The sequence below is a fragment of the Pristis pectinata genome, chromosome 16, assembly GCF_009764475.1.
Source record: "Pristis pectinata isolate sPriPec2 chromosome 16, sPriPec2.1.pri, whole genome shotgun sequence".
NCBI lineage: Eukaryota > Metazoa > Chordata > Chondrichthyes > Rhinopristiformes > Pristidae > Pristis > Pristis pectinata.
Window position 1 is genome coordinate 12,558,349 of NC_067420.1, and position 288,358 is coordinate 12,846,706.

A 288,358-nucleotide genomic window follows, 5' to 3' on the forward strand; every position below is an offset into this window, starting at 1 on the left:
TGAGCAAAATCAGGAAGGAGTTTTCACTCAAAGGGTAGTAGAAAAATAGAACTCATTTGACCCCATGGCCTGTGGGTCAATTGAAGCTAATGAGATTGAAATTTTTAGCAGACAGAGCTATCAAAGGAAAATGAGGAAGTAAGGCTGATGTTCAGATCAGCTGTGATCTAAATGAATGGCTGAGCAGGCTCAGAGCCTGAATGCCCTGCTCCTATGGAGTAAGTCTATCCCCCTGAAAAATATTAAAACCTGAAACCAAACCTCAACCTGCATTTCATTTTAAGCCCGGCTTCCAGACAAGAGTCTGTCCTTTGAATTCTTTAATGAGTCTGCACGTTTTAGATTTTAGTAGCTTTTCAAATTCATCAGTTGAGTTGGAAAACTGAAAGTTGAACAGAGGTACACAGGACCAGATCCATCAGGTAAGTGCCCTTCCAATGCTGCTTGTGAACCCAGAGAAGCAGAAATGTCATTGCATATCAAGGAGAGTGGCTTCCTGATCCATGCTCCACACCCTCCCTCCTCTCTACTTGAAGCCTTCTCTAGCAGCATTCCTGCTTGGCAGCCAGATGGCCTCAGGACATGGCTGCTGCTGGTAGAACAAAAGAAGGGTGCAGAACATGTTCATCTATATCCCTTATAATTGTCTACATTTCCTCACCTGTTCTAAACTTTATCCTTGACCTCCCATGTTTTTACTTTCAGATTGATCAGGCACTCATAAGTATAAAAGTTGAGTGTGTTTAGCACATAGCTCATTAGCATTTCTGCCTCAAAATTTGTACTCAAGAGTCAGAACTATCAATAAACAAGTTGAATCCTCAAGTCTGAAACTAGAGTCTTAAATTGAACTATGCAAGTTATGTGGAGAGATTTAGTAACTTTAGACTGGGAAACTGAAAGATATGACTGAACAAAGACAGTAGGAAGAATTTAAAAAATAATTCATAATTAGCAATGAACATATATTTCCTCAAAATTCCAGTGGCCAATTCCATTAAGAGTCGATTAAAGTAAGACGTATATAAGGTTATGAAAAAGAATAACAAGCCTGAGGATTGGGCGCATATCAAAATTTATTCAAGGATGTTCAAGGAGCTGATAAAAAGAAGACAGATTGAGAGTAAAGAAACATAAAAAATGAGAGATGGGGAGATGTAACACAGAATGTGAAACCTTTTGGTATGTAAATAGGAGGGACTGGCAGAAGTAATTTTGGATCCTTTACATGCAGAAATGCAAAAAAATAAGAGGCGAAATAAGGAAATGAAACCTATATTTTGTATGTCTTCCCAGTAGGAAATAGAAGACATGGAAATGTCAGGAAATTAAACAATAGAGAATGAGGAACTTAAAGAAATAGAAATAAAATCAGTGAAATGATGGACAATAGGCTGGGCATGATGAGCTAAATCTGAATTGATAAGGGGTTTAATGCAGGACATTTAGATTTGCAAAATGTGTCTGAAAAGATGCAGCACAAAACAATATTACATAATCTTGGCACTCGTGGTCTTGGGTTAAAATATTAGCATAGAATGAGAGTTGGTTAGAAAGCAGAGAGCGAGAATAAATGGATCATTTTCAGATTGGAGGGCTATAACTGATGGGATACTGCAAGAATCAACATTTAGGCCTCAGCTATTTATAATCTGTAATCAATCACTTAGAAGAGGGAAGTAAGAGAAATATCTCTAAGTTTGCTGATGATGCAAGAGTAGATGGAGTATTCAAAGAGGCAGCAAAGAGGTAGAAACCTGTTAAGTAAATATGCAAGAATGCACCAACTGGAATATGGTGTAGTTGTATACTTTGGTGTGAAATATAAAAGAAGATTTGTTAAATGTTTAGAGACAAATTATTCAGAGAGCCTCAGGTGTTCTAATGCAAAAATCATTGAAATTTAAAATGCTGGTACAGCAAACAATTCAGGAAACAAATGACATGTAGCCTTTATTTCCCAAAGAAACTGGGGTCAAAAAGTAATGAAACATTACTACATTTATATATACCTGGAGCACTAAGTATTGTTTTGGTTTCCTTAAGTAAGGAGGGAGACATTAAACTGATTCCCAGAATAGAGTAATTGTTCCATGATGAGAACCATAGAACCATAGAACCATACAGCACAAAACAGGCCCTTCGGCCCACCATGTTGTGCCGTCCATCAAACCACGCTCACGCTATCTAACCCTTTCCTCCCGCATATCCCTCCATCTCACATTCCTCCATATGCCCATCCAACAAACTCTTGAACCTGTCCAATGTATCTGCCTCCACCACCACCCCAGGCAGTGTATTCCATGCACCAACCACTCTCTGGGTGAAAAACCTCCCCCTGACATCTCCCCTGAACCTCCCACCCACAACCTTAAAGCCATGCCCTCTCGTCTTGAGCATTTGTGCCCTGGGAAGGAGGCGCTGGCTGTCTACTCTATCTATTCCTCTCAATATTTTATATACCTCTATCATGTCTCCTCTCATCCTCCTCCTTTCCAGTGAATAAAGCCCTAGAACCTTAAGCCTTTGCTCATATTCCATACGCTCTAATCCAGGCAGCATCCTGGTGAATCTCCTCTGCACCCTCTCCAATGCCTCCACATCCTTCCTATAATGCAGCGACCAAAACTGAACACAGTACTCTAAGTGTGGTCTAACTAGAGTTTTGTAAAGCTGCATCATCACTGCGCGGCTCTTAAACTCAATCCCACGATTTATGAAAGCTAACATCTCATAGGCCTTCTGAACTGCTCTATCCACCTGTGAGGCAACTTTCAGTGAACTGTGAATATGAACCCCCAGATCCCTCTGCTCCTCTACACTGCCAAGTACCTTGCCATTTACCTTGTACTCTGCCCTGGAGTATGTCCTTCCAAAGGCTACCACCTCACACTTCTCCGGATTGAACTCCATCTGCCACTTGTCAGCCCAGCTCTGCATCCTATCAATATCCCTCTGTAAGTTCCGACAGCCCTCCACACTATCCACAACACCGCCGATCTTAGTGTCGTCCGCAAACTTACTAACCCAGCCTTCCACCCCCTCATCTAAGTCATCTATAAATATCACAAAGAGTAGAGGTCCCAGAACCGATCCCTGCGGGACACCACTAGTCACTGCCCTCCAATCTGAGGGCACTCCTTCCACCACAACCCTCTGCTTTCTACAGGCAAGCCAATTCCTAATCCACACAGCCAAGCTTCCCTGGATCCCTTGGCCTCTGACCTTCTGAAGAAGCCTACCATGAGGAACCTTATCAAACGCCTTACTAAAATCCATATAGACCACATCCACCGCACTACCCTCATCAATCTTCCTCGTCACCTCCTCAAAGAACTCTATCAGGCTTGTGAGGCAAGATCTTCCCTTCACAAAGCCATGCTGGCTGTCCCTAATCAGTCCATGATTCTCCAGGTGTTCATAGGTCCTATCCCTTAGAATCCTTTCTAACAGCTTACCCACCACAGACATAAGGCTCACTGGTCTGTAATTCCCTGGACTATCCCTACTACCTTTTTTGAACAAGGGGACAACATTCGCCACCCTCCAATCCTCCGGCACCATCCCCGTGGACAATGAGGACTCAAAGATCCTTACCAGCGGTTCAACAATCTCCTCCCTCGCCTCTCGAAGCAGCCTGGGGAAAATCCCGTCAGGCCCTGGAGATTTATCTGTCTTGATATTATTTAACAACTTCAACACATCCTCTCTCTTGATATCTACAACCTCGAGAACATTACCCTTACCAGCACTCCCTTCTGCATCATCAAGACCCCTCTCCTTGGTGAATACCAAAGAGAAGTACTCATTGAGAACTTCTCCCACTTCTGCCACCTCCAAGCAAATTCTCCCACCTTTGTCTTTAATCGGACCTACCTTTACCCTAGCCATCCTCCTACCCTTCACATACGTGAAAAAGGCCTTGGGGTTCTCCTTAACCCTACTAGCCAACAGCTTTTCATGTCCCCTTCTAGCTCTTCTCAGCCCTTTCTTAAGTTCCTTCCTCGCTACTCTATATTCCTCACGGGCCCTGTCTGAACCTTGCTGCTTATACCTTATGTATGCTACCTTCTTCTCCCTAACTAGTCGTTCCACCTCTCTCGTCACCCACGGTTCCTTCACCCTGCCATTCCTTCTCTGCCTCACCGGAGATTCAGTAGACCAGATCTTTATATCCTGATTTCTGGAAGAATGAGAGGTAGCCTCATTAAATGAAAGTCATTCTTGAGGGTGTTGATAGGGTCATTGCTGGGAAGATGTTTCCCCTCGCTGTGAAGTCTAATGCCAGAATAAGTATCTGACCACTTGGGACAAAAGTAAGGAGAAATTTCCCCATTTTGAGAGGTTAATCTTTAGAAATGCAGAAAGTTGTGGGTGCTCACTCACTGAATATATTCATGACAAAAACCAATAGTTTTTGCATACTAAAAGAATAACATATGATAGTGCTAGTGTTGGATGTGTTGTAGAGGATTGGCCATATTGAATGATGAATTTGGCCTGATGTCAAATATTATTTTCCTACGAATGCATCTAGCATTATATAACATACCATGATATGGTATGCATTTTCATTAACCAGTTATTAATTAATGAATTATTCATTGCATATTATGAATTGGAATGCCACATCCACTTATCATTGAGACTTGCTACCAATTTACAGCTTGTGTTCAGAGCTCTGTTTTTTCCTGTCACCTGTCTGGTGGTATTACTTTGATTACAAGACATAACAGCAGCCTAGAGTTGCCATTTTGACTTGCCTAATACAGGTCCTCCCCAGGTTATGACAGGGTTTCAGTCCTGGGAGCCAATCGTAACCCAAACAGTTTGCAAGTCTGAAATGCAGCCGCCCAGCAATATATTTAAATAAATACATACGCCAACCAAGGGCAGCATGCAGTTAAACCAGGGTGTTTAACTCAACCATTCATATATTGCTGCGAACTCAGTTCCCACCCGGCAGAAGGTGGCTGCAAGCCTGCAGCAGCCGGCAAATCCATCCCTATCCATCACGGTAGTATAGTAGTTAGCGTAACACTACTATTACAGCACCAGCGACTTGGGTTCAATTCCAGCTGCTGTCTGTAAGGAGTTTGTACATTATCCCTGTGTCTGCGTGGGTTTCCTCTGGGTGCTCCGGTTTCCTCCCACATTCCAAAGACGTACAGGTTAGGAAGTTTGGCACCGGAAGCGTGGTGACATTTGTGGGCTGCCCCCAGAACACTCTATGCAAAAGATGTATTTCACTATGTGTTTCAATGTACATGTGACTAATAAAGATATCTCATCTCCCAAACTTGTTCATATGTAGGGGCTGAAAATAAATTGGGCGTTCATGACTTGGGTTGGATGTGTAACATATTGCCACCAGTGACAGTGTATCTTCATGCAGTGAGGAAAGATTGTGTCATTGGTAAAATGAAAGTGAATGTTAAGTCTTTATTTAATAATAAAATTATGGATAACAGTCATTTAAATTCTTCAATTCTGTTTATAAAGCACACTTTATGATGCTGCTTTGCTATAATGCATTCATATTGCACATCAGAAGGTTGTTTGTGTGCATCATTTGTTAACAAATTTGCATTTGCACCAAATGATCGCATAAAATTGGAGCAAAAAAAGAGCTTCTGGAGGCAGCACCTGTGGAGGGAAATGGACAGATGGCATTTTGGATCAAGACCAATCATCTGGATTGAAAGAGTAGAGGGGAGAAAGCCAGGAGTAGGTGGATCCGGGTGCGGAGGGGTTAGAAACATAGAAACGTAGAAAAACTACAGCACAATTCAGGCCCTTCAGCCCACAAAGCTGTGCCGAACATGTCCCCACCCTAGAAATTACTAGGCATACCCATAGCCCTCTATTTTACTCAGCTCCATGTACCTATCTAACAGTCTCTTGAAAGACCCTATCGTATCCGCCTCCACCACCGTTTCCGGCAGCCCATTCCATACACTCACCACTCTCTGAGTAAAAAACTTACCCCGACATCTCCCCTATACCTACTCCCCAGCACCTTAAACCTATGTCCTCTTGTGGCCACCATTTCAGCCCCGGGGAAAAGCCTCTGAATATCTACCCTATCAACACCTCTCATCACCTTATACACCTCAATCAGGTCCCCCCCTCATCCTCCGTCTCTCCAAGGAGAAAAGGCCGAGTTCCCTCGGCCTGCTTTCATAAGGCATCCTCCGCATTCCAGGCATCATCCTTGTAAATCTCTTCTGTACCCTCTCTATGGCTTCCACATCTTTCCTGTAGTGAGGTGACCAGAACTGAGCACAATACTCCAAGTGGGGACTGACCAGGGACCTATATAGCTGCAACAATACCCCTTGGCTCCTGAATTCAATTCCCCAATTGATGAAGGACAATACACCATATGCCTTCTTAACCACAGAGTCAACCTGCGCAACCGCTTTGAGCGTCCTATGGAATCAGACTCCAAGATCCCTCTGATCCTCCACACTGCCAAGAGTCCTACTATATTCCACCAACATATTTGACCTACCAAAATGAACCACTTCACACTTATCTGGGTTGAACTGCATCTGCCACTCCTCAGCCCAACTTTGCATCCTATCTATTTCCCTCTGTAACCTCTGACAGCCCTCCAAACTATCCACAACACCCCCAACCTTCGTGTCATCCACAAACTTACTAACCCACCCCTCCACTTCCTCATCCAGGTCGTTTATAAAAATCACAAAGAGTAAGGGTCCCAGTACAGACCCCTGAGGTACACCACTGGTCACTGACCTCCACTCAGAATAGGACCCTTCAACAACCACTCTTTGCCTTCTGTGGGCCAGCCAGTTCTGGATCCACACTGCAATGTCCCCTTGGATCCCATGTCTCCTCACCTTCTCCATAAGCCTTGCATGGGGTACCTTATCAAACGCCTTGCTGCCATCCATATACACTACATCTACTGCTCTCCCTTCATCAATGTGCTTAGTCACATCCTCAAAAAATTCAATCAGGCTCGTAAGGCAGGACCTGCCCTTGACAAAGCCATGCTGACTATTCCTAATTGTATTATACCTCTCCAAATGTTCATAAATCCTGCCGCTCAGGATCTTCTCCATCAGCTTACCAACCACTGAGGTGAGACTCACTAGTCTATAATTTCCTGGGCTATCCCTACTCCCCTTCTTGAATAAGGGAACAACATCCGCAACCGTCCAATCTTCCGGAACCTCTCCCGTCTCCATCAACGATGGAAAGATCATCGTCAGAGACTCCGCAATCCCCTCCCTCGCCTCCCACAGCAACCTGGGTACATCCCATCCGGTCGCGGCTACATATCTAACTTGATGCTTTCCAAAAGTTTCAGCACCACCTCTTTTCTAATATCTACATGCTCAAGCTTCTCAGGCCACTGCATGTCCCCACTACAATCCCGTAGATCCTTTTCCATAGTGAATACTGACGTAAAGTATTCATTAAGTACCTCCGCTATTTCTTCGAGATCCATACACACTTTCCCACTGCTGCACTTGATAGGCCCTATTCTTTCGCATCTCATCTTCTCACTCTTCACAAACTTGTAGATCGCCTTGGGGTTTTCCTTAATCCTGCCCGCCAAGGCCTTTTCATGTCCCCTTCTGGCTCTCCTAATCTCTTTCTTAAGTTCCTTCCTTTTAGCCTTGTACTCTTCCAGATCTCTAACATTACCCTGCTCTCTGTACCTTTTGTATGCTTTTCTTTTCCTTTTGACTAGGTTTATTATAGCCTTTGTACACCACGGTTCCTGTATCCTGTCATGACTCCCCTGTCTCATCGGAACATGTCTATGCAGAGCTCCACACAAGTACCCCCTGAATATTTGCCGCATATCTTCTGTACTTTTCCCAAAGAACATCTGTTCCCAATTTAACCTTCCAATTTCCTGCCTGAGAGCCCCTTTAATCCAAGTAAACGCCTTTCTAGTCTGTCTGTTCCTATCTCTCTCCAGTGCTAAGGTAAAGCAGATAGAATTATGATCACTATCACCAAAATGTTCACCCTCTGAGAGATCTGACACCTGACCAGGTTCATTTCCCAATATCAAATCAAGCACAGACTCTCTTCTTGTAGGTCTATCTACATACTGTGTCAAGAACCCTTCCTGAACACACCTAACAAACTCCACCTCATCTAAACCCCTCATTGTCTGGAGATGCCAGTCGGTGTTTGGGAAATTAAAATCCCCCATCACAACAACTCTGTTATTCTCACACCTTTCCAGGATCTGCTTCCCTATCTGCTCCTCAATAACCCTGTCACCATTGGGCGGCCTATAAAAAACACCCAGTAAAGTTATTGACCCCTTCCTGTTCCTAACCTTCACTCACAGAGACTCCGTCAACAATCCCTCCACGACGTCCATCTTTTCCGCAGTCGTGACACTATCTCTGATCAACAGTGCCACTCCCCCACCTCTCTTGCCTCCCTCCCTGTCCTTCCTGAAACATCTAAAACCCGGCACTTGAATCAACCATTCCAGCCCTGGAGCCATCCAAGTCTCCGTAATGGCCACCACATCATAGCTCCAAGTATCGATCCAAGCTCTAAGCTCATCCGCCTTGTTCACAATACTCCTTATGTTAAAATAGACACATCTCAAGCCTGTCTGAACACGTCCCTTCTCTATCACCTGCCTATAGTACTTACTCCTAGCCTCCTCTATTTGAGAGCCAAACACCTCTTCCCCAGTCTCTCCAGTACGGATCCCACCCCCCCAACAATTCTAGTTTAAACTCTCCCCAGTCGGCTTAGCAAACCTCCCCACCAGTATGTTGGTCCCCCTGGGATTCAAGTGCAACCTGTCCTCTTTGAACAGGTCATACCTGCCCCAAAACAGGCCCCAATTTTCCAGAAAACTGAATCCCTGCTCCTTACTCCAATCCCTCAGCCACACATTTAACCTCCTCCTCATTCTGTTCCTATACGCACTATTGCTTAGCACAGGCAGTAATCCGGAAATTACTACCTTTGAGGTCCTGCTTCTCAACTTCCTTCCTAATTCTCTATTGTCTCTTTTCAGGACCTCATTCCTTTCCCTACCTATGTCGTTGGTACCAATATGTACCACAACCTCTGGCTATTCTCCCTCCCCCTTCAGGATATCTTGGACGCGATCAGAAACATCCCGGACCCTGGCACCTGGGAAGCAAACTACCTTCCGAGTTTCTTTCCTGCATCCACAGAATCGCTTGTCTGCCCACCTAACTGTAGAATCCCCTATCACTAGTGCCCTCCTCACTCCTTCCCTACCCACCCGAGCCACAGGGATGGACTCTGTGCCAGAGACACTGCCACTGTTGCTTCCCCCAGGTAGGCTGTCTCCCCCAACAGTACTCAAACAGGAGTACTTATTGTCAAGGGGTACAGCCACAGGGGTACTCTCTAGTACCTGACTCTTCCCCTTTCCCTTCCCCCTCCTGACTGTGACCCACTTGCCTGACTCCCGTGGCCCCGGTGTGACCACCTGCCTATAACTCCTCTCTATCACCTCCTCATTCTCCCTGATCAGACGAAGGTCATCGAGCTGCATCTCCAGTTCCCTAACATGGTCCCTCAGGAGCTGCAGCTTGACACATCGGGTGCAGATGTAGCCTTCTCGGAGGCAGGGAGACTCCTTACTTGATTGGCAGATGGAGTTAAGTGGGTGTGGGAAAGATGGAAATAATGACAGGGTCTAGGAGGTGATCGGTGCAGGCAATAAAGGGTCAACTATCCACCTATGACTTGCTACTTGCTGCCCCACCCCCCACCTCTTTATACTGGCTATCTCCCCTCTACTCTTTCAGTCCAGATGAAGACCCGAAATGTCGACTGTCCATTTCCCTCCACAGATGCTGCCTGACCTGCTGAGTTCCTCCAGTAGCTCGGTTTTTGCTCCAGATTCCAGCATCTACAGTCCCTCTATCTCAATTACATATAATTATTAGCTGTTTCACTGAACTCATCCTTTGGTTGTCAGAATGTAGATAGTGGCAGAGGATGTTACCTTAGTACCACAACCCCGACTGACCCTTTCATCTTTTCCCTGTAGTTCAGGATCAAATGAACATATGTACTCAAAATGTTCAACTAACACTATTTAATCATGCCCTTCTTCCAAAGAAGCAGCCTCTGGGGATCAGAATGGTGAACTATCACATAAGCAAGACTTTCTCTGGTTGCTGGTACTTATGAACAGTCCCGTGTGATGAAATATTTCATGATGCTTGTACTAATTTTTCTATTTTATAATGGCTTAGATTGGATTGAGAAATCTCAGCAATTTCCAAATAATGGAAATCAAATTTACCATTTCAGTCTCTTTTAAAGCAAGTCCAACCTAATCTCTTGTTAAAATGGTATTTTTTTTGTCCAAAATGTTATGATGCTTAAGTACTTTAAATATGAGAACCAAATGAACCCAACAGCACAGCACAAAGTGCCCATGACTCCTAGTGTACTTGCAATGGGGAATTTGATCACCGAATCTCTGATGGGATAAACTTGTCATAGGTAAAGCAACCACTTTCATTTCAAAGGGGAGGAATGGCTGAGAGGGACCTGGATAGATAGAAAGTAATTTATAATACTCCAATTAATCCACTTTCATTAAGTTTTGTATGTTGTTTTATGTTTCTAAGTGTGAAGGATATTCAAAAAGATTCAAAATTTTTTGACAGCAGCTAAGAACAGGGGCTGTGACTTAATCAGTAAGAAAGATTATTTTCAGCTTTTCTGTGAATGGGGCTTGTTCTGGTGCTACGATGAGATTGAATTTATGCCTTGATAGCTTTGATGAAGATTGAGGTGGCTTCTGCCAGGATGTTCTCATTGGGAGACCCATACAAATTAAGTATAGACTTTACATTGGTTGCTTGGCACCAACAATAAATTCTGGGCCAATGAACTGAACAATCCTTCCTGTCCTGATTTCATAAGAAAGTGTAAAATTATTAGAAAGTGGAGTAAACTGTGACATAGCCATCATAAACTCAGAGATCTCTGTGACTATATTCCTCACATCATGTTCGCTCAAGACACTTCCTATTGAAACTAACTGAAATTTCAAATGAAACTATAAAGCCAAAACCAAAAACCTTTTAAGCTTATGCTGAGTTTGGGTGCCTCACATTTCACTATGCCTCTAAGTTTTGTGTAATTTGCATATTTGAAAATTACACCCTGCAGTCCCAGATGCAAGTCATTAATATCTTTTAAGCAAAGTAGTGGTTCTAATACCTATCCCTGGGTAACTCCACAGTACATTTCTCTCCAGTTTGGAAAACAACCTTTCAGCGCTATTCTGTTTCCTATTAGTTAAGGTATGGACTTGATTAAATAAAGCAACTACATTTCTATAATTGTATATGCACTTCATAATAGAATTGATGTAGGGTTTAATTCTTTGTCTCTAAGTCATATTTTAATTATATGTACTCTGCAACAAATGAATTTAATGAACTATTAATATTCATTTTAATTAGTTTTGATGGAAACACTGAAGTGTTTTGACGTTTCCAAGTAGTGCCCATTTTGTAAACAATGGAGGAGTGAAACAAATGTGATGTAGATAAAACTGTACAATAAAAATATTATCTGGCATACATTTTGTGTGTTTTCAACACGTAAGTAAGGAGCCTAATGATAACTGGATCGTCTTCATGGGTGGTCCCACAGGGTCAAGGATAACTTGCTTCCACTCCGGTTCTGAGACAGACAGATGGCTGTACATGAACCCATTTGACAAAGTGTAGCCCTTGAATATCAGGTAGAACATGGACTTGACAGAGTGAGGTCTTGGTTCAGTTGCAAGGACAAATGTAAACCAAGGTCTGAAGCACAGACTTAGTACATACACATATATGGACATGCTCACACAGACATGATCTTCCTCCTATTCTCTCCAACCCCATTAGTCACCCTCTCCCTCCTCTCTGATCCTCTCTCTGTTTCAGTTTCCCCTCAGGCTCTCTCCTTCAATTCTCTCTCCCCTGATTGGCTTCCTCAGTTTCCACCTTCCCTCAATTCCTCTTGCCCCTCAGCCTCCTCTACTCTCATTCACTTTTTCCTCCCTTGCCTTCTTTGGCCCTTCCCCTTTACTTTTCCTCTTATTCCCACGTTCCCTCCACACAACCCACCCCCTTCACCCTGTCGTCCCACCACTTTCCAGCTGTGAGTCCCTCCTGCTATCCCAGAGTGGGGTCACTCCTCACCACTCGTCTGGAAACCCCAAACCTCTCACAGAAATCCTTTGGAGAATTTTCAGCCACCCACTCAGTGTTGCCTGTTTGTGGAATATTGGGGTCTCCCGATTCTCAGCATGTTACCTCTTGGCCAATGGAGTTGGATTCATCCTGAGGGAGTCGAAGCACCTCACTGGGCCACCACCATCACTTAGCATGAAGACCCTCAACTCTGTCTCCCTCACTGCCTTTAAACTGGCAGAATCCCTGTCCTCCTCATTACTTTTAAATCACTCCCACACAGTGGTGAATATACACCGGAGGAGCCCAGTAACAGGTCAGACTATGGTGTATGGAGACACAAGAGAGTGCAGAAATCAGAGCAAAAAGTAAACTGCTGGAAGAACTCAGTGAGTCAAGCAGCATCTGTCGAGGCAGAACGATGTGTTGACATTCATTGCATGTTGACCTTGCATCAGGAGTGGTGGGAGAGAGAAGTGGAAAGATGGCCAGAACAGAGAAGTGCAGGGGAAGGGTGGGACAGGAGCTGGTAGGCGATAGGTGGAACTGGATGAGGGAGGGAATGATGGGCAGATGGAGCCAGGTAGGTGGCTGGGGGGGAGTGGATGGGAGGAGGGATGGAAAAGTTGAACAAAGGGAGAAATAAACTGGGTGGACTGGTGAGAGTGGAAGAGGAACACAGAGGGTTCCTCGTCCACTCATTCCATTGAATTGTTGGAAGGCCCCCAGGCAGAATATGAGGTGTTGTTCTTCTGGATTGTGTTTGGCCTCACCAGGGCAGTGGAGAAGGAGGAGGACAGACAGGTTGATGTGGGAATGGGAATGGGACTTGAAATGACATGCAACTGGTAGCTCAAGGCAGCCGTGGGGGATAGAGTGCAAGTGCTCTGCAAAACAGTCACCTTGCCTACACTTTGTCTCACCAGTGTAGAGGAGGCCATATCACAAGTACCAAATGCTCCGACTATAGTGTTTCTTTTCTAAGAGAACACAGTAACAGGTCTGACTGAATATACACACTAGGAGCCCTCAATAAAAGTGTGATGTATTTACACTGGGAGAACAGTTATGGTTAAGATATCAGTGAATATACACAAAGAGAGAGCATAGTATTGAGTCAAACTGTTCTGACTGTAAAACAGGAAAGCACAGTTGCAGGTCAGATTGACAAGTCAGACAACACTGCCCATAAACCAGGAGAGCGCAGTGATAGATCACATTACCGTGTCTATAAACCATGAGTACAGTAACAGTTCAGATAGTGTGGCACATATACACCAGGGAAAGAGAGTAACCGGTCACACTGTGGTGTACGGCATGTTTGCTTTTACTCTTGAGCTATGAATCTCCAAGGCCCATGGTCAGTTACTTCAGTTTTACAATATCTTTCCCTCTGTACCTTTTAATTTGGAACAATAGCCCTATTCAGGATCTTAGACATAAAAGCTCTTTGAGCATTGTACGAGGTAATGGCTGCTCTGTAGCTCTGCTCCACTACCCAGCTTTTCTTCTAGTCAAGTTGATTATAGTATACACACGTACAGTGAGCTACAGGTACAATGAAAACCTTGCTGGCAGCAGCATGACAAGCATGCAGATTTTTAAACCTGATGCGCTTGGCTCAGAAAAAAAAACTCGATTGATCACAGTCTTCTGTCAGGTTAAAAAAAAATAATTTTCCCAAATATTTCAGAAAATTATATGAATATGGAATGTAGAAGAATGACTTGTTTTATTTAAATATTTGTTTTTATTTCTATTTATTTATTTAAATAAAGTCATATGTTGATTATATAGTAAAATGTAATTTTACTTTATTTTACTTAAAGTAAACCTTTTAGAGAATCCATTACTCAAAAATATGCTAACCTTGGATCAATGTCTCAATGCAACACCACGCTAAGCCAAGAAACATTTCAATTCTCCCAAAAATCTGAATTGTGCTGTGCAAACTGGCCTCCCACATTTGCCGGCATTCCTTAACCTAGATTATCATACTATTGGTATGGCTGAATCAATACACAAAAAGTGCTGGACCTGATGAAGGGTCTCGGCTGAAACATCGACTGTTTCCCTCCATGGATGCTGCCTGACCTGCTGAGTTCCTCCAGCACTTTGTGTGTATTGCTCCAGATTCCAGCATCTGCAGAATTTTTTGTATCTCCATTGGTATGACTGAGACGCTCGTGATCTCATCTCTTGTCAATAGCCACCACTAATAACCTGCTGGAGATTAGTCCCAGAAACCTCCTTAACCATCCAGATTAATTTAGAGGATGCAACATCATTGGCTTCTTGTTGCTAGGAGGGAAAACTGCCCTCAAACAGCATTATGGTGGTAATGTTAAAAAAACTTCGGAGGGTTCGTGGGCTTCGCGGGCTTTGCTTCGGAGGACTACGGAGTAGATAAGTTTTTCTTTATCTTTTTATTAGGGTTTTAAGGAGAAGGCTTAGTTTTTAATAGTGTTGTAATTTATCAGGGTTAGTGTTTTTATAAGGTACTTTTAGAAGGTACTTTTATCAGGGTGTAAAAGTTTTAAGCGGTAGAGTGGGGGCTGGACAGGCGCAGCGCGGGCAGTTTAAAAAGCAAACAGCCTATACAGCAGGCAGCGTCGGAGCGGGCAGTGGAGTGAGAGGGAGCAGAGTATTCTGGGCTTTGGCTCAAGGGGCTTCGGCGTAAAGGGGCAAGGAAAGGTAGGTGACTTGAGTAAAGGAAGGAGTATGAGTGGTTTCCTGTACTCAGTGTCGGATGTGGGAGTTCCTGGAGTCTCCCTGCCTCCGGGAAGGCTACGTCTGCGCCCGGTGTGTCGAACTGCAGCTCCTGAGGGACCGTGATAGGGAACTGGAGATGCAGCTCGATGACCTACGTCTGGTCAGGGAGAGTGAGGAGGTGATAGAGAGGGGTTTTAGGCAAGTGGTCATGCCGGGAACATTGGAATCAGGCAATTGGGTCACAGTCAGGAGGGGGAAGGGAAAGGGGAAGAGTCAGGTACTAGAGAGTACCCCTGTGGCTGTACCCCTTGACAATAAGTACTCCTGATTGAGTACTGTTGGGGGAGACAGCCTACCTGGGGCAAGCAACAGTGGCAGTGTCTCTGTCACAGAGCCAAGCCCTGTGGCTCAGATGGGTAGGGAAGGAGAGAGGAGGGCACTAGTGATAGGGGACTCCATAGTTAGGTGGGCAGACAAGCGATTCTGTCGACGCAGGAAAGAAACTCGGAAGGTAGTTTGCCTCCCAGGTGCCAGGGTCTGGGATGTTTCTGATCGCGTCCAAGATATCCTGAAGGGGGAGAGAGAACAGCCAGAGGTCGTGGTACATATTGGTACCAACGACATAGGTAGGGAAAGGAGTGAGGTCCTGAAAAGAGACTATAGAGAATTAGGAAGGAAGTTGAGAAGCAGGACCTCAAGTGTAGTAATTTCCGGATTACTGCCTGTGCTAAGTGACAGTGGGTATAGGAACAGAATGAGGAGGAGGTTAAATGTGTGGCTGAGGGATTGGAGTAAGGAGCAGGGATTCAGATTTCTGGATCATTGGGGCCTTTTTTGGGGCAGGTATGACCTGTTCAAAGAGGATGGGTTGCACTTGAATCCCAGGGGGACCAACATACTGGCGAGGAGGTTTGCTAAGGCAACTGGGGAGAGTTTAAACTAGAATTGTTGAGGGGTGGGATCCGTACTAGAGCGACTGGGTAAGAGGTGTTTGGCTCTCAAATAGAGGAGGCTAGGAGTAAGTACTATAGGCAGGTGATAGAAAAGGGATGTGTTCAGACAGGTTCGAGATGTGTCTGTTTTAACGCAAGGAGTGTTGTAAACAAGGCGGATGAGCTTAGAGCTTGGATCGATACTTGGAGCTATGATGTGGTGGACATTACGGAGACTTGGATGGCTCCAGGGCTGGAATGGTTGATTCAAGTGCCGGGTTTTAGATGTTTCAGGAAGGACAGGGAGGGAGGCAAGAGAGGTGGGGGAGTGGCACTGTTGATCAGAGATAGTGTCACGACTGCGGAAAAGATGGACGTCGTGGAGGGATTGTTGACGGAGTCTCTGTGAGTGAAGGTTAGGAACAGGAAGGGGTCAATAACTTTACTGGGTGTTTTTTATAGGCCGCCCAATAGTGACAGGGTTATTGAGGAGCAGATAGGGAAGCAGATCCTAGAAAGGTGTGAGAATAGCAGAGTTGTTGTGATGGGGGATTTTAATTTCCCAAACACCGACTGGCATCTCCAGACAATGAGGGGTTTAGATGGGGTGGAGTTTATTAGGTTTGTTCAGGAAGGGTTCTTGACACAGTATGTAGATAGACCCACAAGAGGACAGGCTGTGCTTGATTTGATATTGGGTAATGAACGTGGTCAGGTGTCAGATCTCTCAGAGGGTGAACATTTTGGTGATAGTGATCATAATTCTATCTCCTTTATGTTAGCACTGGAGAGGGATAGGAACAGACAGGCGAGAAAGGTATTTACTTGGAGTAAGGGGAATTATGAGGCTCTCAGGCAGGAAATTGGAAGATTAAATTGGGAACAGATGTTTTCTGGGAAAAGTACGAAAGATATGTGGCAAATATTCAGGGGATATTTGTGTGGAGGTCTGCACAGACATGTTCCGATGAGACAGGGGAGTCACTAGAGGATACAGGAACCGTGGTGTACGAAGGCTATCATAAATCTAGTCAAAAGGAAAAGAAAAGCATACAAAAGTTACAAGGAGCTAGAAAATGTTAGAGATCTGGAGGAGTACAAGGCTAAAAAGAAGGAACTTAAGAAAGAGATTAGGAGAGCCAGAAGGGGACATGAGAAGGCCTTGGCGGGCAGGATCAAGGTAAACCCCAAGGCGTTCTACAAGTATCTGAAGAGTAAGAGGATGAGATGCGAAAGGATAGGGCCTATCAAGTGCAGCAGTGGGAAAGTGTGTATGGATCCGGAAGAAATTGCAGAGGTACTTGATGAATACATTACGTCAGTATTCACCATGGAAAAAGATCTGGGGGATTGTAGTGGAGACTTGCAGCAGCCTAAAAAGCTTGAGCATGTAGATATTAGTAAAGGGGTGGTGCTGAAACTTTTGGAAAGCATCAAGTTAGATAAGTCGCCGGGACCAGATGAGATGTACCCCAGGTTGCTGTGGGAGGCGAGGGAGGAGATTGCAGAGCCTCTGACGATGATCTTTGTGTCGTCCATGGAGACGGGAGAGGTTCCGGAAGATTGGAGGGTTGCGAATGTTGTTCCCTTATTCAAAAAGGGGAGTAGGGATAGCCCAGTAAATTATAGACGGTGAGTCTTACCTCAGTGGTTGGTAAGCTCTATGGAGAAGATCCTGAGGGGCAGGATTTATGAACATTTGGGGAGGTATAATATGATTAGGAATAGTCAGCATGGCTTTGTCAAGGGCAGGTCCTGCCTTACGAGACTGATTGAATTTTTTGAGCATGTGACTAAGCATATCGATGAAGGGAGAGCAGTAGATGTAGTGTGTATGGATTTCAGCAAGGCGTTTGATAAGGTACCCCATGCGAGGCCTATGGAGAAGGTGAGGAGATATGGGATCCAAGGGGACATTGCATTGTGGATCCAGAACTGGCTGGCCCACAGAAGGCAAAGAGTGGTTGTTGAAGGGTCCTATTCTGAGTGGAGGTTGGTGACCAGTGGTGTACCTCAGGGATCTGTACTGGAACCCTTACTATTTGTAAATTTTATAAATGACCTGGATGAGGAAGTGGAGGGGTGGGTTATTAAGTTTGCGGATCACACAAACGTTGGTGGTGTTGTGGACAGTTTGGAGGGCTGTCAGAGGTTACAGAGGGACATAGATAGGATGTTAGAGTTGGGCTGAGAAGTGGCAGATGCAGTTCAACCCAGATAAGTGTAAAGTGGTTCATTTTGGTAGGTTGGTCGAATATAATATTAATCGTAGGACTCTTTGCAGTGTGGAAGATCAGAGGGATCTTGGGGTCCGAGTCCATAGGACGCTCAAGGCAGCTGTGCAGGTTGACTCTGTGGTTAAGAAGGCATATGGTGTATTGTCCTTCATCAATCGGGGAATTGAATTTAGGAGCTGTGAGGTATTGTTGCAGCTATATAGGTCCCTGGTCAGACCCCATTTAGAGTATTGTGCTCAGTTCTGGTCGCCTCACTACAGGAAAGATGTGGAAGCCATAGAGAGGGTGCAGAGGAGATTTACAAGGATGCTGCCTGGAATGCGGAGCATGCCTTATGAAAGCAGGTTGAGGGAACTCGGCCCTTTCTCCTCTGAGAGACGGAGGATGAGGGGGGGACCTGATTGAGGTGTATAAGATGATGAGAGGTATTGATCGGGTCGATATTCAGAGGCTTTTCCCCAGGGTTGAAATGGTGGCCACAGGAGGACATAGGTTTAAAGTGCTGGGGAGTAGATATAAAGGAGATGTCAGGGGTATGTAGTGAGTGCGTGGAGTGGGCTGCCGGAAACGGTGGTGGAGGCGGATACGATAGAGTCTTTCAAGAGACTGTTAGATAGGTAATTGGAGCTGAGTAAAATAGAAGGTTATGGGTATGCCTAGTAATTTCTAGGGTAGGGACATGTTCGGCACAGCTTTGTGGGCCAAAGGGCCTGAATTGTGCTGTAACTGCTCTATGTTCTATGTTCTAGAGTTGAGCCAGCAAACCATGGAATCCTCAGATTTTTGGATGCATCCATGGAGGTGCTGCTGTTGGAAGTGATGGGCTGGTGGTTGTGTCTGATGGACACTTACGGAAGTAGTTAGCAGAAGAGTGCTCCCAGAAATCTAGAGTTACAAGGAGCAGTCTGTACACTTTCCTTTGCTCCCAAAATTGCCATACAGAGCAGAAAAAGGCTTGGTTAGCTTGAAAGGGAAACCAAGCCAAGTGTCAATTCTGAAGTGTCAATATGCATCCTCTATTACTCACATTCTTCATTCCCACATCTGTTAACTTTTAAGACCTGATTGTCAAGTAAACAAATACAGTGGCATGCAAAAGTCTGGACACCCCTGGTCAAAATTTCTGTTACTGTGAATAGCTAAGCAAGTAAAAGATGACCTGATTTCCAAAAGGCATAAAGTTAAAGATGGCACATTTCTTTAATATTTTCAGCAATATTACTTTTTTATTTCCATCTTTTACAGTTTCAAGATAACAAAAAAAGGAAAAGGGCCTGAAGCAAATGTTTGGGCACCCTGTATGGTCAGTACTTAGTAACACCCCCTTTGGTAAGTATCACAGCTTGCAAACGCTTTCTGTAGCCAGCTAAGAGTCTTTCAATTCTGGTTTGGGGGATTTTTGCCCATTCTTCCTTGCAAAAGGCTTCTATTTCTGTGAGATTCTTGGGCCGTCTTGCATGCACTGCTCTTTTGAGGTCTATCCACAGATTTTCGATGATGTTCAGGTCAGAGGACTGTGAGAGCCATGGCAAAACCTTCAGCTTGTGCCTCTTGATGTATTCCATTGTGGATTGTGAGGTAGGATCGTTGTGATTTAGGGTCGTTATCCTGTTATAGAAGCCATCCTCTTTTCATCTTCAGCTTTTTTCATAGTATCATAGAATCATAGAATAGTATAGCACAATACAGGCCCTTTGGCCCACAATGTTGTGCCAACCTTTAAACCTCGGCTAAGACTACCTAATTCCTTCCTCCCACATATCCCTCTATTTTAAATTCCTCCACATGCTTATCTAGCAAACTCTTGAATTTGACCAATGTACCTGCCTCCACCACCACCCCAGGCAGCGCATTCCATGCACCAACCATTCTCTGGGTAAAAGACCTTCCTCTGATATCTCCCTTGAACTTCCCACCTATTACCTTAAAGCCATGCCCACTTGTATTGAGCATTGGTGCCCTGGGGAAGAGGTACTGGCTGTCCACTCTATCTATTCCTCTTAATATTTTCAGTACCTCTATCATGTCTCCTCTCATCCTCCTTCTCTCCAAAGAGTAAAGCCCTAGCTCCCTTAGTCTCTCCTCAGGATGCATACTCTCTAAACCAGGCATCATCCTGGTAAATCTCCTCTGCACCTTTTCTAACGCTTCCACATCCTTCCTATAATGAGGTGACCAGAACTGGACACAGTACTCTAAGTGCGGTCTAACCAGAGTTTTGTAGAGCTGCATCATTACCTCGCAGCTCTTAAACTCAATCCCACGACTTATGAATGCTAACATCCCATAAGCTTTCTTAACTACCCTATACACCTGTGAGGCAACTTTCAGTGATCTGTGGATTTGAACCCCCAGGTCCCTCTGCTCCTCCACACTACCCAGAAACTTGCCATTAACTTTGTACTCCACCTTGGAGTTTGTCCTTCCAAAATGGACCACCTCACACTTCTCTGGATTGAAATCCATCTGCCATTTTTCAGCCCAGCTCTGCATCCTATCGAAGTCCCTCTGCAATGTTTGACAATCCTCCACACTATCCACAACACCACCAACCTTTGTGTCATCTGCAAACTTGCCAACCCACCCTTCCACCCCCTTGTCCAAGGCATTAGTAAAAATCACGAAAAGTAGAGGTCCTAGAACTGATCCTTGTGGGACACCGCTAGACACAGCCCTCCAATCTGAATGCATCCCCTCCACCACAACCCTCTGCTTTCCACAGGCAAGCCAATTCTGAATCCACACGGCCAAGCTTCCCTGGGTCCCATGCCCTCTGACCTTCTGAAAAAGCCTACCATATGGAACCTTGTCAAATGCCTTATCAAAACCCATGTAGACCACATCTACTGCACTACCCTCATCAATCTGTCTGGTCACCTCCTCAAAGAACCCTATCAGGCTTGTGAGACATGATCTGTCCTTCACAAAGCCATGCTGGCTGTCCCTGATCAGACCATGTCTCTCTAAATGCCCATAGATCCTATCTCTAAGAATCCTTTCCAACAGCTTGCCCACCACAGATGTAAGGCTCACTGGTCTGTAATTCCCTGGCTTACCCCTACTAACTTTTTTGAATAAGGGGACAACATTTGCCACTCTCCAATCCTCCGGTACCATTCCTGTGGACAACGAGGACTCAAAGATCCTAGCCAATGGTTCAGCAATCTCCTCCCTTGTCTCGCGGAGCAACCTGGGGAATATTCCGTCAGGCCCTGGGGACTTATCTGTCCTAATATTTTTTAACTGCTCCAACACATCCTCTCTTTTTATATCAACATGCTCTGGAACATTAACCTTACCAACGCTGTCCTCAGCAACGTCAAGGCCCCTCTCCTTGGTGAATACTGAAGAGAAGTATTCATTGAGGACGTCACCCACTTCCACAGCCTCCAGGCAAATCTTCCCACCTTTGTCTCTAATCAGTCCTACCTTTACTCTCGTCATCCTTCTGCTCCTCACATAAGTGAAAAATGCCTTGGGATTCTCCTTAACCCTACTCACCAAGGCCTTTTCATGTCTCCTTCTTGCTCTCCTCAGTCTCTTCTTAAGTTCCTTCCTTGCTACCCTATATTACTCATGAGCCCTATCGATCTTTGCTGCCTCAACCTTATGTATGCTGCCTTCTTCCTCCTAACTAGAGGTTCCACCTCTCTTGTCATCTATGGTTCCTTCACCCTGCCATTCCTTTTCTGTCTCACCGGTACAAATTTATCCCTAACATCCTGCAAGAGATCCCTGAACAAGGACCACATCTCCATCGTACATTTCCCTTCAAAAATGTCATCCGAATTTACACTCGCAAGTTCTAGCCTTATAGCCTCATAATTTTCCCTTCCACATTTAAATATCTTCCTGTCCTCTTTGCTCCTATCCTTGTCCATGACAATGCGAAAGGTTAGGGAGCGCTGGTCACTGTCCCTCAATTGCTCACCCACTGATAGATCTGTCATCTGACCCGGTTCATTACTTAATACTAGATATAATATGGCATTCCCTCTTGTCAGCCTGTCAACATACTGTGACAGGAATCCATCCTGAACACACTAAACAAACCCTGCCCCATCTAAACCTTTGGTACTAAGCAGGTGTCAATCAATATTTGGGAAGTTGAAGTCTCCCATGATAACAACCCTGTTATTCTTGCATCTTTCCAAAATCTGCCTCCCAATCTGCTCCTCATTATCCTTGCTGCTACCTGGGGGCCTATAGAATACTCCCAGTATAGCAGCTGCTCCTTTCTTGTTCCTAACTTCCACCCATACTGACTCTAGAGAGGATTCTGCTACATTATCCACCCTTTCTGCAGCTGTAATAGTATCCCTGACCAGTATCGCCACCCCTCCTCCTCTTCTCCTCCCCCCTCCATATCCCTTTTAAAACACTGAAATCCAGGAATATTCAGTATCCATTCCTGCCCTGGTGACAGCCAAGTCTCTGCAAGAGCCACAATATCATAGTCCCATGTATTTATCCAAGCTCTCAATTCATCACCCTTATTCCTGACACTTGTTGCATTTAAGTAAGTGAACTTTAGCCCATCCACCTTTCTACTTTTAGACCCTATACTCTGTTTCTCCTTCTTCAAAGCCTCTCTATATGTTAGATCTACATGCACTTCTTCCACTAACCTATCCCTCCGGTTCCCATCCCCCTTGCAAACTAGTTTAAACCCTCCCAAACCACAGTAGCAAACCTGCCTGCAAGGATATTGGTCCCCCTCGAGTTCAGGTGTAACCCATCCAAAATGTACAGGTCCCACCTTCCCAAGAAGAGATCCCAATGATCCAAAAATCTATGACCTTGCCCCCTGCACCAACTCCTCAGCCATGCATTCATCTGCAATCTCCTCCTATTCTTACCTTCACTATCATGTGGCACTGGAGGCAATCCTGAGATTGCTACCCTTGAGGTTCTGTTCTTCAGCCTTCTGCCTAGCTCCCTAAGCTCCCTTTCCAGGACCTCATCTTCCTTCCTACCTATGTCATTGGTACCAACATGTACCACGACTTCTGGCTGCTTTCCCTCCTGCTCAAGAATGCTGTGGACCCAATCAGAGACATCCTGGACCCTGGCACCTGGGAGGCAACATACCATCCGGGATTCTTGCTCACGTCCACAGAACCTCCTGTCTGTTCCCCTGACTATCGAGTCCCCTATCACTATTGCCCTCCTCTTCTCCTCCCTTCCCTTCTGAACAGCAGGATCAGTCCCAATGCCAGAGACCTGGCTACTGCCACTTGATCCCTGTAGGTCATCACCCTCAACAGCATCCAAAGTGGAATACCTGTTATTGAGGGGAACAGCCTCTGGGTCCTCTGCACTGTCTGCCTGTTCCCTTTCTCTTTCTTTCCCCTGACAGTCACCCATCTATCACTGTTTACTTGATGTTTGCTTCCAGAATTTGTTGGTATTTAATTGATTTCATTCTTCCCTCTACCTGTGAAATGTTCCCAGTGCCACTCGCTGCAACACAAGCCTAAAGCATGATCGATCCACCCCCGTGCTTACCAGTTGGAGAAGTGTTCTTTTCATGAAATTCTGCACCCTTTTTTCTCCAAACATACCTTTGCTCATTGTGTCCAAAAAGTTCTATTTTAACTTCATCAGTCCACAGGACTTGTTTCCAAAATGCATCAGGCTTGTTCAGATGTTCCTTTGCAAACTTCTGATGCTGAATTTTGTGGTGAGGACACAGGAAAGGTTTTCTTCTGATGAGTCTTCCTTGAAGGTCATATTTGTGTAGGTGTCGCTGCACAGTAGCCAGTGCATCACCATTCCAGAGTCTGCTAAATCTTCCTTAATGTCTTTTGCAGTCAAATGGGTGTTTTGATTTGCCTTTCTAGCAATCCTACGAGCAGTTCTCTCTGAAAGTTTTCTTGGTCTTCCAGACCTCAACTTGACCTCCACTGTTCCTGTTAACTGCCATTTCTTAATTACATTACAAACTGAGGAAATGACTACCTGAGGAAATGACTTCCTTCCATTTGAATAGAATGGATCTCTTGGCCATTAATGCAAGAAAAGCAATCATACGACAAGCAGAAGTGGATAAATAGCCAGAATCCATCATTGGTAACCCAAAAATTGCAGTAATAGGATGGGGTTGTGGATCACTATTCAATACAGTTGAAATAATATTAAAAATGCCTTTCCAATATTTTTCCAGAAGAGGACAGGACTAAAACATATGTGTCAGGGAAGCCACCTCCGAATTACATGTGTCACATATAGGATTTATATGGTGATAAAAACGGGCTAACTTGTCCTTCAACATATGGGTCCTGTGAACTACCTTAAATTGTATCAAGGAGTGTCTGGCACACATTGAAGATGTATTAACTAATTGGAGAATTTTCTTCCATGTCTCTGTGGGTAAAAGTATCTGGAGTTCTCTTTCCCATTCATTCTTAATTTTATCAAGTGTCTCTGGATGTATTTTCATAATCAGATCATAAATTATTACTATCAAGCCCTTCTGATAAGGATTAAAACCTAAAATTTTTCCTGTAATTTCAGTTTTATATAGTATCGGAAAAGAAGGTAAAGTAACTTTTAAAAAGTTTCTAATCTGTAAATATCAAAAAAAATGTGATCTAGGCAAATTGTATTTATTAGACAACTGTTCAAAAGACATAAAACAGTTATCAATGAATAAATCATGAGACCATGTTATTCCCTTCATTTTCCATAAAGAAAAAGCTAAGTCAATTCTAGATGGTTGAAAGAAAATATTAGAATGGATAGGACTTGATCAAATGAATTTATTCAATCCAAAAAATTTACGAAATTGAAACCATGTTCGTATTGTATGTTTAACTATTGGGTTAATCATTTGTTTACTCAGTTTAGTAAGTGTGAAAGGGAGTGAGGCTCCTAAAATAGAAGCTAATGAAAATCCTTGCACTGATTCATACTCAAGATACACCCATCGAGGACATTGAATTACATCTAAATCTTGTGCCCAGAAAATTAAGTATCTTATATTAATTGCCCAATAGTAAAATCTAAAGTTAGACAAAGCCATACCACCATCCTTTTTTAATTTCTGTAAATATTTCTTACTTAACCTTGGATTTTTATTCTGCCATATATATGAAAGAATTTTAGAATCAATAGAATTGAAGAAGGATTTTGAAATGAAAGTTGGAACTGCCTGAAATAAATACAAAAATTTTGGTAAAATATTCATCTTAACCGCGTTAATTCGGCCAATCAATGATAGAGACAATGGGGACCATTTAGTAAACAATTGTTTAACATGATCAATTAAAGGTAAAAAGTTAACTTTGAATAAGTTCTTATGCTTCTTGGTAATTTTAGCACCCAGATACGTAAAATAATCAGTCACTAATCTAAATGGTAATTGCCTATAAATTGGGACTTGCGTATTTAATGGGAAAAATTCACTCTTATTAAGATTTAATCTATAACCAGAGAAAACACTAAAATGATCAAGCAATAAAAATGCTGCAGGGATAGATTTTTCTGGGTTAGAGATATAGAGTAACTGGTCATCTGCATATAGTGGTATCTTATGGATCCCCTTTCCACGAGTAATACCAAATATGTTAGAAGAGTCCCGAAGGGCAATTGCCAAGGCTTCCAAGGCAATGTTAAATAATAAAGGACTCAAAGGGCAACCTTGCCTAGTGCCTTGAAAAAGCCTGAAAAAGGGGGATCTCTGATTATTAGTAAGTATTCAAGCCATAGGTGTATGATAAATCAATTTAATTGCAGATATAAAATTTGGAGTAAAATTAATTTTCTCAAGCATGTTAAATAATTATTCCCATTCAACTCTATCAAACACCTTCTCGGCATCTGGCAAGATAACACATTCTGGGATTATAGATGAAGGGGTATATACAATATTCATTAACCTCCTAATATTAAAATACAAATAACAATTCTTAATAAATCCTGTCTGGTCATCAGAAATAATTTGTGGGAGTGCCTTTTCCAGTCTAGAAACCAATATTTTGGAAAAAATTTTGGAATCCACATTCAATAAAGAAATAGGTCTGTAAGATGCATATTCAGTAGGATCTTTATTCTTTTTCAGAATTAAAGAGATAGTTGCTTCATGAAAAGATTGTGGTAATTTTCCTACTGATAGGGCATCTTTAAAAATTTTACCTAACCAGGGAGAGAGAACATTAGAAAAGGATTTAAAAAATTCAGCTGTATACCCATCGGGACCAGGTGTTTTACCGGAATTCATTGAAGAAATTGCTTTCTTTATTTCCTCCTCTGAAATGGGTGCATCTAATATTGAACGTTCATTAAGTGATAATTTCGGAGTCTTCAAATTCCTTAAAAATTCATGCATTAATGTAGGATCCTCAGAGAATTCTGATTTATATAAAGAAGTATAAAATTTTTGAAAAGATTTATTAATTTGATCATGGTCCACCATGTAATTACCATCTCATTTACGAACTTTAATAATCTGACGTTTAGTTGAAGTAGCCTTCAATTGTTTGGCCAACAATTTACCAGATTTATCACCATGTACATAAAACTGACTCCTGGTTTTGAGTAATTGATTTTCAATTGGAGATGTTAATAATAAACTGTGTTGTAATTGAAATTCAGTTCTCTTTTTATAAAGCTCCAAATTAGGAGCATCAGAATATCTTTTATCAACTTCTTTGATCTTATCAGCCAATATACGTAGTTCATTATTAGTTCGTTTTTTCAATCCAGCAGAGTATGAAATAATTTGACTCCCGATATAAGCTTTAAAGGTATCCCATAATATCACAATGGAAATTTCTTCTGTAAAATTAATTGAAAAGATAAAGGAAATCTGTTCTTTAATAAAATGAACAAAGACTAAATCCTGCAATTGAGAAGAATTGAATCGCCATTGTCTGACATCAGAGGGTATGTCTGCTAAATTAATTGTTAGTTTCAATGGTGCACGATCAGAAATGGCAATTGCATCATACTTACAGTCAATAACAGATAGAGCTAATCGCGAGTCAATAAAAAAGTAATCAAACCTAGAGTAGTTGTGATAAAGATGAGAAAAGAATGAAAACTCTTTATCATATGGGTGTAGAAATCTCCAAACTTCTAAAATTCCGGAATCAACTAAGAAGGAGTTAATAAAGACAGAGGGTTTGTTTGGAAGTATGTGATTCGACACAGATCCATCCATCAAAGGGCTTAAGCAGCAATTGAAATCTCCACCCATAATCAAAGTATATTTGTTTAAATTAGGAAAAGATGCAAACAAATGTTTAAAAAACCTGGGATGATCAACATTAGGTGCATAGACATTAACCACAACCACTTTTTTATTATGAAGTAAGCCAGTAATTAATAGAAATCTACAATTCAGGTCTGAAATTGTTTCATAACGAAAAAATGAAATTGAGAAGTCTATAAAAATAGAGAGTCCTTTCACCTTTGCTTGTGAATTAGAATGAAACTGTTGACCCCTGCAAAATCTAAAAAAGCGCTGATTATCCTCTCTCCTAATATGAGTCTCCTGCGCAAAAATAGTCTGAGCGTTCTGTCTATGAAAAACTTTAAAGATCTTCTTGCGCTTAATTGGATTATTTAAACTGTTCGTATTCCATGAAACAAAATTAATCATCTTATCCACTTTAACAGACTAAAAACATATGGTATGAAAGGGTTAACCTTATTGCAGAGGAGACTCCTAAACAGGAAGAGGGAAAAAAGTTCAAAGAAGAGCCGGATGCGACGACAATTCAGACATATTTGTAGTTTATCAGTCCAGAGAAAAAAAACAACTAACCTAAAAACAGCCCCACCGCCCACCCACGAAAGCCCGAAAGCTGGCCAATAGACAGTCAGAATGCTACCCACCAAGTAATTTAACCCCACTTCTTTTTGTGGCAAATCTCCAAGTTAAGAGGAATGCCAAACACCACCATTAGTCAAAACATGAGATTACAAGTACCCAAAACAAAAATTTTGAAACGTAAACAGATTTGCTGACAGAGTTTTACACAAACAAGAATACCGACAATCGACATTTAAAGAATACAATCTTACTATTATTTCAAAAGGAAAAAAAGCAATCAGTCACTCAGTCAGATTTTTAATTATTACCAAAACAAACCATTAAAATATTAAAGTAAAATAATAAAAAGAAAAAAACGTAATGTTAAATAGAGGTATGATAAGTATCCATGTTCCAGAACCAAGCTCAAAAGTGTTAACAGAGGGCAGGAAAAATATCTTTGAACTTAAAAGGCTCTCAAATCTGTAAGTTAATTGTTACCTAATAGACCAAATAGATATAAAAATCAAAGAATAGCATGTTTCTTAACCATCTGAAGTCAAAAGTTAATCTTGAAGGAATTCTTCGGCTTCCTTAATGGAATTAAACCATCGGCATGATTTATCGGGGAGTACAATTCTCAAGCATGCAGGAAACACTAATGCAGGTTGATAGTTCCCTTGATAGAGTCGCGACAAAATTGGTTTATCTTTCATAACTTCTGGGCTGTTATCTTCAACCAGACAAAACTTCCAATCTTTATATTGGATCATTCCTCGACGACGAGCGATTCGAATCAAATGCTCTTTGGTGCTCATATAGTGAAATCTCAGTATTACTGGCCATGGTTTTTGCTCTGCCAGGGGTTTTGGTCTTAACGCTCGATGAGCATGATCAAGTATGGGACGTACAGAAAAAGACTTCAGAGCCAAACACGTCCATCAGAAGTTTAGAAAAGAATTCAGCAGGATTACCAGCTTCAGCGTCTTCGGGAAATCCAATGACCCTCAAATTATTTCTCCGACTGCAGTTTTCTAGATCAGTAATCCTCTGTCTTTGCTGTTCCAGCCTCTGGACTGTCGCAGTTAAATCTTTTTCCAGTAAGCTCAGTCTGCGATCCCTCTCTTTGCCAGCTTCATCCAGTTGAACAATTAATTGCTGTTGTTGAGCATTCTCCTGTATGAGTGTAATTTGTCTGTCTGCAATGTCCTTTAACAACGTTTCCAAAGTAGCAAATCTCTGGTCAAGCTTTTTATCCAGTTTAGAAATAGCTTCCAAAGTAAGTTGAAGGTCTCCATTACCCTTACTATCAGCTGCAGCTTTAGCTCTGGTGTTCATTTCTGGTAATTAAAAATCAAATTCAGTCTTATAAAAGTCTTATTAAAGGGTGATGTACAAGAAATTAAAAGATGAGTGGAGCAGAGCCAAGATACGACCTACTCAATCCGGTGCCACCAAAACAGTCTGAAAAGAATGTTTCATTTTTAACTTTATGACTTTTGGAGATCAGTTCATCTTCTACTCAACTATTCACAGTAACAGAAATCTAGACCGGGGTGCCCAAACCTTTGCATGCCACTGTATATCCAGAAGGCAAACATTCCAAACACTGAAGCAATTTCTTTGCTCAAGATTCATTTCACTTTACCCATCACAAAGAACTAAGCTAATCCTTAAAGCCTCTTTTTACTTTGACATGTACAGTGTCCTGTGGAGAATGTTTCCGACCTTCTCACCTTCTATTGTGAAAAAAAAGGCTTGACCTATAATCTGTTAGACAAACGGAGAATGGATATTAATATAGAAAACCCCTATGGCATAACATTTGACATAAAGGGGAGTTGTACAGAACAGCATAAGGGGGAAGAACAGGATTAGAAGTGAGTTTGCAGGAGAAGAATGTTAAGTGTTGGGCAAAGCTAACCGTATCTTTTAGCCTTACTATTTTTTAAGGTGTTGTGGCATTGTACAGACCTGGTATCATAGGAGTTCAATGGAAGAGATCAGCCATTTAATGACCTCCCAAGAACATCCATTGCCTACCCTGCTACTGCGTCCTCACCAACTCCTTTTTGATCTGTATGTTCTGGTGAAGGAATTTTGTCACATTGCTGATGTCCGACTCCAAGGGGAGATGTTAGCCATTCCCAGCTTAGCTATTTACATGTCTTCACATTTCTTCACTTAAAAATCAAAGTATTCCCTTTGGGAATCCCATGCCTTGAGCTGTACTATAAGCAGAGATGACAAACAATAGCAATAAATATTCTGAAAACCCCTTTGGGCTGAAACCAAGTGTAGCAGCCTCACAAAATGGCCACTGGTTTTGAGCACCATGCAAAGGCTTTTCTGAACAATGATTACATGGTAGAAATGGAGGGGGACAGAGGTAGCCACATCTCCAAATTCAAGAGTGGTGATCTAGTGTTGAGTTACGTTCTAAACTGTTGATAATTCACAAGGTGTGGCGGCCCGCACACGCGGGACTCAAACCACTATCGGGACCTGTGGGCGCACGCGAGGAAGTGCGTTTTGAACTACCCGTTCGGGATGGACCTTCCGGTAATGTTCTGACATCATGTCCGCCCTGTGGGTCGCGTGGGCGCTTGGGTAGAGTTTTTGGCACACTTTTGTTTGTTGGAGTAAAGATTCTGAGTTCGGCACTCTCTGCCTCCGTGTCGTTCTTCCGTAGCGCATCGCGTTCGACTATGTTTTGGTGACCCTGATGTTCCTGATGGCATCTGGAACCGACGACTCAGTGACCAGCCATGAGTTCGAGCGACTCGCACAGCGTGGTCTCTCTGAAGCTCCCGACTTTCTGGGCCACACAGCCCCACGTTTGGTTCGAGCAGGCTGAGGCCCAGTTCCACATCAGAGACATTACAGTCAACGCCATGCGGTACTATTACGTGGTCAGCGCGCTCTACCAGGACACGGCAGGCCGGATCATCAACTTCCTACACCAGCCACTAACGGAGGACAGGTACACTAAGGTGAAGGTGCTCCTGATCTGTACCTTCGGAATCTCCCACCGCGAGCGGGCCGCGCGGCTCCTGCACATGGACGGTCTGGGCGACCGCACACCATCCGAGCTCATGAACGATAGGCTGGCGCTCATGGACGGCCATAAGCTGTGCCTGTTATTTGAGCAGTTGTTCCTCGAGCAAATGCCGGAGGACATTTGCCTCCTCCTCGCGGGTGAGGATTTCAGTGACCCGCTCAGGATTGCTGCTAAAGCTGATGTCCTTTGGCAGAGCAGGCAACGTGGAGCAGCCTCCATCGGCCTAGCCACAACCATGTGGCCAAAGCCCAGGCCCCACAATCGAAGCTGTCGAGGCCCACGGGGGAGAAGGACGAAGCTTCGGAACAATGGTGTTTCTATCACCAAAGATGAGGTTCAGGTGTGCGCCGCTGCCGTCCACCATGTGCCTTCCCAGGAAACGCCAGGGCCAGCCATCACTAATGGCTACGACGGCTGGCCACCGAGACAGCCTCCTGTACCTCTGGGACCGACACTCCGGGCGGCGCTTCCTGGTAGACACTGGGGCCGAAGTCAGCGTACCTCCCCCCTCGAATATGGACACCTGTAACACCGTCCCAGGCCCCGAGCTCACCGCCGCAAATGACACCAGTATTCGAACGTATGGTTCGCGAACCATCCTGCTGCATTTCAGGTCCAGCTGTTTCACTTGGACTTTCACGTTGGCAGCGGTGTCATAGCCACTACTAGGGGAAGATTTCCTACGGGCCAACTGTCTCCTGGTCGACCTGAAAGGCTGGCGTTTGGTCCACGCCATGACATTCCAGACTTTCCAGCTCGGAGAAGCCAAGCTACCAGCCATCCACCTGGATTCCATGACCCTCTTGGGTAACGAATTCACCAGAGTGTTGGCAGAATTCCTCTCCATGGTCACCTTGCAGTTCTTCACGGCTGACCCCAAGCATGGCGTGCAGCACCACATCCCCACGCAAGGACCGCCGCTGCACGTCCAAGCTCACAGGCTCCAACCCATCAAGCTCCACCTTGCCAAAGAGGAGTTCCGTAAGATGGAAGAGATGGGAATCATACGCCGCTCAGACAGCCCGTGGGCATCCCCACTGCACATGGTGCCCAAGTCCGCAGGAGGGTGGAGGCCCTGCGGAGACTACAGAAGGCTCAATGATGCCACAACCGCCGACAGATACCCGGTGCCCCACATCCAGGGCTTCACAGCGAACCTGCATGGAGTGACCATCTTCTTGAAGATTGACCTGGTCCGGGGATACCATCAGATCCCAGTGCACCTCGACGACATGCCCAAGACAGCCCTCATCACCCCGTTCAGCTTGTTTGAATTCCTGAGGATGCCTTTCAATCTCAAGAATGCAGCCCAGACTTTCCAAAGGCTCATGGACTTGGTGGGACACGGCCTGGGTTTCATTTTCATTTACTTGGACGATATCCTGGTGGCCAGCAGTTCACGCCAAGAACACGTGGCACATTTGCACCAGCTCTGCCAATGCCTAAGCAACCATGGACTGGCAATCAACCCGGCAAAATGCTAGTTCGGGCTCACGGAGATCGACTTCTTGGGCCACAGGGTTAACCAGCATGGCGCAGTTCCCCTACCGGATGAGGTCCAGGCCATCTGCCAGTTCCCCAAGCCTAGCACAGTCAAGGGCCTGCAGGAGTTCATAGGGATGGTCAACTTTTATCATCGGTTCATGCCGGCAGCAGCACCCATCATGAGACCCTTGTTCAGCCTGATGGCCGGCAAGGCCAAAGAGGTGGCATGGGGCACGGAGTCCACGGAGGCGTTTGAGCAGGCCAAGGAGGCGCTGGCAAAGGCGACCCTTCTAGTACACCTGAAAGTCGATGAGCCCACGGAACTCACAGTGGACACTTCTGACACGGCTGTCGGTGGAGTACTGGAGCAGCTCGTTGAGGGCCAGTGGCGACCACTCGCTTTCTTCAGCCGGCACCTACAGCCACCAGAGGTGAAGTACAGTGCTTTTGACAGAGAGTTGCTAGTGCTCTACCTGGCTGTCCGGCATTTCCAGTATTTCCTCGAGGGAAGGGAGTTCACCGTGTATATGGACCACAAGCCCCTCACCTTCGCACTGGCCAAGATATTGGACCCATGGTCAGCTCGGTAGCAGAGGCACCTGTCTTTTATTTCAGAGTTCACCACGGACATTCGCCACATCGCGGGGAAGAACAACGTCATCGCCGACACACTGTCTCACCCTTGCCTCCATTCAATGGGCATATCATCCTCAGGAATAGACTACACAGCACTGGCGGAAGCACAACGGTCGGACACCGAGATCCTAGCTTACTGCACCGCCGTTTCGGGAGGACGTCCCCATCGGCCTGGCAGTGATTCAACTCCTGTGCGATGTGTCCATCGGCAGACCCTGACCCGTCGTACCAGCAGCATGGAGGCGCTGGGTCTTCAACGCGCTGCACGATCTGGCCCACCCTTCCATCCGGGTGTCCATCAAGCTCGTAGCGGACAGATTCATCTGGCACGGTTTGCGCAAGCAGGTTGGACACTGGGCCAGGACCTGCGTACACTGCCAGACCACCAAAGTCCAGCGGCACGTGAAGACTCCCCTCCAGCAGTTCAAACCGATGCACAGGAGGTTCCAATATATCCACATGGACATCGTCGGCCCCCTGCCAGTCTTTCGGGGTGCCAGGTTTATCTTTACCATGGTAGACAGGTTCACCAGATGGCCGGAAGCCATACCGCTTGCACTGAGTCCACTGAGTCCTGCGCCAGGACGCTCATTGCAAACTGGATTGCCATGTTCAGCCTCCCTACGGACATCACCTCAGACAGGGGAGCGCAGTTCACGTCTGGTTTGTGAACAGCACTGGTGCAGCTCCTGGGCACCCAGCTGCATCACACCACAGCGTACCATCCCCAGTCCAACGGTTTGGTCAAGCAGTTCCACCGGTAAATCAAATTGGCCTTGATGACATGCCTCAGGGGCCCCAACTGCACAGACGAACTTCTCTGGGTTTTACTGGGCATCCACACAGCCCCCAAGATAGACCTGGGCACCTCCTCGGCGGAATTGGTCTACGGCGCTCCCTTGACAGTCTCGGGTGAGTTTGTACTGGGGCCCGAGGTCCGGAAGAAACTCCAGCAGAGGTGCTAACGAGGCTGCGGGACAAGGTAGGGACCCTGGCACCAGTCCCAACCTTCAGGCATGGTCCCACACCGGCCTTCACCCATAAAGACCTCCGGGACTGTGAGTATGTTTCTATTCATAGGGGCATGCACAAGTCACCTCTACAGCGGCCATACGAAGGACCCTTCAAAGCGATCCGGCACAACGGATCTACGTGTGTTGTGGAGGTGGGTGGCTGGGAAGAGACTTTTACAGGGTACCCACACTGCGCCGGCGTGGCCGGCCACCCAAGCAAGCCACACGGACTGGGGGCTCCACTCCCACGACGGACATTTCTGGGGGGGCGTGGAGTGTCGGCCCGCACACTCGGCACTTGAACCGCCTTCGGGAGCTGCGCGCGCATGGTTGGAAGCACGTTTTGAACTACCCGTTCGGGGCGGACCTTCTGGGAACGTTCTGACGTCATGTCCACCCCGTGGGTTGCATGGGCGCTTGGGTAGAGTTTTTGGTGCACTTTTGTTCGTTGGAGTAAAGATTCTGAGTTCGGCACTCTCTGCCTCCGTTTTGTTCTTCCATAGCGTGTCACGTTTGGCTACAGAGGCCTACTTATAGGCATTCATTTTATAATAAGTCTGAGGTATGTGCTTTTAAGAATTGACTTCACTCCAAAATCTTTCCAATATTGGTCAGGTGTCAGATCTCTCAGTGGGAGAGCATTTTGGAGATAGTGATCATAATTCTATCTCCTTTACAATAGCATTGGAGAGAGATAGGAACAGACAAGTTAGAAAAGTGTTTAATTGGAGTAAGGGGAATTATGAGGCTCTCATGCAGGATATTAGAAGGTTAAATTGGGAACAGATTTTCTCAGGGAAAAGTACGGAAGAAATGTGGCAAATGTTCAGGGGATATTTGTGTGGAGTTCTGCAGAGGTACATTCCAATGAGACAGGGAAGTTATGATAGGGTACAAGAACCGTGGTGTACAAAGGCTGTAATAAACCTAGTCCAGAAGAAAAGAAAAGCTTACAAAAGGTTCAGAGAGCTAGGTAATGTTAGAGATCTGGAAGAGTATAGGCTGACAGGAAGGAGTTTAAACAGGAAATTAGGGGAGCTAGAAGGGGTCATGAGAAGGCCTTGGCAGGCAGGGTGAAGGAAAACCCCAAGTCATTCTACAAGTATATGAAGAGCAAGAGGATAAGATGTGAAAGAATAGCATCAGTGGGAAAGTGTGTATGGATCTGGAGGAAATAGCGGAGGTACATAATGAATACCTTACTTCAGTATTCACTATGGCAAAGGTTCTTGGTGATTGTACTGATGACTTGCAGCAGACTGAAAAGCTTGAGCATGTAGATATTAAGAAAGAAGAGGTACTGAAACTTTTGGAAAGCATCAAGTTGGATGTTGCCCGGACCGGATGAGATGTACCCCAGACTACTGTGGGAGGCGAAGGAGGAGATTACTGAGCCTCTGGTGATGATCTTTGAATCATCAATGGGGACGGGAGAGGTTCTGAAGGATTGGAGGGTTGCGGATGTTGTTCCTTTATTCAAGAAAGGGAGTAGAGATAGCCCAGGCAATTATAGCCCAGTGAGTCTTATTTCAGTGGTTAGTAATTTGATGGAGAAGATCCTGAGAGGCAGGATCAATGAACATTTGGAGAGGTATAATATGATTAGGAATAGTCAGCATGGCTTTGTCAAGGGCAGGTCCAGCCTTATGAGCCTGATTGAATTTTTTGAGGACATGACTAAACACATCGATGAAGGAAGAGCAGTAGATGTAGTGTATATGGATTTCAGCAAGGCACTTGATAAGGTACCCCATGCAAGGCTTATTGAGGAAGTAAGGAGGCATGGGATCCAAGGCGTCATTGCTTTGTGGATCCAGAACTGGCTGGCCCACAGAAGGTAAAGAGTGGTTGTTGATGGTCACATTCTGCGTAGAGGTCGGTGACCAATGGTGTGCCTCAGGGATCTGTTCTGGGACCCTTACTCTTTGTGATTTCTATAAATGACCTGGATGAGGAAGTGGAGGGATGGGTTAGTAAGTTTACTGATGACACAAAGGTTGGAGATGTTGTGGATAGTGTGGAGGGCTGTCAGAGGTTACAACGCGACATAGATAGGATGCAAAACTGGGCTGAGAAGTGGCAGATGGAGTTCAACCCAGATAAGTGTGAAGTGGTTCATTTTCATAGATCAAATCTGATGGCAGAATATAGTATTAATGGTAAAACTCTTGGCCGTGTGGAGGATCAGAGAAGTCTTTGGGTCCGAGTCCATAGGATGCTCAAAACAGCTGCACAGGTTGACTCTGTGGTTAAGAAGGCATACAGTGCATTGTCCTTCATCATTGGTGAATCGAATTTAGGTGCCAAGAGGTAATGTTGCAGCTATATCGGGCCCTGGTCAGACCCCACTTGGAGTACTGTGCTCAGTTCTGGTCACCTCACTGCAGGAAGGATGTGTAAGCCATAGAAAAGCAGCAGAAGAGATTTACATGGATGTTGTCTGGATTGGGGAGCATGCCTTACAAAAACAGGTTGAGTGAACTTGGCCTTTTCTCCTTGGAGTGACGGAGGATGAGAGGTGATCTGATAGAGGTGTATAAGATGATGAGGGGTATTGATCGGGTAGATAGTCAGGGGCTTTTCCCCAGGGCTGAAATGGTTTCCACAAGAGGACACAGGTTTAAGGTGCTGGGGAGTAGGTACGTAGGAGATGTCAGGGGTAAAGTTTTTACTCAGAGAGTGGTGAGTGCATGGAACGGGCTGCCGGCAACGGTGGTGGAGGCGGATACGATAGGGTCTTTTAAGAGACTCTTGGATAGGTACATGGAGCTTAGGAAAATAGAGGGCTATGGGTAAGCCTAGTAATTTCTAAGGTAGGACATGTTCGGCACAACTTTGTGGGCTGAAGGGCCTGAATTGTGCTATAGGTTTTCGATGATTTCTATGATTCATGCTATTTTTCAAAAAAAAATCACAACCTTAATATGGACTATAAAATGCATTGGGATAGCCTGAGGGCATGAAAGGTATTGTATAAATCTAAGTTCGTCCTTTCTATCCAAGCTCACTGTCACAGAATTCCATAAAATTTTGGTTAATGACATTTTTACTGTTGCGTTGATGATTGCAGGGACTGGTGGAATGCTGCAGTCAGCAGATTAGAGAAAGAGCCTTCCTTCTTTAACAGTATCCAATAACTTGTGAAGTTTTCTGCAAGGCTGTAAATTAATGAAGCCATGCATGGCATCAAGTTCACTTCCAGTGACTTGAATGCTGGCAGTTCCCCTAGTCATATATGGAATATCTTTGAAAATAAGCATGGGATCATGATGCCCGATTAAACTGCTTCCATTAATTCCAGTGCAGGCAGCATATTTAGTTAATACCACTTATTCACAACTGATTTTTCAGTCATCCTGTTTGTTGGTGGGACATTTCAGCAGAAAATCAATATTGTGAGCTGTTAGCTCCAGTTAAAGTTAGCTGCATTTACCGAAGGCAAGTTGCATTGTGGTTGACGAGATACGGACAATAATATAGTAAGTGAATTTACCCTGGAAACAGTCGGGGAAGAGCAGGCCCCACAATTTGCAGAAACTGCATGGAGACCTTGGTGGGGAATGTTGGCCTTGCAGACATAGTTAACCAACGAAGTCAATGCCAGGTGGTAGAAGCTCAGTCAATCAGGACTCAGAGCTGATATTCAGATGTTTCACCATCCCCTTACATATCTTTCACTGTTGCAAACTCCACATTCATAAAACATAGAGCAGCACAGCACAGGAACAGGCCCTTGGGCCAATGATGTTGTGCCAAACTAATCAAACTGGTAATGAAACATCTAACTAAACTAATCCCTTCTGCCTATACAAGGTCCATATCCCTCAATTCTCTGCATATTCATGTGCCTATCTAAGAGCCTCTTAAACACCTTTGCATATTTGCCTCCACTATCACCCCAGCAGTGCATTCCAGGCACCCACCACTCTTCATGTAAAAAAACTTGCCCCTCACATCTCCTTTGAACTTACACCCTCCCAACCTTAAATGCATGCCCATTCATATCTCTCAGCTTTCACATACTGCCAGTTAGTCAACCATGAGAGCCAAATCTGTAACAAGCATGTGATACCTATGATACTTCTTGCTTTCACTTGCAGGACCAGTTGCAGATAATCAGAGGCAGCAGGAGATACCCAGAGAGGGCAGGAGAAAGGGCATGAGAATGCCAACACCAGGAAGCACTTTCCTTGGAAATATATTGTCATTCCTTTATCATTCCTGTGTCAAAATCCTGAAAATGTGGGAGTAACTAAAAGAACTGGTGTTAATTTTCAAGTCATATTTATGTTTATCCGTACAGATGATACAGTATGCAGGCAAATGGGATTAGTTTAGATTGGCATCATGGTTGGCACAGACATGGTGAGCCAAAGGAGAGTTCCAGGCGCAGGCTGGAGGAACAGCACCTTGTTTTCTGTCTTGGAGCCTTGCAGCCTAGCGGCATGAATATTGAGTTCTCCCGCTTTTGGATGATCTCCACCCCCCTTCCCCACAAACCCCCCCGCCCCCCACCATGCTTCTTCTCTTCTTCCCTTTGCTAGCCTCTTTATTTCTACCCTATCTTTAACTCTCTCTCTCCTTACCTTTGATCCCCAGTGGATCTGCTGTCCCATCCTCCCCCACACCTGCCTATTGCTATCTCTTACTGCATCCACCTATCACCACCTTGTGCCCATCCTGCCTCCCCTCTTTTGTCCACCTATCACTGCTCTGCTTTTCCCTCCTATATATTGGGCTTCCCCTTTTCCTTTCTTCAGTCCTGAAGAAGGGTCCTGATCCGAAACGTTGACCACCTGCCTTTCTCCACAGAACCTGGCCTGCTCAGTTCCTCCAGCATCATCGTGTTTTTCATTCAAAGGTTTAAGAAGGTGGCTTGTCCCACCTTTCCAAAGACATCGAGGAATGGGCATTAGATGCTGTCCTTGCTAACTATTCCATAAAAGAGATGGCGCTAACCATTACCTAAATGACAAATCCCAAGACTTTGACCACTGACTCAGCTGAATCCATTGAAGATAATGATGTTGTCCTACCTAAACCTTTACAAAATCCACTGATCTTCAAGCTGCAACCTGTTCTGATTTACAAGCTGCAGATGGTCTGTAGGTATCTTTTCCTTCAGCTTCTCTCTCCTACTCTTAAAATAAACTCATCCTTGTACTTCTCCTCTTTCAGATATCCTACACTTCTATCCTGGCCTGGCACTGGATAAATAGTGAGAAGCCAGTGAAAATGAAGACACACCCCTCTTGATTTCACACATGTCGCCATCAGCTCAGATATTGAGGCCATATGTAATTCAGAGGACAGCACCAATGTGGGATCCACACGTGCTGAAATATTGGGACAACAACCGGGGCTGGGGCAAGATTATCATGGGAGGGAGAGTTTGAACTTGAGTTCTGTGACAAGGGTATCTAATGAAGGTTAAAATGAAGCAACCTTACAAAAAAGATTTCCAGTGGACAGAATGCCTGTTATGTTACCAAGTTTGCCAGAAAGCCTGCCTGCCATGTCAAGATGGATGGAACACTTCAGCTAATGGCCAATACCTTCCAGTGTGGGAAGGAGGTTGAAGTTTAACTCCAATGGAAGACTTGTGCTCATAACTATCATGCTGCACCTGAAGGTTGCTATCGAAGCTCCCATTGCAGCAGAGGCAGAAATCACCCAAGGCTGCAATGAAATGTCCTGCCGTCATGTTTAATGATTACAGTACACAGGACTTGGAGGATGTCACCCCATCCAAATGCCAGCTTCCACTCCAACAGGATGAATCTGCTTCTATTCGTTGGGAACCCCACACACACAGCACCAGGAGACTGCAACCTACTGACTTTGGGCAGCAGCAGACAGGCAGCCTGAGCTTTTCTGGGAGAGATTCTAGGGGATCCTTGAGCTGGGCTGCAGGCTACAGGCAGCAGACCTGCTGGGAATGGGGGAAGGTGATCAGCAATCAAGGAGTGGTCCTGTAGAGGGAATCAAAAGGGAAAGGAAAGGAGATGAGGCCAAAAGGGATGAAGTATGAAGCAGGGAGCTGTAAGGGTCAGGTACCAAGGGAGGTAGGAGATGAAGGGAAGTGACAAGGAGGTTGGGGGCAGGGCCTTGGCAGGTGGAGGATCAGGTTGGGGGAGAGCATTGGTGGAGGGTGACCAAGGAAGGCAAGAGTAAACACAAACTGAAACAAAAGAGATTCTGCAGATGCTGGAAATCTGGAGCAACACACACAAAATGCTGGAGGAACTCAGCAAGTCAGGCAGCATCTATGGAGGGAAATGAACAAGCTACATTTTGGGTCGAGACCCTTCATCAGGACTGGAAAGGAAGAGGGCAGAAGCCAGAATAAAAAGATAGGGGAAGGGGGAGAAGCACAGGCTGGTAGGTGATAAGTGAGTCCAGGTGAAGGGGAAGGTAGGTAGGTGAGGGGGGGGGGGTTTAGAAAGGAATGATGTGAGAAGCTGGGAGGTGATTGGTGGAAGAGGCTGAAGAAGAAGGAATCTGATAGGAGAGGACAGTAGACCATGGAATAAAGGGAAGGAGGTGGGCAGGTCATAGGGTGGGGGAGGGGAAAGAGAAGGGGTGAAAAGACACAGGAATGAGGGAAAGCAAAGTGGGGAGGGAAGAAAAACTGAGGCGAGTGTTACTAGAAGTTAGAAAAATCGATGTTGATGTGTTCCTGCTGTCAGGTTGGAGACTACCAAGGCGGAATATGAGGTGTTGATCATCCAACCTGCATCAAGCACCTTCACTTCATCCGCCGCAACACCCAGGATCTCCTGGTGGCCAGCCATTTTAATTCCACTTCTCATTCCTGCACTGACATGTCTGTCAAAAGCCTCCTCTACTGCCACCTCCTTCCCTTTATGCCATGGTCTACCGTCCTCTCCTATCAGATTCCTTCTTCTTCAGCTCTTTGCCTCTTCCACCTATTGCCTCCCAGCTTCTCACATCACTCCCTTTTACCCCCCGCCCCCCCACACCTACCTACCTTCCCCCTCACCTGAAGTCACTTATCACCTGCCAGCTTGTGTTCGTCCCCTTCCCCTTACCCTTTTATTCTGGCTTCTTCCCTCTTCTTTGCAAGTCCTGATGAAGGGTCTCAACCCAAAATGTCAACTGTTCATTTCCTTCCATAGATGCTCCCTGACTTGCTGAGTTCCTCCAGCATTTTGTGTGTGTTGCTCCAGTAAGCACAATCATGTGTGTTTGTGTCTATCTGTGCATTTTATCATATCTTGTTTGTGCAAAGGAGCCTGGTCCCCAGGTAGACCTCCCTTCTGTTGGACTCAGACCTCACTCTGTCGAGGTAATATGATGACTGGTGGGCAGCAGTTGCCCCATGTTAAATGACTTGATGCGTGGGCATCTTTCTGTACGCAGAACTGAAATGGAAGCAAGTCATCCTCAACTTCGAGAGACAGCCCAAGAGAGAGTAAAACATTTCACCAGAGTCTAAGCACCATTGACACTTATTAAATTGTGTTTTTAAATGATCTATTGCACCAAGCTCTCTGACACTTTAAACAGCTGATCAGTCTGCTCAGAGGCACTTCAAACTATTTAAAAGCCCTGTTGCATTGCTCAGCAGTATATTTTGCTCACTCTTACAAATCAAGACTCAAGATTTCAGGCTTTGAGTAAATCATTACAAAGGAGACTATAACTAACCAAGAAATTGTTAAATAATACTTTAAATGCAAATCGCACAAATACATGGTGCCCATAGTTTTTTTATTGATTCCAATTTCAAAACTTATTCTGATTACACAAATAGGCATAGATCTAGATCTTATGATATGGTGTAAATCAGATTATAATGAATCGATAACAATTTATACCTTTTGTCATGATTTTGTTTCTATTTACTTTATTGGAAATAAAATTAGTGTGGTGTAAAAGTTGCTACCAATTCACTGTCAACCAATTTATACTATCAAACAAACTCAACCAATTTATGTTATTAAACAATTAATTTGTGTAAATGATGTAAACATATTAAATAACCTGTCAGAATTTAGAAAGTGCCAAATCTGTGCACTGGGCAGTTAAAATATAAGTCTAATGCTTTACTTCAATTAAGGACATAAGAAATAGCAGCAGGAAAAGGCTCCTCATATCTGCTGTGCCAGTCAATAAACATTCCAGCACCACATTCCTGTATTAACCCCATGTCCTTTAATTACCTTAACATCCAACAATCAATAATTTCTGTCCCGAATATATTCACTCACTGGATCTCTTGGAAGCAAAGATTCAGTACTCCCTAGGAGAAGAAATTTCTTCCAATTTCAGTCCTTGATACCGTGACATTTAGCTCTAGATACCCTATAAATTCCAAGGGAAGCATTATCCTTATATCTCGTTTGAAGAGTTTTGTAAGAATTTTGTGTGCTTCAACAATATCACTTCTCTTTCTTCTAAACCTTAGAGTCTAGAGACTAGAAATAGCTCTGGCAGATAAGGTAAGGAGAATCCTAAGAGATTATGCAAGTATATTAAGAGAAAAAAGAGTAACTAGGGAGAAAATAGGACCCCTTAAGGATCAATGTGGTCATCTATGTATAGAGCCACAAGGGGTGGATGAGATTTTCTCATCTGTATTTACTGTGGAGTTGGTCATGAAAGCTAAGGAATTAAAGGATATGAACAATGATGTCTTGGAACATATCCACATTGCAAAAGAGGAGGTGCCAGTGGTCTTAAAGCATATTAAGGTGGACAAATCTCCAGGGCTTGACAAAGTGTATCCTAGGACATTGTGGAAATTAGGAAATGAATTGAAGGGGGCCTGGCAGAGAAGACTGGAGGGTGGCTCATGTTGTGCCTTTATTCAAGAAAGGGGAAGCCAGGGAACCACAGACCAATGAATGTAACATTAGTGGTAGGAAAGTTACTGGAGAGGATTCTGAGGAATAGGATCTACCAGCATTTGGAAAGGCAAGGACTGATTAGGGATAGTCAGTATGATTTTTTGTGTGAGAAATCATATCTCTCAAATTTGACTGAGTTTCTTGAAGAAGTGACCAACGGGATAGATGAGTGCAGGCCAGTATGTTGTCTACATGGACTATAGTAAGGGGTTTGACAAGATTCTGCGTGGTAGGCTGGTCTGGAAGGTTAGATCACATGGGATCGAGGGCGCTAGCCAATTGGATACAAAACTGACTTGGTGGAAGAAGGCAGAGGGTAGGAGTGGAGGGTTGTTTTTCAGATTGGAGGCCAGTGACCAGTGGTGTGCTGCAGGGATCAGTGCTGGGTCTACCTTTGTTTGACATCTATATTAATGATTTGGATGACAATGTTGTTAACATGGTTAATAAGTTTACAGATGACACCAAAATTGGTGGTATAGTGGACAGTGAAGAAGGTTATCTACGTTTACAGGTGGATCTAGACCAACTTGGGAAGTGGACCAAAGAATGGCACATGGAATATAATTTAACTTGGATAAGTGTGAGCTGTTGCACTTTGATAAGTTAAACCAGAACAGGAGTTACACAGTAAATGGTAGGGCCCTGGAAATTGCCGTAGAACAGAGGGACCTAGGGGTACGGGTACCTAGTTCCCTGAAAGTGGAGACACAGATAGACATGGTGGTGAAGAAGGTGTTTGGCATGTTTGCCTTCATCGGTCAGGGCACTGAGTACAAGAGTTGGTGAGATTGTACTTGGAATGCTGTATACGGTGTTGATTACCTGGGTATAGGAAGGATGCCATTAAGCTGGAAAGGATGCAAAAAAGATTCATGAGGATGTTACCAGGACTGGAGGGCCTGAATGGCTGGATAGGCTGGAACTTTTTTCCTTGGAGCATAGAAGGCTGAGGGGTGCCCCTAAAAGAGGTACATAAAATCATGAGGGGCATTGATAAGGTCACAGTCATTTTCCTGGGGTTGGGGAGTCAAAAACTAAAGTGCACAGGTTTAAGGTGAGATGGGAAGACTTAAAATGGATCTGAGGGACAACTTTTTCACACAGAGGGTGGTGGATATCTGGAATGAGCTGCCAGAGGAAGCTATAGAGGTGGGTATAAATACGACATTTAAAAGGCATCTAGACAGGTACATGGATAGGAAAGGTTTAGAGGGATATGGGAAAAACATAGGGAAAGGGGGCTAGCTCACGTGGTCAACTTGGTCGGCATCGATGTGTTGGGCCAAAGGGCCTGTTTCCATGCTGTATAATTCTCTGACTCTATGAATATAGACCCAATCTGTTTGATCTCTCCTTCAAGGGCAAACCCACCATCCCAGGAATCAATCTCATAAATCTTTGTTGCACTCTCTGTATCACAACTGCATCCTTCCTGAGATAGAGAGATCAAACCTGTACATAATACTCCAGGTGGGTTCTCACCAGAGCCTTATATAATTGCAGTCAGGCATTTTTACTCTTGTACTTGAATCCTCTTGCAATAAAATCCAAGATAGAATTTGCCTTCTTGATTGCTATCTGCACCTACATGTTAGATTTCAGTGATATGTACAAGAACACCAGGTCCCTCTGAACACAAAGACCTTTCAAACCTCATTTAAAAACATGCTCTGCCTTGCTGTAATTTTTCTACTGCAGTGTACACTCACACTTTTCAGCATTATATTCCAGCTGCCATATTTATTCCATTCAGTGTGTCTCAGCATCTTTGTCGTAATGCATATAGTCTTGGATTACATTTCATCCAAATTATTGATATAGAAATGTTCTAATATTTTCACAATCCTTGGATTTTCTGCTCTTTCTGGCAATCTCACAATCCCTTTTCTTTAAACTAAAACAATTTAGGACCTTGGTTTTCCCAACACTGATTTGAAATTAAATGTAATCATCATTGCCCTTCTAGGGTCAGTTTGTTCATGCTCCCTGTGTTCTTGCTGGTCATCCACAGAGGCCATGGGCCAGTGCAAAGGGCAGAGGGACTTCCACTGCTACCTTCTGGATACCCATGCTTGCCTTACCTATAGTAGTATCCTACTGTGCCTTTAAACTGACCATTAAATCTAAGGGATGTGATTTTCTCCTAGAACAAAGTGTCCAAGTTAAATTCCTCCTCCCCGATGAACATTGGTGACTGAATCTTGTGGTCCAGCTTACTAACTTTGAGCTGAAGTTTCTTGACTGCAGACACTCAGTGCATAATTCACAATGGGGTTTTCATAAGCTCCCGCATACTCCAGCTGCAATACGTCATCTGTCTTCCCATGCCTGATTAGTTATTTAATACACTGTAATTATATATCGTTTTTAATATATAGCTGCTTCATTGCCCTTCCTTCACCAAAATCCCCAACTCACCAGAGTCTGCACTGCACAGTCAGAGCTAAGTGGCACAGCACACTTATTTAGTAGAACCCACAAACTTACATTCCCTGGTGCCACACATTCTGAGCGAGCTGAACTAAGTTAAACAGTCTAATTACCTAGCAGGCTACTTGTTTACCACTTTATATCACTTGTTTGCAAATGTAGCCTATATGATTAAAAAAATCTAACAATGAAGCTAAATTAAATTAGCAAAAAGTTAAAAGTAAATTATGCCTTCCTCATCAAAGTCCACAATCTGCAGTCAGTAGGTACTACAGACTGGACTAAAGCACACCAAAAATTAGTTTCCCATTCTCTAGAGTTGGATTAATGTTCCAGGGCTGATTAAGTAGTGATTAAGTCATTTCAGAAACATAAAGTGAGTAAAACAGCAGATGAATGCTGATTTGCTTAATCTTTGCAAGTTAACAAAATTCACATAGTGGGTACATGAATTAATTAACATTTCTATCTTAAGACACCATAAGCAAACATAACTTTGTATCATCACTTTTGTAAACCAACCAGTCTACCTTGAGTCAAAACTATTGTTAGCAATGTTTAAGGCACACATTTTTTCAAATACTACCTGGTTAAAGATCATTTGTTTACCATGCAGTCTGAAATTGAAGGATTTTTTGAACTATAATTTTTAAAACCTGGCACATCTATATTTCAAGGGATTCTGTTGAAGTGGTCAGCTTTTCCATGGATGGGCTGTGTTTATGGGAAGAATTCAGGTACTGAGTACAAAGATGGACACAGCATATCTGCCAGAGGAATTCTAATTTCCTATGTTCTTTGTTACTGTTGGTATTTTACTTGTTGCTAGCACTATTCCTGAATTGTAATTTGTAGAGGACAAAAGTCTAATTTCCAATTAGCTAACCTTCATACTAACTGAAGTTATTGAACACTTGTTTTAATTTAAACCTTCAATTTACTCCCAAAGTAAATATGCTTTACTAAAAGGCATTCAAGCAATTAGCCAGTTATAATAGACACTCTGCCCCACATGAAAGATGTTTCCAGCTTATTATTTTTTTATAGATTGGTATTGATGACATTTATTTTTCTGTCAGATAACTTTCCTTTAAAACCATTATTGTATCACACAGTTGCATTCTAAGCTAATGAATCCTTCATTGTGTTGTGAAAATTTTCTATTATATTGATATATTGAACTGTAAATACACCAGTCAAAACATTTGTTGTGCTAAGTGCATGCTTTTCATAAAGAGCAATGCAGGAATTGGAAGCTGGAATTGTTATGCCATAATGTCAAATAAAAAATCCATTTTATGTTTACAATTCAGTGCATGCAGTTCAGGTCACCTGGGGTATGTCTAATTTTAATTGCAAGTATCTAAAATCTCATTTATTCAACAGAATTTTTGTTGTATTCAATTCACGATGAACTTCATTCCAGAGTGGATATTATTAGACCCTCATCTGGGTTAGTAACCCACCTAATTGCACATTTGTATGGATGTAAGAAGACTCACCAAGCAATTTGGGATTAGTAGTCTGATCACCATTCTTCTATACCTGGCCTGATCCTTTTTAGTTTGAAGAGATCTACAGTTTGCAGCAGAGTAAATAAAACAGATCTTTGACCAATACCCAGAGGGATCCACACTGGAAATGCTCTGGTTACAAGAGTAAACGGTTTTATATATTGACTGAAAAGCTCATCCTGACTTTTAATCATTTATCTGGATGCTGTGCTCAGCATTTTTCTTGCAAAAGGTGTCTGCAGTCAGGTTGATTGGGTTGAAAAGTGAGGTAGAAGCATTTTCAGTCAAAACTCCTTACTGCTGGGGACAGAGCCTTGGATTTCTTACAACTCAGGTATTTAAAATAAAGGGTAATCTGAATGAGAAATCAGAAATGAGTGAAAAACTGCAAATGGCATTATTAATCAATATGGAATTTAGAATATAAAACTGGTGTAGCTTCGTGAAAAATAAGGGACAGCTCTGTTCACTCAAGTACATCTTCTTGTCGAAAATATTCATCTATCTATGTAGGAAATGTATAACCGGATTTAATCTTTTTATAGCTGCCAGTCCAGTTCAATCCAATGTCCTGTGGCACACATTGTGTGATAACAGTACTTCTAAGTCCCTGGGAAAATCTCCATGTAAGTTTTGATACTCCGTGGAATGGATAGTCAAGACTCAAGGTGGAAAGTTTTTTTGGGAGCCTCAGAATCTTTCTCATTCACTCTCTAAGAAACTGGAAAAAAGTCAGTGATTCAATCTATAAACATATTTATTAATAAAACAAAATCTTATAGGGTCATACAGAATTCTTACTGTGGCTTTCTTCCATACAAACTGCCTCTGGAACCTTCTGTATACATCGTTGCAGCCTCGAGAGTATACAGTCATTTAACACTATCCTTACAGAGGTGACAGCATTAAAGCTGCAATTATTGTTTGTAAGCCAATATTACATAAAGAGCATATATTACAAACCTCTTTAATAATGAAAAACAAAAAAGAAAAACAAATTGTCCAATGCACTATGTCCTCCAGGTGTTTGAGTCAACAGAGTTACCTTCCAAATCTGGTCTGAACTGACTGCAGTTTTCCTGGGATCTGTTGCTGAGTGGTGGTGTTCTCGCTCTACAGAACTGGCGGAGCACCCTCTGATAATTTGATAACCACTTCAGTCAATCAATCTTCCTTGGTAGTCCTTTTGAGATGGTGCCTGTTCCTTAAATATGGGGCTCCCTCCTCTGTAGCAGGCTCACATGATCTGGGGTATGAGGTATACCATTGCCTTCTGCCATATCTGTGTTGGTCTGATATTGGCTTTATCCTAACCATTTCTCCAACTCTGAGTAGTGGCAGATCTCTGATGCCTCCTTTTTGGTAATGTGCCTGTCTTTGTTGACTTCCTGCACTTTTTACACTTCTGTTTGCCTTTCTATGGTTGTGTTCAGAGTTCTTGTTCATCGACTTGTGTGTCTCTTCACAGGGGTACACATCATCCCATGGTGGGGTACTGTCGAAGGCCAAGAACATAAGTGGGAACCTGACTGCAATGATTAAGCCTTCTTCAGCAGTTCCTTCACACCATTCTCTGCTTTTCCATCACTCTGTGGAAAATGAAGTGATGAGGTACAATGATGCAACTCCAGTCCTTTGAAAATCCCACAAAGTTGTCTGCTGTGAACTGTGGCCCATTATTCATGATGCCATTAGGGATGCCATATCTGGCCAACTGTTCTTTGAGTTGGTCCATGACCATTGATGTCTCCAAGGAGTCTGCCTTCCCAACATAATCAACTGTCACCAGACACCCTTGCCAGAGTCTGTCAGCAATGATGTGATATGTCACTTAACAGTATGTGAGGCATTGTGTCTGTATTTAAGTGCCAATTTCAATGAAGCACACAGTTGACTGTATCTTGCATGTTTCAATATGCCAACTTTGGACCAGTACAAAAGAAACTCAATAATACTTTGCAGCAATGCCTGAATAAGATGTTTCAGCGAGATAGCCAAGGTATAGAAGCAAGAAACTGATTAAACTAAGATCCTTGATTTGAAAGCTTCATTCCCCAATCATACTGACATGATCATATTGCTACTCTGCTCTAATACATCCAGTCAACTACATATAAATGCAGATTTGATCGAAGATTGCTGTGAATGCATATCTTTATCAAGTTCCATTTTCAGAATGGATCTAAATATTATAATAATATGTGGCTTATTCAGTCTTTAATTACAACAAAAAAATAATGGCACGTTCTGCATTACATGAAGTGGGGTTCGAAACCTGTCCAACTGAAAATGAATTATCCATATCCCTCAAATTTTGTATTGCCATGATTGGAATTGTCTGCATAAAATGTATCCATTGGGAGTCATGACTCTCAAGTATTTCATAATACTTTTTCTCTTCAACAGAAAGTCACAAAACTGCAATAAATGAACTATTTAGTTGTTCATTTGCATTTTTGTAATACTGCTATGCATGATAGCATCAAATATAAATTAGATGCAATAGTTTTGATGTATATTGAAGATTTAAGGCAACTACATTTACTGAAAATGATGCAAATTAATGGTAATATTGTCTTGCACAACTCCTTACACTTTGAAAATGAGTTCCACTCCCAGGTAAAGGAAAACACGCAGGAAAACTTATAAGTGTGAAATGCAAAAATTGACGAAATGTTTAAATATTGTTCAATGATGGACTTTCCCATTTTCCTTTGCTAACCTTTAGAACTTATAACCATCCTGCTAATGACAATCAAAAAATGTTCAACAGATGCATCCAGTCTCTCCCACATGACAATGACACCTTGTAAATTACGATACACACATGACCAGTGCACCCAGAAAAAATAGGACCTGTGAGATGCAAGAAAATAAATCAGTATGAAAGAAATCTGCAAATGGTGGAAATCTGAAACAAAAACAGTAGATGTTGCAGGTATTCTGCAGGTCAGGCAGCATCTATGGAGAAAGAACCATAGTTAATTTTTGATAACATTTCATCAGAACTGGAACAGTGAGAAAACAAGCCTGCAGTGAGAGATTGAGATGAGAATGTCTGTGAAAGGCTAGAGACCATGATTGTCCAGGTGACACAAGTGCTGCTGGTGATGAATGCTTGTTAATCATTGCTGAACTGTCTAGAGAAGTGAGGGAAATGAGTGAAGAAACTAGACGGGTAAAAAACAATGCTGGAACAGTGAGATACGGAATGCAGTGGCTGCCAGAAATCTGAAATAAAAGAGAATGTTGGAAATACTCAGCAGATCAGGTAGCATCCTTGGAGAGAGGAAAATTGAGTTAATGTTATGGACAGATGACTTTGCAGTCAAACTAGTCAGTTCTGATAGTTTCAGGAATAGATGGTTATCTGACATTGCTGAAGTTAATATTGAGTCCTTCAGGTTGAAACATGCCCAGACGTTAGATGAGATGCCATACCTTGAACTTGCATTGGGCTTCATTCAAACAGTGTAAGGGACAAAAGGCAGAGAGGTCAGAGTAGGAGTAGGGTGGTAAATTAAAGTGACAGGCAACAGAATGTTCAGGATCACCCTTCTGGACCATTTCCATTAAATGTTTTGTAAAGCAGTCATATGCAGGCTTATTGGGGAGCAAAAATAACATGAAAAAATCCCTCAAATTCCCTTTTCCTACAGAATCGGCCTGGAGAGCCATTGGAGCAGTGGTCCCTGTCAGGTACAGGCAGACTATTTAAGAAGCTTGTGTGTTTTGTGTGTTTTCGTGGGCTTTTTTTTCTTGCAGAATTTAGAAGGGCCAATAAAAAAGAGGTTGTGTCCGGTGGAGTGGACATTTTGGAGCGGCCATTGTTGGAGTGGACAGAGTCAGAGTGACTGGCTTTGGCACAACAGACTTTGGCATCAAGAGGTGGAGCCCATTTGCAACAACCTGGTGAGTAGCTTGTAAGTAAAGGTAAGGTTTACTGCTATTGTTATAACTTTTAAGTAGACTACAGCTAGGTAGGGAAAAAATATGGAGGGCAAGGTGATGTGCTGCAGCTGCATGATGTGGGAGCTAGTGGACCCTGCTGTGGTGCACGGTGACCACATCTGCAGTAAGTGCTTGAGGCTGGAGGAACTTCAGCGCAGAATTGATGAACTGGAGTCACAGCTTCAAACACTGTGGAGCATCAGGGAAGGAGAGAGTTACGTAGATGCTGTGCATCAGAAGGCAGTCACCCCGTGCCCCCCCCCCCCCCCCACTAGAGCGGGTACTTCTAGGGTCCAAGGAGGCAGATAGATGGGTGACTGTCAGGGGAGAGAAAGAGAAAGGGAACAGCCAAACAGAGCAGAGGACCCAGAGGCTGTTCCACTCAAAAACAGGTATTCCGCTTTGGATGCTGTTGAGGGGATGATCTACAGGGATCAAGCGGCAGTAGCCAAGTCTCTGGCATTGGGACTGATCCTGCTGCTCAGAAGGGAAGGGAGGAGAAGAGGAGGGCAATAGTGATAGGGGACTCGATAGTGAGGGGAACAGACAGGAGGTTCTGTGGACATGAATGAGAATCCTGGATGGTATGTTGCCTCCCAGGTGCCAGGGTCCAGGATGTCTCTGATTGGGTCCACAGCATTCTTGAGCAGGAGGGAAAGCAGCCAGAAGTTGTGGTACATGTTGGTACCAATGACATAGGTAGAAAGAGGGATGAGGTCCTGAAAAGTGAGTTTAGGGAGTTAGGCAGAAGGCTGAAGAACAGGACCACAAAGGTAGTAATCTCGGTATTACTGCCTGTGCCACGTGACAGTGAGTATAGGAATAGAATGAGGTAGAGGATAAATGAGTGGCTGAGGGATTGGAGCAGGGGGCAGGGATTCAGATTTCTGGATCACTGGAACCTCTTTTGGAACAGATGTGACCTGTACAAAAAGGACTGGTTGCACTTGAATCTCAGGGGGACCAATATCCTGGTGGAGAGGTTTGCTAAGGCTACTGGGGAGGGTTTAAACTAGAATTGTTGGGGGGTGGGAACCGAACTGAAGAGACTGGGGAAGAGGCGGTTGGCTCTCAAACAGAGAAAGCTTGTAGACAGTGCGAGAGGGAAGATAGGCAGGTGATAGAGAAGGGACGCGCTCAGACCGACGGTTTGAGATGTATCTATTTTAACACAAGGAGTATTGTGAACAAAGCGGATGAGCTTAGAGTGCGGATCAGTACTTGGATCTATGATGTGGTGGCCATTACGGAGACTTGGATGGCTCAGGGACAGGAATGGTTACTTCAAGTGCTAGGTTTTAGATGTTTCAGAAAGGACAGGGAGGGAGGCCAAAGAGGTGGGGGAGTGGCACTGTTGATCAGAGATAGTGTCACGGCTGCAGAAAAGGTGGACATCATGGAGGGATTGTCTACGGAGTCTCTGTAGGTGGAGGTTAGGAACAGGAAGGGGTCAGTAACTTTACTGGGTGTTTTTTACAGGCCGGCCAATAGTAACAGGGATATCGAGGAGCAGATAGGGAAACAGATCCTGGAAAGGTGTGATAATAACAGAGTTGTTGTGATGGGAGATTTTAATTTTCCAAATATCGATTGGTATCTCCTTAGAGCAAGGGGTTTAGATGAGGTGGAGTTTGTTAGGTGTGTTCAGGAAGGTTTCTTGACACAATATGTAGATAAGTCTACAAGAGGAGAGACTGTACTTGATTTGGTATTGGGAAATGAACCTGGTCAGGTGTCAGATCTCTCAGTGGGAGAGCATTTTGGAGATAGTAATCATAATTCTATCTCCTTACAATAGCATTGGAGAGAGATAGGAACAGACAAGTTAGAAAAACATTTAATTGGAGTTAGGGGAATTATGGGGCTCTCAGACAGGAAATTGGAAGCTTAAATTGGGAACAGATGTTCTCAGGGAAAAGTACGGAAGAAATGTGGCAAATATTCAGGGGATATTTGTGTGGAGTTCTGCAGAGGTACATTCCAATGAGACAGGGAAGTTATGGTAGGGTACAGGAACCGTGGTGTACAAAGGCTGTAATAAATCTAGTCAAGAAGAAAAGAAAAGCCTACAAAAGGTTCAGAGAGCTAGGTAATGTTAGAGATCTGGAAGATTATAAGGTTAACAGGAAGGAGCTTACAAAGGAAATTAGGAGAGGCAGAAGGGGCCATGAGAAGGCCTTGGCAGGCTGGATGAAGGAAAACCCCAAGGCATTCTACAAGTATGTGAAGAGCAAGAGGATGAGACGTGAAAGAATAGGACCTATCAAGTGTAACAATGGGAAAGTGTGTGTGGATCTGGGGGAAATAGCAGAGCTACTTAATGAATACTTTACTTCAGTATTCACTATGGAAAAGGATCTTGGTGATTGTACTGATGACGCAGTAGAATGAAAAGCTTGAACATGTAGATATTAGGAAAGAGGATGTGCTGGAGCTTTTGGAAAGCATCAAGTTGGATAAGTCACCGGGACCGGATGAGATGTATCCCACGCTACTGTGGGAGGTGAGAGAGGAGATTGCTGAGCCTCTGGCGATAATCTTTGAATCATCAATGGGGACGGGAGAGGTTCTGGAGGATTGGAGGGTTGCAGATGTTGTTACTTTATTCAAGTAAGGGAGTAGAGATAGCCCAGGGTATTATAGCCCAGTGAGTCTTACTTCAGTGGTTGGTAAGTTGATGGAGAAGATCCTGAGAGGCAGGATCTATGAACATTTGGAGAGGTATAATATGATTAGGAATAGTCAGCATGGCTTTGTCAAGGGCAGGTCCTGCCCCACGAGCCTGATTGAATTTTTTGAGGATGTGACTAAACACATTGATGAAGGGAGAGCAGTAGATGTAGTGTATATGGATTTCAGCAAGGCATTTGATAATGTACCCCATGCAAGGCTTATTGAGAAAGTAAGGAGGAATGGGATCCAAGGGAACATTGCAGTGTGGATCCAGAACTGGCTGGCCCACAGAAGGCAAAGAATGGTTGTCGAAGGGTCGTATTCTGCATGGAGGTCAGTGACCAGTGGTGTGCCTCAGGGATCTGTTCTTGGACCCTTACTCTGCATGAATTTTATAAATGACCTGGATGAGGAAGTAGAGGGATGGGTTAGTAAGTTTGCTGATGACACAAAGGTTGGAGATGTTGTGGATAGTGTGGAGGGTTGTCTGACGTTACAACGGGACATAGATAGGATGCAAAACTGGGCTGAGAAGTGGCAGATGGAGTTCAACCCAGATAAGTGTGAAGTGGTTCATTTTGGTAGGTCAAATATGATGGCAGAATATAGTACTAATGGTAAGACTCTTGGCAGTGTGGAGGATCAGAGGGATCTTAGGATCCGAGTCCATAGGATGTGAAAGCAGCTGCACAGGTTGACTCTGAGGTTAAGAAGGCATATGGTGTATTGTCCTTCATCATTCGTGGAATTGAATTTAGGAGCCGAGAGGTAATGTTGCAGCTATATAGGTCCCTGGTCAGACCCCACTTGGAGTTCTGTGCTCAGTTCGTTTCGCCTCACTACAGGAAGGATATGGAAGCCATGGAAGGGGTACAGAGGAGATTTACAAGGATGCTGCCTGGAATGCGGAGCATGCCTTATGAAAGCAGGTTGAGGGAACTCGGCCTTTTCTCCTTGGAGTGACGGAGGATGAGGGGGGACCTGATAGAGGTATATAAGATGATGAGAGGCATTGATCGGGTAGATAGTCAGAGGCTTTTCCCCAGGGCTGAAATAGTTGCCACAAGAGGACATAGGTTTAAGGTGCTGGGGAGTAGGTATAGAGGAGATGTCAGGGGTAAGTTTTTTACTCAGAGAGTGGTGAGTGCATGGAATGGGCTGCCGGCAACGATGGTGGAGGCGGATACGATAGGTTCTTTTAAGAGACTGTTAGATAGGTACATGGAGCTGAGAAAAATAGAGGGCTACGCGTGAGCCTAGTAATTTCTAAGGTAGGGACATGTTCGGCACAACTTTGTGGGCTGAAGGGCCTGTATTGTGTTGTAGGTTTTCTATGTTTCTATGTTTCTATGTTTAGGCGATCAAAACCAGTCCACTGTGGTCCTGCTTAGATCTAGCAGTATCGTTGCAACGGTGGTCAGCCCAGCCTTAAACCGACCGAGGTCTCCATAGAACCATAGAACCATACAGCACAAAACAGGCCCTTCGGCCCACCATGTTGTGCTGTCCATCAAACCACCCTCACACTACCTAACCCCTTCCTCCCGCATATCCCCCAATCCCACACTCCTCCATATGCCTATCCAACAAGCTCTTGAACCTGTCCAATGTATCTGCCTCCACCACCACCCCAGGCAGTGCATTCCATGCACCAACCACTCTCTGGGTGAAAAGTCTACCCCTGACATCTCCCCTGAACCTCCCACCCATAACCTTAAAGCCATGACCTCTCGTCTTGAGCATTGGTGCCCTGGGAAGGAGGCGCTGACTCTATCTATTCCTCTCAATATTTTATATACCTCTATCATGTCTCCTCTCATTCTCCTCCTTTCCAGTGAATAAAGCCCTAGCACCTTAAGCCTCTACTCATATTCAATACTCTCTAATCCAGGCAGCATCCTGGTAAATCTCCTCTGCACCCTCTCCAACGCCTCCACATCCTTCCTAAAATGAGGTGACCAGAACTGAACACAGTACTCTAAGTGTGGCCTAACTAGAGTTTTGTAAAGCTGCATCACATGAAGGAATTCAGCATTTTCTGCACATGCCAAAGTCAACTTTTCAAAGATAGTTTAACAGATTGTCTGTTTAGACTGCTATCTTTTAGAACTTGTGCCTTAGTTGTCCACCAAAAAGTGATCAGAAGAATTTGTGAATGAATGTCTTGGAAGCCCAATTTAAATATCTTCATAGGGGCTCACACCTTATTTGATATGAGTGTTGGCCAACTAAATGAAGATTCCCAGGAAACTTGCAATAGCCAGGGTACTGGGATAAAATCACCATAAATATTTTTAAAAAAACGACCTGCTATTGTTCATCCGAAAAAGTGGGGCTATATTCTTCAGTATTTTAAAATGGCATCCTATTTTATTCATATATTTATGACATATTTTTGCATTGTTTACCTGTAATGCAATGAGTAAGACATCAAACCACAGAAATTGATCTTTGCATTATCAATACCTGCAATGCAATACCAGTTTCATGAGCAAATGTGGACAAAACAGAATTGTGGTTCAATACAAATAGTACTTTTATCATAGGAATACATTGCAGGGATCTTCATAGGAATATTGTCAAACAATTAGATCGGATGACCTAAGCTTGTCCAAGAAGGTAGATGTTAAATAATGTCTTAAAGGAGGGGGATAAAGGTAGCGAAGTGGAGAGGTTTATGGAGGGAATTACAGAGCTGTTAATTGTGGGGTGATTAAGATGGGGATGATGAAGAGAACAGAATTAGAGGAAGACAGATATATTAGAGGGTTACAGGGATGGATGAGACTGCAGACATATAGAGCATTGAGGTCCTGGAGGCCAGTCTTAGTGACAGTGCAGATGTGAATCTCATCTCTGGGTCAAATCAAAGCAGTCCAGTTCATTTTCATTCAGATGCCAGGAAGGTAGTTTGTAAAGTGTATTTGGAGTACATAGTATGGTTCTGCCACATGATGTGCACATACTATCCTCAACTCTACATGGACCCACATCTCACTGCCTATTTCATTTCACCATCTATTATTATCCAAGTAAAACAAACACAAGGTTCAATAATAATCTTCCAGCTATTCTAATATTGAAGGTTATTTTTTTTCCTGGTCCTGTCAACTCTAATTGTGTCCTGAGAGAGTCAATGCTTCACACGTACATGTATAGGCTGAGGAATATTCTTACATGTGTCTGGTGCATTCAACCATCCAAGTATGACTTATTACATTGTGGCAGGCAGATGAAATGTTTATGTTGTGGCGACCCACCTTCGACACAAGTGAACCGGCTCCGAAGTCAGCGTGCGCGTCGGCAGACAAGCCAGCCCAAAATGATGCTGGGCCTTTTTCTTCAACAACGAGGGGAGAAAGCCCATGCGCGGGAAGAGGTTTGGTTGGTGCACCTCTGACATCATCGCCATGCGTCAAGCGTGGGAACTTAACTGCTTAAAAGCCAGCGTGGCAAGATTCAATTAAACCAGCCTCAAGTTCAACCCACCGACTACGTGTCGTTATTCCTGGCTCAGTGCGTAGCCCATCGCTACATTGGTGACCCCGACGGTCCAAACGGGACTTGGACCGAAGATGATTGACTCTTCATCCGTTCACGCAGTTTCGCTGAAACTGCCACCCTTCTGGACGCTGCGACCATGCCTGTGGTTTGACCAAACAGAGGCCCAGTTCCAGATTCAGCAGATATCTTCTGATTCCACACGTTACTATTACGTGGTGAGCTCCCTTGACCAGGAGACAGCCGCCCAGGTTGAGGATTTCATACAGTCACCCCCAGAGGAAGGCAAGTATGCAGCATTCAAAGCGCTGCTCATACGGATTTTCGGCTTCTCACGACGGGAGCGTGGTGCCCACTTGCTGCACCTGGATGGTTTGGGGGACTGGCCACCGTCAGCATTAATGAACGAGATGCTGGCCCTGGCTGACAGACACAAGCCCTGCCTCATGTTCAAGCAGGCGTTCCTAGAGCAACTGCCCGAGGACATACATCTGCTACTGGCAGACGCAGATTTCAGTGACCCCCGGAAGGTAGCAGCCTGGGCAGATGTACTGTGGAAGGCCAAGAAGGAAAGTGGGGTGTCTGTCGGCCAGATTACCAAGCCACGTGCCCAACACCAGGACAAACCAGGCCCGGCAATGGAGTGCACACAACCCAGAGGCAGGAGTGAGGAGGCCACTGTACAGTGGTGTTTCTACCACCAGCGGTGGGGCGCAGAAGCCTGCCGGTGTCACCCGCCCTGCGAGATCTCGGGAAACACCAAGACCAGCCGCCGCTAATGGCTACGGCGGCTGGCCACTAGGACAGCCTCTTGTACGTCTGAGACAAACAGTCGGGATGCTGCTTCTTGGTCAACATCAGAGCGGAAATCAGCATCTTACCCCTGATGGGGTACGACACCCACAACAGGGGGCCGGGACCCACCCTGAGGGCCGCAAACGACAGCACTATACAGACCTATGGCACTCATGCAGTGCAGCTGCAGTTCGGTGCCAGCCGGTTCACGTGGGACTTCACACTGGCCGCTGTGGCCCAACCACTCTTGGGGGCAGACTTCTTGCGAGCTCACAGCCTACTGGTCGACTTGCACAGGAGAAGGCTGGTCCATGCCAAGACTTTCCAGATGTTCTCTTTGGGTGAAGCCAATTTGCCGGCCCCACACCTGGACTCCGTCACGCTGTCAGACAACGAATTCATCAGAATCCTGGCGGACTTCCCATCGGTTCTAGCACCGCAGTTCACGGCAGCCATACCCAGATACGAGGTACAGCACCCATTCCGACCAAGGGACCACCCCTCCACGCCCGTGCACGATGGCTTCCCCTGGACAAGCTCCGCCTGGCGAAGGAGGAGTTCAAGAGGATGGAGGAATTGGGGATCATATGGAGGTCAGACATCTCATGGGCTTCCCCCCTGCACATGGTGCCCAAAGCAGCTGGGGGATGGAGACCATGCGGCGACTACCGTCGACTGAATGAGGCTACAACCCCAGACCGCTACCCCGTGCCACACATACACAACTTTGCAGCAAACCTGCATGGGGCAAGCATCTTTTCCAAGGTGGACCTCATCTGGGGATACCATCAAATCCCGTTACACCCTGAAGATATCCCCAAGACAGCATTCATAACTCCATTTGGTCTGTTTGAGTTCCTCCGAATGCCGTTCGGCCTGAAGAATGCCACACAGACGTTCCAGCAGCTAATGGATGCGGTGGGACACGACCTGGACTTCGCGTTCATCTATTTGGATGACATCCTCATAGCCAGTAGAAATCGTCAGGAACATCTGTCTCACCTCCGCCAGCTCCACTCCCACCTGAGTGATTTTGGCCTCACGATTAACCTGGCCAAGTGCCAGTTTGGACTCGACACCATCGACTTCCTGGGCCACAGGATTACCAAAGATGGGGCAACGCCCCTGCCCGCCAAGGTAGACGCGATCCGCCACTTTGCCCGACCCAACACAGTCAAAGGCTTGCAGGAGTTCGTGGGTATGGTCAACTTCTACCGCTGTTTCCTCCCCTCAGCAGCCCGCGTCATGCACCCTTTGTTCACCCTGATGTCGGGTAAAGGCAAGGACATTACTTGGGACGAAGAGGCCGCAGCTGCTTTCGTCAAAGCCAAGGAAGCCTTGGCAGATGCCGTGATGCTGGTGCACCCCAGAACGGACGTTCCAACTGCCCTCACAGTGGACGCATCCAACACGGCAGTCGGTGGGGTGCTGGAGCACCTGCTGCAACTTGAACTCAAGTACAGTGTTTTCGACGGGGAGCTGTTAGCACTATATCTGGCCATCTGACATTTCAGGTATTTTTTAGAGGGCAGGCCGTTCACCGCATTCACGGACCACAAACCGTTGACCTTCGCGTTCACGAAGGTGTCTGATCCCTGGTCGGCCTGCCAGCAGTGACATCTGTCCTACATGTCCAAGTACACGACGGACATCCAGCATGTCTTGGGAAAGGACAACGTCGTGGCGGACGAACTCTCCAGACCATCTATCCAGGCCCTGTCCCAGGGTGTAGACTATGCAGCGCTAGCGGAGGTGCAGCAGGTAGATGACGAGTTGCCCAGCTACAGGACAGCAGTCTCGGGTTTGCAACTGCAGGACTTCCTAGTAGGCCCTGGTGGGAGGACCCTCCTGTGTGACATGGCTACCGGCCAACCTCGCCCCATCGTCCTGACAGCCTGGCGGCGGTGAGTTTTCAACTCCATACACGGTTTAGTGCACCCATCCATCGGGACAACCATCCGGATTGTCTCCAGCAGGTTCGTGTGGCACGACCTTTGCAGACAGGTCAGTGAATGGGCCAAAACTTGCATGCAGTCTCAAGTGGCCAAGGTGCAGCCGCACACCAAAGCTCCGCTGCAGCAGTTCGAACCCACCCACCAGAGGTTCGACCATGTTCATGTAGATATTGTGGGGCCCCTGCCGGTGTCGAGAGGAGCGCAGTACCTCCTAACTATGGTAGACTGGTTCACGAGATGGCCAGAGGCGGCCCCGCTCAATGACACCTTCGCCAATTCCTGCGCCCGAGCACTGATTGCAACCTGGGTAGCACGCTTCGGGGTACTGGCCCACATTACCTCCGACAGAGGTGCCCAGTTCACCTCCAGCCTGTGGCTGGCCGCAGCCAGCCTGTTGGGAGCACGGTTACACCACACAACTGCCTACCACCGACAGTCGAATCCACTAATGGAATGTTTCCACCTTCACTTGAAGTCGGCTCTCATGGTCTGCCTGAAAGGGCCTAACTGGGTGGACGAGCTCCCCTGGGTCCTGCTTGGAATCCGCACAGCACCCAAAGAGGACCTGCACACCTCGTCAGCAGAGCTGGTGTACGGCGTACCCCTGGTCGTCCCAGGAGAGTTCCTACCAGCCCCAAGGGGGCAAGAGGAAGAACCCGCGGCAGTCCTGGACAGACTACGCTAGAGGCTCGGCAACCTGGCCCCCGTACAGACTTCACGGCATGGACATGTCCCCACCTGTGTACCCAAAGACCTGCAGGACCGTAAGTTTGTATTTGTACGGAGGGGCGCACACTGGACACCGCTACAGTGGCTGTACGAGGGACCGTTCAAGGTACTCAGGAACAACGGGTCCACGTACATTCTAGACATTGGGTGGAAAGAGAAGGTTTTCACGGTGGACCGGCTCAAACCAGCCCTTGTGGACTTGGTGCAGCCAGTAGAGGTTCGGGCTCCGCGGCGCAGAGGCAGACCACCCAAACAGCGACTGATCCAGCCTGTGGACTTTGGGGGTTTATTGCCAGTTTTGGGGGGGAATTATGTGGTGACCCACCTTCAATGCAAGTGAACCGGCTCCGAAGACTGAACCAGCAGACAGGCCAGCCACAAAATGGCGCTGGGCCTTCTTCTTCAACAGTGAGGGGAGAAAGCCCGCGCACAGGAAGAGGTTCGGTTGACGCACCTCGGACGTCATCGCCGTGTGTCAAGCGCAGGAACTTAATTGCTTAAAAGCCAGCGCGGCAAGATTCGATTAAACCAGTCTCGAGTTCAACCCACCGACGACATGTCGTTATTCTTAGCTCAGTGTGTAGCCCATCGCTACAATGTGACAATTAATTTATTGAAGTAAAAAATGCCCTCTGTGTGAAAAGCTTGCTGTAGTGAACATAGGAATGCATTGCAGGAATCTTCACAGGAATATTGTCAAACAATATTTGACATTCAGTTATATAAGAAGAAATTAGATCAGATGACCTGCTTCATTGTTGTCAAGTCATGGGAATGTAAATCTCAAAAACTGCAGATACCATAAATTGACAAACCATCTTTAACGCAAAATGTTAGCTCTGTTACTCTTTCCGAAGATGCTGCTCGACCTGGTGAGTGGTTCCAGCATTACTATATCAAGTATTTAACACATAAAACAAAAATCAGATTTGTACTCCATTGTCTTTAATGAAGAGTTGAATGATTTATCACATGCAATTAGTTTTATAAAGGAGCAATTACTCTTTCTCTTTTTTTGTGATTTTTTTGTGCAATGATGATTGTTTTGCTTCATAGAGTCAGAGTCATACAGCACGGAAACAGGCCCTTCGGACCAACTAGTCCATACTGACCAAGATTCCCATCTACGATCGTCCCATTTGCCCGCATTTGGCCCATATCGCTCTAACCCTTTCTACTACAGTTGAGATCGGGTTTACTCAGCTTTTTCTTGTTAAAGTTGCAATGACATCTCATTTGTTCTGAACCAGTTCCTAACGGTATCTGTCTTAAAATATACCAGTCAGTAATTTACTGGTGGGTGTTTTGTGGATATATATTCGAGCATTGCTGTGAAAAACAACATTTATAAAGGTGCAGCCTGGCCCATTGAGTATTTCTAGTATTTACTACGTTTTCAATTTGTCATTTGCTGTACTTTAGTGTCATTGGCAAATTGAACCAAATACTATAGCTAACTTTGGCAGAGATCCACAGTCGAAATCATTGAAATGATTAATATGAATCACATGTAAACATGTGAACAATTGTGCCTCAGCTTCAGTGGAACACAAGTATTCTAAAATCCAGTTAATTACTGGAGTCTTCTATGTATTTCAAGTCTATTTCTATCGAAATATAATGTGCTATTTCACAGTGTAAAGTAGAAGTCAACACAGGAATTTGTTTTTGTTTTTTTTCCTTTTTCCTTTTCCTGTTCATTGCATTAGTTACATCATATTTAATCTGTTCAGGTATTTGATAATTTTCTATAATATTAGAGTAGTATTGTTTGATAAGTTGCTGTAGATTTCTGTACATAAGAACATTAATAAATATAAAAATGTTACATTGAGAAAAATATATAACCCACAAAAGATATCGAAATGCCTGTGGTCAAAACCAGGATTACTGATAGATTTATCTGATATCACATACTGGAGCTCATTATTGGAGCTCATAATAAATAGGTGTTATGACTTAATGTTTTATACTTCATATTCCTGTAATCTAATGTTAAGTTCAAACACATTTTTGTTAATAACGTACCAGAGATCAGTGGATTTTAAAAGTTCCAATGAACTGAGGCATTGTTACAAATAAGTATCAGTCTGAAGCATTAATTTGTTTCTCCACACCTTGTTTAGTGTTGTTGGTTTCATTGATTAACTTTGCCTATTTTGTTAAGCCGCATTTATTTCATATTTGTATTGCTTGTGACTTCTGTGTGTTATTTTCATACCACTCAAGAGCTGACAAAGGGGAATTCAGTGACAAAGATGTTTTCTACCCTGTAAGATGAAAGGGAAGCTTTTTGATGCAAGTTTTTGTATCAGATACTTCAGATACAATGGTTCGAAATGCATTGAATTAGATTTCTGTCCGTCGTATGCATCACCAAATTTTCTACTTGGTTCTTATGCTGACACCAACATTTCCCAACAGTTCAATATTAATTATGTTGTAATTGAGCCCCGATGTCATTACTTACAGATCTACACAACTTCCTTTTTTCACACCAGATTAGCACTTAGCCAGCACCTACTGATTTAAAACAGATGTGGCGTTCATGAATTGCACAAAGAATCTTACATTAAGAATAGTGGTGGGATCTTTGTTTTCTTTTCAAAATAATTCACTTCTCCTTCATTTCATTTGATCAGGAACCGTGTGCCAAATGGTGTAATTTTCTGGAGCTATTGGACCAATGGATAACTGAATGGGAATGTTTGGTTAGATATGTTCTGTGAAAGAAGAACAGAGAAGCATTGCAGTCAGGGATGGGTGACTTCAGGCAACTGACAGCATCAGAAGTAGAATGGGTGCACTTACTGTAACCATCCTACCCCATCTGCAGCTATGGAATTGACCATGCAGAATTAGTTATATAGGCAACAGACAATCTGCTGGAGGAACTCAGTGGCCGAGCAGGATGTGTGGGGGAAAAGGAATTGTTGACCCTGCCTCAAATTCTGGTGTATGGTCAGCGTAATTTTTTAAGGGGTTGTGAATGGAATTGAACATTCTGCACTCATCAGTGAACATCTGCACTTTTGCAGATACCAGCATCTGCAGTCTCTTGTGTTTTTATCAGTTACATGAACTCTGGCTCGTATCACTTATTATTCAATAATAGGACATGGGCATCATTGATAAGACCGACAAATATTACACATCAAAGGTCTTCTGTAAATCACTTCAAATTGGTAAATTGGTATGTTGTTGTCACATGTGCTGAGGCACAGTAAAAAAAAGTGAAAAAACCATATAGATCACTTCATTATAACAGTGCATCGACGTAGTACAAAGTAAAACAATAACAGAATGCAGAATAAAGTGTTACAGTTACAGAGAAAATACAGTGTAGGCAGACAATAAGATACGAGGTCATCCATCTTATCATACTAGGGGACTATTCAATAGTCTTATAACAGTGGGATAGAAGCTGTCCTTGAGCCTGGTGGTACGTGCTTTCATATTTTTGTATCTTCTGCCAGATGGGAGGGGGAGAAGAGAGAATGTCAGGATTGGTGGGGTCTTTGATTATGTTGGCTGCTTTACCAAGGCAGCGAGAAGTGTAGGCAGAGTCCGTGGAGTGGAAGCTGGTTTCTGTGATGTGCTGAACTATGTCCACAACTCTCTGCAGTTTCTTGTGGTCTCAGGCAGAGCAGTTGCCGTACCAAGCTGTGATGCACCTGGAAAGGATGCTTCCTATGGTGCACCAATAAAAATTGTTGAGGGTCAATGAGGAGATGCCAAGTTTCTTTAGCCTCCTGAGGAAATCACTTGTTTTAGTGAAGTTATTCCCATAGTGCGATAGGATAGGGAGCTCCAGTATTACATTTCAGCTCAGTTCGTGTGTCACTTGGAGAATGGGGTGCTCCTATTTGCCTGCTGCCCTTTTAGGTAGTAACAATCAGAGGTTTGGGAGGTTACAGTGGAGTAATGTAGGTGAGTGATGGCCGTGTATTTTTCAGACAACACATACTGCAGCTATGGTGCGGCAGTGATGGAAGGATGGTACACTGGGGTTGCTGAGTGGTCACTTTGATTTGAATACTGTCAAGTATTGTTGAAGCTACACTCATCCTGGAATGTTATGAATATTCTGTTACATTTCTGACTCATGCTGAGTAGATAGTGGAAGGGCTTTGGGGGCCAAACATGTATTTACTTACTGCAATAGAGAAGGAGGCCATTCATCCCATCAGGTCCATGCCATCTCCTAGTGGAGCAAATCCCATCAGTCCCCCCCCACCCCTTATTTCCCTTTAGCCGTGTAACTTTCTTTTGCATGCCCATCCTTTTGATTCCTTTTGCTGTTTACCTACACAGCAGAGTAATTAACCTACCAGCATATCTTTGGGATGCGTGAGGAAACCAGAGCACCCGGCAAAAACTTACATGGTCATGGATAGAACATGTAAATTCCACACAAATAGCACTTGAGGATGCTGCTCCACCATGATATCCAGGAGAGGGAACACTTGCCGCTGGTCTCCAACCTGCTCTTGTAAGGACAATATTGACATGTTTCTTTATGTGTCTCTTCCTGCTAACTTTCTGGTCAATGGTAACCAAGGAAGGAGAGGGAGTTGGATTGACATTGCCATTGCCTTGCACATGTGTAATGAATATTACTTGCCACTTAGCATCCCTTGCCCGAATGTTGTCTAAGTCCTGGTGTATGGTCAGTGTAATTTTCTAAGGGGTTGTGATTGGAGTTTGTTATTGGTACTTGGTTTATTAATGGTTTATTATTGTCACACGTACTGAGATATAGTGAAAAACTTTGTTTTGCATGCCATCCATACAGATCATTTCAAAACATAAGTACGTTGAGGTCATACAAAGGGAAAAGCAAGAACAGAATGCAGAATATAGTATTACAGTTACAGAGAGAACGTGCAGTGCAGGTAGACTATAAGGTGCAAGGCCAACGATGAGGTAGTTTGTGAGATCAAGAGTTCATCTTTATCATACAAGAGGTCCATTCAAGAGTCTTATAACAGTGGGATAAAAGCTGTTCTTGAACCTGGTGGTGCACGTTTTCAAGCTTTTGTGTCTTCTTCCCGATGGAAGCGGGGGAGAAGAGAGAATGACTGAGGTGGAAGGGATCTTTGATTATGTTGGCTGTTTTCCTGAGGCAATAGGAAGCATAGACAGAGTTGAACATTCTGCAGTCATCAGTGAACATCTCCACTTTTGACCTTTCCTGCCAGGCAAGTCATCAGCCCTGATCTTTTGAGCAGAACCACTTGAACTTTAACTCTGCGGATGGTCCAGGCTTTGAGAATGTCCTGAAACGCAGCCTTCTATTCAGATGTGTCTTGGCCTCCTGGCACCTGTACTGTGCTGGTGAATTCCAGTTGCAGTCAACAGAGAAGCATAAACTGTGTCGGGTTAATGAGTACAACAGGATGGGAAATTAAAACTGCAGACAGAAGGTTTAGTAGACCATTTATTTGATTTATATCAATATTTAGAAGTTCTTTAACTTCTTTTGGGGTGGCATGGTAGCGTAGCGGTTAGCGCGATGCTATTACAGCACCAGCAATCGGGGTTCAATTCCCGTCGCTGTCTGTAAGGAGTTTGTATGTTCTCTCGTGTCTGCGTGGATTTCCTTTGGGTGCTCCGGTTTCTTCCCACATTGCAAAGACGTACGGGTAGGTTAATTTGGGTTTAAAATGGGTGGCGGGAACTCGTTGGGCCGGAAGGGCCTGTTACCACACTGTAAATAAAATTTAAAATTAAAAAAAATAATTTAATTTATTTCCATATTTCCATACTTCATTTTGACATTTTAGTCCATTGGGTCTTTGCTGGCTCACTGAGCAATCCCACTTCCCCATGAATTTTGTTCTGTCAGTTATTCTCCTCATATTCGCATCAACTGTGTCCCAGATTCTACCCCTCACCCACATATTAGGGACAATTTACAGTAAGCAATTAACCTTCCAATCCACCCATGTTTGGGATGGGCGTTGGAGTTGGAACACTCAGTGGAAACCAAGGCAGTCAATGGGGGAAACATTCAAACTCCACACGGAGGTCAAGATTGAACCCAGATTAGCCATGAGAATACAGCTCTACTAACTGTGCCACTGTTCTGCTCTGAATATTCATTTTTTTTTACTAATGTTAACTTTTTGAATAATATTTTTATATTTTATTAGTTCCCATATCTTTTTTGAATGTTCACAAGCATTCAATTTCAGTGACAGCTTTGACAGCCAGTCCAGTTTACACTTACACTGGGAGAGGGCCTGTGATTTGCTGGGCCTCTCTGACCAGGTGGGAGCCAGACATCCAATGGAAGACTACACTGGCAACCACGCTGGAAGAAACAATTTCGTCCAAGAGGAAATGCTTGGGAATGATGGAAAGTCGGCCCCACTGAGGAAATGGGTGAAGATATCTGGAGAGGCCATTGCAGAACCATGCCCAATAGACTGATGCCACATTGACTGCCAGTAAAAGTCACCCATTCTTGCAACTCTCTTTTTTTGCTTCCTACCAAAATGTGACAATGTTTTTAGGAGCAACAAACAATCTGCTGGTGGAACTCAGTAGGTCAAGCAGCAAAGTCAAAGTCAAGTTTGTTGTACATGTATGCACGGGTGCAATAAAAAACTTACAGCAGCATCACAGGTACATAGCATTATATAAGCAGCATTCACAAGAAAAACATAAGTTAAACATTATTATACAGAATTATACAAGAAAGAACATAGTTAGAACAAAAAAAAACAAAGCCCATTGTAATGCAACACAGAAATTGCTGGAGGAACTCAGCAGGTCAGGCAGCATCTATGGAGGGAAATAAACAGTCAGTGTTTTGGGCCAAGACCCTTCATCAGGACTGGAATGAAAGAGGGCAGAAGCCAGATTAAAAGGGTGGGGGAGGAGCATGAGCTGGCGGGTGATAGGTGAATCCAGGTGAGGGGGGAATGTAGGTAGGTGGGAATGATTGTGTTTCCATTGTAGTGCAAAGTGGTCAAAGTGGTCATAGTGTTGCCATACTGAGGTAGTGATTAGGGCTGTGCCGGTTGGTTCAAGAACCAAATAGCTGGAGGGAAGTATCTGTTCTTGAACCTGGTGGTGTGGGATTTCAGGCTTCTGTACCTCCTGCCCAATGGCAGCTGTGAGAAGATGGCATGGCCTGCATAGTGGGGATCTTTGATGACAGATGTTGCCTTCTTGAGACAGCACCTCATGTAGGTACTTTCGACAGTGGGGAGGGATGTTCCCGTGATGTATTGGGCTGAGTCCACACCTCTCTGCAGTTTTTTTCTGTACCAGACCATGATGCAACCAGTCAGAATACTTTCAACAGTACATCTGTAGAAGTTTGTTAGAGTGTTCAGTGACAAGCTGAACCTCCTTAACCTTTTAAGAAAGTAAAGGTGCCAGTGCGCCTTCCTTGTGATTGCGTCAATGTGCTGAGCCCAGGACAGGTCATCTGATATGCTGACTCCCAGTAATTTGGTGCTACTGAATCTCTCCACTGCCAATCCCCCAAAGTAGACTGGAGCTCTTTCTCTTCCTGAAGTCAACAACCTGTTCTTTAGTTTTATTGACACTAAGCACAAGGTTGTTGTTGTGGCACCACTCAGCCAGGTGTCCTATCTCGCTCTTGTACATTGACCCATCGCCACCTGTGATTCATCCAACATCAGTGGTGTCATTGTACAAGGCACTGGAGCTGCGCTTAGCATCTGTGGAGGAAAAGGAATTGTACACAGTATAGCCCCTCGCTGCTTTCAGTCCCAATGTAGGGTTTTGACCCAAAATGTCTACAGTTCCTTTCCCCACAGATGCTGCTTGACTCATTGAGTTCCTACAGCAGATTATTTGTTGCTCCAGATTCCAGTATCTGCAGTCTCATGTGTTTCACTGTTTTCAGGAGATTGCCTGGATTAGTAGGCAACATCTTCCTTGTCAATACTAGCTCATTCAACACTGCCTACACTGACCCACCCATCCATAAAATGGTGGGTTTCAGTGGTGTGCCGCCTACCACTTGACATAGGCATGGATACCTGCTGTTAAAGTTGTTCTGACCGGCAGTGTTTTTCTGGATAGTTTTATTACCAGAATAACATTTGCAATGTGCGAAATATGTATTTCAAAAATACCAGTTGCTTTTGTAAAAGCCACTGGCACTTTAATGAGCATGGATAGACACATGTTTTTAAGGAACAACATCCCTTAAAATGTACCTATCAGTGTCTGTACACAGATCTTTAATGATTGTTTCGACATAGTTATCACTAGTCTTCCAAGTTCCAGTTCTAACGCCTGGGACAACTGAGGCCAGTGAGTTGTCCACATCAGGTAAAAACTTCTGCAAACTCAGGCAAGGTCATCAAACTAATGGTTGGGTAGGTGTTATGATTCATACCTGACTAATGCCCAATTGGAGGTCCAATTCGAAATTCAAACCCTTCACCTCCACTTATTACCTTTCTGCACAATATTGCTCAGAGCAGCAGGCTAGCAGAATGATTTAGACAGTCTTCTTCGACTTTCCAGTGTGACATAGATTGCTCAGAAAATAATTTTTAATTAGCTCTAAGTCCATAAGCCACGTCATTGGAAAACTTTAATGGTGTATTGTTCAATCATTTAAATGTCGTATACATAATCAAACCAGCATTGCTTAGCTGATGGAAATTTTCTACTGCGTGCTGCATGCAATCTCATTACCTATAATACAGTTATGTACAATGTTGTTACATACGTAGTTTATGCTTACCTTGAATCAAAATGTCTGTTTTACTTGAAATATGCAAGTGCTGTGCTAAAAGGGGAAAATTATTTAGCTGTAGATTGTATATTGGAACTAAAATATTATGTATCCATGAACCCAAAGCTCAGGTCCTAAATCCTTATAAGATCCAAATGATACAACAACTATTCTGTCAGGGATGATACTAACACATTGAAAAAGAATTGGAGACATTTTTAATATCAGTACCATTATAACATAGTGAAATTTTAAATTATTTATCTCGAAGGGAGATCTTGTTTGTATTGTGCTGACAGAATAATTTTCAGGGGCACACAGATCATCCAGAAGGTTAATTAGGACACCGGGATGGACCTTGAAAAATCCTTCTCACGCATACCTGGGGACTGGTGTCTAATTCGGAGCACTGTTTCACAGAGCAGTCAAGCAAAACCCTGACATGTTTGTACCCCTAGAATCAGATCTTACTGACAATAGACAATAGGAGCAGAAGTAGACCATTCGGCCCTTCGAGTCTGCACCAACATTTTGAGATCATGGCTGATCCTCAACAATCAATATCCTGTTCCTGCCTTTTCCCCATATCCCTTGATTCCCCTATCTATAAGAAACCTATCAAGCTCCTTCTTGAAAGTGCCCAGAGAATTGGCATCCACTGGAAGTGCATTCCACAAATTCACAACCCTCTGGTAGAAGAAGTTTTTCCTCACCTCTGTCCTAAATGGCCTAGCCCTTATTCTTAAATCATGCCCCCTGGTCCTGGACTTACCCAACATCTGGAACATATTTCCTGTCTCTATCTTGTCCAATCCCTTAATAATCCTGTATGTTTCAATCAGATCCCCTCTCAATCTTCTCAATTCCAGTGTGTACAATCCCAATCTCTCCAACCTCTCAGCATAAGACAGTCCCGACATCCCCGGAATTAACCTCGTAAACCTACGCTGCACGCCCTCTATAGCCAGGATATCCTTCCTTAACCCTGGAGACCAAAACTGTACACAATACTCCAGGAGTGGTCTCACCAGGGCCCTGTACAAATGCAAAAGAATCTCTTTGCTTTTGTACTCAATTCCCCTTGTAATACAGGCCCACATTCCATTAGCCTTCATCACTGCCTGCTGCACTTGCTCATTCACTTTCAGTGACTGATGAACAAGGACTCCTAGATCCCTTTGTATTTCCGCCTTACCTAACTCCACACCATTCAGATAATAATCCGCCTTCCTGTTCCTGCTCCCAAAGTGGATAACCTCACACTTATCCGCATTAAACTTCATCTGCCAAGTATCTGCCCACTTACCCAACCTATCCAAATCACCTTGAATTCTCCTAACTTCCTCTACACATGTCGCACTGCCACCCAACTTTGTATCATCAGCAAACTTGCTAATGTTATTCACAATGCCTTCATCTAAATCATCAACATAGATAGTAAACAGCTGCAGTCCCAGCACCGAGCCCTGTGGCACTCCACTAGTCACGGCCTGCCATTCTGAGAAACATCCATTCACCCCTACCCTTTGTTTCCTATCCGCCAACCAGTTTTCTATCCACGTTAATACCCGCCCCCAATTCCATGAGCCCTAATTTTACCCACCAATCTCCTGTGCGGCACTTTATCAAATGCCTTCTGAAAGTCGAGGTATACAACATCCACTGAATCTCCCTCGTCTATTTTCCTGGTTACATCCTCAAAAAACTCCAGTAGATTAGTCAAGCATGATTTGCCCTTGGTAAATCCATGTTGACTCGACCCAATCCTATCATTGCTATCCAAATATGCCGCTATTTCATCCTTAATAATGGACTCTAGCATCTTCCCCACCACAGATGTTAGGCTAACTGGACGATAGTTCCCTGTTTTCTCCCTCCCTCCTTTCTTAAAAAGTGGGATAACATTAGCCATTCTCCAATCCTTAGGAACTGACCCTGAATCTAAGGAACATCGGAAAATGATCAACGTGCTAGATTCCTCCCTCACAATCCCTGTGCAATTCTGGTCTCACCAGTAGGACAGACCTACCAGAGGTGATGGCATAGGGTATAAAGACTAGATGGAGTAACTCTTAGAACCCTCTGCACTAACTCCAGATCCTTTGAAGTCTCGTAGCATCTGGTCGTACATGAGCAAGGAAGCTTCCTTCTGAGTACCACCTACCATACTGCCTCAAGTGATCAATTAGTGCTCTGCTACAATGAACACTGACAGGAACAAGGACACAAATGAAGTGTCTTGACCCAAAGCATTGACTGTCCATTTCTCTTCACAGATGCTGCCTGACCCACTGAGTTCCTCTCGCATTTTGTGTATTGCTAGCAACAAGAATGCTGAATGTATTCTGAGTGGGGAACTTCAATGTCCATCACCAAGAATTGTTTTTGGTAGCATCACCACACACTGAACTAGCCGAGACCTGAAGGACATTGGTGCCAGATGGGGCAGCGGCAGACTGTAAAAGAATCAACATGAGAGATCTCTTGATCTCATCCTCACCAATCTGTGGCAGATGCATCTGTCCATGATGCTATTAGTAGGAGAGACCACCACACAGTCTTTATGAAAAAAATGCCTTCGCACTGAGGACAGCATGTTGTGCCGAACTCAAATGTGTTTAAATGGGACAGACTTGGAACAGATTCTGCATTTCAAGACTGGGCATCCATGAGGTGCTGAGGGCCATCAGAAGAAATGCACACCATCCCACTATGTAACCTTGTGGCCCAACATTTCCCTCACTTTATCATTCAGAGCAAGCAAGAGATGAGGAATGCAAAAGGAGCTGAAACCTGGAGTCAATCCTGACCTCAGGTGATGTCCGTGTGGTGCTTGCATGTTCTTCTTGTGACCATGTGAGTTTCCCCAAGTGCTCAGCTTTCTTCCCACATCCCAAAGACGTGCAGGTTGGCAGGTTAATTGGCCTCTGTAAATTGCCCTCAGTGTGTACATGAGTGGTAGAATCTGGGGGGAGTTGAAGAGGATGTGGGGAGAATTAAAAAATGGGATTAATGCAGGATTATTGTGAAATGGGTGGTTGATAGTTGATGTAGACTTGATGAGCCCAATCTCCTGTTTCCATGCTGTATATCTTTATGATTCTATGACTCTATGCTGAACAAATGATTCATCTTGGCTCTTCCTGAGATCCCCACAATCACAGAAAGCCTTTCCCCAGCCAACTCGAATCACTCCAGGTGATAGTAAGAAACAGTGGAGAGCACTGAATACAGCAAGACTTTGGGACCAACCAACATCCCAGCTGTTGTACTGAACACCTGTGCTACAGAATAAGATGAACCTCTAGCCAAGCTGTTCCAACACAATTACAACACTGGCATCTAGCTAACAATGCGTAAAATTTCCCAGGTATGTCCTGTTCCCAAGACTCGGGACAAATCCATCCAGCTGATTACCGTCCAATCAGTTTGGTCTCTAATTATCGGCAAAGAAATGGAAGTTGTTGTCAAGTGGGACTTACTTGTATGCAATTTATGCACTATGTCTATTTCTGGGTTTTGCAGAGAGCGCTCAGCTTGAGATTTTATCACAGTCTAGGTTCAAACATGGAACAAGGTGGTGAATTACAGAGGTGAGTTGAGAGTAACTGCCATTGTTAACAAGGCAGCATGTAACTGAGTGTAACATCAAGGTAACCAGGAAAAAATAAAGTCTGTGGGAATCAAGAGGAAAATACTTCATTAGTCTGAGTTATAGCTGGTTGTTTCTGGAGGTCAATCATCTGAGCCCAGCACATCAGTTCAGAAGTTCCTCAGGATAATCTACTAGACCCAGTCATCTTCAGCAACTTCATCAATAACCTTCCTTCCATCATAAGGGTAGAAATGGAGGCATTTGTAGATAATTACCCAATGTTTATTTTCATTCACACCTTCTCAGCAAATAAACAGTCCATGCCTGCATTCATCAAGACCTGGACTACACTGAGGCATGGGCTGGTAAGAGGTATGTAACATTCACGTCACAAAAATATCAGGCAATGACATTCTCCAACAAGAGAGAGTCTAGCCATATAAACTCGACATTCAATGGCATTGTCATCACCTGGTTCCCAACCACCAACCTTCCAAGTGTCCCCATGAACCATGAACCCAACTGGACTGGCGACATAAATACCATAGACCTGCCGTTGTAGCCATGATATTTATGTTGCTGATCCAGTTGAGGCTCAATACCCTCTGGTGAATGACTCACCTACTGACACACCATCCACTTTTCACCATCTACAGGGCACCAGTCAAGGATGCAACACCAACAACTCACAAGGAGCTTGACATAATCCAGGACAAAGCAGCCCACTTTACTGGCACCCCATCCGCCTCTTTTCTCTCCACCACTGGCACATAGTTGCTGCAGTGTGTGTCACATACAAAATGCACTGCAGTTACTTGCTTAGGCTATTCTGATTGCACCTCCCAAACCCACAACCTCTACTGCCAAGAAGGACAAGGGCAGTAGGTGATTGGGACTACCCCCACCTGCAGATTCACATCCAAGTGACACGCCATCCTGACCTGGAAATTTATCACTGATCATCATTGTTGACTCTGAATCCTGGATCTCCTCCCCAGTGCCCAGATCCTAAAAAAATAATTTAAAAAATAAGTTTGAAAAGCCATCTGTATCGCACATTTACAGTTGTATTTTTTTATGCAATGCAACGTCGTTGAACATATTCTGGAAGAATGCACATTCAGATGTTAGAATGGATTTTCATTCTATATATTTGGCATGGGCAGGCGGCATGATTTCATTCAAGGATCAGGGAAGATACATGAGGTAATTTTTGTTCTCCCCTCTCACTGAAAAATGATCATCGTTCAGAAGAGACAGAGGAACAGAGCAATATCACTTTCCAATTAATTACGAGATCGAGGAGCTCTGGATGAGGTACAAATGCGCACAGTATGAAATGGAAAAGGTTACTCTGAATTTATTCAAAGGACTTGTAACTTGTTAGTGAGATCTGCCAATGGTATGAAATAAATTTAGTCAAAGTGGAAATCTATTCATTTCTATATGCTGTGTAAAATTGCTTGCTTGCAATCGTTTCTATTTGCCCAGAATGGTCTGTGGAAAGAAAGAGAACACACGGCAACAAGTGCAAGCTATTCACATCATTGGTTATTTTGCTTACATAAGGGCTGTTGCATTCAAAGGGTAAATTATCTGAAGCACTTTGAGACAAGGGTTCAGTAAACAGCAAAAGGAACAGACAAAAAAAAATGCCTAAAGTGCACTTGGCAGAAATTTCATCAGTGTTTTTATTCACTCGACTGCTATAATTTTAGTAATAAATTGCCAGAAGCCCAGATAAAACAGGTATACGGTTACAGGGTTTATGGTTACTTTCAGCCAACGCACATACCCATGAGCTCCGTGTGAGTTACTGGCAAAACTATATGAAATGTTACTCCCACTGTCTCCTTTTTGAAGCATCAAGGATATTCACTACCAGAACTGCTGCTATTACACAGTGTGGCCAATATATTACTCCACCAATCTAATTGACCCTTAAGAATCCTTTACAGTGACCCAGCAAACTATCAGTGCCAGGGCAATCAGAGATGGACATCAAATACTGGCCTATCCAGTAAGATCCACATCCTTGAATGAATAAGTAATAAAAGAATGAAGATGTTATTTAAAGAAGAATTTCAGATTTTCAATGGATAATGGAAATGGGAAGGTATTTAATCTTCCATTAACTATGCTCTTTTCCAATTCTACGCTAATATTTGCCTTGCCCACAATAGTAAAGCTAAAATCATAGCTCTTCTGAGGTTACATCCTTTTTAATGTTAAAGGGATGTCAAATTTGCAGATTTTATTTACATGTAAAATGCACATGTCCATGCCATTTCAAGGAAGCTGATAAAGGACAGAGAAACAGGTCCCTCCCTCATCCCATCGTGGGTGGACAGCCCCCACTGTTTGCTTATGAAAAGTTTATTGTAATAATGGAACTCGTATCTCTTTGACAGATCTCCAGACAACTCAATTTACCTTGATTTTGCTCATTTGTCACTCATCTCATCTTGGGAAAATTTCTACTCAGAATTAAAAAGTCAAATTACAACAATCTTGTGTTCTTATCTTCACTGATGTATTCCATACATTTTTTCTCCTTCAGTCCCAAAATTGTTGATGATGTCTTTATCCACTTTGGTCCTAGATTGCCTCCTAGCTTTCTCTTGGTGATTCCCTGCATCTTCACAGACTCCACTATTTTACAACTTTCCCCAGCTTTAGTTTTGCTCATGAGGACTTAACAAACTTACAGATTGTTCTAGGTGTAAGATACTCCAAGAACTTTATGAGGTGTTACATGAGGTATAACTGAGTTTTATGGTATCCTAAGTCATGGTTACTACTCCCTGCCCTAATCTTTTCAGAATGTGGATTTTAATTCCTTCGGTATTATGGTTCAAAAACAATATATGTATTTTTATGAAATGTTATTGCTCCTGAATCTCATCTATATGCAATTATCTTTATTTTGTAATCTCTTTAAGGTATTTAAAACATGAATTAAAAATTGTGTGTTTTTACTTTTTGGCATTCTATCTGTGAGAATTCTGGAATATGCTTGGTTGCTCAACCAGTTTGAGATATCATTGCTGTTCTGCACTAGGTTCCCCTGGAACTGGGGCCTGAGTGCAACTGACGTCAGAATAGGAAAAATCCACACATTAGAGATTTCTTCACTGCTGATTGCAGAATCCAGGCCACGTGATGTTTCGATTATATTTCCAGTCTTGCTGAACACTTCTTGAGACAGGCCTCACTGCATGGACTTATGGATTGGATGAATGAATAAACAGTTGTCTACCTATGTTTGGAGATGAGTGTAGATTAAGATGATTAATAAATTGCATAGGTGGGAGAAAAAAGTTACAATGGACCAGAGAAAGGCCAAGTGGATACACAAAACTTTGACAGATGCAGTACTGTGTGGGAAAGTATGAGGTCATCCATTTGAATTTCTGGAAGACATTTTTTTTAAATGTAAGTGGCTAAGAATTGTGGACAGACAAATGACAAACTCTAAAGGATAAAGCATAAGGAAGATGGAATACAAAAGTGGAAGTGATATGTTTGGTTTCATGCACTAAATTGCAGGACAGATAGTTTGTTCTTTGAAGTTGTACTGTGCATATCCACCAATGATATGGACAGGTTGTAAAGACTTAGATTTGTATTCCTTATAATTTTGAAGGTGGTGAGGTGATCTAATTCACTGGTTTAACATAGGAATGAATTTGGAAGGTACAGAAAAAATAATTTCTTTCTATTCTGAGAACGTTGAACTGGGAAGCACAAGCCTAAAATTAGAACAGTATTCTCAGGCAAAATTAAAGACGGAAGGGTCTGCTTCTTAATCAATAACTTATGGTGCTCAAACGTGACAGTCCTGGCGAGCTCCTGCTCACCCAGCCTGGAATATCTAACGGTGAAGTGTCGATCATTCTATCTGCCAAGGGATTTCGCTTCAGCTATCCTGATGGCAGTCTACATCTGTTATGAGAAAGGTTCTTTTGGTATCTTAAAGACAAAAGGTATCTGGACACACAGACTTTGTGCTTTAAAAGGAGGATTTTATTCACAAAGACCGACACGGGAACAGAATATGAAGGAACAAATGCCCCCGCGCACACTCGCACTAGGGTGATCACGAAACGTGGGGGGGGGGGAGTCGCAACAAGGGTGAAGTGCACACACGCTCACACACACACAATGAACCAGTACAAACTATCAGGGAACGAACAAATATGTTGTCTGGACCCCCTGAATCGGGACAAACAATGGCTCTACACTACTGGGAATCTACTCAGGACACTCCTAGACCCCTGTGGAAGTGCACCCTCTCACCTGTGGTCTCGACCCCAGCAGCAATCGGAAAAGAGGAAGAGAGCCCACGTGTACCATCTTTTATAGGGCTGTAGCGGGGTGGAGCCCACTCAGGTGAAGCAAGCCAATGATTCAGTGTCAAGAACAAAGGTGGGTTATGAGCCAATCCTCAGGTGTGCTCTTTAATGGGTGGGGTGGAGCCGGACCCCTGATTGACAGGGGTATAGCTTCCGACCTGATAGGCAATGCTATCATCCGACCATGGGGGTCAGTAGTGTTGTCACTGTCATCTGACCCCTGGCCTTTCATACTACAACATCCCACCACAGATGGACATGAAGCCTGCACTCAATGAGCTATACTCTGTGATCAACAGCCTTGAGACAGGATACCCTGAGGCCCTCTTCATCATTGCAGGGGACTTCAATCAGGCCAACCTCAAGAGTGTGTTACCAAAATACCATCTCATGCTCCACCAGGGGTGCCAACACCCTTGACCACTGCTATACAACCACCAAAGATGCCTTCCGAGCCACCCTCGCCCTCACTTTGGGAAATCTGACCACCAGGCTGTGCTCCTCCTCCCTGCATACAAACAGAAACTAAAACGGGAGGATCCAGTACAGAGAGTCGTACAGTGCTGGTCTGAGGATGCAGATGAGCTCCTACGTGACTGCTTTGAGACAGTGGACTGGTCCATGTTCAAAGACTCAGCTGCCAGCCTTGATGAGTATGCCACCACCATCACAGACTTTATCAGCAAGTGTGTGGAGGACTGTGTACAAAAGAAGACAATCCGGGTGTTTCCAAACAGGAAACCATGGATGAACCAAGAAATCCACACCCACTGAAGGCGAGGACGGCTGCACACAAATCTGGTGATCCTGATCTGTACAAGAAACTGAGGTATGACCTTCGGAAAGCTATCAGGGATGCCACAATGTTCGGCTATATTTCAGGGACTCCGGTGGGCGAGATTTTCATCTAGGGTCCCTGACCAGCCATCAGTTATGGCAAGGCTTACATGCCATAACAGGCTACAAGACGAAGTCGGGTTGCATAGCTAACAACAGTGCATCCCTTCCGGATGAGCTTACCGCATTCTATGAGTGTTTTGAACAGAAGGGGAGTGGATTGTCACCATCCACCCTGACAGCCACCAATGCAGCTGAACCTGTGATCACAGTGGAGGATGTAAGATCTGTCTTCCGGAGAGTGAACATGAGGAAAGCATCTGGCCCAGATGGTGTCCCGGGCTGCGTGATCAGATCTTGTGCTGATCAGCTGGCAGGAGTATTTGCAGACATATTCAACCTCTCCCTGCTTCAGTCTCAGGTTCCCACCTATTTTAAGAAGACCACTATCATCCCAGTACTGAAGAAAAGCAAGGTAACATGCCTCAATGACAACCGACCAGTGGCTCCGACATCCACCATCATGAAGTGCTTTGAGAGGTTGGTCATGGCACGCATCAACTCCAGCCTACCGGACAACCTGGACCCATTGCAATTCGCCTATAGCCGAAACAGGTGCACAGCGGATGCCATCTTCCTGGCCCTACACTCAGCTCTGGTGCATCTGGACAGTAAAGACACCTACGTTAGACTATTGTTTATTGACTACAGCTCTGCCTTCAATACAATAATCCCAAGCAAGCTTGTCACCAAACTCCAAGACCTAGGACTCAACACCTCCCTCTGTAACTGGATCCTTGACTTTCTAACAAACAGACCGCAATCAGTGAGGATAGGCAGCAATACCTCTGGCATGATTATTCTCAACACTGGTGCCCCACAAGGCTGCGTCCTCAGCCCTCTACTCTACTCCCTATACACTCATGACTGTGTGACCGGATTCTGCTCTAACTCCATCGACAAGTTTGCAGATGATACCACAGTTGTAGGCCATATCTCAAACAGTGATGAGTTGGAGTACAGGAAGGAGATAGAGAGCTTAGTGGAATGGTGTTGTGACAACAACCTTTCCCTCAATCTCAACAAAACAAAGGAGCTGGTCATTGACTTCAGGAAAGGGGGCAGTGTACATGCACCTGTCTACATCAGTGGTGCTGAGGTCGAGAGGGTTGAGAGCTTCAAGTTCCTGGGAGTGAACATCACCAAAGCTTGTCCTTGTAAAATCACGTAGAAGCCATGGCCAAGAAAGCTCACCAGCACCTCTACTTCCTCAGGAGGCTAAAGAAATTTGGTTTGTCCCCTTTGACTCTCACCAACTTTTACCGATGCACCATAGAAAGCATCCGATCTGGATGTATCATGGCTTGGTACGGCAACTGCTCTGCCCAGGACCGCAAGAAACTGCAGAGAGTTGTGGACACAGCTCAGCGTATCACGGAAACCAGCCTCCCCTCCTTGGACTCTGTCTTTACCTCTCATTGTCTTGGTGAAGACCCCACCCACCCAGGACATTCTCTCTTCTCTCCTCTTCCATCGGGTAGAAGATACAGGAGCCTGAAGACACGTACCACCAGACTTAAGGACAGCTTCTACACCACTGTGATAAGACTATTGAATGGTTCCCTTATACAATGAGATGGACTATGACCACACGATCTACCTTGTTGTGACCTTGCACCTTATTGCACTGCACTTTCTCTGTAGCTGTGACACTTTACTCTGTACTGTTATTGTTTTTATCTGTACTACGTCAATGCACTCTGTACTAACTCAATGTAACTGCACTGTGTAATGAATTGACCTGTATGATCAGTTTGTAAGACAAGCTTTTCACTGTACCTCAGTACAAATGACAATTATAAACCAATACCAATACCAATACCAATACCAATACCAACAAGACAATTTAACAAAGAGATTAGGAACTTTTTATCACATGTACAATGTATATTTGGAAGTTCATCAGTAAGTTATGGATATTGAGTAAATTTAAATGTTGAAGACCAAAACTTGACTGAAACAGATAGGTTTGTGTTAGTCAGTATAACAGGTTGCACGATGTAAAGGAAATGGTAGCTGGAGCTGTGAGACAGTTAAGACATGATTTCATTGAATGGTCTGCTTTGTATGTGTTCCTAATGGACTTCATTGAACAATATTGAGGAAGAAGCAGTAAAACATGCACAGGCATTACTGATTTTAAAAGTGTGTTTTGACCAAATGATGCAATAAGTCAAACATTGTCTGCAACATATAGAAGTAATTATGTTACAAAAGTCAATTACATCCCTGAAAAGAAAAGAAAAAAATGTAAATGGTGGAAATCTACAGTAAAATAGAAAAAAATACTAGAAATACCTGGTCAGACAACATTTTGAACATAGAACATAGAACACTACAACGCAGTCCAGGCCCTTTGGCCCACAATGTTGTGCCGACATTTTATCCTACTCTAAGATCTATCTAGCCCTTCCCTCCCACATAGCCCTCCATTTATCTATCATTCTTGTGCCTATCTAAGAGTCTCTTAAATATCCCTAATGTATCTGCCTCCACCACCTCCACACACCCAGCACTCTCTGTGTAAAAAAACTTGCCTCTGACATCCCCCCACCATACCTTCCTCCAATCACCTTAAAATTATGCCCCCTCATGTTAGCCATTTTTGACCTGGGAATAAGTCTCTGACTCGATCTATGCCTCTTATTTTCTTGTACACCTCTATCAAGTCACCTCTCATCCTCCTTTGCTCCAAAGAGAAAAGCCCTAGCTCACTCAACCTATCCTCATAAGACATGCTCTCCAATCCAGGCAGCATCCTGGTAATTCTCCTCTGCACCCTCTCTAAAGCTTCCACGTCCTTCCTATAATGAGGCAACCAGAATTGAACACAATACTCCAAGTGTGGTCTAACCATAGTTCTATAGAGCTCAACATTACCTGGCAGCTCTTGAACTCAATACCCCGAATAATGAAGGCCAACATATCATACGCCTTTTTAACAACCCTATCGACCTGCATGGCAACCTTGAGGGATCTATGGACATGGACCGTAAGATCCCTCTGTTCCTCCACACTGCTAAAAGTCCTGCCATTAACCTTGTACTCTGCCTTCAAATTCAATCTTCCAAAGTGTATCACTTCACACTTTACTGGGTTGAACTCCATCTACCACTTCTCAGCCCAGCTCTGCATCCTATCAATGTCCTGTTGTAATCTACAGCAACCTTCCACAACACCACCAACCTTCATGTCATCTGCAGACTTGCTAACCCACCCTTCCACATCCTCATCCAAGTCACTTATAAAAATCACAAACAGCAGGGGTCCCAGAACAGATCCTTGCAGAACACCACTGATCACCAACCTCCAGTCAGAATACGCTCCATCGACAACCACCCTCTGTCTTCTAAGGGTGAACCAATTCTGAACCCACACAGCCAAGTTTCCCTGGATCCCATGCCTCCTGACTTTCTGAATGAGCTTTCTATGAGGAACCTCATCAAATGCCTTACTGAAATCCATGTACACCACGTCCACTGCTCTACCATCATCAATGTGCTTTGTCACATCCTCAAAGAATTCAATCAGGTTCGTGAGGCACAACCTGCCCCTCACAAAGCTATGCTGATTGTCCCTAATCAGTCTATGTTTCTCCAAATGCCCATAAATCCTGTCTCTAAGAACCTTCTCCAGTGATTTGCCCACCACTGAAGTAAGACTCACTGGTCTGTAATTCCCAGGGTTATCCCTACTCCCTTTCTTGAACAAAGGAACAACATTTGCCACCCTCCAATCCTGTGGCCAGTGATGATGCAAAGACCATTGCCAAAGGCGCAGCAATCTCTTCCCTTGCTTCCTGTAATAACCTTGGATATATCCCGTCTGGCCCCGGTGACTTCTCTATCCTAATGTTTTTCAAAATTTCCAGCACATCCTCTTTCCTCACGTCGACATGCCCTGTTTTATGCCATCCTCACAAACGTCAAGGTCTCTCTCATTGGTGAGTACTGAAGCAAAATATTCATTAAGGACCTCCCCTACCTCTTCCAACTCCAGGCACATGTTTCCTCTTTTATCCCTGATTGGTCCTACCCTCACTCTAGTCATCCTCCTATTCTTCACATACGCATGGAACATCTTGGGGTTTTCCTGAAACCTACTCACCAAGGACTTCTCATGCCTCCTTCTAGCTTTCCTAAATCCAGTGTTAAGCTCCCTCCTGACTACCTTGTTAATCTCCAGAGCCCTGTCTGATCCTTGCTTTCTAAACCTTAAGTAAGCTTCTTTCTTCCTCTTGACAAGATGTTCTATGTCTCTTGTCAACCATGGTTCCTTCAATTTACCATCCTTCCCCTGCCTCAATGGGACTAACCTATCCAGAACACCATGCCAGTGCTCCCTAAACAACCTCCACATTTCTGTTGACCACTTCCCCATGAACATTTGTGCCCAATTAATGCTTCCAAGTTCCTACCTAATGGCATCATAATTCCCTTTGCCTAATTAAATACTTTCCCATATCATCTGCTCCTATCCCTCTCCAAGGATCAAGGAGTCATGGTCACTGTCCCCAAAATGCTCTCCCACCAAGAGATCTGAAATCTGATCAGGCCCATTGCCTAGTACCAGGTCCAGTATGGCCTCTCTTCTAGTTGTCCTATTCATGTACTGTATCAGGAATCCTTCCGGGACACACCTAACAAACTCTGTCCCATAATAATAAACTGTCCCTTTACAATAAGACAAAGGGGATTTCTGAAGAGAAAAACTGAATTAACATTTCAGGTCAATGATCCTTCATCAGAACAAGGAATAATTTTAAAAAAACCTTAACATTTCCTAGTTCTGATGAATGACCATATTTGACTTGAAACATAAGCTCTAGTTTTCTCTCCACATAGGTGATCTGACCTGCTGAGTATTTACAATATCTTCTGTATCATAACATAAGGTTGTTCTTGGGATTTGATCATAATAGCAACTGTGAGTTAATTTTACCACCATGATGTTCTACCATGTTCCTCAAATGTTGATATTGATATTGTTATTTTTGATGGGCAGGACGGAAGGGTACTTTTTCATTTGGACATTTTGACGAGTATGATCCAATAACGACGGCTGCCACAAGGCGGCAGCATTGAGCATCGAAACGGCCAGTGCGCTGAGAAGTAACGTTGAACTTCCTCGGGGTTTATATTTCTCATGGGAATCGGATTAATATTCCACAAGACACAAAATATTTAGATTGTTTAACATTTCCCACCTCTAAAATTAATTGAAAGAAACACACCAAGTCTTAGACAAGAGTTACATTTGAACGTTTTAATTATAAAGTTTTGAAAACCTTAAGTTTATTTTCCATTGTTAACTTTGTTGTCTGAAAATGCTCGACTTTTGCAACAATTTGGTTATTTTCTGGCAGAAGCAGACTTATAAGTGTTTCTTATATGAAAGGGAAAGTGTAGGAAGAGCGAAGATGACTAAGTACCCGTTTCAGACACCTCTGCGAATATACACTGAGATTATCAGTAATATTGAGATAGCCTTCGCTCATTCATTACATCCTTAACGGTTACTCTTGTCTTTGGCGTCTTTCTATTGACATCTTACTGAATAGAATCATTACAGTTCAAGCAGAATTCGGAAGAGTATTCATTAGCGCCACTCTTCACACGTTTGGAAGTGAGGGAGGTCTGTGACATCGAGCTGGAGGGACTGCCGAATACACTGCATCCACTTGGATCAGACAGCGAGCTCGGTGAAGAGGAGACGGAACCAGCAGCCGGTCTCGGGAGTCTGGCGTTGTGCCCCGTCCGAAGTGGGACAGGGGGAATATTCACTGATGTGACAACGTCAAATCATGTCTTACTTGACGATGGTCTTTCTCGTCAATAATCCACACCGGGACTCTTAGATCAAGAAGGTGTTTTATTTTACTTGGAGAAGAGCGAGATCTACAGGGGACGTTGGACTTTGAGGTGCAATGCAATATTTGCTGCAAGAGGTTCTGCTAATTCGTACTGGGATACCCAGATGTAGAACAGATTAAGTGGAGCTGCTTTTCGCTCGTACAGCAGGAATCCGGGAAGGAGGAGACGAAGGGTGTTGCGGGAGTGCGGCAGGGCGAGAGGGGCTGATCCCAGCCTTGTGTTGGCTCTGTGTGTTGGAGACAATGCTGCCCATGGTGCTGATGGCGATGGGGGCTCTGGCACTCTCCGCCGTGCCAGTGCTCTCTCAGAACGACACGGAGCCCATCGTCCTGGAAGGCAAGTGCCTGGTGGTTTGCGACTCCAACCCGACCGGTGACTCCAAGGCGTCCTCCTCCTCCCCGCTTGGGATCTCTGTCCGCGCCGCTAACTCCAAAGTGGCGTTCTCCGCCGTCAGGAGCACCAACCACGAACCGTCCGAAATGAGCAACAAAACTCGGATCATTTACTTTGACCAGGTAACCGGAAAGATTTGGAGATAAACCCCACTCACACAACACGGGGATTCTCTTCAAAGCCAGCGCTTTTAGAACGGATTAGTGTCGAGCGATAGAGAGATGGTCATGTCGTTAAAACAGAGTTCACTTATTAAAGGATGGAGATGTAATGACATTGCATAAAGGGTTAAGTATTCAGCGTGGGATTCTCTCTGAAGGTCCGGTTGTCCACTCCATCTGGAAGTGGACCCCGTTTTAGAACAGGGTTGATTAAGATTGGGTTCAAACAGACAAAAGACGCAACAAGTGTAAATGGGGAGGGAGAGTGGGAGCGCTTGTACTGGTCAGTATAAGGGGTGTTAAACACACTGAAACGTAACGACAGAGATTACGGTGAAATAGTAACCTACTATGTAAGGGATAAATTTATATAATGATATTTCGCGAGGATGCGTTCAGCATATGTGATTAAAACATCATTACCAAGCAAATAGCGGAGGTTGCAGAGCCGCCGGCATTTGATACTAACAGCAGAAACTAAATATAAAACAATTCATTGAAATAGTGCATTCTCTCAGAGTCTATTCATTGGTTCCAATAGGTGAGAAATCCCAGCATCGAACTCGCAATCTCGTCAAGACTCGATTTTAAAACCGCCCGTGAGGGGTTCGCATTTTAATAGATAAACAAAGTTACTGGAGAGAAGTGACTTCTGATTGTGGTTTCAGATTGTAGGATCATGCTTCGCTGGTGGGGTTGGGTGAAAGAATGCACACGGCACCGGGGATTGCATGCTCGCTCTGCATTAATAACTTCACGCACTCTTTAAAGTCAGTCAGGCCTAATTACTGCAGCAACTTGTTCCGAAGGGATAGTAGATACAAAGTTTTAATTATCATAACAAGTACAGTGATTTCTGGATCCAACGCATTTATCATTGCATTGAATGAAACCCTCATTGAAATTTGCATGCTCTTGGTTGATAAAGCAAGAATACGTTGCATTTAGAAGCATTGGTCAGCAATATTCTGAAATAGTCAAACGATATTATTCCATCGAGTGGAAAATTATTGAAATTTGCTAAACCTTAATTTTTAATCATGTGTATCAGTATGTTAGTCATTGAGAATCAGCCAGTGATTTGACGGTGTTATCTCTACCAGGTTATCTCTACCAAACGCTGCGGCGAAGGGATTATGAAATTTCCTCCGCGTTAGGTGGCTCTCAGATAGCTCCAGCCAGTGCAATAATGTTACGTAGTTTAAAATTTGCAGTGGCTTTGAAACCCAAAGCTTCCCCCCCCCCCCCACCCCCACCGCCCCCCCCCCCTCGGGTTTCCAACTCGGACTGATTTGAGTTCCTCCTGTCTCTCTTGCAGATTTTGGTGAATGTGGGTAATTGTTTTACCCTGGAGTCAGTCTTTGTAGCTCCAAGAAAAGGCATTTACAGTTTCAACTTTCATGTTATCAAAGTATACCAGAGTCAGACGATCCAGGTCTGTATGTGTGTATTTATAGCTACTGACATTCCCGTCGCGGCAATGTGATCATTTAACCCTTATTGTTCTGAATTTCTTCCCTGGTTTTCCAAATACGGAAAAACAGAAGCTTTAACCCCAATGCAACTGCCATGTGTATCTTGCAGATGGATATGATACCTCCATGAAATCACGAATTTTAAATGCATTTGTTGCCATAAATCTCCCATAGAGGTCACAGGATCACTGAAAGATATGTCAATGTTGCATTTTTTATAGGACGTTTGAAATGTCTTTTAAACTGTGAACTTTTATTATTTTCACTATTAGTTTCTCTATGAAATATGCTCATATTACACATAGGAAATTGGGGCCAAATACACAATAGGTACCTTTAATTTCCTACAAAAATGAACTGCCACTAGAATTTGTGGTTGATAAATTGGAACTATGTGCAGATAAAATAAAAAGAGGATTCATTGAACAGTGTGCAGAGAATTTGATTAGGATCTCAATGGGAGAAAGCAGAGCCAGAAGCTCTCTGGCGATAGAAAATTTATAAGGAACCTTTCAGCTGGCTTCAGTTCTTCTGATATAATGAATTATACCCTATAGCACCAGCCAACTCCTCCAGTATCACTTGGTTCATCAGTTAGCACTGATTTTAGCTCTGAATAGTGGATATTTATGTTGTTTGAATTCCACCATTTTTCGATGGCCATCTAAAACACATCAACTTCCTTTATATTTATGATGCCTCCTGTTGATACTTGTGGTATGACACATTAAACCACCTCTTTATATATACGTTTATACGTCGTTAATTCCTTCGGTAAATGATACTGCTTATGAAGGTTGAGGAATATCAGAGTTTGTGTTTTCCATTGTCAGCATCAAATGTTCAATCCAGGCTTTCTCTCTGAGGCTAAAAATATTCTTTTAACAGAAGCCAGGCCAACACCAGCGATTTTTTTTCTCTCTGAAAAGATCGTAACAAATTACAAATTGTTCTTGCTGTGGTTTTAGCTGACAAACTGCTTGAGCCAGTCTCATTTAGAATTTCTACATTCATTTCAGAGAGAGGTGCTTTGGTCTGGATTGAAATCAAATTGAAATTCCAAAATGAAAATGACGTTGTGTTAATCCAGCAACCCCACCTCAGATCTATCCTTGTACTTTATTTCTAATTGAGCCATCTGTTGTCATATTATTAACTTTGCTCTCTATATTTGCAAAGTTGGTGAGATTTAGCATCTAAAGGTGAATTTTTCAATGTTATTTTATATAAAGGATTAATAATATATTGGATCTCTGGTTGCAAGACCAGGTTAATACCAGCTATCTTCAGTCACTTCTGACAGAGCAAGGTAAGGAAAAGTGGGCACTGAGCCAACCAGGGAACCAATGTTAATGAGATGGGCGTGCAGGAGAATGAGAGGAAAGTGGTGAGGTGGAAGGGTTTAGAAGGGAAACTCCAAAGTATGCAGTATGGATGGTTGAATCTATGACAATCACGACAGGATAAGGTAGGAGATTCACAAGTGACTGATCAGCAGAATGAAACATTGGACGGGAGGTTAGGATGAAGGAGAGAGTGTTGAATGAGACTATTATAGGTTTATCAACCATTGCTGCTGCCTTAAGAGTATTAACTTTAATTACTCCAGGCTTAACAATCCTCTCGCTAAATTCTCCCACTTGGGGCTAACCTTCGGAACCCTTATCGCACCCTCCCCACCCATCACCTAGCAGAAGCCATTGTTAAACTGATTTCTTTTCGCTGCCACGATTGACATTTCCTTCACAATGCCCCTTCAGCCATGAACAAGGTTTATGGGAAATGATTGCATTGATATGCTATATTAAAAATCAGGGGGTAATTTTATCAGACCATCATAGGGATTGGCAAAATTGGGCAGGCAATTCACATTACGTTATGCCCAGTTTATCTCTCTTTTGCTTCAGTGAGCTAAAGGGGTGTAAAATGAATGGTCAATCAAATCCCCTCAGTTGACCACTAGGAGGATTAGTTTAAAATCACTGCCCAGGACTTTTTCCTGATTCCTTTGTGAATGATCAAAAAGTCTCTGCCATGCTGACATATTGTAAAATCTTTAAAAAACATTCATTCAGACCTTTTCTCTCCCTGTCAATTGTACCATTCATTGTTGTTGTCATTCCAGATATTAGCTAGCCTGTTCCAGAATATTTACAGCTTTAATATCAGAAAATTTATTATTGGTCTCAGTGGGGGACCTTTAGCTTTCATTGTACCATCGTTTCCAACATTACCTTCTCTGAGACATCATCATTCTCTACCTCTTGTCAATGAATATTGTCTTCTATTGTTATGCCCATTCACTTCTTTAAGAAGAATAGTATTTTCTGAGGTATCCATTCCTTATAGACAAGTGGTAACAGTTAGTTAAATAAAAGACTTCCAAAGAATCTGAACCAAGCCTGGTGAAGGACTGTCAGAGAACATTTCTGCCTCTTTGTTTGTGCAATTGCAGGATAATTCACTGATCTCTCATTTTTTCACCCTCTCCTCTCTAATAATGCATAATAACTCAATCTTTCCATTATTATTCATTCTGATCTTGCACTGGAACGTTCATCCATCCTCCTTGAGTGATAGTTCTATTTATTGTGCACTTTATTGCACATTTTGCTCTTCTTTATCTTTTCCTCTTAGTTTTGTGTCAAACCATCCCCTCCCTCTGTCATCAAAACTATTTCCTGGAGGATTCCAGCTTTCAACATTTCACCCAATGCTCTTTCAACATACTCATTTCATTCCAAACATTGTTACTACCACCATAGTAATGTAGCCCAATGTGCTTCCATGAACATCTCTTTGCTACTCAAATTCACAATACCCTCCACTCATTTCTAAACTGGTTTCCTGTAGTATTATTAATGCATCGTCTTCTATCTGAGTACGACAGTGATACTCATAAGTAGTTTCTGGTCTGGAGTCGTGTTTTGGTGTTTCTTGGTGGACTGGGTTTAGGAACACAGTTATGAAATCTGTACTATTCTGGGATCCTTTGAAATGAAAAATTGTAAGTGATGTTTTGTGGGTGGCTTACATTTACATGATGAACCAGGTAAAGATTACTCCTGCTGTGTCCATAATGGCTACTGTAATCCCCAACTCACTGATAGTGAGTATATTTTAAAATCACTTTATAGGTCATGAAGCAATTTGGGATGTTATATTTTGAACAATCCTACATAAATGTACATTATTTCCTTCTTTTTTCATTTCAATTCATTATGAAATCAATAAATATTGATTAATGGAAATGTTAAATTTAGTTGCTGCAAAATTAATTATAATTTTTATGAAACAGAAGTTGAAGGTCTCAAGAAAATACAGGCTTGTAAAGTTTGAAAAATATATTCAAACAAAATCGATTGTAGGTTGAAATTATAGTTTGGGATGAATTATTGATCTGGGGAAAGGTCAAAGTGCCAGCAGAGATTACGAGAGGTCTGAGGTGCGTTGGACAAAAGTCAGAATTAGCAGGTGGTAATGCAGACTGGAAGCACATTCTCATAAAAGGTAAGCCACAAATAGTCATATAAAATTGATTTCACAGCCAAAAATCAATGGTTGTAGCAGTCTTGTAGCAGCACCTTACATCTTTTTGTGGAGTCAGCTGAACTATGGCCAAGGCCAAGGTCTATTGTGGTGTTGCAACATGATTGAACCCTGGGGTTCAATTTTGAGGTTTCAATTTCAATTTCAAATTCAAGGTTCAACCTTGCAGACTGATGGCATTCAAAAGGTAAATTGACTGCAGAGAAATTATTCTCAGAGATGTTATTTTGTTTTGGATTAACTGATATCCTATTATAAAAAGAAAAGAATGTGAGATTGGGTAGCCAACTTTAGTTGAAGTCTATCTCTGGAGATTTCATCACGTGACATCCTGCCTCCAAGTTTCTCATTCACTGTTGGTTGTCTGGCCTACCAATCTGGTTAATAATGGTGGCAACAATACCCATAATTCTTGATGTCCCAGAAAATATATTATATGAATCAATTAGAACACACAAATGCCAGTATCAGTCTGTGTACACTGCATCTCTTTGTAGTGAGTGATTTGATCTCATACAGTAATAGGAAATTAATTTTAATTGCAAGGACTCCAGATTAATCTGAGAGGCTTTGTATCCCTAGCATTAGACCACATAAAGCTTAGACCATGTTAAGCACAACATAAGTATATACAGTATATACATACTTTAAAGGTTCAGTGTGTAATATTGTTAAGTAAATACAACTGAGTTAAAGCAGGGTTTAAATGTCATTTGATGAGCAGCAATTGACTTGCTGACTAGAATATGTTCATCAATTTCAGGCTGCATTTCACAAGCATTCCAAACTTTAAGAACTTTTTGCTTCTGGACGTATCGCCTTCACAGAATTAGCCATTTCATTAAGTCACTCTTCTGGCAATGGTCATTAATGGGTCAAAATTTGCTGGGTAATGCTAGCTGTTGTGTGGCAAATTGCCAGCATTTACCCCCTGCAGGCATCAGCACTTGGAACTCCTGCACAAATGCAAAGTCCTGAACTCGCTGTTTGAGCTCTGCGGGAAATTGTCCCACCCCTGGGCTTTGCATGGTGTCTGATGCAACATGCTGCATTCCCCAGTATGAAGTCTGGGGTTTCTCCCTGCAGAACTTACAGAATATCTAGGTTTCTGAAGCCTACAAAAAGCTTGACAGTGTAGACAGCCATCTGACAAGTTTGTAAGGGCAGAGCTTGTCTGGCTAGCCCACCTGAACAGATGTCATTGCACAAGACCCCATGCAGAACCCCACCAAGCTTTTGTCCAGCAGGTTCACCCTTCCCGATTTAAATCATAGACACATGTGAACTTATCAGGAAATGTAAACACTGAAGTTTTCTCGGCAAGCAATAGGCACAGAGATCCACTTTCAGGGTCTAATTACAAAACACTGGATTTATGCTTCATAACCGGATTGTGTTTCCTCATGTTTTTGTGTGCTATGCATTTTAGTTTCAATGAAAATTAAAAATGGAAAGAAAAAATGGAGACCTACTGCAAGTTGTATTGTTCGAGATTTTACTTCTGGGTCATTTGTACTTCAGGTGTTCTATCCAGCAAAGGAGCCATGATGTGGCAACGTGTGTGCAGTGCATACCTGCATAACCACTTCTGGGACTTTTGTCCACGTATCCAGGCTGTCGAGAGATGTGGGCCACTCTGGTAGAGGCAGGGTTCCTCAACATTTATGATGCCTACTTCAGCTTTACTTATAGGAGACCTGTCTGATCAATTCTGATCCTTCGAGTCTGTGCGGGGAACATGCCCTTTAAGTAATATCTTTACCTGATGTTCCCTTGGCACGCTTCTCCACACTGGCCCCATCAATGGACATCGGTTGCCCTCCTCCCTGTCCAGTCAACTGCAACTTATGACTTCATCTCACTCTCAATGACTTCCAGACTACGGACCTGAACCTCCCTCATCCCAGTGGCCAGCCCTTGCCCCCTTGCCCTCTGTCCACCCAAGCCCTTAGCAAACTGCTAGGGTAACACCCTTCCAAGCATTAGCTTGATCTCCTGAAAAGGCTGAGTGGCCCAGCCTCACACCCCAACTTCCCTTCATTCCCTGGCCTGTCACCCACACTTCTAAGCTCCATGGCCCAACCTTCTTGCCAATCTGCTAATCTACCCTCCTTTCAACCTCTGACCCATTTACCATCCTGTCGTCCTCACCCTTTTACCACCCCACCAGTCTGGTGCCACTTACCATTCACCCCAACAGCTCCAAAATCCTTTTCCCTATCTCTGATCTCTCTCTTTTTTGACTGCCCATGTGCGACCATCCCTGAAGTCAGCTGATGTTACAGCACGTAAACCGAAGGACTCCCCTGGTGGAAGGCTTGTTGGTAGCTCTTGATGTGCTCCCGAAGTTTTTCAGTGAACTTTGTACAAAGCATTAGTTAGCCTACCATATGTCGCTTCATTAATATACCTTTACAGATGCCATTCAAGGTTAACATCTAAAGAGGTCACTTCAAAAGTTGCAAGCCATTAAGACCAGACTTAAAATGCCCTTTCTGGCTGTCAAGTCATTTCCTTACATCTATTTAAATTAGCATTGAGAAGATCAGAGGATCACATCAGCAGTTGCTCATTTAATGCACCCTACCAACATTACTCCTCATCGGGGTGGCTGTCAGAGGGAATTGGGCCTTCTTTGTATATCTTAGTCATGTTGGATACTTGACTTTGTTATGTTTTTGGTATTATTATCCCAGTTATCATTAGGAAAGCAAAAACATTAATGCGTCAGAGCTTTACATTATTTAAAGGCAGAGTTGCCATAAAACTAGTCAAGGTTCTGAATTTATGACCACTATTGAATGGTGCTAATTTTGGCGTGTGCCAAGCTCCTGTCTTACAAGTCATAAAATCATAACAACAAAACCATTTTAATGAATCTTAACTATAACAGTATAACATTAAATAGTTATGTAAAATTACAATAAATATCCTAGGGGAGGAAGGTGAGATTCCAAAACAAATTTCAAATCATTTCTCACTGTGATTTCATTACGGTTCAGAACTTTTTATGTAACCTTCCTCTGAATTGATTTTTTAGCAGTTGAACTTAGCACAGTGCAAGCAGAAGACTCACAACATTACAATCCAAAACATTTCTTCCAACTGTATCAGATCGTGTCCAAGTGTATTTTGTAATGTAACCCTGTCCTTTATATTAGCAATGAAAGAAGGAAATATTCCTGTGCTGTTTTCTAATGTCCTATCTAGAGTATATATGCTATACCACACCCTTCAAAAGTCATGGAAACAGGCCAGAGCTGTGCATGGAAGGGAAATTTATCTGTACACTTTTTTGTTTTAATGTTTTAGGTATGGACAATAGTTGTTTCCTAAAAGAGTCAATTTGAAGACAAAATTATCATAACAATATTTCACTTTAGATGTGCTTTTAATTCAAGCCTTACTTGAATTTTCCAGTTTGGTAATCTGACCCCTTTAAAATCCTTCTGAAATGTTTTAAAATAATCTTTCTTTAAATTGCTCTTTAAGTGTTCAAACCCAGTACAATGTAAATCCTCTGTTTTTCAGCACATCTTTTTGATGGCAATTCAATTAGTTTGTTTGTGCTACAGTTTCACTGATTGGTCCAGCACTGGGTATTGGAGCATTCGTGCTTATCTTCACTTGCTGATTTTGCTTCCCCCTATGGATGGTCTCTGCTCCAAAACTCCTCCCCAGGTTATGAACGCCTGACTTATGTACAGCTCATAAATACGAATGAGCATTTGGGAAATCGATGGGATGGATTTGCCGGCTGCTGCAGGGCTGCAGGCATCTTTTGCCTTGTGGGAATTTGGTTCATAGCAATATCTAAGTGGTTGAGTTAAATGTCTTGGTTTAACTACACTCTGTCCTTGGTTGGCCTGTGTTTTTATTTAAATGTATTGCTCAGCAGCATTTCTGACTTGTGAACTGTTCAGGTTACGAACAGTTTTCAGGGATGAATCCCTGTTGTAACCTGGGAAGGACCTGTTTAAGCAGGTGTTGGTATTGGAATTGGTTTATTATTGTCACATGTACCAAGGTACAGTGAAAAACTTGTCCTGCATATGTTCATGCTGATCAATTCATCACATAGTGCATTGAGATAGTACAAGGTAAAACAATCACAGTGTGTAAAATAAAGTGTAACAGCTACAGAGAAAGTGCAGAACAGGAAGACAATAAGGTACAAGGTCATAATGAGGTAGATTGTGAGGTCAAGAGTCCATTTTATCATTCCAGGAAACCATTCAATAGTCTTATAACAGTGGGATAGAAGCTTTCCTTGAGCCTGGTGGTACGTGCTTTCAGGCTTTTGTATCTTCTGCCCAATGGGTAAGGGGAGAAGAGATAATGTCTGGGGTGGGTGGGGTCTTTGATTATGTTGGCTGCTTTACTGAGGCAGTGAGAAGTATAGACAGAGTCCATGGAGGGGAGGCTGGTTTCCGTGATGTGCTGAGCTGTGTTCACAACTCTCTGCAGTTTCTTGTGGTCCTGGGCAGAGCAATTGCCCTACCAAACCTTGATGCATCCAGATAGGATACTTTCTATGGTGCATCAATAAAAATCGTTAAGGGTCGATGGGGACATGTCAATTTTTTTTATTCTCCTGAGGAAGCAGAAGTGCTGGTGAGCTTTCTTGGCCCTAGTGACTGCATGGTTCAACTAGGACAGGTGATTGGTGATGTTCAACTCTTAGGAATTTGAAGCTCTCAACCCTCTCGACCTCAGCACCATTGATGTAGACAGGAGCATGTGCAACACCCCCCCTTTCCTAAAGACAATAACCAGCTCTTTTGTTTTGCTGACATTGAGGGAAAGGTTGTTGTCAGGACACCATGTTTCTAAGCTATCTCCTTCCTCAACTCCGACTCATCGAATTTGAGATACAGCACATTACAGTGGCGTCATCTGCAAACTTGTAGATAGAGTCAGAGCAGAATCTGTCTACACAGTCATGAGTGTATAAAGAGTAGAGTAGGGGGCCGAAGATGCAGCCTTGTGGGGGGCCAGTGTTGAGAGTAATTGTGGCAGAGGTGTTGCTGCCTATCCTCACTGATTGTGAAATTGCAAGGTGTGAATTAAAACTCTGTCAACCTCCCTCTGCATAACTGGCTTAGACCTCCAGTGAGTGGTGAGATTAGCAGAGCCATGAGATCTAGTTTTATGATCTGACAAGGATTCACTAGGATCAACAAAAGGGCTTCTGTGATACAGTTGTCTTATTTCTATTGGAAGAGACTTGAGACGTTGCCCATGTATTTTTATATCCACAGTTTCATTACATGGAATAGTATGCTTTCTGGTGCATCACTGGTATCCATTCTTTGTAAGATCTTTAATACTATTCTTGGTTTACTTTTGAATTAGCTTCAGTGTATTCTCCAAAATATGCTCCTAGAGCAAAATACTGCAGATACTGGAAATCTGAAATAAAACAAGTGCTGGGAATGTTAAAAATCAGGCAGCATTTGGGAAGACAGAAGTGGTGCATGAAACTTGCTATTTGGTTCTGGTTAACCCAGTTCCCAAATAGCTGAGGTGCTCCAGCAGGAAAAAACACAATGGTAATCTTATCAATATTTTGCGATGTTAAACCGAGTCGTTTCGGAGAGTAAGATTAGATGGGGTCAATGGTTACATTCTAGTTGTATCTCCATGCACATTTGAGGGCTTCTGAAGCTTGATTCTACCGTTCTGCACCTAAGCTCTCTGAACCTGGTTGTGGTTGGTCGAAGATCAGTGGTTAATATTTTAGGTTAATGATGAAAAGTGATCAAAATGTTAATTTTGTTTCCCTCTCCACATATACTGTCTGACCTGTTGAGGATTTCCAACACATTCTGTTTTATTTCAAACATTTTCCTGTGGGATGAGACATACTTCCCTTAAACTATTTTAATTTATTTAAATAACTAAGTGTATTGCAACATGAGCAAAGGTTCTCAAAGGTCCCAGTAATTCACTTCCTCTGAAAACAGTTTTATGGCTGAGAAACAATGGATCAGAATTTGTTGTGAATATAGCATTTAATCATTAGAGATTTGGTTATCTCCCCTGGGTCAACTGATATTAATTTGTATTATCCTCACAATTTTTGCCTTTGACAAAATTCTTCAAGCCCACTGCAAATGTTAGGTTTGAATCAATGTTTTTTTTCGAAATGCTTTATGTTATCTTTGAACTACAAATTTATAGCTCCAACTTTACAGGTGTGGGACTCAACCTAATGTGTCTTTGTTTGATCTGTGTGTTTTGTATTTAGACAGTATACAGGATTAACATGTTAATTGCTGATTAATCCTTTGAAGTCCTGTGGTAGATCTGGTGCTGGGGTTGTGTTTAATGTCTTTTAATTCCAGGTAGTAATTACTCCCCTACTCACAACCTCTAATGAAAATATGACCACCAATATGTGTACAAACAAAATTTTCACTTTTGAAAGGGGCCAAATAGTCTTTTGTCTCATACAAAAATAACTTGATTAATGTAATACTTATAGCTTTATGCATCAGTCCTTCCTCAAGTACGAATGACAAACAGTTAGTAGTAAAGAACCAATTGGCCATTAACTCTAGGCTCTATAAAGACCCACAAACTGAATGCTTTATTTAGAGAAAAACTGCTGATTGATTGTACAACTTGTCTTAAATGACACGTTTTTCCCCAGTGATTCTCTTTATTTCACAGAAAAATGTTGCTGGCCTTAATCTTTAAGGAAACTCTCAAAGATTTCCTACAATAGTTTGCACTCAGATTTATATAATGTTCCATAAAAGCCACTAAGTAATTTATGACCAGAGAATTTTGTCTTGTCTAGTATCTCATCAGCTGAGTGCACTGTGCAATCCACTACTGAATGGTACAATGAAGAGATGTGTGTACTGGACTGACTGATCTGAGCTATGGCAGTAGAGAACCAATAACCTCTTGCATCCCTTGGCTCCAAGGGAAGCAGAGTGTCCAGGATCCCAGATTTGATCATTATCTGCATGTCTATTTAACTATCGGGGGTGGACTGGCCTAGGCTCAGAGGATATTCCAGAATTTATCTGATCAAGCTTATGATCACATGGTTAGATTTTGACGTGCACCAGTGTGAACAGACGTTAGTGTTTTGGCAACATGTCTTATAGCTCTCCTGATTTTTCTTTGACTTTGTTGGAAGAAACATTGGGAGAAATATAAAACAAACTGCCAACATTGCAAATACCCAATACAAAAAACATGATCTAACCAAGGGCTTTGAATAGTCTCTCCGAAATGTGAACCTTGGGACAGAGTTTCAGCATTGGGGCAAACAACAGTTCTGGTGCAAGTACAATCAGAATAGCGCCAGTTTGAATTTCTTCCCCTATGTTTCTGCTCAGCCATTTGTATACAGTGAAATACAAAATCTGCAAAGAACCATCACAATATGAAAGTGTTTAAAACATTGGTGCCTGACCAAAGCCAACATCCTTGCCACAAGATCATCCTGGCTTCATGAAGTGGCAATACTGGTTAGATAGGAGATCCTTCTGGTCAGCTAGTCTTTCTGTGAACTGAGCTTTTAACATTCCATGTTACCTATTTCAAATACAATTATTCTTCTATGAAATTTTATAATCTTCCACAAAATAGACATTAACTAAATTAGTAATTAACTAAAATCTGCCAAAACCCATCTGATCCGTGCTGGTTGGGAACAACTTCCAGACTATTCATTTACATCTTTCAATGTCGGTAAATTATTCATCATCTCCAAGCAGTTGCCTGTAATCTGCAGCAATGGATTAATACCAATAAACTTCATCTGTTGTCCAGCAGAGGTCCAGCACATTTTGTCAGCAAAGGGTGAAATTAGTATCATTAGCATCATTAGTACCTTGAGGTAGCCTATGTAATAAAACATCAATGCACTCCTACCACAAGGTCAGCAATGGGAAATGCTTCAGAAGCCTGTGCATCTGCATACTCCATACCTGGAGTCCACTTTCCTAACTGCTGAACGCCCAAAGTTTCATGCTGAAACTGGGGAGACAGGAACAAAGTTAATGTTTCAGGTTGCTGACCTCATATAAGAGCTGGAAGAAGCTTGAGAAGTATTTGTTAAGTGACAGGGAAAGGGACGGGAAGAGAAAAGACCTGGTCTGTGATTGGCTAGAAGTGGTGAAAGGGATAATAGTACAGAGCAAAAGGGGATGGTAATCTGATGAATATCATGGGACATGGACATGGGACATGAGACATGGACCATATCATGGGACATGGACCATGAGACATGGGATCCAAGGGGATATTGCAGTGTGGATCCAGAACTGGCTGGCCCACAGAAGGCAAAGAGTGGTTGTTGAAGGGTCGTATTCTGAGTGGAGGTCGGTGACCAGTGGTGTACCTCAGGGGTCTGTACTGGGACCCTTACTATTTGTGATTTTTATAAACAACCTGGATGAGGAAGTGGAGGGGTGGGTTAGTAAGTTTGCGGATGACATGAAGGTTGGGGGTGTTGTGGATAGTTTGGAGGGCTGTCAGAGGTTACAAAGGGACATAGCAGGATGCAGAGTTGGGCTGAGAAGTGGCAGATGCAGTTCAACCCAGATAACTGTGAAGTGGTTCATTTTGGCAGGTCAAATATGTTGGCAGAATATAGTATTAATGGTAGGACTCTTGGCAGTGTGGAGGATCAGAGGGATCTTGGGGTCCGAGTCCATAGGACGCTCAAAGTGGCTGCGCAGGTTAACTCTGTGGTTAAGAAGGCATATGGTGTATTGTTCTTCATCAATCGGGGAATTGAATTTAGGAGCCGTGAGGTATTGTTGCAGCTATATAGATCCCTGGTCAGACCCCACTTGGAGTACTGTGCTCAGTTCTGGTCGCCTCACTACAGCAAAGATGTGGAAGCCATAGAGAGGGTGCAGAGGAGATTTACAAGGATGCTGCCTGGAATTCGGAGCATGCCTTATGAAAGCAGGTTGAGGGAACTCGGCCTTTTCTCCTTGGAGAGACAGAGGATGAGGGGGACCTGATAGAGGTGTATAAGATGATGAGAGGTATTGATAGGGTAGATAGTCAGAGGCCTTTCCCCAGGGCTGAATTGGTGGCCACAAGAGGACATAGGTTTAAGGTGCTGGGGAGCAGATACAGAGGAGATGTCAGGGGTAAGTTTTTTACTCAGAGAGTGGTGAGTGCGTGGAATGGGCTGCTGGCAACGATGGTGGAGGCGGATATGATAGGGTCTTTCAAGAGACTGTTAGATAGGTATATGGAGCTGAGTAAAATAGAGGGCTATGGGTAAGCCTAGTAATTTCTAAGGTAGGGACATGTTCAGCACAGCTTTGTGGGCCGAAGGGCCTGAATTGTGCTGTAATTGTTCCATGTTCTAATATAGAAATTGAAGTATAATTAGGGATCATTATTACTGACATCCAAACAAAATGGGACTATGGCTTGAACACAATGAAGGAAGAGGGTAAACTTATTATTTTTGGTTTTTAATTTTTAGTTCAGTTATCTTACATCTGCAATCGATTCATCTCAGACTTCATGCATAGCATCAGTTTGACATCTGTGCCTCAATGTAGCCTTGTCTGTTTGAGGCATTTAATTCAGGGTTTTGCAGTTAGCCGCAAACCAACAGTGCTTGCTATCCACCTAGAAAAAGTGACTGCGAAGATCGAGAATTCTCTGGTTTTTCATTTATAAGGAGAGATTAGAAAGGCTGGGTTTGTTTTCGTGGAGTCAAGGAGGCTGAGGATTGACTGATAGAGATATCCAAGATTATAACGGGGTAGACAATAAGATCCTTTGTCCCACGGGGGGGTGGGGGGCTTGGGGCATAAACTCAAGGTGAGACGCATGAGGTTTATTGGGGGATATTTATTCAAGCAGAGAGTGGTTAGAATCTGGAATGCACTGCCTGAAGTGATGGAGGCAGATACTCTCACTACACTTAGGAAGGAACGAGACAAGCACTTGAATTGTCAAGGCATAGAAGGCTATTGACAATGCGGATAAACGGGAATAGTATAGATGGTCAGCGTGGAAGTGGTGGGCCAAAGGACCTGTTTCTGTGCTGTATGACCAGAAGTGTCCTTGCAGTCCAGCAGCAGTGATGTCATCAAGCAGACTGAGCAGCAAATCACATTTTCTCAGATGGTGGAGCCGGGAGTATAATGCACAATTTTTAACTAACTTCTAGACTTCCACATTCACGCACACATTTGTTCCCTTGCAACCAAAACCTTGGGTCTCAATCACAACTGAAGTTAGGTTCTGTGTGGCAAAGAAAACATGGGTGCTATTCTAGTTCACCATTTTGCATGCACTAGAATTTCGAAGCAATTATCTGGATGAGTTTTGGGCATCTGTTGAGCCATTAATGACAGCTAGATCAGAAGACAGAGATGGACATTAGGCCACTTGGATTTCTGACAACAGCAGGTGTCCCAGCAGGGGGAGCTAGAGAGGCAATGGTGGAGTGCAGGTCAGGTCATGCAGTTAGGAAATAGTCCAATGGCAAAGCTGGGAAAGTTCAAACTCTATCAGAGTTTGGATAGGAAGAGTTTGTTCGTATATCTGGTGACTAATGACCAAAGTTCCCACTGAAGAAAAGAGAAGAGGGTCTTTAAACATTAAAGTAGAATGTTAAAAAAGAATATAATGGTCAGGAATCACATTAGCTGTGGTAATATTTAATGTGTGACTTATAATCTCTTTAGGATCATACTACCTCTAAAGTTATCTGGAATATGGTCATTTAATACTCCTGCCACTTCTGCAGCTGCTTTTAGATGTATTTTAAAATGATGCATATTTCAATATAATAATTCACCGTGCATTGAGTATGATCAATGATCGAAGTCTTCAACTCCAAAAGAAAATGCTGACAATAAAATTGAAGAATCAAAGGGTAGTTTTTCAAATTATTGTTATGACAAAAATTGCCATTTTTCATGTCTGGAATAATAAATCAAACCAAACCAGGTAATCAGTTAATTTCAGCAGTTACGAAGTGACAGAATAAGAAAACCACCTCATTTTTGTTCCAAGAAGTGACACCTCCTTGTTGCGATGTACGTAAACCTCCCATTGGCAGAACTTCTCCGACATTTCTGTTTTAATCATTTCCCCTTCCTCAATAGTTCTCAGAGAGATTTCACAGAAAAAATTAAACTTAATCAGTGTCTAGTTTTGAGTGTCATGTTATAATTATGAACAAAGGGCTCCATTAGCCTGCCTCCCACAATGCTTTCAGAATTAGCCTGTAAAAGCAGCAAGTTCTACACCCACACATCAACTGTCCATGTGCTGGAATATTAAGATGCAGTAGTTTGTTCATATGGTAGCTAGTTGATTAGCATTTGATCAGTATCATCATTAAGTCATTCAGGAATGATTAATTTATTCATAACTACATACAAATAAAGCTACCAAACTACAGCTTATTTTTAGGTTTAGGTTACAGTAGATTTTGCTTTTACTTTTATCAGAAGAGAACTCAAACCAATTTGGCAAATTAACATTAAAATTCAGTTATTGGTAGCACATCACACTTTAGCCCTCCCCAATGTGCGTCTTCTGTGAAGGAGTAATTTCCTGGAGTGCTTGACTGGACAGTAATGAAAGTGCAGACCCAGCATGAAGGAATAATGAAAGATAATGGCAATTGTCACAGGAGATTTTAATCTACATATTGATTGGACGAACGAAACTGGCAAAGGTATCATAGAAGAACAACTTGTGGAATGCATCAGGGATTGCTTTTTAGAACAGTACATTGCAGAGCCTTCCTGAGAATGCACTATTTTAGATTTGGTCTTATTATGTAATGAGGATCTCGTGGTTAAAGATCCCCGAGGGGATAATGATCACAAGTGATAGAATTCCAAATGCAGTTGAGGATGAACATCATCGGACCATAACCAGTGTTTTCAGTTTAAATAAGGGCAATTATAATGGTATGGGGGAGGAGTTGTCTAAGGTGGATTGGGTAAACAAGTGAGGAGACAGGTCAGTGGAGGAACAGTGGCAGATATTCAAACAGCTGGTCTATAATGTTCAGCAAGAATTTATCCCAATCAAAAAGAGGGATTCCACAAGCAAGAGGCACAATCCATAGTTAACAAAGGAGGTTAAGGATAATGTTAAATTGAAAACAAGGGTATACAAAGTGGCAAGGGCGTGCGGTAGACCAGAGGACTGAGAAGTTTTTAGGATCTAGCAGCAGAAAACTAAAAAGCTCAGAAAAAGAGAGAAAATAAATTTTGAGAGAAATCTTGCATGTAGGAAAAGAATAATCAGTTGAAGTTCCTATGGTTGTATACATAGAAAGAGGGCGGCTAAAGTAAATGTGGAGTCGTTAGAGAATGAGACTGGTTAATAACAGGAAACAAATGGAAAAGATGTTGAATTAATTTTTTTAATCAATCTACACTGTGGAAGACACTGCTAATATCCCAAAGAAATCAGATGGGATAATTCTAACTAACAAGGTAGGACTTACAAAAAGGAAGTGATTGCAGAGATAGTGGACCCATTGGTTGAAAATTTCATAACTCTCTAAATTCTGGGATGGAAAACAGCCAATGTGACTCCCTTGTTCAAAAAAGGAGAAAGGCAGAAGACAGGGAATTACAGGCTTGTCAGTTTAACAGCTATTATTGGCAAGATGCTAGAGTTAATAATCAAAGCAGAAACAGCTAATCATTTAGGAAAGCTGACTATAATTAAACTAAGTCAACATAGTTTTATGAAAAGCAAATCCTATTTGACAAATTTGCCTGAATTCTTTGGAGATATAACTGGGAGAGTTAATAGAGGGAAACTTGTAGGTGGAGGATATTTAGATTTCCAGAAAGCATTTGACAAGGTGCCATATGGGAGGCTGGTGAACAAATTAAAAGTCCATGGTATCGGAGGAAGTGTGTTAGAATGGTTTGAAAGCTGGTTGTCTCATAGAAAATGGAGAGTTAGAATAAATAAGTCCTTTTCTGACTGGAGTACTGGAGGGATCAGTTCTTGGCCTGCAATTGTTTACTATTTACATTAATGATCTGGAGGAAGTTATAGTACATAAGGTTTGCAAATTTGCCAATGATATGAAAATAGGCAGAAGGCATGAATACAGATGCTGCGATTCTGCAATGGGATGTAGATCAATTGAGTAATTGGGTGAAAGACTGGAAAATGGAGTTTAATATGGGGAAATGTGAAGTCATGCATTTTGGGGAAAGAAATCCAAAGACAGATTATTATTCTAAATGTAGAGAGACTGCAAGTGAGTGAAGTACAGAGGGACTCTAGCATTCTAATAATTTGGGTCTGTATTCTTTGGAGTATAGAAGAAAATGGGTGAACATATTCAAACCTATAAGGTACTAAGGGAGCCTGCCAGCGTAGATGTTTGGATGTTTTCACTAGTGGGAGAGTGTCAAAAAAGGGGACATAACTACAAGATAAGGTGACAGTGATTTAATCCTGAGATCAGTAGAAATTTCTTCTCCCAGAGTTCCCTGCCCAAGAAGGTGGTGGAAGCTGGATCATTAGGAGTGTTTAAAGTGGAGGTAGATAAATATTTGATAGAGATCGAGGGATAGAGGGGTGTGGAGAAATGGTACAGCAGAGGAGTTGAGGCCAACATTGATTAACCACAATCATATTAAATGGTGGGCAGGCTTGAAGAACCAGATGGCCTACTGCTGCTCCAATTTTCTTGTGTTCTTGTGTTGGATCGGGCTGTGGTCTGATCGAACAGTCTAGCGTTTCAATTAGACTCCTCAAATTAGGGAGTGAGGAGGAATGAGAAGGGGAAGGCAATAGTGAGGAGAGTTCTGAAGAGGATGAATGTAGGGAACTAAGTGTAGGAGGGCTTTGGATGAGCAGTGGCTCCAGGCAATGAAGTGTGACCTGAGGCGACCGCTAATTTTGCTGTGATAAGACAATGCAGGAACCAGCAGTCACATGAGGGGCTGAAGGTCAATATTTTTCTGAGCTGAAGGAAACTGGTGGAGATTAGCAACGATGATGTAATGTAGGTGAAAATCTCAGGGCAGAGGGACCACATTCGTTGTGTGTACAGTGTGCTGTGTACAGTTCTGTTACCATGTTATGGTGGAGGTTGCATTCCTAGAAAACAGTCTGTATCTCGATTTTATGTAATGAAAACCCACGTTATCTGCACAAACATCAAAAATGCAAGTTAAAACACTTGTTTATTTAGATTGGTAAATTGGTAGATTGGTTTATTATTGTCACATGTACCGAGGTCCAGTGAAAACTTGTCTTGTGCACTGTTCATACAGATCAATTCATTGCACAGTGCATTGAGGTTGTACAGGGTAAAACAATAACAGAATGCAGAATAAAGTGTTATTATGTATCAAAAGCTATGAACTATGTGCTGGTAAATGGGATTAGTACTGGAATTAGAATTGGAATTGGAATTGGAGTTGGTTTATTATTGTCACAGGTACCAAGATATATAGTGAAAAACTTCTGTTTTCATGCCATCCAGACAAATCAGTCCATGCATAAGCATATCTTGGGAGTAAAAAAGAAATCAGAATGCAGAATATAGTGTTAGGTAGGTACTTGGTGGTCAGCATGGAAATGGTGGGCTCAATGGCCTGTTTCTGTGCTGTATAACTATATGTCTCTGTGACTCTGTGACTCTATGACTGTGAAAGTGGAAGAAGGAATCTGGCAATAACACCGTTGTAAGACATGAGGTAATAAAGACATGGAGGTGGACGTGAAGGAAGAATTTTACAGGAGTGAAAAATAAATGGTCTTGTGCAGCAACCTCTCCCTGGGTGACAGCTGAGGCTGGGATATAACTGAGGTCAGTGCTGTGTGGGAGCTTGCAGGAACTGGAGAGACTTTAGTTTTGCCTTTAGTTCCAGCTCATCTAGCTTTTAATGTTTCAAAGACAACTGGAGTGAAAGCTGATAAAAGTGTAGAAAGCAGAGAAGTTGAGAAATCAGAAAATACTGGAAATACTCAGCAGGTCAAGCTGCATCTGTGGGAAGAGAAACAAAGTCAATGTTTCAGATCAAAGTCCCTTCGTCAAACCAGGAAGGAGGCAAAAGAAACTTGACCTGACCAGCATTTTCTGTTTTTATTTTAGATTTCCAGCACCTGTAGTTTTTTTTTGATTTTCACTTGTAAGTTGAAAGATCAGTATTTTCTGTGGATGAATTAAAGATGGCTACATGTCTTCAAAACACATCATGACTGGATGTAACAAGAACAAAAAAGTGGAGGCCAAAAATGAGGTGCTGGACTACTCAGTGGTGATCATGTGGATTTGGGAGAAGAAACCATTGCTCCCACACACCACTGACCTTGATTATATCAGTGGCCTTAGCTCTTACCTCACGCTAAGCCCAGGAACCAGTGTATTACGCATCTTCACTCCTGTTATATTCTTTCTTCACTTCTAGCTCTATATCTTTATGCATGGGTGAAAATTTCACTCCTCAGTTTAGTTGGTTGACAGGAGGCAAGAATGCATTTCGCAAAGAAGTTGCTTGTGTGCCAGAAGCTGAAGGTCAGGATCAGGCTTTCTGAGGATAGGTTGGTAACAATACAGTGAAGTGAGTCCTGCTTCACACAGAACTACTGCCTTTTCACGCTCCGCTGTTCACTGTATCTCCAACTTAGGGTGCTGCGCTCTCTAATGTGGAAATATGCAATGCACCTTTCCTCCCATCCCACATGAACTGTATCTGCCCCCTCTGTACCTTACTCATCTGAGGGGGTTAGGGTTAGGGTACAGTTCACATCCAGCCGCTCAATTTCATGCCATTCATGGCTGATGCATACGTAGCAGTGCTACTAATTTGAATGGGGTCACCCACCTTTATTATAAAGGTAAGCTTAACTAATGTTTTTGTTTCAGAGTATATTTATCTCTTAATAGGTTAATAGAAATGTAATGTGTCTCAATTACATTTATCACAATTTTAAGTTATTCTGAATTTTAAAATAACTGTTTCAATCTAACTGCTTTCAAATCTCTCTGAAACATTTAAGAATTGTGAAACATGCCTTCGACAGCAGCAAGCTGTGAGTGGCCATCAGGATGGGACGGTGGGAGCAGGATGTCATGTTCTGCCTCCTGAGACCTAGTCATTACCTGTAGCCATTTGGCATTGAAAAAGGACATTGAGTGTTGGCCTCACCCCATGTACTACAGCAGATTGATGCAGCCAAGGGATTGGTGCAAGGGGCTGAGTGTGTGGCCTGGGTCAGACTGAACATGATCCAGCCCAATAGTTTTGAAGGATGTTTGCTTACAGTCAAATGAAAGGGCAAAATCTGATAAAGTTGGTATGCTGGGGGTTAGGAAGGGCAACTGTGTGGCTCGGAGCAGATTACCAGAACTGGCACCAGAGGCAGTTGATGGCCTTCGTAAATAGAGAGAAAATAACTGAGGCTGTTTGCTGGAAGAGGAATGGGAATCGAGTAATGGCCTTACATCAGGATTCTGTGATTCTGGGCCGCAGCTGAATGAATCTTCTTTGTGATTAAGAATTCCATTATAATCCTAACAGAAGGGAAATAAAAACACAAGGCTAGTCAGTCACATTAACCTGTTCCTATGAATTACTTCATCCTACTTATTGAATGTTATTTCTTATACTTGGGGGCAGATCAATTCCTTGCTGGGACAATATGGTTAGGAGAGAAAGAAGAAGCATCAGGATCCTCTTCCGCTTTCTGTTAAAAATATTGTCCATTTACTTCCTTTCGCACAAACTTAACTATGAAGAAAACACAAACAACTTGTCTTATTATTGTGCCTTTCACAAACCTGGGATGTTCCAATGCTAATTAAGTACCCCCTTAAGTGTCGTCTGTCTTGTAATGTTTGGAAACACAGAAACCATTGTACACAATGAGATCCCATAAGTAGCAACGTGATAATGACCAAGCAATCTGTTTTAGTGCTTTTGTAAAGTTTTGGATTCTGGCAGGCACATCGTGGAGAACATACCATCTCTGCTGTGATAAGGTGCCATGTGAGAGTGGATGAGTTTTTGTTTGGATGTTTCACCTTGAAGGATGATATCTTGGACAGCCCAGCACTCCCTCAGCATTGTACAGAGTATCATCTTGGAGTGGGAATTAAACCTCCCACCTTCAGAGGTGTACGTGCAAGTAAACAACTTCAGGTGGAGAAAGAAGCATTGTAAAGAATTCCATTGAGGACTGTATGGGTTAATGCAATCGTATATGTGACCCCAATTTACAGAAAGAAACAAAATATCTTGAGGATTTTAACTGGAACTGTTTTTAATTGCTACTTTTTAGCAAAGGAATTGACTGTAAGCTTTATTATACAGTCCATGAACATTAATCTGATAGCAATCGCAATATGATGGAGTTCAATGAAGCGTTTGAAAGGGAGAAATATGAAGCAGTTACTAAGATTCCAGATTTAGGTAAGGCTAACTTTAATGTGATGATATGGAGACTGTGCACATCAAACTGTGCAAAACTGATAATGGCAAAATAACAGAAGATCAGTGGGAGGCCTTCAAAAAAGAGATTAATTGTAAACAGATCCGGTTTACACCCCTGAGGCATCAGAGCTCCACTTGTTGAAAAAAAGCCAAAGAAGACTTGAAACAAGGGACAACATCAAACTAAGAAAAAGACAACGTAGATCAGGTCACCAGGAGATTAACAAAGAACAGTAAAACAATTACAAATTAAAAACACAGTAAAAGCAAAAAAGTATTGAAATAATCTTATAAGAAATCAAAATAAATACTTATTTGAACATACAAAGATGATGGGGTTACAGGCCCTTGAAAACTGATAACGGTGATAATGTAAATGAAAATAAAGAAACGGTGGACATATTGAACAATAACTTTACGTCTGTGTTTACATTAGAGAAGAAAGACAGACGACCGGAAAACACCACGGAACTACTGGTCTGAATCATACTTACCTCTGGTTCCGTAGAGATCTACTCTACGTGCCTTTCTCACTGCTCAGGTTGTCTCTGACTTCAGCATCTGTGTGCAGAAAAGTGAGGTCAGAGACGAGCTGGAGGTCAAATATGGGCACATGTGACCTCTTGCAATGTCACAGGATCACCTCTGAGCCCAATGCTGGAGCACTAATTTGCTGAGGGGTTGCTTGTCCTCATTACAAAGGCGAGTGCAAATAACTGTTTTACTTTATCTTTACATTTGTAGCCAACTTCCGGTAGTTTAAGGTATTTTAAGTATATTTATTTGTTTTAATACTTTTTATTTTCAATGATTAAATCTATTTGAATTGTATTAAATGTCTCTGAAATCAGTGACATTCAAAAAAATATTCAAAGATTTTGACAGCTCTCAAAAGGTTGTCGGGGTTATCCAGGGCCATTTTAAATAAGGTTTAATGGATTTTGTAAGTCTGAAGCTTTCATACTTGGTCATTAACACTAAACACTGGATTTTTGAAATGTCAGCCACTACTGCAGAGCTTTAATAATGGAGGATTCTTTTGACAGTTCTAGCTAAGTGGCCTTATGGCCTAGCCTATGTCATTTTTTTCCCTTTTTAGTGGGCAGGGATAGTTTTGGTCCTACTGTGATCCTTTACATTCTCATAGGGGCATAATGTATCAGGCTGGCCTTTCCCTGCATCAATTAAGTACTTATTTTGTATCAAGAACAAAAATAGATGCATAAATGCTGTCCCATTTAACTTAGCAAGTATTAAGGTAATAGTTTTGTGACTTACCATGAAGTTGCAGAGCTTTTTAAATTATACCTAAAGTTAATAATTATGCTTGTTTTCTGCTAGTGTCAGGATATAGGATATTTCAATTTCACTTGAGATAATGTCATTACTTATTGGGACTCTGGAGATGGGTTAACAGCCTGATTTTGGGTACTATTCTGGAATATAATCTTAATTTAGTATCATAATGCAACTAAACTCTGCACTGCCTATAGAAATATATTGGTGTTGTAGCAATAATATTGCAATTAAATGATAGTCTGGCAATATTACTAGATCTCTGTAAATAATGTAATATATTAGTGGTTCTGGAAGAGTGCTACAGAACATTCGTGCTTAGGAGACACTACTGATATATATTCATGGTGTGATTTATCCATGTTCTGCAGATGGTACTTCACTACTTATGCTCTGGAAACACATTGGTTCTTTGAGGATAGTACTGGAATGCATTGATGCTCTTTAGATGATTCAGTGCAACATTAGTGCTGAAATGTACCAGCATTCCATCTGGTACTGTAATATATTGGTGCTGTAGAAATACTGTAATATCTTGGGCCAAATCAAACAGCTGACTGCTTTGTGGAGAACTGCTTGCTGCCAGCTGTTTGCGGCCCTGCTCACGAAGACATCTACGCATGCTGGCCAGGTAGAGAAGTCTGGAATTACCTGCAACCAGTGGCAGAGCAGGAGACATGCTGGAGATGGGATGGTGCATCTCCCATCTACTCCAGCAGCCTCATACCAGGGCTGGCTGGCAGACAGATTTTGACCCCATCTGTTAGGACAGGCCTGCCATATCTGTGGAAGGACATATGTGCAAGCAAGCATTTGAAATAATTCACTTTATGTTCATTAAAGCATTCACTGTGCTTTTAATTCTTTAAAATAATTTTTATGTTTTTCATTTATTTAAATCTATTCAAACATAGGAACATGCAAATTCAGAGTAGGAGAAGGCCAGTCAGCCCCACTGTTTGATAAGAGCATGGCAGATCTCACTGTAACCTCCGTTCTCCATTCTCTAGTGGCAGGAACCTTTCACCCCCTCGCTTATCGAGGATATATCCAGCTTAAAAAACACTTAAAAAAGACTTTGCTTCCTCTGCCCTTTGTGGAAGAAAGTTCTATGGATTCACAACCTTCTGAGAAAAAAAATACCTAATCTCTGAATTAAATGGGAAAATCCTTATTTTTAAACAGCCATCTCTTGTTTCAGATTCTCCTACAAGAGGAAGTATCCTTTCCACATTCACTCTGTTATGACCCCTTGGGATTTTATACATTTCAAAGTCCCCTCTCACTCTTCTGTTTCAGTGGTTACTAACTTCCCAGGCCAGCCTGCCCATTTGAGGTATTCATCTGGTAAATCTTCTCTGTACTCTTTCCAATGCATTGACATCCTTCCCTAAATAAGGAGACCAAAGCTGTATACAGCACTCCAGATGTGGTTTCACTACTGCCTTGTGTGAATGAAGAGGTCAGTCTTCAAGGTGTTCCTTTGAGCGGGCATTGACTACCCCACTATCCTTGATCAGTTCACCTCTGTTCTTTGTCCATAGTAGGTCATGGCCTTGGGTGTTGGGGCTGTAGATGACCTTAGTGTAGCTGAGGAACCCATGCACGAGATGGCTGTCAGTGAATTGCTGAGCATTCTATGCTCTTTCCATCCATTATCTCTTCCTTAGGTCACAACTTTTTGGCTTTACTTCTGGCTTCAGGTACCTGTAGAGTTGTTTCCTTTTATTTGAGGAATGGTGGAACTTCCAATCTGCTAACACCTTACACTTGTGGTGAATTTGTTCATTCACATTAAAGCTGTCCTTGTTCTTCTTGATGGAGAAGCCAAGAGTATCTCCTCAGGTCCCATTTACAATGGACTGAAGGGCAGCCCATCAGCTGTGGATAGTCTGCAGCTCCTGTAGGCCAGGAGTGGACAGTTTCTCCGTGAGGCGCTGTCTGAGAAGGGTGAGATGTGAGGAAGCTTTGACATTCACCTACTTCCTTCACTTTTCTAATTGATGCTGATGTATTGGGGGCCAGGTTGATGGAAATAATAGAGCAGAGATGTAGGCTCTGTTCTACCTTGTCATCGGGACCTGTCACATCACAGGTGTGAATGACATTTTTGCAGTTCCTAATATAATCTAACAGGAGGCAAAACCTGGACTGAAAGTATTTCCTTGTCCTTGTCCCTCTGATGAATCAGGTTTTGGTTACAACAAGACCCTCCAAACACTTCACCAGAAGAAGAGTTAGCCTTCCCTACTCTTTCCTTGCTGAAAAACACCTCACTAGAGGGCTGTGTCCCTTCCCACCCAGCACTGAAGTTACCCAGAAGGATTAGTTCTCTGTTTTGCTTTCCACAGATGCTGCCTGAGCTGCTGAGTGTTTCCAGCATTTTGTGTTTTTATCCCCAATACTGAAGCTTGGCTTGGTTGGCTTCATTGGGCAGGTCCTGTTACTTGCATGCCTGACAACATACCCCCACAACAGACACATTCCAAGCTTTGACATGGGAAAAAATACCATGCACACAGAGGATAAGATTTGAGGAAGTACTCAAATCCTCCTGGAGGAAATGCAACATCCTCACTGAGTCCTGGGAATCTTTGTCCATGAATGCTCAAAGTAGAGAAGGATCATTCAGGTCGGTGGTGGGAACCTTGTGACCATCATCAAGTGAGCACGTCATGAACCACTCATCCACCTGTCCTGCAGGAACCTCCTGCTGCATCTGTGGAAGATTTTGGGGGGGGGGTCCCCACATTGGCCTTATCAGTCATGTTAGAACGTACAAAACGAGAGTGGAAGTAAGTCATTCTTGGTGACAATGAATTGCCTAAGTGCACATAACTGAAACATAACCATTATGTATTCTTTTTCCTCGCAATAAACATTTGGTTAGCTTTCCAAATTACTTGCTACACCTGCATAATAATCATTTGCAGATCATGCACAAGAACACCTGGATCCCTCTGCTTGTCAGATCCCTTCAGCTCTCACTCTTTGGATAAAAGGCTTCTTTATTTTTTCCTGAAAAAAAAAGAGGCAATTTCACATTTGATGAAAATCAAAAATCTGCAGATGTTGGAAACCTGAAATGAAAACAGAAATGTTGGACATAATCAGCAGGTCAGGCAGCATCTGTGGAAAGAGAAATCGTTAACATTTCAGGTTTGGGGGAAAGAGAGAACAAAGTTAGTCGAGGTAGCAGAGGCGGGTGAAAGGATGGATGGAACAAAGGGAATGTCTCTGATGGATAAAATAATGTGGTATTTGTGGGACATCTTCGATCAGATTAAGCTTCTTTGTCTGTGTAATGTGTTGCTAATGGTAAGACTGTGGAGATAGCAAGACTGTTAACAGTGTTGATCTGCAGAGGAATCTTGGGATCCAAGTCCATAGCTCCCTGAAAATGGATACACAGGTTGATAGGGTGGTAAAGAAGGCATATGGCATACTTGCCTTGATTAGTCTAGGAACTGAATTCACAAGTCTAGAGGTTATGTCGCAGCTTTATAAAACTCTGGTTAGGCTCTGGTTAGTATTACATACAGTTCTGGTTGCCCCATTTGTAGGAAGGATGTTGAGGTTTTGGAGAGGGTGCAGAAGAGGTTTACCAGATTGCTGCCTGGATTAGAGGGCATGAGCTATAAGGAGACGTTGGACAAACTTCGATTGTTTTCTCTGGAGCAGCGGAGGCTGAGAGGAGATCCAATAGAGGTTTATATGATTATGAGGGACACAGATAGAGTAGACAGCTGGTACCTTTTTGGATAGAGGGCATGCATTTAAGGTGAGATGGGGTAAGTTCAAAGGAAATGTGCGGGGGCAAGGTTTTTTTTACACACAGAGAGTGATGGGTGCCTGGAATGTGCTGCCGGGGGTGGTGGTGGAAGCAAATATGACAGGGGTTCAAGAAGCTCTTAGATAGGCACATGAATGTGCAGAAAATAGAAGAATGTGCACATTGTGTAGGCAGAAGGGATTAGTTTAGATGGGCATTTGATCACTAGTTTAATTAGTTCGGCACAACATTGTGGGCTGAAGGGCCAGTTCCTGTGCTGTACTGTTCCATGTTCTATGCCTTATCAGGTCAGAGTATACAAAAAAAGGAAAAGAGAAAGGAACAAAAGGGAAAAACTGAGCCCTGTGTAACATGTTGTTAATGGTTAGGCATGTCCCTTTATCATCCTTTATGTGTCTCATGTCATCTTACAGCTACTCTTTCCTAATACTGAGCTGCTCCAGATTATTCACATACCCATCCTTGAATTCACTGCCCCTCATGATCCTTTACTTGGTGAACACAGATGAGAAGTAGTCATTTAGGACGTCAGCTACATCACCTGGCTCCACGTGTAAATTACCCCCAAGGGGACCCACTCTGTCGCTGGCTACCCTCTTGGCCCCGATAACCTTTGCTTTTATTTTCTGAACTTTTATTTTACACAATAATCTTTGATGTGGCACCTTATCAAATGCTTTCTGGAAAATTAAGTGTAACGTATCCTATATTTTTAGTTTTAAATTTTTGCTCACATTTTTCTTACAACAGGCCATTCAGCCCATCAAGTCTATGCTGGCTCTCATGGCATTTCCCCACTTATTTAGTTGTAATCTGTTCTACCTTACATGCCCTGATTCTCTGTTCACCTACTTACACATGGAGTAATTTGCAGAACCCCCACCCCCTACCATACTTCTTCTTTTCTTCCCTTTCCCAGCCTCTCTCTATTTTTTCTACCCCTTTTTTCCTCCTTACCTTTGACCCATCCCCCTGTGGAGCTGCTCTCCCCTCCTCCCCCACAACTGCCTATCACTATCTCTTACCTGCATCTACCTATCACCACCTTGTGCCCACCCCACCTCCCCTCTTTTGTCCACCTATCATTGCTCTGTTTCTCCCCCCTATATATTGGGCTTCCCCTTTTCCTATCTTCAGTCCTGAAGAAGGGTCCTGACCCAAAACATTGACCGCCTGCTTTTCTCCACGGATGCTGCCTGGCCTGCTGAGTTCCTCCAGCATCATAGTGTGTTTCATCTAGATTCCAGCATCTGCAGGCCTTTCTCCAATTAACTTACCAAGATGTCTTTGGGATGTGGGAGGAAACTGAAGCACCTGAAGGGTGCAATTAATTGGGAATGCACAAGTTTCACACCAACAGCATTCAAGGCCATGACCGTAGCTGGTTCACTGGAGCCCTGTGCCAGCAGCACTGACTGCTGCTCCACTTTGTCACCCAGGCACAGCACACTTTACCTCCTCAAACACCAGCAACAAATTAGTCAAACATCATTTCCATTGAATTATTGGAAGGTATTCTTAAATTGTTGTTTTGTGTTTAAAAATAAAATTTTCCAAATCGATCTGCAGATGATGATGAATTATTTTAATTCATTTTTCATATTTAGAACACCAACTGTCTGATTCAGGATGCAGTCAAATTTCAAAGGCTTACTGAAGCCACAATGTTATTACAAGACAAGGTATATTCATCCTTCTGAAGGATACCAATGATCACAATGGCAAAGAAGGGACTGGAATTAAAACCATGTCAAAAATGAAGTGATAGTGATAAGAATGAAAACCACCAGGCAGAATTAATAGATTAAATGTTACACGTAATTAATTTTCTGCCACATATGGTTGGAAACACAGATCTAATTAGTTTAGATATAACTGACTGAGAAACTAAAGCTTCTCACTTCACTGTCAAAGGTTTACATTACAAAGTGAACTGTAAGCATTGCTCCTCATACTTTAAAATGGTTTCACATGACCCTTCAGCAAAGTGGTTTTAGCTTAGCAGTGGTGTTCTTCATGAGGTAGGACCCAAGGCAACTGTGATACTCACCAGAAGGAGGAAACTCAGAGCTTGGATTTATTGTTGGATGCAATATATTTCTACCACTGTGTCAAATCCACTTTACAGGTGCTTCAGGCATTTGCTAAACTTACTGGAAATGATTTAACTTACCCATGATTTATTAAAATGTATTAAAGGTGTGGGTGATTTCAATATTTAAGAAGTAATGCCCTTGAGCAGAGTTCTATGTCTGAAAATCTGTGTAAAGATTACTTACTCTCTTGCATCTGACAGTCTGTATAAAAGATAATAGTCTAAACAAGTTAAACTCGGCTGCAATGAACCCTATAACATCTAATCTATTGATACAGAATTTGTGGTTGTGATGGCAACAGAGCTTTAAGTTCTTGGGATGTCCAATATATGAACAGCTGAAAGCATCTTCTGGTGTCTGTATGTGGACAATTGAGTACAAAAATCAAGACATCACTGTCATTGTTACAGTTTTCTTTCACAAGATGTGTTGTTTTCTTTACCGATGCAATGAATATAGACTCAGTGGTTTGATGGGAACTTTGACTGTTTATTCATGATTGTTGTGTAAATGCCACTGAAAATTCAAGCTTTGTTAAATGAGTGTAACTGTGTTTTCAATGGCATAATAAGACATAATTAATGCCTTGTAACATCAGAGCCTAGAAAAAAATAATTGCATTAATTTAGCATGCAAGTCCTCATGTAGTTCCTTATTTTAATTTTAAAAATAATTTATGGTATTTCCATTACTACGAATCCAGTGTGTTAATCTTTTATCTGTAAAATGTTTAAAAGTATTAGGTGCCATTTTACTTCCTGGTTTGCTGTCTGTCAGGACTCTTCAGAATGATTAGCTGCTCTGCCTGTATGATGGTTTTGCTCTGTCTGTATGCCACTAATCCCCTACAGATTTTACCAGACTGAACGTCATATCAAAAGAGGGCAACCAGTGTAAGAGCCTGCTTAATCTTTGTGGCATGCTTTTTATGAGATCAGTGATAAATGCCAATCCTTCCCTGCTGATAAAAAAGCTTGGTACAATGTCTATAGTGTAAATGACTTTGTATGGCACATATCAGTGCACAGGTTTGGAAGAGAGGCTACTGCAGTGGGGTATTTCAAGAAATCCTCACAGTGTGGTGGCCCGCACACGCGGGACTCGAACTGCCATTGTGAGCCGCGGGCGCACATGCGGAAGCGCGTTTTGAACTATCTGTTCGGGGCAGACCTTCCAGGAACGTTCTGACGTCATGTCCGCCCCACGGGTCGCGTGGGTGCTTGGGTAGAGAGTTTGGCGCGCTTTTGTTTGTTGGAGTAAAGATTCTGAGTTCGGCACTCTGTGCCTCCGTGTCGTTCTTCCCTAGCACGTCGCGTTCGGCTACATTTTGGTGACCCCGACGTTCCAGATGGCATTTGGAACCGACGACTCAGCGACCAGCCATAAGTTCGAGCAACTCGCACAGCGCGGTCTCTCTGAAGCTCCCGACTTTCTGGGCCACTCAGCCCCACTTTGGTTCGAGCAGGCTGAGGCCCAGTTCCACATCAGGGACATTACAGCCGATGCCACGCGGTACTGCTACGTGGTCGGTACACTCGTCCAGGACACGGCTGGCCGGATCATCGACTTCCTACACCAGCCACCGACGGAGGACAGGTACACTAAGATTAAGGCACTCCTGATCCATACCTTCCGACTCTCCTGCCACGAGTGAGCCGCGTGGCTCCTGCACATGGACGATCTGGGCGACCGCACGCCATCCGATCTCATGAACGATATGCTGGCGCTCATGGACGGCCATAAGCCGTGCCTGTTGTTTGAGCAGTTGTTCCTTGAGCAAATGCCGGAGAACATCCTCCTTCTCTTCATGAGTGAGGATCTCAGCGACCCACACAGGGTCGCAGCTAAAGCTGATGTCCTTTGGCAGAGCAAGCAACATGGAGCAGCCTCCGTCGGCCTAGCCACGACTGTGCGGCCCAAAGCCCAGGCCCCGCAATCGAAGCCGTCGAGGCCCACGGGGGAGAAGGACGAAGCTTCGGAACAATGGTGTTTCTATCACCAAAGATGGGGTTCAGGCACGCGCCACTGCCGTCCACCATGTGCCTTCCCAGGAAACGCCAGGGCCAGCTGTCGCTAATGGCTACGACGGCTGGCCACCGAGACAGCCTCCTGTACCTCTGAGACCGACACTTCGGGTGGCGCTTCCTGGTAGACACCGGGGCCGAAGTCAGCATACTCCCCCCTCGAACATGGACACTCGTAACGCGGTCCCAGGCCCCGAGCTAACCGTCGTAAATGGCACCAGTATTCAAATATACGGCTCGCGAAACATCCCACTGCGTTTCGGGTCCAGCTGTTTCACTTGGACCTTCATGTTGGCAGCAATGTCACAGCCACTACTAGGGGCAGATTTCCTATGGGCCAACTGCCTCCTGGTTGACCTAAAAGGCCGGCGTTTGGTCCACATCGAGAAATTCCAGACTTTCCAGCTCGGAGAAGCCAAGCTACAGGACCTCCACCTGGATTCCATGACCCTCTCGGGTAACGAATTCGCCAGGGTTTTGGCTGAATTTCCCTCCATAATCACCCCACAGTTCTCCACAGCTGACCCCAAACATGGCATGCAGCACCACATCCCCACGCAAGGACCGCCGCTGCACGCTCGAGCTCGCAGGCTCCCACCCGACAAGCTCCACCTCACCAAGGAGGAGTTCCGTAAGATGGAAGAGATAGGAATCGTACGTCGCTCAGACAGCCTGTGAGCATCCCCGCTGCACATGGTGCCCAAGTCCGCAAGAGGATGGAGGCCCTGCGGAGACTACAGATGGCTCAATGATGCCACAACCGCTGACAAATACACGGTGCCCCACATCCAGGACTTCACAGCAAATCTGCACAGAGTGACCATCTTCTCGAAGATCGACCTGGTCCGGGGATACCATCAGATCCCAGTGCACGCCGACAACGTGCCCAAGACAGCCCTTATCACCCTGTTTGGCTTGTTCGAATTCCTAAGGATGCCTTTCGGTCTCCAGAATGCAGACCAAACTTTCCAAAGGCTCATGGACTTGGTAGGACTCGGATTTCATTTTCATTTACTTGGACGATATCCTGGTGGCCAGCAGTTCACGCCAAGAACACGTGGCACATTTGCACCAGCTCTGCCAACGCCTAAGCAACCACGGACTGGCAATCAACCCAGCGAAGTGCCAGTTTGGGCTGACGGAGATTGACTTCTTGGGCCACAGGGTTAACCGGCATGGCGCAGTTCCCCTACTGGACAAGGTCCAGGCCATCCGCCAGTTCCCCAAACCCAGCACGGTCAAGGGCCTGCAGGAGTTCGTAGGGATGGTCAACTTTTATCATCAGTTCGTGCCTGCAGCAGCACGCATCATGAGACCCTTGTTCAGCCTGATGGCCGACAAGGCCAAAGAGGTGGCATGGGGCACGGAGTCCACAGAGGTGTTCGAGCAGGCCAAGGAGGCGCTGGCAAAGGCGACCCTTCGAGTACACCCAAGAGTCGATGAGCCCACAGCACTCACAGTCAACGCTTCTGACATGGCTGTCGGTGGAGTCCTGTAGCAGCTCGTCGAGGGCCAGTGGCGACCACTCGCTTTCTTCAGCCAGCGCCTACGGCCACTAGAGGTGAAGTACAGCGCTTTTGACAGAGTTGCTAGCGCTTTACCTGGCTGTCCGGCATTTCCTCGAGGGAAGGGAGTTCACCATCCATATGGACCACAAGCCCCTCACCTTCACACTGGCCAAGATATTGGACCTATGGTCAGCTCGGCAGCAGAGGAACCTGTCTTTTCTTTCAGAGTTCACCACGGACGTCCGCCACATCGCGGGGAAGAACAACGTCATCACCGACACACTGTCTCGCCCCTGCCTCCACTCAGTGGGCATATCGTCCTCAGGAATAGACTATGCAGCACTGGCAGAAGCACAACAGTCGGACACTGAGATCCCGGCTTACCACACCGCTGTTTCGGGACTCCAGTTCCCATTGGCCCAGCAGTGATTCGACTCCTGTGCAATGTGTCTACCGGCAGACCCAGACCCGTGGTACCAGCATCATGGAGGCGCTGGGTGTTCGAGGCACTGCTCGACCTGGCCCACCCGTCCATCTGGGCGTCCATCAAGCTCATAGCGGACAGATTCATCTGGCATGGTTTGCGCAAGCACTGGGCCAGGACCTGCGTACACTGCCAGACAGCCAAAGTCCAGCGGCACGTGAAGGCTCCCCTCCAGCAGTTCCAACCAATGGACAGGAGGTTCCAACACATCCACATGGATATCGTTGGCCCCCTGCCAGTCTCCCGGGGCGCCGGGACAGGTTCACCAGATGGTAGACAGGCCATGGTAGACAGGTTCACCAGATGGCCGGAAGCCATACCGCTTGCACTGAGTCCACTGAGTCCTGCGCCAGGACGCTCATTGCAAACTGGATTGCCAGGTTCGGCCTCCCTATGGACATCACCTCTGACAGGGGAGCGCAGTTCACGTCTGGTTTGTGAACAGCACTGGCTCAGCTCCTGGGCACCCAGCTGCATCACACCACAGCGTACCATCCCCAGGCCAACGGTTTGGTCAAGTGGTTCCACCGGCATCTCAAATCGGCCTTGATGGCGCGCCTCAGGGGCCCCAACTGCACAGACGAGCTTCCCTGGGTTTTACTGGGCATCCGCACAGCCCCCAAGGAAGACCTGGGCACCTCCTCGACGGAATTGGTCTATGGCACTCCCCTGATGGTCCCGGGCGAGTTCGTACCAGGGGCCCAAGGTCCGGAAGAAACTCCAGCAGAGGTGCTAACGAGGCTGCGGGACAAGGTAGGGACCCTGGCACTGGTCCCAAACTCCAGGCATGGTCCCACGCCGGCCTTCACATCTAAAGACCTCTGGTACTGTGAGTATGTTTTTATTTGCAGGGGCATGCACAAGTCACCTCTACAGTGGTCGTACGAAGGACCCTTCAAAGCGATCCGGCACAACGGATCTACGTGTATCATGGAGGTGGGTGGCCGGGAAGAGACTTTTACAGTGGACCGCCTCAAGCTGGTGTACCTGGACATTGAGCAGCCAGTGAGGGTACCCACACCGTGCTGGCGTGGCCGGCCACCCAAGCAAGCCACACAGACTGGGGGATCCATTCCCCCGATGGATGTTTCTGTGGGGGGGGGGGGGGTGGTGTGGCGGCCCGCACACGTAGGACTCGAACTGCCATCGGGAGCCATGGGCGCATGCATGGAAGTGCGTTTTGAACTACCCGTTCGGGGAGGACCTTCCGGGAATGTTCTAACGTCACGTCCACCCCGTGGGTCGCGTGGGTGCTTGGGTAGAGAGTTTGACGCACTTTTGTTTGTTGGAGTGAAGATTCTGAGTTCGGCACTCTCTGCCTCTGTCGTTCTTCCGTAGCGCGTCACATTCGGCTACAACAGCTCCATTGTTGAAATATTATTAGCCCATATAATACAGTTCAGCAGAAGTCAATAAGTAACCCCAATACCACCTTCTGGTGGCACCTCAGTGTGCCCAGTGCATCCTAAGAGCAAATAAAAATACAAAGTATAATCTCAATACAGAGTGAATTGCCTAACACACTAAATTTTATGTTGGGTGATATGAAACCTTTCAAAGGAGAGACTGTGCAGAAAGCAACAGTAAATTGAACTTGATTGGCCAATATGAACAGAACCATTAATGTCACACACACAAAATGCTGGAGGAACTCAGCATCAATGGAGGGAAATAAACAGTCAATGTTTTGGGTCGAAGCCCTTCATCAGGACTAGAGTGGAGAATGGAATGCAGAAGCTAGAACAACAAGGTAGGGGGAGGGGGAGAGGCACAAGTTGGCAGGTGATAGGTGAGTCCAGGTGAGAGTCTCGACCCGAAACATCAACTGTTTATTTCCCTCCATAGATGCTGCCTGACCTGCCGAGTTCTTCCAGCATTTTGTGTGTGTTGCTCCAGATTCCAGCATCTGCAGAATCATTGCGTCATGTTTTATATCATCTTGTTCTCGTCCAACACATTTCTGATGTCTCACAATCTCAAGAACTGAACAAGCAAACAGCATATAGAACCAACTAAATGGATCTGGCATATCTGACTGCTGTTGAGTCCAATTATTCTTCCCATCTGCTTCAATTATCTGCTTAACCATTAAATGAAAGTAACTGTCCAAGAACCTCAAAGAGGAGTTCAGACTTTGAGATTGTTTTCCAGTTAACTACAGGTGCACTATTTCATTTTTATAGGCTGCATGGAGGTACAATAGTTAGTGCTGCTGCCTCACAACTCTGGGCACCCAGGCCCCTATCCTGACTCTGGTGGTTGTTGGTGCAGAGTTTGCACATTGTCTCTGTGACTGTGTGGGATTACCCTGGATACTCTGGTATCTTCCCACATCCTAAAGATACGCTGGTAAGTTAATTGACCGTTATAAATTACCACTTTGTGTAAGTTAACAGCAAAAAAAAATTAAGAGGGAACTGATGGACAAAGATGAGAGAGAATAAGGGTACAGGGAAATATAGATGGTGAAGGGCAATAATGGAGTCAGTGGAAACCAAATTGATCTCCTGCATTGTGATGAGACTCTCTTTAAAAATTGTCATTTGATTCTTAATACCACATATTAAAAGAATGTTTTTCCCAATGCAACTTATTTACATAATAGGATTTCCCTGAAGTTAATCTGTCATACATACCTTTAATATGTCAGTAGGAAGAGATAATAATCTTAAAATGCTTAACATCTATTGGTTGCAGTATAAACTGGCCCGCACAAGCAACAGCAGCCTGCATTTAATCATCCCTTTAGTGTAAGTACATTACAAAGTGCTTCCTAGGCAGGAAGGAGAGATTAGAAAAACTGAACCGAAATGAGGTCAAATAAATAGATTTTCTGCAGGCTTTTGTCAGCATAAGGATTTAAGGAGGTAGTTCCAATGAATCTAGCTGCTGGGTGACGGATCAATTGGAAGCAATGGGGCAAAGAATCTTGAGTACTGCATTTGAATGATTGGGAATATAGTTATTCTGCACAGTGAACATACACAATAGTTTAACTCTCGATCTCCTAGCCTGTGCAGAACATCACTCAATAGGCAACATTGGTTTATTGGAGGTAGCTATAGTGGGCACACATTATGGAGTTAAGGCCATAGATCTATTTTAAAATTAATCTGTCGGTACAACTAAATACGTATGCTATATAATAGTGGGACTGCTTTTCACTTGTGAAATCCAGTTCCAATGAATTCAATACCATTGAATTTTGGAAGTGAAGCCGAACAGATAGCCATCGCGAGAAAATGCATTTCCAGGCACAGGATTTTAAACTGGAGTTATTGAAGAATGGAATCAGTGTCGATTGGTGAGGACAGGAGTGATGGGTGAGCAATGTTTCGTGTGCAACAGGATTCAAGCACGAGAAAGTGCTGGAAATGTGCAGTAAGTCAGGCAGGGAACAACAACCCTCTGTCCCTCCTTTCTCTGCAGTTTTAAACATTTCAATTTCTAACTTTTTCCAGTTCTCATGAAAGACCAGACACTTAAAATATTAGTAACACAAGAGACTGCAGCTGCTGGAATCTGGAGCAGCACGCAAAGTAGTGGAGGAACTCAGCGGGACAGGCAGCATCTATGGAGGGAAATGGACAGTTGATGTTTTGGGTCGAGACCCTTCATCTGGACTTCATCCTGTCCATGGATGCTGCCTGACCCAGAGTTCTTGCACCACTCTGTGTGTTACATAGAACATAGAAGATTGCAGCACTGTACAGGCCCTTTGGCCCACGATGTTGTGCCGACCTTTTAACCTACTCTCAGATCAATCTAACCATTCCCTCCCATATACCCCTCCATTCTTCTATCCCCCATGTGCCTATCTAAGGGTCTCTTAAATGTCCCTAATGTATCTGCCTCTATCAGCACTCCTGGCAGTGCGTTCCACACACCCACCACTCACTATGTAAAAACTTACCTCTGATATCCCCGCTGTACTTTCCTCCAATTACCTTAAAATTGTGCCCCCTCGTGTTAGTCACTTCCGTTCTGGCAAAAATCTCTGGCTGTCCACTTGATTGATGCCTCTTATCATCTTGTACATCTCTATCAGGTCACCTCCCATCCTCCTTCTCTCCAAAGAGAAAGCCCTAGCTCGCTCAACCTATCCTCACAATACATACTCTCCAATCCAGGTAGCATCTTGGTAAATCTCCTCTGCACCCTTTCTAAAGCTTCCACATCTTATAGTGAGGCGACCAGAACTGTATACAATATTCTAAGTGTGGTCCAACCAGGGTTTTATAGAGCTGCAACATTACCTCATGGCTCTTGAACTCAATCCCCTGACTAATAAAGGCCAATACGCCATACACCTTCTTAACAACCCCATCGATCTGTGTGGCAACCTTGAAGGATCTGTGGACTTGGACCCCAAGACCCCTCTGTTCCTCCACACTGCTAAGACATTAACTGTGTTTCTCTCTCCACAGATGCTATATGACCAACTATTTCCAGTGTTTTCTATTTCTATTTCAGATTTCCAGCATGTGTGGTATTTTGCTTTTAGAATTTTTGGAAAATGGATGATGGGAGACAAGTAAGGAGCATCCCTCATGAAGCAGAATGAATATTAAGGTTATGCTCTCTCACGTACAAGAACAATGTAATTTAATCTGAACATGATAATAATAATTTTGCCAGACATTTGCTCAAATCAGTTCTGTTCAGAGACTCAGAGAGATACAGCACGGAGATAGGCCCTTCAGCCCAATAAGTCCGGACTGACCATCGCGCACCTATTTACTCGAATCCAACATTAATCCCATTTTCCCTGCATTCTCATCAACTCCCCTCAAATTCTACCACATACCAACACACAAGAGGCAATTTACATTGGCCAATTAAACTACTGACCTACATGCCTTTGGATTGTGGGAGGAAACCGGAGTACCCAGAGGAAACCCATGTGGTCACTGGGACAATATGCAAACTCTATACAGACAGCATCCAAGGGCAGAATTGATCCTGCATTTCTGGTACTACAAGGCAGAGGCTCTACTGGCTGCACTACTGTGCTGTCCAAACACCTTCCAAAGTTCAGAGTAAACTATATTGAACTCATGTTCAGCATGTCAAAACAAGATGAGAGCCAACTCATTGTTATCCATCATTAAATCATTATTACACCTTCACAGAAGGGCAGATTGGATGGTGTTTAAGTAGAAAGGAGAAATATTTGGTAAAATTACAGCTCTTTAGAAATTCTGAGTCCTTGACTATTACATGTTTTAATTTGACGTATTATCTTGCTTCGATGTACAACATTGTGAAAAATCTACAGGCTGTTGCCTAAAACTTAGATTTCATGTTGATTTGGCGTGTTGAATGTGTGCTCAATTTAACACACTCTGTGAACTTCTGAAGGTCTTGAGCAGCCGGTCTTGAGCAGCCTGCTGTGATTTCTGAAGCTGCCTTGTTAGGTCTCCTGATGTCAGTGGAGGATGCGTTTGAATAGATACAAGTGCAACAAACTTATGCCCCATGTACTTCTATTTGTACTATGAGTGTTCAACAAAGGTCATAGATTGTTCTTGAAAGCTCTAATTTAAGTCAGGAAGGGAGGAAACATGTGGTGTGCAATTTATCATCAGGTACATGACTGACACTGCAAAAATGTCAGACGTGCTAGGGTGGATTGCTCATTGAAGTACTTGGTCAATTTCCTGATGGGAAATTTCAATTGGAAATGATTGCTAGCACAATCTAACCATGGTTAACTTACTTTAATGTATGACAGATGTAAAAAATAATGTTATTATCTCAAAATTCTTCGCTAAGGTATTTAAAATAATGCATTGTGTTTAAATACAATCTCTGAACATCACATGTAACACAGCCTTGAGATGGTGTCTGTGTTAAGTTGCCAGTACATTCCAATCTGCAAATTCCCCTTACTAAACATCATTTAAGCTCTGTTGATCTGTGACTTTGTTTACTGACAACAATTCAATATTTGTGAGAATGAAGGATCAAGTTTAATATAATTCCTACTTTTGCATTTTTAATATGTTATAATTCAGTGGTCCAATTTTATCCATTACACTTTTTACATTACATCTGTGACTAAAAAAATCATTGGCTGTAAACTCCTTGGGGTATCAAGGAACACAGATTTACCAGGTGTTTCTGAGCTGGTGTTTTTGATGTATTATTCCATACACATTTCCTTCCAACAAAGAAAGAGGCCATTTCAAGCCATGGAGTTTATGCTGGCTCACAGAGTAGCCCTCTTTCCCCACTAATTTTCCCTGTAATCTATTCTCCCTGCATTCTGATCAACTCCTCACAGATTCTACAACTCACATACATGTCAGGGGCAATTTACAGTGGCATATTAACCTATCAGTCTGCACACCATTGTGATGTGGGACAAAACCAGAACACCTGGGGAAAACTCATGCGATCACAGGGATATTGTGTGAAAAGGTTCTTTTGGAATCTTAGAGATGGAGGACTCTGGACACAGGCTTTGGATTCTAAAAGTAGTTTAATCACAAAGGCAAACGCAGGGACAGAATGAATAGGACCAGATGCACACTCACACACACAGGAGACTGCAGACATGAGGGGAGAAATCACAACAAGGATGAGATACACACAAACACAGAATAAACAAGGTACAGCTTATCAAGGGATAAACACTTCAATGCCTGAATACCTTGACCCAACAAGCATTGGCCCTAACACTCCATGGAATCTGACTAAGACGCTCCCAAACCACGTGATGATGCCCATTCTTACCAGTGGTCTCTGCAGCATTGTCTCACTACTCCTGGGGCAGTCAAGAGAGGTGAGACCAGGGGATTGCAACACTCTTTATAGTACTAGGAGGCTGGGTGGAGCCTAGCCAGGTAATTTAGACAGGCCAATGGTTTGGAGGTCAAGGACAAAGGTACTTGCCAAGGACAAAGGTGCTTGCCATAGCCAATGATAAGGCAGGTTCTGGGACAAAGGTGCCTCTCCAAAGCCAATACCTATGCCCACACCTGATGGGTGGGGTGGAGCCACACCTTGATTGACAGTGGTGTCACTTCCGATCCAAAGAGCAATGCTGTCCTCCACCCAGCGGGGTCAGTGTTGTTACAATCATGTGACAGCCATGTGCTCTCATACTACAAGTGAGGATGTGCAAACTCCACACAGACAGCACCAGAAGTCAGGATTAAATCCAGGTCACTGAAGCTCTGAGGCAGCAGCACTGTGCCATCCAGGTTTTGCAATTGAACAAGTATTTCAATAACTCAGCAAGTGATATTTCAACAGACACCATGCAAGCAAGTCATCTATCTCATTGCAACTCGTGGGACTTTGCAGTGAGCAAACAGGTCACTACATTCAGAGGCATAAAGAGGCTATAAAGCTTTTTGGAATTTCTGGAGATGTCACTCACACCAAAGATTTTGTTTAAGTACCTGAGGTTGCAGGAGGGCCAACAGTTATTGTTGGGTTTAATTGCAAGGCAATTTATTCCCCTGAACTGCTGCCTCTGCATAAAAAGCAGACATAGAAAGTCAGGATTGATTTTTGTGTGGAACCCTCATAATTCCAATAAATGCAATGAGTGGTGACATTCTATTGTAAAACACGGGTCCTGAGTATTGCAATCAAATGACTGGGAATATAAGTGGTCTGCGTATTGAGCATTCATAGCAGTTTAACTCTCTCGATTCCTGAGTAAGCCGCCAGAAGGTGCTTTTGCAATGGCTTTAGAATCATTCATTTTGAACAGCAGGTAAACCCAACATATTTTTGAAACATGTGAGCTGTGTCCTTTATTTAATTTCATTTTTGTTGCAGCCTATAAACATGTTAGATGTGGGATAGATACTCTGGACTCTGACAACTGTATCGTTTGGCAGCTGACTGTCATGGGTTGCTGGTGTATATATGGCAAATGTTGCAGTAGAGCTTTGATTCCAACAATGCACCTTAACATAATATTTTTTCTTTCTAATCCTTACCTCAAGAGTGAAAGAGGATTCACATGCAAGGAAAAATAAAGATACATAGAGTACTGGATGGCAATTGCAACAGAGCTCAGCTGTTTGAAGAGGAGCAAATGAAGGTCTCGTTTTGCGATTGGAAGTAAACTTTAAATTTTTGGATTATAATGGGCTTTTAAATTCTTACAATCCTTGTATTCTTTTATTTTCACCCAATATTACTTTGATCTTCCTTGTGGCTGTTCCTGCCATAATTCCTTCAGAGCAAAACTGCATGAAAAAAATTATTCCAGATCCCAATCCTGGATTCCTAGCACCACCAGTCACTGGAATACCTCGAAAGCATGGAAATATTAGAATTCATGGATCTTGATTAGATTTTTGTTTAAATTGTAACTGCACCTTCAATACCTGAAGACCACTTTTTAATAAAACCTACATGAATGCTTTGCAATCAATAAGATATGTAATTCTTAGGAGACTAAGTCTGGTCCAAATCGGAACTGTTAAGGTAAATTGCAGCATTGTAGGTATTTACCATTCATTTAACTAAACCTTCACACGGACCAGCAAATCACTTGATCTGAATTGGTAATAACATTGAATCAGCAGTGGTACCCGACAGTTAAACTCCACAGTCACCCACTATTTTCAGTGGAAGTGATTCATTAACCAGTATTTGATCCTCAGATGACTGATAGCATGCTTAGCATCAAATGTTCAAAAACCTAAGTGCTTATAGTTCTCCTACTGATAAATGGCATTTGGTTAGTACTTTATCTATTTGCCATAATGAGAAAAGATTAAATAATTTGCAAGTCATTTCATTAAAAGTGTTGGGCATAGTTTGGATTCCACTCAATTAAGTGTGCGTACACAACTCCGAAGCCAGATGAATTGGATCCATTTTAATTTATTCCGTCTGCTAAAGAATTCTTCATGGCTGTCACTTCCATTGTAAACCAATAACCAGGAATCCTCTAATGTAATTATGATGTAAGAATATATAAACTTATAGAAAGATTGGAAGCCTGATTTTTAATACTTTGGGGTCAATTGCTATAAAAATGACTGTGATGAGTTCTGGTTAGCCAATTTTGTATTTATGTAAGAAATGTTTTCCTGCTGAAGATCTCATAGTTCTCTTGGTGACCTGTTCAGCATTACTCCATCAGCTAACACCAGTTGAACCACATCATGCTTGTGGGATTTTGCTATGTTGTAAGCAGAGTGTACTTGAAAGCAACTCATTGTAAACTACTGATTATGACATAGAGTTTAAGCATCTGAGTACATGCAGTTGCTCAAAAACTCCTCTAATAACTTTAGGTCCCAAAAATACATTGTGGAATAACAGTGGTTGAACACTTTAAATGCAATGACTTGTCCAACTATTTTAGCTCATTTTTTAACTGGTTAACTGGTGTTAACTGAAGCAGGTTAATGCCACTGGTGAAATTTGCTTGTGTTTGGCTGTAGAACTGGCCCAGCTTTAGGGGAATTTACAAACCAAAACTGCCTGAAAGACCTGGTAGAAATGTTAATCTATCCAGGAAGCTATGTGACCAGTAACATCAGGCAACACTGCCATTAGACACCCGATAACATGGAGTGCCACCTTAGTGCAGAAAATCAGCAGCACCCATAATAAAATGCTCGTACATCAAAAGGAGGGTACTAATTCCAGAACACAATCTTCAGGGCACTTATAATATGGAACATTATCTCCAGGATACTAATGATACAGGGCATTCTCTCCACAATATTTAGCACCAAAGTTCAAATGAAGTGTTATTTTGAGGGTGCTGAACCAACACAACACAAACACTTTTTATATTATGGTACTATGTCAGAGCTGGATCACATTGGATCCAGCCTGCTTGCTGCCTGGAGATGTCACCCGCAGTGCCTGTCCTTTAAGCAATATGGAGAGTGTAACAACCTTACCCTCCACACCTTGTCCATGGAGCAAGTAGGCTGCAGCCTGCTGAGGCTTCACCTTGAAAATGCCCTGATGACCTTTGACAACTCGTTACTGCATTAGGCTCTTGATAGAGATGTTTGAAAACTATTCAACTAAAAACAAAGTGATAAAACATGTTATCTGAAGGGTGAGAAATTGCAGACCTCTGAGACAAAGAGGGATATGGGTGTTCTTGTGCATGACTTGCAAAAAGCTGGTATGTAGGTACAGCAAGTAATTGGGAAAGCTAACAGAATGCTATTGTTTGTTGCGAGGAGAAATTGAATACAAGATTGAGGAGGTTATGCTCTAGTTATATAGGACATTCATGGTGTACTGTGTACAACATTAGTCACGTTATTTAAGGAAGCATATTAAGAAGTTCAGAGAAGGTTTACTAGACTAGTACTTCAAACTAGTGTATTGCCCATGGAAGGTTGAACAGACTACAATTGCATCTATTGGAGTTTACAAGATTCCCTTTAGATAACATGCTTTACAAGAAACAACTTGATTGAAATGTGTAAAGTCCTGTGGAGACTTGACAGGTTGAATGAGGAGACAATGTTTCCCTTTGTAGGGCAATCTAGAACTAGGAATCACTATTTAAAAATAAGGAGTCAAATTCATAACCCTCAGAGAGAAAACATTTTGCCTATTTCAGACAAAAATAAGGCACAATGTTTTCTCTCTGAGGGTTATGAATTTTTGGAACTTTCTCAAAGACTGGTGGAAGTGCAATGGGCAGAACAAAGTTAAAGTCAGATCAGCCATGATCTTATTAAATGATGAAGCATGATTGAAGAACCAAGTAGTCTATCTCATGGAGTTACATAGAATCATAGAACAAGGAAACAGGTCCTTTGGCCCACCGAGTCTGTGCTGACCATTAACCACTCATTTATACGAATCCTATGTTAATTCCATATTTTATTCTCCTGCTTGGGGACTCTGTCATTTCTAAGTTCCCCCTTTAAGTCAAACACCATCCTCATTTGGAAATCCATCCCTGTTCCTTCATTATTTCTGGGTAGATCTGGGTAGACCTCCTTAGCCACTAGCATCAAATTGTGGGGTTGGATTGTGGGCATGGGTGTGGGGGGAATGGTAATATCCTCATACCATAGACTGCAGTAGTTCAAGAAGGCAGGTAACTGACATCTTCTCATAGGTAACTGGGGTATCTTTGCAGTGATGCTCACATCCTGAATATGAATCAAAATAACTACATCTGTGAACCAGTATGATCAGAAATAAAAATATTGTACATTGCACAGACTAGAAAAAATAACATAATGAATCATAACTATACCATTAATAATTAAATATATGCATGGCAGAATAATTTCCAATAATATTGCAACCTATATATTGTCACCATTCATAAATATAATGAGAGAGTAAATTAATTCCTTCGATGATATGGAGACACATGAGATTCTGCAGATGCTGGTGTCACGAACCAGCAACAAAAGAAACACACTGAGCATGATTCAGTGTTAAAAACTATTTTATTAATCACTACTTATGATAATACATAAAATAAAAGTAAAAATGTTAGTATGTTAGAATTCAAAAAATGTTAAACCTTGAATGTTAACCCCAAAACTAAACTCTTCGTGTGTGTGTGTGACAAAGTCCAAAACTCCCAGTTCCGGAATGGTTCTTAAAGTTCAGTTCCGCAAGCCATAAGGTGAAACATGAGCAAGGGCTTCTTCAACAACCACCGTTGTCTGAAGATAAGATGTAGATGTAGAAAAACATAGAGAGAGTACATACGAAATCCAAATGTTCCACGATGGAACCCAAACGACACTTCAGTGTTTACTCGGTAGTGACTTCCTCACCCCGAAAAGCATCCGAACCGTGGTCGTCCACACACAAATACCTGTTTCCTTCTACAGGTCAGCAACAAAGTGAACTCCACCGGATTACTTCCAACTTCCATACATGGATTTCAGTGGCAAACACAGTTATTGTTTCTCATCCATCGGTAGAGAAAACAAGCAGGCTGGTGTCTCTCTCCCTTCTCTCTCTCTCTCCTTCTTCTGACTTCTTCAACAACGTCATTACGTCCTTTATCTTCAATTGACGTAAGCACGCCCCACACACACATACACACACACTCTCTATCTTAAAGGGACTTTCACTGAGTCCGTAACACCTCCCACCTAAAAAAAAATTTTTCCCAAGAAAAATTTAACCGCGCATACAGTTAGTAATGTTAATAATTATCATGCTACACAACTACAGACTATCAGATTAGTACAGATACATGTTTCCCATTTAAAATCGGGAAAGACAATCAGCAATCACATTATCTTTGCCTTTAATGTGAGTTATCATGAGATCAAACTCTTGCAAAATTAAACTCCAGTTTAACAGCCTTCTGTTCTTGTTTTTGACTCGGCTCAGAAACACCAATGGGTTATGATCTGTATACACAGTCAATGGTTTCTGAGCGGTGCAAACATATACACTGAAATGTTGCAAGGCTAAAACAAGCGACAGTAATTCTTTCTCTATGGTGGAATAATTCTTTTGATGCTCATTAAATTTCTTTGAAAAGTAAGCTACAGGATGGTCAATATCATCAAGGTCACCCTTCTGCAACAACACAGCTCCTGCAGCTTCATCACTGGCATCTACTGCTAATGAAAATGGCTTTTCAAAGTCAGGTGTTTTGAGCACAGGATGGTAGCATAAAATGGCTTTCAGCTTCTCAAATGCTTCTTGACAAGAATCTGTCCAGACAAACTTTACTCCCTTCTTCAGAAGATTAGTTAGGGGAAGAGCAATATCAGCAAAGTTTTTACAAAATTTTCGATAATATCCAACCATTCCCAAAAATCTTCTAACAGTCCTCGTGCCTGTGGGAATAGGGAACTCAGATATTGCTTGAACTTTTGCCTGAACAGGAGCTTGCTTGCTTTGACCTACAACATAACCAAGATACGTCACAGTGGCATGGCCAAATTCACTTTTAGCCAAGTTAACTGTAAGGTTAGCCTTGGAAAGTCTTTCAAACAACCTTTCTAACGCAGAGATGTGATCCTCCCAAGTATCATTCCCAGTCACTAAGTCGTCAATGTAGGCATCTGTATGTTTTAACCCATGAATCACTGAATTAATCATTCTTTGAAATGTTGCCGGAGCATTTTTCATTCCAAATGGCAAAACATTGTATTCATACAATCCAGAAGGGGTTACAAAGGCTGAAATCTCCCTTCCTCTATCTGTTAATGGAACACACCAGTACCCTTTTAATAGGTCAATCTTTGTAAGAAATTTTGCCTTTCCCACTCTGTCTATGCAATCATCCACCCTAGGAATAGGGTAAGCATCTGACTTTGTTACAGCATTCACTTTCCTGTAATCTGTGCAAAATCTAACAGTTCCATCAGGTTTAGGTACAATAACACAGGGCGAACTCCAATTTGAAGTAGAATGTCTAATAATATCATTTTCCAACATGTATTTGATTTCCTGATCAACAAGTTTATTTTTTTCTACATTCATTCGATATGGGTGTTGTTTGATTGGTTTTGCATCCCCAACATCAACATCATGGGTAATTATCGATGTTCTGTTTGGAACATCTGGGAACAGATTTTTAAATTTTAAAATTAATTCTCTCATCTGTTGTTTTTTGTGAAACTTGTAAACGGTCCAACTTCGTTTCAAGGTTCTCCATGATATTTTGGTTTTTTAGTTTCGATGGAACAATATTTGGTCTAAATTGGCCTTCCTCAACATCAACATCAGGCATTCTAGAAACAACCTTTACATCATCCACCAAGGCCACAACTGAATCCCTCTCATAATAAGGTTTTAGCATGTTTACATGACAGAGTTGTGTTTTCTTGCATCTATCTGGTGTTTTGATTATATATGTTAGATCAGTCACTCGAGATTCAATAACATAGGGTCCAGAAAAACGAGATTGCAAGGGATTATTTTGGCTAGGGAAAAATACCAACACCTTTTGCCCCACTGCGAATGTCCTAGGCTGAGCACGTCTATCAAAATATGTCTTCATTCTTATCTGGCTTGTTTTCAAATTTTCTCTCGCTAGCTGGCAGACTCTCTCCAACCGAGTTTTAAATTTTTGGACATAGTCCAACAGACTCAAGTGTACTTCCTCATTAACCCATTGCTCTCTTAACAACTCCAAAGGTCCTCTCACCCTATGTCCAAACACAAGCTCAAACGGACTAAATCCTATTGACTCCTGGATCGATTCTCTAACGGCAAACAAAAGTAAATGGATACCTTCGTCCCAATCCTTGGTGTTTTCAAAGCAATAAGTCTTCAGCATATTTTTGAGAGTAGAATGAAATCTCTCCAGAGCTCCTTGAGATTCTGGGTGATATGCAGATGATACAATCTGCTTTGCTCCCAGCTCATAGACTATTTGTTGAAAAATTTTTGACATAAAATTACTACCTTGATCAGATTGGATTTCTTTTGGCAAACCAAACAAGGTAAAAAATTTTACAAGAGCCTTTGACACCGTCTTGGCCTTAATATTTCTAAGGGGTATTGCCTCTGGAAATCTAGAAGTGGCACACATGATGGTTAACAAATACTGATTTCCAGTCTTAGACTTTGGTAAGGGGCCAACACAGTCCACAATCACCTTCGAAAAGGGTTCACCAAAAGCAGGAATTGGTTTCAAAGGAGCCACAGGGGGTTTTTGATTTGGTTTACCTACCATCTGACATGTGTGGCAGGTTCGACAAAACATCACCACATCTTTTCTCAAACCAGGCCAATAGAATTGTTTCAAGATCTTCCCTACAGTTTTATTCACACCAAAATGACCACCCAAAGGCATACTGTGGGCCAGGTTTAAAATCTCATCCCTATAAATTTTTGGAACAACAACCTGATGAATAACTTCCCATTCCTCAGTAACAGGAACATGAGGAGGTCTCCATTTCCTCATTAACACTCCATTTTTGACATAGTATCCAGTTGGCACCTTTTCAATCTCCTCACATGAGAGTGCTTTTTCTTTCAATTCTGTCAACTCAGGGTCCTTTGTCTGTTCCACCATAAAATCCTTCCTCGACAAAGACAAATCTTTAAATTCAGGCTCACTATAAGGATGTTGATCCTCCAGTGAAGACAGAAAAGTGTCAGATAAGGCATCATAATTTTCTTCCTGTTTAGGACTGTCACAAGGAACTACATCAGACTGCACCGGACTGTCTGTCTTGGCTAATTCTCTAGCTCTAGCTCGAGTCACCGCACATGATGGGTAAACATCTGAATCATTCTCAGACTCATCAATCCTTGGTTTGGTTGTTAACCGTACCACAGGATCACTTTCTCCATCTGCAAGGTCATTTCCCAATAACAAAGAAACTCCTTCCACTGGCAAACTAGGTCTTATCCCTATCTCGACTGGTCCTTCTACGAACTTTGACTTTAAAATCACCCTGTGAAAAGGGACAGACATGGTCTCACCTGTAACGCCTCGTACTAGATTTACTTCACCAGTGTCACTTTCTTCACCAAAATTTAAAACACTGTCCAGCAAGAGAGATTGACTAGCCCCAGTATCTCTAAGAATTTTCACTGGCACCTGGGGTGACTCATCATTCAGTGAAACAAAACCCTCTGATACATACGAACGGAATTCTTTTCTCACCTCCTCCAACTTTTCCGCTTTTCCCTCTTGCAAGGACTGACCTTTAACAGCATCTCCTAAACCTTTTTGATTTTTAATTGCCTGAAAGCAAGCATTGGGCCCAGCTTCCTTCTTTTTCTTCAAAAGGGCACAATTAGATATCACGTGGCCAGGTTTCCTACAGTAATAACAAGTACGCTCAACAGATTTCTCCAGCCCTGGCTTCTTTTCATCTTTTCCTTTTTGATTACCTCCCAATTTAATCTCCGGTTTACCTGGATTGTCTTTGTAACTCTTTTGAAAGGTTTTAGGTTGTCCCCATTTGGATTTATGGGTTAAAGCATAATCATCTGCCAACCTAGCAGTTTCTTGTAAAGTTTCCACTGCCTTTTCATTTAAATATGTTGTTAATTCAGCTGGAACACATCTTTTAAAGTCTTCCACCAGTATCAATTCTGTCAATTTATCATAATCCCCATCTACATTTTTAGCCAGGCACCATCGTTCAAAACATATTCTCTTTCCATTGGCAAATTCCATATAAGTCTGATCTGCAGATTTCCTCAAGTCTCTGAATTTTTGTCTATAAGCCTCAGGGACCAATTCATAGGCCTTCAAAATAGCTTGTTTTACCTTGGTATAATCAGCTGCATCCTCAGCAGACAAAGCAGAATAAGCTTTTTGAGCTTTACCTTTAATCACACTCTGTACCATAAGAGCCCATCCTTTCCTTGGCCAGTTTGAACTCACAGCAACCTTTTCAAAATGTTGGAAATACTGATCAACCTGATCTTCCTCAAACGGAGGGACTAATCGAACCTCCCTGCTGGCTGAAAAACCATCATCAGAATCAGATTCCAAACTCCTACGCTTCATTTGTAACTCATGCTGCCTCTGTTTTTCCTTCTCCTCACTATCCAGCTCCATCCTCTTCAATTCCATCTGCTTCATTGCTAGATCAGCCTCTATCTTCATCTGAGTTATCTTTTGTTCGGCCTCTAATTTCTCTCGTTCGGCCTCTATCTTTAACTGGGTCTGTTCTCGTTCAGCCTCTAATCTCTTTTCCTCTTGTTCGGCCTCTAATTTCTTTTGTTCTCGTTCAGCCTCTAATCTCTTTTGTTCTCGTTCAGCTTCTAATTTATTTTGCTCTCGTTCAGCCTCTATTTTTGCCAGCTGCACCTGTGCCTCAGAAATTGCTATTTCACTGCCAGGAAACTGTTTTAACACTTCCTTCTCAAACACCTTCTTTTCCACATAATGGCCAGCTATCAGTCTCTGAATATCTGCCTTTCTCATAGACTGCTTTACTTCTGTAAGGTTTAACCTTGTAGCAATCTTTATCAAATCATCCTTTTTCACCACCTCCAATCCCTTTTGGGTTGGTGACTCCAAAAATGCCTTAATATCCATTGCTGCTGGTTTCCACACACACAAGCCAATTAAAAAGAAATTCATCAGACCTCCCTCAAAAATCTTTGGATTGAATCCCGAACAAATCTTGTCAATCTGGGGAACAATCCCAGACGACACTCGTTAACCTTGGGAACTATCCCGGACGAGCCCCCAATTTTGTCACGAACCAGCAACAAAAGAAACACACTGAGCATGATTCAGTGTTAAAAACTATTAATCACTACTTATGATAATACGTAAAATAAAAGTAAAAATGTTAGTATGTTAGAATTCAAAAAATGTTAAACCTTGAACGTTAACCCCAAAACTAAACTCTTCGTGTGTGTGTGTGACAAAGTCCAAAACTCCCAGTTCCGGAATGGTTCTTAAAGTTCAGTTCCGCAAGCCATAAGGTGAAACATGAGCAAGGGCTTCTTCAACAACCACCGTTGTCTGAAGATAAGATGTAGATGTAGAAAAACATAGAGAGAGTACATACGAAATCCAAATGTTCCACGATGGAACCCAAACGACACTTCAGTGTTTACTCGGTAGTGACTTCCTCACCCCGAAAAGCATCTGAACCGTGGTCGTCCACACACAAATACCTGTTTCCTTCTACAGGTCAGCAACAAAGTGAACTCCACCGGATTACTTCCAACTTCCATACATGGATTTCAGTGGCAAACACAGTTATTGTTTCTCATCCATCGGTAGAGAAAACAAGCAGGCTGGTGTCTCTCTCCCTTCTCTCTCTCTCTCCTTCTTCTGACTTCTTCAACATCGTCATTACGTCCTTTATCTTCTATTGACGTAAGCACGCCCCACACACACATACACACACACTCTCTATCTTAAAGGGACTTTCACTGAGTCCGTAACACTGGAATCTGGAGCGACACACAAAATGCTGGAGGAACTCAGCAGGTCAGGCAGCATCCACGGAGGGAACTAAGCAGTCTACATTTTGAGTCGAGACCCTTCATCAGAATAAGAAGGAAGGGGGAGGGAGAGGAGCACAGGCTGGCAGGTGATAGGTGAGCCCAGGTGAGAGGGGGGAAGGTAGGTGGGTGGGGGAGGGGGGAGGAAAGAGAATGATGTAAGAAGTTGAGAGGTGATAGGTAGAAGAGGCAAAGGGCTGATGAAGAAGGAATCTGGTAGGACTGGACAGCAAACCATGGAATAAAGGGAAGGAGGTGGGGAATAGGAGGGAGACCATGAGGGTGGGGAAGGGGAAAGAGAAGGGGTGAGGGGGCCACAGGAATGAGGGAAACAAAAAGAGGGAAGAGGGGGGGAAAACAGAGTGGAGGGGTTACCGGAAGTTGGAGAAATCGACGTTGATGCCATCAGGTTGGAGACTACCAAGGCAGAGTATGAGGTGTTGCTCCTCCAACTTGCGTCTGGCCTCAATGTAACAGTAGAGGAGGCCGTGGATAGACATGTCAGTATGGGAATAGGAAGTGGAATTAAAATGTGCACACATATAGGCATTGAAATGGAGCCTGCTCCATCCAGCTAAGTAGTTTGCAGCGGATCACATGCAGATCCTGCTTCAGAGCTCACTTTCATTGTGTATAAAGAGTTAAAATCTGAGTTGGTGGCTTTGAAGTTGGGTGCTTTGATTTTGATCCTTGCTGTTGAGCTGTCGTCAGTTGATAGGGTGGTAAAGAAGGCATATAGCATGTTTGCCTTTATTAGCTGAGGCATTGAGTTCAAGAGTCAGGAAGTCATGTTGCAGCTTTATAAAACTCTAGTTAGGCTGCATCTGGAGTATTGCATTCAATTCTGGTCATCCCATTATAGGAAGGATGTGGAGGCTTTGGAGAGTGTGCTGAAGAGGTTTACCAGGATGCTGCCTGGATCAGAGGGCATGTGCTATAAGGAATGGTTGGACAAACTTGGGTTGTTTTCTCTGCCATGGGGGAGGCTGAGGGGAGACCTGATAGAAGTTTATAAAATTATGAGAGGCATAGATAGAGTAGACAGCTAGTATCTCTTTCCCAGGGTCAAAGTGTCAGATACTAGAGGCCACGTGTTTAAGGTTAGTGGAAGAAAGTTCAAAGGAGATGTGCGGGTCAAGTTTCTTACACAGAGAGTGGTGGGTGCCTGGAACGGCCTGCCAGGGGTGGTCGTGGAGGCAGATATGACAGAGATATTTAAGAGGGATTAGGTGTCATTAGCCTAATTACTTTGGCACCTCATAGTGGGCTGAAGGCCTGTTTCTGTGCTGTACTCTTCTAAGTTCTATTTGAAGAGAGTGGGAGTTGGCATTTGATTTTGCTTTTCACTTACCTGGACAACACATGTTAGGTCATTGAATTGATTATTGTTACTTGTACCGAGGTACAGTGAAAAACTTGTCTTGTATACCGTTCATACAGATCAATTCGTTACACAGTGCATTGGGGCAAAAACAATAACAGAATGTAAAGTGTCACAGCTACAGGGAAGTGCATTGCAGGTAGACAATAAGGTGCAAGGTCCGCTCTCCTCACTTTCACCTTGACGACTGCCAGGTTTGCATTTGACTGGAGGATTGTGGATGGAGAACTCCTCTTCGACAACCCCCCACCCCCTGCCCCCACCCCTGGCTTGTCTGCCAAGGTTTCTAGTGCTGCATTTGAAAGTTGCGGTGCCTGTTCTCACCCTTATTCTGCCATCCTTCCTGCAAATGCATCTATAGTGACTTTCACCAGTGGTTTCAACCTAGGAGCACCAGACCTTTGAGATGTAATCATAGCTTTATGCATCATCACCTCGGTTGAATGGGTGCTAATCCCTCATAAAATGGTACTTCATGGGAATAACATGAATCAAGGCAATAAACAGGGTATTAATGAAAAAGGCAATACAAATTTTATGTGTATCCTGCAATGATCCACCAAGGTGCAGGTTAGTTGTGCATTGCAATCCCATTAGATCCTTTCCAGCACTATTCAATTTAGTCCATGATGTGCATAAAAGGCTAAAAGTTTAATGATGCTGTCAAAAGATTCAAGGAATTTACTTAGTAATATTTCTACCCTGTGACTGAATGACAACTTCCTACCTAGTTTCACTGAACAAATGTGGCTCAGAAAAGTAATACTGTCAGCAGATTAGTTATTGCAGAACAATAGCCTTGCACTCTAACCTATAAATCCCCTTTTTGAATCTTACACTATTTAGGTTACATTTCATAGATTACTCATTTCTCAGTAACTGTTCGTCTTCTCTATTTGAAAAGGAAATAGGAGCAAAACTGCAGTGAAAATATGAAAACCATACTGAAAAATCTGACACCATTCACACTTCATGCTTGTTTTATTAACTCTGTAGAGCTGGAAATCAGATAGCAGCATAAACTTCATTTCCATAAAATGCACCATAGAATGGCATCCTGATTCTTCAAACCAAATAGTGTATGTCAGTATCTTGAACGTAAAAGGAGTAAATCATAGTGACTACAATCATATATTTCCTGGGAAAGAGTTTATGATACCAAAAACAGACTATAAAATTAAGATGGGGACCACATAAGTCCCAGAGTGTAGATTTCACCTAAAAAATTCATCATCCGTGCAGAACTAGAACAATTCTAACCAAAACCACAATGTGGAACCTAAGAGCACTGAGCACTTTGATCAAATATGGTGCTTTGCAGAAGAAAACCTATGGATATAATATTAACCAGGTAGTTCTGGATCAGATGTTTGTTTGGTATTTTTCCTTATTTTCATTTCTATCCAAGTCAACAGAAATAAAATTCAGAAGAGTTGAAAAGACACAGTTGCAGCCCACTGTTGCCTCACATCAAAATGACCACTTTTGAGACCATATATCTCCAACTGATACTCTCTTATAATCTTTGTACACGTGCACACTTTCAATATACTTTTTTTGCCCAGGATTTTGGGGTCTTTTTCCATTTCAGTTTTATACTGGACATTTTCACAGGACCTGTCTGATTGCAGCATAGAAAGATTATCAGGTCCAATTATGCAATGTCTTGTATAATAAAACAGATGCTATGAACCCTACCTGGCATTGATTTTGGTGCAGTGAGGAGTTAGATCCCTCACAGCATGAGTGAGATGTATGATTAAAGATAATTTCAGAATAATCTTGTTTGGATGATTAAATATTTGAATATTAATTATAATTAATTCCTCTCCCCAATAATCTAACAACATGATTAAAATTTAACTTTCAATTAGAACTCACCTTTTATTACCTGCATTAATGCACCAGTACATTCAACCATAGGAGCACAGAGCAAGAATTCACATCTGAGTGTTGAGGATATTGACCAAGCTATGGTTGCTGCAAAGGAAAAGAGTTAAAGACAATTACACATGAAATGGATGAAATAATAAACAATTACTTTTCAATATTATATGGAAAGAAACATAACAGTTTTGCTGATAAATTTATCTTCTCAAGTAATTGTTCTTTCACGGTCCCAGGTTTCTCATTTTATGAGCTGATTTCCAGTTCATTGTTACGACATTGTGCTTAAACACAATTATTATAATTCTAACCAATTCCCAATCAGCATTCAGAAATACTCTATTTTACATGGACTGGACTATAAGCCCACTGAAGCAGATTGATCTCTCATTATGCCAATGATCACTTTGGTCATGGGCCCTCTACTGAAAAATTCAGAACTGAAGCCCAAAAGTGTTGTGTGTGACTGGACAGCCCTTACACATTTCTCCTTGCCTTCTGCACCATTGTGGATCATGCAAAGAAAACCTGCAGGTAGGACCAGGATGGAGGCTGAGTCTAGGTTCTGGGGAAGGTCTCGGGAAGGACATCTGCCTGTCTGAATGGGGTTATTGGATTGGGGCCTTAGTGGGTGACTGAATCAGTGATCAGTCCCTGGGAGGTAATCAGTGTCTTGGTTTCCACTGTGGATCATAATTGGAGCCCTGGGTTGGGGTCACTTGAGGCTATGAAGAAGTGAATGGGGCCTAGGTAAGATGATTGGGGATATATACAGGTGGCCTTGGAATCAGGAGAATTGGGATCTAGGCTATGATTGGACACAAGGTCTACATGCTGTGATTTGGGAGTTGGAAGAGATTGTGGTTCAGGATATGGCATCAAAAGGTACGTGGGAGGTTGATAGGAGATTGACAGTTGGGGGAGGGGCCTGTCAGGAAATTAGTGGATGGAGGATCAGCTGTGGCTAAGATCTGCCTAGGTAGGACCTCTTTAGATTGCACTACGCAGGGAGAGCAGTGCTCTTAAAATCCTGCCCAAGGACTTGCATGCCTCTGAATCAACAAATAAACTTCTGCAGTAAAGAAGCAAACTGCCGGAGGAACTCAGCAGGTCAAGCAGTATCTGTGGAGCCAAAGGAATAATTGACCTTTCAGATCGAGACCCTGCAGCAGGATCTGCAAGTTCCGCAGCAATGCTCTGAAGAAGTGTTGCACATGAAATGATATCATGGAAAACATGCATTTCAAACCCAGAAGTACCTGGTTGAATTTGACTCAGAAATTAGTGTAATTCTCTTCTACTCTAGGGAAAACATAGAGCGCTGAAATAAATGGCACTACACATTTGAATTTCTAAGCCAAAGTGTTTTTTTTAATGCTTAAGTGTGTTTTAAGTTGTACAATCAATGACACATTACTGCATAAAAACAAATTACTTCAGCCCACAGTGCCATAAGGTCGAAGGAATGGGAAGATTCAGGCAAGGGCAAAACATTGGTATTTTTTCTGCTGCCTTACCAAAAAAAAACAATCAATAAATAGTCATCTCTAGGCAACAGTAAACATCAGGAGAACTGAGGTCTCTGCTTGGATAGAAATTATGCAGGTGGGGAGAGCCTTAAGGATAATGATAACAATAGAGTGGATTTGTGCCCCTAAGTGTCAATTTTTCCTTAATAAGCAGTTAGGGAGGGCATTCACTAACCTGTCACAAGTTAGAGTTCTGAATTCATATCTTCCAAATCATGCACGTCGCTTGAGGAAAATGATATTAGCAAGAGCTAAGCTGACTTGATCTTTTGTATAAAATATCAAAAATAAAGTCAGCATGAACTCTTCATTTTGCTTTCAGAGAACTTTAAAAGTAAAAAATTAGCTAAACTAAAATGGGCCAGAACTTGTTCCCACAGCTAATAGGTGGATAAACTTTATACTTTTATGGATTAGCTGATGCCAGCTCTGGTACTAATCTCCACATCCTGAGGATGAAGCTCTGCATACTGATATAATTCCATTACATGAATGGGCTAGAACATACCTCATCCACAGAATGGTGGGAAATTGTTGACAAGTAAAAATATTCAAAAACAGTTAAAAGCTATTAAAAGGCAGAACAATTGCCAGAATGTCTGCTGTTTTTCCAGCTTTCAAGAGCTTTAAATGCTTTTGAATGTTCCTGATCAAAAATCAATCCAGCAATTTAAAAGTTCTTATTAGTAATTAAAAAAATAATTTGATTAGGAGTGCTTAAAAAGATTAAAACAAACAGAATTAGCTAAAAAAAAGCAAAAGAATTATTTTTTTCTCTCCTTGCTATTCCTGTAGATTCAAATGAATGAGCTCAGCTTTCCAGTGGTAGGTTTAACCTGTCTCTGATTGAATGAGCCGGTTTTCTGGCATGAATAATAGGCGGTTGCAACACGTTTGTCCAGTATCAAAACATATCTGGGAGTGGCAGAGCTTGGCCACTAAGCTCAGGTCTTCCAAGTTCCAATTTGTTGTCACTAATGAGGGAAAATATCTGAAGTTTGGCATGAAAGTGCTGGTACTTATGATCAAGTTCTGGCCTAATAGTTACAAATAGTTTTTAACTGTCATTGAATATTGCTAAATGTCAGAAATACTGAGATTTTGACAGCTGGTTAGGCCCTGTGGAGTAGCTTTGCTGGTTGTCAAAATATTTTTTAAGGTAGACTTATTCAGCCCTTCTTCTCCACCTCCCTTTAGCACTTCACCCCCTCTCCCCAAACAATCAATCGCATTTCTTGTCAATGATCCTCTTGATATAAGCGCTAGTTCTGGACTTTGTTCTTGTTGGAAGATTTTCACTTGGCTAACTGGTAGCTTTATTCTGTGATCAGTGATGAGCTGCTGACCATTGATATATGTACTGTATATGGAATATTACGTGTGATTTATGTTGTGTGTCTAATCAGTCTCTGTAATGCAACAAATGTCACAATTACACAATAGTTTAAGATAAGCAATTGTTGAATTGACCTTAATCCAGTCCTCAGTCCAAAGTTGAGAAGGTTATTTTGACTATAAAAACAACAATATTATAGAAATAAAGACAGGTTGCCCAGATAGAATGAATACATGAAAACTAATTCTAAATGATGGCTTTTGTTTAGGTATTTGTTCTAGTTTGTTTTACAGTGTCTTCAATAGTCAGTGAGCCATTTATTTAAATTATTTAAGTAAAACAAGTATGTACACAATATAAGTAATTATCAACCTCACTTGATTTATGGCTGTGAAATACAAAATGAGCTGGAATGTTTGAAATCTGCATCTTGAGCTACTTTCAACCAAATTAAGCAGGGTGTAAAGATGAAAAGCATTTAAGAGGCATTTAGACAGGCATATGAACATGCAGGGATATGGATCACGTGGAGGCAGATAGGTTTAGTTTAATCTGGCATCATGGTCAGCACAGGCATTGTGGGCTGAAGGGTTTGTTCCTGTGCTGTACTCTTCTATGTTTTATGTTCTAATCAGGTTCTAATCAATATCTTTTACAAAAGCATGTGTACATTCTTAGGTTATATTGATGATATAATTATGGCAAACCAAATTGCTTGAAATTGGCATGCCCAAGTTCAAAATGTACATTCACATTATAGCAAATGTATTATAAAACCATGATATAGTACTTGGAAGGTGGACCAAATCACATAATACTTAAAATATTTTCTTTGTCCTGAATACTTCCAAATTTGCTTTATTGGAGTTTCTATCACATAAACACTGCCAAGGATTTGGAGGGTAGCCTTCATTACCCTCAAAGACAACCATAGAAAGGCATCAGATACTAACTACCCTTGTCCCTTCAGCCACATTTCAGCAATGTAGAGAAAGCGAAATTCTCACATTGACAAAAATCCCACGTAGCAACCTCACTGCTTCTGATTATCTTTATCTCCCAGAAGTAAGCAAATCAGCATTTTTCTGTTTCTTACCAAGAGCAAAACTACACAGTACTTTGTGCATACCTTTAATATCTGTCTTCTATGTTCTCATGCACTGTACCCCAGTGTCAAAGAATGGTTGTTTATTGCACTGAAGGGTGACCTTATCATCTCTGCACATAGATATTTTGTACTGTACCATCCAACCATGAGTGACAGCAGCCTTGGCAAGTCAGCTCATAGGCAACAGCAGGGTTATAGCTGGAGTTGAAACAGTGCGAGTGGGAGTGTTGTCATGCCAAAAAATGACAGATGATGGGATCTGGGTGTCCTTGTGCATGAAATACAGAAAATTGACAGAGGTATTGTTTTATGCAATGGTCAATTTACTGGACTGGTCATACAGAGGCCTAGACTAACAACCCAGAGGAGTAAGTCTGAATTGCGGCACGATAACTGAGGATTTTAAACTCAAATGATTAAATAACCTGGAATTAGAAAAAAAAATACATTAATAATGACCATGAAATTACTGGGTTGTTGTAAAAAAAACACCTGTTTCTTTAATTAATTTTAATTAATACTGCAACTGTAGCAATTCAGTTTGGGATTGGGGATGGAAAATAAATGCTGGCTTTGAAGGGGGTGGAGTATAAATGAGTGCAAGACTTCCTGCAACTGTAAAGGATGTTATTGAAACCATCTCTAGCATACTTGGACTCGAGGGTTACTGTGTGTAAATGGTGAAAGTCACATAATTAACACCATTGATGCACCCAAAGTTTTGCACAAAGTATGCATATGACAATCCCACGAATACAGTGCTGAAACAGCCATCTCTAGGCTCCCAATGTGGTGTCATTTTAGCATGTTTTCATTTGAAATTGAATTTCTAGACCCAACAGTCATCCCTGAGTGGTAGCACACAGCACACTTTATAACAACAACAATGTATTGTCCAATTGACTTCAATTTAACCAAGTTTCAGAAGTAGGGTGCAACTTGCTGCTGCTCATCTGTATGTGTTCAATGCTAATGACTGGGGATGAACTTCTAAGCAAGTACAGGGAAGCTTGTTGGGAAAATGAGACTTGGAGATGTAAGATTCTCCACAAACATTAGGGGAAAATATTAAGGAATGGTTATTTTTCTCTTTGAACAATAGTAATATTGGGATTCATGAGTGATGGACAGGTTGAAGATCAAATCAGAGCATTAACAATTGCTGGAAACTTTTGACAATAGGAAAGGATGAAACAAATCAGATATTTTAGAGAATGTCTGAGTAAAGGGCCATGAATGGCTGTGGCTGTGCATGAACTGTGAGATAGACACAAGGAATTCACAGGGGCTAGATTCAGAAGAAAAGACTACAATGTAGGGCTTTAAGAGATTTTAGAGATAGGATAGATTAATGCCTCTGAGGAATCTGTAAACAGTAATGTGAACTTTGAAAACAGTCCACTGGGAGATGAGATTTAGAACCTCTTCAATTAGATTTACAGAAGATACAAGCAGTGATAACAGTTCAAATGCTTTGGAGGATCAAGGCACTGAATAGGCAAGAGTTTAAAAAGAGGTTATAGAATGACACCATGACTAAAGCAAGGCAGAGTACTGAATTAACAGAGAACATAGAGTTACAGTATGAGCCTACCATACAAACGATAACTTCACATAAAAATCTGAAATGGAACTGAAAGTTCTGTTTAGCCCATGTAGTAAGACTGATTGGTAATTCTTTGCTTTCCACCATTTCCTTCAAGCCTATATTCCTCTGTTTTTTTTGAATCAAGAATGTAAATCAGTTTATTTTCTTTTTGATTACTTCAGCAATCTGGGTATTTCTATGGCAGGTACAAAACTATAATAGAATGTCACATTATTGGGAGGGAGAATAATTGTAAATATGTTTTGAATAATGGATTTGTTATTCTCCGACATGGAACACCCAGGAAACATCTTCCGAGCGATTGCTGAGATTTATACTTCTAACCATGTTCAAGATGGGATATTATCCTATTTACTTCTTGTTGGTAACAAGGAGTGCCTCCATTTCTCACTTTATGATTTTAAATATATAATAAAAAGTACTTTTTTCCTGTCCAGAATAAATTGAATATTTTTAGGCACCTTGCCCATTCACCTAAAACTTGGAAGTACCTTTTGTTTTTTCGTGAACTTTTTGTGATATAATTGTGTCTGTCTATAAAATCATTTCATACATAATGCTTTATTGGTTTATTGGTTTTGGTTTATTATTGTCACATGTACCAAGATACAATGAAAATCTTTTGTTTGCATGCCATCCAGTATGATCTTGCCATACAAAAGTACATCAAGGTAGTAAAAGGAAAACCAGAATGCAGAATATAGTGTTGCAGCTACAGAGAAAATGCAGTGCAGGCAGACAAATAAAGTGCAAGGGCCACGATGAGGTAAATTGGGAGATCAAGAGTTCACCTTTAATGTCTGTAGTATGAGTATAAATTGCTGGGACACATTTGGCCTATTAAACATTGATAGCTTCAGTGGTTGAGTAATCATTTGAGTTAGTGGTATGTAAATTGATAAATTGGTTTATTTTTGTCACATGTACTGAGGTACAGTGAAAAAATTGCCTTGTATACCGTTCACACAGATCAGTTAATTACAGCAGTGCATTGAAGTAATACAAAGTAAAACAATAACAGAGTGCAGAATAAAGTGTTACAGTTACAGAGAAAGTGCAGTGCAGGTAGACAATAATAACAAGGTAGATTGTGAGGCCAAGAGTCCAGCTTATCGTACTAGGAGATCATTCAATATTCTTATAATAGCAGGATAGAAGCTGTCCTTGAGCCTGGTGGTACGTGCTTTCAGGCTTTTGTATCTTCTGCCCAATGGGAGAGGGGAGGAGAAAATGTCCAGGGTGGGTGGGGTCTTTAGTTATGCTGTCTGCTTTACCGAGGCAGCGAGAAGTGTAGATGGAGTCCATGGAGAGGAGGCTGGTTCCTGTGATGTGCTGAGCTGTGTCCACAACTCTCTGCGGTTTCTTGTGGACATGGGCAGAGCAGTTGCCATACCAAGCTGTGATGCATCAGGGTAGGATTGACTAAAATTGGTGAGTGTCAAAGGGGACATGCCAAATTTCTTTAGCCTCCTGAGGCGCTGGTGAATTTTCTGTGCTGTGGTATCTACATGGTTGGACCAGGACAGGCTATCGGTGATGGTCACTCCTAGGAACTTGTAGCTCTCAACCCTTTCGACCTCAGCACCGTTGATGTAGACAGGACCATGTGCATCACCCCCCTTCCTGAAGTCAATGACCAGCTCTTTTGTTTTGATGACATTGAGGGAAATGTTGTTGTCATGACACCATGTCACTAAGCTCTCTATCTCCTTCCTGTACTCTGAATCATCATTACTTGAGATACGGCCCACTATGGTGGTATCATCTGCAAACTTATAGATGGAGTTAGAGCAGAATCTGGCCATGCAGTTATGAGTGTGTAGGGAGTAGAGCAGAGGGCTAAGGACGCAGCCAGGGGACCAGTGTTGTGAATAATAATGACAGAGATGTTGCTGCCTATCTTTGCTGATTGTGGTCTGTTGGTCAGGAAGTCAAGGATCCAGTTGCAAAGGGAGGTGTTGAGTCCCAGATTTAGGAGTCTGGTGATGAGTTTGCTTGGAATTATAGCATTAAAGGTAGAGCTGTAGTGAATAAACAATAATCTAACATAGGTGTCTTTACTGTCCAGATGCTTCAGAGATGAGTGTTGGGCCAGAGTGATGGCATCTGCCGTAGACCTGTTTTGGTGGTAGGCAAATTGCAGTGGGTTGAAGTTGTCTGGGAGGCTGGAGGTAATGTGTGCCATGACCAGCCTCTCGAAACACTTCATGATGGTGGATGTCAGAGTCACTGGATGGTTGTCTATCAGGCATGTTACCTTGTTTTTCTTAAGTACTGAGATGATAGTGGCTTTGTTAAAGCAGGTGGGAACCTCAGATTGAAGCAGGGAGGTTAAAAATGTCTGCAAATACCCCTGACAGCTGATCTGTGCAGGTTCTAAGGACAAGGCCAGGGACACCATCTGGGCCGGATGCTTTCCGCTGGTTCACTCTCCAGAAGACTGATCTTACGTCTGCAATGGTGACTGTGGGTTCAGGTGCATTGGAAGCTGTTGGGGTTGGGTGGTGACATCCCAATCCCCTTCTGTTCAAAATATGCATAGAATGTGTTAAGCTCATTGGGAAGGGATGAGCTGTTGTCAGTGATGCTGCCCAACTTCATTTGTAGCCCGTTCTATCATGTAAACTCTGCCACAACTGACGGCTGGTCTGGGACTCAGTTTTGGACTGATATTGTCTCTTGTTATCCCTGATAGCTTCACGGAGGTTGAATGTATACCTTTAGTTAGGTGCTTGTTGCCGTTGTTTTAGCTCTGATTATCTGGAGTTTGCAGGCATAATTTTTATTTCCTATTCAGTTTTTGAGATCTGAGTATTGCTGGCAAGGCAAACATTTATCATTCACATTAGGTGGCTTGTTGGATGATTTCAGAGGGCATTTAAGAGTCAACCACACTGGTGGGACTGGAGTCACATAGAGACCAGACCAGACAAGTACAATATATCACTTCTCTAAAGGACATCAGTGAACCAAATGAGTTTCCACAACAATCCAGTAGTTTTGGAGTCACCATTACTAACAACTAGTTTTCTTTTGAAACTCCAGAATATAATCTGAATTTATATTGCTCAGCAACCATGGGGGATCTGAAGGTGAATCCCTAGATTGTTGGTCCATGTCTCTCTATTATCAAGTAATTTCAACATAGCAGCAGTGTGAAAGTTGACCTGCACTGTAACAAATCAGATGTTACGTACCAGCAACAAAAGAAACACACTGAATCATGGATAAGTGTCAGAAACTACTTTATTAGTAACTATTTATGATAATAAGAAAAGAAAAAGTAAAAATGTTAGAATGTTAAGAGTAAAAATGTTAGATATTGAACATTAACCCCAAAACTAAACTCGAAGTGTGTGTGTGGCAAATTCCCAAACTCCAAGTCCAGGAATAGTTCTCAAAGTTCAGTTCAGCAAGCCATAAGGTGAAACGTGAGCAAAGGCTTCTGCAAAACCACCGTTGACTGATGAAAAGATGTAGAGAAAAAATAGAGACATTACGAAATCCAAATGTTCCACTGTAGAACCCATGCGACACCTCAGTCACTGATGATCTTCACTGTTTGTTCCGAAGTATTTGCCACTCCGAAAGGCATTCGAGACGTGGCCGTCCACACAAATACCTGTTTCCCTCTACAGGTTAACGACAAAGTGGACTCCACCGGATTATTCTAAAAATCCATACGTGGATTGTAGTGACAGACACAGTTATTGTTTTTCATCCATCGATACGGGGACCAGCAGGCAAGGTGTCTCTCTCCCTTCTCTCTCTCTTTGTCTGACTGACTGCTCCAAAACGTCATCACGTTGTTATCTCCTGTTGTCGTAATCACGACCCCCCCACCCTTGCCCCCCCCAAACACACACACACACACACACATACACACACACACACACACACACACACACACACACACACACACACACACACACACACTACTGTGCTATGTCTTAAAGGGACATTCACCAAATAGTAACCTAATCTGTAACACAGACAACAGCAGAACCAAAGAATATATGATCAATGCTTTATTAGTTTAACGCTAGCGGGAGTGAGGGATAAAGAGTAAACAGTGTAACCTGAGCTCTGTACCCATCCCACTCAGAGACCTGTGGTCAGTGTCCCTACTCTTATACCCACTACGTGAGAAACCTTTGTGGGAAGTTGCACTTACTAAGACAATTGTTTACAGCGAGCTTTTAGCAAAACAAGATATGTCTAAAAAACTTCTTTCTTTCTTACCCACGCCTGGACATTTTTACAGCCATAACCATAGTCACCCCATAGTGAGGCATCATCACACCATGGGAAGAATAGCTGCACGCCATTAACCCTTACATTGCCAGTCATTAACCCTTACATTCCCAGTCATCTTTTACATTCCCTCCTTTTATTATTCCATGATAATAGCCAATTTTACAAAGTAAGAGACCGAGTACAGCATTGTGCTATTAGTGGAAAGAGATAGCGTACTACAATGATTATAACAATAGTAAGTATTACTATAAGACCATAATGCAATATCACACCCCACATGCTACCAAACAGGCCTACTAGTGGCCATTGCCATTTAGACCCTTTGGTAAACCCATGTAAGTCCTGCCCTACTTTTCTAATATCATTAACTTCCTTGGCAATGTGCTCAGAGAGGGACGTAATATTGGCAGACTTGTCTGGAATATAGGTATAGTAAAGGGCCATATGATTCTGCAGGGCTGTTTGCTGGATCGCCATCATTTCGGCACAGACCCAACAGGCTTCTAATTCCACCTGTTTGGCATAAGTGTGACAGAGTGACAAAAAGGTGTTATCAGGGATGACCATAATTATTACAAGACTGCCCAAAACAAGTTCCAGAATACTTATAGATGCATTAATTGTCCATTTTCCCCATCATGTTGTCATCTTCCAAGACCAATCTTTTTGCAGTCAAATGATGTATCCGCTGAGGTTGCCCTTCAACCTTTACCGCCGTGGGTGTTAGTGAGTAGTACTTGGAAGGGGCCTTTCCACCTTGGTACCAACCTTTTCCACTCCCAATTTCTTATCAGGATGTAATCCCCAGGCTGGATTCTCGATCCTTCTGTGTCGTCCTCCTCTTTTCTCTGAGCATTACGAACCTGCAAATGTAGCATCTCAAGAACATCAGTTAATTTCTGTACATAATTAATCATTCTCTCAGTAAGGGCATGGAGGTCAAGACACACTTCTATGTTTTTATCTGCAGCCCAAGGTGTGTGCAGTGGTTTTCCAAATAATACTTCCACTGGGGTTAATCCTGTACTAGTGTGCGGTGTAATTCTCATTTCAAAGAGGGCCAAAGGGAGTACCTTTAACCAATTCAGTCCTGTCTCCTCAGTTAAATTGGCCAACTTATTCTTCAATGTACCATTTACTCTTTCCACAATTCCAGCTGCCTGTGGATGATGGGTGCAGTGAAATTGTTGCTTTATTCTGAAATACTGGCATAACGCCTCGTTTACCTTGGCAGTAAAATGTGGCCCATTGTCTGAACTAATAATTTTTGGGAAGCCAAACCAAGATATTATTTCCTGCAGTATAATTCCTACCATTGCTTCTGCTGTGGTGTTTACTGTCGGTATTGCCTCTATCCATCTACTAAAAAAGATCAATGATAACAAGACAGTACTTGTAATTATGCACTCTAGGTAATTCTATAAAGTCAACCTGTATGCACACAAACGGGCCCGTGGGCATTCTTGTCCTACCCGGAGGGCACTTAACTGCTTTACCAGGATTATTTTTCTGGCAAATATTATATTCTTGTGCCTTTCTTTGTGCCTCCTTCCTCAGATTAGGGTGCCACCACGTTTGTAGTGCCACTCCTACCATTCCCTCCTCGTCTAAATGTGTCATTACATGTATATAGTTAAGTAACATCGGTAAAAATGCATCTGGTACACTAACTTGTCTAGCAGGGGTGGTCCATAACTGTGTGTCAGGATCTCAGGTGCACCGCTGCTGTTTCCACAATTCAATTTGATTTGCAGAGGCATCCCCCTGAAGTTTCACTACACTTCCCATGTCAGGCAGGGCCGTTCTATTCAAAAGTTGTTTGTCTGAATAGAAGGTAAAAGGTTGCTGGATAGCAGCAACCTTCGCGATTGCATCCGTGTAGGCATTTCCCAGGGTAATGGGGTCTTGGACTTTAGTGTGTGCATCACACTTAATTATTGCTCAGTGGGAGGGTTGGGACAGAGACGCTAGGAGGTTAGAAACAAACAGAGCATTCTTAGGAGGTCAAAAATCCACGATGCTGCCACAATGCACCAAAGTCATGGGCAACCCCAAACACATATCATGAGTCCGTGTAAATGTGAAGGGAAATATTCTTTCCTTTGATACAAGCAAGCGTCAATGCAAAAAGTTCAGCTTGTTGTGCGGAGAGAGGATAATGAAAGGCTGCAGCCTCTATCATTGTATCAGTACTCTGTACGATTGAATAACTAGATCGTCGCTGGCCTTGGTCATCTACAAAGGCTGAGCCATCCACAAACCAGGTTGTGGCTCCATCAATCAGACAGTCCTTTAAATCCTCATGAGCCGAAGTTAGGAAATGATTTCTCTGCAAACAGTCATGATCAGGCTCCAAAATCTCAAAATGTGACTGCGTCAGAAAAGAGGCTGGATTAACAGTTGTACAATTGTGGAAGGTCAGGTATGGACTGGCCAACAGGGAGACCTCATATCTACCCAGTCGTGCTTGAGTCCTGTGGTGGGTCTGCTCTGATGTCAAGAGGGCAGCGACTGAATGCTGCGTGTAAACCCGAACCGGCTGGTGTAAGGTAGTATTAGCGGCTACAGAAACAATGTCGTGTAAAGCTGGCAAAATCTGTGTACACGGTAGCATTCTCTGTGCCACAGGATCTAGTTTAACAGAAAAATAGGCAACAGGTCTCCAGATATTGCCATGATATTGAGTAAGTACAGCTGTGGCGCACCCTTGCGTACTTGTAACATAGAGTTGGAATGGACAGTCATAGAGCAGTCATTCAAGCGCAGGAGCAGATCACAAGGCTCCTTTCAACTCATTGTAAGCTGTTGAGTAGAAAAAGTAAAGTGCTGTGGCACATTAACGGAGGCCAGAGGGGAAAGTTCCTTTGTCAACGTCGCTACGTTAGGAATTCATTGGCGATAAAAATTCACCAATCCCTAAAAGACCCACATATGTTTTGGTGTTTGAGGGGCAGGGTAGTTAGTGATGGGAGTAGTATGAGCTGGGGTGAGTTTTCTTTCTGTGGCTCTTAACATGATTCCTAAGAATTTTACCTCTTCTTTACCCTGCGTTACCTTCCGTCGGAGAATGACGTATCCCCATCCGTGCAGTGCCTTCACAAGTATCCTTATCATTTGTTTCTTTGTCTGGGCTGACCAGCAACAGGCCATCTACATATTGGATGATGGTGGAGCTGCCGGGAAGAGTTAATGATGTCAGCTGTTCCCGAAGAGACTGCGAGAATAATGTAGGTGAATGAATAAAGCCTTGCAGCAGTCGCGTCCATGTATTCTGCTGTCCCTCATAAGTGAAAGCAAAAAGGTACTGGCTGTCCGGGTGCAAAGGAACTGCAAAGAAGGCATGCTGCAAATTGATTACCGTAAACACCGTAGATGCTGCAGGAATGAGACTCAGTATAGTGGCTGGATTTGGTACAATAGGATGCATCGGCATCACAATGTCATTGATAGCACTCAAATCCTGTACTAGGCGCCACTCAGAGTGTCCAGGTTTCGGGACCGGGAAAATCGGTGTGTTGCAGGGGGACTGACAGGGTACTAGGATGCCTTGACGTACCAATGAGTCCACCAGCTCCCTAATGCCTTCATGTGTTTCCGGCTTCAAAGGGTACTGTGGTATGGACGGTAGCTGGACATTGGGTTTTAACTGATATGTGTACCAGCGCACAGGTGATTTTTCCTACCTCATACAGAGACGCAGACCAGACCTCATCAGAAATTTCCGTCTTATCCTGTGGCCGATGATGTTTCGATATACTGAAAACCTCCTGAGCTGTCGTCCAATACGTCAACACACCTTGAGGGAACTCCTGTTTAGTAGTCAGATTAGGATCAGCAAGATTCACTAAGCATTGTGTTAAGACACCGAGTTCCTTAGCCATATGCCCCTTATTAACAGTGAATGTAACATGTGGGTGAATCAGTCCTGTTTGCCTCCACAACTTATCTGGTACTTCTGCAATCAGGGCTGTTCCTTGCGGTCCCTCAACTTTCCCTGTCAAGTGTACATTAACTGTGTGTCCTTCATACGGCTCATCGAGGTGCTCCTTCTCCCAGTCGTGACCAGTGGGATCATAGCACAGGGTGACATGAGGGTTAGGCAGGTCAGAAAAGAGCGGTGCCTGGGGAAGGTCTACCGAGCACCATTGGGGAGAGCTAACTGCCACTAAGGCTTGTGGCTGCACAGAGGATGAACTCACATAGAGCCCCCCTATCAGTACACAATATTTCCACTCCAAGTCCTCTGAGCAAGTCCCTTCTAGTCAAATTGCAACCCAGATTTGATGTAATTGTGAAAGGTAACGTATGGGTAGTGTAATCTTAAGTCACTTGTAAGAGTAGTCTCTGAAATTACCTTCCAGTCCAGACATTCGAACAGTACGAGTAGCTACAGGGAAGCCATATTCTTCCATGAGTTCCTGATCCAGGGTGGATAAAGTTGCCCCTGTATCAATCAAAAATGGAAGAGACACTCCCTGCACTTTCATCATCACAATGGGCTCTTCACTTCCCCCTTTTTCTATAAGTGACAGAGCCCTTCCTGCGACTTTGGGTCACTGTCTGAAGGGGTTGTTGGAGGTGAAGGGTGCCCTCTTGCTCTCATACCTGCCGTCTGTATTCTCCTGGCAATTAGTGGGACAGTCCCGTCACCAGTGTCCCTCTCGACCACACTTAAAGCAGACCTCCCTGTGTGGTGGTGGTGGTCCATGAAAAACATTCGGGCAACCCTGAGGTCCCTGACCCCGTCCCCACGGCCTTATCCTCCCTTGCTGATAGGATCTTTGGAGGAGAATCTGCATTTGTCCTCCTGGAGGACCATCCTGCTGGGTCACGGGCAATCATCCCAGTTATCATCTCCCATTGGTGCACGCAGAGGAAACTCATACTTCACACTGGGCTTGGTTGATGGTCTAATTTCCTCTACATTGTTGGGCCAAAATGCTAGTACTGCCCTGCGGGATTGTTCCCTTGTATTATCGGACCAGTCCAAGCTGGTCTTTACTAATGACGCTGTTTTCTCTGGGAGACACTGCATCAGAATGGCATTAAATTGGGTGGACGGCTGTCCATTATTTTATGTCTGATCTCCAGCATATGTCTGAAATGCTGTAGTAAAACATTCCCAAAATTCTTGGGCTCTCTCTTTAGAAGTAGGTTTACATTCCAGAACCTTATTCATATCAATGGGTCTTTTCAAACTCTCCGAGAGAGCTGTCAACATAATATTAACTTTTGATTCAGATCATCATTTTGCCGATTTAAATCTTCATATGTAGCGATAGGATTTCCTCCTCCTCCAGGAGGCAGCATTGCTGACTTCCACTTAATATTCTCTTCAGGATTCAATATAGCATGACAGAGGGAAAAGAGATCTTGGGGTTGTGGCCCGTACATGGTCTGAGTAGATTGTATATAATTTACGAATCCAGCTGGATCTTTGTTTCTATCTGGGGCATGATGGGCTATAAGTAACATCTCTTGGGGTTTCCATGGTGTATAAATCTGCATAGTATCTTCTTGGCCCTGAGCACCCGCTTGGGGATTGGGAGTACTTGAACAGGGTGCATTCTAGCAGCAGGGTCTTTCTCACTCTGTGTCTTTAATCGGGGTTCTATTTTCACACGTTCAGCTACCCCTCCTACTGCTTGCTCATCTCTGATGGGAGGCTGGCCTTGAGGTATCTGCTCCACACCACGGGGTGCTTGTGCTGGTGCCAGCAGTGCTGGAGCTTGATGAACTTGAGGTCCCTGGGGGGCATACTGAGGTGGTCTCACCCACAAGGCATCTTCCAATTCCTCACCTTCATCATTCTTCAAGAATAGGGTTGCTGTGCCTGACAGTAGGTCCCCAGGGTCATTATCAGTCTTATTGTTTTTGGCCATTTTATTTATCAATTGCCGCTGCGCCTGAGCTTCGTTATCTCTGAGCTTCTTTTCTTGGTTGTCATACCATTCACACTCAGCCTTTAACACCTCCCAATCTTTGGGTGCACTCTCCTTAGTACATAATCCCTCTTCAACATGCATTATCCCTCCAACTGCTCTCTTTTGTCTTCTGCCACACTTTCTCCTCCATTCCTTTCCCATAATGATTGCTGTGCCTTCTCTAAAACTTTCACTGACCACGTACCACCGATCAGCCACTCTTCATTACCTGATTTTTTTGTTAAAGCTGCTGACAATTGTCGATACTGTTTTCGATGTTCCGGGTGCAAATAACACATTTGTTGCACCGGGGCACCCCCATCACTTTTATCTAGGCTCTGTCCTATTCTGTTATACGTTTGATGTCCGAATCACAGTTTATCCTGGCCTCACTGCCTCAGATCGAACTACAATTTGTCCCAGACTATGTTTCCAAATGAACTCTGTAGTACTACTTTAGTTTTCCAAACAAATTTATCCCGAACGAACTTATTTTTATACCATACGACTACTTCTTAAAAATAACACGTTCCTACCTGTGAACCTCTTTGTTCTCTGCTGGTTATTTTTGGATCTCGGCAGGGAACCAGATCTACCTCGGATGAGGGACCACAGTGTTCCCAGAGGTCAATGTACGAGTCAGACTCAAGGGGCCTGAAGGCACCTTTATTTCTCCCGTTGACCTTCCAGATGCCGCCTGCCACTTACTCAGTCTGACGGTGTTCAGGTATCCCAGCGAGATCCTGCTGACAATGCCAACGTGAAAGTCAACCCTCAATGTAATAAATAAGGCAACAGCAGAACCAAAGAATATACGATCAATGCTTTATTAGTTTCACGGTGGCGGGAGTGAGGGATACAGAGAAAGAATAAACAGTGTAACCCAAGTTCTGTACTGATCCCACTCGGAGATCTGTGGTCAGTGTCCCCACTTTGTGAGAAACTTTCGTGGGAAGTTACACTTACTAAGGCAGTTGTTTACAGCAAGCTTTTAGCAAAACAAGATATGTCTAAAAAACTCCTTTCTTTCTCACTCGCACCTGGACATTTTTACAGCCATAACTATAGTTACCTCATGGTGAGGCATTGTCACACCATGGGAAGAATAGCTGACTATGGGAAGAATAGCTGCACACCATTAACCCTTACATTGCCAGTCATTAACCCTTGCATTCCCAGTTTTTTTTAATAGGGTTTAATTAGAAGGGATAGTTTTTAATAGGGTTGTTATTATTAGGTTTAGATTTTTAAAAGGTTCTTTTTTAAGTGTTTTATAAGTTTTAATCGGGAAGAGTGAGGACTGGACTGTGCAGGCGCAGCACGGGCAGTTTGAAAAGCAAGCCGCCATATCCAGCCGGCAGCTTCGGAGCGGGCAACTGAGTGAGAGGGAGCAGAGTGGTCGGGCTTTGGCTTAAGGGGTTTCGGCGTAAAGGGCCGAGGCAGGTGAGTAGCTGGTAGGTAGGTAAAGGTAAGGTTTACCTCTTATCTGTTACAAATTTTTTAAGTAGGAAAAACTAGGGGGATAAAAAAGGAATTAATTCAGATGGAGGACATGGTGGTATGCTGCAGATGCTTGGTGTGGGAACTCGTGGACCTTGCTGCGGTCCAAGATGGCCATATCTGCAGTAAGCACTTGAGGCTGGAGGAACTTCGGCTCAAAGTTGATGAGCTGGAGTTACAGCTTCAAACACTGCGCAGCATCAGGGAGGGGGAGAATTTTGTAGATACTGCACATAAAGGAGACAGTCACCCCCCTTAGAGCAGGTAATTCTGGAGTCCAGAAAGTAGATAGAGGGGTGACTGTCAGGGGAGGGAAAAGGAAAAAGAAAACAAACAGTCAGATAGAGCAGAGGACCCCGGAGGCTGTTCCCTTCAGTAACAGGTTTTCCACTTTGTTAGGCTGTTGAGGGAGATCACCTGCTGGGGCCGAGCAGCAGTAGCCAGGTCTGTGGCACTGGGACCAGTCCTGCTGCTCAGAAGGGAAGGGAGGAGAAGAGAAAGGCAGTAGTGATAGGGGACTCGATAGGGAAACAAATAGGAGGTTCTGTGGCAGTGAGCATGAATCCTGGATGGTTTGTTGCCTCCCAGGTGCCAGGGTCCGGGATGTCACTGATCGGGTCCACAGGATTCTACAGCAGGAGGGAGAACAGCCAGAAGTCATGGTTCATGCTGGTACCAACGACATAGGTAGGAAGAGGGATGAGGTCCTGAAAAGTGAGTTTTGGGAGCTAGGCAGAAGTCTGAAGAAAAGGACCTCGAGGGTAGCGGTTTTGGGATTGCTGCCAGTGCCACACGATAGTGAAGGTCGGAATAGGAGGAGATGGCAGATAAATGTGTGGCTGAGAAGTTGGTGCAGGAGGGAGGGTTTTAGATTTTTGGATCATTGGGATCTCTTCTGGGGAAGGTGGGACCTGTAAAGAGAGGATGGGTTACACCCGAACCTGAGGGGGGCCAATATCCTTGCGGCCAGGTTTGGTAGGGTGGTTCAGGAGGGTTTAAACTAGATTGCGAGGAGGAAGGGAACCGGAGGAGTAGGTCAGAGGAAGAAGGGGATGGAGTAAAGGAAGATCTGACAGGTTGAGAGGCTTTGAGGAAAGAGAAGCAGAGTACAGGCTACAAAAGTAGTAAGGTGGATGGGCTAAAGTGCACTTACTTGAATGCAAGAAGCATCAGGAATGTGGCAGATGAACTGAGAGCTTGGTTAAGTACATGGGACGATGATATTGTGGCTGTTACAGAGACATGGCTGACATCGGGGCAGGAATGGATATTGAATATTCCTGGATTTCAGTGTTTTAAAAGGGATGGGTGGGGGGGGAAGAGGAGGAGGGGTGGAGATACTGGTCAGGGACACAGTTACGGCTGCAGAAAGGGTAGATAATGTAGAAGGATCCTCTCTAGAGTCAATATGGGTGGAAGTTAGGAATAAGAAAGGGGCAGTTACCCTCCTGGGAGTATTCCATAGGCCCCCAGGTAGCAGTAGGGATACTGAGGAGCAGATTGGGAGGCAGTTTTTGGAGAGATGTGAAAATAACAGGGTTATTATAATGGGAGACTTCAACTATCCAAATATTGATTGGCATCTACCTAGTGCCAAAGGTTTAGGCGTGGCGCAGTTTGTTAAGTGTGTCCAGGATGGATTCCTGTCGCAGTATGTTGACAGCCCGATTAGAGGGAATGCCATATTAGATCTAGTTTTAGGTAATGAACCGGGACAGGTGACAGATCTATCAGTGGGTGAGCATTTAGGGGACAGTGACCATTGCTCTATAACCTTTAGAATTGTCATGGAGCAAAGAGGACGGGAAGATATTTAATTGGGGAAAGGTGAATTATGAGGCTATAAGGCGAGAACTTGGGAGTGTAAATTGGGATGACATTTTTGAAGGGAAATGTACTGTGGAGATGTGGTCAATGTTCAGGGATCTTTTGCAGGATGTTAGGGATAAATTTGTCCCGATGAGGCAGAGAAGGAATGATAGGGTGAAGGAATCGTGGGTGACGAGAGCGGTAGAACAACTAGTTAGGAAGAAGAGGGTAGCCTACACAAGGTGTAAGCAGCAAGGATTGGATGGGGCTCGTGAGAAATATAGAGTAGCTAGAAACTTAAGAAAGGACTGAGGAGAGCAAGAAGGGACATGAAAAGGCTTTGGTGAGTAGGGTTAAGGAGAATCCCAAGGCTTTTTTCTCGTACGTAAAGAGCAGAAGGAGGGCTAGAGTAAAGGTAGGTCCGATTAAAGACAAAGGTGGGAGGATGTGCCTGGAAGCTGTAGAAGTGGGTGAGGTTCTCAATGAATACTTCTCTTCAGTATTCACCAAGGACAGGGGTCTAGATGATGCTGAGAACAGTGTAGGTGAGGGTAATGTTCTGGAGTATGTAGATATTAAGAAAGAGGATGTGTTGGAGTTGTTAGAAAATATTAGAACAGATAAGTCCCTGGGGCCTGACGGAATATTCCCCAGGCTGCTTCGTGAGGTGAGGGAGAAGATCGCTGAACCATTGGTTAGGATCTTTGAGTCCTCGTTGTCCACAGGGATGGTACTGGAGGATTGGAGGGTGGCGAATGTTGTCCCCTTATTCAAAAAAGTAGTAGGGATAGTCCAGGGAATTACAGACCAGTGAGCCTTACGTCTGTGGTGGGTAAGCTGTTGGAAAGGATTCTAAGAGATAGGATCTATGAGCATTTAGAGAAAGATGGACTGATTAGGGACAGCCAGCATGGCTTTGTGAAGGGAAGATCTTGCCTCACAAGCCTGATAGGGTTCTTTGACGAGGTGACCAGGAAGATTGATGAGGTTAGTGCAGTAGATGTGGTCTACATGGACTTTAGTAAGGCATTTGACAAGGTTCCATATGGTAGGCTTCTTCAGAAGGTCAGAGGCCAAGGGATCCGCGGAAGCTTGGCCGTGTTGATTCAAAATTGGCTTGCCTGTAGAAAGCAGAGGGTTGTGGTGGAGGGAGTGCATTCGGATTGGAGGGCTGTGACTAGTGGTGTCCCGCAGGGATCGGTTCTGGGACAGCCAGCGCCTCTTTCCCAGGGCACAAATGCTCAAAAGAAGAGGATATGGCTTTAAGGTACTGGGTAGGAAGTTCAAGGGAGATGTCAGAGGGAGGTTTTTCACCCAGAGAGTGGTTGGTGCATGGAATGCGTTGCCTGGGGTGGTGGTGGAGGCTGATACGTTGGACAAGTTCAAGAGATTGTTAGCTAAGCATATGGAGGAATTTAAGATAGAGGTATATGTGGGAGGAAGGGGTTAGATAGTCTTAGGTGTGGTTTGAAGGGCGGCACAACATGGTGGGCCAAAGGGCCTGTATTGTGCTGTATTGTTCTATGGTTCTGTGGTTCAATGGTTATCTTTTACAGCAGCACTACCAAACCCCTGTTTTAAGACTTATAAGATGTTGCCTCTTGTTTTTAACTTTTTCCTTCTTTCCTTGCTCCTTCGAGTCTCCTTGTTGATGTTGTTTGTAATTTTGCTTTTTTTAAAATATAAACACATCCTTTGTTTTCTGGGCTATGGTGCCTGTTCATGACTTGAGCCCCAAAGTTTTGACAGATTGCTTTTTATCAAGGCTCATATTTAACCATTTTTACAGGAGTCCCAAGTACTTGACTATTATTTTATGAACTGGGCAGAAGTAAAACTATGAAAAGTTGTCATATCGCTCTTGTCTTAAGGATTAAATGTGGCTGAGTTGATCATCTTTTTGGTTAATCAGTTTCTAGATCTGGTGATAGAGAGGGCAGTCATCAACTCAGATTATATATCAGCAATTTTCCATATGATGTCTTTTGCAACTTCAGCAGTTCTCACATTATCAGTAATGCCTCAAACATCATTGTGCATCTAATGAGTTGAAAGTGGGGAGAAAATTATGACAGGACATCAAGCCAGTAGCCTACTCTGTAGCACCAAACATTTACACACCAGAACCTATTTAAAAGAATATTTATAAATGACAGGGAACAGAATGCATAAACACACGTATTGGAAAATCTCCTGATAGAAGTAGATTAGTTTCCTGCAAATTAAAAATGACTGACAGGAGATGAAGTGGGGGAATTATCCAACATCCTTCAAGCAGTTGGGAAGGTGTTTTCATTATGTGAGACCCATAACGTGTAATAGGGATGCTATCATCCATCATATTCATTTTTAAGCCATTAGCATTAATGATTATAATTATGCTCCTATCAATGAGGAAAATAGTTGTCAAATACGTACTTTATTTTTGATGCTTTTAGCTTGAATGCTTGGCTCCCATGAGGTATATGATTAGAAATTCTTTCTGAAAACAATATGCAAAATAGCAATTAGCATCCTACACCATCAAAGGATTCTTAGTTTTCAGACAGAGTCCATTTCTCATAACTCATGTCATTTTGAACTTAATGCTGTCAATTTCACCATTTTTTCTTGCAATGTTTCAGATGTTTTCCCATTGACAATATCAGACCAGCAGGCATACAATTTTGAAGATTATTTATAATTTTACCAGCAACAAATACTAATCTATTTCTCAGTCTTTTAAAATTGTTCCTATAATATGACATTTTATCTTAGTATCCATTAACTTATGGGTTTATTCTTTAAATACTCTTGGATAAATTCCCTTTAGCCCTTGTACATCATCAAAGTTTAATCATTTGACATTCTAATTAAACTTTCATGTCTTACAGTTATACTGTATTTGAACTTTGAAGAGATTCACAACCATTTTAGCTGCTGAATTGGCAAAGCCTGGGTGTGTTTTGGCAATAATCAGACTAAAGCTCTCAAGCATTTACATCACACCTCAGTGCAAAACTTACTCATACATTCCATAGGATAAGTGACAGTAGCAACCAGGTAAAATGGAAGCATAAACCAGTTTTGTTTTTGTATTTTGTTTTTTGAGCCTAATTTACAACACTAATTAGGTTAAAAGAGTAAATTAGATATCAGTCTGAATTATAATCCATGAATAATATTTTTATAAACCATACAAATATTAATTTTCTTTAATGTGATAAAAATGTCTCCACAGATTATAGTAAATATACTATAATTAGTATAAACTACATATTAACAAAAACATGTTTAATCTCTATCTCCAATATTGGAAAGTCAAGTATGAACTTAATACGTTTACATGGAATAAGCTGCTAGAGTATACAAACATGATTGCAAATGAAATTAAGACACAGGAGCTTCTGCAGATCTGGAATCTGGAACAACACACACAAAGTGCTGGAGGAACTCAGCAAGTCAGGCAGCATCCGTGGATGGAAATAAACAGTCGACATTTCGGGTCAAGAACCATTATCAGGACTGGATAGGAAGAGGGCAGAAGCCAGAATAAGAAGGTCGAGGGAGGGGGAGGAGCACAGGCAGGTTATTGGTGAACCCAGGTGATAGGTAAGTCCAGGTGAGGGGGGAAGGTAGGTGGGTGGGAAGGGAAGAGATGTAAGAAGCTGAGAGGTGATAGGTAGAAGAGGCAAAGGGCTGAAGGAGAAGGAATCTGGTAGGAGAGGAGAGGGCAGTGGACCATGGAATAAAGGGAAGGAGGTGAGGAATAGATGGGCAGGTCATGAGGGTGGGGGAAGGGGAAAGAGAAGGGATGAGGGGACCACAGGAATGAGGGAAGACAAAAAGGGGGAGGAGGGAAAAAAGGGGGAAGAAAAGGGGAGGGGTTACCAGAAGTTAGAGAAATCAATGTTGAGGCCGTCAGGTTGGAGACTACCAAGGCGGAACATGAGGTATTGTTCTTCCAGCCTGCATCTGGCCTCAACATGGCAGTAGAGGAGGCCATGGATGGACATGTCGGTATGGGAGTAGGATATGGAATTAAAGTGGCTGGCTACTGGGAGATCCTTGATTTTGTGGTGGACGGAGCGAGGGTGTTTGATGTAGCGGTCACCCAATCTGCATTGGGACTCACCGATGTAGAGGAGGCCGTACCAGGAGCACCGGATGCAACAAATGACACCCTCATATTCACAGGTGAAGCGCTGCCTCAACTGGAAGGACTGTTTGGGGCCCTGAATGGTGGCAAGGGAGGAGGTGTAGGGACTGGTGTAGCACGTAGTGCAGTTGGAGGGATAAGTGCCGGTAGGGTCATCTGTGGGGAGGGATGAGTGGACAAGGGAGTCACGGAGAGAGTGGTCCCTGCAGACAGCTGAGAGAAGGGGTGAGGGGAAGATGTGCCTGGCGGTGGGATCCTGTTGGAGGTGGCAGAAGTTGCGGAGAATGATGTGTTGGATGCAGAGCCTCGTGAGGTGGTAGATGAGGACAAGGGGAACCCTGTCCCTGTTATGTCGACGGGGGGGGGGGGGATGGGGTGAGAGCAGACATGCGGGAAATCTAGGAGATGTGGGTGAGGGCAGCATTGATAGTGGTGGAAGGGAAACCCTGTTTACTGAAAAAGGAGGACATCTCTGATGTCCTGGAATGGAAAGCCTCATCATGGGAACAGATATGGTGGAGGCAGAGGAACTGGGAGAAGGGAATGGCATCCTTGTACGTGACAGAGTGGGAAGAGGTGTAGTCAAGGTAATTGTGGGAGTCAGTAGGTTTGTAAAAGATGTCAGTAGTTAATCTGTCTCCAGAGGTGAAGACAGAGAGAAGCAGAAAGGGGAGAGAGGTGTCGGAGATGGGCCAAGTAAATTTGAGGGCAGGGTGGAAGTTGGAGGCAAAGTTGATGAAATTGACGAGCTCAGCACAGGTGCAGGAAGCAGCCCCAATGCAGTCGTCAGTGTAGCAGAGAAAGAGTTGAGGAACTTTCCCAGATACCTTAGCATCAATTTTCTGGCGCAATCTTCAGCGGTGAGATCTGCATGCAGGAGTTCCATAAGGTAACGGAGTCACAGCAAGGCATAAAAAGCTGAAAAAGATTTGTTGACTTGATAAGCCATGCCCAGCTTGGCTAGCTGCTAAACTTGTCAAAGGTTCTGAATGTTTCAGAATGTTTTTGATATTTGACAACATTAAAAAAGTCAAAATTTGGTAAATTAAAATATCTTAAAAATATTAAAAGCAAAACACTGAAAAACAATTAAAACATTTAATTAAATGAAATTAAAATATACAAGTTAATTAAAGTAAAAATGGAAAATGCTGGAAAATCTCAGCAAGTCAGACAGCATCTATAGAAAGAGAAACAGACAATTTTTTGATTTTTGAGTTAACTAAACCTTACTCCAGTTCATCAAAACCAATTCCTGGGCTCGAAATGGAGATGTAATTTATGCACCAGGATGAATATGGGGCAGATTTTAAGGCATATTTCTGCCACTTTGACCCTTCTGCTGGGCTGCATCAGAACTCCAATGTTTGTTCACAGTGGAGAAAACGCTGGTGAATTGATGAATACGTTCTGGACTTCTGTGTTTGCACATGTACGTGTGGGACTGCAGAATGTGATGTAATGTGTCTGCAACATCAGCCATCATCAGACAGCAAGTTCCTGCATCTGCACACATACGAGTTAACTCAGAAGTTAGCAAGCTGTTATCCAGATCATCCTGCTCCTTCGCAGATTTTGCTGTAACAGGGGTTCAAGCAATGTGTATATGAAGGGCATGACGTTTCTGTGCTTACCTGCTAAGTATCCAATGAACATGCCAGAAAAGGGTATGGGTACTCAATTCAAGTGTAATTACATTTTTAATAGTATATAATATCTTTTAATTACATTGCACTCACTTTTCTGCTGCAGAAAATTAACCTTCACAAGTACAAAATATCAATTTTTGCATGTTTCAATTATTGTTGGTGGGGTGTATGCAACACTGGCAGTGAACAGTGATGGTTATTTTACAGCTGTCACCCCTTTAAGAGTTGTTCCATCTGACTTACTGCTCTCGGTGTGGCAACAATCTTTTTTTGAAGTGTGTGAAGAGCCCTTGAATAAACTACACATTATTTTAGCTCATTGGGATCCCTGTGTATAATTCTGTACATTCTCCAATCGACTTCATCACAGAGTAGGAAACCACAGAACACATTGACTTGTCAGTTGAAGATTTAAGATACTGGAAAAATCAAATAAATACTTCATAACTTTTTATTTGCATCATCTGTTTCTTTTCAAATTCTTGCTTCTATTTCCTCCATTTATTTTGTTGATTTGATAATGAGTTATTCCCTCTTATTTACACTTCCTGTTTCTGACCACAATATCTGGTGAGGCAGTTTCCAGGGGTAAATGTATGGTTGGGAATGAGTTGAAGCTTTAACATCAAAGCATACAATTTTTCACAGATTTGTCACCTGGAAGCTATTCAGAATGCCAGGCTTGACTGGGCAGGGAGTGCTCCAGAAATGGACTGACATTCTGCACTTGTAAAAGTTAGTTTACCAATATATAAGTTTGTTTGATGTAACTGAGACATCACACTGTTAAAAATTTAATTACTCTTCAATGGATTTCCCATTGCTATTTTTAGCATGGTTATTGGGTGTCTGGTGCGTAAATACAGAAACTTCAAGCTTGCATTGCAGAAGAAGCCAGATGTTCTGGACAATAGCGTGCTAACGTCTGAGCTAAATTGCATATGTGCAGATGCTGGCACTTGCTGTCTGATGAGTGCTGATATTACATCACATTCAGCATTCCCACATCTGCATGTGTCAGGTGGTGTTTGGGAGTAGTGCTTCCGGGCCAAGGTGTGCGAAGGAAGGGGTGATGTGTATAAGGGAAGTGGGTGCATCCTGGTCAAGAGGGGCAGGTGATCATGGGCGAAGTGTAAGATTGCAATGTTACGGAGAGTTTGGACCATTGTCAATGACTGTGTGTAATAGTGGTCAATGATCACAAAGGGGCCATGGAGTTGTATGAGTGTTTTTAGTCTCTTTGGAGGGCCAGAAGGCTAATTTCCTTCTCATAGATAGCTTAGAAAACTAAAATGGACCAAGGCCACTCTGAACAATCCATTAATAGGTTTAACACTCGGTTTCGGCCCAGATTGGAAATTCAGTGCATTTGCTCCGATGTGGTTGCTGCTTCAAGATTACCAGCTCTCTATAGACTTTAACCAGTGGATTTTCAGTGGATTACTCCAATGGGCAAACAAAATGCTGGGGTTTCAAAAACATATTTTCCTGACGGTGGAAGCAGTTTGAGCATGTGGCTTCTCTTAATTCTTCAATAAAACAGGAAATGAAAGGTAAATGACCCCCACCCCCTTCCCCCAATTCTTACCATCGCTGCTCCAGATTTATTGTAGGTTGTCAGTCAGTCTACCTACCATCTGATCTTCTTACCCCAGCCCTCATTTCTCCCATATGTCAGCTACCTCTGTGGCCACAACTGGCATCTGCAGCTCCCTGACAGTAAACTGATGAGGCCAGCAGACCATTTTTGCACAGGCATCATTTTTACATTAAATTATTTAGAAGGCAAGTTCTGTTAGGAGATAATTTTCAACAACTCAACAAAATTTATTTTTGTTTGTTCTCCTGTGGATGTTCACAAGTTGTTGGTCTTCATTAATAAAGTTGTGCTAACAGCCCACTGAGGCAGCTCTTTGCACTCTAAACCATTTGTGAAGTTGAAGGCTTAACTGATGGTGTGATCTGAAGCCTGATACCTTGTTGGGTTCATGAAGATGAGCGAAGTAGGTCAGGACTTTGATTAAGGCAGATGTGAGCTCACTTGGCAGACATTATGAAAGATATTTTGAATGGATCCAATTCAGTCCTCTGGTAAGTTTGTACTATACTGCAAATGTTACATTTTAATATGTTTTTACCTGTTATCTTACAAACCTCTTTTTAACAACAATAAGCATAAATATTGAAATGTTCACCTGCCCTTCTCCTAATTTGCATGTTTCCTCCATTTCTTATTGCAGTGAAATGGCAGGATATGATTTCAGAAAAAAGGTAGTTGAAGTGAAAAAAATTGCATATCCAGCTGCCTGTACCACTGAATAACAAGCAATTGAGGACAGTCAATTGAATAGCAAAGTTAATAACAAAATGAAGTATATTAAGTTTATTTTCAGCTTGAAAAAGCATAACCACCTGTTAATCTGAATGTGTGTTAGAAATAAAGGGGTGTGCATTGTGAAATAATGAGTTCACATCCCATTTAATAAGTGGTGTCAGATAATTATTAATTTTATTTATGCTTCTAATGCAGGTAATTAGTTATCTTGATGCTTTAAATTTATTGATAACTGTGAAACCTGAAACACTAAACCAATTGCCAACAATTAAGTTCCTTTTGATTTTTCTTCTGTAAGCAAAGTTAAACAGATATTAATGAGTTTGAATCATGTGAGGTTACCAAGCAAAATAGTGAACAAGAAGGATGCAATCCAGATTTATATATCACTAAATAAAAACAAATCCTGCGAATGTTGAAAATCTGAAATAAAAACAGAAAATGCCGATAGCACGTCAGGTAGCATCTATGGAAAGAAAATCAGTTAATGGCTCAGGTATGGAACCCTTCATCAGAATTTGGAAAGAGAGATGAAGGTATTATTCAGGAACAGAGAAGGTGAGGAAGCGATAAGTAGAACAGAGGGAATATCTCTTTACATTACACAGATAGAGAAACATCATGTACTTGTAACTGCCCTCATTTAGCCAATTGGTTCACCAAATTAGTCATACTCCCTTTTTTCTGTCCATTCCTCCCCCACCGTCTCTGCTACTGAAAACTAATTTGCTCTTATCTCTGAATTCTAATAAAGGGTCTGAATCTGTAATGCAAACTATTTCTCTTTCAATAGATGCTGTCTGACTGTGTTCTCAGTGTTTTCTGTGTTTATGTCTTTAATCTGGTAATCTAACAATAGAACATAGTCATAACTTACTTCGATCAATAATCTCCAGCAGTGAAATATGAATTATATTATCCTTACATGGTTGGTTTATATTATAGGAATTCAAATTACAGTTATTGATTTTCTTTCAAAATATTAAAAAGAAAATGTATTGAGATAAAACAACATATAATCTTAAAATTCCACTCCCTTTTACATACACATCAAGGACCCATTCCTGTGTCATTATATTTTATACCTCAGACTTCTATCTCATGTCATTCTACAGCTGATGCTTATATCCCACTTATATGACATCATGGGGAAAAATAAACATTTCTTCACATATCTATCCACGGTGGACAAATTAGTTGATTCTCAGAAAAGGGTCAGGTTCAGTGATAAGAACATAAGAAAATAGGAGCAGGAGTAGGCCACTTAGCCCCTCAAGCCTGCCCTGCCATAGCTGATCTGCCTCAGGTCTCAATTCCCAGATCCTTAAAAAACATACCTACTTTCTCTTTAAATACCCCCAGTAACCAAGCCTCCATATCCCTCTGGAGTTCAAGAATTCCAGAGATTCACTAGCCTTTGTGAAAAATTCCTACACACCTCAGTTTTAAATGGCCAGCCCCTAATCCTGTTACTGTGTTCCCTCAGTGGAGATTCTACAACCAATGGAAACATCTTGATATCTACCCTGTGATGCCCCATTAGGATCTTATATTTTTCAATAAAGTTACCCCTCATTCTTCTCAATCTAAAGTATTTAGATCTAATTTCTGTAGGTCATGATAGGACAATCCTCCTATCCAGTAATTCACCTAGTGAATCTCTTTTGGACAGCTTCCAATGCCAATATTTCATTTTGTAAATAAGGGGAACAAAATTGCACCCAGTGCTCCAGGTAATGTAATGTTCTGAAGTCACAAACTGGTCAAACTTTTGCAGCATCATTGGGTTGAGATGAAGATCAGCTCCACTGTTATTATTACACTTCACCATCTAAATGTTACTACATTGGACGGGAGTCGGGGTCGGGAAATATAATAAACCTAATCACTTATACTGCACAAGACACTCAGCACTTTTGAGTTTATCAACAGTTGTGTTTTTTTCTAACCAGATTGCACAGACAGCAATAATAAAAAAAATACAGCTTCGTAAGTGCTGATTCAATTGTTATGATGAAAGGAAATTGGGAGAATTTACAACTCAGCATGCAGTAAATAAGTTTATGATAGGAAAATGATGAAAAATTGTTTCATTCGTCAGGATTTATAAATAATACAGTTTTCTAAACTGCTACTCTGTCCCAGTCTTACCCAACCCCCTACTCACCTACAATCACCTTAATAACCAAACACCATGTACTTATCAAGGTTAATAATGATACCAAACTAATGCAAAGAATGCACAATGAGCCAACCTGGAGTCATTTAAAGAAATGGATGCATTCGGTCACTGGATACTCCATGATTCTTTACTAAGCTGTTAGATGGAGCTGAATGTCCATCCCATTCTGGGAATTCTAAGTGTGCATCCACCTGAGATTCTTGGATTAATTTATATTATTTTTATTATTGTTCATATATTGGTCTGAAGAGTTTAATTTCATAGAAGTGCAAAGAATATTACATGAAGATCCACAAGAAACATCTAAACGAATTGCTTTAGATAATGAAGCATGGTTCGGAGAACCCAGCTAATATTGAGAAAGCAACAAGTGAAAAACTTTCTATTCCACTGAGTGCAAGGAAATGAATTTTCTGTGGATATATATGTTGACGGGCTTCTTGCAAATCCCTGCGTGAGGAATGTTTTTGACACCATGCTGCGAAAAGCCTTAAGTCAGAATCAGAATCAGAATTAATATCACTGTCTTATGATGTGAAGTGTGTTGTTTTGCGGCAGCAGTACAGTGCAAAGACATAAAATTACTATAAATTACAAAATAAATACATAGTGCAAAAAAAAAGAATAATGAGGTAGTGTTCATGGACCATTAAGAAATCTAATAGTGGAGGGGAAGAAGCTGTTCTTGAAATGTTGAAGTATGGGTCTTCAGGCTCCTGTACCTCCTCCCTGGTGGTAGTTACGAGAAGAGGACACGTCCTGGATGGTGAGAGTCCTTAATGATGGATGCCACCTTCTTAACACACCACCTCTTGAAGATGTCCTTGATGGTGGAGAGGGTTGTGCCCATGGTGGAGCTGGCTGAGCCTACAACCCTCTCCAGCCTCTTACGATCCTGTGCATTGGAGGCTCCATACCAGGCAGTGATACAAACAGTCAGAATGTTCTCCACTGTACATCTATAAAAATTTGCAAGAGTCTTTGGTGACATACCAAATCTCCTTAAACTCTTAACAACCACCGGCATGCCTTCTTCGTGATTGCATCAATGTGTTGGACTTGGGACAGATCCTCTGAGATGTTGACACCCAGGAACTTAAAGCTGCTCACGCGCCGGAAGCATGGCAACACTTGCGGGCTGCTCCTCGAACACTCCATGCAAAAGATGCATTTCACTGTGTGTTTCGATGTACATGTGACTAATAAAGATATCTTACCGTATCTTATTGAGGACTGGTGTGTGTTCTCCAGACTTCCCCTTCCTGAAGTCCACAATCAATTCCTTGGTATTGTTGACACTGAGTGTGAGGTTGTTGTTGTGACACCACTCAACCAGCTGATCTATCTCACTCCTGTACACCTTCTGGTCAACATCTGAGATTTTACCAGGTGTGCCACTGGCAAATTTATCAATGGCATTTGAGCTGTGTTTAGCCACACAGTCATGAGTGTAGAGAGAGTAGAGCGGTAGGCAAAGCACACATCTTTGAGGTGTGCCTGTGTTGATTGTCAGCGAGGAGGATATGTTATCACTGATCCATACGCACTGTGGTGTCCCAATGAGGAAGTCGAGGATCCGGTTGCAGAGGGAGATACAGAGGCCAGTTTTAGAACTTTGTTGATTAATACTGAATGGATGATGGTGTTGAACACTAAGCTGCACTTGATAAACGGCAGCTTGACATATGTTTTGCTGTTGTCTAGGTGCTCCAAAGCAGAGTGGAGAGCCAGTGAGATTGTGTCCACTGCAGACCTGTTGTGGTGGTAGGCAAACTGCAGTGGCCAGGAATTGCTCAGGCAGGAATTAATTCTAGCCATAACCAACCTATTGAAGCACTTCATTACAGTAGATGTGAGTGCTACAGGTTGATAGTTGTTGACGCAGCTCATCCTGCTCTTCTTGGGCACCTGTATGATTGATGCCCTTTTGAAGCAGGTGGGAACCTCAGTCTGCAGCAGTGAGAGGTTGCAGATATCCTTGAACATCCCAGCCAGCTGGTCGGCATAGGTTTTCAGTACCCGGCCAGGTACACCGTTGGGGCCTGACGCCTTGCGAGGGTTCACCCTCTTGAAGGATGTTTTGACTTCGGCCTCCAAGACAGAAATACGGGGTCATCGGATGCTGTGGGGATTTGCACAGGTGTATTGTTATTCTCCCTTTCAAAGCATGCATAAAAGACATTGAGCTCATCAGGGAGTGAAGCATCACTGCCATTTATGCAGTTAGGTTTCGCCTCGTGCAGTGGCATGCAAAGCCCACTACAGCCATCGTGCATCTGATTGTGTCATCCAGTGATAGCACTGAGGGCAAGGGAAATGTCAAAGGGAAACTCTCAGACAGATGACCAGAGCAAATGAAGTTAGCCCACTAATGGGCATGTGGGACATACTTTTCAATTAACTTATTGAAGAAGGCTCTGTCATTGGTTGAACTGAGGTGAGATTTGAATACCTATGTTATTGTAAAGTTATTTACCATCTGTAAGATAAAACAGCTTATAAATTTGTGCTTGCCCTCATCTCATTGAAGTATGTTAGTTCACATTTGCAAAGATAAGTTCACTTAAGAGCTTTTTGATAGATAAAAGGACCATGTGTGAATGTGTGGCATATACACCACAACGTAGAACATAGAACATAGATCAGTACAGCAAAGGAACAGGCCCTATGACCCATGACGATGATCTACAAAAATCTACATGTAGTGTAAGACTAGCATTTACATTCACTCAGGTTTTAGGACAGATACAAGTGCCCCTTAAAAGCTGGCAAATTTAAATTGCCTCTGGATGGAGATGATAACTAACTTACCAGGTGGAGAGCCAGTCAATTGTTACACTTCCAACTCCCTGTTACAGGAATTACCAGCTCCTTAGTGTGTCCCAAAATGGTAAACACAACATTTGTAATTGTGCCTAATCCTGCATTTGTTTTCTTTTTGCAAAATTATAGAGTTAATCATTTGACTGGCTACTTCAAAAAAGAACATGAGATACAAAACAAAAAGCTGGAAATACTCATTAGCTTCAACAGCTTCTAACAACATATGGAATGGAACCAAGAGCAGAGCATTATCCACCTTTGCTTTTGCGCTATCTGTGTAGAATTTCCACATTCTCCCTGCGACCCCATTGGTTTCCCCTGAAAACTCTGGTTTCCTCCCACATCCCAATATCAGGTGGATAAATGGCCACTGTAAAATAGCATGTAGATGAGTGATAGAATCCAGGGTGGAGTTGGTGAGAATGTTGGGAGAATAAAATGAGTTAGAATTGTATTGTTCTAGATAAGCCTATGGAGGAATTTAAAATAGAGGGATATATGGGAGGAAGGGGGTAGATAGTCTTAGGCGTGGTTTGAAGGTCAGCACAACATGGTGGGCCGAAGGACCTGTATTGTGTTGTATTGTGCTGCTGCTGCTGCTGCTGTATTGTACTAGTGTTAAAATGGGTGTTTGACAGTCAGTGCGGACTTGGTGGAGCTGAAAGTCCTGTTTCCATGTTGTATTTGTCCATGATTTTCTCTCGAAGATCCTGACTAATCCTGTCCCTCAACTCCCATATCCATTAACTTTTCTTTAGTGTACAAAACTGTACCTGCTTCAGTCTTGAAGAAATTCAACTACTCTGAAACGCAATGAAATAATTCATTAGAGTAAATTATTTATTTCTGCATTTCATTATTTACCATGGTAATCCCTTTCAGAATATTCCCTGAGATTTTTTATCTTGTTGATTCTCTGTTATTCCCTAAAATGAGATCACCTCTTATTCAAAGGAATAGAAGACATTCTCAATCTCCTCATGATAATCTCCTAATCTAAAGAATTAATTTATTATTGAGAGACGAAAATAGATATGAGAGCTATTAGTATATAGCTACCCTTAAAGAAACATTTACCAATCTTTTTTAAAATGTCAGAAAAATTATTGGATGGGATAAATTTGGGACTCAGCTCAACAACTCAGAACATGGTGGAGTTAGGTACTGTCACATTGTCAAGGAGCATCTGGATGAGCACTTGAATTGCCAAGGTATATTCGGCTATGGACCAAATGTTGGTAAATTGGATTAGTATAGATACAGTAGGTACTTGATCGTCGACATAGACATGGTGGGCTGAAGAACCTGTTTCTGTGCTGCTTGGCTCTATGACTCTATAATTAGCATATAATGCTGATTTAGCCCAAAGTTAACAAGGTCCACCAGTAGGATTCCTATAACTGGGAGAAAGGGAGCAAACAAGCTGTTGAGAAAGAGGGGAGAGGAAGATTGGGAGCAATGGGGGTATATCTTCCCAGAAGAACATATTCAGGTTTTTCAAGAGGTATTTTCCTGCTGGAATCTCACTGAAAAACAATGTGTGGAGCATCCAAACATTGTCACCAAAATCTCCCGAGAACAGGATTATGACCCCATTGGCTGTGACTGGGACTATGGGAACATACTTTCACTAGTTTCATTGCTTCCATGATGATGATGGGAATTATAGCAACATCTCACAATTTGCTATCCTATTTTGCATTAGTGAGGCTATCACTTCATTCTCTTCTGAGAAGTACAGAAGAGAATCACCAGGATGTTGCCTGGAATGGAGGGCTGTAGATATAAGGAGACATTTGATAGGCTGGGTTTATTCTCACTGAGATGTGGGAGGCTGAGAGGTGACCTTATAATGGTTTATACAATTATGATGGGCATAGATAGAATAGATAGCCAGTGCCATTTTTCCCAGGGTAGGGGAGTCTCGAACAAGAGGGCACAGGTTTAAGATGAAGGGGAGAAATTTAAAGGAGACCTGAAGGTAGGATCTTAACACGCTTGGTGGTGGTTATCTGGAATGAGCTGCCAGAGGAGGTGGCAGAGGCAGATAAAATTACAATATTTAAGAGGCATTTGGACAGGCATTTAAATAGGAAAGGCATAAAGGGATACAGACCTCATGCAGGCAAATGGGATTAGTGTAGAAAGGCGTCATGGTTGACATGGACGAGGTGGGCAGAAAGGGTCTGTTTCTGTGCTATCTGATTCTATGGTTCAAATTTACCCGTTTGATATCTAATTGTGTCGATAGAACTGTCAGTTCAAGTAGTGGAACTGAATCTGAGGACCAGACTAGGAATGGTACGACATTGACAGGAGCAGAAAGTCAGCCTTGATAATAGGACAGTGGAATTAGAAAACCAGCAAGTATCGAAGCAGATAGTGTGCCTCCCCCACAAAAAAAAGAGAAAGGGTTTACTTGGAACATGTGGTTCATTTGGTTCAGCAGAGAAGATTGGTGTCTTGTTTCACTGGCTCTCCCCAGCAGTGTCAGAGGGAAGGTTGCCCCCTAACTCAGCCTCAAGCACACCTTCATCCTACTGTTGTAGACAAAGCCCATGTGGTTTCTTCAGTGTTTATGTGAGCTCTAAAGTTGCAGCAGCAACATTAAACATGCATTGTGTGGCTGTAGATGTCAAAGCATACATGCCCAGTGATGTCATATGCATGGAGGCCAGAGAATCAATTTCACTTTGTGAACTCAGATCGTGTTTTGCAAGCAATTTTGCACTTCCACTCAATTGTGCAGAGAATGAAAATAAGAACTATGCAATTGAAATTCATATCATATTTTATCTGTGCACTCTACCCTTTAAAGATGCTTCACCCAAAGACTGCACACAACCTCACTGGAAGGTGCAATGTGATATGAATACTATGTTTAGGTTTCTAAAGGGAATAGATGATATAGATCATACCAAGCATTTTCACCTGGATCTGAGTATAGAACAGGAAGATGTGGCCAGTTCTTGAAGGGGATTAAATTCAAATCCATGGGTGAATGTGGTCTATCTATGGACCTGGGTCCCTGGAGAAATGGTTGAAACAACTGGTATTGATTTGTTTCAATATAAATTGGATATTTTTCATAAATAACATTTTCATTAAATATGTCAATAGTGAAAGATTGAAGGTAACTTGAGGTGTGAAATGTGAAAAATGCAGCAAGTTTAAGGGAGACAAATGACTTTGGGACATGTGCCTTCAAAAGCCACTGGGTTTTCCTTGCATCATGTAGGTTGTTTGCAGACTAATTGATAGAGATTGATTGCCCGTCTAGGTCGACACTCCATTATCATCGCGTAAGACAACTGCTATTAAAATGTGAACTTGGCTATTTTACATCGATTAGTTCCTATTTTCCTATGTCTAAACTTCAGTGCTGAGTGATTAATTAGCATTGCATCTATGAGAAGAAGGGCACAAAACTCATGCAAAACCTAGAGTCCATTTCAAATGAGATCATGTTCACTGAAATCCTTGAAAGGAGAATGTTTCTCTTCTCTTTCTCTTCTACATTTTTGAACCTGCCACTGTTGTAGAGGAAGGCAGTCAATCTTAGTAATAATGACAAAGTCCCTTCATAAAAAGCACATTAGTTTCTGACAGCCATCTGTCATCCAACTTGTAAACATTCTAAGTGGAGCACATTCAAATGTGGGTCCTTTACTTAGTTAACATTAAATCAAAAAGTTGACACAGTTTATTCATTATTACTGTTAATGCTATCTTAACGTCAAAGGATAAAAAAGTCTGTACTGATTAGCAATGCAGTTAAAGTTTCAAACATTATTGGTGGCAGTTAAATTCCCCTTAACAATCACACAACCTCTGAAGCCAGAATTCAGATCTTGACAGTTTGCTAACCACTTGTCAAAGAACTTTCCAAGCAGGGAACACACAATATGGTTTGTGTTCTGAAGCAAAACTAAGTAGTGAGATGTGAGCTACACTTAACTATGTCATCCCAATACAGCAGACCAGTTACTAACCTATAATATACATTGAAATCTGTTGTGTACATTGTGATTTCTGATTTTCAGATAACTCAGACCATAACAATATATGGACAGGGACAGATAGCTCACTCCACTTGGTGTACCACAGCCTTGTGAGGGTTATGGTACTTCCTGACAAAAAGTGGTGCTATGTTTTTTGTGTGATCTGAGTTATATAATAAATAGAAAGTGAATTAAAACTAGGCAAATTCTCCATTGACACCTATGGGATTTCACTGAGAAGACCCCAGGTTAGTGCCTGGACCCAACTAATATCCCTTTAAGTAATTCAGTTAATTGGCTTTTTTAAAACCTCCCTCTGGCACTGCTGCCCCATACTGACAGCTCTTGCCTGAACCTGAACCCTCTCCACTAATCCTCCAACCCAATCCTCTCACCTACCAACCAACCCACCAACAAAACACCAACACAACAACCACTATCCCTCTCAACCACTGGAACTTGTTACTGGAACTTGACTCCCCTCTACCTCCACCCATCCACTGAATCCTAGCAATCAGCCCTGACTCAATCGTTCCATTTAATCACTCAATCAAAATATTCCCCTTAATCTTCAGGCCTCTTTTACAAACCTCTAGACCTGGCTCTGGTCTGAGCACAGCTAATTGTTCATCCTTTGTGTATTCTGTCAGTACACTGATAAGAGTAGGTAAGGGAAAGGCATACTTAATGCAGGGCTTGGAGAGCAATGCAGAAAGCCTGAGGCTTAAGGTGCTAATGAATTTTTTCGAGATGTAAACAAATTGCTTGTGAACTGCTTAATGGCGCTGATGGAATTCTTGGTCCCGAGCTTTCCTCTATCTCATTCTTTCTCTTTCTTGTCCTCACCTTCTCCTCCCATCTCTTTCTCCCTCCCATCCTCTGTATGCAATACTAATGTGTTTGCAGTAAGCTTACATCAGGCCATCACATTAAGAATTTGGTGTTTATTAATATTATACATTGGTCCTAAAGTCCCTGGTTTATATATGTGAAATGTGAGTTAGGTGGAAAGGGGAGGAAAGGGAGTGTGTGGGGGTTTTCTTCCACCAAACCCCTTCTCATGTACTTTGACGATGTGAGTTTCTAGGCAGTGGAAACTTATCCCCACCTCAGTCCATCCTGATATCATCAAAAGAGGGAGGAATATTGGGGTAACTTTTCTGCTACTCTTCATGGGTCCGCTACTTTTCATGTTATGTGTTAATGATCTGGATGACGGAATTGATGTCTTTATGGCCAAGTTTGCGGATGATACAAATGTAGGTGGAGGGGCAGGCAGGGGCTGGGAGTCTGCAGAAGGTCTTGGACAGGTTGGGCGAATAGGCAAAGAAATGGCAGATGGCGTACAGTGTAGGGAAGTGTACAGTCATGCACTTTGATAGAAGGAATAAAGGCACAGACTATTTTTTAAACGGGGAGAGAATTCAGAAATCAGAGGTGCAAAGAGACTTGGGAGTCCTAGTGCAGGATTCGCTAAAGGTTGAGTCGGTCGTAAGGTAGGCAAATGAAATGTTAACAGACTCGATGTGCCAAATAGCCTAATTCTGCTCCTATGTCTTATGGTCTTATGGTATAATTCTGCCATTACATAATCCATTGTGGCTATAACTTCCCAGAAACAAGAAATCATACAACGACCAATTACAAATAGAGAGACAATAACTTTAAAATTGATGCTTTTTTAAAATTAGTTTTGGGGTGTGCTGGGTTGGTGATAGGTGGTAATGTACTCTTCTGGTATTCCAGGTAGACAAAGGAATGGACCACCTGGAAGTACATTGAAAGCTGAAGTAGCCTCACCCTCGATGCCAATCCTCCTGCCCCTCCCTATATTTCACTTGTTAAAAGCAATAGGGATATGAAAGTCCAGCAGGAAATTAGAACTGGGAACATCATTGAGAAGAAAACTCAATGTAGTGAAGAAGACAGCTTAGAAGTAATAAAAGTTAAGAATTTATAAACTCCCTGCTGTATGACAAGTAGTCAGGGAAATTACTGGCAGAGAAAATTCATTAATAAAGAAAGTATATTCATTTATGTTGCAGTGTGATGAGTCAGAAACATTTGTCAATTCAAATTCATACCATTATAAATTAAGACAGGTATATCATACACAGACATTTCAATCCACTGTTGGCATTCTTTTATTGATACTGAATCAAAGCCAGTGAATTATTTAAGTTACTTTTTATGAGTCTTGCTAATATATGTTGCTCATTACATTCCATAAGTGTACCTAAAATCACTCATTTATAGCAATGTCATAATGTACATCATATAATTAATGTTCCACATCTTAAATTTCACATACGATTTTAAGCAAAGAAGTTGTCAGTTTTCAAAGCACATTAATTAATTTTTAATTTTGTGATCTATGTTTTGAAGTCTTATCAAATTTACCTGTATTAATTGAGAAGGCGTACTGATAGATCACAAACAGCAGTTTGAGAATGCTGCCTGTTTAGAACAATATAGAGCAGTTTGATTCAACGTGCATTTGGTTTTAGGGTCAGATATTGGGCAGCACAGTGGCAGTTTGTCAAGCTGCCGCTACACAGTTCCAGTGACTTGGGTTTAATCCTTACCTCCAGTGCTATCTGTCTGGAGTTTGCATGTTCTCCCTGTGCGCTGGTTTTTTCACCCACATCCCAAAGACATGTGGGTTGGTAGGTTAATTGGCTGGTATAAATTGTGCATAGTGTGTGGGTGAGTGGTAGAACCAGGGGGAGTTGATGGGAATGTGGGGAACATAAAATGGGATTATTGTAAATAGGTGTTTGACGAATAGGGCAGACTCAGTGGGCCAAAGGGCCTGTTTCTGTGCTCTACAAATCTATGACTCAATGACATAACTGACCTCTGTGCATGCTCAACTGCATGGATGAAAGGAGTTAAAGAAGTGAGAATGCATAGCAACTGATTGCAAGGATCACTCATGCACAGGAAGTCCAAGCTACATAGATGAAATGTACAATGTACTTTAAGTCAATGGAACCAGATTTGGGAACCAGAGCCCAAAAGGCATTTATTATAATATTATGTATTTAGTGCATGAGATCAAGGATGATTTGTATTCTAGGCTGTCCCCACCAGTCTTTAAAAGCTTCCAGCATGATATCCAGCAAGAGTGCTCTAAATCTAGTGGCAGCCTTGGTGTGCCTGTTTTTCTTTTTACGGTTGTCTTTTAATAATGGAGCTGAAATTGAGCTGTAGTAGCCATCACCACAGTGGTTATAGAGCCAGCTGTGAGTCAGTAGGTAACTTCTAAATCAGGAGGTTGTGGGTTCAAATCCCACTCAAGATGTGCACCAAACCCTAGGCTGATACATTGGTGCAATAAGGAGGGAACACCTCATTGATAGCAGTGCTGTCATTCATTTGATTGTTTAAACCTTGGCTTTGTTTGGTCTTTCAGATAATTTTAAAATGTCCTATATTGGTAATCCTGACCAATATTTATTGCTAACGAACATTTACTTCATGTTGATGGCATGTTTGTGCAGCGTTTATCGCTCTTTCCTCTCAACTCCAGTAACCTGAGTTTGAACCTGACTTCAGGTGCTGTTCATGTGAAGTTTGCACCGAAGCCCCTGTGATTGTGTGTATTTTGCCTGAGTGCTCCAGTTTCCTTCCACATAAGGATGTGCTAGTCAGTAGATTATTTGGCAGCTATAAATTACTCCTCGGTGGGTGGTCAGGGAATCAGGGGAAGTTGAATGGCAGATGAGAGAAGTGGACATAAATTCAATGGGTCAAGCAGCCTCCTTCTATGTCATGAGAAATATGAAAAAGAAGTATATTTAAGAAAGAAAGTCATTGCTGTTCGTTGCTATTAGTGGAAGCTTGCTGTGCCCAATTTGACAGTGGTATTTCCTACATTACAACAATAACTACACCATAAACAAACTTCATTGACTGTAAAATGTTTTGGGATATTCTGAGGTATTTTTCTTTAAATTGGTCAGGAAACATGGAAGCAATAGGTTAATACCATGGATTAGTTACCGGGACCTGGACAAACTGCTGCAGGGAAGTTTGGGTGTGCAATGCATTGGTTTTCCCTCCTCCTGCTGGGGCACCTGGAAATCATAATGCTGGGATCAATTTAACGGTGTAGTAAAGAAAGGGGATTTTGAAAAGCATCAAGAGGTTGGAGACAGAAAAGGTTTAGCAGAAAGTGAAACAATATTGAGGGAGGGAGGAAAGAAATAAGCAATCAGTATGTCGGAAATAAACAGGTTTTGAAGACTTAGGAGTCACCCATGGCTTTGAGACATGACATCCTTTCATAATTGTTCGATATGGTCTGTTCCAAAATAGTGGCTCAAATGTCAAATAAGAAAAAAAATGTTGCCTCAATATCTAAAAGATCTGGAAAATGTCTCCAAATTTCAGTCAATCATTTCAAGCAGGCATCAGAGAAAGCAGGAAGAATAAAACAGAAAATACTGGAAACAAGTGGGATAGAGAGAAACCAAGTTAGTTTTAATTTGCAAAAATACTGGGGGGAGGGAGGGATAGCACAAAGGGAATATCTCTTATAAGGCAAGGCCAGGATCGCTGTGGTAATAGGCTGTTGATAAAGCCGTTTTGTCGATGGGGGTAGTTAGAGAGAGAATTGACAAAGGAACATGTAAAAAATACGTCATGCAAGTCAGAGCTGTAGAAAATGCCCAGCTGATCTGGTAGTGTTAATGGAGAGAGTAAATGAAGTTCATACCACAGATGGACAACCTACAGTCGAAATTGCCAGTTCTGACACAAGCAGAGAAAACAAGTTGCCTGCAGTTGCTGAATTCAGTATTAACTACCAAAAGTTGCAATGTGCCCAGACAAAGATGAAGTGTTGTTCCTCAACCTTACATTGGGCCTCATTAGCACAATGCAGGGGAGCATGGGGGAGGATGGACAGAAACATAGGTCAGAATGGGAGTGGGATGGAGAATTAAACTGTTGAGCAACAGGAAGCTCAGGATCACCTCTGCTGAATGACAAAGATAAGACAAGTGAAACTGAGAAGGATAAAGTGGAACCAAATTAAATGCCATGTGAGACAAAAGGATTGGCATAAACAAAGACTCCAAAAGCTTTACAGTGTTGTTTTTGGTTTGCAAACATTAAGTAAAATTAAATTTAGCCTTTGCTACAAAAACTCCATCAAAAAAAGAGGAAGGAACCAGGGGACATTATGGAAAGAGAAAAAGGAAAAGGAGGAAATTTTACAGGAGCCACAAAGGGAAAAGCAACCACAAGATGAAAAGAAAACAGAAAACAGAAACTAGAAAGATAGAAAGATGGTTTGAGGTGCAACATAGAAATGTACAGAAATGATGGTAGAAGTGGAAGGTTGTTAATTTATTCTGTGGATTGGAGATGAGTGCAAGCCTTAATTACTGAAAGGGGGATTCCTCATTCCTCTGAACGGACTCAGGTTTTATTCTGGGACTCTTGTGGGGAATACCACAGGAGATTGGTTATTAACAGAAACTCATTCAGTATGTTGTATGTATTTTTTTCTTTTCATTATCCTGAATTTCCTTTGCTGTCTAACACATCAAGTTGATGGGCAGCACATCTTACAACAAAACCTTTGTGTATTTCTGTAAAATGTCATCACCAAGCTTAATTCGTGTCTTGTAACTCAACGTGGATTAGGGCTGACTCCAAAAGATTTAATGCAGAACAACTGTTATAAAGGAACATGATCTCTCCCCAAGGGAAATAAATCACATCTCCTCATGTCATCTGCCAAGTTCAGAATGTTTCTTTTTTCACAATGTACTTTTTGTATGAAGATTGAGATTGCAATGCACCATTGACACAGGTTATGTGTTGTTATCATATTCCAGTTCATTTTTAAACACAAAAAAACTATTAAATTCTCAGCAGTGAAGGAGGACAATAAGTTTTTGCACTGATGATGTCCCTACTTCTAAGTACATATAAAAGCAGAGAAAACATTCGAAAGGTAACCGAAAGGTAACACTTATATTCTGTGTGTTGTCTGTACCTACTGTATGTGCCTGTGATGCTGCTGGGAACAAATTTTTCATTGTACCTGTACTTGTGCACATGACAATAACCTCGACTTGACTTGAAGTTTAACCGATATTGGATCATGCTTGTGCCACATTTGGTCCATGGAATTACAGAATGTCATAAAACTCTGATAATCAGGCATCCAATTATTCAGAAATCCTAATGGATTTCACTCATAGATGAGTTCACTCATTAGTCCAGAAGGTAAGCTGTGGGTCTGGAGTGTGGCCAGGGCTGGGGTTCGGACTGTGGGCTGGAACACCAGGGGCTTAGACTGTGGGTAGGTTTGTGGCCAGATCCAGGGTGCGGAGTATTTGCATATTCCCTGCTCCTTTAAACTCATTGGGTTCAGGAGAATATTTATTCTGCTGTTATGGAACAAAAAGTGAAATAAAAGTGTGGTTGTGCACTAATAGAAGTAACATCCAGTGATCCGAAAAATCTGCTTGTCCAGTTCAAAGTCCCAAGGATGCCAGATTATTGGAGTTTGTACTGAGGCTACATTTCCTGCCTCTCATGCTTCTGTGCATAATCTTCCCAAATCAATATCCGTATCCTTTCATTTTATAATATTCAGTGTATTTTATGAGTTAACTTGCCATATGCAGCTTTGGAATAAAATGAAAGGGAGTCAGAAAACCCTTACTTTTATCTGTGTGTTTCAGTAGAAAATGGCATTTGAGGACTCTCTAAAGCCTCTATTCTTCGAAGTAACAATCACTAAAATATACTGCTGTGTATTGTAGGAGTTCCTAAGGTATGGTTTCAGTAACAAGAAAGGAGCAGGTGCCTTCAGCAGTGTTGAAGTAAACCTTAAATTCAAAGGGAAAAATTATATTTCATTTTCAAATTTTACATCAGTGGTGCAGGAAAACAGAATAATACAGAATGCATGTGATAACTGAAGTGGAAAAATAAATTAAACCTTGCAATGATACATCCGTGGCTACACACATATATTACACTTTGCAAATTATTGGCATGGAGCCATATTCCATTGTTTGAACTGCAGTAAATTTAAAAGTCAGGATACTTCATAAGAATAATAAACCATGAAAACTGAGATGGAAATTAATTTTCAATATTGAAGCTATAAGGCACCAAGGAGATGAACAAACACTTACAGGCAGTGGCAGCTCTTTTCTCAAGAAGTTAAGGCAGAATTCTTCACGAAGATTGTCAATAAAGCTATCTGATTGCATTTGGTGATTTTATAAGTGCAGATCCCTTTCTATTGGTTTCAGTATTGGTTTATTATTGTCACGTACCGAGGTACAGTGAAAAGCTTGTCTTACAAATTGATAATATTGAATCAATAATTTGGACCTGGTTTTCATATTTAATAGCATTTGGAATCTAATATTAAAGATCTATTATTGGTATCACTTTCCCTAATAATTAGGATTGAGATTCCTTTTGGAGTTACTTGGATCATCATTGGTATTTTTTTCTGAGTATTTTGAACCTTCAATTATATCCTTGAAGTAAATATAAACAAATTACTGTCAGCAACATAACTTGTGCAGCTTACGCTGGATCAAGGTCAGCTGTCTATTTTCTAAAAGCCAAGAGTCTCTGTGTGAATGGTTATATCTGATCATCCATCTCTTCCCAAATGGCTGAGAGTATATCAGTTATCAATTGATGACAATATAAATGATTTAATAAATGATATACTGCATTAAAAATAAAACATGCAAATATTTAATAAACTACCAAATGCAAAGACGATAAAATTCCTGGATCAGATAGATTACATTCATGTATTTTGAAAGAAATATTGCAGAAGCACTATTTAGCATATTTAATAATTTGTTAAAAATATAGTTGCAGACCACAAAGAAGTAGGGGTTATTTTAGGCCACCAAATAGTTTCTGTGATATTGGGCAAAGGATAAATCAGGAAATTAGAGGAATATGTAACATTGTGGCTGACAGGAAGAATTAAAGATTGTCTTAAATCCTAAAAAGAGGCTGATAAAGTTGTCAGAAATAGCAGTCTGCTTAAATGTTTTGAATTCAGCAAAGGAGAACCAAGAAATTCGTAAAGGAAGTCAACAGAGAAAAATACTTGAGACTAACAAAGAACATAGAAGTGTTCAGTCAGAGCTTCTTCAGGTGTGAAAAAAGCAAAGCACTTAAGTAGGGAAAATGTGGGTCCCTTACTATCAGAGATGGAAGAATATATAATGGGGAAAAAGAAATTCTTCTGTGGCTCAGAGGGAAGTTGAGGGGAAGAGGAATGCAGTAGTGATAGGGGATTCATTGTTTAAGAGAACAGATAGAAGATTCTGTGGCCGAGAATGAGACTCCTGGATGGTATGTTGCCTCCCAGGTACCAGGGTCAGAGACATCTCAGATGGAGTCCATAGCGTTCTTAAGAGGGTGAGTGAGTAGCCAGAAGTCATGGTACACACTGGTACCAATGACAGGAAGGGTGACAAGGACCTGCAAAGTGAGTTCAGGGAGTTTGGTGCTAAGTTAAAAGCCAGGACCTTTAGGGTAGTGATCTCAGGATTGCTACCCATGCCATGTGTTAGTGAGGCAAGAAGTAGGAAGATATTGCAGTTTAACACGTGGCTAAGGAGTTGGTGCAGGAGGGAGGGCTTCAGATTTTTGGATCATTGGGCTCTCTTCCAGGGCAGGTGGGACCTGTACAAATGGGGTGATTTGCACCTGAACTGAGGGGAACCAATATGCTTGCAGGAAGGTTTGCTAGTGCTGCTCGGGGAGGGGGGGGGGGTGTGGATTTAAACTAGAGTTTCAGGAGGGTGGGAACCAGGGTGGCAGGGTAGCAAGTGGAGTGGCTGTGGGGAAAGTCGATGTTAAGCCTACAAGCAATGACAGAAATCAGCTGGTTGATGAGCATGGTGGGACTAATGTTCTGAGATGCGTCTATTTCAATGCGAGGAGTATTGTACGTAAAGGAGATTAACTTAGAGCATGGATCAGTACATGAAATTATCATGTTCTAGCCATTAGTGAGACGGTTGCAGGAGGGGCAGGACTGGCAGCTCAATGTTCTGGGGTTCTAATGTTTTGGACATGATAGAGGGGGAGGTATTAAAGGGGGAGGGGTGGCATTACTCATCAAGCAAAATATCACGGCAGTGCTCAGAGACGACATACTGGAAGGCTCGTCTACTGAGGCAACATGGGTGGAACTGAGGAAAAAGAAAGGGATGACCACATTAATGGGACTATATTATAGACCTCCCAATAGTCAGCAGGATTTAGAGAAACAAATTTATAGAGAGATAGACAGTTGCAAGAAAAATAAGGTTGTGATAGAAGGTGATATTAACTTTCCACATACTGACTGTTACTCCCTTGCTGTAAAAGGACTGGATGGGATAGAGTTTGTCAAGTGTGTTCAGGAAAGTTTCCTTAATCAATATGTGGAGGTCCCAACTAGGGAGAGCGCGATACTTAATCTCCTCTTAGGGAATGAGACAGGGCAGATGACAGAAGTGAGTGTAGGGGAACACTTTGGATCTAGTGATTATAATTCCATTAGTTTCAAGGTAATTATGGAAAAGGATAGGACTGGTCCTTGGGTTGAGATTCTAAATTGGAGTAAGGACAATTTTGATGGCATCAGAAGGGATCTGGCAGGCGTGGATTGGGATAGGCTGTTTTCTGGCAAAGAGATAGTTTGTAAGTAGGAGGCTTTCAAACGTGAAATATTAACAGTACAGAATCTGTATATTCCTGCTAGAATAGAAGGCAAGACTAACAGGTTTAGGGAACCTTGGTTATCGAGAGATATTGAAGCCCTGAAAGAAGGTGGCACGTATCAAGTATAAGCAGATCGTATCAAATGAGGCACTTATGGAGGATAAGAAATGCAAGAGGACACTTGAAAGAGAAATCAGGAGGGCAAAAAGAGGACATGAGGTTGCTCTGGCAGACAATGTGAAAGAGAATCCCAAGCGTTTCTACAGCTATATTAAGAGCAAAAGGGTAGCAAAGGACAAAATTGGTCCTCTTGAAGATCAGTGTGGTGATCTATGCATGGAGCCAAAAGAGATATGGGAGATCTTTAAAGAATTTTTTGCATCCATATTTACTCTGGAGACAGACATAGAGACTATAGAATTGAGGCAAAAAAGTAGAGGTCATGGACTGTATCTGGATTACGGAAGAGGAGGTGCTGGCTGTCTTGAGGTGAATGAAGGTGGATAAATCCTCAGGGCCAGACAAGGTGTCCCCTCGGACCTTGTGGGAGGCTAGTGCGGAAATTGCAAGGGCTCTGGTAGAGATATTTAATATGTCCTTAGCTACAGGTGAGGTGCTGGAGGACTAGAGGATAGCTAATGTTGTTACATTGTTTAAGAAAGGCTGTAAGAATAAGCTGGGAAATTATAGGCTGGTGAGCCTGATGTCAGTCATGAGTAAGTTATTGGAAGGCATTCTGAGGGACAGGATATATAAGTAGTTGAATAGACAGGGCCTGATTAAGGATGGTCAACATGGCTTTGTGTGTGGTCGGTTTTGTCTAACCAATCTAATAGAGTTTTTCGAGGAGGTTACCAGGAAGGTTGCTGAAGGGAATGGACTTTATCAAGACCTTTGACAAAGTTCCACATGGGAAGCTGCTCCAGAAGGTTAAGTCACTTGGTGTTCAGGATGAAGTAGCCGATTGGATTCAACATTGACTTAGCGGGAGAAGCCAGAGAGTTGTAGTAGATAGTTGTCTCTCTGACTGGAAGCCTATGCCTAGTGGTATGCTGCAGGGATCAGCACTGGGTCCGTTGTTATTTATCATCTACATTAATGATTTAGATGATAATGTGGTAAACTAGATCAGCAAATTAGCAGATGACACCAAGATTGGGAGCATGGTGGACAGTGAGGAAGGCTATCAAAGCTTGCAGTGTGATCTTGACCAGCTAGGAAAATGGGCTGAAAAATGGCAGATGGAATTTAATGCACACAAGTGTGAGGTGATGCACTTTGGGAGGACAAACCAGGATAAGACTTACATAGTGAATGGTAGGGATCTGAGGTGTGCGGTAGAAAAAAGTGAGCTGGGAATACAGATCCATAATTCCTTGAAAGTGGCGACGCAGGTAGATAGGGATATAAAGAGAGCTTTTGGCACATTGGCCTTCATAAATCAGGGCATTGAGTTCAGGAGTTGGAATGTTATGCTGAAGTTGTACAGGATGTTGGTGAGGCTGAATTTAGAGTAATGTGTGCAGTTCTGGTCACGTACCAACAAGAAAGATATCAACAAGCTTGAAAGAGTGCAGAGAAAACTTACAAGATTGTTGCCGGGAATTGAGAATCTGAGTTGTAGGGAAAGGTTGAATGGGTTGAGACTTTATTCCCTGGAGTGCAGGAGAATGATATAAAATTCTGAGGGGTATAGATAGGGTGAATGCATGCAGGCTTTTTCTCCTAAGGTTGGGTGAGACTCGAACTGGAGAACACAGATTTAAGGTGAAAGGTGAAATATTTAAGGTGTATCTGAGGGAGAACTTCTTCACTCAGAGGGTGGTGCAAGTTTGGAACAAGCTGCCAGCAGAAGTGGTAGATGTGGTTTCAATTGTAACATTTAAGAGAAGTTTGGATGGTACATGGATGGGAGGGGTTTGGAAGGATATGGTCCAGGTGAAGGTAGGTGGGACTAGGCAGAAGACCAGGTTGAGATGGACTGGATGGACCGAAGGGCCTGTTTCTGTGCTGTAGTACTATATGATTCTATGATTCTATAATAATTTTTCAAGGACTTTACATCTATATCTCAGGGTTTAGAAAGAGGATAGATATCTTGGATGCTCTAGTTATCATCATCCAAAGTTTTATAGATTTTGAAATTAACCTTGTGAGTTGGAGGGTAGCAAATGTGACCTCATTATTTAAGAAGAGGGTGGGGGATCGAAAACAGAACTACTGACTTGATAATCTTATGTCAATAGTAGGGTTAATGCTGGAATCTCTAATGAAGGGTGTAATAACAGAACGCCTTGAAAAGAATATTGGGATTGAGTAGACTCAACGTGGAAGCAAAATCACATTTGTCTCATATGTTGGTGTTCTTTGAGAAGATGGCTGGCAGAATAGATTACAGGAAACCAATGCAGTGTATTTGGATTTTCAGAAGGCTTGATAATGTCCATACAGAAGATTGGTCTACAAGGTTAGTGTACACCAGGTTGGAGGTAATGTTATGACATGGCTTGAGAATTGGCTATCTGACAGAATGCAGAGAATTGGAATAAATAGGTCTTCCTCAGGTTCTCGGGCTGTGTCAAGGGGATCAGTCCTTCGGTCCCATCTCTTCATGATCTATTTCAACAGATTGGCTAAGTAGATGAAATTTCCAAGTTTGTTGATGAGATAAAACAAGGTGGTATTATTGGTAGGGAGGAAGATGTAACCAGGCTTTAAGGGGATATAAACAAACTGAGTGAGTGAGTAGGAATATGGTAGATGTAATTTTATGTGGAAAAATGTGAAGTTATCTACTTTGGTGCATGAAAAAAAAATCAGTGTATTTTTTTTTAAAACCGTGATTGATTGGGTAATGTTGATGTTCAAAGGGACTTAGGTACACATGTCACTGAAGGGCAACATCTAGATAAGACAAATGCTGTCCTTCAATACAAGAGGATTTGAATATAGATCTCATGCTGCAGTTATACCGGGCTTTGGTTGTACAGTTTTAGTCTGCTTACCTAAAAAAAGAATGTATTTGCCATAAAGGGAATGTAGTGAACATTCATTGGACTGCTTCCAATGATGGCAGGTTTGCCACATGAGGGGAGGTTGGGTAGACCAGGCCAATATTCTCCAGAGTTTAGAAGAATGAGAGATGTCATTGCAGCTTACAAATTTGTTACAAGGATGATGTTTGTCCTGGCTAAGAAATCTGGAACCAATGGTCATTATAATAGAATAATGACTGGGTTATTTAGAAGTGAGATCAGTAGAAGTTTCTTCATGGAGACGATCATAAATCTTTGGAATCCTCTGCCCAAGAGTACTTTTAGGGCTCTGTCAATGAGTTCATTCAAAACAGACATCAATAGATTTCTGGATATTGAAGACATCAAAGGATGGTGCAGAATTGAGGTAGAAGATCTGGCTTTGATATCCCACTCCTACTTCTTATGTGTTCTTATGACTAATAGCAAGCTAATAGCAAATCAATGGAATCATAAACACATCAACTAAATACTGATAATAGAAAAAGTTATGAAATCCTTACTCGAGGAGAATATACAGAAACAAATGAAACTAAAAAATATAGCAATGAAGAGCCAGCATGGATGTCAGAAAAGAGGATGTTGCTTGGAAATATTGGGGACTGGGGGAAGCAACTAGGCACAATTAAATGAGTTGATCACTCTGTTTCTCAGTCTACATGTGCTGTCTGACCTGTTGAACGTTTTCTGTTTTTATTTTAAACTTCTATTACCTGCAATTATTTGCATTTCAATCAATGTCCATAGACCTGGTCATGGTTCAATGTGATCCCTTTTTCATCTTATATAGTTATGTGATCTCTTTTCATTCAACAATTACAACTATATTTAATCTATCTGCATCAATTAACAATGATTGTGTTTGGATTGAAAGTGGGTCTACCTTTACATAATGTTTCATAAGAATTTTACTCTTTGCTCTTAGAAATCCTGTCATTGAATCATCTCTTTAAGTTATACATGAATAAATGCAGGTTCCTTAGCATATTTTCATCTGAACCACCCTTACTTTATTTCATAAGAACATCAGAACATCGGAAATAGAAGGCATAGTAGTCCATTTAGCACTTCATGCCGATTCTACCATTCAGTGAGACCATGGCTAATGTCTTATTTCAGTGCCATCTTCTTGCAATAATTCTTTATTTCTTGCTTCTCTTACTATCCAAAAATCTATCCGTCTGTCTTGAGTATGCTCAGTGACTGAGCTTCCAAAACCCAATTGTGTAGAGAATTTAGAGCATAGAACATAGAACATAGAACAATTACAGCACAATTCAGGCCCTTCGGCCCACAAAGCTGTGCTGAACACGTCCCTACCCTAGAAATTACTGGGCTTACCCATAGCCCTCTATTTTACTCAGCTCCATGTACCTATCTAACAGTCTCTTGAAAGACCCTATCTTATCCACCTCCACCACCGTTTCCGGCAGCCCATTCCATGCACTCACCACTCTCTGAGTAAAAAACTTACCCCTGACATCTCCTCTATACCTACTCCCCAGCACCTTAAACCTATGTCCTCTCGTGGCCACCAATTCAGCCCTGGGGAAAAGCCTCTGACTATCTACTCTATCAATACCTCTCATCACCTTATACACCTCAATCAGGTCCCCCCCTCATCCTCCATCTCTCCAAGGAGAAAAGGCCGAGTTCCCTCAACCTGCTTTCATAAGGCATGCTCCGCATTCCAGGCAGCATCCTTGTAAATCTCCTCTGCACCCTCTCTATGGCTTCCACATCTTTCCTGTAGTGAGGCAACCAGAACTGAGCACAATACTCCAAGTGGGGTCTGACCAGGGATCTATATAGCTGCAACAATACCTCACGGCTCCTAAATTCAATTCCCCGATTGATGAAGGACAATACACCATATGCCTTCTTAACCACAGAGTCAACCTGCGCCGCCACTTTGAGTGTCCTATGGACTCGGACCCCAAGATCCCTCTGATCCTCCACACTGCCAAGAGTCCTACCATTAAGACTATACTCCGCCAACATATTTGACCTACCAAAATGAACCACTTCACACTTATCTGGGTTGAAGTGCATCTGCCACTTCTCAGCCCAACTCTACATCCTATCTATATCCCTCTGTAACCTCTGACAGCCCTCCAAACTATCCACAACACCCCCAGCCTTCATGTCATCCGCAAACTTTCTAACCCACCCCTCCACTTCCTCATCCAGGTCATTTATAAAAGTCACAAATAGTAAGGGTCCCAGTACAGACCCCTGAGGTACACCACTGGTCACCGACCTCCATTCAGAATACGACCCCTCAACAACCACTCTTTGCCTTCTGTGGGCCAGCCAGTTCTGGATCCAGACTGCAATGTCCCCTTGGATCCCATGTTTCCTCACCTTCTCCATAAGCCATATTTCTGAGGAAATTTCCTGTCATCTCAGTCCTTAATGGAAGACCCCTTAATTTTTTAGCCATGACCCCTCGTTCTAGATGCCCGAGCCAGGAGCAAAACCATCCCTCCATCCAGCCTGTCAAACCTCTTAAGAATTTTGTACGTTTCAATGAGATCACCTTTCATTCTTCTAAACTTTTAAGCTTTCTGGCTTAATCTGCTTATATTCTCCTCATATAACAAAGTCAACATCCCAAGAACCAATTTGGTGAAGCTTCATTGCACTCCCTCTGTTTCAAGTAAAGTCTTTTACCAGTAGGAAGACCAGACAATATTCCAGGTCCAGCCTCAACAAAGTCTTATATAATTCCAGTGGGACGTCATAACACTGGACTCAAATTCTCTTGCAGTAAAAGCCAACACGCTGCTTGTCTTCCTAATGGCTTGCTCCACCTACACCTTAATTTTCAGTGATTTATGTATGACACCCAGGTTCCTCTGAACATTATTACCTTTTAATGTCACCTTTTAGAAAAAACCTCCAGTTTCTATTTTGTTTCCAGCAAAGTAGGGACATCTTTTGGAATGAAGGTATTTACATTAAGTGCATTCAGATTTAGAGTGACAGAAGTAAGGTTAGTAGACTAATATTTGTATTTACATAAATTCATTGCACGTTTTGGATATTTTCACTAAAGAAAATAAATTGAAGATGAGCTTATTTAAATATTCAGCTTTTAAAGCACAATGAATTCACATATATTTTCAACAAACCTCTGAAGTTGAAGCAAATAAAAATGTGAAGGAACTGGGAATGATTTATTTCTCTCCAAGACTGAAAGCAACAAGTAATTTATTTGCCTGACTAATAATCAATAAAGACCTCACAAGCATTTTGTTAGGAAGTCTCTCATCCTGGGTGCTTGCTAAGGTTATCTGCTATAGATGCAGCTCTCTTGTGAATACAGGGAGATAAATTCTGCAAAGTGCAGTACATGTTATTATAAAGTGCAGATTGCTGCTAAGAAGGATTTGCAGTCCAGTATTATGAACATTCTTCATAGATTTGACAAAATGTTTTGAAGAATGATTTATTTCCTCAGAAATATCAGTTAGTTATTTAATTAATAAATCAATGGTTTTCGGCATTGTTTTCCAGCTGAATTATTGCTCATCTGACATCTCAGTGGCTATAGATTTTACAGTATAAAAGAGAAGAGTGATTGTATTAAAACAAATAGTAACAAGTAAGCAGGCACCTTTGATGGAGACCATTAATATTAAATATGAAACCCTCTATGGTATAGGGGAAACTATAAATACTTGAGTGTGAGAAAGAAATATGACCAAAATAAACAATTTTTTGCAGTCTAATGACAAATAAATGTCAAATCTCCATAAATATGTATAATCTAAAAACTCCAAGAGTAGCCCAATGATCTGTGCCTTGGAATTAATACAGTACTGAAGAGGTGTGTTAAATATTTTGTTTATTTTATCTTTGGTGTAGAGGACAGAGACCCTCATAAAATTGGGATTTATTATTTGATTTTAACGGTTATGTTGCAGTTGTACTTACTGTACTATTGAGGAGTTTTGATCCTGCTTAGCACAAAGTGGTTTAAGTATTAAAGTATTTGTCTTCCCATCTCCTCTTCTGAAAGCTGAAAAAAAAAGAACTATTTTTGAGGTCATAATAGATTGTAAAAGCTCAAATGAGATGATGACATCATTTGCCTGGAAATGCACATCTTGTTAGTAACACAAAACATGCTGCAAATTAGTGTCATTGAATGAATTTTGGAGACAGATTACAATGCATTGATGCCACTCCATAGAATATTTAGCACAGTTGACTGGAAATGAACTTCAAGGCTGGCATATGTTTGTGACAAAGAAGGCTATTATTTTTCATCTCTATACACCCTTAAATTGTAGCTTCAAAGACGATAATCAACAGTAGGTCAGGCTTTAAGATAAGTATTGTTAATCACTTCAGACCATTGATGTAAGGAGTTAGTTCATAAACATGAATGCTTATGATGGGGAGGATTGAATCCTGGAATGCTCATGTATGAAATAAATCCAGTAGTACAGATTAAGTTGCTACATATTCTTTTCATCATGAATCTTTCATTTAGATGCAAATATATTGACAAGGTAAAATAAACCAACTTTTGTTAGACAAGGTTACAACAGAGCAATGATTCCCATGCGAGGTGGATTGACTGATGCACGAAAACATGCACTAAAATGGTACTGTGCAAGGGATCTGCATTAATTTTGCACTGTTGCAACTGGAGCATGGTTTTTATGTGTGTGCACCTGATGTGAGTACTTGAGTCTTGAGGAAGTGCCAGACTTGATCCTTTCCCTGTTAGCATATGTTTAGCATCCCCACACATCACTTTAGCTACTCTATATCATTAATGGCTGTGTCGCTTGAAGTGGAGCTGACCACTGGATCCAACCAGCAATACTGTGTACTTTGGGTGCACTGACAACAATGGTAGTGCAGTGTGTGGGTTAATGGCACCCACTTCACTGATATGGGGCTACAGATCCTAATAAGGCGTTGCTTATCTGGAAGGATGTCCGTTAGGCTGTGGATGCAGGAAGTTATTAACGGATGAAATGAAGTGCCAAAGTGAGGAACTGGCCGTAGAACTAAATTGATGAAATCATACTCTGATGATCTGCACCTGGAGATGGAACTAATTGACTGAACTTGTACATCTGTTCAAGGCCAGTGGAAATAGCAACAATTGCCATCAGTCAACAACTGCAATGCTAAGCCTACACATTTTCTGTTATTCCTACATTCTCACACTCACATTTCACACACTCTTCTAGTGTGCATTCACTTTACAACATTCATTAAACCCACCGTCTGTCTTTTGCATGCAGCCACGTGACATTGGCTTGTTGGGCCAAAAGGCCTCCTTCTATGCTGCAAGAAGGTATGAAAATAATACAAAATGGCAGCAGAAGACAGATGGGATGCCTGACTGGCTTAATCATCTGGTGGGGTTGGAGGGGGGGGGGGTGTGCTGGCAATCATCGGCTTGACAGCCACAGGGCCAGTAAACAGCAGTGAGAATCTGGCTGCTCACACCTAATTTTCCTTCCCAGATCGTACAGCCTCCTCATCCCACAATCATTTCTGCTTGATAAGATGTAAGTGGTTTAAACATACCCACCTCACCTGCATCCTCTCTTCACCATAATCACACATGTCTCATTAAAAAATGCTACCAAGACCTGGAAGTGGAGAAGAGGAAATAGACATCATCAGAACATTGGAAACAGGAGCAGAAGGGGTTGGCTGTTTGGCCCTTCATGCCTGTTTTCTATTTAATATCACGGCTGATCTTTTACATCAGTTCCTCCATTTACCTTGTCCCTTGATTCCTTTCATATCAAGAAAAACTATTGTTTTCTATCCTGAATATACTCAGTGACTGTGCTTGCACGGGACTCGAAGGTAGAGAATTTCAAAGATTCACTACCCTCTGGGTAAAGAAATTTCATCTCATCTGGGTCCTGAATGGCCAAACCATTATTTTGAGATTGTGACCCTTGTCTTTAGAACCATAGAACCATAGAACACTACAGTACAGAAAACAGGTCATTCGGCCCTGCTAGTCTGTGCTAAAACTTTAGTCCCATTGACCTGCACCCAGTCCATAACCCTCCAGACCCCTCCCATCCATGTATCTATCCAATTTATTCATAAAACTTAATAGTGAGCCCTCATTTACCACGTCAGATGGCAGCTTGTTCCACACTCCCACCACTCTCTGAGTGAGGAAGTTCCCCCTAATGCTCCCCTAAACCTTTCCCCTTTCACCCTAAAGCCATGTCCTATCATGCTTATCTCTCCTAATCTCAGTGGAAAGAGCCTACTCGCATTTACTCTGTCTATACCCCTCATAATTTTGTAAACCTCTATCAAATCTCCTCTCATTCTTCTACACTCCAAGGAATAAAGTCCTAACCTGTCCACTCTTTCTCTGTAACTCAACTCCTGAAGACCCGGCAACATACCAGTAAATCTTCTCTGCACTCTTTCAATCTTACTGATATCCTTCCTATAGTTAGGTGACCAGAACTGCACACAATACTCCAAATTTGGCCTCACCAATGTTTTATACAACCTCACCATAACATCCCAACTCCTATACTCAATACTTTGATTTATGAATGCCAGGATGCCAAAAGCCTTCTTTACAACCCTGTCTACCTGTGACGCCACTTTCAGGGAATTATGTATCTGAACTCCCAGATCCCTTTGTTCCTCTGCACTCCTCAGTGCCCTACCATTTACTGTGTATGTCCTACCTTGATTTGTCTTCCAAAATGCAACACCTCACACTTGTCTGCATTAAATTCCATCTGCCATTTTCTGGCCCATTTTTCCAGTTGGTCCAGATCCCTCTGCAAGCTTTGAAAGCCTTCCTCGCTGTCCACAACGCCTCCAATCTTAGTGTCATCAGCAAACTTGCTGATCCAATTTACCACATTATCATCTAGATCATTGATATAGACAACAAACAACAATGGACCCAGCACAGATCCCTGAGACACCACGAGTCACAGGCCTCCAGTCTGAGAAACAATCATCCACTACTACTCTCTGTCTTCTCCCACACAGCCTGTTTTGAATCCAGTTTCCAACCTCTCCAAGGATACCTAGTGTCTGAACCTTCTGAACTCACCTCCCATGTGGGACCTTGTCAAAGGCTTTACTAAAGTCCATGTAGACAATATCCATAGCCTTTCCTTCATCTACTTTCTTGGTAACCTCCTCGAAAAACTCTACAAGATTCGTTAAACACGACCTACCACGCACAAAGCCATGCTGACTATCCTTAGTCAGCCCTTGGCTGTCCAAATACTTGTATATCCGATCTCTCAGAACATCTTCCAATAATTTACCTACCACTGATGTCAGGTTCACTAGCCTGTAATTACCTGGTTTACTTTTAGAGCCTTTTTTAAACAACGGAACAACATGAGCTACCCTCCAGTCCTCCAGCACCACACCCGTGGCTAAGGACATTTTAAGTATATCTGCCAGGACCCCTGCAATTTCTACACTAGTCTCTCTCAAGGTCTGAGGAAATATGTCAGGCCCAGGGGATTTATCTCCCTTTATTCGCTGTAAGGCAGCAAGCACCTCCTCCTCTTTAATCTCTATAAGTTCGATGACACTACTGCTTGTTTCCCTTCCTTCCATTTACACTATGCCAGTTTCCTGAGTAAATACTGATGCAAAAAAAACTGTTTAAGATCTCCCCCATCTCCTGAGGGTCCACACATAGACAACCACTCTGATCTTCTAGGGGACCAATTTTGTCCCTTACTATCCTCTTACTCTTAATATACTTGTAGAAACCCTTTGGGTTTACCTTCACATTATCTGCCAGGGCAACCTCATGTCTTCTTTTTGCCTTCCTGATTTTCTTCTTCAGTATTTTCTTACATTTTCTATGCTCTTCAAGTACCTCATTTATTCCTAGTTGCCTATACCTGCTATACACCTCTCTCTTTTTCTTAACCAGATTGCCAATATCCCTTGAAAACCAAAGTTCCCTATGCCTGTTAATTTTGCCTTTAATCCTGGCAGGAACATGCAAACTCTGCACTCTCAAAATTTTGCCTTCGTAGGCCTTCCACTTACTGAACACATCCTTGTCAGAAAACAACTTATCCCAATCCACTCTTTCTGGATCCTTTTTCATCTCCACAAAATTGGCCTTTCTCCAATTTAGAACCTCAACTCGAGGACCAGACCTATCCTTATCCATAATTAACTTGAAACTAATGACATTATGGTCACTGGACCCAAAATGTTCACCTACACATACTTCTGTCACCTGACCTGTCTGGTTCCCTAATAGGAGATCAAGTATTGCATTCTCTCTCGTTGGTACCTCTATATATTGATTTAGAAAACTTTCCTGAACACATTTGACAAACTGTAAGCCATCTAGCCCTTTCACAGTGTGAGAGTCCCAGTCAATATGTGGAAAGTTAAAATCCCCTACTATTACAATTTTCTGTTTCTTGCATCGATCTGCTATCTCGCTACAGATTTGCTCCTCCAATTCTCTCTGACTATTGGGAGGTCTATAATACAACCCTATTAGTGTGGTCACACCTTTCCCGTTCCTCAGCTCCACCCACATGGCCTCTGCAGACGAGCCCTCCGGGCTGTCCTGTTTCCGCACAGCTGTGATATTTTCCCTGACTAGTAATGCCAATCCTCCTCCTTTCATCCCTCCCCCCATCAAGTCTGAAACAACAGAAGCCCGGAACATTAAACTGCCAGTCCTGCTCCTCCTACAACCAAGTCTCACTAATAGCAATGATGTCGTAATCCCATGTGCCAATCCACACCCTAAACTCATCTGCCTTACCTACAATACTCCTTGCATTGAAATAGATGCACCTAAGACCATTTCTATCATGTACAAACCTTTGATTTCTGTCTATACCTGCAGTCCTCACATGACCTTTATCCTCCTCCATTTCACTATCTGCTCTAACACTCTGGTTCCCCGCCCCCTGCAAATCTAGGGCTTTAGCTACTTAAGCCAGCAGAAACAAACCCTTTAAGAACTTTATATGCTTTAACAAGATCAATATGTGCTTTGTATGTCAGTCCATCCACTAGCTCAATTCCTGACATTTTGTGGGATTAGAGGTTAGAAGTTTGATTTGCTTGTGGTGATTTATCACCCATGGGTGGCCTGCACCCAGGCTAGGGGCTTGTGTGGGTCAAGTGCCAGTTTCCCGGAGGGTTAATTCATGTAAGTTTCTGCAACAGAGAGCTCACATGAAGACTAAAATGTAGGAACCAACAGATGAAGGCTGATATTGCATACACACCAAAATGCTTAGAGCTTTGTCCAGTTTTCTTGAGATGTCCAGGAGTATGGACAGTCCTGCTTCAGTCTTGTAATCCTTTGTATGGAGCCCGGAACCCATGCTTCTCAGCAAGGAAATGGTGACCAGTGCAGGGTCAGCATTCATGGACCCAAACAGTTTGTGCAGCATCCAATGGCAGAGGTTACAGCCTCTGTTACAAAACCTAATGTATGAGAATTGTCGTGAAAACTCTCCCTTCTTCCCTCCAAGTTCTACTTGTTGCCATCCAAGCTGAGATTACTCTGTCTCTGGCTGTTGCTTTGAGGGTGTCCAGAAATCTATCGTTCAGCAGGTAACTCACACAGCTGATGCCCTGCCCAGGGAGCGACAGGGACTTCGTAGAGTATGAATAACCTCCCTTCACTCAGGATGACAGCATACACACTCCCACTGCTGACACTCTCACAGTGTGGTCACAGCTGGCTCAGATTGCAAATGTTGCTGCAAGAATTCCACCAACCTACATCAGCTGCATTCAACATAATAAACTCAGGTCCAGCTGACCTCCCAACAAACCTGCACCTGCACCAAAAGGCTCTCCCTACTGTTCAGACTTGCTTTCCTGGCATTTGCACTCAGTGTGTGCTAACCGCACACAGTGAATCAGTTTTACAAGGAAGGCAGCAGTTGGGTGTTGCATGATTATTGACATCACATCCCTGTGTTCTGCTTTGTCTGTGCACCTGTTACATGCTTGGAGTCGCATAATTGAAAATTGCATTAAGTACTATCAGTTCCTGATCACATTTTTCTATTGATTTTATGCTGCAGATTAATTCCATAGGGCATAAAAATAGCTCTAAGTGATTAGATTGCTTGGTCACAACCTCATAATTCATTCTCAGTCAGTAGCACTCAATGCACTGAATATGGCAGCATCAAAGATGCTGTATTTTGAAGGCAGAATACAAAGTACTATATAATGTGTGTCATGCTGCTGGCCAGTAATGAGTTTCTGGCCAGTGCTCCTTTATCTTGAGATGTAAGTGCATAGAGAAATGGTTAGTTGACTATCATTGCCAACTGGAGCATGACTGGTAACGAAAGCAGATAGATAGACTGTCTCATACCAGGGTGAATATTTTTTTTAAAGTTTGTATGATATTTATTCAGTGTTCTTTAAAATCATTGCATGTATTGCAATTTTTGTATATTATACTTTGGGACATGTTTTACATGGTGCAAGTACTGGAGAGTGAGTGAGACTCGCATCAAATAATATTACTGAGAGGCCAAAACATTTTAGATTGTCAACTCTCAATTGAATCACACCTCTGAGTTCCCAGTTTGGAAGAAAAGACTAATGAGCAGCCACTAACTAATTAAAATGAGGTTACATCTTTCCCTGTGACGTATATGTCCCTTTCAATGCAGAAATTGGTGATTTTTTTTGGAACCTTCTGTGATGGACATTTTTGCAAAGATTCTTGATGCGGAAGAAGTAGGTGGCAAGTCCCTTTCTGCTAAAATGGCTGGCAGTTGCCCAAGTAAATGCTGCAGCAGAAGATTAATTTGAACATCAACGCTGATTGAAGTCTAAAGGAATGCCTCACTTCTCTGGCTTTGAAAAGCTGGGGGACCATATTGATAGAAGCTCAGGATATAACTCAATACCCCTCTTCACGTTCTGATCAATGGCAGTGCTGAGCCATTCCCTTGTAGGAAAGCCACAATTGAAGGGATGCATATATATTCTCTGTGATTCTCTCAACTAATGTTGCTTTTTGTGACAGCTAAGACTCATTGAGTGGGATCTAGCTAGTTTAAGTAGCTGTCCTTCTTCAGGAAGTTTGGTTAACCTAAAGCATGGACCAGCAAACATAAAATGGACAAAGGAGAAACAGGTCATTTTCACCTTGGCAAGCTATAACTAACAGGCTGCTCTGGGGATCATTTCTGGGACCTCAGCTATTTACAACCAACATTAATGACTTGGAAGGCAGGGCTGTATTATAACCACATTTTCTGACAATACAAAGATAGGCAGGAAAGTGTTAGGAAGACACAAGGAGTATGCAAAGGAATATAGGTATGTTTCGAGTGGGAAAAAATGATTTTCAGATTAAGTATATAATGTATGGTTCATGTAAGTCAGCATTAATATTGTTAATGGCCTCTTTATTAAACGATGAATATTATTGCTTTGGAGGAATACAATGAAAGTTCACTAGCTTGATTTCTGGGATGAAGTGGGTTGCCATCTGAGGAAATATTGCACAGAGTGGCCTACATGATGCTGGCCTTCCTGGATCTCCTTCAAGTTATCCAACCTGTTGCTCTTGGTGTTCCTCTTCTTCCTTTACTGTGGTTGTTAAGGGTTGACGAAACCAGTCCCACCCATCAGAAAAATAAGGGCCCTCTGTGCTAACAGAATGGTTGGAAGGATACTAAATACAAAATTTGAAAACACATTTCTTTTCCAAAAATATACTTTATTCATAGCACATATATTGTAAATACAATTTTCCATGTTCATTGTGCCATTTATTCATTATATTCTCTTGCAATGTGTCATTCATGTTTCCGCCTTAAAGGTTGCTTCCTAGAAGTACTTGAGATGCTATTTCACAGGATCCATAGCAATGACAGAAATAATTCAATCCTGATAAGTATGAGGTGATGAACTTTGGGAGGAGGAAGAAGGGAAGGGCAGACACAATGAATGGTAGCACACTTGGGAGTATTGGCGGTAGAGTGACATTGGTGTACAAGTCCAAAGATCCCTGAAGATGGCAGCACAGGTCAAAAAGGGGTGAAGAAGGCATGCAGATTTTTTGTGTTCATTAACCATGGCATAGGGTATAAGAGCAGGTAGGTTATGGTACAACTTTATTAAACATTGGTTAGGCCAAAGCTAGAGTGTTGTGTGCAGTTTTGGTCACTACACCATGGGAAGGAGGTGACTGCAATGATAGTTGCTTTTAATTAGCTTCCTTTCTTAATTTATAAGTACTACTAAATAAAGCATATATAATTGACAGATGTGTGTCTCTCCACCATAATTTGACAAGATTTATGGGAAATCCTTACCAAGAAATTTATCACTGCTGGGCTGTGCTACCCACATGCTAATAAAAATAATAGTGTCGGTTCATGGTACTCTGCTTCTGAAAATCATTCCATTGACTTCAGAGAAATGAATTTTTCAGATAGAGCACAATGTGCTGTTGCTACAATATAGTTTGTTAGAGCTACTGACCAGGAATGAATTCCTAGCTACCAATATTTCCAAGAAGGCAGTAAGCTATTGAAGTAAACATTTTACAATTATACCCTAATTCATAAGTTACAATTGATAAGTGATTTATCAGTAGTCCCTTAACAGTTGCACATTTCACTCCTGAACCTATGGCATCATTTGTAAACATGAAAGGTAATACTTTGAACATATTACTTTATCAGACCACATATTTCAGTATTTAGTTACGTGGTAAGTGAAATAGTTTTTGAAGGGGAAGGCTGGAGTTGTTACTCACATTAGCAGTTTATAAGATTACCTTAGGGTAGATTTTATTGATACAGTTCATTCAGACACCCCGCCGTCTGAGCCAATACAACCCATGAAAGCCACGAAACAATTGAACAAGGTTATGACGCAATGAAGTGTCCAACCAAGTAAGAATTCCATGAAAGTGATAGCATTTTGTCATTCCGTCATGTTTCACAAAATATAGCCGACAGATGCATCATATATTTATCTACAATAATGAATTATAAGATTTTAAGAAGGTGTTCTCATTTTAGGACTGGTAATAGGTAATTGGTGATTGGTTTACTGTTGTTACATGTATCGAGATACAGTGAAAAGCTTTTGTTTACATGCCATCCAGACAGATCGTTCCGTACATAAATGCATTGAATTAGTACAGAAGAAAAAAAGCAGAATGCAGAACATAGTGTTACAGTTACAGAGAAAGTGCAGTGCAGGTAGACAAATGAAGTGCAAGGGCCATGACGAAGTAGACTGAGAGATTAAGAGGTCCCTTTGAGAGGTCCATTAAAGAGTCTTATAACAGCAAGGCAGAAGCGGTCCTTGAGCTTGGTGGTATGTGTTCTCAAGCTTTTGTATCTTGTCAGCAATATCATAGCAAGTGGAAAGACAAAAGCATAAAGATGGTTTGAAACATCAGTTAACAACAAAACAGTTTTATAACTTCATGAGTTTCAGCTGGAACAACGAATGTTGCCATGCTTCAGTGCACAACTGACCAATGGAGTCAAGGTTAGTTGGTTAAGGATCTTTGACGGTTAACGGTATTTAGAACAGATATTGCCAACTGTACTTCACCCATTTTCTGATGATTCAGATAGAAAAATATTTATGGATTTAGGGTGGCACTTAGATCTGGCTTTGATAAAATTTAAACTCTTTAGATTATGGCAGAGTCATAATAATCTATTATATCCTTCGTTGCTTGCAATGATGTTTGTTTTATCAATATGTAGTAAACGAGTTGTTTCTTTTCTAATCATAGGTCAATCTTATGCTTAATGGTAAACCAGTAATTTCTGCTTTTGCTGGGGATAAGGATGTGACTCGTGAAGCTGCCACTAATGGAGTCCTGCTGTATTTAGACAAAGAAGACAAAGCATATCTGAAACTGGAGAAAGGTAACCTGGTTGGCGGATGGCAGTATTCAACATTTTCTGGCTTCTTGGTTTTCCCTCTGTAAAGCCCAACCGAATATCCTTGAATCCACATACATAATTTTCTTGATATGAACTGATTGTGCTACATGTTGTTTTTGAGGATTATTTAAAAATTGTGGATCATTGTTCCAAGCATTAATCTGGACTATATCCGGTCATACAAAGCAAAGAGTCTGGTGGATCTGAATTGTCTTTTTTTTCAAACCACTTTAAAGACCTTTGGAAGGAAAGGAAAGTTATCAACCTCTTATCTCTTCCCTGTAAACCAGATAGGACTTAAAGTGGAATAAAGAAAGGGAAAACACCCTTGCTGCAGTGGATGTAAAGTGGAACAGTTTGCCTGCAACGTTAGTGACAAATTGTCTGGACTGGATACGTCTGTGTACCTTCACAAATATTAGTTTGCCTTTAACAGCCTTGCCAATAAGGTTAAACACATTTAAAAATGGCTTAAAATTTTGTTCCCTTATTTAATATATCAGAATGAAGAGAAAACATGTACTAATTTACTATAAATGTATTGTGGATTTGGGATGCAATATGTTCATTACCATGCTACGTATGCTTACATTGCCTTAAAATACATGGAAATAGATGTACAACTCTACTTTGGCATAATGTATTCTTAATATTGAAAACTGGATTGTTGCTTTAGGTTTTCAATGCACTTTACCTGAGGATTTTCTTATTTTGAAAGTAAATAATTTCAGACCAAATGAACTTTATCAATTATGTTCAAGTATAAGAGCAGAGGACTGTGGAAATGCATTCTTTGCTTGATGGTACAGATGTTATGCTGCCTTCAGGACATTTATTATCAGAGAGGATTTCCTGCTGATGCAGATTGAGGGTGGTGAAAACTAGCCACATCTGGTAGCATTGTTTCTGACACTTGCATGTAAGCTTGAAACGACAATACATTGAGTTAACACATGGGAAAAGGTCAAAAATGTCCCAAATCTGTTTATTGTTGCACTTTCTTTTCAGTTCATGACTCATCTGCTGTTGAGAAATAAGAGGCTTGACTGAATTACCAATAAAGCTACATTGTTCCACGTTTAGATGCTCAAACATTTTTTTCTGTGATCAAATTTATATGAATGTTTTAAACTTATTTTGTTACCCATTGAATTGTGGCATGGGCTTGGATTTTTCACATTGATTATTATAACAGTAAAGATTCAGCAAATCTGAAACTGACTTTACTACTGAAGTGAATTCAAATAATCTAATGGAGTGTCTCGCTAGTATAACTTCCAATCTAGTTTGTTTCCCAGCTGAATGAACAGGAAACAAAATAAATGAGTTCAACATAGTTTGTATGGTTTTGCCTGACAAAACTAATAGGAAGAGTTCATAAGTGTCTCAGACCAAGAATCATCCGACTTCATAATGTCACTTTTGCTAAAGATTGAACTAAGAACAGCAATGATGCAAGAACAACAACAATAAGTGATGGCGTTTCAACAAATGATTTCAATGACATAAATATGTTAATTCTAAGCATAGTATTGGCGTTCTAAATTTGTGGTTGGATTCTTTGTAGCAGTAACTTAATTTCTGCATTAAGATTCCCTTTTTGAGTATAGTGTTGATATTACCAACATAGTAACAAAATCAATATGTTAATATTGTTAATAAACCCATGATGGCAAAATGCAAACAAACTTTCTACATTTTGCCAATTACCAAGGATCACTAGGATATTCCCATTCCCACTGGATATTGGTCTTTTCTGACTGGAAATAGTAAAAATAAAACTGTTCTTGTTCATAAAGTAGTTTTCAGATTTCCAGAATTTGTAGTGTTTAATTTTTGTATTCCTGTTCTTCAGTATTGCAGTTCCAGCTGGTTGATGATTAGAAGCAAGACATCCCTGTGAGAGGAGAGGCATGAGCCCAAATGTAACACATCTTTGCTTCTTTAATATGGAAGATGTATGAGAAACCTTATTGAAAGTTCTTTTTTTGTTGCTTTTGAGATACTTAAATAGGAAACGAATGAGCAATGCAACTGTACTAGTGTGCAACTAATACCCGAAAACAGACTAAAATATTCCGAGTGTCTGGCATTTATAATTTGAAAAATAAATTATCTCTTTGTCTTTTGAACTCCAATAAAAGTTTCAATTACATTTTAAATAAAATGGACAATGCTTTCCATCCAACTTTGTTTAGAAGGCAATATGGAAGTATGAAACTTGCAACAGTCTCCTGAGAATATTTTAATCTTGTTAATCCTTTTTTTTCACTCTAGCTGCATGAGCACAAATTAGTTAATCAGAAATGAGGTTAAAAATTAATCTTTAATTATAAGAACATAAAAAATACATTGGCCCTATTAAGACAAATTCCCAGTCAAGTCAGATATATTCCTTGTTCCATTTGTGTAATCATATCATATCTAAAGTAGAATGAATGATAGTTGGGTGACTTGCCTGTCAACAAGGTTCTCCTCCACTCAGTGGCAGTTCTGTGGAACACTTATCGAAACTAGTCAGTTTTGGCCTATTAAGACAACCTGGAATTTTCTACCGATCTTCCATTGAAGTTGTAACAATAGGATGAGAAAACCCCAGCTGGAACACTAATTGTGTACATTTTCAAAATAAACATACAATTTGTGCAGTGCATTGAAACCTTATCATATTATTCAATCATACTGTTTGAATTTTACTTTTGTTTGCAACTGTTCGTAATGAATTCCCACTTTCAGACATTTTGAGCAGGGACCAGTTGCCCTTGAGCAGTGACACAAGAGCAAGTGTGGAAGTCTAATGAGTGCCATTTCCATAGCAGGAGATAGAATGGTTCACATTTAATGTCCTGCATCTACAGTTATAGAAAGTCTTCAAAATAGAGCAGGAAGGCAAATAATGTTTCAAATGAAAATACTTCATATTGTGAAGTAAATGGAGACAACAATGTAATTAAATCAGCAAAATAAAATGAACTCAATGCTTGATGATAAGATGTTTAAAGTGAAAAATGGCCCGAATGGAGGATTAGGAAAAGACATGTTAGTGATTTTAGCACCAACAGGAGTGTTGACAAAAAAAAAGTTATATCAGGTCACATGAAGAACATAGTGGCATTAAATTATAGGTTGGGTGGTGGAGTTGCTCAAGAGAACTAAAGCACATGGCAGCAGTGTATCTGTGGAATGGAATATTGAATGATTACTCCTTTAAGGATTGTAACAAGTGACCACTGTAAATATCGTAACAACATTCAGGGAATAGCTTCCAGAATGTCTCTCTCTGTGGAACATTGCTGCTTGTCTCTGTGAGACAGACACATAGCAGGAAAAGGATGTTTGTCTCTCTTTTGTGTAATAGATCAGTTATTTTAAGTTATCCTCCTAAATCCTACAAAGTGATGGTGATATAGTGTGTCAGAAATGTATAATGAATCTATGACGTTTAGATTTCCTGCCTGAAAATTAAGATAATCCATGGATGTACAAGCTGTGTGATTCTAGTGAAATGCCACATCAAGGAAGATGCCTGAACCATTGCATTTCCAAGCAAGTATTTCATCTAAAAAATGGAGAAAATGGAAAAAATAATCTTTTATATATTGAGTTGGTCATCCATGATAAACAGAACAATTGAAACACAAGATGCAATTATACCTCATTATTCAGAAGGGTAGAGAATAGTACCTTGTGAAACCATTGAGAATTGTTTATATCTAATATGTACACATTGCAGCCTATCTACACGTGAAATACTTGACCAGTACCCATTCTTCTCTCATAATCAGGAGCAGGGAGAAACCCTTTGATAATTTCTTAACGGAGCTAATATAATCAGAATGAAATATTCAACAGATCAGACAGCATCTGTGAAGAAAGATACGGAGTTAATGTTTCAAAGCAATGCCTTTCATCAGAAGCACCAATTTTTTTTAGAATCACAGATTTGAAGGACAGTCACGTGATACTGGATTATTTGTGGAATATGGAAATCCAGCCTGAGAGAGACGCTGCCAAGTGAGACAGAGTTAACTTAAAATAGAAGGGTATGTAAATGTACAAAGCTGTGGAATGATGCAAAGCCTGCCAGAATCATTGGGTGGCCAGCAAAAAGAAGTGGAAGTAGTGAAGTACAAGACAAAAGGCAGAATAGGGAATTTACAGCTACGATGAGAAAGTTCTTATAAGTATTGTGGACAGCAACATGGCAACTGAAAAAGAAATGCCCTGTGTATGGAGAAAACTGTGCATGATGTGAACTGGAAACTTATTTCTCTAAATATGGCACCATGAAGAGACCATCAGATGTCCATAGAGCGGACAAAATAAGCTGTGAAGGAATGCAGTGAGGAATAGATTACCACCTGAACATAATGAACCTCATGCCAGGATGGAAGACCTGCTGGATGAACTTACACCAAGTGCTGATGGAAGGGCAATCTGTGACATTTCATCTGTTTCAGGAGCAATGTGTAATGTCCTCATTAAATAAGCCATCAGTCTCAAGATGGTGCAATTAAAACCAATGAGACCTGCTGTCGATAGACAACAAGATTCCACTGAAACCTATCATTCATTCTACTTTAGATCTGCAAAAGTGGGGACCCAAAAATTGTGAGAGATATGAGTTGGATTTCATCATAAGACTAGAAAGATGTCACACCCATACATGAAAGCAGTGTAGTCCAGTAGATGGGATTGATAAAGGTATGCTATGACAGGATACTAGAGGCATCTAAAAAAATGACAGGTACACTACAGAGGAGCTGAAGATCTGCCATCACTTTGGGCTGGAGACATACTGAGGATGAAACCAACACCAGATATTGCAGAAGGCACTAGTGATACAACAAATATCACACTTCAGATCATATGAGCTGCTGTTGGATATCCCCAATCAGAGGAACACATATTGTCTCAGGAAGACGACTGGAGAGGCTTTCTGGATGGAAGCAGATGTGGAGATACTGGAGGATGCATCACTCAGACATAGAGTGAGAATAATACATCTGAGCAAAGACTGTATTTTCTTCACACAGTTATCTGGTGGACTTTGTGCCAGATAGTGTTTTTTGTTTCTCATTATAAAAAAAGACGTGACATATATATCTTATGTAATATTGAGTGTTTATCACCTTTATCACCTTACTCGTGTGATTTGAGTACATTGCAACAATATTGAGGGAGAAGGTTTCAGAAAGTCTATCATTGCTTTTCTGTTTGCAGTGGACACACAGCAGAGAAAGGAGACAGGTCTGTTTGGAATAAACCAGGCAAGTTCACATCTGGCGTGCGGGAGTTGTTTAAAGACCAGTTGATCAGAGTTCAGGACTGGCATGTTCCTGGAAGGAGGAAGGTCAAAGATAGCAAGGGAAGGAAACCTTGGATGACTAGAGAGATTGTTAATTTAGTCAAAGAAAAAGGAAGCATATGGAAGGTTTACGAAGCTAAACTCAGACAGAGCAGGCACTTTATATATACATTAAAAACAAGAGGATAACTAGGGAGAGGGTAGGACCACTCAAGGATAAAGGAGGGAATTTATGCTTGGAATCAGAGGATGTGGGTGAGGTATTAAATGAGTACTTTGTGTTGGTATTCACCAAGGAGAAGGACATGGAGGATACTGAGAGCAGTGTAGGGCATACTAATATGTTAGGGCATTTTGAAATCAAGAAGGAAGTTGTACTGGGTCTCCTGAAGAGCATAAGGTGGATGCGTCCCCAGGGCCTGAGGGGATATACCCCAGGTTACTGAAAGAGGCAAGAGAGAAGATTGCTGGGGTCTTGATGAAGATCTATCATCACCAGCAACACTTGAGATCCTGGAGGACTGCGGAGTAGCAAGTGTTGTTTCTTTGTTCAAGAAGAGAAATAGGGCTAATCCATGAAATTATAGGCTGGTGAGCCTCGCGTTAGTGATAGGGATGCTACTGGAGAGGATCCTTAGGGGTAGGATTTATGCACATTTGGAAAAGCATGGCCTGATTAGGGACAGTCAGCATGGCTTTGTTCGGGGCAGGCCATGTCTTATAAACTTGAGTGGGTTTTTGAGGAGGTGACACAGGTGATTGATGAGGCTAGGGCCATGGATGTTGTCTATATGGACTTTATTAAGGCATTGCACAAGGTTCCTCATGGTAGGCTGATCCAGAAGATTAAGATGCATGGGATCCAAGGTGACTTGGTAGTTCAGATTCAGAATTGGCTTGCCCATAGAAAGCAGAGGGTAGTGGTGCAAAGGTGTTATTGTGACTGAAGGTCCATGGCCAGTGGTGTTCTGCAGGGATTGGTGCTGGGGCCTCTGTCATTTGTGATATGTATATCTCTCACAAACTTACTGCAAACTTACTAATCCACCCATCCACAATTTCACCCAAGTTTATATATATAGGAGGATTAGTAAGTTTGCAGATGACACCAAGATTGGTGGAGTTGTGGACAGTGTAAAGGACTATCAGAGAATACAGCGGGATATACATCAGTTACAGATATGGGCAGAGAAGTGGCAGATGGAGTTTAATCTGAGCAAGTGTGAGGTGTAGGAGGTCAAATGTGTGGGGAATGTGTACAGTTAATGGCAGGATGGCAACCTTAACAGCTTTGATGGATCTTGGGGTCCAAGTCTGCAGCTCCCAGACACGGTGGGCTAAAGGGCCTGTTGGCTTGTTCTTGTACCTAAGATAAAAGGAGTGGGGGATGATGGGAGGTAGTAGGGGTTGGGGGGTGGCGGCTAAGGCCATTGAGAGTTTGGAAAATAAGGATGAAACTTTGCTTAACTACTGTAGGTCTGTGAGTTCAGCGGTGGTGGTTCAATACACATAACACCAGTTAGGAGTTAGGACAAGAGTTTACAAAAAGGGTAGAGCAAGGGACGCTGTCCTGATATGTATAGGATTATTAATTAAACAGATAACAAAGTCACAGTTGAGCATTCCAGGAGCAGTTGAATGAGTTGAGTGGAGGAACGGGTGATATTATGAAGGTGGAAGCAGGAGGTCTTATTGATGGCAAGGTTATATAGTCCAATGCTCATCTTTGGATCTGTTTCCAGCAGGCAATGGGGAGCGGGATGAAGTCCGGGCTTAGGAAGGGACCGAAAACAATGGGAAGTGTAGTTTTGGGAGAGGTTTTTCTGTATCCAGTGTTGGATGTTAGATAATGAGGGAGAGCTATTGAGAGAGGAGCTAGTGAGGTAAAATTGGATGGTGTCAGTGTACAGGTGAAAACTGAGAAAAAGGGCAAAGGATGTATTTCTAATGAAGTACCAGAGGTAATGATATGGGACTAGAAAGAAAATTCATTGCCATTGGTGCTCTGAAAATAAAAATGGAAGTAGATATACATCACCCCATTTGAAGAATGGTATTGTCAGTTCTGACAGAATATTGCAGACAGCTTGAGAATGAAAGGTTTAGTCAAACTTAGGTGTCAAAATTACTTCAACTCAACTGCAAAGGAAGAACCCCGAGTGGAAAATTCATACATGATGTTCTGGGAAATAGGTGCTCAGATTTGAGATCACATAATATTTACAAGGACTTTGGAGAAGAAATGAAGGTTAAGTTGTCATTTATAAGGTTAGAGGGGTTGAGTTTAGGTTTATTTTTGAAGAGATGAAATATAGTGCTAGATTTAAGGAGAGAAGGATAAAAGAAAAATGTTAGCAATATCAGCTTAAAAGGAAGCCAGGGATAGATATGATTTATTCTGGGCTCCAAATTTATACTGTTTTTTTTTGCTGAATAATCCTATCATCCTTACAAGAGTCTTGAGCTGGAGCGAAGTGCCCATTTGGTGCTTGTGTCTTACTGGAAGAGATTGGAAGTTTAGACCTGAGAGTGTTTTGAGCCTCTTGATTCTGATATTGGACAAGTGAACAGTGCATACCACCAACATCTCAGCTGCCCTCTACCCAACCAATAAGGAGGTACCAATAGTTTCTAGCTCCAATCAAAGTTACTTCAGGATTGTCATTTAGATCAGTAGTTTCAAATCAGTATAGAAAGAATTACTGACATGGGTTTGTACCATTAGGTGAAAGTCTAAAATTAAGTTTCTCAGCATCATGAGGACCTTAGAGGGAAAAGATTGCCTCTTACTGAGAGATGAAGAAATATCAGATTGGTGCAGAAAGTGGGAGTTCTTATGAAATTGAAATTTGATGTATGAGCTTGATCTATCTTGCCTTTAGTTATACTGCCTGCCCACCCATATTTCTAACTTAAGTGTGAATGTAGTAAGTTTTTTTTATGCTTTACCCTTCACTTTTAATAAACATGAAATATTAGCAGAGTTTACTTCTTTTCACTCAACCCCATGGCTAGTCTAAAATTCTGGAAGTATCTTGACAGTTCAGTTACCAGTATTGAAAATATTTCACCTATAATTTCTGAGACTAATGTTTTCTAATGTTTGCCTGTCATAATTACAAACAAATAGGCTTTGATAGTCCCTGAATATGGATGCAAAACATTATAGGCAGTATGTCACCTTCTTGCTTCTTGCTAACTTAATGATTATAGCCTGGAGCAAGAACTATCTGCACTACTGAATGGTTACATGCCACAGTCATGAGGGTCTGTCTCTACTTAAAGGTAGACCTTGTAAATGTTGGGAGCAGCAGTTCAATTTGGCTGACGATGAAAGTTGTGGAACCCAATCTGATGTGGGAAAGTTGCATGAATGACACAACACAGGAAGACAATGGAGACCTTGATGAAGGACAAGATCTCCAGGATAGGGCTCTAGGAGGCCCCTCCCAGAGAGGATAATCTTAGAAATCAGTGTCAAGGGTGATGTTCATTGGACATGGATACCATGCCACAAAAAGTTAGAAGACCTGATAGAGGAGGTTATGATTAGGGAATGCATCATCAAAAGCCATATATCAATAGCCTCAGTAATTACCCATTTCACCAGATCTTAACCTAATAATGTATCTAACATTCACAACTCATGCCTTAATACATCCTCAAACATTTAGCTTTCCCACATCTCACAGCTTGCATTATTGCCACTTATTCAAACAAGATAGCCATATTACTCAAACATATATTGCCACATGTCCTAGGCTGTGGCCAAGAGTCACATTAAAATGGCAGAAAATGATGGTATCATCAACTTAATTCTCCTCATCACCCCCAATCCAATTTCTTTCTCAAGTTCTAATCTGTTTCCTTTTGCTTGAAGACTTTTCTCCCCTACCAATTTCACTCTGTTGGTGCCCTTCCTAAGATGATGTGGTCCTAATGCAAGTTTTCTAGGCTCAAAGCTGCTCAGGTTTTATCGTCCAAGTGTATCTTCAGCCTCTTTCACTGCAAGTCAACATTTTTCCACCAGCCACTGGGGTAGTTCTGCATAGAGACACCAGGAAAATCATAGGCACACAGAAGGGAGGCCTCAAGAGAACGTAAGAAGGTGATTAGTCATTAATTCCATGCAGCACAGCTTGTTTTTATTTGCAATAATTATTTTTGTGTTGGATTTTAGTTTTAATTGCAGACAAGTGAACACTGTGATGATCAATTACAGAGGGAAGGTGCAGCTACTGTTAAGTGGGAAATTGGGGTTTTGTTTACTGGCATCGCAGTAGGATGAATTATTCATGGACAACCTAGTAAGGTAAATTAGATTCCTCCTTCCTCTTCCTCCTCATTCTATGACTCATATGTTTGCCATATAGTGGTGACAATGGTTGTACCCTTCTGATAGCAGGGCTGTGAAGCACATAGTAGAGCATTCCAAATCTTGACATCCATTCTGCAGTGCTGCTCGAGTGGTCCAGGACACAGAAGTGTTGTTACACCACACAATTATCTCCTCTATCACATTCCATATGCTGGGTTGGATTTTGTTGTACAGATACACCCACATGTGCAGAAAAACCTTAAATAATGCTTGGTGAGGTGCAAGAAGGCAGGGATGCTTAATGGTGTGGAGGAACAAAGGAAGTGTACACTCACAGCTTCTTAAATCATCCCATAGGCTTCTTTTAATCAGCTTATTTAACTGCCCTGTTGAAGTAAATAAGATTGTTCAAGAAAGCATAGTGGATGATTTCCTTTATTAGCTGAGGTTTTGAATATGAGACCAGGAAGGTTATGGTAAAACAGTATACAACACTAGTTGCTACTGTGTAGAGTTCTGATCACCACTTTGGCCGTTTGAGCCTGATTCACTATTCTATATGATCATGGCTGAGCATTCAAATTCAGTACCCTGTAGCACTCAGAACTATTATCTAACTGCTTCTTGAATATTAATTAATGACGTGGCTTAAACTGCTTTCTGTGTAGAGAATTCCACAGGCTCACCATAGTTTGGGAGAAGACGGTGCTCTTCTATCTCAGTGGTACATGGCTTACCCCATATCCTTAGAGTGTGACGCCTGATCCTGGACTAACCATCATTGGGAACATCCTTCCTGCATCAAATCTGTCCAGTCCAGTTAGAGATTTGAAGGTTTCCATGAAAATCCTTCTCATTCTTATAAACTCTTGAGAATATAGCGCTAATTGAACTAATCTCACGTAATGTGTCAGCCCTGCTATCCCACAAATCAGTCTGGTGAACCTTCACTGAACTCTCTCCATAGCAAGAATCTCCTTCCTCATATAAGGAGACCAAAATGGCATAATTGCAGCAACACATGCCTCAATTTTACTCAAATTCTCTTTCTGTGAAGGCCAAGATGCCATTTACCTGATTAAACACCTGCCTGCTTTTTTCCATTGACTACTGTACAAGGACACGTGGGTCTCATTGCACCTCCCTCTTTCTCAATAAATTACCAACAAATGGTAATCTGCCTACCGCTTTGTGCCACCAATATAGATAACCACAGCTATCCACTTTATGCTGCATCTGCTATACGTTTCCCACTCACCCAACTGTCTAATCAGAGAATCATAGAACAGTACAGCACAATACAGGCCCTTCGGCCCACAACGTTGTGCCAAACTTTAAACCTCGTCTAAGACTATCTAAACCCTTCCTCCCACATATCCTCTATTCTTAATTCCTCCACATGCTTATCTAGCAAACTCTTGAATTTGACCAATGTACCTGCCTCCACCACCACCCCAGGAAGTGCATTCCATGCCCCAACCACTCTCTGGGTAAAAAACCTTCCTCTGATATCTCCCTTGAACTTCCTACCCATTACTTTAAAGCCATACCCTCTTGTATTGAGCATTGGTGCCCTGGGAAAGAGGCGTTGGCTGTCCACTCTATCTATTCCTCTTAATATTTTGTACACTTCTATCATGTCTCCCCTCATCCTCCTTCTCTCCAAAGAGTAAAGCCCTAGCTCCCTTAGTCTTTCCTCATAATGCATACTCTCTAAACCAGGCAGCATCCTGGTAAATCTCCTCTGCACCCTTTCCAACGCTTCCACATCCTTCCTATGATGAGGCGACCAGAAATGGACACAGTACTCTGTGTGGTTTATAGAGTTTTATAGCGCTGCACCATTACTTCGTGGCTCTTAAACTCGATCCCATGACTTATGAAAGCTAACAACCCATAAGCTTTCCTAACTACCCTATCCACCTGTGAGGCAACTTTCAGGGATCTGTGGATATGGACCCTCAGATCCCTCTACTCCTTCACACCACCCAGAATCCTGCCATTGACTTTGTACTCTGCCTTGGAGTTTGTCCTTCCAAAGTGTACCACCTAACACTTCTCTGGACTGAACTCCATCTGCCACTTCTCAGCCCAGCTCTGCATCCTATCAATATCCCTCTGCAATCTTTGAGAATCCTCCACACTATCCACAACACCACCAACCTTTGTGTCGTCTGCAAAATTTCCAACCCTCCCTTCTATGCCCTCATCCAAGTCATTAATAAAAATCATGAAAAGCAGAGGTCCCAGAACCGATCCTTGTGGGACACTGCTAGTCACAGCCCTCCAATCTGAATGCATTCCCTCTGCCACAATCCTCCGCTTTCTACAGGCAAGCCAATTCTGAATCCACATGGTCAAGCATCCCTGGATCCCATACCCTCTGATCTTCTGAAGCCTACCATGTGGAACTTTGTCAAATGCCTTACTAAAATCCATGTAGACCACATCTACTGCACTACCCTCATCAATATGTCTGGTCACCTCCTCAAAGAACTCTATCAGGCTTGTGAGATAAGATCTGCCCTTCACAAAGCCATGCTGGCTGGCCCTGATCAGACCATGATTCTCTAAATGCCCATAGTTCCTAGCTCTAAAAATCCTTTCCAACAGCTTGCCCACCACAGATGTAAGGCTCACTGGTCTATAATTCCCTGAACTATCCCTACTATCTTTTTTGAATAAGGGGACAACATTTGCCACCCTCCAATCCTCCGGTACCATTCCTGTGGACAATGAGGACTCAAAGATCCTAGCCAAAGGTTCAGCAATCTCCTCCCTCGCCTCATGGAGCAGCCTGGGGAATATTCCATTAGGCCCCAGCGACTTATCTGTCCTAAGATTTTCTAACAGCTCCAACACATCCTCTCTATTGATGTCAACATGTTCTAGAACATTACCCTTACCAACAGTGTCCTCAGCATCATCAAAGCTCCTCTCTTTGGTGAATACTGAAGAGAAGTATTCATTGAGGACCTCACCCACTTCCATAGCTTCCAGGCACATCTTCCCACCTTTGTCTTTAATCGGTCCTACCTTTACTCCCATCCTTCTGCTCTTCACATAAGTGAAAAATACCTTGGGATTTTCCTTAACCCGACTCACCAAGGTCTTTTCATGTCTCCTTCTTGCTCTCCTCAGCCTCTTCTTAAGTTCCTTCCTTGCTGCCCTATGTTCCTCAAGAGACCTGTCTGATCCTTGCTGCCTAAACCTTATGTATGCTGCCTTCTTCCTCCTAACTAGATGTTCCACCTCTCTTGTCAACTATGGTTCCTTCACCCTGCCATTCTTTCTCTGCCTCACCGGGACAAATTTATCCCTAACATCCTGCAAGAGATCCCTGACCAAGGACCACATCTCCATTGTACATTTCCCTTCAAAAATGTCATCCCAATGTACACTCTCAAGTTCTAGATTTATAGCCTCATAATTTGCCCTTCCCCAATTAAATATCTTCCTGTCCTCTTTGCACCTATCCTTGTCCATGACAATGTTAAAGGTTAGGGAGTGGTGGTCACTGTCCCCCAAATGCTCACCCACTGAGAGATCTGTCATCTGACCAGGTTTATTACCTAATACTAGATTTAATATGGTATTCCCTCTAGTCAGCCTGTCAACATACTGTGACAGGAATCCATCCTGGACACACTTAAACTCTGCCCTGTCTAAACCCTTGGTACTAAGCAGGTGCCAATCAATATTTTGGAAGTTGAAGTCTCCCATGGTAACAACTGTAACTCACACTGGAACCTCTCAGCATCCTCGTCATAGCTCACACTCCCATCCAACTTTGTCTTCTGCAAATTTGGATATATTATATCCCTTGTTTAATTCATTAATGTTCAAAGTAATAGCTGGGGTCCTAGCACTGATCCATGCTGGTTATTGCCCGTTCCTCACAAAGGAGACATTTATTCCCACTCCTTGTTTCCTGTTTGCCAACCGGTTCTCTGCCATGTCAGTATCGTATCCCCTATTGCGCACTAATCTCTTACATGGGACCTTATCGAAAGGCTTCTGGAAGTCCAAATACACCACATCTGCTGGGTTTGTGTCATCTACATTGCAAGTTATATCCTCAAAAATTTTAAGTGGACTTTTCAGATTTGTTCCCTTTCGTAAATCCATCTTGACTTTGTCCAATCCGGTCACTGTTTTCCTGTGCTCTGCTATTGCAGAATGGACTCTTGCATTTCTCCACCATCAATGTCGGATTCACCAGTCTATATATATTTTTGTTTTTCTCTCCATCTATTCTTTTGAATGGTGAGGTTACCTTAGCTACCATTTTGTCTGTTGGAGCTATTCCAGATTCTATAGAACTTTGGAATGTGAGCAGCAATGCATATATTATTTCCAGGACAACTTCTTTAAGTAATCTGGGATGTAGATTATCAGGACCTGGGGATTAATCCCATCAAAATTGATCTAATTCCATCGTTCCCGCTCACTTGATCCTATGTTCACCAATGTATCTGGGAGGTTATTTGAATCTTCCATTGTGAAGGCAGAACCAAAGTTCTCGTTTAATCTCCCTGCCATTTCTTTCTCCCCACTATAAATCCCTTCATTACTGACAGTAAGGGACCTACATTTGTTTTCACTAATCTTTTTCTCTTTGCATATCTATAGGAGCTTTTACAGTCAGTTTTTATGTTCCCTGCAAATGTCATACTTATTTTCTTCTTACTCAATCCCTTTGTTTCCCCCTCCTACCCCACCCACCCTCTTTTCTGAATTCTAAACAGCTCCCATTCCTCGGGTTTGCTGTTCAGACTGGCACCCTGCATTATGAGGAAACCTCAATTTGTGAAAGTGGTGCTGCTCCGCTTCTGCTCTCTGGAAAGACAGGATTAAATATATTCTGTTGTCTTTGAATAGTGAGCATCAATGTAAACATGGATGAACATAGATATTAACATCCTCAGCACCAACCTGAAATAAATCTACTAAATAGATATTCATGGCTGCTTCATCTTGAAAAGCACTGACAATTCTGCTATCGTTCTGCTCTGTGGTTCAGATTTCAAAGGCAAATAGGTTGGATATTTCAGCAAGGATGTATTTATTGAAGTGCAACTGTCTCACACTCTTCTCTCCCCAAGGATCAGGTTGGAAAGTTGCTCCCTAGATATTTATCACCTGCTAAGAGCATTTTGTCCCTCTCTATATTATCCTCCACCTGTTAACAAATAGATCTGGTCTGTGTTAGCTTTGGTCTGGTCTGCGTTACTTTTGCTCTTTCTCCCATTAATGCTCCATTACATAAAGAAATTTTACTAATGAACCAACGTAGGGAGAAAGAGATTTGCAAGAATCTGAATGCTCAGCAGCATCTGTCGCACCACTTTCTGTTGGCATTAGTACATTTAAAGTCCTCAAAAAGCAAAAACTCTTGTAGGGTCATGCCTATATCCAAAGCAATTCATCAGAGGGATCAAGAAGTAGGGACCATTGGTCTTCCTGTTGCTAAACGTATATTCAGCCATGCTTATTTAGACCGGATGATTGAATTTCAAAATGGCATTGTTGCTGTCTGATCAGCATTGCATTCTAATTGACATTGTGATCTGCCTACATTGTTCGCTATCATTGGAACTTAGCTGCATTTGCTCTGATGCCCTCACCTATAAAGTATCTGGCATAACTTGCCTCCAAATGTGACAGCATGTCAAAACACAATTTTGGAACAAAATGCCACCTGTGGACTCAAATGTATTTATCCAAATTTGGTGTTCTTAAACTGCTGAGTGCTAATAGATCTGTTTGGGCCAGCTGTCAATCCTCTCCACAGTGCACGAGCTATCTGATCAAAATGATGATGGCAGGTTGACATCTGATTCTGATTTATGTTTCTGAAAAACCTGCACAGAATATTTACCCAAGGTAACAGATAAACCTCCAGCGGAAGAGTCAATAGGAACAACATTTGAATTGAGCAGCTGTTGTGTTTCTGTGCCTGTTCTGGATCTGTTTCAGCATGACTAGCTAAGTTGATTTTTGTAAACATTATCCTAACCAATTTATTAATGCATTTAGAATGATTTTACTTTTAATGGGATGACTTTCAAAACACTACCTAATGGTTCTGAGCTCTCAGTCAAGGGTGATAATGCTCAGAATTAAAAGTATCTTCAAGTATAATTAACTGTTAACTTTCATAGAAACACAGAACAATAGGCACAATACAGGCCCTTCAGCCCACAATGTTGTGCTGACCTTTAAACCTTGCCTAAGACTATCTAACCCCTTCCTCCCACATATCCCTCTATTTTAAATTCCTCCATATGCCTATCTAGTAATCTCTTGAATTTGACCAATGTACCTGCCTCCACCACCAGCCCAGGCAGCGCATTCCATGCCCCAACCACTCTCTGGGTAAAAAACCTTCCTCTGATATCTCCCTTGAACTTCCTACCCATTACTTTAAAGCCATACCCTCTTGTATTGAGCATTGGAGTCCTGGGGAAGAGGCACTGGCTGTCCACTCTATCTATTCCTCTTAATATTTTATATACCTCTATCATGTCTCCTCTCATCCTCCTTCTCTCCAAAGAGTAAAGCCCTAGCTCCCTTAGTCTCTCCTCATAAAATGGGTTTAAAATGAGCGGCGCGGACTTGTTGGGCTGGAAGGGCCTGTTACCACGCTGTAAATAAAATTTAAAAATTAATTTAAAGTTTATAATGCATACCCTTTAAATCAGGCAGCATTCTGGTAAATCTCCTCTGCACCCTTTCCAACGCTTCCACGTCCTTCCTATGATGAGGTGACCAGAACTGGACACAGCACTCCAAGTGTGGTACAACCAGAGTTTTATAGAGCTGCATCGTTACCTCATGGCTCTTAAACTCTATCCCTTGACTTATGAAAGCTAACACTCCATAAGCTTTCTCAATTACCCTATCCACCTATGAGACAACTTTCAGGGATCTGTGGATATGGACCCCCAGATCCCTCTGCTCCTCCACACTACCAAGAATCCTGCCATTAACTTTGTACTCTGCCTTGGAGTTTGTCCTTCCAAAGTGTACCACCTCACACTTCTCCGGATTGAACTCCATCTGCCACTTCTCAGCCCAGCTCTGCATCCTATCAATGTCCCTCTGCAATCTTTGACAATCCTCTACACTATCCACAACACCACCAACCTCTGTGTCATCTGCAAACTCTCCAACCCACCCTTCTACCCTCTAATCCAAGTCATTAATAGAAATCATGAAAAGCAGAGGTCCCTGGACCGATCCTTGTGGCACCCTGCTAGTTACAGCTCTCCAATCTGAATGCACTCCCTCCACCACAACCCTCTGCTTTCTACAGGCAAGCCAATTCTGAATCCACATGAGCAAGCTTCCCTGGATCCCATACCCTCTGATTTTCTGAAGAAGCCTACCATGTGGAACCTTGTCAAATGCCTTACTAAAATCCATGTAGACCACATCTACTGCACTACCCTCATCAATCTGTCTGGTCAACTCCTCAAAGAACACTATTAAGCTGGTGAGACATGATCTGCACTTCGCAAAGCAATGCTGGCTGTCTCTGACCAGACCACGATTCTCTAAATGCCCATAGATCCTAGCTCTAAGAATTCTTCCCAACAGCTTGCCCACCACAGGTGTAAGGCTCACTGGTCTATAATTCCCTGGACTATCCCTAGTACCTTTTTTGATTAAGGGGACAACATTCGCCACCCTCCAGTCCTCCGGTACCATCCCTGTGGACAACAAAGACTCAAAGATCCTAGCCAACGGTTCAGCAATCTCCTCCCTCAACTCAAGGAGCAGCCTGGGGAATATTCCATCAGGCCCCGGGGACTTATCTGTCCTAAGATTTTCTAACAGCTCCAACACATCCTCTCTAATGATGTCAACATGCTCTAGAACACTATCCTTACCAACAGTGTCCTCAGCATCATCAAGACTCCTCTCCTTGGTGAATACTGAAGAGAAGTATTCATTGAGGACCTCACCCACTTCCATAGCTTCCAGGCACATCTTCCCACCTTTGTCTTTGATCGGTCCTACCTTTACTCTCGTCATCCTTCTGCACTTCACATAAGTGAAAAATGCCTTGGGGTTTTCCTTTACCCGACTCACCAAGGTCTTTTCATGTCTCCTTCTTGCTCTCCTCAGCCTCTTCTTAAGTTCCTTCCTTGCTGCCCTATGTTCCTCAAGAGACCTGTCTGATCCTTGCTGCCTACACCTTATGTATGCTGCCTTCTTCCTCCTAACTAGATGTTCCACCTCTCTTGTCACCCATGGTTCCTTCACCCTGCCATTCTTTCTCTGCCTCACCGGGACAAATTTATCCCTAACATCCTGCAAGAGATCCCTGAACAATGACCACATCTCCATAGTACATTTCCCTTCAAAAATGTCATCCCAATGTACACTCTCAAGTTCTAGCCTTATAGCCTCATAATTTGCCCTTCCCCAATTAAATATCTTCCTGTCCTCTTTGCTCCTATCCTTGTCCATGACAATGCTAATGGTTAGGAAGCGGTGGTCACTTTCCCTGAAAGGTTCACCCACTGAGAGGTCTGTCATCTGACCAGGTTTTTTTACCTAATACTAGATCTAATATGGTATTCCCTCTAGTCAGCCTGTCAACATACTGTGACAGGAATCTGTCCTGGGCACACTTAACAAACTCTGTCCCGTCTAAACCTTTGGTACTAAGCAGGTGCCAGTCAATATTTGGGAAGTTGAAGTCTCCCATGATAACAACCCTGTTATTTTTGCACCTTTCCAAAATCTGCCTCCCAATCTGCTCCTCAGTATCCTTGTTGCTACCAGGGGGCCTATAGAATACTCCCAGTAGAGTAACTGCTCCTTTCTTGTTCCTAACTTCCACCCATACTGACTCCAGAGAGGATCCTTTTACATTATCCACCCTTACTGCAGCTGTAATAGTGTCCTTGATCAGTATCGCCACCCCTCCTCCTCTTCTCCTCTCCAATTTTTTTTAAAACACTGAAATCCAGGAATATTCAGTATCCATTCCTGCCCTGGTGACAGCCAAGTCTCTGCAAGAACCACAATATCACAGTTCCATGTATTCATCCAAGCTCTCAGTTCATCACCCTTATTCCTGATGCTTCCTGCATTTAAGTAAATAAACTTTAGCCCATCCACCTTACTACTTCTATACCCTATACTCTGCTTCTCCTTCCTCAAAGCCTCTCTATATGTTAGATCTGGTTTTACTTCATGCACTTCTTCCACTGACCTATCCCTCTGGTTCCCATCCCCCCTGAAAACTAGTTTAAACCCTCCCGAACCACAGTAGCAAACCTGCCTGCAAGGATATTGGCCCCCCTTGAGTTCAGGTGTAACCTGTCCTCTCTGTATAGGTTCCACCTTCCCCAGAAGAGATCACAATGATCGAAAAATCTAAAACTTTTCCACCTGCACCAACTTCTCAGCCACAAGTTGATCTACCTTCTCCTCCTATTCTTACCTTCACTATCACATGGCACTGGCAGCAATCCTGAGACTGCTACCCTTGCAGTCCTGTTCTTCAGCCTTCTGCCTAGCTCCCTAAACTCGCTTTTCAGGACCTCATCCCTCTTTCTACCTATGTCGCTGGTACCAACATATACCACGACTTCTGGTTGCTTTCCCTCCCAAACAAGAATGCAGTGGACCTGATCAGAGACATCTGGACCCTGGCATCTGGGAGGCAACATACCATCTGGGATTCTCACTCATGTTCACAGGACCTCCTGTCTGTTCCCCTGACTATCGAGTGCCCTATCACTTCCCTTCTGAGCAGCAGGACCGGTCCCAATGCCAGAGACCTGGCTACTACTGCTTGATCCCTGTAGGTCATCCCCCTCAACAGCATCCAAAGCGGAATACCTGCTTTTGAGGGGAACAGCCTCCGGGGTCCTGTGCACTGTCTGCCTGTTTCCTTTCTCTTTCTCTCCCCTGACAGTCACCCATCTATCTGCCTCCTGGACCCTAGAAGTACCTGCTCTAAGTGGGGTGACTACCTCCCAATGCACAGCATCTACATAACTCTCTCCCTCCCTGATGCTTCGCAGTGTTTGAAGCTGTGACTCCAGCTCATCAATTCTGAGCTGAAGTTCCTCCAGCCTCAAGCATTTACTGCAGATGTGGTCACCGTGCACCACAGCAGGGTCCACTAGCTCCCACATCATGCAGCTGCAGCACATCACCTTGCCATCCATCTGAACTATTTCTTTTCTTACCTAGCTGTCGTCTACTTAAAAGTTATAACAATAACAGTAAACCTTACATTTACTTACCAGCTACTCACCAGTGTTGTTGCAGATGGCCTCCACCTCTTGATGCTGAAGCCTGTTGTGCCAAAGCCAGTCACTCTGACTCTGTCCAGTCCGGCAATGGCTGCTCCCTCCCAGCAATTTAACACAGACTGATTAACTTCCATTCCAATGTAAGAAAAAGAACCCTCAGAACCCTGCATTGTTGTTATTACTTCAACAAAATTTCCTTCAGAATTATCTACAGTAATACATTTTCATTCATATGGAAATAAGGCAAATCTTTTACTTGCTCCAACATGCAGTATGCCTCTGTACTTGCTTTTTCTTGACCAGTTTTCTACATGCCTCCAATAGTCTCATTTCTTTAAAACTATGTAATTTTTCTTAATACAAATTCTAGAGCAAGAGAACACTGAATTGAACGTGATGTAACACACACAAAATGCTGGAGGAACTCAACAGGTCAGGCAGCATCTATGGAGGGAAATAAACAGTCAATGTTTCTGGCTGAGACCCTTCATCAGGTCTGGAAAGATAGAGGGCAAAAGAAGAGGGATTTTGCCCTCTTCCGTTCAAGTCCTGATGAAGGGTTGCAACCCAAAACATCGACTGTTTATTTCCCTCCATAGATGCTGCCTGACCTGCTGAGTTCCTCCAGCATTTTGTGTGTGTTGCTCCAGATTCCAGCATCTGCAGAATCTCTTGTGTCTCCAAGTTGAACATGATGTTGTATTTGACTGAACCAATGTAAGACATACCAATAATGTAAAACCAGTTACATTATTAGTATGAAAATGTATCCAATCGAGCTTGGAGTTGTGAATCATATTAAAATTTCTGAAAGAGATCTGATGTGTTCTGTGATGGCAATGTTTCTTTTCAGATGAAGTTACCATGAATTTTGCTGCACGGTTCTGCTTGACAGACTCAAAAAGAAAACTAACCATAATGGCTCCTCAGCTATAAAACAATTTTGTCTTTGGAGTTTTTTTTTAAATCTTGTTACACAGGACAATTTGAAAGATACAACAGTAATAAATCATCTTTCTATGTAAATACAAACTCCAGGAATGGCTGCATTTATGATTGTCTTACTTTCACACAATTGTTAATACTGTCCAATTACATTTACAATATAAATTTAAAGAAAATGAGACATTGTAGAATGGAAAAGTGTCTTTTGATCAGATGTATTGTCTTTAAAATAAATGGAAGTTAGTGTACGTTAGTCTATATGTGTACAAGACCTGTAACTTATGATCATCACAGATCTGAGAGGTTTCAGATTTGTTATGTGTGGAAGAATGCTGTTATGTATGATCATTGTTATGACACTTTTGATACCTTTTTAAGGATGTTTTGCAATGCTACGTAATGGGTATTAGTAAAAGACAATGCACTGTAATTGCAACTTGAAAAGAAAAAGTATATTTGCATTTTAAACATGGTGAACTATCTGCTAAGGATGCGCATCTGGTGGATTGAGACCAATCAAACAAAGTTAATTTCAAATTATTAACATATCAAAGTGATGATTTTTCCCTTATTATTGTATTGAACTTCAAATGTTATCTGGAGGTGGTGTGATCCGGTGTCCCTATTTTATTTCTTCCCACAATAAACCATCACATTAACCATCAGAGTGAAAGTGTGCCATTGTCATTTTAACCACTGTGTAACATGTCAACTGCAATGTTGATTTTTATCTTTTAAAACTCATAGTGTATCTTAATCTGTCTATTTCTAACATAGCACATGCAAAATGTTTTCTAACTTGCATAACAATAAATAAAAATCTGTATGATTTAAATGTGGATGGATGTCTTAATTTCTGACAGCTGGGAATCTCGTTGTGTAAAGATACCATTATAAGAACTTAATAATACACTTTGGTTTGAAAAATACTGTTTTATTATTTTGGTAAGTATTTTATTGCTGGTTATTTCCTATAAAGAGAGTGGAACCTTTCATTCAAGATGTCTGGATAAACAGAATGAATTTCTCAGGTTCAGAATGTCTTACTTGCAAATCAGCCAGGCTCAGTTGGTTGTATTCCTGCCTGTCTGTCACCAGGCATTGATTCAAGCTTCAGGGTGTATTTGAGCACATAACTTAAGCTGTCTAATTCACTGCTGTCCTGAAGGATTTCAGAACTACTGGCTTTCAAATGAGATTTCAAATGAAGATGTATCTTCCTGGTCAGATGAATATGGAACATCTGGTACTGGTTAAAGAAAAAAGGTTCTTCAACTATCCAGCCTAATAATTGCCCATTTACAAATATAACCAAGAACAAAGTCTCTGTCCTTATATTCATTTGGTATTGTGAAACTTTTCCATGTTTGCCTGAATAAAATTTACTATACTTTCAATGGTTAAGAAAGTATTTTGACATATCCTGACAAAAAAACAATTGCATAATGCAATTTTATTTTCCCTTTTTCAACAGGTCCAAAATTAGGGACTTCAACAATGTTAAGTCAGGAGACTTCTGCATTATAAAATCAGAAACTTCTGGAAATACTCATCAATTCAGGCAGCAACAGTAGAGAGAGAAACATAGTTAATGTCTCAGGTAGCTGCCTTTTCATCAGATCTTAAATTTTCAGCATCTGATTTTATTTTTGCTTTTTGAACTTCTGAACTAGTAAGTTTTGTTTTAATGAATGGCAGATGAACTGGCTCAAATTAATTGCTATCCATCTATAAGAAATTTAAAAACACAGTGGTTGCATTTTTCAAATATGGATTTAATACCAACAGCTCCACCATATATTTTTATTTCTTTGATGGCAAACATAAGTTGTTATTTGTGTTTGGCACTGAATTGACTTTATCATGTAGTCTCATCATTATTTTTGCATGTTTGGTCAACACATATCTCTCTTTTCTTTGTAATAATTTACTTAGCTCTCCCTTTTTATTGCAGACAGACTGAAATAATTCTTCCCAATGAATTAACACTGCCCAAAATCCCTTGGGTAGAATACTGCTTAGTAGTGATGACATTTGTTTTTAATTATGGTAATTAGAATTACGGGGCTGTTGTTTGTGCTAGGCTTTATGTTATTATAGCGTAAATCACTAAAATATTAGAGACCTGCATCCTCCATCTGGCCATGTGGGAAATTCATGTTGTGACTCATATGACCTGAAATAACTCTTGACAATTTGTCATGCTAATATATCATTCTAAAACCATTTGCAGAACCATGCGCTTATCTAGGAATACTGTATGCTGGAAAAACATGAAGATGGAATTTCACATTTTATTACTACTTGAAAGGGATTTCAGTGATTTCATTTTTAAGGAGATACAAATAAATGTTGTCACTAATTCTGGGAGGATTGGCATTGTGGATTAGGATACTTATATCTTCATGTCCTGTTCAGTACCCCATTGCAATCTGGATCCACTGTCCACTTGATATAGATTTCCAACAAAAAATGTTTATAAAGTTAAGAAGTTATCAACTCAATTCTTACTTACTACAGGTCTACAAATGAAAAATACCTAAAACCTAGCAGAACTTGACATTGAATTGGTAACTCCATGCAGAGGCTGCTATGGGAAATGCCACAATACGTTGCTCCTCTGCATAGGAGACTAAGTTTTTTACTCAGAGAGTGGTGAGTGCGTGGAATGGGCTGCCAGCAACGGTGGTGGAGGTGGATACCATAGGGTCTTTTAAGAGACTTTTGGATAGGTACATGGAGCTGAGAAAAATAGAGGACTATGGGTAAGCCTAGTAATTTCTAAGGTAGGGACATGTTCGGCACAGCTTTGTGGGCCGAAGGGCCTGAATTGTGCTGCAGGTTTTCTATGTTTCTATGTTTCTAAGGCAAGAGGAAAAAATGTTACATGTCACCCAACCATGTTTTGCCTGGATTTGAAATCGAGTGATCACAATGAAAGAAAGAACATAATTTTCTGACACAGACTTCCCTCTGCTTAATGAGTGCAACAAGGTTCCCTTTCTCTTACAAGAAATAATTATAAATGATGATATTTCAACCTGCCCATATTTTAACATGGAGCAACTTAAACACTTACACCGCATTTAAAATCTTGATTGATGTGGTGCATGTAAAGAACACTACAGTTAGATTCTTCTTCAAAGAGAAACTAAAGTTGCTATGGATCAGTAAATCTAATGTTAGATTTAAGCCAATAGTGTGAGAAGCCTCTCAGGAAAGCTGTCACACAGTTAAAAAGGCAAGGATAAACCAAATTAAGGAGTATTCTCCTCACTCCTCATTTATATATAAAATTAAATGCAGTCTAAAAAGTGATTCATTGCATATTTGACCCCTTCCAAAAGAAATAGTATAATTCTGATTAGGAATACTAAAGAATATAGGCTTGAAGAAATGCACAAAAGAGATGAAAATATTTTATGTGGGTCCATAAGAGAAACAAAAACTGTCGGATTAGATAGTCTTGTCTCATTCTTACTTTGTGTCCTTATGAATGCCATCTATGTTCATAAGCATAGTGGGAGTGATTCCAACTTGGACTATCTAGTGTAAATGAAGTGATAATTGCGCCACGATGCTTGACTGGCTCTACTGAAATGAAGTTCTGGCCTTGATAAACTGTGGCATTTTTGATGCTGGCACTAGCCAGTGACTGGTGTGCACCACCACTCAGCCATATCATTGCTAAAATATGCCCCAAATATAATGGTTTTTTGGTCATGTTTGCATATTAGTTTACTAATTTAAAATGCTAAATTTTACTCTTCTTGGGGGTGAAGGAAATTAGAACTGGAAAAAGGAAACTTCTTTGAATCCTGATACAATGCATTCCCAAGCTTTATGCATATCAGCAATTTGATCTCGAGCAAAGCTTTTCCTGAACTCAGTGCCAACATTAACCCTCAATTACCTCTGTAGATGAATACCTCCTAGCCCCTTAATGCACATTTTCACATTTTCCATATGGGTTGTGCTTGTTGCCAATCAGTTCTAATGAAACTTCTGTTCTAAATGAACTCTGTCACCTCCAAGTATTGATTATCCCATTGCAAATCTCTCGCTCTGTCAATTCTCACTGTCAATGTCTGAGTAAAGTGGAAACAGGCTTTGTGTAGCCTTGTGGAAGATGAGATGAAATGAGAAAAATAAAGTTTTTCATCTTGATTTGATATTTCTTTTACTTGAGCCCTGTTCAGAAACCACGGTCTAATATCATGCAGTTGGCTATGGATCTCTATTTTATTGTGGCTCCAGATGCAGGATCAAGGGCAAAACCAAGTCACTAAATTCAAAAAATAAATTCCAATGTATTAAGTTATGTTCAGGAGTGGCAGAATTTTCTGAGGGTCATTGATAGATATACAAATACTGATTATGGACTAAGTTTGTGATAGTCAGTCTTCTTGGAGACGATCTGATAGTTTACCAGAAGCTGCTCATTTTTTTGTTCTGCAGTTAAAACCTAAAATAAAGGCTCAAATCTTTCACAGTTTTTTGGATGATTTGAGGAAAATCTTCTGCAGATATGGGATAGAGGCAGTCGCTGAAGAAATCTAAACAGAAGAAATCTAAGGAGTCTTCATTTCATGGGATGAATTATGAAATATATTTTGATGTCAGAAGAGCTGAAAGCATTCAGTGGTCTTATGGAATGAACTTGCCTGTGGGAGTTGTTAAAGCTCAAAGAGGGCAGATAAATACCTCAAAATTTTATCCAGATGATCTGGCTTGGATCTGAACTCAAGAAATAAAATAGTTTGCTCTACTCCACTCAACACCTACTCAACAATAACAACTTCGATTACAGAATGTCTTTTCTGTTGTAAAATATCCTAGGCTTCTTCAAAGGAGAAATATCCATGCATGCTGATACTGAGCTACATAATGAGATAATATGCACCAGCCAATTCAAACCCATTTCAAAGGAAAGAGATATAAGTAAGCACAAAAGCTTTAAAGGGGAAGCTCCAGATCTCAGGATTTAATTCACACCTGCCAATGATAATGTGATTAAAATTAGAGGTGCTTAATAGGCCAGAATTGGAGAACAGATAGTTTGGAAGGTTTTGGGCAGGAGGGTACAGGAGAAAGGAAGAAGAGAAATCACAGAGGGATTTGCAAACTATAATAAGAATTTTAAAGTTGATGTGAAGTTACTTAATCAGGATGAAAACCACGATGATGCTGGAGGAACTCAGCAGGCCAGACAGCATCCATGGAGAAAAGCAGGCGGCCAACGTTTCAGGTCAGGACCCTTCTTCAGGACTGAAGACAGGAAAAAAGGAAGCCCAATATATAGGAGGGAAAAGCAGAGCAGTGATAGGTGGACAAAAAAGTGGATGCAGGGTGGGCACAGGGTGGTGATATGTAGATGCAGGTAAGAGATAGTGATAGGCAGGTGCGGGGGAGGAGGGGAGAGCAGATCCACCGGGGGATGGGTCAAAGGTAAGGAGAGAGGGGAAAAACTAGCTAGGAAAGGGAAGAAGAGAAGAAGCATGGTGGTGGTGGTGGGGGGGCGGGGTGTGACGGATTGGATGGGAGGGTTGTGGGGGTTAACTAAAGTGGGAGAATTCAATATTCATGCCATTAGGCTGCAAGTTTCCAAGACAGAAAATGAGGTGCTGTTCCTCCCATTTGTGCTTGGAATTCTCCTGGCAGTGGAGGAGGCCGAACACTGTCATATCAGTGATAGTGTGGGAGGGGGAGTTGAAGTGACTGGCAACAGGAAGGTGCAGGTCGTGGTTACGGACAGAGTGCAGGTGTTCTGCGAAATGGTCACCCAGTCTGCGTTTGGTCTCACCAATGTAGAGGAGGCCACACTTAGAGCACCGAATGCAGTAGATATTAAGGGAGGTGCAGGTGAATCTCCATCTCACCTGAAAGGACTGTTTGGGTCTCTACAGATGCTGCCTGGCCTGCTGACTTCCTTCAGCATCGTTGTGTTCTCCACCTAGATTCCAGCACCTGCAGTCCTTTGTTTCTCTACTTAATCAGGAATAAGCTTAAAGTCAGTGAACATCGATGGGTGAATGAGATTGAGTGCCAACTGAAATTAAACAATATTGAATTCTACAATGTTAGTTAACTTGATTTCTCTCTCTGTATCAGTTGAACATCTGTGACATTGCACCTGCTAGATTTTTTTCCCACTTTTTATTCTTTTTTCTCCTCTGGGAGTAGAGGACAAACCCAGCCTGACCTGCCAGGCTTGTCTTCCTGCTCTGCATTTCACAACTCCAACATTCAAATACTTATGTAATGTTGTCTACGTTCTGACTCTCTAACTACTCCTGTTCACTCATTGATCAGATAATCTTGTTTACAGCTTATCCTAATGGTCAAACTGTTTTTGCCCTATCAGAGACATCCCCCTCCCCCATTCACTCTGCAAATTAATAAGCTTTGTTTGTCTTCTGCCCAGTTCTGACAAAGGGTCTTCGACCTGAAATGTTAATTCTGATTCTCTTCCCACAGATGCGGCCTGACCTGCTGAATATTTCCAGAATTTTCTTTTTTTTTCAATTTTAGATTTTCAACATTTGCAGTTTTTGTTTTGAAATTAAAGTTGTTGCATTGAATATATTTTTGACCTGGGTGGTTTGGTGATAGAAGGAAGACCAGTCAAAGAGCTGGTTATTGACTTCAGGAAAGAAGGTGGTGCATATGCTTCTGTTTACATCAACGGTGCTGAGATTGAGAGGGCTGGGAGCTTTAAGTTCCTAGGAGTGAACATCACCAATAGCCTGTCCTGGTCCAACCACATGGACGCCATGGCCATGAAAGCTCACCAGCACCTCTACTTCCTCAGGAAGCTGAAGAAATTTGGTACGTCCCCTTTGACCCTCGCCAATTTTTTTAGATGCACCATAGGAAGGATCCTATCTGGATGCATCATGGCTTGGTATGGCAACTGCTCTGCCTAGGACCGCAAAAAACTGCAGAGAGATGCAGACACCTCGCCTCCATGGACTCTGTCTATACTTGTTGCTGCCTCATTAAAGCAGCCAACATAATCAAAGACCCCACCCACCCCGGACATTCTATTTTCTACTCACTCCCATCAGACAGAAGATACAAAAGCGTGAAAGCATGTACCACCAGCTCAAGGACAGCTTCTATCCCACTGTTATAAGACCATTGAACGGTTCCCTTGTACGATGATATGGACTCTTGACCTCACAATCTACCTTGTTATGGCCTTGCACCCAATTGTCTGCCTGTATTGCACTTTCTCTGTAACCATAAGACTTTATTCTGCACTCTATTATTATTTTCCCTTGTACTACCTCAATGCACTGATGTCATGAAATGATCTGTATGGATGGCATGCAAAACAAAGTTTTTCGCTGCACCCCAGTACATGTGACAATAATAAACCAATTTACCAAGATGGCAGGTAGTTAGGTTAAGGGGGATCTGAACTAAAAGTATGGTTCTCACATGTTCTGCAACATAAGGGATTACATGTGTTGACAAAATATTTTGCTTGGATAGTAGATACACGTAACTGGATTTAGAAATCAGGAGGAATTGGTACAAAATGTGGTCATGCTTGACCATTGTCACAGTGATTAAATGGACCAAAGAATAAAAAGAAACAGAAATTAATTTTAAAATACTTGTAAGTGATTTAAGTGAATTAGTTGTTTTTGTATCTCTTAATTATTCAAATGTTAGGTGGAACTAGTTGTATTTTACATAAACTACTTTCACATGCATTTATTATCTGAGACTCATATGGATTTTTTAAAATGCTTTTTGGAACATTTACTTTTTTTTAAACAAAATGGGGCAGAACTCATTGATTTCTTTTGCCTGACCAAATTATCTGTTTCGTCCTTTTTTCAAAAAACCTGGCTTCTCTTCCATTGCAGTTGATGGAGCCATATCTCTCATTTCCTCCATTTCACGTCTCATGCCCCCCTTTCTCCAATCAGAACAGAGACAGAGTTCCGTTAGTCCTTACCTTATACCTTACGAGCCTCTGCATCCAGAACGTCATCCTTCGTCATTTCCACCAGCTGCAACAGAATCCCATCAGGAGCTACATCTTCCCCTCCTGACCTATTTCCACCTTCTGCAGGGACCACTCTCTCCTTGACTCCCTGGATCACTCAACCCTCCCTCCTCACCACTCCCTGGCACTTTCCCCTATGACCACAGGAGTTGCAATACTTGTTACTGCTCCTCGTCCCTTACCACCATCCCGGGACCTAAACAGACTTTCAAAGTTCGGCAAAGATTTACATGCACCTCCTCGAGCCTCGTCCGTTGCATTTGGCACTGGTAATCTGGCTTCCTTTACCTCAGTGAGACCAAGTGACCGATTTGTAGAACGCCTGCACTCTGTCCACAACGGTCATCCTGAGCTCCCAGTTGCATTCCATTTCAACTCCCTTTGTAGTCCAACATGAACCTATCTGTTCTTGGCCTTCTTCACTATCATATTCTGCCTGGGTCGTCTCCAACCCAATGGTATGATCATTGGGTTTTCCAATTTCAGATAATCCATATCCCAGTGTTCCCCTCTCTTTCCATCTTTTCCACCTTCTGTCTTACCTGTACTTCCCTTCCAGCCCCCCATCCCCCGTGGTTCCATCCACCTATCACACACACCGTTCACCCACTGGATCCCCTCTGCTCTCTGGTTCCATCTGTTCTTCATCTCTCCCTTCAATAGTTCCTGTTGTCATCTTCCTTCCTTATCAGATCCCAGTGCTTGTAACCTTTATGTTCCCACTTATCGCCCTGCAGCCTCTGTCTCCACCTTCACCCTCCCCTCCTTCCACCTGGCTCCATCTATCTAGTTTTGTCCTTGTCTGCTTCCACCCATCAGCTGCCTGTGTCTGTCTCCCAACTCCACCCCCTTCTCCCCTACCTGGCTCCACCTGGCCCTCATCTCTCACCCCCCCATCAGTTCACCTGCCAGCCTCTGTCTCACAGCTCCCCCTCTCTTCTTTATACCAGCCGTCTTCCCTCACCTCTCAATCCTGATGCAGGTTCTTGACCCGCAACATTGACAATTCCTTTCCCCCCACATATGCTGCTCCACCTGTTGAGTTCCACTCGCAGTTTGATTTTTGCTGCAGATTTCAGCATCTGCAGCCTCTTGTGTGTCCAAGTTATCTTTGGCCATGCTTGCTTCTCTCTCTGTCAGGTGCATTAACATGGCAGACTTTGAAAGTGGCAAGCTTTTTGCATTTGTATCTCCTTCTTTCATTTGCCATTCCCTTCCAGATTAATCGTGCTCTCTTTATAGTTTATCTTGGATTAGATGAATAAACTAGAATCTTTCATTTCGAGTAATTGGAGAGAAGGCTGAGACAAACAACTTTTGATATGATGATGATGATAGAAAATTCACCCTCCAAAGTCCATCAAAGCAAAAATAAAGCAGGGTACAACCTGCGTTTTTTGGAGTTGCAGTGTACAATCAAGGATGAATCTCAACCCCAAGACCTTTATTGATTAGCAGGATTGATTTAATTGTTGGACAGAAATAAGAGTGGAATCCCAGATATAAGCTTTCTCACTTTTCTTACGAATGTGACTGTTGGATAGAAAATCAATGTAAATTTTCTGTTGAATTGCCTGACTTCCATTTTCATACAGCCTACAGCTGGATATCACATCAAAAACACACATGAACGTCTGTGTCTAAATAGAATAATTCCAACATCGTATGAATGTGACTGATGCCATTTTTGCATTCACGTTATTCTATCTCCCAGCTACAGGGCCCTGCATAAAAGAAAAAAAAAGCATTTTTAAATTAATTATTTAAATTCTGAATGCAAACATATTTTGGCTGAATCCATTCATCTTAATCACATCGAAATTCTAGGTCACAAAATTAACTGCAAGGTCTACACTCCCAATCCATCCATTTTCTAGAAAATATTTCAATTACATTATGCCTTCAATAGCAGATTCTTATTTCAAATACTTAACAGGGCTTGGATGTTATCACTTCCATGCTACCATTCCCTCTTAGTTAGATACATTGGCCTAGAGATTTTAATGCACACAAATGAATGTGCTGGATGAGTGCAGCAGCAGAGTACTAATGACATTTCAGACCTGAGTCCCTCCTGCAGACTTCAATAGTGTATGAGTTCCAAGGCCTTGATTGCTTTGAAAAGGTGTTTTTTTTTAAGAATACAAAAGAAGGGTTAGGTCCAGGGGCTTGCAGAAAGCACATGGTTGGCAGCCATAAGACAAGGATTGGATGACCCTAGAAGACAAATGGCTGGTGGGCATGGAGGCAATGATCTGCATGGATCTGAATCAAGGGCTGAGGACAGGGACCAGGTAAGTAAATGGGTGGGATTGGTTGTGGAGATAGGTGCCTCCATCAGGGGTCTTGTGAGATGGCTGGATTAGGGTCTGGGCCTTGTTCAGGCTTCAGAGGGGCTATAGAAGTGTTGGGGCGATAGAATGGGCCTCAGAGAGTCAGGTCCATCTGGGGATCAGAGGTCAGGAAATAAGGACCATCAGTGCACTGGGATTAGGCCTTCAGCCTTGCGGGCTCTGGAGGGACTTCGGGGGAGGATGTTTTAAAGGGAGGGATCATGGAGGAAATCCCATCAGATGTGTTGGGGTGACTCACATGATCCAGAATGGTGTAAAAAAATTCAGAAATGATCTGGAACTTTAGCCATGGGGGAAGATTGATAGAGCTGGGGTTGCTGTCCTGGAACAGAGACCTGATAGATTTAAAATCTTGACTACTTAAAATCTTGAAGGCCCGAAACCAGCACCGAGACAGAAACTGTTCCCACTGACAGAAGAACCAGAGGACATACAATGAAGGTGAATGGAAAAAGTACAGACTCAGAGGGCAAAATGTAACTTTAACATGATTCTGTGCAAAAGTCATTATTGTATTGCACTCTCGTCAATTTTCAAACGCAAAGTGTTAAAAATTCAATCGTGGGATTGAAGTCCTAGTAACATTTGCACAATTGTATAGATTAGAACAGACACAGAGACACGGTGAACGTTAATTCTTTGCTGCTATTTGAGTTAACTAGCTCACCTAATTAAAAATCACACAATCAAAAGGAACTCATTTAGAAGTATTTCCGAAGTTGAAATAGTATTCAGGGTAACTTACCACCAAAGGCCAGCTCTCCACCAAAGAAGGTGAGAATGAAAAATAAATAAAAGGGCAAATTGCCATTTCTGATTTTACCAGAGGCTCGCCAGGGTGAACAACCTACCCTCAGGAGGTGGATTGCCCCACCCAGATATTTTAAGGAGGCTGCGTGCCTCTATTTTCAAAGAACATGTCTAACACCAGCAGCCCAACAATCTCAGTCCACGGCAACCTCGGATGTAGAAGTTAAGTGTGGAGGCTGGCCATCACATATGGCTTTCCTGCACTGATTTTTGGACCAGAAGGAGTAGAAGTATTCCTTCCTGGTTCTACAATATGTCTGTAAAATTCCTCCCTATCATATTTCTGACCCGCCCAGTGATATGTCTGAGTGCACTACCAACACTATCAACACCACACCATCTTCATCACTGATGATATTGATTAAAGAGCACACCACTCATATGGTTCACTGAAATTTGTTACCCTAACTTACAACATCTTCAATGCAGCTGTGCAAGGTTTTGTTCATAAACTTGCTTCAATAAGTTATAGATCATTGTGCCAGAAGTGTTAGCTAAAACTGAGTGAAGATACACAGATGGTTATCTACTATAGATTTGTAGGTGTGATCAACTAGGGGAAAAAGAAAGGTAGTCAGATGGAGGACATGGTCACATGCTGCAGCTGTTTGATGTGGGAACTCGTGGACCTTGCTGCGGTCCAAGATGGCCACATCTGCAGTAAGTGCTTGAGGCTGGAGGAACCTCGGCTCAGAGTTAATGAGCTGGAGTCGCAGCTACAAACATTGTGCAGCATAAGGGAGGGAGAGAGTTATGTAGACACGGTCCATCAGGAGACAGTCACCCCCCTTAGAGCAGGTACATCTGAGGTTCAGGATGCAGATAGAATGTTGACTGTCAGGGGAGGGAAGAGGAAGAAGAAGAAGTCAGGCAGGCAGACAGAGCAGGGAACCCCGAAGACTGTTCCCCTCAGAAACAGGTTTTCTGCCTTGGAGACTGTTGATGGGGATGACGTCCAGGGGCCTAGCTGCAGTAACCAGGTCTCTGGCACTGGGACTGGTACTGCTGCTCGGAAGGGAAAGGTGGGAAAGAGATATATGGTACTGATAGGGGACTTGATAGTCAGGGAAACAGATAGGAGGTTCTGTGGCAGTGAGCATGAATCCCGGATGGTATGTTGCCTCCCAGGTGCCAGGGTCCGAGATGTCACTGATCGGGTCCACAGAATTCTTGAGTGGGAGGGAGAGCTGCCAGAAGTCATGGTCCATGCTGGCACCAACGACATAGGTAGGAAGGGGGATGAGGTCCTGAAGACCGAGTTCAGGGAGCTAGGCAGAAGACTGAGGAACAGGACCTCAAGGGTAGCAATCTCGGGATTGCTGCCGGCGCCACGCGATAATGAAGGCAGGAACGGGAGGAGGTGGCAGATAAATGCGTGGCTGAGAAGTTGGTGCAGGAAAGAGGGTTTTAGATTTCTGAATCGTTGGGATCTCTTCTCAGGAAGGTGGGACCTGTACAGAGAGGACCGGTTACACCCGAACCAGAAGGGGGCCAATATCCTTGCGGCTAGGTTTGCTAGGGTGGTTCGGGAGGGTTTAAACTAGTTTGTGAGGGGGAAGGGAACCGGAGGAGTAGGTCAGAGGAAGAAGGGGATGGGGAAAAGTTAGATCAAACAGGTAGAGAGGTTTTGGGGAAAGAGAAGCAGAATACGGGCTATAAAAGTAGTAAGGTAGATGGACTGAAGTGTGTTTACTTAAATGCAAGAAGTGTCAGGAATAAGGGGGATGAACTGAGGGCTTGGATAAGTATGGGGGACTATGATATTGTGGCTATTACTGAGATGTGGCTGATGTCAGGGCAGGAGTGGATATTGAATATTCCTGGTTTTCGGTGTTTTAAGAGGGATAGGGAAGTGGGGAGAAGAGGAGGAGGGGTGGCAATACTGGTCAGGGACACTGTTATGGCTGTGGAAAGGATGGATGTTGTAGAAGGATCATCTCTAGAGTCCGTATGGGTGGAATTAAGGAACAAGAAAGGAGCAGTTACTCTACTAGGAGTATTCTATAGAACCCCGGTAGCAGTAGAGATATAGAGGAGCAGATTGGCAGGCAGTGTTTGGAGAGAAGCAAAAATAACAAGGTTGTTATAATGGGAGACTTCAACTTCCCAAATATAGACTGGAACCTGCTTAGTCCAAAGGTTTAGATGGGACGGAATTTGTTATATGTGTCCAGGAGGGATTCCTGATGCAGTATGTTGACAGGCTGACTAGAGGGAATGCCATGCTAGATCGAGTATTAGGAAATGAACTGGGACAGGTGAAGGATCTATTGGTGGGTGAGCATTTGGGGGACAGTGACCATTGCTCCATAACCTTTAAAATTGTCATGGATAGGGACAGGTGCAGAGAGGACAAGAAGATATTTAATTGGAGAAGGGCAAACTATGAGGCTATAAGGAGAGAACTAGGGAGTGTAAAGTGGGATGTCCTTTTTGAAGGAAAATGTACCATGGAGATGTGATCGATGTTCAGGGATCTTATGCAGGATGTTAGGGATAAATATGTCCCGGTGAGGCAGAGAAGGAATGGCAGGGTGAAGGAAACGTGGGTGACGAGAGAGGTGGAACGACTACTTAGGGAGAAGAAGGTAGCATACGTGAGGTATAAGCAGCAAGGTTCAGACAGGGCCCGTGAGGAATATAGAGTAGTGAGTGAGTGAAGAAAGGGCTGAGGAGAGCTAGAAGGTTGACATGAAAAGGCTTTGGCTAGCAGGGTTAAGGAGAACCCCAAGGCCTTTTTCACATATGTGAAAGGTAGGAGGATGGCTAGGGTAAAGGTAGGTCCGATTAAAGACAAAGGTGGGAGAATGCGCCTGGAGGAGGCGGAAGTGGGAGAAGTTCTCAATGTTCTCTTCGGTATTCACCAAGGAGAGGGGTCTTGATGACGCGGAAGGGAGTGCTGGTAAGGGTAATGTTCTCAAAGTTATAGATATCAAGAGAGAGGATGTGTTGAAGTTGTTAAATAATATCAAGACAGATAAATCTCCGGGGCCTGACGGGATATCCCCCAGGCTGCTTCAAGAGGCGAGGGACGAGATTGTTGAACCGCTGGTAAGGATCTTTGAGTCCTCGTTGTCCACGGGGATGGTGCCGGAGGATTGGAGGGTGGCAAATGTTGTCCCCTTGTTCAAAAAAGGTAATACGGATAGTCCAGGGAATTACAGACCGGTGAGTCTCACGTCTGTGGTGGGTAAGCTGTTAGAAAGGATTCTAAGGGACAGGATCTATGAACACCTAGAGAATCATGGACTGATTAGGGACAGCCAGCATGGCTTTGTGAAGGGAAGATCTTGCCTCACAAGCCTGATAGAGTTCTTTGAGGAGGTGACAAGGAAGATTGATGAGGGTAGTGTGGTGGATGTGGTCTATATGGATTTTAGTAAGGCATTTGATAAGGTTCCTCATGGTAGGCTTCTTCAGAAGTTCAGAGGCCAAGGGATCCAGGGAAGCTTGGCTGTGTGGATTAGGAATTGGCTTGCCTGTAGAAAGCAGAGGGTTGTGGTGGAGGGAATGCCCTTGGATTGGAGGGCAGTGACTAGTGGTGTCCCGCAGGGATCAGTTCTGGGACCTCTACTTTTTGTGATATTTATAGGTGACTTAGATGAAGGGGTGGAAAGCTGGGTTAGTAAGTTTGCGGACAACACTAAGATCGGCGGTGTTGTGGATAGTGTGGAGGGCTGTCAGAGCTTATAGGGGGATATTGATAGGATGCAGAGCTGGGCTGACAAGTGGCAGATGGAGTTCAATCCGGAGAAGTGTGATGGGGGTACACTTTGGAAGGACAAACTCCATGGTGGACTACAAGATTAATGGCAGGATTCTGGGGAGTGTGGAGGAGCAGAGGGATCTGGGGGTTCATATTCACAGTTCACTGAAAATTGCCTCACAGGTGGAAAGAGCAGTTAAGAAGGCCTATGGGATGTTAGCTTTCATAAGTCGTGGGACTGAGTTTAAGAGCCGCGAAGTGATGATGCAGCTTTACAAAACTCTAGTTAGGCCACACTTAGAGTACTGTGTTCAGTTCTGCTCGCCTCATTATAGGAAGGATGTGGAGGTGTTGGAGAGGGTGCAGAGGAGATTTACCAGGATGCTGCCTGGATTAGAGCGTATGGAATATGAGGAGAGGCTTAAGATGCTAGGGCTTTATTCACCGGAAAGGAGGAGGATGAGAGGAGACTTGATAGAGGTATATTAAATATTGAGAGCAATAGATAGAGTAGACAGTCAGCACCTCCTTCCCAGGGCACCAGTGCTCAAGACGAGAGGGCATGGCTTTAAGGTTATGGGTGGGAGGTTCAGGGGAGATGTCAGGGGGAGGTTTTTCACCCAGAGAGTGGTTGGTGCATGGAATGCACTGCCTGGGGTGGTGGTGGCAGATACATTGGACAGGTTCAAGAGTTTGTTGGATAGGCATATGGAGGAATGTGGGATAGAGGGATATGCGGGAGGAAAGGGTTAGATAGTGTGAGGGTGGTTTGATGGACGGCACAGCATGGTTGGCCAAAGGGCCTGTTTTGTGCTGTACGGTTCTATAGTTACGAGAATTCTCAAGGTCTGAATAATTGTAACTGCATCCTGAGACCTGTGCAGAAGGGGAAGATGCTCGAGCAAAGGAGTTGTATTATAAACTAGCCACAGGTCTTGCTGAGGAAGTTGAAAACCCAAGAGCTGCAACAGTCCTTAACATGAAATAGACAGGGCATGATGAAAGGGAAATACAGAAAGTTTGACAAGGGTTGGAAGTAGTTTTCACTCGTGAAGGTAACGTAAGTGAGAGATATGCATTCATTTCAAGAAATCTTGGGTGATGGGAGAAGTGATAATCCCTGTATTGTGGAGGTAAGTTTACGAAATAAAAGAGTGAGAAAAGATTACTCATTTGAGAGGGAGGAGAACCCTGAGGACAGTGAAGGTGTGAGGTGAGCGACTGAAGGTGAAAACTTGCTTATCAGCCATTAAGCATTCTGGGTGAATGAGCTGAACAAGTATAAGCTTCTTGATCAGAAGCCTGGAAAATGGGAAGCCAAGATTGATCAAAGGTAAACTGTTTGCTGGTTCTGTGGCAAGAAACATCATATATGAGAACTGGAATCCAGTATTAAAACAGCTCTGCAAGCAGCAAGGAGTGCTTTTAAATTGCCAGTCAGTTGCCAAAGGGAGGAGAAAGAAGGAATGGAAAAGAAAAGCACACATCAATTTTAAATTGAATCTAACAATGAAGGGATATCTATATTGCTTTCATACATTCCATTATATCTTCCTACATTACACAAAGTGCAAGTTATACCAAAGTTAAAAGCATTTGCTGAGAAACTGCTTGGTGCTGTTAAGGCTCATTGCACTGACAATTTGAATCAGGCCAGTGATTGCTTGTTCTAGCATCTGTCAATGAAATTTCAATGGGATGGTGGGGTGGGGAGGGGGTGAGGCAAGGGCTTGCTGCCTCAGGAGGGATTTAGTAGTCAATGTTGCAACTGAGAGCCTGGGAGAGAGGTTCAGTATTCAAGGATGTTCGTCTCAGCGGTTGTGGGGGTTGTGACCAATGGTCAGTGACACAATTGGTAAACAGTGGGCACAGTTGGCTGTCAGGAAGGGAATCAGTTGTCCTTGGAGTGTAATCGGTTGTCAGGGGGTGTTGGTTGTCAGCATGGGCCCAGTGCGGACTGGGCCAGGTGGGTACATCAGTGGGTGAGTGGGTTAGTGAGTAGGTGAATGGGGGTGGGAGTGGACTGTCAGCTATAGTTATGAATTCAACGTCAAAAGTCTTTGAGTTTATTGTCATATGCACAAGTACATGTATGCACAGGTGTAATGAAAAACTTACTTGCAGAAGCATCACAGGCACATAGCATCAGAGACACAACATTTATAAGAAAATATAAATTAAACAATTATACAAAATTATATAATAAAGAACACAGTTAGAACAAAAAAAAGTTCATTTTAGTGCAAAGTGGGCAAAGTGGTCACAATGTTTCTATCCTGAGGTAGTGATTAGGGTTGTACGAGTTGGTTCAAGAACCGAATGGTTGAAGGGAAGTAGCTGTTCTTGAACCTGGTGGTGTGGGACTTCAGGCTTCTGTACCTCCTGCCTGATGGTAGTTTCAAGAAGATGCCATGGCCCGGATGGTGGGTATATTTGATGATAGATGTTGCCGTTTTGAGGCAGCACCTCATGTAGGTACTACCGATGGTGAGGAGGGATGTACCCTTGATGTATTTGGCTGAGTCCACTACTCTCTGCCTCTTCTTATATTCCCGCGCATTTGAATTGCTGTACCAGACCATAATGCAACCAGTCAGAATACTTTCAATGGTACATCTGTTGGGGCAGTAATGGGGTTGCTGCGATCTGAAGGTCCCTGAGGGAGATGCAAGAAAACACGCTTCTTAAATGGTACCTGCTTGAGTGTGATGCCTGAGAATAGACTCTGGCTGGTGCCAACTCAGGCAGGATCCTTTAAGTAGCACTGAAGCAAGTCTTACAAATGGTGAAGGCCTGGTATAGTGGGGGCCATGCATGCCTGAGGGGAAATGCATCCAGGCCTGCATTGTGCTGCTCTCTGCATTCGCACAGCAGGTGTGTGAAGAGCATGGAAGAACACTCACACACCTTGTGCAACTGGACCAGTTTCCTGAGGCATTTTACACTTCAGTAAATTGAATCATGTAGCTCACAAATATGTGTTGCTACGTGATACAAATTGTAGTTAACTGATGTGACTCGTTACCAATTTCAAGTAATGTGAGATGAAAAATTGTTGAAATCCATGGGATGCATTTTATTTTTCAAGGTGAGGTCTGTATCCAAGAAACCAGATTGTTATTCCAAAGAACACAAAAGCATAGAATTATGAATGAAGTCTGTACCAGCCCTGTTAGGATTGAAGCCTGAAGTGTTTTCAACTGGCCCAGCATAAGTATCAATATCAGAGAGCTGGGGTGAATTTGGCCTTGGTAACAGCTGCTTTTTGGTGTTATAAGGCCCCTTGTTCCAAAGTGCTGCTTGCAGCACAAGAGCACACTTCCAACAAAGAACACACTACGCATTGGTAGGAAATATGCAGAGACTAAGACTATAGTTGAAGTTCTAAATATTTTAACAAGGTCTAAAAATTTGATGGATATGTAACTTAAAATGCACTTTCCAGGGGTGAAACTTGATAATGACGATTTTTGAGTGCTCTTGCATTCCTGCAGTTCCACTGTGTGCTTTCCACTTTGAGCTAAAGACTTATGTCATAAGTGAATGAGGTGACATTATTGCCAAAGCTACCCTTAGAACATTGCAGGGACAATTAATCATCCTGGAACAACTAGGTTTTAGTAGCAGTGCACCAAACTAACTTAATTTCTTATCCTTTGGGCATTTCTTCCCACTCAGATGTTCCAAATCCACTGCTTCCCCAGTCACCCATGACCACCAGCATTCCAAAAACCTGACTCCCTGATCACCTCTGGCCCTGTACCCCTGAAGCCTGAATCTCTGATAACCACAATCAATGATCAAACCACACACCACCTACGCAAGCCCTTATTAGACCACACCAGGACTACTGAGAACTGTTCTAGGCATGGTAGTGTAGCAGTTAGCATGACACTATTACAGTACCAGTGACCTGGGTTCAATTCCAGCCGTTCTCTGTAAGGAGTTTGTATGTTCTCCCAGTGACTGCGTGAGTTTCCTCCGGGTGCTCCAGTTTCCTCCCACATTCCAAAGATGTATGGGTTAGGAAGTTGTGGGTATACTATGTTGGTGCCGGAAGGCTGCCCCCAGAAAACTCTGTGCAAAAGATGCATTTCACTGTGTGTTTCGATGTACATGTGACTAACAGAGATAGCTTATCTTAAGATACCGTATATAGTGACCTTTGAGAGGATGCAGTATAGTTTTACTATAATACCAAATGGAGCTTTGGTGAGGTATTACAGAACTTAGTGTAATACTTGCTAGAATTTTAAGTGAGTAATTTGAATGGATTTTAAACATTTCCAGGGAGAAGGTGAGAAACTAGTTATTTTGAGGCAATTTAAACGTTTGTGCATTGCCTTTCAACTGGAAATGTGGAACTCTTCTGTAAATGAGAAACGATTGTTAATTTTAAATCTGAAATAAATAAATGTTTTGAACCAGAGGAATAGAATCAGAATCAGGTTTGTTATCACACACATATATCGTGAAATTTGTCGCTTTGCGGCAGCAGTACAGTGCAAGACATGAAAAATGGCCATAAGTTACAAAAATAGTGTAAAACAGAAGGAATATAGGGCAAAGGGAAAAATATGCAGTTAGGTAGCAGTTCAGCTACAATCTCATTGAATGGCAGGTCATCACTGATGGACTTAACAACTTACTCAAGAGCCTTATGCAGGAGAACCTCAGTTGTCTACTTTTACCTCTGCTGAAGCCTTGAGGCTTGGGAAAAGGAAAAGGAAAAGTTTGGTAAAGCAGAGGGTATGAGCTTGAATATGTAGAAAAAAAGCATGCTAAGTTTCCATACTTTAGTTTAAGATCATAAATTTTATAATTTGGGACTACTTTCCCTCCAAAGCAAATCTTAGTTGCTATATAGCAAGGTGTCTTGTATTTTCCTTTAGGCATCAATTGATGGGGATTGATGGAGGCCTGATTTTGTGGGGAATTTTTAAGTACTTTACACTAATAGGGAAATCTCTGAAATTAGAGCAGTAATATATGCAGCATTGTGCCTATCAGATTCCTCTCCTTATTTTCTTTGTCTCTCTGTTCAATAGAATTGCCTGCAGACAACATGTACTCCATGCCCTGTTCTACCAACAGGTTCAATCTCTGCCATTGTACAGAGATGAGGGAGCCATCACCATTCTGGGTGGAGCAAACTGAAGAGCATCTCCAGCTCTCTTCATGCATTGAAAGTGGATCTGTTAAAATACAAAGAATGATTCTGGATAAATCCTGTCTGGTCATCAGAGATAATTTGTGGTAGAACCTTTTCCAATCTAGAAGCCAATATTTTGGAAAATATTTTGGCATCCGCATTTAATAAAGAAATAGGTCTGTAAGATGCAAATTCAGTGGGATCTTTATCCTTTTTAAGAATTAAAGAGATAGTAGCTTCATAAAAGGATTGTGGTAGTTTAACCACTGATAGGGCATTTTAAAAAATTTTTCCTAACCAGGGAGAAAGAAGATCAGAAAAAGATTTTAAAAATTCAACTGTATACCCATCAGGACAGGGTGCTTTACCCGAATTCATTGAAAAAATTGCCTTCTTTATTTCTTCCTCCGAAATGGGTGCATCTAATATTGAACGTTCATTACATGATAATTTTGGAATCTTCCGGTCCCTTAAAAATTCATGCATTAACGTAGAATCCTCAGGGAATTCAAATTGGTATAAAGAAGTAGAAAATTCTTGAAAAGATTTATTAATTTGTTCATGGTCCACCATATAGTTACCATCTGGCTTACGAATTTTAATAATCTGACGTTTAGTTGAAGCAGCTTTCAATTGATTGGCAAGCAATCTACCAGATTTGTCACCATGTATATAAAACTGACTTCTGGTTTTAAGTAATTGATTTTCGATTGGAGATGTTAATAGTAAACTATGTTGTAATTGAAGTTCTGTTCTCTTTTTATAGAGCTCCAAATTAGGAGCATCAGAATATTTTTTATCGATTTCTTTAATCTTATCAGCCAATATACATATTTCATTATTCGTTTTTCAATCCAGTGGAATATGAAATAATTTGACCACGGATATATGCTTTAAAAATATCCCATATTATCCCACTGGAGATTTCTTCAGTAAATTTAGTTAAAAAGAAAAATGAAATCTGTTCTTTGATAAATTGAAGAAAGTCTAAATCTTGCAATAGAGAAGGATTGAATCACCATTGTCTGACACCAGCGGGTACATCTGCTAATTTAATTGATAATTTCAACAGCACATGATCAGAAATGGCAATTGCATCATATTTACAGTCAATAATAAATGGAGCTAATCTAGCATCGGTAAAAAAATAATCAATCCTCGAGTAATTGTGATAAACATGAGAAAAAAAATAAAAATTCTTTATCATATGGGTGTAGAAATCTCCAAACATTTAAAATTCCGGAATCGACTAAAAAGGAATTAATAAAGACAGTGGATTTGTTTGGAAGTGCAGGATTCGACACAGATCTATCCATTGGAGGGTTTAAACGACAATTGAAATCTCCACCCATAATCAAAGTATATTTGTTTAAATTAGGAAAAGATGCAAATAAATGTTTAAAAAATTCATGATGATCAACATTAGGTGCATAGACATTAACCATAACAACTTTTTTATCATGAAGTAAGCCAGTAATTAATAAAAATCTTCCATTCGGGTCTGAAATTATCTCATGATGAACAAATGAAACTGAGGAGTCTATAAAAAATAAAGACTCCTTTCACCTTTGCTTCTGAATTAGAATGGAACTGTTGACCCCTCCAAAATCTAAAACAGCGTTAATTATTCTCTCTCCTCATATGAGTCTCCTGGACAAAAATAATCTGAGCATTCAGTCTATGAAAAATTTTAAAGACCTTATTGTGCTTAATGTGATTATTTAAACCGTTCATATTCCAGGAAACAAAATTAATCATCTTATCCATTTTAATAGACTAAAAACATATGGTATGTAAACCTTACTATACAGGAGACTCATTAACAGGAAGAGGAAAATAAGTTCAAAGAGGAGCCGGATATGACAAGAATTCAGACATATTTGTAGTTCATCAGTCCAGAGGAAAATAACTAACCTAAAAGCAACCCCACCCCCCACCCACTAAAGCCCAAAAACTGACCAATAGGCAGCCAGAGAGCTATCTACTAATTTGAATACCTCCAACTCCATTGGTGGTAGATTTCCAAAACTGATTAGAATGTAAGTCACCTTCTGTAGTCAAAACAGAGAATCGAGAAAACCCAAAACAAATTTACCGAACTATAAGCAAAACTTGTTAGAAAATTTTAAACAAAAGCAAAGGATATTAACAGTCAACATTTAAAAAATATCAGATTCCTCTCCTTATTTTCTGTTCATTAGAATTGCCTGCAGAAACCATATACTCCATGCCCTGTTCTACCAGCCGGTTCAATCTCTGCCATTGTACAGAGATGAGGGAGCCATCACCATTCTGGGTGGAGCAAACTGAAGAGAATCTCCAGCTCTCTTCATGCATTGAAAATGGATCTGGTGCATGCCACTGGCTTGTTTGATCATGCAGTTTCCTCCAAATGAATGATTAACATTGTCTGGTGTAGCTGTGACAGTGAAGCTCTAGGAGAGATCCAACATGAAAAGGTGACATCCACACATGCAGAGCTAAAAACAGAAATTTAAAATTAGTCCTCTGACATCGCCTTCTTCTTCACAGAGTGTGCTGTGATAATACTAGTCAATTGATTAGGCGTTGCATTGAAATCAACTTATTAATGCATTGAGTTCTGGGCTCAACCAGCTGAAAAATTGAAACCACTGCTTTCAGAAGTAGATGAGTTACTAGAAGAATTATTAGTCCATAGAACCATAGAACCATACAGCACAAAACAGGCCCTTTGGCCCACCATGTTGTGCCATCCATCAAACCACCCTCACACTACCTAACCCCTTCCTCCCGCATATCCCTCCATCCCACACTCCTCCATATGCCTATCCAACAAGCTCTTGAACCTGTTCAATGTATCTGCCTCCACCACCACCACAGGCAGTGCATTCCATGCACCAACCATTCTCTGGGTGAAAAACCTCCCCCTGACATCTCCCCTGAACCTCCCACCCATAACCTTAAAGCCATGCCCTCTCATCTTGAGCACTGGTGCCCTGGGAAGGAGGCGCTGACTGTGTAATCTATCTATTCCTCTCAGTATTTTATATACCTCTATCATGTCTCCTCACATCCTCCTCCTTTCCAGTGAATAAAGCCCTAGCACCTTAAGCCTCTACTCATATTCAATACTCTCTAATCCAGGCAGCATCCTGGTAAATCTCCTCTGCACCCTCTCCAACGCCTCCACATCCTTCCTATAATGAGGCGAGCAGAACTGAACACAGTACTCTAAGTGTGGCCTAACTAGAGTTTTGTAAAGCTGCATCATCACCTCGCGGCTCTTAAACTCAATCCCTCGATTTATGAAAGCCAACATCCCATAGGCCTTCTTAACTGCTCTTTCCACCTGTGAGGCAACTTTCAATGAACTGTGAATATGAACCCCCAGATCCCTCTGCTCCTCCACACTGCCAAGTACCTTGCCATTCACCCAGTACTCTGCCCTGGAGTTTGTCCTTCCAAAGTGTACCACCTCACACTTCTCCGGATTGAACTCCATCTGCCACTTGTCAGCCCAGCTCTGCATCCTATCAATATCCTTCTGTAAGCTCTGACAGCCCTCCACACTATCCACAACATCGCCGATCTTAGTGTCGTCCACAAACTTACTAACCCAGCCTTCCACCCCCTCATCTAAGTCATGTATAAATATCACAAAAAGTAGAGGTCCCAGAACCGATCCCTGTGGGACACCACTAGTCACTGCCTTCCAATCCGAGGGCACTCCTTCCACCACAACCCTCCACTTTCTACATGCAAGCCAATTCCTAATCCACACAGCCAAGCTTCTTTGGATCCCTTGGCCTCTGACCTTCTGAAGAAGCCTACCATGAGGAACCTTATCAAATGCCTTACTAAAATCCATGTAAACCACATCCACTGCACTGCCCTCATCAATCTTCCTCGTCACCTCCTCAAAGAACTCTATCAGGCTTGTGAGGCAAGATCTTCCCTTCACAAAGCCATGCTGGCTGTCCTTAATCAGTCCATGATTCTCTAGGTGTTCATAAATCCTATCCCTTAGAATTCTTTCTAACAAATTACCCACCACAGACGTGAGACTTACCGGTCTATAATTCCCTGGCCTATCCCTATTACCTTTTTTGAACAAGGGGACAACATTCGCAACCCTCCAATCCTCCGGCACCATCCCCGTGGACAACGAGGACTCAAAGATCCTTACCAGTGGTTCAACAATCTCCTCCCTAGCCTCTCGAAGCAGCCTGGGGAAAATCCCGTCATGGTCTGGATATTTATCTGTCTTAATATTATTTAACAACTTCAACACATCCTCTCTCTTGATATCTACAACCTCGAGAACATTACCCCTACCAGCACTCCCTTCCGCATCATCAAGACCCCTTTCCCTTGTGAATACCGAAGAGAAGTACTCATTGAGAACTTCTCCCACTTCCGCCGCCTCCAGGCAAACTCTCCCACCTTTGTCCTTAATCGGACCTACCTTTACCCTAGCCATCCTCCTTCCCTTCACGTACGTGAAAAAGGCCTTGGGATTTTCCTTAACCCTACTAGCCAGCACCTTTTCATGTCCCCTTCTTGCTCTCCTCAGCCCTTTCTTAAGTTCCTACCTCACTACTCTATATTCCTCACGGGCCCTGTCTGAACCTTGCTGCTTATACCTCACGTATGCTACCTTCTTCTCCCTAACAAGTCATTCCACTTCTCTTGTCACCCACGGTTCTTTCACCCTGCCATTCCTTCTCTGCCTCACCGGGACATATTTATCCCTAACATCCTGCATAAGATCCCTGAACATCGACCACATCTCCATGGTATATTTTCCTTCAAAAAGGACATCCCAATTTACACTCCCAAGTTCTCTCCTTATAGCATCATAGTTAGCCCTTCCCCAATTGAAAATCCTCTTGTCCTCTCTGCACCTGTCCCTGTCCATGACAATTTTAAAGGTTATGGAGCAATGGTCACTGTCCCCCAAATGCTCACCCACCAATAGATCATTCACCTGTCCCAGTTCATTTCCTAAAACTAGATCTAACATGGCATTACCTCTAGTTGGCCTGTCAACATACTGCATCAGGAATCCCTCCTGGAAAACATTTAACAAATTCCGTCCCATCTAAACCTTTGGCACTAAGCAGGTTCCAGTCTATATTTGGGAAGTTGAAGTCTCCCATTAAACAACCCTGTTATTTTTGCTTCTCTCCAAACACTGCCTGCCAATCTGCTCCTCTATATCTCTACTGCTACCGGGGGGCCTATAGAATACTCCTAGTAGAGTAACTGCTCCTTTCTTGTTCCTTAATTCCACCCATACGGACTCTAGAGATGATCCTTCTACAACATCCATCTTTTCCACAGCCGTAACAGTGTCTCTGACCAGTATCGCCACCCCTCCTCCTCTTCTCCCCACTTCCCTATCCCTCTTAAAACACCGAAAACCAGGAATATTCAATATCCACTCCTCTCCTGACATCAGCCGCGTCTCAGTAATAGCCACAATATCATAGTCCCCCATACTTATCCAAGCCCTCAGTTCATCCCCCTTATTCCTGACACTTCTTGCATTTAAGTAAACACACTTCAGTCCATCTACCTTACTACTTTTATAGCCTGTATTCTGCTTCTCCTTCCCCAAATCCTCTCTACCTGTTTGATCTAACTTTTCCCCATTCCCTTCTTCCTCTGACCTACTCCTCCGGTTCCCTTCCCCTCACAAACTAGTTTAAACCCTCCTGAACCACCCTAGCAAATCTCGCCGCAAGGATATTGGCCCCCTTCTGGTTCGGGTGTAACCCGTCCTCTCTGTACAGGTCCCACCTTCCTGAGAAGAGATCCCAATGATCCAGAAATCTAAAACCCTCCCTCCTGCACCAGCTTCTCAGCCTCGCATTTATCTGCCACCTCCTCCTATTCCTGCCTTCACTATCACGTGGCACTGGCAGCAATCCCGAGATTGCTACCCTTGAGGTCCTGTTCCTCAATTTTCTGCCTCGCTCCCTGAACTCGGTCTTCAGGACCTCATCCCCCTTCCTACCTATGTCGTTGGTGCCAATATGGACCACAACTTCTGGCTGCTCTCCCTCCTGCTCAAGAATCCTGTGGACCCGATCAGTGACATCCCGGACCCTGGCACCTGGGAGGCAACATAGAATCATAGAGATACAACATGGAAATAGGCCTTTCAGCCCAGTGTGTCCATACCAATCAGCAAACACCCATTTTCACACTAATCTTGCCCTCACTATTTTATTTTCCCCTCATAGCATTAATTATAACAATTATTATTGAATAATTTCCCTGACCTTGATTATTTTTAACAAAACTGGCCCCATTCCATCAGAATAAAATTAATGTAGGAGATTGGAACAAAAAAAACCACACATCTTTTAATTTTGTTTCTGCCTTTTTTGTTTTTCCTTTAATCTCATTTGTATTTCATGGTACTTATTTTGGGCATTGTACATGGTTTCCCATACGGCTCAATAAAGACATTGCTCCCTAGTTGAAAATTCTTGCTGTTGTTTGATCCACTCACAAGTGTTATAGAGACCTTGTCGAGGGTCTTGTATTGGAGTAGATTTTGACGAGTAGGAGTTTTCACTGAACAGTCTACAAAAAGTCTCTGGAGAACTGTAAAGGGTGAACAGTGAAAGCTATTTCCCGACCACTTCAAAGAAAATCCCAATCCATATGTTAATAACCAATCCATTTCTCCCAAGGAGATAATGCACAAGCCGCCTAACACCCCTGTAATTCGAATGGCTGCTTGAAACAATTGCAGTCCTTGCAATCACTGTGTTTTAACAACCCACTTGCATCTAGATCCATGCACTCCAAATTAAAATGACCCACATTATTGCTATGTTAATGAGTAATAGCTCTCTCTATTAGCATAAGAGGAGCATTAGTTGCTATAAATGTGACTGAAATTGATTTTCAGCTCATTATTTCTAATGGATATTAATACACTCTTCTATCTTAACTTTTACTTGATAAGTGCTGGTTCACAGCTATTAACAGGTAGCACACAAACTTATTTAGGATTCACTTAATTCCCATGTAATGTTAATTTCTCCCTTTAAAGCTGATGCTAAAACGCTGGAGCAAATGCTAGTGGTGAGCAGAGGAGGTGATATATATTGTCTAAAGAAAGACTGGTAATCAATGCAGTAAGAGATGTTGCAGCAAGTCCTTTCATTGCTAAATGTTTTGGAGCAAGTAAAGGAGGTCACAACTGTAGCATTCTGAGGGCATGGGAGTTGGGAGTCAGGAGTAGCTGTGACTCATACTAAGTTTTGTGCTCCTAATCCTGCAAGATTCTAGACATCAGTAAAAAAACAAATAAACTCTTACATTTATGTAGCTTCTTTCACAATCACAGGACATGCCAAGCTATTTATTGTCAATACTATTTGTGTTTTCTGCTGTAAAATAGGAAGCATGACAGTCAATATTTACATAACAAGATCCCATAAACAACCTGATGGATGCACTCGGACCTCTAGGACTTGGAATTCCTCGTATATATTATCAAGACTAACGATTACACCTTCCAAAGATGATAGTTTTAATTCATATTAATATTTACAGATGAGGTGCTACATAAAAACAGATCTGAACAGCTGATGGCATCGTGTTAAGTGATGGTAACAGAAATAAATGTATTTTCGTTCACAGAGCTCAGCTGAAGGGTTGTAAATTATGCTGAATACAAAACAGATCAGATTAAAATTCTGCATTTCTGTTATATCTAGTCATGAATGGTGGTAGATAAGAGAACAGTTAATGGGAGGGAGAGGATCCAAGAACATTCTCTGTGATGGTGGAGCTTATATGTGAATACTGAAGACAAGGCTGAAGCACCTGTAGTCATGTTCAGCCAGAAGTGCTGAGAGGTTGCTCTATCTTGGCTTCATTCTGAGACCCCTACCATCACAAAAGCCAATCTTCAACCAATTTGATTCACTTCACATGATATGAACTGAGAGCACTGGAATTGGCAATGACCATGTGACCAGACAATTACACAAGAACACAAGACAATAGGAGCAGGAGTAGACCACCAGGTCCCTCAAGCCTGCCCTGCCATTTAATATGATCATGGTTAATCGATGGTGGCCCCAACTCCTCCATAACACTGAATCCCTTGATCTTTCATATATTTACTGTATCTGTCTCCACCTTATATAAAATGATCTGACCTCCAACACCCTCAGGGGCAGAGATTCCAAAAATTCATTACCTTTTTTGTTCTTCTTCTTCCCTTTTTTTTCCTACTGTTCTGGCTGGTACTCGCCCAGGCTACTCTGATAACTTATCACAAACCTGTGACATCCACAAGCAAGAAGGAGAATGGCTTCAAGCTCATGAGTCAGCACCATCTGCACTTTTCTCTTCAAGTCACTCACCATACTGACTTGGATATATATATTTTTGTTCCTTCATCACTTCTAGGTCTAAATCCTGAAACTCCATCCCCAATAGCACTGTGTACCTTTCGCCTATTGCATGAGAAAGCAGCACACCATCATCTAAAGGACAATTAGGGGTGGGCAATAATTTGCCAGCAATGCCTAGAATCCTGAAAAATGGATAAGTGAAAAGATAGTTAGTGTGTTTCTAATTAAAATGCATTAATTTGTTATAATGATTATTTGCTGTTTTCCTGCACAGGTTGGCTGCAAGCAATGAGTCTCAAACATCTGCATTCAATAATAAATATCTTAATGAGGAGTCAGTGATGAGGTGATACATCTTTAGTCAGGCAAAGCTTCTTTGACTCTGGAGCATTTTTATCCACCAGCTGTAAATGTATCACTGAGAGCATTATTTCTTAATATATGCAATGGAAATACAGTTATTCAAATAGTTCAGTGCAAATATATACTCACTGCAAATTCTGAAATTCTCATTAACTCCTGACTCCACTGTGGATTCATGTCTTTGTATTACTTGCAATTTTTCACAGAAGAAATTTTTCTATATAGATGATGCTTAGTTAAGCTATTTTTGTTGATTGATAGGCACCATTATGTATTAGTGGCATTGATTTATCTTGATCCCAAAATGAAAGACCAAAGGTTTTCACAACGCACAAATTATCTTTGCTTTATATATTTCTTCTAAAGTTGTGAGTTATTTTCCCTTAACCACTGTCTCTTCAGGAAGAGGCATAACATAAAATATTCCTTTGTTTCCCACTCTTTGTTTAGTACTTGAAATGTCATAATTTTTCCCAACAGATTCTGAACTAGTTTTTGGCCTGGATTTTCCTGGACTTGAACTGCTAACTGGAATCTCAGCCCATGGACCATAGCAGTCCACGCTCAACTGTCTGGTTACAGGGGACTGATGTGACTACTCCTCCACACCCTGGGTCCAGCTCTCCATGGCAAGTGGGCTTCAGGTGACATACCACAGGGGCCCCACCTCTGGTAGGTCCCTGATAGGCTTTCACTCAAAGTAAAGTTGGAGGCAGAGCTTTCATGGATTTTTAATGATTTTTAAATGTCTTTTTCATTCACAGACATGTTAAAGCTGTTAAAATTGCAGCCAACAACTACATTTAAAAGAAGTAAAACATGATTTAAAATGAAAACAAATGAGTGAAAGCACATTTTCACAGAAATAAACAAACACATTAATGTAAAGTAAATCATTCAAAAATAAAATCACTTGCTCTTTTTGCATTGTAATCTACAGGGTGAGTATCCCCATTGAGTACCGTGTGGTCTCTGTAAGATTAGAAAAGGGATTGCTCAGCAAGACATGGCTCCACTGCTAGGCTCTGTGTGAGGTCCAGTGGCAGAACATTGTGCCAGACACAAAGAGAACAGACATTGGAAGGGTCTGCATAACTCTGACAGGCACTTCTTTTGGAATGGTTGAATGTTACTCTTTCCCTTTCGGGACCTGGCCAGATCCAGGAAGATACAGTATATTCCTTTATGTAGCTTATGAAGTTTGTTACTATATCACTAACCTGGCTACTGGGCCAAATCATTATTTGCTCTTGGTCCATTCTTGAATTGAAACTGACCAGGACCATGCTGAGAAAGTCAGCTCCCTTCTTTCAAGGCCTCACGAAACAACTCCAGGCCTTTCTTGCCACAAAGAGAAGATCGCACCAGCCCATGTGGGTTTCTGTTCTTTTGTAGCTTTCCTGATTCAGATTCAGGTTAGTTTATCATCATATGCACCAGGGTGCAATGAAGTTCCTTGCTCACATAAAGCTCACAGAGCAAACAGTATATATGGTAATAATAAATACAACAATAAATACAGTGACGAGCACAAAACAACAGAATGGTGAAAAGATTGCCGTGCAATCTGAAGAAATAAAAAAAGAAATGCTTCAGCGACAATAAAGGAATTAAGAGTCTGAGAACGTGGCTGCACCACTGAGAAGGGGATGTGAAAGAGGTGATTGGTGCAGAAGTCTGATAGCAGTGTTCTTATGACAGACCATTCGGGCTTTCAAGAGCCTGTTTCTTCTCCCAGAAGGTAGAAGAGAGAAAAATGGGTGGCCAGGTGGCAGGCGTCCTTGACAATACTGTTTGTCTTCCTGAAGCAAAGCACCATGAATATGGACTGGTTGGAAGGAAGTGACGAGCCTGTGAAGGACTGGGCAATGTTTACCACACTCTGCAGGTTCTATTGGTCCAGAACAGAGTAGTCGCCATACCAGGCTGAGCTGTAACTTGTCAGGACACTTTCTTCAGTGCATCTGTAGAAATTTGAGAGAATTCTTGTGGACAAGCCGAATCTTCTCAGATGCATTAGAAAGTACGTATGCTAATGCACTTTCTTGTTCACCACATCAATGTGGAGGGACCAGGTGAGTTGCTGATGATATGGATGATATGGATGCCAAAGAACTTGAAGCTGTCAACCATCTCTATAGCAGCTCCATTGAAGAGACAGGGTTGTCTTCCTCAGGTCAACAACCAGCTCATTTGTCTTGTTGATGTTAAGGGCTAGGTTATTGTTCTGATGCCAACCTAGGATACTTGTCAATTTGATTTCTGATTCTTGCCTTGCTCAGTATACTGGCTGGGAGAGCTGCCAATGAAACCAGCTCACAGCTTTTTCAAGAATGAATCTCAACCAGACAACCCCAGGATATCTTATGTGTGAATATTTACAGGAAGCATCTAAAATAAGACTTTGGAAGTTGTCTGTTGTTCCAAAGTTTCCTTGACTGCCTGATTAACTCTGGGTGGGCTCAGTAATATATCAAATGTCATGTTGTCTTGAAGGCACAAGGTAGCTCTCTTTCAGGAAAGGATGCTACTTCTTTGAGAATCAACGCTTAAAAAGATTATGTGTCTGAATTTATATTACAAACATATTACTATCTGAACTGAAATTCCCAGCTGGGTTGAATTGTTGTTGCACTGTTTTTTTTTTAACTTACTTTCTGCTTGATCAGCATTACTAAAATCTACACAGAAATACAAGTTGATATTGTTTCAGGGATCAGGAACAGAAATTCTCTTGGAAATAAGAACCAGTTAGCATTTCTTCTGATCTCCAGGCAACAATTGCTTCCATTGTACAAAATCAAGGTTGAGACAGTTGGGGCTTGAAATTGTAGAAGCTATGAAAAGATGCAACAAAGTTGCTGCCAAGCAGAGGTCAATGGCCAGGTGTATGTGTGCCTTGATACTGTGATACTCCTTCTCCACCAAAAATCTTTTTGAACTTCACTTTGCAAAACTTGGTGCAAATCTACAAATCCAGCTACAGCACTGCTTTCAGACCACATGAGGCCAAAATTATAATGTGCAGTAGAACAATAAGTGCATGCCTAAATGCTCATGAAGTCCCTTTACCTGTGAACTCCTGCCATTGGAGAGGATGGTACTTGTGCAAGAAGTTTTTTGGACAGTAGGATGGAGAGGATTGGGGGCTGGGGGGCAGGGTTGTATCTACACGGGGTCTGGAGGGTATTCGGGGTTTGATCAAGGAGGAGAAGTTACAGACTGGAAATGGAGGATTGGAGGTTGGAGACCAATTTGGGAGAAGATGAGTTAGAATGGAGGAATTGGTTGGTGTGATTGTGGGGACGATTGATGTGGAGGACCAGATGGCAAACCATCTGGGGTGGGTCAGGTAGAGCAGATTGGTAAGCGGATTGGCAATGTCTCAGAACATTGGCAGTGAAGTGGAGAATGTTTAAGGGCAGTAGGAGTGGTTACTAAGAAGACACTGTGGGCAGACTGGAAAGGCAACGGACACCTCAACTCCTCGTCAGCAGACCTATTAAGGTCTTGTTCTTTTTTTTTAACTAAAGCCAAGCCTGAAGAAAAATCTAAAAGTAGGGCAGCAAACCCTCAGTTGTTTTTGGTGACTGTTTTTGATAAAATTTCCTTGTGCAATTAAAAAAAAATTGCACCGAGCATTAAAAATTCTGGGCTGTGGAAGGTAATGCAATTTAACCAGGTGGTGAAGTTTTAATCAGATTGTGCAGGTTCTGAAGGTAGTACTACAGTCGGACTTGTAGATATGCATTAAGTTTTGCAGAAGGAACTGCAAAAAGATTTTAAGTGGGGAAGATGGGGATAACAATATCAAGGCACTTCCAGAAGCACCAGTGAATCCATACCAAAGGGTTGCTACATAAGTTCACAAACAATGGGAAATTCAAGGTATTCCATCAGACCATTGCAACCAGGCTGCCAGTTCCACCAGTCCAACCTTTCTTCAATGTTAAGAGAATGTCAGCTGAGTTGTAAAATAAGGAAAATGTGAGTCAGCTGATGATTTCAATGACCTCTGCTTTGATAACAAGACTAATATTTATGGCATACCATTAACTTGAAAAAGATGTTTGTTAAAATAGTAATTTAATTTTAAAAGATAATCTAAGACAGTACAAAACATCTACATTATAGTTATATAATTGTTTGATGTAGATGACAAATGAATCTTTGGTGACAATAATTTGAAATGAAATATTTAGAAGTTTTTTTTCTTTTCCCTTTTAAACATTACTCTTTATTGATTGCAACATCCTTCTTACTATTTCACCTCCTGCAATAGGGCCAATGTTACAATGTTATTTGATTAATAAATCCAAAGGAATTAGGGTCTGACTTTCTGGCTTGGCTTTGGCCATACAGAATGCCGGCTTCCCCATAACTTCTCACATTGTGAACTTAGTGAGGCATGAGATGTATCTTTTTGCCTACCTGACCCATGCTGAGAGAGGACTTCATTTTGCACTTGCCTGTGGAGCTTCTGATTGCCCAGTGCCCCTCACCTCGCCCATCACTTCACAACCCCAGCTTAGATCCCATCTATCTCCTGAGGGACACAGTCCTGTACTGTGACAAAAAGGTCTAATGCAAGCTTGAGGAACAGCACCTCATCTTCCTTCTGGGAATGTTGCAGCTTTCTGGACTCAATATTTAATTCTACAAAAGCAGATAACTTGATTTCTGTCTGTATCAGTCATCCATCTGTCATATTGGGCTCAGTTTAATTGTTTTCTTTTCCCCTTCTTTGTGTTTTTCCTCTGGGAGTAGAGGACATGTCCTGCCTGACCTGGTGGACATGTCTTCCTGTTCTCTATTTCACAATTCCTGCATTCTTTTGTCTATGTTCTTTTGTCTTTGTCTTCACTCTCTGACTGCTCCCATTCACTCATTGACTAGATAACCTTGTTTACAGTTTATCCCCACGGTCACCCCAGTGTTATCCTATCTGAGATATCCTCCCTCCTCGCCCTCCCTACAAATTAACAAACTTCTTTTGTCTCCCTCCCAGTTCTGATGAAGGGTCTTTCACCTGAAACATTAAATCAGTTTCTCCTCATACAGATGCAGCCTGACCTGTTGAGTATTTCCAACATTTTCCATTTTGTTTTAGATTCCCAGCATCTGCAATCTTTTTGATTCTTTTTCAGTTTTTTGTCTCTTTTTCCAAGTGTTTAGGTTTCCTGTATCCAAGCTTATCCTCCCAACTCTGAGCTTCTGTGTATTTTCTTCTGTTTCCACTGCCAGTAACTCCAGCTTTTGGAAGCTCCTTTCTAAACTACTCAACTTGTTAATTTGTTCTCCTCCTGTTCAAGATTGTCGTTAACTTGTCCCTTTTCACCCTCCTTCAACTGCCATCCTCTACTTATTATCTACTCTAGCATTTGATCCAAAACAAGACTTTAAAGATCCGATATGAAGGGAAGTGCGTACAATGTTGCTAGTCTGGTGTTAATTTGGGATATTTTATTATTCACTGTTGCACAGAACTATCTACAGTTGAATTATTGCTGGACAGTGTGCTGTATGTCAGCTAACTAAGGAAAACCCTATCCTAAGGTTGGTGACTTGCTGCGATCTTAAGGCTTTTTGTAACATTGTTTTTACCTTGCATACACAGGAAGATCATCTGCCACAAAGGTTGTGCTTAATTGATGCTTCCTGTCCATGTGTATCGGGTATTGTGGATTTCACTGTATTCTACAGTTGGAGTTGACCTCAACTCACTATGACCAGAACATCCAAGTAAGTGCATTTATTCACGACGGTCAATCTTCAACTGAACTGCAGTCATGCCACAATGTGACAAGAGTTAAAAAAGTGACAAACTCTCTTTAGGTGGTAACAACTCACCAAATAAGCACCTAACTGACAGGTACCCTATTATTTCCCCTTTAAAAGGGAAAGAAGTACAAATAGAAATTTATTTATGCTGGAGGCTTATGTACATTGAAAAGTCAAAACAGATTAAGTATAAACTTGCAAATTTGAAAATGTGAACCTGTAAATGTAGCTATATTTCAAGAACTTATCTACACACGATATACACAATCATCCTTTTCAGGCAGTCTCTCGGGACTGAGGCTGACTTGCCTTCACTCAAGTTGTAATGAGTGAAAGATCACTGAGTGTGAATTCTTTTGATAGGAAGTAGCTATTGAACACCATTTGTCACATCTAGAACCAAGGGATTTCTGCATGGATGGTAAATACATAGACAAGCACACACACACAGGCACAACCATAAATGCCTTTACCCACATTCTTTTCCCTGCTTCCCTCTCTCCCCACCACCCTGATCCCCTTTCTGCTATATTCCCCCCTTCCCTAATTCCTCCTCCCTCAGTTGTGCTTTCCTAACATTTCTCTACCTCAGTACCCCTGCTCTAACTTTTACACCAGTGTCTCTCCCTCACCATCTCATCTCCCTTCCTCTTCATTCACCCCTCCTCATCGCAACCTCTTCATCCTTCACATTTTCTCTCTCTCAGCTCTTTCCCCCCCTCACTCAATCTGTGTGTTAACTCCATCCCCTTCAGATTCCTATCTCTCTTTGACTTCTGCTTTTCTTCTCTCCCAATTGCCCATCACGGTCTCCCCAATCTCTGCTGAGTGTTATGGACCATATGTTGGAATATCTATTGCTGTTCATCTACTGACCAGTCTCTCAGCTTACTTTCCCGATCTACCTTCACATCTCCACACTCATATCATTAGAATTGCCCTTATTTAAGTTGAAGACAGTGGTTTTGGTCCTGTGATGTTCATCCTCAAACTGCATTTGGAATTATCTCTTCTTGTGGTCATTGGATCCTTGGCGATCTTTAACCACAAAATCTCTGATTAATCCTTGCTCATTATTCATGACCAAATCTAAAATACCCCATTCCTAGGTAGGTTTCATGACATACTGTTGTAAGAACTGATCCCAAATGCACTCCACTAATTCTTCTTCTATGGCACCCTTGCAAATTAGTTTGTCAAGGCTGGTCGGTAGCGTAGTGGTTAGTGCAACACTATTACAGCGCCAGCGATCAGGGTTCAATTCCCGTTGCTGTCTGTAAGGAGTTTGTACATTCTCCTGTGTCTGCGTGGGTTTCCTCCGGGTGATCCGGTTTCCTCCCACATTCTAAAGACATACGGGTAGCTTAATATGGTGGTTTAAGATGGGTGGCACGGACTCATTGGGCTGAAAGGGCCTGTTACAATGCTGAAAATAAAATTTAATTTTTTAATTTAAATTTAATATGTCAATTCAAATCTCCCACAATTGCAATTTCCTTTAAACATGCCCCATAGGTTGGAGCATATTTCCCCAAATATGCTCCAACCTATGGAGAGGTCACATTCTGGGGGCCTATAAGCTACCTGTGTCTCCTTTCCCTTGCTGTTCATGATTTCAATTCAAACTGATTCCACATTAATATCCAGTGCCTTGATATCACAACTCCAGTCTTGTGACCCACTCTATGCTTACAAGCCTATTTCTCTTGTGCCTATCCAATTTTCTTTTGAAAGCACTGATTATCTCTGCATATAATTTGCTCCAAATTGTATGAAGAATGAAGTGTCATTTGCAATGTAGCATTGAGATACTGTATACAAGTAACATACTTACATCCACAGTCTTGCTCTGTATGATAAGTTAACAAAATTCCAATTGTACTTAAGACTTGTTTCAAACTCTTTTTAATTATATTCAACATGTTCAGACATATAAACTTGTGAAGTATTAACCTTCACATTTATACACATAGCAGATTAAAAATAACATAAATGGTGCAAATGTGGGTCCACATAAACTCCCTTAAAATCATTTCTTTAGCCTATGGGATCTTCTGCAGCCTTTGCTCACTTGACAATCCACACCTTCTGAATCTGCCTCTGTGCTGCACTGTGCCCTGGATTCTTTGTCCCTCCAGTTGCTATGCTTCTCCTTTCACCTAACATCTCTTACAGACCGCTGTTGCATTCTTGTCCTTTTTCTCTTCTGCTTTCTGATCTTGAATTGTTGCTGTGGCCTTCACTTTGTTCTGTAGCCTATCGTTGCCTAGCTCTAGCTGCACCGTACTGAGTGGATTCCATAATTGTTGTGCCTGTTTCTCTATTAATAAGGAGATTTAACTCTAGCTTGGGAGTTAAAAGTTACTTCTGAGACTCCAACATTGCTTCCATTATATTCTACACTCTTCCTGCAACTTTTCCAACTCCAGCAGCGTTTGGCTCACTCCATGTTCCATACACATGAAGGCCCTTGTGGATGATCAGCACTTCTTTGGGGTGTGTGTCAGCTTGAAGTCACCGGTTCTATTTGTACTATCATCATCTATTGTCACTGTTTGATTGTCACTTAGTCTGTGGGGAGTTTTGTGTTCCTGAAGGCTGCTGAGTGTGTGTTGTCTCAGACACTCTACAAGTATATCCCAGAAGTATTTTTCTGCAGACGCTCGTGAATAATCCCACTTTTCAGAAACTGCCACATTGCTGCCATGCTCATGTTCTATCTGCCAAGGGAGTTCACTTCAGCTATCCTGATGGCAGTCTACATCCCACCACAGACGGATATGATGCCTGTACTCAATGAGCTATACTCCGTGGTCAACAACCTTGAGACAGGATACCCTGAGGCCCTCTTCATCATCGCAGGGGACTTCAATCAGGCCAACCTCAAGAGTGTGTTACGAAAATAGTATCAGCACATCTCCTGCTCCACCAGGGGCACTAACACATCTTGACCACTGCAATACAACCATCAAAGATGCCTTCCGAGCCACCCCTCATCCTCACTTCGGGAAATCAGACCACCAGGCTGCGCTCCTTCTCCCTGCATATAAACAGAAACTGAAACGGGAGGATCTGGTATGGAGAGTCGTGCAGTGCTGGTCTGGGGAAGCAGATGAGCTCCTACGTGACTGCTTTGAGACAGTGGACTGGTCCATGTTCAAAGACTCAGCTGCCAGCCTTGATGAGTATGCCACCACCATCACAGACTTTATCAGCAAGTGTGTGGAGGACTGTGTACAAAAGAAGAAAACCCGGGTGTTCCCAAACAGGAAACCACGGATGAACCGGGAGATCCACTCCCTACTGAAGGAGAGGACTGCTGCACAAAAATCTGGTGATCCTGATCTGTACAAGAAGTCGAGGTATGACCTTTGAGAAGCTATCAGGGATGCCAAGAGGCAATACCAACTCAAAATAGAGTCCCTGACTAGCTGCCAGTTATGGCAGGGCTTACATGCCATAACAGGCTACAAGATGAAGTCAGGCTGCATAGCTAACAACAGCGCATCCCTTCCTGATGAACTTAACGCATTCTATGCACATTTTGAACAAAAGAGAAGTGGATTGTCACCATCCACCCTGACAGCCACCAACACAGCTGAACCTGTGATCAAAGTGGAGGATGTAAGATCAGTCTTCTGGAGAGTGAACATGAAGAAAGCACCTGGCCCAGATGGTGTCCCGGGCTGCGTGCTCAGATCTTGTGCTGATAAGCTGGCAGGAGTATTTGCGGACATATTTAACCTCTCCCTGCTTCAATCTCAGGTTCCTACCTGTTTGAAGAAGATCACTATTATCCCGGTACCAAAGAAAAGCAAGGTAACATGCCTCAATGACAACCGACCAGTGGTTCTGACATCCACCATCATGAAGTGCTTTGAGAGGCTGGTCATGGCACTCATCAACTTCAGCCTCCCAGACAACCTGGACCCATTGCAATTTGCCCATCGGCAAAACAGGTGTACAGCGGATGCCATCTCCCTGGTCCTACACTCAGCTCTGGAGCATCTGGACAGTAAAGACACATACGTTAGATTATTGTTTATTGACTACAGCTCTGCCTTCAATACAATAATCCCAAGCAAGCTTGTCACCAAACTCCGAGACCTAGGACTCAACACCTCGCTCTGTAACTGGATCCTTGACTCTAACAAACAGACCGCAATCAGTGAGGATAGGCAGCAATACCTCCGGCACGATTATTCTCAACACTGGTGTCCCACAAGGCTGTGTCCTCAGCCCTCTACTCTGCTCCCTATACACTCATGACTGTGTGGCCAGATTCTGCTCTAACTCCATCGACAAGTTTGCAGATGATACCACCGTTGTAGGCCATATCTCAAACACCATATCTGAAAAAGTGATGAGCCAGAGTACAGGAAGGAGGTACAGAGCTTAGTGGAATGGTGTCATGACAACAACATTTTCCTCAATGTCAACAAAACTAAAGAGTTGGTCATTGACTTCAGGAAAGGGGGCGGTGTAAATGCACCTGTCTACATCAATGGTGCTGAGGTCAAGAGGGTTGAGAGCTTCAAGTTCCTGGGAGTGAACATCACCAACAGCCTGTCCTGGTCAAATCACGTAGATGCCACAGCCAAGAAAGCTCACCAGCGCCTCTACTTCCTCAGGAGGCTAAAGAAATTTGGTTTGTCCCCTTTGACTCTCACCAACTTTTACCAATGCACCATAGAAAGCATTCTATCTGGATGTATCACGGCTTGGTATGGCAACTGCTCTGCGCAAGACTGCAAGAAGCTGCAGAGAGTTGTGGACACAGCCCAGCGCATCACAGACACCAGCCTCCCCTCCTTGGACTCTGTCTTTACCTCTTGTTGTTTTGGTGTAGCAGCCAGCATAATCAAAGACCCCACCCACCCAGGACATTCTCTCTTCTCTCCTCTTCCATCGGGTAGAAGATACAGGAGCCTGAGGGCACATACCACCAGGCTTAAGGACAGCTTCTACTCCACTGTGATAAGACTATTGAATACAATGAGATGGACTATGACCTCATGATCTACCTTGTTGTGACCTTTCACCTTATTGCACTGCACTTTCTCTGTAGCTGTGACACTTTACTCTGTACTGTTATTGTTTTTACCTGTACTACCTCAATGCAGTCTGTACCAACTCAATGTAACTGCACTGTGTAATGAATTGACCTGTATGATTGGTTTGTAAGATATGCTTTTCACTGTACCTCGGTACAAGTGACAATAATAAACCAATACCAATACCAATGTTTCCAGTATGTACTTGTGAACTTGGACTTTCTTCCTGTCCCCATCTCATTGCCCATTGTTGCCCATCTCCAGCTTCTCTTTGTTGGTTAACCTTTATTAAATCTTAGTCCTAGTTTTAAAGATTCTGCTGTTTGATCATTTAAACAACTTTGACTGTGATCCTGGTTTTCTAACGCAGTAGCATATCAGTTGATACCTCAATTATTGACTCAGCTGATCAAGCAGCATCTGTGATCGAGCAGCATGTGAGAAAAGAATCTGTGGGTCGAAACCCTGCATCAGGACTCATTCACCCTCCCACAAGTGCTGCTCAACCCACTGAATTGCTCCAGCAGATTGTTGCTCCAGATTTCAGCATTTGCCCTCTCTTTTGTCTCTAAATATGTTTGTCATGTTCAGGTTATCAAATCTCAGTGCAAACCTATACCTTGATATCTGTATCATGCTGACTGCTGCAAAACTTATTCATACCTTTTCCAAACTCTGAACCTAATTCATCAGTAGTTTGTGTTCAACGGCTCAGCACACATTATATCCATAACTTCACCAGGTTCCTCTGTTCACCATGAATCGGCTTTGTTCTCTTCTGGTGTCAATAGATTACCAACTGTTCCATGAACCCCATGTATCATCCTTTGGGTATAGTCTGTTACAGTTGTTTATGGCTGTGCTTCCCAAGTACTTTCAACAACCAAGTACTTTCTACTCTCTGCAGCTTCTTGCGGTCTTGGGCAGAGCAGTTGCAATACCAAGCTGTGATACATCCAGATAGGATGCTTTCTATGGTGCATCAGTAAAAGTTGGTGAGAGTCAAAGGGGACAAACCAAATTTCTTTAACCTCCTGAGCAAGTAGAGGTGCTGGTGAGCTTTCTTGGCCGTGGCATCTATGTGATTTCTCCCAGAGTTCGCAAAACCTCTCCAGGCAGTGTGGATAACAGGCCTTTACTCTTTATTAGTGGGTCTTGTGTGAAGTGATGCCTCTGGGTATTTTGCCCCAATACTGAACAACAATGTTCACACATTGCAATGTCCTGACTATTTGTTTTAATGCTAGTTGTGAATTTGCTCCAATCTTCAATCAAGTTGTCAACTGTGGTGTGGATATCTTGCAACCAACATTGCTCAATGTTATCATTATCTCTAATGGTATGCAGAGCTCACCGGGTGAATTCTCTGCCTCTCAGTAAGCCATGGACTCCAATTCTCCATGTCAGAGATATTCTGTTTGCTTCTGTAAACTGGTACCAGATGCCCAATTCAATGATAATTATAATAGCGGCCTTCTTCAAATTGTCAGATGGAATCTGCATAGTTGCCTGGAACTTGGTAACAGATCACCTTCCTTTTTGCAATCATGTAGCTTCTGGTCTTCCCACCTCTCCAGTTCCCACAGCTTCCCACCAAAAAACTACCCATGTAATCTGGTCCTGATGGTCAAGCCAACACTGATGCAATCATTACTACCTCTGCAGCTTTGCTCAATAAACTCACTCGAGGTGACTTTCCTTAGCAACTAATGCCACAAAGTTAATGAATAGGTGAAAGTGACCCTCAACTCTAGACACTAGTTCAAAAGAACCAAAATGCGATAAGCATTGAATTGAAATCATTGATATTAGGACAATTTGGGAAACCTAATTCTGAAGGATGCACTTCATATTTTTTAAATCTCCAAACACAGCTGTGTTTATCTGAAGCAATTTTGGTTAAGTGCCTATGAAACTGGATTTTAAATCCTAAAGAAATGTTCATTATGAATGTGCTTAGTCTCTGACATTTTCAATCCCTTCTCTTGTCAAAGAAAATAGCAGTAAAATTGAAGTTCTGGTAAAAATTAAAGTACCAAGCTGAATGTTTCTCTAATCTAAGAAGTTAACAAATATTTGGTAAACATACACCTGAGAACAGTTCCTCCCAACAGTCAGGATAGATGGTGCATACTTTACAAAAGTAAAAGAAAACTTTAAACTGTATTTGATTATTTAAACATCCACATTTTTACAACATGCATTTGACATAATACAAACATTTTCAGTAGAACCTATTAAAATTATTTAATGTGATTTTGTACTCTGAAAGGAACAGTAAAACAGTGAGAGCTTTTACTCAAGCCACTTTCATCAGCTCTTTCCAGGTACATTGGTTTGGTTTTGCCTCCTGCTCTCACTGAGAACCCAAAGTTTCCTTACATTTGCTGCCAGTTTCCACTCTTCTGATTTTCACATGGTCTGTCTTTGACTTTTCCTTATCCTTTCTCAACTTCTCTACTTCCATCTCAGGAAATAAGTTACAGACCAATATCCATTACATGCCTACAGATTCCCACAGCAATCTTGATGGCACTTCTTCCCACCCTCCTTCCAGTTTTTCAGTTTTTCCAACTCCATCATGGATGTTTTCTGACAACACTTTCTACACCAGTTAGACTTCCATGAAGTCTTTTTCCTTAACCGGAGCTTTCCCTCCACCATGGTTGGTAGGGCACTCACTGTGCCTGTTCTAATTTCCGCACATCTGCTCTCACCCATGGATTATCCTTTGTTATCTCTGCCACTTTCAACGAGGTGTCACCATCAGACACATCTTCCTTTCCACTCCCTTTCCAGTATTTTGAAGGGACCACTGCCTTCATGACTCTTTGGTGTCATTAATACTCAAACTTGCTTTCTCACAGTACCTTCTTGTGCAACTACAAAAGATGCAACAACTGGTCTTTAATTTGTTCCATCCAACCATCAAAGGATTCAAACCCTCCTACCAGGTAAAGTAGCAATTCACTTGTTTGTCTCTCAATCGCGTGTACTGCACTCAGTGCTCATGATGTGGTTTCCTCTACATTGGAAAGACCATATACAGATTGGGTGACCACTTTGCAGAATTCCTATGAGTCAGACTCCTGACTCCTTTCAACTGCAGTGTTTTGTATCTCATAGTTTAAGCATTGCTTCTTTTTCTTTCACTTCCTCTGTTTGTATCTCCTCCAGACAGACAAGCTGCCATTAACAATCATTCACCACCCTCCTTCACCTAGTATTACCACCTTTTGTGTCAATTTGTCTCTCTTGGTCTCCATACCTTGCCTTTCTCTACGTTTTAAAGCATGTTTGATTTTAAGATTTTCTATTTCTGGTGAAAGCTCATTGACCTGAAACATTGGAGAAGGGAAGGGAGGAGTCAAAGATGAACAATGTAAACGTCAGAATAGTGTGGACATTGATAGTAAAGAGTCATTGAATCATATAGCACAGAAACAGGCCCTTCGGCCCACCATGTCCATGCCGACCAAAATTTTCTCGGGTGTTTCTCACAATCTCAGATTTGGGTAGTGAGGTGACAAATGCCTTTGATAGGAGGCAAGGCCAGAGATGGTTCTCACTCCTGTAAAGCCTGCGAGTCTTTGCAAGGGTTTTTAAATGTATCTGAAGTAAAGACATCCAAAAATTATGAACAATGTTTTCAATTATTTTTAAGTCATTAAATGATTAATTTTAAACAGATTAAGAGATTAATAAATAATGAGAAACATTAAAATAAAGTAAGCAAAAAAAAGACAGAACACAACTTTGCTTCCTCCAGATCAGAAACCCCTATTGAAATGAAAGGGGGTTCCAAAGCCTGTATCAGGTCTGGCTGGTGTAGAATCACTGAGACAGATCTCCCAACATAATGCTGGGAAATCCTAGCCTAGTCAGGCTCTGCACACAGTCCAGGAGTACAACTGAATGGCAGATGGGACATTCAGAATCACTGACCACAGTTGAGTTTGGACATTATCTTAGACAGGCTGTTGGCAAGTCGAGGCTGGGTTTCAGGCTGAAGACACTTTTTGTTTGAAGTCTATACATTCAGGGTGATTATGTTGTGACAGGCAAACAGAGTCAGCACAATGTGTCCATGACTCTATCTGCCAGCAGAAATCACACAGTAAAGAGCTGCAAGAACTTAATTTGGTTGTCAGCTAAATTATAAGATATTACCAGTATGTGACTTTCTGCCCTTGAGTTATAAGTTATAGCTTCAAGTGAAACCTTTACCAAGAAATTCAACACAAATGTGCTAGAGGTTGTGCGGGAGGTTGTGTGTTGTACATAGCCTTTGAAGAGGCGGAGTATCAGGAGCTGTCACTACTAATTATGTGTTTGGTACAAGTGGACAGGGATGAAATTTATGTGAAATCAAGTTGTTGCTACCCAGTCATGGCAAGTAATTAATGTCAATGATATATACATTTAGAATGACTGATGTAATTACTCAGAATATATCCACATTGACTGTGAACCTCTTTGCTCTCCATATTTTTTATCATATTGAATTTCAAACAATAGCATTGCTCAGCATGAGGAGTGACTGAGACCAGAGCTCATTATGAGCAGGGACAGAGAATGGGGCTCAGTGTGGGCAGGGACTGAGAGTTGGGCTCAGTGTGGGCAGGGACAGAGAATGGAACAGTGTGAGCAGAGACTGAGAAAGGGGCTCAGTGTGAAAAGAGACTGAGAATGGACCTCAGTGTGGGCAGAGACTGAGAAAGCTGCCTGGGAAATAAAGGTAGACATGATGTGAGCAGAGATATAAAGTTCTGTGTGAGCAGTAAAGACTGAGGAGAGCTGTTTTTGAGCAGACAAGCAGAACGACCAGTGAAATGAAATGTATTTCTAAATGTTGCATATTTCTATCCCAAGAGAAATAAAAAAAGTTTAATTGGTCCATAAGTATTGCTAGCTGTTAAATTACCATGTTCCACCATGATCAGGCTGTGGGTCAATGTGACAGTTAAAAGAGACCACGATAATTCAGATTGTTGACTAATAAAATATATGTACATTTTCTCCTAAAGGATGTAGTGATGTTAATGTATACTAAGCTGTTTGGTAAACATACTGTTTTGCATTATATTGCAACAATATCTAAAGTGAAGTGAGCATCACATTGATTTTGAGTCTATTGTTCCAGAAGTGCTTTTTAGATCCATGGTGAGATAAAAAAGTCAATAAATCAGGCAATCTCTTAAAAAGGTGTTTACTTTAGTAATAACTTGAACATGATTCATTTTGCATGTTATTATTACACATGAGATTAGTTGATCATTTTGAAAGTAGAGTAACAAAATCAAATGTTAAGTCTGTTCTTGTGTATCACTTAAAGCCAAATACAAATATTCAAAGCAAATCATTTATATTCAGTTCTCTGTATTTACTATAACTATTATTTTAAATGTAAATGCAGTTTTCTTCATTTCCAACAATATTTATATAACAGAAAACAAATCCATAATCAAGGTAAATATTATTTGATGATCTGTGTATAAGTAAAATTGATTTTCTCCAAGCAACTTCTGGTATTAATATTCTATAAAAGTTATTGTCATCCACAGATGGGTGGCAATTATTTAATTCAACCCAATAGGGTAAAAATATGTTTACAAGAGTCTGCAAATAAATTAGATATCCAGCGCATGACAGAGTCTGAATGTCAAAAGTTGATTATATCAGTGCTAATTAAGGGTGTATTCTTGTACACAATCAATTATTTGTTTTATTAAAGCTGTTAGTTGCATTTCCCCCACCTGTTAAGCCATAAGGTCAAACTGACAGCCATTACTGTGACAAATTGTCTTAATTATACCTTTAAGCTGCATCCTCAACAAATGTCTGGGTAAAATACAGCTCAATGCTTTTCAACCTAAGATTAAGGTGTCTGTTGGTATTGTTCATGAAACAATCACATGTTTAACTCTTTGAATGCTATGGGTAAATTTAAGACAATTGAAATACAAGATGATTATGTTTACACAAAAATATAAGAAGTACTATTATAACCCCTCAATAACAGGTTTTCCACTTTGGAAGCTGTTGAGTGACATGATCTGCTGGGCCCTAGCAGCAGTAGCCAGGTCTGTGGCACTGGGACCGGTCCTGCTGCTCAGAAGGGAAGGGAGGAGAAGAGGAAAGCGGTAGTGATAGGGGACTCGATAGTCAGGGAAACAGATAGGAAGTTCTGTGGCAGTGAGCATGAATCCCGGATAGTATGTTGCCTCCCAGGTGCCAGGGTCCGGGATGTCACTGATCGGATCCACAGGATTCCAGAGCGGGAGGGAGAACTGCCAGAAGTCGTGGTTCATGTTGGTACCAACGACATAGGTGGGAAGACGGATGAGGTCCTGAAAGGTGAGTTTAGTGAGCTAGGCAGAAGGCTGAAGAACAGGACCTCAAGGGTAGCGATCTTGGGATTGCTGCCAGTGCCACGTGATAGTGAAGGTAGGAATAGGAGGAGATGGCAAATAAATGCGTGGCTGAGAAGTTGGTGCAGGAGGGAGGGTTTTAGGTTTTTGGATCATTGGGATCTCTTCTGGGGAAGGTGGGACCTGTACAAAGAGGATGGATTACACCCGAACCTGAGGGGGGCCAATATCCTTGCAGCTAGGTTTGTTAGGGTGGTTCAGGAGGGTTTAAACTAGATTGTGAGGGGGAAGGGAACCAGAGGAGTAGGTCAGACGAAGAAGGAGATGGGGAAAAGTCAGATCTGACAGGTAGAGAGGCCTTGAGGAAAGAGAAGCAGAGTACAGGCTATAAAAGTAGTAAGATGGATGAGCTAAAGTGCATTTACTTAAATGCAAGAAGCATCAGGAATAAGGGGGACGAACTGAGAGCTTGGATAAGTACATGGGACTACGATATTGTGGCTATCACAGAAACATGGCTGACACCAGGGCAGGAATGGATATTGAATATTCCTGATTTTAAGTGTTTTAAAAGAGATGGAGGGGGGGGGGAGAAGAGGAGGAGGGGTGGTGATACTGGTCAGGGACACTATTACAGCAGCAGAAAGGGTGGATAATGTAGAAGGATCCTCTCTAGAGTCAATATGGGTGGAAGTTAGGAACAAGAAAGGGGCAGTTACCCTCCTGGGAGTATTCTATAGGGTGCCAGTAGCAGTAGGGATACTGAGGAGCAGATTGGGAGGCAGTTTTTGGAAAGATGCAAAAATAACAGAGTTATTATAATGGGAGACTTCAACTTCCCAAATATTGATTGGCACCTACTTAGTGCCAAGGGTTTAGATGGGGTGCAGTTTATTAGGTGTGTCCAGGACGGATTCCTGACACAGTATGTAGACAGGCTGAGTAGAGGAAATGCCATATTAGATCTCGTTTTAGGTAATGAACTGGGACAGGTGACAGATCTATCGGTGGGTGAGCATTTGGGGGACAGTGACCATTGCTCCATAACCTTTAGAATTGTCATGGACAGGGATAGGAGCAAAGAGTACGGAAAGATATTTAATTGGGGAAAGGCGAATTATAAGGCTAGAAGGCAAGAACTTGGGAGTGTAAATTGGAATGACATTTTTGAAGGGAAATGTACTATGGAAATGTGGTCGAGGTTCAGGGATCTTTTGCAGGATGTTAGGGATAAATTTGTCCCGGTGAGGCAGAGAAGGAATGGCAGGGTGAAGGAATCGTGGGTGACGAGAAAGGCGGAACAAGTTAGGAAGAAGAAGGCAGCATACATAAGGTGTAAGCAGCAAGGATCAGACAGGGCTCGTGAGGAATATAGAGTAGCAAGGAAGAAACTTAAGAAAGGGCTGAGGAAAGCAAGAAGGGGACATAAAAAGGCTTTGGCAAGTAGGGTTAAGGAGAATCCCAAAGCTTTTTTCTCATACGTGAAGAGCAGAAGGAGGGCTAGAGTAAAGGTAGGTCCAATTAAAGACAAAGGTGGAAGGATGTGCCTGGAAGCTGTGGAAGTGGGTGAGGTTCTCAATGAATACTTCTCTTCAGTATTCACCAAGCAGAGGGGTCTTGATGATGCTGAGGACAGTGTTGGTAAGGCTAATGTTCTAGAGTATGTAGATATCAAGAGAGAGGATGTGTTGGAGTTTTTAGAAAATATTAGAACAGATAAGTCCCCGGGGCCTGATGGAATATTCCCCAGGCTGCTTCCTGAGGTGAGGGAGAAGATTGCTGAACCATTGGCTAGGATCTTTGAGTCCTTGTTGTCCACAGAGATGGTACCGGAGGATTGGAGGATGTCGAATGTTGTCCCCTTATTCAAAAAAGGTAGTAGGGATAGTCCAGGGAATTACAGACCAGTAAGCCTTATGTCTGTGGTGGGTAAGCTGTTAGAATGGATTTTAAGAGATAGGATCTATGAGCATTTAGAGAAGTGTGGAATGACTAGGGACAACCAGCATGGCTTTGGGAAGGGAAGATCTTGCCTCACAAGCCTGATAGGTTCCTTGAGGAGGTGACCAGGCAGATTGATGAGGGTACTGCAGTGGATGTGGTCTACATGGATTTTAGTAAGGCATTTGATAAGGTTCCGTATAGTAGGCTTCTTCAGAAGGTCAGAGGCCGAGGGATCCAGGGAAGCTTGGCTGTGTGGATTCAGAATTGGCTTGCCTGTAGAAAGCAGAGGGTTGTGGTGGAGGGAGTGCATTCGGATTGGAGGGCTGTGACTAGTGGTGTCCCACAGGGATCAGTTCTGAGACCTCTACTTTTTTGTGATATTTATTAATGACTTGGATGAGGGTGTGGAAGGGTGGGTTAGCAAGTTTGCAGATGACACAAAGATTGGTGGTGTTGTGGATAGTGTGGAGGGCTGTTGAAGCTTACAGAGGGATATTGTGTCAGCTGTGCTGACAAGTGGCAGAGGGATTTCAATCTGGAGAAGTGTGAGGCAGTACACTTTGGAAGGACAAACTCCAAGGCGGAGTGCAAGGTAAATGGCAGGATTCTGAGTAGTGTAGAGGAGCAGAGGGATCTGGGGGTTCATATCCACAGATCACTGAAAGTCGCCTCACAGGTAGATAGGGTAGTTAAGAAAGCTTATGGGAAGTTAGCTTTCATAAGTCATGGGATCGAGTTTAAGAGCCGCGAAGTAATAATGCAGCCTTTATAAACTCTGGTTAGGCCACACTTAGAGTACTGTGTCCAGTTCTGGTCGCCTCATTATAGGAAGGATGTGGAGGTGTTGGAAAGGGTGCAGAGGAGATTTACCAGGATGCTGCCTGGATTAGAGAGTATGGATTATGAAGAGAGTCTAAAGGAGCTAGGGCTTTACTCATTGGAGAGAAGGAGGATGAGGGGAGACATGATTGAGGTATACAAGATATTAAGAGGAATAGATAGAGTGGACAGCCAGCGCCTCTTTCCCAGGGGACCAATGCTCAAAACAAGAGGGCATGGCTTTAAGGTAATGGGTGGGAAGTTCAAGGGAGATGTCAGAGGGAGGTTTTTCACCCAGAGATTGGTTGGTGCATGGAATGCACTGCCTGGGGTGGTGGTGGAGTCTGATACATTGGTCAAGTTCAAGAGATTGTTAGATAAGCATGTGGAGGAATTTAAGATAGAGGGATATGTGGGAAGAAGGGGTTAGATAGTCTTACGTGTGGATTGAAGGGTTGCACAACATGATGGGCCGAAGGGCCTGTATCATGCTGTATTGTTCTATGGTTCTATGGTTCTATAATTCTTCTGTCAACTTTTCATTCTATAATTTTATAAATCTCTAACTGTCTTGTTTAAAATTGACAAACAAATGGAACTGTATCACAATGTTATAAGCATGTTCATACATACAACAAATAAACCTATTAAATTACTGATTTGCTTGATCTTTGTTGATCTTGTGATAAGACAAATTAGACCTTTTGTTTTTATATAGTTAATGCTCGTATTGAATACTTTGAACTAACTGTGACATTTTATAGCCAGAAGTGTACATGCCAGATTTCCATTTTAGCAGTGTTAATATATACAGTATATTACTGAATGCAGTAATTACAATGTTTTTTGGTGCAGCTTCAACACTTATTCTAAATTTCAATGGATTTCTGAATTCACATGGTCTGAATGAGATACAGCACTCAGGCTTGATGGGTGTTTGTGTAAACAAAATTCCACAAGATCACTATATTTTTGTTAACAGATCCAACTTTACTAATATTTAAGGTAAATTTGGGCTGACCCCAAAATAATTTGATAGCACATTGGCTTCAGCACTTCTTTTCTTAGATTGCTTTAACTTCCTCCACATTGTTCTATTGCTGTTTAACTATTGGTTATCTCCCAAATTATATAAATTATATACCATAGTAACACACCATAGTGCTGTGTTGCTATATTCCTAAACTGTTATTTAATATCAATTTAATATGTCTTTCTACCCTCCATCCTCAAATCCTTAAATTAATGCTTACATTTGTCACCGATATGGGCTTGAGATTCATCTCAAGCCTTCTAATTTTCTGGTAAAGACCAAGTAAGTTGGGTGTACGAAGAAGTTGGCTTAAAGTTGTGAATGTACACTACAGTTATGAGTCTTTAGGTTTTTTATACTGTCTATTGTTACGGACTCAGTGAAAGTCCCTTTAAGATAGAGAGTGTGTGTGTATGTGTGTGTGGGGCGTGCTTACGTCAATAGAAGATAAAGGACGTAATGACGTTGTTGAAGAAGTCAGAAGAAGAAGAAGAGAGAGAGAGAAGGGAGAGAGACACCAGCCTGCTTGTTTTTCTCTATCGATGGATGAGAAACAATAACTGTGTTTACCACTGAAATCCATGTATGGAAGTTGGAAGTAATCCGGTGGAGTTCACTTTGTTGCTGACCTGTAGAAGGAAACAGGTACTTGTGTGTGGACGACCACGGTTCGGATGCTTTTCGGGGTGAGGAAGTCACTACCGAGTAAACACTGAAGTGTCGTTTGGGTTCCATCGTGGAACATTTGGATTTCGTATGTACTCTCTCTATGTTTTCTACATCTACATCTTATCTTCAGACAATGGTGGTTGTTGAAGAAGCCCTTGCTCATGTTTCACCTTATGGCTTGCGGAACTGAACTTTAAGAACCATTCCGGAACTGGGAGTTTTGGACTTTGTCACACACACACACGAAGAGTTTAGTTTTGGGGTTAACGTTCGAGGTTTAACATTCTTGAATTCTAACATACTAACATTTTTTTTTTAACTTTTATTTTTACGTATATCATAAGTAGTGATTAATAAAATAGTTTTTAACACTGAATCATGCTCAGTGTGTTTCTTTTGCTTGCTGGTTCGTGACAAAATTGGGGGCTGGTCCGGGATAGTTCCCAAGGTTAACGAGTGTCGTCTGGGATTGTACCCCAGATGACGAGATTTGTTCGAGATTCAATCCAAAGATTTTTGAGGGAGGTCTGATAAATTCTTTTTAATTGGCTTGTGTGTGTGGAAACCAGCAGCAATGGATATTAAGGCATTTTTGGAGTCACCAACCCAAAAGGGATTGGAGGTGGCGAAAAAGGATGATCTGATAAAGATTGCTACAAGGCTAAACCTTACAGAAGTAAAGCAGTCTATGAGAAAGGCAGATATTCAGAGACTGATAGCTGGCCATATGTGGAAAAGAAGGTGTTTGAGAAGGAAGTGTTTAAAACAGTTTCCTGGCAGTGAAATAGCAATTTCTGAGGCACAGGTGCAGCTGGCAAAGATAGAGGCTGAACGAGAACAAACCCAGTTAAAGATAGAAGCTGAACGAGAACAAAAGAGATTAGAGGCCAAACGAGAGCAAACCCAGTTAAAGATAGAGGCCGAACAAAAGAAACTAGAGGCCGAACAAAAGCTAACTCAGATGAAGATAGAGGCTGATCTAGCAATGAAGCAGATGGAATTGAAGAAGATGGAGCTGGATAACGAGGAGAAAAAGAGGCAGCATGAGTTACAAATGAAGCGTAGGAGTTCGGAATCTGATTCTGATGATGGTTTTTCAGCCAGCAGGGAGGTTCGATTAGTCCCTCCGTTTGAAGAAGATCAGGTTGATCAGTATTTCCAACATTTTGAAAAGGTTGCTGTGAGTTCAAACTGGCCAAGGAAAGGATGGGCTCTTATGGTACAGAGTGTGATTAAAGGTAAAGCTCAAAAAAGCTTATTCTGCTTTGTCTGTGAGGATGCAGCTGATTATACCAAGGTAAACAAGCTATTTTGAAGGCCTATGAATTGGTCCCTGAGGCTTATAGACAAAAATTCAGAGACTTGAGGAAATCTGCAGATCAGACTTATATGGAATTTGCCAATGGAAAGAGAATATGTTTTGAACGATGGTGCCTGGCTAAAAATGTAGATGGGGATTATGATAAATTGACAGAATTGATACTGGTGGAAGACTTTAAAAGATGTGTTCCAGCTGAATTAACAACATATTTAAATGAAAAGGCAGTGGAAACTTTACAAGAAACTGCTAGGTTGGCAGATGATTATGCTTTAACCCCATAAATCCAAATGGGGACAACCTAAAACCTTTCAAAAGAGTTACAAAGACAATCCAGGTAAACCAGAGATTAAATTGGGAGGTAATCAAAAAGGAAAAGATGAAAAGAAGCCAGGGCTGGAGAAACCTGTTGAGCGTACTTGTTATTACTGTAGGAAACCTGGCCACGTGTTATCTAATTGTGCCCTTTTGAAGAAAAAGAAGGAAGCTGGGCCCAATGCTTGCTTTCAGGCAATTAAAAATCAAAAAGGTTTAGGAGATGCTGTTAAAGATCAGTCCTTGCAAGAGGGAAAAGCGGAAAAGTTGGAGGAGGTGAGAAAGGAATTCCGTTCGTATGTATCAGAGGGTTTTGTTTCACTGAATGATGAGTCACCCCAGGTGCCAGTGAAAATTCTTGGAGATACTGGGGCTAGTCAATCTCTCTTGCTGGACAAGTGTTTTAAATTTTGGTGAAGAAAGTGACACTGGTGAAGTAAATCTAGTACGAGGCGTTACAGGTGAGACCATGTCTGTCCCTTTTCACAGGGTGATTTTAAAGTCAAAGTTCGTAGAAGGACCAGTCGAGATAGGGATAAGACCTAGTTTGCCAGTGGAAGGAGTTTCTTTGTTATTGGGAAATGACCTTGCAGATGGAGAAGTGATCCTGTGGTACGGTTAACAACCAAACCAAGGATTGATGAGTCTGAGGATGATCCAGATGTTTACCCATCATGTGCGGTGACTCGAGCTAGAGCTAGAGAATTAGCCAAGACAGACAGTCCGGTGCAGTCTGATGTAGTTCCTTGTGACAGTCCTAAACAGGAAGAAAATTTTGATGCCTTATCTGAGACTTTTCTGTCTTCACTGGAGGATCAACATCCTTATAGTGAGCCTGAATTTAAAGATTTGTCTTTGTCAAGGAAGGATTTTATGGTGGAACAGACAAAGGACCCTGAGTTGACAGAATTGAAAGAAAAAGCTCTCTCATGTGAGGAGATTGAAAAGGTGCCAACTGGATACTATGTCAAAAATGGAGTGTTAATGAGGAAATGGAGACCTCCTCATGTTCCTGTTACTGAGGAATGGGAAGTTATTCATCAGGTTGTTGTTCCAAAAGTTTATAGGGATGAGATTTTAAACCTGGCCCATAGTATGCCTTTGGGTGGTCATTTTGGTGTGAATAAAACTGTAGGGAAGATCTTGAAACAATTCTATTGGCCTGGTTTGAGAAAAGATGTGGTGATGTTTTGTCGAACCTGCCACACATGTCAGATGGTAGGTAAACCAAATCAAAAACCCCCTGTGGCTCCTTTGAAACCAATTCCTGCTTTTGGTGAACCCTTTTCGAAGGTGATTGTGGACTGTGTTGGTCCATTACCAAAGTCTAAGACTGGAAATCAGTATTTGTTAACCATCATGTGTGCCACTTCTAGATTTCCAGAGGCAATACCCCTTAGAAATATTAAGGCCAAGACGGTGTCAAAGGCTCTTGTAAAATTTTTTACCTTGTTTGGTTTGCCAAAAGAAATCCAATCTGATCAAGGTAGTAATTTTATGTCAAAAATTTTTCAACAAATAGTCTATGAGCTGGGAGCAAAGCAGATTGGTATCATCTGCATATCACCCAGAATCTCAAGGAGCTCTGGAGAGATTTCATTCTACTCTCAAAAATATGCTGAAGACTTATTGCTTTGAAAACACCAAGGATTGGGACGAAGGTATCCATTTACTTTTGTTTGCCGTTAGAGAATCGATCCAGGAGTCAATAGGATTTAGTCCATTTGAGCTTGTGTTTGGACATCGGGTGAGAGGACCTTTGGAGTTGTTAAGAGAGCAATGGGTTAATGAGGAAGTTCACTTGAGTCTGTTGGACTATGTCCAAAAATTTAAAACTCGGTTGGAGAGAGTCTGCCAGCTAGCGAGAGAGAATCTGAAAACAAGCCAGATAAGAATGAAGACATATTTTGATAGACGTGCTCGGCCTAGGACATTCGCAGTGGGGCAAAAGGTGTTGGTATTTTTCCCTAGCCAAAATAATCCCTTGCAAGCTCGTTTTTCTGGACCCTATGTTATTGAATCTCGAGTGACTGATCTAACATATATAATCAAAACACCAGATAGATGCAAGAAAACACAACTCTGTCATGTAAACATGCTAAAACCTTATTATGAGAGGATTCAGTTGTGGCCTTGGTGGATGGTGTAAAGGTTGTTTTCTAGAATGCCTGATGTTGATGTTGAGGAAGGCCAATTTAGACCAAATATTGTTCCATCGAAACTAAAAAACCAAAATATCCTGGAGAACCTTGAAACGAAGTTGGACCATTTACAAGTTTCACAAAAACAACAGATGAGAGAATTAATTTTAAAATTTAAAAATCTGTTCCCAGATGTTCCAAACAGAACATCGATAATTACCCATGATGTTGATGTTGGGGATGCAAACCAATCAAACAACACCCATATCGAATGAATGTGGAAAAAAGTAAACTTGTTGATCAGGAAATAAAATACATGTTGGAAAATGATATTATTAAACATTCTAGTTCAAATTGGAGTTCGCCCTGTGTTATTGTACCTAAACCTGATGGAACTGTTAGATTTTGCACAGATTACAGGAAAGTGAATGCTGTAACAAAGTCAGATGCTTACCCTATTCCTAGGGTGGAGGATTGCATAGACAGAGTGGGAAAGGCAAAATTTCTTACAAAGATTGACCTATTAAAAGGGTACTGGTGTGTTCCATTAACAGATAGAGGAAGGGAAATTTCAGCCTTTGTAACCCCTTCTGGATTGTATGAATACAATGTTTTGCCATTTGGAATGAAAAATGCTCCGGCAACATTTCAAAGAATGATTAATTCAGTGATTCATGGGTTAAAACATACAGATGCCTACATTGACGACTTAGTGACTGGGAATGATACTTGGGAGGATCACATCTCTGCGTTAGAAAGGTTGTTTGAAAGACTTTCCAAGGCTAACCTTACAGTTAACTTGGCTAAAAGTGAATTTGGCCATGCCACTGTGACGTATCTTGGTTATGTTGTAGGTCAAGGCAAGCAAGCTCCTGTTCAGGCAAAAGTTCAAGCAATATCTGAGTTCCCTATTCCCACAGGTACGAGGACTGTTAGAAGATTTTTGGGAATGGTTGGATATTATCGAAAATTTTGTAAAAATTTTGCTGATATTGCTCTTCCCCTAACTAATCTTCTGAAGAAGGGAGTAAAGTTTGTTTGGACAGATTCTTGTCAAGAAGCATTTGAGAAGCTGAAAGCCATTTTATGCTACCATCCTGTGCTCAGAACACCTGACTTTGAAAAGCCATTTTCATTAGCAGTAGATGCCAGTGATGAAGCTGCAGGAGCTGTGTTGTTGCAGAAGGGTGACCTTGATGATATTGACCATCCTGTAGCTTACTTTTCAAAGAAATTTAATGAGCATCAAAAGAATTATTCCACCATAGAGAAAGAATTACTGTCGCTTGTTTTAGCCTTGCAACATTTCAGTGTATATGTTTGCACCGCTCAGAAACCATTGACTGTGTATACAGATCATAACCCATTGGTGTTTCTGAGCCGAGTCAAAAACAAGAACAGAAGGCTGTTAAACTGGAGTTTAATTTTGCAAGAGTTTGATCTCATGATAACTCACATTAAAGGCAAAGATAATGTGATTGCTGATTGTCTTTCTCGATGTTAAATGGGAAACATATATCTGTACTAATCTGATAGTCTGTAGTTGTGTAGCATGATAATTATTAACATTACTAACTCTATGCGCGGTTAAAATTTTCTTGGGAAATTTTTTTTTTTAGGTGGGAGGTGTTACGGACTCAGTGAAAGTCCCTTTAAGATAGAGAGTGTGTGTGTATGTGTGTGTGCGGTGTGCTTACGTCAATAGAAGATAAAGGACGTAATGACGTTGTTGAAGAAGTCAGAAGAAGAAGAAGAGAGAGAGAGAAGGGAGAGAGACACCAGCCTGCTTGTTTTTCTCTATCGATGGATGAGAAACAATAACTGTGTTTACCACTGAAATCCATGTATGGAAGTTGGAAGTAATCCGGTGGAGTTCACTTTGTTGCTGACCTGTAGAAGGAAACAGGTATTTGTGTGTGGACGACCACGGTTCGGATGCTTTTCGGGGTGAGGAAGTCACTACCGAGTAAACACTGAAGTGTTGTTTGGGTTCCATCCTGGAACATTTGGATTTCGTATGTACTCTCTCTATGTTTTCTACATCTACATCTTATCTTCAGACAACGGTGGTTGTTGAAGAAGCCCTTGCTCATGTTTCACCTTATGGCTTGCGGAACTGAACTTTAAGAACCATTCCGGAACTGGGAGTTTTGGACTTTGTCACACACACACACGAAGAGTTAGTTTTGGGGTTAACGTTCGAGGTTTAACATTCTTGAATTCTAACATACTAATATTTTTTTTAACTTTTATTTTACGTATTATCATAAGTAGTGATTAATAAAATAGTTTTTAACACTGAATCATGCTCAGTGTGTTTCTTTTGCTGCTGGTTCGTGACACTATGAATTCAAGCAGAATTCCAAAGACTTGAGAACAAGATCTAGTTTCATACTTCTATACTGTCAGAAGTGCCCTCTTAGGACAAGGCATTAAAATTGCTCCACATCCATCTGCTCAGAAGGATAGAAGAGATCCTAGGTCACCATCCAATAGCCTCTGGATAAAAATTGTCCCTCAAGCAACATTAATAAATAATTTATTGGGTTTTCTATTATATCATTGTTGCTGAGATTTTTCAATCTTAAAACTGGCTGTGTGTTTCCTTTGTTAATACTAGTGACAGCACATTAGAGATACCTCCTTGTACCTGAAGCATTTTGAGATACACCAGAATGAGAAAGGCACTGTATCAATTGAAGCTTTTTAAAGTTTTCCTCACTTTCAATCCTAAGTAATCTATCTACTTCTCTTTTTGGATACCCAGTCACCTACATATTGTGTATGTGCTCTCTGATTTTAGCCATGATTTCTTCAAAATATTTACACATCAATCATTGTGCCTCATAATATTTATTTGAGATGGAAATGATGATCATTCTTGGCTCCAGCTTTGAGAATAGAGAAGATTCTGCTCGTAGAAATAGGGGCCAAAGTAGTCACATTACACCGCGAGCCTGTCTATATGATTGGGATGAAAGAACCAAATATAGTATTTCTAGATTTGTCAATGATGTTAAACTGGGTGGATTGCAAGTCAAGAGGAGGATACAGAAGGGCTTCAGAGTGATTTAGATAAATTGAGTGAGCAGACAAATACTTGGTGGATGACGTATAACATGGATAAATGTAAGTTATATGCTTTGGCAGAAAATTCAGAAAATCAGCGTGCTACTTAGTAGTGATTGACTGAGAAATGTTAATGTACTCAAGGATCTGGGAGTCCTTGTACACCTATCACTGAGAGCAAACATTTGGTGCAGGAAGCAGGTAAGAACCAAATGTCTGTCACCCTTCATTGAGAAATTTTGAACAGAGGAGCAGAGATACCTTACTGCAATTATACAGGGAGTGCTTTTGTTTTTAAAAAGTGCAGATGCTGGAAATCTGAAATAAAAACAGAACATTTCTGGAAACATTCAGCAGCTCAGGAGGTATAAAAACGTTAACAAAGCTGACAAAGGGTCTTTCCATATATGCTGAATGTTTCCACTATTTTCTGTATTTATTACAATTATACAGTGAGATACAGAGCATTGTATGAAGCTTTGATCTCCTTACCTAAGAAAGAATGTACTTCCCATAGAGGAAGTCCAACAAAGACTAATTTCTGATATGTTGGGACTGTCAAATGAGGAGATATTGGGTTGATTAGGCCTGTATTCACCAGAGTTTAAAAGAATGGAAGGAGATCTCATTGAAACATTTGTTTCACCGACAGTGTTCGGTGGACTGAACACAGGGAGGATGTTTACACTGGCTGGGAGATCAAGAACCAGGGATCACAGTCTCAGGCTGATTTTAGACTGGAGATGGGGAAAGCTTCAGAACCTAAACTGGGATAAAGAAACATGTTTCAAACATCAAATGGTGCTGTAGGATGTCCCAGTTAGAATCAATGTTCTAAAAACCTTTCAAAGAAATTATCCAATGAATCCTTAATTAGAAACATCCATTAATATTTCTTTGAGCATTGGGTGAACTCCCCTATTCTTTGTAAAGTAGAAGCTGTGGAACTTTTATTAATAAAAATACAATAAGGAATATTCTCATGGAGCAGCTCATGAATTTTAACTTATCTGAGCAGGTGTGTGGAACTGTGTAAACCATTGTTAAACAGTGTGCGTTAGTGGTAAACTGGTAATGTAGGTAACCAGCTACTACTGGTTAATTGAAGTTACCATCAATTATCTTGATACCTTAAAATGTAAATCAGTGGGTTCTGCTAAGACACATGATGTCTCCCATTGCATGCAGTATCAACATGGTGCAGATTTTTTCAGTTGTTCTCTTTCCAGAGTCTGGAATTCACTGGTAAGGCCAATATTTATTGCCAACCCCCAATTGCCCTCAGAAGGTGCTGATGAGCACATTTCTTGAACTACCACAGTCCTTCTTGCAGGAAGCAACCTCACATTGCCACTGGGTAGGGAGCTCCCAGATTTAGACCCAATGATAATGAAGGAGCAGCAAAATATTTCCAGATCAGCATTGCATGAGACTTGCATGGGGAAAAAGCAGGTGGTGGTGTTGCCATGCATTGGCTGCCCTTGTTGAACTTGGTGGTAGAAGTCACAGATTTGGGAGCTGCTGACTGAGTAAGGTAGATGAGGAACTGCAGTGTATTTTGTTGATGGTACACACTACAGGCACAGTGCACTGGTAGTAGCGGGAGTAAATGGTAAGGGTGATTGATGGGTTGCCTGTCAAATTGAAATTTAGAAATTTGCCATCTGAGAATTATTTTCACAAGTAGAGTATTCATGCTTCTAATGTATGCTTTGTCATTGATGGAAAAACCATAGGGCGTCAGAAGATGAATCTGTCACCACAGGATACCTTATACTCATACACATCATATTTATATGACTGGTTCAGTTGAGTGCCCAGTCAATGGTCATCTCCAGGACGTTGATGGTTGGGAACTGCAGGGTAGTTATGATATTGAATGTGAAGGATAAGGGGTTAGATTCTCTCTTGTTGGAGATGGTCATTACCTGTGACTCTTGTGGCCCAAATATAACCTGTCATTTATTAGCCCATGCCCAGATGTTGGCTGGATATTGCTGAACACAGTTATGGACAGCTCCATTGAGGATTTGTACATGGAATTGAATACTGTATCATCAGCCAACCATATGGTGACCATATGGTGGAAGGAAGCTCATTGATGAGGCAGCTGAAGATAATTGGGCTGAGGACATTGCTCCGAGGAACTTCTGCAGTAATCTTCTGGGGATGGGATGTCTGACCTCCAGCAACCAAAAACATCTTCCTTTCTGTGAAGATGACTGCAATTACTGATGCCCATTGACTTCATTTTTACTGGGGCCATGATGCCACACTCTGTCTAGAGCTGCCTTGATGTCATAGGCAGTCACTCTCACCTCACCTTTAGGTTTCAGCTCTTTGCTCCATGATTGGGATCTGGAGTGGAGTGGTCCTGGCAAAGCACAAACTCTGGAGCATGTGGTTGGTAAGTAAATTACACCTTCCATCACTTTGCTAATGACAGAGTGTGGACTCTGATGAGTGAGATAAAGGCAAAGGTCCTTCTTGATACAAAAATAATTAATTGCAATAATAAATAAGTAAAATTAAGAGAGGGATGGCAGGCAAGTGATGTGCTGAAGTTGTTGAATGTGGGAGCTGATGGAAACTACTGAGATCCATGGCAACAACAAATGGAGGAAGTGTCTCAAGCTTGCAGAACGTCATCTGATGAAGTGGAGTCTGAGGGAGGGGTAGTCACTGTACCTAGACACTGTGTTCTCGGAGGCAGTTGCACCCTTATATTAAGTACTGCAAAATTAATCAGTCAGGAGGGTCAGGAGAGTATGACCATGGGTTAGGCAGGTATAGGGATCCAGAAGGTATCATTGGTGACTGCTCATCCCTTATGCTTTTCCAACAGGTATAAAATTCTTGCAGCATCTGTAAATGTGAACAGAAACTGCAGAGAGTATGAACAAACTGACCACTGCATCTCAGGTGACCATTCCAACAGAGGAATCGAAAGTAACATGGTACTGGGAGGCAGTATAGTGAGAGAGATAGGTGCAACACCTGTCCTTTCACCTGCTTCCTTCCCACTATCCAGGGGCCCAAACTGTCTTTCCAGGTGAAGCAGTGATTTATTTGCAATTCTCCCAGTCTAGTGTACTGCATTTGGTGTTCAAAGATTGGGTGATTGCTTTGTGGAGCACCTGCAATCAGTCTGCAGGAGTCATCCTGATCTCTTGGTTTCCTGTCACTTTATTTCACCATCCCATTACCCCTCTCTGACATAACTGTCAGCAGTCTTCTGTAATGTTACAACAAAGCCCAATGCAAGCTCAAGGACTAATGCCTCATCTTCTGGACATGTGCTGCCTCTATATTGAATTCTCCAACTTTAGGTAACTTGTTCTTCATTTATATTTCTATGAGAAATGGTCATTTTTTGCCTTTCCTGTTTGGTTTTGTTTGTAGAGTCAGACTATACAACATCACAAAGACTATACAACATTGGCAAAAGACAAACTGCTAGAAGAACTCAGTGGGTAAATTAGCATCTGTGGAAGCAAAGGGATAGTATACATTTCGGGTTCAGACCCTCCATCAGGACTGCCACTTTAATTCACCAGAATAATGTCCACAGATTGGAAGGTAGCAAATATAACTCCACTACTTAAGAAAGGAAGGAGAGAGAAAAAAGATGTCGCCTGACATCAGTAGTAGGGAAAATGGTATTTTTAAATTGGCATCAAGATCGCATAACATCATGGGTTAAATGACCTGTCCAGTGCTGTACTGTTCTAAGGAAATAGTAAAAGGGCACAGAGAAAATAATACTTGTATTAAGCAGGGTCAATGTGGATTGATGGAAGAGAAGTCATCTTTGGCAAATCTGTCAGAATAGGTAAGGGTGAACCAGTGAATGTAGTCTACTGGACATGCAGAAGGTACTTCAATGGGATATGGACAAGCTGAGTGAATGGGTGAGAACAAGGCAGAGAGATTAAATGAGCAAAGAAAGGTGAAGACATCCACTTTGGTAGAAAACATAGAAAAACAGACTACTTTTTTGTAAATGGTGAAGTACTAAAAACTGTTGTTCAGATAGATGTGGGCATCCTTCTATATGAATCATTGAAAGGTACAGCAAGCAATTAGGAAGTTAACTGGTATATTGGCTTTTATTACAAGAGGAAGTTGATTATATGAGAAAACATGTCTCACAGTAATTATAAAGGGAGCACATCTGAAATATGGCCATGAGGTGAGATTATGCATAAAGAGCCTATGCTCTGTTGGTTTTTGAAGACGCATAAAATTCTTCATGAGCTTGACAGAGTAAATGTAGCAGTGATGTTTCCCCTGTATGCCATGTCACAGACTCAGAATAAGGGATCAACCATTCAGGACTGTGAGGAGCAAAAATTTCTTCACCCAGAAGGTAATGAATCTTTGGAATTCTCTACTCAAGAGGGCTATAGAGGCTCAGAAGCCAAGTATGTATTAAGAGAATAAATGGAGTATGGGTTGATACAGGGAAATGGCACAAAAATAAAAGATCAGCTTTGATCTTACTAAATGGTACTGCAGGCATGAAGGGTGAGAGATCTACTCCTGCTTCTATTCCTTATGTTCTTAATCATTTAGTAACTTCCACATCCTGGCAAAAAAAAATAGTTTACTGTCTTCTGAAGCATAATCTTCAAATCTAAAAAGCATGCTTGAAACCTATTATCATGGATTTATGATGTAAATTAAAATTACAAGCAAATGGATTTGGTATTGGAGATGAGATCAATATCAAGAAGTCCAAAAGGTTCAGGTATTTCTCTGTGTAGCTGATGATTGTTGACATATATCGCATGGAGTAGTGAACCTATAACTTCTTTTCATATATCTCAATCAATATTTTAACACTAAACCTTTCTCAGTTGCATTTTCCTTTATTTCTTGAACTCTAATCTTCCTCACAAATGTCAGCCAGTAATGAGGCTCCTGCATATTTTCAGATTATTGTAAACATTTTTATTATGGCAGAGATGAGAGCATACATTCAATTATCTCTCTCTCACACGCACGCACACACACACACACACACACACACACACACACACACACACACACACACACACACACACACACACACACACACACACACACAAATACTCACACATTAGGTGTTTTTTGTTTTCAGTGAGAACTCCAAAAAGTTTGTAAAGATATTACACTAGCTAGGTTGCATTTGAAGTAACAGTGTAAAGTTGGATGCTCTTTTATAGGAAGGTTATTAAAGTCACAGATTTAGATTCCACCAGGTCAATGACAAGGGCTGTCATTGGGCTATTATGAACCAAGCCTTGAGGAACTGGAAGTATTTTTACAGAAGCATAGAAACAAAAGGAGATCTGATGATATAATAAAAAAAATGATGTTTTTTGAGACCGAATGGAGAAAGACAATTTTCACTGTTTAGGGGTTTTGTGACGAAGAATCATCAGTTTAATTTATCACTGAGAGATTAGAAAAAATTCTTTATGCTGGGACTTACAAGGCTTTTTCATCATGCATTTTTTAACATAATGATAAATATTTTAAGCAGAGAATACAGGGTTTTATTTGTTTCACTATTAATTTGCTTCTCCCTTTATCTTGTGCTTGGTACTCTAGTTCTCAACCCTCCATCAAAGGAAGCAGCCTCTCAACATCTACTCTGTCCAGATCCCTGATTATTTTATAATTTATTATTCAATCTCCACACAGCCTTCCCTTCTCTAAAGAAAAACAGTTTCCAATATCTCTAATCTTGTAGCTGTATTCCCTCAACTATGTTGATAAATCTTTTTCTGCACATTCACACCTTTCCTATAATGAGACCACCAGAATTGAATACAATATGCCAGCTGATGCTGAGGCCAATGTTCATCATGACTTCCCTGCCTATATGCCCTGTGCCTCTGTTGATAACACCCAAAATTGCATCCCACTTTCTCAATCTGCCCTGCCACTGTCAATGATTTGTGCACACATATCCTCAGGTCCCTCTTCTCCTGAACCTCCTTTAGAAAATATTCTTTATTCTACATTGCTTCTCCTCATTCTTCCTACTAAAATGCATCACCTCATATTTCTCTGCATTAATCTTCATCTGACATACATCTTCCTATTCTACCGGTCTGTCTATATACCCAGCTGCAATCCATGACCATCTTCCTTATAACCCCAACCCCAAGATTCAGCTCAATAATATAATTAAATATGAAAATTGGTGGTGTTGTGGATAGTGAGGGATTTTGTCTAAGGCTACTGCAGGATACGGATCAGATGGGAAATTAGACAGGGCATTGGTAAATGGAATTTAATCCCGACAAGGAATCCCAAAAAATCATTTTATTTATTATATCAAGGTGATGCATTTTTGGGAAGCCAAGTAGAGGTGGTACATATACAGTAAATATCAGGGCACAAAGGAATGGTGACAAACAGAGAAACCCAGAGATCCATAGTTCAACCCATACTTCCGTGAAAGTGGCAACACAGGTCAAATCTTCCTGTTTTCCCTGGGGTGAAGGAGCTGGGGGGTTGGGGGAGGGGGTGGTGGATGATGGGGAGACCTGATAGAAACATATAAGTTTATGAGAGGAATAGATAGGGGAGACAGCCAAAATCTTTTTCCCCAGGGTAGGAGTATCAAAAACAAGAATGCATAGGTTTAAGATGAGAGGAAGGAGTTTTAAAGGAATCTGAGGACCAGGTTGTTTTACACAGAGAGTGGTTGATATCCGGAACACATTGTCAGATGAGGTGGTGGAAGCAGATCCACTACTATGTTTAAGAAGCATTTAAACAGACACTTAAATAGGTGAGGCATCGAAGCATAATGTAGGCAAATGGGATTAATATAGATGGGCAAAAAGGTAAGCAAGGACACGGTGGGCCAAAGGGCCTGTTTCTGTGCTGTATCACTCTTTAACTATATAGATCAAAGAAAGCAATGGCCCCTACATTAATTCCAACATTATACACATTCTTCCAGTCTGAAAAATAACCATAAAACATGACCCTCTGAATTCTGTAACTGTGCCAACTTTGTACCCGATGTCTTTTTATGCCACATGTTCAAAAGCTTGGAAGTCCATGTACACAACATCAACTGCATTACCCTCACCAACAGTCTGCTACCTCATCATAAAAAAGGTTAAACACGATTTGCCCTCAATAAATCTATGTGGGTTTCCATTGCTTAATCCATTTTCCTCCAGATAACAACGGGAGTAACATTTTCTACTCTTCTATCCTCTGGCAACCATGTCCAAAAGAGCACTGGAAGATAATAGCCAGAGGCCCTATTATTTCTTCCTGTACTTGCTTCTAAGTCTTAGGATGCATTTCATTTGGTCCAGGTGACTTATCCACTTTAAGTTCAGCCAACGTTTCTAATACATCCATGATATCAATTTTTAATGTATCTAGTGACTCAACTATCAACACCTTCAGTCTTTCTTTGGAAGTACTGTCTTCCTTAGTGAAGACACATGCAATGTCCTTGACAGTGTGCTCAGCATCCAAATGCAAGTTCCCATTTTTGTCTTTAGTAAGCCCTCTCCTCTATGCATAATCTTTTATTACTTATATGACCATAGAACACTGTTCGATTCCTTTGGATCAAATTCCTCTGAATTTGCTGGCAGCTAATTTCTCAGATGCCTTCTTTGCTTCTCTTATCTTAATCTTTGCTCCCCCTCTTGTACTTTTGTAGTTGATTCTTGCTGGTATTAACAACACTACTCTTGTCATAAGCAATCTTGTTTGCCTTAGCTTCCTATGTATCTCATTCTCAGGGCAGTCATTTAAAGCTGAAGTGAGTAGGAACTTTCTGCAGAGAGTGGGTAATCTCTGGAATTCTCTACCCTGGTGGAGGCTAGATCACTGGGGGTACTTAAAGAGGAAGAAAACATTTTGAAAGATCAGTGAATTGAGTGCTACGTAAAACTAACACAGAAGAGGAGTCATAGTCGTACACACAGAAACAGGCCTTTTGGCCCAACTGGTCCATGCCAGCCAAGATGCCCCAACCAAGCTAAAGTTAAAATTTAAGAGATGACGCCTGAGGCAGATCAGCCCTGCTCATCTTAAATGGCAGGACAGGCTTGAGAGGCTGAGAGGACAAGAGA

At 42.1% G+C, this 288,358-nt stretch overlaps 1 protein-coding gene across 1 annotated transcript; it reads left to right on the forward strand.

Annotated features, from left to right (window-relative positions):
* The first annotated feature begins 84,099 nt into the window (after positions 1-84,099).
* cbln4 (cerebellin 4 precursor) lies at positions 84,100-202,167 on the forward strand. Its single transcript, XM_052031375.1, has 3 exons — positions 84,100-84,414; positions 85,772-85,888; positions 201,970-202,167. The coding sequence occupies exons 1-3, from the start codon at positions 84,142-84,144 to the stop codon at positions 202,165-202,167; spliced, it is 588 nt and encodes a 195-aa protein (XP_051887335.1). The 5' UTR covers positions 84,100-84,141.
* Positions 202,168-288,358: the final 86,191 nt, after the last annotated feature.

Coding starts and splice junctions, on each gene's coding strand:
- cbln4 (XM_052031375.1), top strand. CDS start 84,142: ATGCTGCCCATGGTGCTGATGGCGATGGGGGCTCTGGCACTCTCCGCC. Junction 84,415..85,771: donor GGATCATTTACTTTGACCAG/GTAACCGGAAAG, acceptor TCTCTCTTGCAG/ATTTTGGTGAATGTGGGTAA. Junction 85,889..201,969: donor ACCAGAGTCAGACGATCCAG/GTCTGTATGTGT, acceptor TTCTAATCATAG/GTCAATCTTATGCTTAATGG.